This window comes from Rhinichthys klamathensis, unplaced genomic scaffold, assembly GCF_029890125.1.
Source record: "Rhinichthys klamathensis goyatoka isolate OS25496 unplaced genomic scaffold, OSU_Roscu_1.1 h1tg000011l_1, whole genome shotgun sequence".
Classification (NCBI taxonomy): domain Eukaryota; kingdom Metazoa; phylum Chordata; class Actinopteri; order Cypriniformes; family Leuciscidae; genus Rhinichthys; species Rhinichthys klamathensis.
The window spans coordinates 2,494,572-2,721,639 of NW_026606564.1; the positions used below are offsets into that span (position 1 = coordinate 2,494,572).

The window sequence follows — 227,068 nt, forward strand, 5'->3', positions numbered from 1 at the left end:
ACAAAGGTCAAGCTCACCCTATTTAGGTTGGTCAAGCAACATTCTGTTGTACTAAACATAAATTCCCTTTATTAGCCTTTGCAGTCTCAAAGTTACGTTGATACTAACGTATTGGGGTCCCTATAGAAAGTGCTACAGCCACTGAACTGTGCTACGAATGTGTTGGAGACGCAGATGCTAGCAAGCTGTAGCGTGCCCTTTTGGCAACTGCCCTCACACAGTCGTAACCTACCCAGCGCCCCATGTAAGGCCAAGGAAAAATAGTCCTCCATACCAACGGGATGGAAGGGACAGAGCTTACCCTGGAGACGGTCGTAGCTACTGTTCCTCTTACGTGATGTTTCACGGGAAGAGTGCTTCGTTCTCAATTCCCTTTCAATTCCGCTACGAAGGCCACATCCTGCACATCGGGAGGTAACATGTGGGAGATAAACATATGGACCAAAGGGCAGTGCTACAAATGGAAAGATCTCTACGGTAGGTCCTGCCTAGACAGGGATGAAACTACTACCAATGCAGAGGCAGAGAAGAAACTGCCCTGGGAAAAACAGGGGTTTACCGACAGGGAAACCATACAATGGAAGACTACACATATGGGCATCTAGCCCAGTACAATGGCTGATCGACTGAACGGGATACAGCAACGCAAGGGCTGGGTCTGTCTCCTCCGGCGGAAGTGCTTGCAAGTTCACCACCTGGTCCCTTAAGGGAGTGGTGAAAACTTTGGGCACATATCTGGGCCGGGGTCTCAGGACCATGTGAGACAGGGCCAGCCCGAACTCAAGGTACGATTCGCTGACCGAAAATGCAGCAGAGAAGAACACCACTCAGCAAACAGACTCCACTTTAAAGCATAAGCTCATAGAAGAGGGAGCTCTGGCTTGAGTGATAGTGTCTACCACCGCCGGTGTCCTGTCCAGAAGCCACACGTGGAGGTCTGGACATGTGCCATATGGTGCCAAGTCTCTGAGAAAGCAGTTCCTTCCTCAGGGGAATCTGCCAGGTAGGGCTGGAAACCAGGTCCAGGTGGGCCAATAAGGCGCAACCATCAAGACCTGCTCCTCGTCCTTGCACAGTGTCTGTGCCAGCAGGCTCACTGGGGAAAACGCATACTTGCGTAGGCCCTGGGCCAGCTGTGAGCCAGTACATCCATGCCGAGGGTCCCCTCGGTCAGGGAATAGGACAACTGGCAGTGGGAGGACTCCTGGGGGGAAAACAGGTCTACCTGTGTGTCCCCGAATCGACTCCATATCAGCTGGACCACTTGGGGATAGAGTCTCCATTCTCCCGGAAGCGTAGAGCTGTTGTGTGAGCGTGTCGGCCACATGATTGAGTTGCCTGGGATGTGAACGGCACGGAGCGATTTGAGCCGCACTTCTGACTTCAGAGGAGGAGATGGTGGGTGAGTTGTGACATGCGACGTGAGTGTCGTTAGTGGTTGCCGACGTGAGTGTCGTTAGTGGTTGTTAACCCTCTGGGGTCGGCAAACGCGACGGCGCGTTTTGCTCGATTTTTTTCACATAGCAGCAAAATAGACTTAAAATACTCCGTCATTTTTGGTCATACAGACTTAAGAAATATGAAAAAATAAACTGTTAAATGTCTTCTTTTTTATGTGTCCACTTACAATCGAAATAAAACATTGTGCTTTTGTAAAATAAAAAAAATAAACAGGGTGTGCTTTCTGGCTCTCCATCTCTGTGAACTTTTTTTTGGAGCACGTCTCTAAACTTAAACAAAACTCAGCGAAAACTATTCACCAAGGCACAAGCTATATAGCTTTACAATCATTTAAGTGTGTACTTTTAAATTATCTAATTCATAACAAAAATAAATATTCTCTGTTTATGTAATCTATATGAAAAGAGAGAGATGTCAGTCCTCATTCTCATTTCAGCTCATTATCTTTTAAAAGGAAAGGTGATGTGACACAGTGATGTGTTGCAGTCATCAAAATACAAAAAACATTTTTTTTTATATATTTACAAAATACAATAAAGTTGGTCAGTGAACATTGGAAATTTTTCCTTTGCACTATTGTCAGTTAAATAAAGGTTAAAGAGAATATATATATTTTTTTAAATCACAGTTCATGCTAACTAATGTTAACAAATGGATCCTTATTGTATAGTATTATACACGGTTATTGGAGGTAAGAAATTAAAGTATGATTTTTATTATATGCACAATTTGGAAAATATGAGGAAAATGTGAGCAGGTGTGGCTTAAAGTCTGACAGAGAAGTGAGCCAAATGGATTTGTTTTTGTTGAAGAAAAAGAAAGTAAAAAGGAAGGGGGGGTCTGGGAATATCCAACAAAATTCTGAACCCATGCTGAATTGACGCAGAAACGAAAGAAAGATGTGTGGAGTGAAATGCATAACTTTTGCACTGTGGATTAATATTCTCAGTGTAATAACAGGTAAGAAGACCTATCTTACACTTTGTTTAATGAATTTTAACCTTCCACATTTCATAATTTTGACAGTAGACATTTATTTTGCATAATTTTTTTACAGACAAAAATGATTTTAAAGTAGAATTAACTCCACGAATGCCAGTAAATCATGTTGGTGCGGATTTGGAGCTGACTTGTCGCGTGAATGCTTGTCCAGTTAATGTGACCTTCCAGTGGAGAGTGTTACTGGACAACTTTCACGGCGGAATATCTAAAAATGAGCAGACTGTTTCCCGCCTGCTGATCAGGAATATCACAGTTAAACACAATATTGCCCTCGTGTGTAAAGCTACTTGTGAGGGAAACTCCAGAGAGAATACGTCATATATAAAAGTGTTCTGTAAGTAATGTTTCTCCAGTTCTCCCAGTTAGACATGATTTTGAGTTAATGGATAAGGCATTTTAACATTTATAATTAGCTAATAGTAGGCCTATAAGTTACTAGGATTTATTTATCCACTTCTGTACTGGCTATGCTGCTTGGAACCTAAATATTCCTTGTTAATAATACCTACTTTATCCAGTTTGACCGTGATTATTCATTTCAACTATTCATATTATTATTGTGAAGTTACTATTTAATGATTACATTCCTTACAAGTTTTATTGTTGTTCCAATTGCTTTTGTACTTTTCTTTTGTAATGACTGACTACATAATGCTGCTTGTCTAAGTAGTGATACAAATGTTATCAGAAACAATTGGAATCAATTAGACTAGGCAGTAGCAAATTAACAGTAACAGAGTGTTTCTTCAACTATGGTAAATATGTTTTTATTGTTTTGTGATTTAAACAGGGAGTGAAAAAATAAACGTGTAAATGATTTGAATGCTGTTATGATGAAGATTATTGTTTGCAGCATTTCCACAAGATCCTGTACTGGGCAAAATAAAGAGTTTGATAGCAAACCAAACACAGACGCTCAACTGCACAGTCCACAACGTTTACCCTGTGGAAAGGATAAAAATTGAGTGGCTTCGTGGAGATGAGACACTCCATGTGGATGACACAGGATTTCCTTCCGATAGTGTTCAGAGTTATTCCTCTGTGTTCAATTATACGCCATCTGTCTGGGATCTCGGCAAGAATATTAGTTGCAAGGCAACACTGAATATCACTGAAATTGGATTGGAAAAAACTCGTAATTCGAATGCTGAATGTAAGTTGTAGAGAAACACTTGGCTAACTTTTATTAAATGAATATTCTGGGTTCAGTACAAGTGAAATGAAAGAGAATGTGGCCAATTTTTAGAAGATTTAAAAACAGAAATGTTGATTTAATACAGCACATGCATTAATTATTCCGTGAAAAACCTGTTATTTGAACGTGATATTTAATAATATTATTGATCTGCCTGCATTGACACCATTATATGAGAACTGAACTGAGCTTGATGATGACATCACGGTTTTCTCCAGAGTGGCTATATATATAAATGAACTAAATTGATAACTTTTTTACAACAAAAACCATCACTGAACTTACTTAAGCTGGATATGACGCTATTTTAGCTGCTGTACAGCCGAAACAAACTTTGTTGCATTATTTTCCTGTTTTCACGGTAAAACTGCTTTGAAACAATATGTATTGTTAAAAGCGCTAAATAAATAAAGGTGACTTGACTTGATAGTTCCATCCTTACATCTAGCCAACTGCATCTCTTCACCAGAACAAATAGTATCCGCAACGGCGTTAAGCGATAGATTGAAGCATTCATCTGTTTGGACTGTGCACTAGAGCCAAGAGAGCACAGTTCCCTTCTTCCGCCACTGATAACAGCAACAACGAACAATCATCATGACTTCAAAGACAACACATCCCAGCGCCAGACCGCCTCTTATTTAACACTAACAAACAATTGGCTTATCAAATGGTTCTTTTGTATTAGGTGCATCTGTGCCACAAGATGTTTCAAAAAGTGGTGGGGACATGTTCCTCCCGCAAGTTACGCCTATGGTTGCACATCGGTCTATTATTGTTGGGACATTGATTTTGCATGTTCATGCCCCCAAACATGATGCTGAACAATGTCAGTCAGACGTCTTCTTGGGCGGTCCATGGCCAATAACACTGCTATGGAGTCCTTCTGTCGTCAGTCTGAAAGTCTGGCTACGCGAGATTTGCACGACAACAATATAATAAAACCTGAAACGCTTTTCCTTTGCATTTTTCGCGTACAGGCGACACCATTGTCAAAACGATCCCAGTTCACACACAGATCCATGAAAACGACTAAAAACGCTGTATTCTGCTGCCAGGCCAGTAGATGGTGGTGTCACTTTGTAAAGAAACTACGCGCCTAGAGACTGAACACGTAATACGCATGATGTTACCGTTTTCACAAATTCACATTTTGTGTGGTTTACACAGAGACAATTACGGTATCGTTTTCAAAACGCATAAAAAGTTCTCTGTTTTTAGTTGAAAACGATGTCATGTAAACGGCCCCTTAAAGGGATCGTTCACTTTGAAATAAATTTTTAGTATGTTTTAGCTTACCTCAAGGGCATCCAAGATGTAGGTGTCTTTGTTTCCGCAGTAGTTTCAATTTTGATATTTTTAGGTCAAACCGTTCTTGTCTGTCAGTCATATAATGCAGGTCTATGGTCACCACCTCAAAGAGCATGCACAGAGAAGACGAAATTAAACATGATTTAATGACTCCTAAATGTAAGTACACATTGATGGCCTAAGACACGAAGCGAGCGGTTTGTGTGAGAAAACGAACAGTATTTATATAGTTTTTACCTCTTGTAACCACAGCCACGTCCAAGTGATCTGAGGGCGCGGGCGCTTCGGTCTGCGCAAGCGCCGGAAGTGATCTCTCGCGCGTGTACGTCACTCATTGTTTACACAGAGATTTCGGAAGTGTTACCTTTCACTTTGAATATCTAAACATATTTAAATATACAGGAAATCGCATTGGAAGACGATTTCGATATATCAACAGACAACGTTGAATTTTTTTCGCAACCGCACGAGAGATCACTTCCGGCGCTTTCCGGCGCTTGCGCAGACCGAAGCGCCCGCGCCCTCAGATCACTTGGACGTGGCTGTGGTTACAAGAGGTAAAAACGATATAAATACTGTTCGTTTTCTCACAAAAAACGCTCGTTTCGTGTCTTAGGCCATCAATGTGTACTTAGATTTACGAGTCATTAAATCATGTTTCATTTGGACTACTCTGTGCATGCTCTTTGAGGTGGTGACCATAGACCTGCATTATATGACTGACAGACAAGAACGGTTTGATCTAAAAATATAAAAATTGAAACTACTGCGGAAACAAAGACACCTACATCTTGGATGCCCTTGAGGTAAGCTAAAACATACCAAAAATTCATTTCAAAGTGAACTATCCCTTTAAATGCTGGAGACAGGAAATGCAAACCTGTACGGATTTCACTGTTGGTGAACTCTGCCCTATGAATTTGTCTCTTGTGAAGACGTGTGGCCAATAGAAGATCTTAGCTAAATTAAAAGAACGCAAACTTTAAATCTGCAGAAGTGCAGCATTGCAGTAAAGTGAAGTAGATTGCATATTGTTACATTTTTGATGTTTTATATGTTGACTTTTTTTTTTAAAAAAGCAGCAGAGTTTGATGTCATTGCAGAGTCCGTAAAAATTTTGCTTGCTCAAAGTCTAGCGTGACCACAGCGTAAGCACCTCCTTTTAACCCAAATGTTTGCTTATTTTTAAAGAAAAGGTAAAATAAGTGGGAATTTATAATCAACATTATGTCAAAGTGCTGTCGATTGAGCTTAACTTGTACTGAACACGGAATATTCAATAATACAAGTTTATTAACAATTAAATTAAATTACTTTTCAATTGTCATAATTGAAAATTCTACATTTCTTTCTAAGATGGTCCAGGGACTATTACACTTTCCAATAATAATCATTCAGTAAAGCTTGGTGAACATTTGGAGATAACATGTCATGCAGATGGAAATCCCAAACCAACAATCTTGTGGTGGAAAGAGGAGACTGAACCTGCACAGAACAAGAGCCAGAATGAGAAGCTCATAATAAATAACGCCTCCTGGTCTCAGGCAGGCTGGTACCGCTGTGATGCACGCAATGCAGTGGGAAGCCAGCAAATGAGGGTAAAAGTCATTGTTCTAGGTGGGTAAATTAACTCAGGATAAAATTAGCTGTCTTGTCAAACCATTTTAAACCGGTCCATGATCTTTAACCTCCATTTTAAAACCTGTCCATGATCCTTAACCTCCATTTAAATGCAGGTCCTCCAAACATCCCCAAAATCCAGCTAAGCCACACAGGAGACCCAAAAGAAGGAGAGAACATAACCATACTGTGTTCTTCAGACGATGGGTCCGCAGGACTCACTCTGTATAGACAGTCTCAGAGCGCTGTGTCGAGAGCTTTGAACGAATCAGCTGTGCTTTTAAACATCCCATCAGTCCAAATAACAGACGGAGGGATTTACATTTGTGAAGCAAAAAATGGCGTCGGCACTGAGAGAAGCACAATCAACATTACAGTCGAAGGTGAGTTTGTTACATTTCTGGAGATTTCGCTTAGTAAATGTCTTTGCATGGGAAGTCACTTTGCACCAGTCTTATTTTCGTATTTATAGACTATTATAGTTTTTATTAATATTATGAATCAGCTTGTTTCATTTTTCAACTTTTCAAATTGGACAACGACTCAACTCCTGTGGTCAAATATGTTGACTCGTGTTTTATTACGGGTAGCTTCTGTTATTTTCCCTTTTTGCTCGCAAACTCCTTTCAGCTACAGATTCAGTTGTTGTGTCTTTAAGCTACTTTCAGTGCATATCGTAGTAGCCTGACATTCTATCCTGTATTTATGGACATAACGTAAACATGCGCGATTCTTTGCCCTTTAATTCTAGCACAAGTCAAGTTGGTGAAAAAGCCAGACCTGCCCGTAGCCATACTGCCCGTAGCCATACTGCCCGCTGTAGGGTCGGTGTCACTGCTGACTATCGCTGGGCTGCTGATCCGATACTGCAGAAATAAAGCCAGGACAAACTCCGGTGACATCACACTCAGCTGAACAGATGAAGAGCACATCACCAAAATGAAAGGAACATTCACCTGGACATTATCTATACTGTAAATATCTCATGGACGGGTGAATATGAAGCTGGTCTGTGTACTTATTTAGTATGACTAACTGTTATTTTCTAATAAGATGGATATTTGATAGACAATCTCTAAATACAATGGGTCTCGATGAAACATTCGTAAATATACGAGTAAATATGCGAGTGATTTGCGCGTAAAGAGAACTTCCCGAAAACTCTTCTCCTGATTCACAAATACTTCGTAAACGTCAGAAGTGATCGTGAAATGTGTGTGTGTTAATGAATTCCAATCAGTCGTAAATGGGATGCGCGTGCACGTTCATTCTCAATTACCATAAATCCCGCCCATTAAATCCGACTGAAAACTATATATGGGCATCAAATTATGACATAAATGCGAATGAAAAAAAAAATTCTCAGATGCAGAAATTGAAGTTTTATTATCAGAAGTTCATTCAAAACGCCACATTTTATTTTCAAGCGTACATAGTGGCGTATCGGGTGCTAAAAAAAAGGAAGCGCCTTGGCAGCATATTACAGATGCAGTTAACCCTCAGGTGCTCTTTGTTTCGGAGTCACACTTGTTATCTTCCTGGTCAGAAGTGACCGGACACCTAAAAATGAAATGTCCTCCATCCCAGTAAAACCAATGCATATTTATGTTCAATAATATTTTTTCTTTTTAATTTGGTATTTTGAGACAATTTGATGTTACTTATTAATATTTATGGTCCATTTTTGCCATTGAAAACAATAAAACAATTTTTTTTCCCTAATTTATAAAAATATTTCTTCAGTTATTGCAGTATTTCAGATTAATATAGAGACCTGGGCTTTTAAATCCAATTTTTGAAGTCAAATTAGCGCCATCTGTTGAGAGAAATTAAAATAAAACATGTCGTTTCATAGTGTAACCACTAGATGCCTGTATAGCTCTCTATGGAGAGGCTTGTGAATTCTCTAATAGTTTTTGGACAAAATAACTTACTTTTAAGATGTGGATTTGAATGTGTGTTTTTTTTTATTCTCAAATAATATTTTTTGCCATGGTTTATACTTTTTTTTTTAAAATAAATTTGATGTGAAGTGTACACGTTTTTGCATTATTACTACAGTCAAACCTGAATACAGAGAAAGCATTTTGTTACAGGTAACATTACAATTCAATAAAACAAATACAAAAATAAACTGTAATGGTTTTTCACAGCTTATTATTATTTGTATTATTATTATTATTTTAAAACATATTAATTTATTATTGTTTAAATATTATATTAATTATTCTTTTAATAATTTTAATAATTATATATATATATATATATATATATATTAATTATAATTATTAATTATGTTATGTTTTTCACTATTGATGTTTTTTTCTGCATTGTGGCCGATTTGTAGAGAATTTGTGTTTGTCAATTTCCCATTCATTTGGTCGGTCAATTCATTGGTGTGTATGTGTATAAAAAGTGTGTTTGTGTGTGTGTGTGTGTGGGTGAGTGTGTCTGTTTTGCACTCTTGATGTTTTAGAGTGTCACCCCTTCATTGTTGAGCACTTTTTTTCTGCATCGTGGCCAATTTGTAGATTGTACACACAAAAATTCTCAGAATTTTTGTGTTTTTGTCAATTTCCCATTCATTTCCTATGGTCGGTCATGTTTGACAGAAGAGCAAAAGTGTGACTCATTTTTAATCCACTTAGCCTGCTCGGATCATGATCTCAATTTTTTTGTGTGTTCACATACCCAATGCAATAAAAGTCACCAAGTTCCGTAACATTCCGATGAAGCTGTGATTTTTAAAAATTTAAAACAGAAAAAATTTCGGTCACAAATGACCGAAGAGCACCTGAGGGTTAATGGAGTTTCATCTGTTAATCGAACATTCCCAGAAGTGAGAAGAAAATGATTCGACATTAAGTTTGAGAGCAAAAAACTAATTAGTTCACTTCGGAAAAATAGGACACGACTGCATGAACTTACTCTCCAGACTCTAGATCCGCTCTTAAAGTCACTTGGTGAGCATTTAACCGCTTCATTTGAGAAAAACTATCGTCATGTCATAAACAGAGAAACTCAAAGGTCTTCACGTCAACCCGTCAAAATAAAAGTTCGGTTTAACTTGACAGAAATATATTACTAGCCTGGCATGCCAGACCTACATCAAGATGTTAGGTCTGGGAACTCTCCATTGACATACCTCAATCCGAGGGGCGGGATAAACGGTTACCTTTCAAAATCCCTCTGCACGCAATAGGATAGCGCTACAACCAACCAGAGCAACGAACGGTTGTGGATGAGTGAGTCCCATGCGTTTTTCCACCAGCGGAGCTAATTGATATATTAAACTTTTGCCGTATCAGGTCGGTAAAACTCCGAACACATCTTCCTTTTTTAAGAATGACTTAAGTGACGTTCTCTTAACTCCAAGTCCTCCAGAGTCGCGGCCAAAGCCGATTCGAAAGACCGCTGCATCTTCATTGTTTTCAAGCAGTTTTCAAGTAGCAGGAAAATCACCTATGGAAATCACGCGGAACGTCATGAACTGTGCCGTCATTGTGTTAAGCCCGCCCGCCGACTCTATACACGATGTGATTGGCCTGACCAGTTTTTGGTTTTTACAGCTCAAAAGCCTATGGAGAGTTGCTAGACCACACTGGCTGCGAAATAATTTTCGCTGCCGCTAGGGTGCGTCTAGATTTCTAGGCTAATATATTACTGTTGTACAGTAGAATTTAGAAACGTCTCAATGTAATAATACTAACACTAATACAAATAAATTAAGATTAAAACTTTTTATTCAATGTTTTAATTTTAACAGTAAAGCTCATTGTGCAGCAATGCATGTTGTTTGACCAAAAATGTTTGTTTAATTTCATATGATTAAAAGAAATATAATTAATAATATATTAGAATTTTAATATATTTTATTTTTAATATTCATAGAATATTTTTAAAATATTGTATAAGTTTAATAATAGTTTATAATAAAAGTTTCATGATTTCAATTAATTAGACATGATTTTTGATTACTAAAAATGTACACCACGTATCCGTAACACACCCGCTCCGCAACACTAGTTTCGCAACACAAAAATGTTGAAAAAAAATGTTGTCCAAATGGCTCCAATTATTACAAATACAGGGTATCTAACACACCCAGAGCCCAAGTTGTGGCAAAATAGTTTTTGGAGAATCTGCAGTTACTGCCTTTTTCCTTGGTATGGTGCCACGTTTTTGGTAAGTAATACAAAGCAAGGATACAGTAACTGCAAAATAGGGGTAAAATATCAAATTAAATATGAGGATTGATATGTACAAAGAATAAGCTAATATAAAGTAACAAAACAGCCACATGTCCAATAATCTACAACTACTTAGGCTGGATGACAGGATAATTTTAAAGTCATTTTTCTCTGTTCTGTACTCTGCGTAGTTACTGCCTTTTTGCTTTGTAGGGCAGTATTATTATTCAGTATGTTATTATTATAAATGCATAATTACACAGAAATACAGCTTAAAATAAAAAAGTGTAACCCTTTTCTCTACTTAACCTAATTTCCTTAGATTATCTTGCATCATGCATGGCATCAAACTGACAATGAACTGTGAATATCCATAAACTCATAGTGGATGATAAACTCAATGCTTAGCCAAACAATCTCGAATAAGTCAGCAAGTAACTGCACATGGCATATACATACACAGGCAAATAGCCAAAAACCGTAGAGAACGTGCCGTGCGTGTGTGTGCCGTTTCACATACTGTACGTGTTGAAATCTTGGCACAGATAAAAGGAAATTCCTTTCTCTAAACTTTGAAGCACGCCAACTTTCCCCATTTCCTCCGAGAACAATGTAATGAGTTTATTTGACATGTTAATTATCACAGGCATTGTTCATTCGGTTTCGTTATTAGTCAAAGTACACAATCTCTTCAGGAAGTTCCATTCTTTGTTCCAACACTCCGGGTGTTCAAATACACTGCTGCAGATGAAGTGCTTTCAGGAGTGTAAGTGATTTTACTTGATTATCTAAAGGGTTCATCCAAAAATGAAAATTATGTCATTAATTACACGCCCGCATGTCGTTCCAAAACCGTGAGACCTTCGCTCATCTTAAGAACACATAAAAATATTTTTGAGTAAATCCGAGAGCTGTCTGATTCACATCAAAATTAATATTTTGATGACCACTATAAAGTTTTTTTAGTTTTATATTAAATTGTATAAACTTTAAAAAAAATAATTTGAACAAACTTTATGAAATGTTAAATTATTTGTAAATATGTATAGATGTTCTTAATGGGGAGTGTATAAAGTATTGTAATTATTAACTCGCCAGCGTTTTTAAAAAATTTCACAAAAGTTTCATGGCCCCCAGATTTTTTGTTGTTGTATGATTATCTGAATATAGATTAATATTTTACATGACAATGGCGTTTTGAGGGGCCTGAAAACGCAAGCTCTTCAAAAACGCAAAGGAAAAGCTAGTTAAGTACATTGATGTCGTGTTGCCCTCAGTACGGATCTCTCCAAAACAGCAGCCAAACAATCAACAAATGCCATATTAGAAGGTTTAATAAACTGCCGTGTGCCCCCAGAATGCATCATGTTAACAGTAATCTACTGTATTATTGAAATACAGCCATTGCACTGTAAATCATACGGTTATTTTTACAGCAATTCATTACAGTGTGGAAATATATCACCCGGTTGATAAACCCAAAATTCTGAAACTGACTAATTGGAACAGAATAGAAAAGAACTAAAGATCCAGTGATCTTTTAGGTTTTTATCATAGACTGTAAAAAAATAGGTTTTTATGGACCTTATGTAGCCACGCCCCTTTTCCGCGCTGAGCTTATTGTCTTTTGACTTCCGGTCTGTATTTTTTTCACATCGATCTTGCGTAGTTATGAATGAACGGCTCGTTAAAAAAAAAAATTCCCAAGGTCCATTTGTTAAGACATATGCTTTACAATGCTTATCATAAACATTACAATGCTCATAACTTTCGTTAACTCTACAATAAGTAAATCAACTTCACCAGCTAATTACTCCTGGACAGCGATGCCATAGAAATATACATAGCGACCGCAAAAACGGAAGTTCAAAGACAATATTCTAAAGACGGCGACGCCCTCGTTTCTCTGGTGCATAAGGTCTATAACGCTTGTCCGAGTAGTTTTGTCTATGCGCTTGATTCTATAATGGCTGACCACTAACATCCTGAGCCGTTTGAGAAAATCTCTCATTTGCCTTCCTAATGAGATGTTCTGTGTTGATGGCTTTTTGTTTTGAAGCAAGGATGCAGACAGAGAGACTGGCAGGAAAGCAATCGATGCAATATGACATCTTTTTGTTGAAATATTGTAGGTTTCTCAAGCTTACATGAAGCGTCTATCAGCACAAATCCACTTTGTCTGGGTCCACTTTGGATTGTCTATATTTTTTATATGTTCATTTGCCAACATACACATGAAGTAAATAGTCTCCTGGATATCCTCCAAGGCCTTCATTGTTCCTCCAGTAAAGCAATATTATCAGACTGCTTTATCTGCTTCTGAACACATGCAATCAAAAGTGAAAGTTAGTTCATCAAACAGTCCTGAGCAGTGCCACAGACTGACCGACTCCATGCCACCCCGCATTGCTGCAGTCATTCAGGCAAAGGAGGCCAAACTAAGTATTGAGTGCTGTACATGCTCAAACTTTTCATGTTCATATTTTTCAGTTGGCCAACATTTCTAAAAATCCTTTTTTTGTATATGTCTTAAGTAATATTCTAATTTTCAGAGATACTGAATGTGGGATTTTCATTAGTTGTCAGTTTTAATCATCACAATTAAATGAAATAAATTTGAAATATATCAGTCTGTGTGTAATGAATGAATATAATATCCAAGTTTCACTTTTTGAATGGAATTACTGAAATAAATAAACTTTTTGAGGATATTCTAATTATATGACCAGCACCTGTATATCTCTGCATCAGAACATCGTATAGAGATGGGGGTTGGCTCTTTTGACTCATGCTAGCAAACAGGAAAGTCCAACATGCTACACATGCTAGTTGTGAATAGCTACATGCTAATAGCGATTAGGTACGTGCTAAATAATGCCAAGAACATGCTAATAATTCCAATAGTGACCATCTGTGACAACTACTAACCACCTAGTAACACCATAGCAACCACCTAGCAATGTCATAGCAACCACCCAGAATACCCTAGCAACACCATAGCAACCATCAAAAAAACACCCTAGCAACCGCCTAGCAACCCTTACAGGGTTACACTTTATTGTAAGGTGTTCGTGTTAGTGTAGTTACACATTTAAGTACTGAGTAATACTAATTAACTACATTTCCTTACTTTAGGGTTAGTTGCATTTAATTATGTAATTTAGTAACTACATGTGACATGTAGCAAAGACTGTAACCCAGTTCTGTTATGTAATTTTTGTGCTTGCTGGGTTTTTACAGGCTTTTAAAATGGGTTTAAAAAAAAAATCAATAAAATATAAGGGAGTAACTACGCTTTCCCTGTTGTGAGATAAGATGTTGTAATTAAAGGATTCTGCTCAGAGGACATTCAGGAAATAGATCATGGCATGGCAGTGATATTTTGGCCCCATTCACAGTGATCACTTTGATCTGTAAATCACACGTCTTCTGTTTTTCCATGTAACCACCAGTGTCAAATAAATGACTTTATATTGTTGGTACTGTGTAGTTTATATAGATTTTTTCTCTCTCTCTCTCTCTCTCTCTTTACTTGTACTTGATGCCCAATGAAAATCTGGATCCTGAAGCAAAACCAGTTTGCAGCATGTAAATCAATAGTTACCACAAAATGATACTCACATTTTATTCACATATAAAAACTTAAAATATAAATAGATAATCACCAGCAGCCATATCACCCTGTAGCCCAAGACTGGTTGCCCACTGAAGCTAAGCAGGGCTGAGCCTGGTTAGTACCTGGATGGGAGACCTTCTGAGAAAACCAGGTTGCTGCTGGAAGAGGTGTTAGTGAGGCCAGCAGGGGGCGCTCACCCTGTGGTCTGTGTGGGTCCTAACGCCCCAGTGTAGTGACGGGGACACTATACTGTAAATTGAGCACCGTCCTTCGGATGAGACGTTAAACCGAGGTCCTGACTCTCTGTGGTCATTAAAAATCCCAGGATGTCTTTCGAAAGAGTAGGGGTGTAACCCCCGGCATCCTGGCCAAATTTGCCCAGTGGCCTCTGTCCATCATGGCCTCCTAATCATCCCCATATATATATACCAATTGGTCTCCTCTCCACCAGTAAGCTGGTGTGTGGTGGGCGTTCTGGCGCAATATGGCTGCCGTCGCATCATCCAGGTGGATGCTGCACATTGGTGGTGGTTGAGGAGATTCCCCCCTTCTATGTGAAGTGCTTTGAGTGTCCAGAAAAGCGCTATATAAATGTGATGAATTATTATTATTATAATTACAATTTTTTAATGTTACAATTCAGACTTTTTGTCTCAGATTTGTGAGTTTATATCCCGCAATTTGGACTTTATCCGTCGCAATTGTGAGAGTATAAATCAATTCTGAAATGAAAGAAAAAACTCTTTTGTGAGACAAAGTCGCAATTCTAACTTTATAACTCGCAATTGCAAGTTCATATCCTACGGAACCCCTAAAGGGACATGTTGATGGAAAAATAGGAGATTGGAAGAATATTTAAAACAATATATTTCAATGCATTGCGTCCACTCCCCTGAGCAAGTTTAAGTTCGCTCTTGTGTGATTCTTGTGTGTTCTATGCGAGCGAGATCAAACTATCTCAGGGTAACAAACATTTTGCGACCGAAAGCAAATTTTCTCAGGGGAACATATTTTTTTGCGAGCGAACACAAATATCACTGAAATATATTTTTCACTCCTATGTCATTTTTTTCCCTTCATCTTCTCCCTTTAAAGGTTCCGTAATATCACGCAGTTCTGACTTTTTCTCTCAGAATTGTGTTAATTAAAAAGTTACAAAGTCTGCATTGCAAGATAAAAAGTCACAAATAATTATTCTTTTTACTTTTTATTCTGTGGGTGAAAACAAGCTTTAATAGTATCATAAGAACATGCATAAATTCTCAACAAAAAAAAGAAGAAGAAGAATCAAAGACTAAATTTCTAGCTATTATAAAAGTAAAACCACAAAGGCCTGAGAATGTAGAAATGTTACCTTTGCAAAATTCCATCAAACTTGTGTTGGACAAACTCATGTATTATGAGATGTGCACTTCCAAGTGTTTAAAATCGCCAGGCATGGCATTTGTCCAAAGACATGACATAATATCTCATTACTGAGATTGCACCCGTCTCTCAAAATGAGCTGACATCATATCCTGCTCTTGTGATTAGCATAGCTGGGAAAGCCGAACTGTGAGATCATGATGTTGGAGTAGCGGAGCGGCATTTCTCCGTAGATCTGTGTCAGCTTGTTGAGGCAGTAGGAGCGCTGCAGCATGTGCTCCGCTCTGTGCCACATGCCCACATACCCGCTGCTGGCTTCCTTCTCCAGGTTACGCATATCTACGGGCCTCACGAACACCCCGGAGGGGCGCTTCAGTCCGGGCGCCTGTGAGAGATGATGTGCCACAGCAAAGTTCATGGCGATGTCGTCACAGTTCTGGGTTTGGTCGACCAGAGCGTGCACTTCACCGGGCTGATCTCGGAACAGCTTCAGGAAGCGCCCATGGAAGAACGCCGCTCCCACTAGGATCATCGAATAGCTAATGGAATGATGAAATGACATTTATTCGGCTGTGTTGCGTGGTTGTGACTTTTGTGCTGCTCTTTTCAACACATTTTACTTTCATAATGTGAAATAGGGATCACATACATTTAAGTGTCCGCAACAAGGAACAGCTTTTATATATTTTTTTTTCATAGTGTAAGTTTTAATAATTTTATTATGTGCGTTTGTCATTTTTATTTCTTTTTTGGGGTTTTGAAAATATTTTTATTTAGGATTTATATTTACTTTAAATAATACTAATGATACTTTGAATACATTTTATTTTAGTTTTAGTCATTTAAGAACTTCAGCAACATTTCTCATTTTCATTTAAGTTTTTCCTCTAATATTTATATTGGATATTTATTTCTTGTGCTTTTAATCTTCTGTAACTCTTTCATGTTTCTTGTTTTTATTTTTACTTTTACAGCACTTTGGCCAACCAAGGTTGATTTTAAAATGTGCTTTATAAATAACATTTGATTTGATTTGATTGAAGCATTAAAAGGAAAGGACACAATTATTTAAACCATCATGACATCATAGCTGGATTATAAAACACTGAGAGGTGAGGGCAAGTGTGATCCAGACCAGTGGTTCTTAACTGGTTTGGCCATGGGAAGTTTTTAGTAATTTGATCTGATTCATATATATTCCTATATAACACGCACTAGATGGACGTCTTTAAACATTGCGCTAAACATTGCGACCCCTACACTGAAGGGCAACAGCCCAAGGATACATACAGGCCTACAGAATAGTACATAAAACAAATTCATATAAAAAAATAAAATTTACCCTGTAAATAATAAAATCGCAGAATCTTTCCAAATCTCACCTGTCGCCTCCACCTTTGTCTGGATCCTGAAGCTCAAAGCTGCCGTAGCTGTACACACCAGATGCTGTGATCACATGCTTCCGTGGAACAAAACCCACTATCTGATCCGGGAATTGCTACAACACAAATTGAAATGAAAACAAGTTTGTTTATGTGTCTCTGAAGAGAGTAATTGAAACAGAATGTAAAAAGATAGTCAAGTAAAACACAGATCAAATTTCCTAGAGTTGCTTTCGGAAAATATCTCCACAGAATGTCAATAACACGATGCTTATGGCAAACATTACCTTCCAGACAGAAAATGCAAAGCTGATGTCGGGAACACTGACCAATGTGTCATCGTCTAGCATCAAAACAGCTGTCGGGTGAAAGAGAGTGTCGGTCAGTCCAATCTCAAAGACAAGAGCACATTAAATACAGTCGTAATGAATCTAGTAGGATTGTGCCTTAAAGGGACAGTTCACCCAAAAATGACAATTCATTCTGCCATCATTTATTCACCATCATGCCATTCCAAACCTGTATGACTTCTGAGAAAACATTACATTGTATTAAATGCATAAGTTAAATATATGATCTATTCATTTATTACAAATACGGTACATTAAAATGCAATGGATCACTAATTCTATGATGAGCATGATTTTACATTTGAATTAACAAATGAAATGAATTAACATTTGTTTAGATAATTCTGTAGGGCATGAAGTAAAAACTGTCCAAAAAAATGACTGGACCTTCAGTCCTTCATGACCAAAATGACCTTCATGACTATGTCACGGTCAAGTTTCTTAAAATATCAGATCAATTGACTTTATGACAAGCCAAAATTAGTCCCAGCTCTAAAATGTGATCTCCCTAAAATCTTGACGGTATTTAGGAATAAATAATTTATGATATTTGTATGAATAAAATGTTTAGTAATCTGCACTGTCCCTGTTAAATAAAAGTGTGTGTTTTAATCTAGATCCTTTTATTATCGTGGGCAGTCTCAAATGTCATTGACCCCTGACCCTAAATGGGAAAAATACAGTTTTGTAACTTTTTTGTGTCTACTACCTGGCAGGTCACCTCTCCTTCACGTGAGAATCACACACACCTACCGTCCGTCTCGATCTCAGGGTGCGGATGCAGTCGATTGCGCATTCTGTTGACGCTCTGCTGTTTGAAGAAGACGGGCACAGGGTGTGGGCCGAGGGCATCCCACAGTTTCCTGGGCGGTGGCTCGCCGGGGTTATTCCACACTATGATGATGCTCTGCAGATGAGGCACAGCCTGATAATGATTGAGGAGCCTGAGGAGTATATCGGTGCGGTTGTATGTTTGCATTATTATAGTAAAACTGTCCTCTGGGTCTGGGACGGTGAGTGAGGTGTTGGATCTATGACGGAGCTGTCGGAGAATCCTGCCGTCCTCATTGTTAGGCAATAAAAAGGTCAGGGAGACTCCGGCCAGAAGCAGCAACACAATAGAGATGATGATGAAGTGTGTCCGCACGCGGCCCAATGATCTGCAGAAGCACCGACCAATCCTGAAGACAGGAGAAGACAAGAGGTTTGAAGAGATGCATCATGCTTTCCACAAAAATAGGAAGCTGCACAACTGTTTTCAACATTCATAATAGTAAGAAATGTTTATTGAACGGCAAATCAGCATATGAGAATGATTTCTGAAAGATCATGTGACTCTGAAGACTGGAGTGATGATGCTGGAAATTCAGGTTTGACATCACAGGAATAAACTACATTTAATGTAAATTAAAATGGAAAACGGGTATTTTAAATTATAATAATGTTACAGATTTTACTGTATTCTCAAAGAGACTTCTTTCAAAAACATAAAAAAAATCTTACCCACTCGCCTAAATATATACATGTGTTCAATAGAATAGGGAAACAAAGTCATAGGTTTTGGAGTAAAGTAAATAGTTGTTGAACTATCCTTCAAACACACTTTACACATTTCCACACTGACCATAACAGCATTTACAGAATTATTGGTGGAATTTAATAAAGTGGGAAACATTTTTATTAAATGGCGATATAGCACTGAGACACTGTTATATCTTCTCTGTGCAGGTTTTATTCTTAAATGTTTCAGAACTTAATGGCCCAAACATAAAAGCTCCACATCGAGCAAACACAACAAACAGGGAATAACATGTGCTAACACATATGTTCATTATACCCGTCCCGGATGCCTTTCATGCATGCCAACAGTTTTACTAAAAAATATTGTGTGCCTGTCTAAAAACAACAGAATACATTGTAATTAAAACTTTAACGGTGAAAGACACTGTATGCGACGAATTATCACATGCATGCCATGAGGCAGATAAACTCAACAGACCTGCTGTCATGATAGACAGTAACATGAGTAGATTTGCATTTTGAAATAACACTAAGCAACACGTACCTTGATTGTGTTCCCATCATAAGCCATGAAGACTCCTGAAAGAAGTTTACTTGCTCGCGCATGCGCACTGTGTTTCTTATAGTGAATGGCTGTCCGACTCATTTCCGTGAATCGGTTCCAAACGCGGTTCAGTGGTTCTTTACGTCACCATAGGGGGTGTCATCCCACTTGGGTTGGCGTTGGCCACCCCTAGAGTACATTGCTAATTTCTTTATTTTATATGGCAAAATCCTCATTCATAAACAAAAGTTCGCAAATGGTATTCTATCCTATCCTTATTTTGACAATGAATTAATCTCACTTCTTAAATCTCTTCGTTATATACATAATACAAAATCCCTAAGATGTATTATGAAGAAATATATATATATATATATATATATATATATATATATATATATATATATATATATATATATATTTTTTAAATAAATGCACTTAAAAGCTTTTCTTGTATATTAATGTATGTTATTGTATCAATACAATTGTAGTGTATGCCTTCTTGTCATATCTCTTGCCATGTCATCTTTTGTTTTTCATTGTTTTTGTGTAATTATTTATTTTGTTCCTTTGTTATATGTATATGTATTTGTAGGTAACTCATTGACAATATTCTTACGGTATGTAAAAGCATAAAAAAGAAGAAGAAGAAAAAGGTTGGCCTTGGCCACAAAATTCCATGTAACCCATTTCAGTTTGTTGGAGCGATTTATCTTTTAAAAACATAAAGCAATTGAGAAACTAAAAATAATTTGCATTTACAATAAATACAATTTTCTTGTCGGAATGAGCCGCTAGACCACTGATTCGGTCAGTTTAGCAAATGATTCATGTTCATTCAGTTCATTAAAATATTCGACTCAACGGAACAATTTCGTTCACGACGCTAATTTCTTTAAAGTAGAGATAGATAGGTGAGGCATTTTACATGTTTTATTCTGTGAGTTTACAGACACATTTACAGAAACGCTCGCGTCCTTTCCTGCAGAGAGCGGTAGTTAGTGAGAAACTAGTGCTGAAACCGGGTTTCTTCTCTGATACACATCGAATCGTGTTGTGTCCATAGAGTGCACATGAGCTAAAATATGGTGACAATTCCCAGCAGCTGCACTGCGCTGTCCTGTCCTACGGTTGGGCTGTCGAATGGACTGAACATTCCCATTCTGGGTTTAGGTGAGAACCTATTTTTTACCGTCTATGGTGAGAACAAGCGCCATTATGACATCCGAATGCAACAATATATGATATAAATGATAGAAAAGTGACTCACTCAGTAATAATTTTGGCTAACGTTACCATATTAGTCATATTTATGAGAGAATTATTTTTAATTATGACATAAAAGGTATAAATTATGACATAGAAATAAATATTTCCTAACTGTGACAGTCATAATTTAGACTTTGTTTGTATGATAGTTATTTTTCTTAATTCTTTTTAATATAATTATGACTTAGGATGTCTGACTTTATCTCATAATTTCATAATGACATAAATAGTCATAATTATGACTTAGACTATGACTTATGAGATGACATTGTATGTCATAATTATGACTTTTTATGTCATAATTAAGATTTATCAAACAAGCAAAATAGACTCATGGGTCATTTACAGCCATTTGTTAGGGCAGGATCATTCCTACAGTTTGGTGGATTTTGAATAGATGTACCCTAACACAAATTCATAATAATTAGTACCTAAGAATAATTAAAGAAATTGACAGGCAAATTCCCATATCCCAATCATGTTTTCTCAACTTCACTTTGAAAAAAAGCTTACATATATATATTTCTATAAATTGCTAAATTAGCAATTTGAATAATTAGTATACACATTTACTTGTTTCTCTTTGACATAAAATACAATTTATTGTGATTGCCCTTTATAATCTTAAGTGTATGCCCTAAATCACATGACTTGCTTGAAGTGACATCATTTATTGGAGGAAAAGCAACTCCAAGAACAAGTAGAATCAGTCATTACACTTTTCTCACTTTTGCATAATTTTAGAAGATTTATCTAATGGCATAAAATAGCATTTCTCAATGGGCGGCGTTCAGAGAACATCGGGGGCAACATTTTCCAAAGGTGGGAGATTAGGTGTTGTTTTGGGGGGTGTTTGTTAAAGGTGAGTTTACGTCAAAGATTTACGAGCTGAAACTTGTAACTACTTGCAAAAAAAAAAAAAAAAAAAAAAGAAGGTCCGCAACACCGTGTCTACATTATACATTACAATTATATTAAACATGAATTAAAAATAGATTTCGTCTGTTAAAGATTCTGCTAGCATGGTGTTCTTTCCCGCTAGTATGGGCATTTTTTACCATTTAATCCCAAATTTTTCCCAGACACAAAAATATCCAAACCATGTGTCATTAGTATCCCTATGAAACAATCAATCAGAATTCTTTTTTAAATTTTCATGGAAAAGTGTGTGAAAAAGTGAGTTTTATGATCGGTCACAATTGTGACCGGTGGGATACTGTGTTGTATCAACCATTGGACAGACTGAATATAGGTCTATTTGACCTGTGCAGTGTATGTGTGTGTGTGTGTGTGTGTGTGTGTGTGTGCGCGTGTATGTGTGGGGTGTGCGTGTGGGGTGTGTGGTATGTGTGTGCGTGTGGGGCGTGCGTGTGTGTGATGTGCGTGTGTGGTTGGGATGTGTGCGTGTGTGCGGTGTGTGTGTGTGTGTGTGGTGTGCGTGCGTGTGGGGTGTGTGGTGTGCGTGCGGGGTGTGTGCGTGCGTGTGGGGTGTGTGGTGTGCGTGTGGGGTGTGTGGTGTGCGTGCGGGGTGTGTGCGTGCGTGTGGGGTGTGTGGTGTGCGTGTGGGGTGTGTGGTGTGCGTGTGGGGTGTGTGATGTGAGTGTGTGCGGGGTGTGTGTCGTGTGCATGTGGGGTGTGCGTGGTGTGTATGGGGTGTGCGTGTGATGTGAGTGTGTGGGGTGTGTGATGTGCGTGTGTGTGGGGTGTGCGTGTGTGTGGGGTGTGTGTGGCGTGCGTGTAGTGTGTGGCGTGCGTGGAGTGTGTGGCGTGTGGGGTGTGTGGTGTGCGTGCGTGGTGTGTGTGGGGTGTGCGTGCGTGCGTGTGGGGTGTGTGATGTGAGTGTGTGCGGGGTGTGTGTCGTGTGCATGTGGGGTGTGCGTGGTGTGTGTGGGGTGTGCGTGTGATGTGAGTGTGTGGGGTGTGTGATGTGCGTGTGTGTGGGGTGTGCGTGTGTGTGGGGTGTGTGTGGCGTGCGTGTAGTGTGTGGCGTGCGTGGAGTGTGTGGCGTGTGGGGTGTGTGGTGTGCGTGCGGGGTGTGTGTGTGGGGTGCGTGTGGGGTGTGCGTGCGTGCGTGTGGGGTGTGTGTGGGGTGTGTGATGTGAGTGTGTGCGGGGTGTGTGTCGTGTGCATGTGGGGTGTGCGTGGTGTGTGTGGGGTGTGCGTGTGATGTGAGTGTGTGGGGTGTGCGTGTGTGTGGGGTGTGTGTGGCGTGCGTGTAGTGTGTGGCGTGCGTGGAGTGTGTGGCGTGTGGGGTGTGTGGTGTGCGTGCGGGGTGTGTGTGTGGGGTGCGTGTGGGGTGTGCGTGCGTGCGTGTGGGGTGTGTGTGGGGTGTGTGATGTGAGTGTGTGCGGGGTGTGTGTCGTGTGCATGTGGGGTGTGCGTGTGATGTGAGTGTGTGGGGTGTGTGATGTGCGTGTGTGTGGGGTGTGCGTGTGTGTGGGGTGTGTGTGGCGTGCGTGGAGTGTGTGGCGTGCGTGGAGTGTGTGGCGTGTGTGTGTGATGTGCGAGTGTGTGTTTCTGTGTATGTGTCTGTATGTAAAATTAGGTAGTAAGTTAGGTAGCAGCAGAAAGTAAGGTAGAACAGTTAGCCTTTGTGTAGTAGCATATAGATCCAATGGGTTATCCCACCGCTCACTATTGTTGCCGGTGACATGTTTGTGAGTTCTATGACCACGTTAAACAAAGTTGAGTAATTGCAAATGCATAAATCAATACTAGACACCTTAAACATGATGTGTACCAAAAATCTGTCCTATCTTTATGTTAACATACTTTACTAATCTTTCTTTTGGAGCTTTCTTGCTGCCATCCTCTTCTCTTGGCACACACAGGAAATAAACAGCTCTGGTCATGTGACAATTTACAGTAAACATGCGACACTGCACATATTTCATTGAGACCCTTTATTATTTCAATATCTGCTGGAAATGCATTGATAGATTATTCAGCAACATTTTTATAGCCTTAGAAATGACACATTTTTTTACGGTCACTATTAAATGGGTTAAAACGCCCATGTGAATGTGAAAATTTGAAATACGTGGTCAGGATTATTAGGTCATACTTGCCTGAGCTTGACCAGTGTGTTTGTATGATAGACAGACACTTTCTTCCTCTGACAAGACAAAAAAATAATTTATTTTAGAAACGTTCTCAACAAAAATGCTTAGTTCAAAATCCACCAAACTGTAGGAATGACCTGGGAATGTTTTGGGAGTGTTTGTAAATAATAGTTTTTTGTTAAGTGACACCAAAATTGCCAGCATATACTCTTTACCAGTAATGATTTGTGTATATTTGAGCAGTGTCAAATGTCTTTATTGTCAATACACACACACAAGTGTAACGGATTTGAATTATTGCCGTCTCTCATTCGTCAGGGACATCTCATGACGGAGGCTACAGTCATGAGGCGGTGCTTTATGCTCTACAGGAGTGCGGGATAAGACATATAGACACGGCCAAGCGTTACGGCTGTGAAGAGGCTTTGGGGAAAGCTGTGGCTGACAGTGCTGTTCCACGAGAGGAACTCTGGCTCACCACCAAACTATGGCCTGGAGATTACGGCTACCAGAGCGCCAAACAAGCCTGCCGGGACTCGTGTGCCAGGCTGGGGGTGGATTACTTGGGTAAAAGAGTGACATTTTAAAGGGATAGTTCACCCAAAAAGGAAAATTAGCCCATGATTTACTCACCCTCAAGTCATCCTAGGTGTTTATGACATTCTTCTTTCAGACGAATACAATCGGAGTTATATTAAAAAAATGTGCTGGCTCTTCCAAGCTTTATAATGGCAGTGAATGGCTGTTTCTGTTTTGAAGTCCATAAAAGTGCATCCATCCATGATAAAAGTGCTCCACAGGCTTCGGGGAGTTAATAAAGGCCTTCTGAAGCGAAGTGATGCGTTTGTGTAAGATAACAGAGGTAAAGTAAAATAACAGAAACAGCCATTCACTGCCATTATAAAGCTTGGAAGAGCCAGGACATATATTTTTAATATAACTCCGATTGTATTCGTCTGAAAGAAGAAAGTCATATACACCTAGGATGACTTCAGGGTGAATCAAAGGCTAATTTTCATTTCTGGGTGAACTGTCCCTTTAAGTCAAAACTGGACCTCAATGCTAGATTTCTTTGTAAACAACCATTGAACGTCTTGTTTTACAGACCTGTATCTGATGCACTGGCCTGACTGCATGGTTCCAGGTCTCTCCAGTCGCGAGGTCCGAGCGGAGACGTGGAGAGCTCTGGAGGAGCTTTATGATGAGGGTTCGTGCTCTTTTTGGCTCATTCTACTGTGTAGAAATGACAGTAACTCAGACAGTTGATCATGTCCCCTCTTCCTTGTTGCAGGTTTGTGTCGTGCCATTGGAGTGAGTAACTTTCTCATCCGCCACTTGAACGAGTTGAAGGATCGCGGTGGAATTGTGCCTCATGTTAACCAGGTATGACTGAACGAATGGCTTTTGACGCAACTCTTCAAACTTAAAAATGAGAACTGCATCAGCTGATGATGAGGAGAATGAACTTAGTTTAGAAAGCATGAAGTGCAAAAAAAGCAGCTGAGATTGTTATTAATAAAATAGGAAAACTACTGTACACCTTTAAAAAAAAACATGAAAATGTGTTGCAACCTCATTTAGCTTTATGTATAAAGAATGAATGGTTATCTTTATTCTCCATGATAACAAAATCCGTTATTAAAGCTTTTTAGAGGTTTAATACACTCAATAGCAGAATCCTTCATAAACTTCTGTACATTTAACTATTTCAAATGTTCTATTTTATAATGCCATTACTACAAAGCAAACTTTTTTTTATTTTTTTATTCAAATGTAATTGCAGAAAAGAAGGGTAGATGTGATTTATAAACTAAAAATATATATATATTTAAATATGCCCACATCAGATGATGGCGATGATGAGGCTAAACTTTTTTTTTTTTTAAAGCATGAAGTGCATAAATGCAGTGATTGTTACAAATTAAATGGGACATTTAATAAAATAAAAACATTCAAAAACTTCCATATACTTCAATAAAGGCATCAAGACATTTTAAAAAAAACTTTATTATATAAAACACATACAATTATCAATCAAATGATGCATAAACCACAACTTTGTGGCATTCTTACTTTATATAAAATCTCAAAGATATCAGAAATATGAAAATGTATTGGTTCCTCATTTAGCTTTATGCACAGTATAATAATAATAATAATATATATATAGTATATATGTATATAGAATAATTGATGCATGAGGGCAACGAAGGCTATCCCATCTGGTCCGAGCCAACAGAAGGTCTACTGTGGCACAAGACACACACTTTTAATGTTGAAAAAAAAAAAAAAAAACACGATACGAGAGATTAAGGCAGGTTAATTAGTAAACCGGAGCATTATGCAGCTGAATGATTTATTGAGTTTGATTCACTGGCAGGTGGAGTTTCATCCCTTCCAGCAGCCCCTGGAGCTGGTTGAATATTGCCGGAAGGAGGATATTGTTTTTGAAGGCTACTGTCCTTTGGCCAAAGGTCAAGCCCTCACTCACCCAGCAATCATGAAGCTCGCCCATAAATACGGCCGCAGCGCGTCACAAATATGCATCCGCTGGAGTATTCAGGTACAGTTTGCTTTTCAAAGGATGATCCTCAACGGCAGTTTATAGGGATCACTCAAAATGCAATATTCTGCCGTCATCTACTCCCGCTCATGTTGTTTCAAACCTGTAAAGCTTAAATCACGGTTTCTATCATTTCCAGATATGTTCCTCTTCGTATGAAGATAAGCTCAAAGCTGGTTATGCATTGTAGACAGCAACATTATGAAACAGTATAGTTTCATAATATTTTTGAAATGTCTGTTACAGTAATGTAATGATCATCTCCCAACTGCGAGTTTTTTTTCTTTTCCAGAATGTCATGCAAATATAATTCAGAAGTAGCCGTTATAATGTTATTCATTAACTTAGTTCTACATTTATTTTCAGAATGGAGTTGTCACAATTCCAAAGTCCACCAAACCAGACAGGATCCATGAAAACTGCCAAGTACGTTTAATTCTGGATCTTAAAGTTGCAATTAATTTTTCACATTACATTTATATAGCGCCTACAGATATACGTGTGTGTGTGTGTGTGTGTATATATATATATATATACTGGTCCATGTCTTCTAAGAGAACTGAGAAAACTATTCAAAGAGAACTGAGAATGTATAATAAAAAATATTATACATTCTCAGTTCTCTTTCAATACTTTTTGCCACTAACTGAACTATCAATAGTTTCTCTTTGAGATCATTCTTTTTAAAGCGCACTCATAATGTTGTGCTGCGCAGGTGTTTGGGTTCAGGTTGGATGATTCCGACGTGGCAGCTCTGAGTTTGTTGCATGATGGGAGACATGTGAGCTGGGACCCAACTCATGTGGAATGACCAAATCTCCAAGAAAACCACCTGTTCAGGTGAGCTTGGGAAACTGTCTAGTAGGCTTGGGCGGTAATACGGTAATATCGTATACCGCGGGATCTAAAAATAGCAACGGTATCAGTTTCAATATCGTCATACCGTCATAAAAAAAATCCAATGCACTTATATAGGAGAAAAGGATTAAATATTAAATATAATTTATTTAATGGCTAAAAATGATGGCAAGTTGCGCAACGAGTGACCTGGTCTCGAAGAAGAACACGACTTCTGCAGTTTGGCAGGGATGGGCATTTCAAGCAAAAATAATATTTGAAGATCGCCTGGTATTATTTAATTATTATTCGAAAATAGCACCCCTCCACCATATGCACGCACACATGTAGGCTACACAGCTATACAGCGGAGCGATGTGACACTTAAATAGGCTATAAGTAAAAAAAAAAAAAAAAAAAACTCATTTCTTTTCATATTTATGTTTAATAATATAATGTTGTTATTTTTTTTTTATTTCATCTATGTTGATTATATGAAAAGGAAACTGCATGAGATGAATAAGATAGGATCATAAGATGCCCAATATCGGAAAACATTTGGAATGGGTCAGACATGATTTTTGACCACTTATTACGTTTTGTTTTGTAGAAAGCCTTTCTTTAAAGTGAATTTCGTTTCGCATAAATTGTATCCTCATTTTAATCAATGTTTCATCAACGAATTGCCTGGATTAATAAATAAGAAGGATATATATTAGACAATATAAGCCGGCGCGTGAACTGGAGCGCGTCTCCTAAAATAAACGAAACTCAGCCTATAAGATAGATGCCTTAAATATCTGAGAAGTGTATATATATAGAAAGCTTGAAATGTCTACTTTAAACAAAACAATTAAAAACTAAAAGAAATGGCCTGCTCTCTGTAGGCTAATTCATATGAAGTGTGCATTTCTCTCTATGCGCGTTCACTACTGCGAAGATGCGAGTCTGCATCGTAAACTTTATCTGTGCAGCCACTGACATAGAAAGTTTTTTATTAATAAACAATTCAAATGTTTCATGCATAATAATTACTTTTGCCGGTTCTTTGTGGCAAGCTTTATGTGTGCTTTGAGATGCAGAATAGGCAATATATTACGAAAACGCTCATTATGGTTTAGCATTCTCTCCTATATATATTTAAGTAATTTAATCAAAAAATATGTGATTAGACTAATGGCTTAAATCAACTACTACTAGTCAACTAGAAAAAAAAATTTGTTTAAGTCATGCACGGGCAGCCCTACTTCACATGTTTTCTAACCAGCATGTCACTGCGGGCATTCTGAGCGCGCGACGCTGAGTGGACTGAGCACGCGGCGCGTGATCTTCAGAAATGCGCTCTCTGCTCTGGAGGAAATATTACCACTCCGCTCACATGCTCTGGTGTGAGACAATGTGCATCTTCTCCTGTTGTCTGAGAGTTGATTGACAGCTTTTAGATGCATTATTGGCATCGCCACCCTCTGGTTGAACGTGTCACCACCGCATCAGAACGGAAAACATGGGGATTTTTTATAGACAATAATCCCACAACCTATTCCATATTCTATAATAAAATCAAATAATTGAATATTCGAAAATTGTGACTCATCCCTGCACAAACCAACAGTTTGGTGATGCCTTCTGAGCCTTATGTCATAATTTTTAATTAGTCACGCGGTAATACCGTATACCGCGGTAAAATAGGGAGGAGGTTTGACGGTATCAAAATTTGGATACCGCCCAAGCCTACTGTCTAGTTTGTGATTTACAAGTAACAGAGACCAAAATGGTATTAAAGTAATTATGTACATTATGAAGGATGATCTCAAAGACAGTTTCAGTGTTTAGGTTAAGTTACAAGATTTGAGTGTTTTTGTTTACCTGTCCTGATAATCATATTAGCTTCATAATTACTTGATAGGTTTTTGGATTCACACTAAGAGCAGAAGACATGGACCAAATTAGTGGTTTGCACACCAATCAGAAGCTGATTCATCTCACGCATCCAGTCTGGAAAGGATAACCTGGCAATCAAAATCCAAGAGGTTTGTTTTTAGGACACTGACGGATCCTGATCTCAATGTGAAAGGAAAGGTCGTTTATGAAAGTGATGAATTCAAGGCAATCAGTGATTTGAAAGTTGCTGCTGTCACACGTGCCTTTTTAAATGACAAAGCATATCTGGTATTTTAGTCGTGTTGAAGGACTATTATTTTTGCAGTGGTCTAAATATTTATAGTTACATTAGTAGGGGGAGTACAGGGTACAGAATCTTTGCCTCAAATATATATTTGAAATATTTAGCATGCATTATCTGTGCCAAATACATTTATAACCATCCAAAGCATCTATCCTGAATTGTCTGTATAACACTTCAAAAAAAAAAAAAACACAACCTGAATGTTTATTTATTGTGTGCATACTAACAGCTAGTTAGTACACTCAAACACGAGACATGGATCAACTTTTATAGTGATGTAAAACACAAGCAAGATGAGTTGATATTGAAGTCTACTCGTCCACACTGTATTATTATCAGTTATGGCAGATGCATGTTCTGTTCTCCCCTATTATATTTAAATCTGTCAAATTGTTGGTTAAATCAAAAACACCACTTTAGCAACTGTTTCTAATTCTATTTTAAACTCATAGAAATGTGAAATTGTTAAAAACAAGAATAAAGTGTTGCTGATGACCTCTCATGCTGTTCCACTACCTCTTTGATGCTTCAAAAAGTTCATAAAGAGATCGTAAAACTAATCCATATATATTGAGCGTTTTAGTCCAAATTTTCTGAAGAGACACGATCACTTTATATGATGAACAGATTAAATTTAGGCTTTTAATTCACATATGAACATTCATCAACACACACATCAGTTGTGGTAAAGGGAAGCTCAAGCATGATCGCTTGATGTGCAAGAACCAATGAGGTTCATTCTCTTGAGCTTCTGCAAGAACCAATGAGGTTCATTCTCTTGAGCTTCTGCAAGAACCAATGAGGTTCATTCTCTTGAGCTTCTGCAAGAACCAATGAGGTTCATTCTCTTGAGCTTCTGCAAGAACCAATGAGGTTCATTCTCTTGAGCTTCTGCAAGAACCAATGAGGTTCATTCTCTTGAGCTCCTGCAAGAACCAATGAGGTTTGGTTATGCTTTTATGTCGCTGATTAATGTTTGTGTAATATGATACTCAAGAAAAACACATGCAAACTTGCATGTGTTTTTGCTGAGTATCATATTTCACACATCAGGCTTTTAATTATTTAAAGAAGTTTTAACATTAAAAAATGTATGAATATTATCAAGTAATCCCATGTTACGTCAGTCCAGTAAATGTTCATCTTGCATTTACTTTATAAAAATCAAAGATTTCACAGCAAAAAGATTTACTTGATAAAAAAAAGAACTATCAATCAGAGGGCAGACGGCATGAAGTAGAGGTTTATCAAAGTTTTGGTCCTAGAAATTTGCGTATTAAATGATAGAGTAGGCTATTATATTCATAAATACATTATACTTTACAGAATTTTACAAAGAAGGTTTAAGTTATAAGTTGCAATGTTGTAATGCATTGCCAAACAAGCATTCCTTGTTCAATGAATTTATACCTCCAACACATTACATTCAAAAATAAGTCATGTTTTGTGAAGTCACGAAATTGTATTTGTGTCCTAATAAGATGGCAATAAATACATTTTCTGATGTCTCTTTATAATCTTTTTAGGTTTAAGGTGCAATGCCTTGAACCATAAACTTCTAGTGCAAGTTCTGTACAATATGTGTGATCACTCAGATCACATGCCATACATTGAGCTCGAGTTTCTGCAAAGCCGCAGTGTTGGGACTGAAAAAATCAAAATAGCAGAGCCAACACACATCTTTATAGCAGTGTTACCAATATTGTTTATTCCATCCCTCTCATTTAGAATCGTTGTACACAAGTTACATTTTCTTCTCAATATCACAGGTTCTGTTAAATTATTTTTTATTTAAATCTTGTCCTCTAATATCCAGTTTCACCTCCCTCTCCTTTTAAACAAACAAAAAGCAGATTGTATTATACAAAAATGCAAACCAATTTTCACACAGTGAATTCTTTTACAAAGTCATAAAATGGCGTAATAATGGCTACATCCACATTGGAGTAAGATGGTTCTAAACATTCCTTAATGGAGTATAATATATATTTATATATAAAACCTTTCCTTGTTGAAATTGAGCCTGTACCTTAATTTAAGAGATTTTACAAGACAACTTGGAAGTAATCATAAAAAAGCCATTACATTTCCCAAAAAGTTAGGAATAAAACAAAACGACAAAAAATAAAGACAGCCATAACAGTGTTATAAGGTTCAAAATGAGTCAATTTGCATTTCATTTAAATGAATTCAACAGGTCTGTTCAAAACAGACACAATCCAGGCAGAGAAATGAATATCATCCATTAGGAACAGACCCATTCTCAAAGAAAATCACATTATTCTGCAATTTCTTACTTGAGGAAAAAGAACCTCATGCACAAAACTGTAAATGAGCCTGACCGAGTCGTTTCCCGTAAGTTGCGATGTGTGGATGGTTGACGATTTGTAAAACAAACAAACAAAATATCCACGCCCGAAGTAATACGCTCAGTGAGATCACTGATCAATAGAGGGGGAAAAGAGGTCTACAGCACCCAAGCAAGTGCTAAATATTAAATACAAGATAGCACATTCCCATACGATTCAAATAGAAGCAGCATCCTGGCAGTGCGTCACTGGAGAATGCTTACCGTCGTGCAGCTTTGGGCTCTCTGTGAAAGCCAAAGAAATCTCAACACGCCTGCCAAACGCTGTCGTAGCAGCGATTAGCATTGCGAAACAGAACGCTCGTCTTGCTAGTGCTAGTGCCTGACGAAAACTAAAGAAAACCCAATGCTAACCGAACTGGTGACAGGAGCGTGTTAGCCAAGCTCCTAAAAATTGTATGGGAAACAGCTGGGAGGAGGAAAACAAGCAGAAATCCTCACCTCTGTATAAAAGCCTCGCCATTTAACATTTCTTAGTCACGTTCATACGCCTCTATAGATGAGACGCCGAAATAAGCCGCTGGATTTAAACGCCCCCTGCTCACTTTTTAAGCAGTGCGCAATTTTTTTCAAGTTTTTTTTTGTTTTTTCCCATGTATCCCAATATAAATGGAATTCTCTGCGCATCATATCCTCCCGGTGTTAATGTTCCTAAAAATTGCTAGAAAGTTAAGTACATCTCATGAGAACATGCCTGGAACATATTTCATCTCAAAATAACCACAATTTATTTATACATATATATTTAATTTTTTCATTTTCATTCAAATCAAGTACAATTCTCCATGTGTTTCGAATTTGGGGAGGTAGGCTGGATGTGCTTAATTGTCATGAAAATGACACGAACAAAACAAAACATGTTTTCTTTATCCAAATCTTTGGGTGAAATGTGACATGGCATGTTCTTATGAGTTTCACTTTAATAGTTGTGCTACAACGAAGGTGGAAAGTTCTAGCCTGACGTCAGATTCACCAGAGAGGAGACAAGCGGCTCAGCTGAGAGATCCTAAGCTAACGCCTAGCGGCGCATTTCAGATCAGGACTGATTCAGGAGATCTTCAACAGCATGAAATAGAATCACTACGAGAATTCAGTTTCCTTGTCGAGGAGAGGGAGGAGGCAACAAATTTAGCATGGAGAAAGACGACATTCTGGAGAATTTGCTCACGCGATACGTTTAAAACCTCGACAGTAAGGTTGATGTCGTCTCTGCGCACCTCGACGAGTGCTTGAAAAAGGCTGCGTGTGCTCTTTCACGAGCAAGAACGTCAAATAATGACCGTGACTACAAGTCATCGTAACAAAGAGAAATCATCTATAATCACCACGGGTATAGCACAAAAACCACAAAAGATTACACATTAAGAGGTTGCACCCAAAATTGGAGCTGTATATCATAGTCGGTCTCAAGAGACTAGAACAAAATGTCACGCGTGAAGAATGTCATCACTATAGGAAGACTTCAAATACTCTTGTTCTCTTCATTTACAGGGCCTTGTTTGGAAACGGTCGCTGTGTAGGAGCGCGTTTAAGCCGAAGCAGGTTCATGAAGGGTTCAACTCGATGGGCCTCGATTCATGCGACGTTCGAGTCGCATTAAAGTCTTCTCGCCTCATTTCTACAGAAATTCATGATCGTCTCTAATCGTCTAGAGTTGATTCCAAACTAATTTAGAGTTTATAAAGAGAAAGAGGAAACTTAAAAGACATTAAATAGCTCGTCTATAATGAACATCTGTCTGGATTTTGATTTAAAGGGATAGTTAATCCAAAAAAAGAAAATTGTCAGAATTTACTCGCTCCCCCCTTCATGTCTTTCAAATCCTGCATGAATGACATTATTCTGTGGAGCGCAAAAGATGATCCTCTGAAAAACAGTTTTTGTCCATTTTTTATTTTATATATATATCTTGTTATACAGGTTTGGAACGGCATTAAGGCGAGTCGACGACGACAACACAATGTATTATTGGTTTAACTATCCCTTTAACAAATTTCTCACCAAAGCAAATTTCGAAAAACTTTTATCAGAGTGTCAAAACTGTAACGCACTCGTTCAGCGCTACGGGACCCGGCGTTGTTGAAACTACGCACCCTGGTGTGTTTCTTTGCAGCAATTTAGTGGCGAGACCCGAATATGCAAACTCGACCAGGAGAGCCAAATATGCAACTTCACAGAAGTTAGGGAAAACTGATGAAATTATTTCCTTAATAGGCTGTAATCTTACGAAGACTGTGGCACTGGGAGAAACAAAAATCATCCTGACCACAGAGCTCTGAAGAACACAAGGGAAGTGAAGTGTTGCACCTCCTCGACTAAAAAGCACACACTCATGGAAAACATGGAAAAAAGTGCCCTTTTTTTAAAGACGTCTGTTTGCATTCTATAAAACAGAATGCTTTAGACACGTGTCATCACACATTTACAAATTCCTTAACAGTTATATAGCCAAACCATAAATTAAATGAAACCTGACAACTGAATATATATATATTTATAAAGATATCTCTCTCTCTCGTCCCCCTTGTGTCATCCAGAGCCCAATCGAACTGCCTTACAGCGATATACTGCCACGGTTGAGCGTCATGTGAGGAGACCCGTGTTAACAGTCCATAAAAATGGATTCATAAAAGGTTCTCCATGCTACTTTAAACCTGGTGAGTCAGATCATATTCAAGGCTGCAGAGATCCAGGGAGAGTTGGAACGTTTCGACAGAGTCCCGACCGCACCGTCGCAAATCAGCGACTTGCCCCGATGCTACAAATAGTGCGTCCGATTCTCGTTTGTATTCCACTCGTTTGCGTCGTCCTGTCTGTGCTAGCTTTTGGCTTTGACTGTCCTTTCTTGATATACTGGGAACACAACAAAGTAAGCATTATTCAGATGCCCTGGTTTCCAGGCGATGAGAAGTCATTAAAACAAAAAGCTCATTCACAGAACAAAAAGAAAGAAAATTTATATCACGGCAGATACTGCTCATTTTCTAAATAAAACAACAGAGAAGTTTGTGTCGTGCATGCATGTAGCAGCATGCAGGTGTGTGCGTGTTCGTGTGTGTGGGTGGGTGTGTGTCCCTCATATCAGCTCCGTCTGATTATTAAAAACGCATCTTGCAAAACCTCTTGAAACCGGTCGAGTTGGTCAAGAGACAAATTTCAAAGCCCTCCGAGGAGGAATATTGACCTCTGGAGAGGTTGTCTGCGTAAATGTGTGTGTAGGTGTGTGAATACACTCTTAAGAGCAAGAATGAACGACCCCGTTCTTTTGAAGGTCTGAGCTACTCGCCGCTTGGTCAGCGGAGCAGAGGGAGAGAGACGACGTCTTATTGGCCAGCGAGAGCATAGATCCACCCATACTACTGGCTGGCTTCATGCCACTGGATCCATTAGACACCTCGCTGTTGGAGAGAAGGGGAACAGACAAAAGAGAATAAGTGTATTTGTGGAAACATTATTCAGACATGCCTAACAGCAACAGGAAAACAGACAACACAAGAGGCTGTTTTAGGTCTTTGCTGATGGTAGCTTAAGCGAATAGACTGATGAGCCTAATGAGTAACAATGTCAAGGTAAACGTGTAGAATGGAGACCATTCAAACTAGGGCTGGATTTTGATAATCGATTAATCTCTTTATTTTTTGTTAAAGCTGCCGTCGGCAACATTTGTTTGATCATATTCAGTGAAATCGACACTATAATCCGACAGAACAACAGAAATAAAGTGGTTTTAGAAAAAAACCCGAGCTTCTAACTCCACCTGGAGCGTGTTATTTGTTTTGCAAAAATCCACAGCTCCCGGTTCATCATGTCAAATCAGCGCAGGGGGGTGTGAGATCTGACTGTCAATCACAGATCGGGCACACGCCACCCCTCACGTTACAATCACATGCACACGCCGGAAGTTCGCGCAGTAACGAAGAGTGATGGCGGATGTATCTCGCTTTCAAAACACTAACAAATCAAGTAAGCTCATTAAGAGTATAAATGACGTTAGCAATTGCAATCTATCGGTAGATTAGCCAGGGCAGCATACCTCCAAATACTCCATGGTGTTGATGGATGCTGATGAGACGGGCACGTTCACAGATAACCTGGTGCACACGCACTGACGAGCACGAACTCGGTGGGAGGGTATCCGTTTGATAGTGGGGGAGGGGCATGAGAGTTGTAAACATTCAAAATTTTGCCTAAATCCACTCAATCTGCCAGACTTGCCGACTGCAGCTTTAATTTAAAGCTGAAGTCACAACCATCTCTGAGTAAAAGTAACCACTCATGATTAACACAGAACTTATTAACATGATTATACAGTGTGTCTCTCACATTACAAGATATGGCTAGGGTTGGGCATCGAGAACCGGTTCCTTTAAAAAATAACGATTCCATTGGAATTGTTTTCGATTCCGATCATCGGTTCCAAACGCGCAAGTTTTGGTCCATAGTGGCCACCGGATTTCTGGAAGTGCTTGCCGCGCCCGCTTGTTCTGTTGCAGCCATGGAGCACGGTAAGCGGCGCTCAAAAGTGTGGCTTTATTTCACCTTAAAAAGCCTGGGTCTTAAGTGTCTGTCACACTTACGTGTGTACGTAATTGGTCCAGTGGCAGAATTTCTGCCACGCATGTCACAGGTTCTGGGTTCCAATCCGCACTCGTATAGTTTTTTTTTTTCTCTCATCAAAACCGAATATGTTCATCAGTGGTTGTATATCAAGCAGGGAAACGTTGGTGTGCAATTTGTTTTGTGATTTCACTGGAACAAATTAGAGTCTCTGCAACGGATTGAAGCGCGCGTACTGCGCGAGCCATAAGAGAATCCGCACCACTGATCGCTGCCCGCAACGAGCACTTTGATCACTTGATTTAAAAAACAACACATTTTTGCGCTAGATCGCATTTTATTTAACAAAAGAACGAAATTAATGGCTCTGCTAGTTAACTGGAGATGATTTATTTATTTATTTGTATTGGTACATCCGTGCCGCGAGACGTTTTTGGTGGGGACAATATCAACCCTGGCAAAAAGTGGGTGGGACATGTCCCACCCGCAAATTACGCCTATGCCTGCATGGTGTACAAATTATTAAGGAGTGTAGCGTGTTCGACGTGCTGCGCAGGTCCACTGTCTCGTCCTCCTCGGGCAACCCTGCGCTAACCAACGTTAGTAACGTTACCTCGTCACAATCAGGTAAGTGATTGTAGTGTAACAAAGCGCTTGACCAAATTGCTAATTGTGGTGAACAACAAGAACGTTACTGAAATAATTTTTTCCCTCGTAGATGAATGTAGCATTATGCAAATTCCCCACGCTAGTAGCCGTCCTAATATTACTGTTTATACATGTCCAGAGAGTCCAGACCAGGGTGCAAGTTCTGCAAATCTGTTTTTTGGTCTGGTGCAGAGGCATTCCTAATTTTCTCCCACATGGGCTGCAGCTCCCAAAACTAAAACTCTTTATTGAATCAAAATGAGCCTGTGACATGTTTTGACTCCACCCCTCAAAGAATCGGAATCGAGAATCGAAAAGAACCGAAATCGAAAGGAAGAATCGGAATCGTTCAAATCAAAACGATGCCCAGCCCTAGATATGGCAGACAACTAGCTGTCCAGTGACGCTCAGTTCATACAGCGCGGGTTTGCAGAGAATGCATTTGTAAGTCCTGAGGATGTGCAAGTGTCAGTTCAGTTACAGAATGCGGTTGTCACGCTTGTAAAAAAAACAAAAACATAATGCTGCATGTATGCAACTGGAAATCAGTGTCCTAATGTGTAGTCAGCCAGGGTCCTTACCAGTTCCCGAATTAGTGTGCACGATATACTGATTCAAGACCTAGGAAGCCTTGGGAGCTGATTGAGACACTCATAGTCGAGATGATCAAACTGAGCATCAGAATGGGGAAGAAAGGTGATTTAAGTGACTTTAAATTTGGCAGGGTTGTTGGTGCCAGAAGGGCTGGTCCGAGTATTTCAGAAACTGCTGATCTACTGGGATTTTCACACACAACCATCTCTAGGGTTTACAGAGAACTGTCAGAAAAAGAGAAAATATCCAGTGAGCGGCAGTTCTGTGGGAGAAAATGGCTTGTTGATGCCAGAGGTCAGAGGAGAATGACCAGGTTCAGCTGATTAGTCCATGGGCCAAGCCAGAATTTGGTACCACCTAAGGTGGCAAAATTTCTTTGGTACCAGTTTGTTTGTTGAGTCCATATAAGTACTTTGAAACATGATAACCTTTTCAAATGAGTAGCTTTACTAATATTCTGGGACAATCATTATTATTGCCATTATCGTCGTCCTACAGTATCTGCCCCGCAGGTTTGTATAAAGTCTATTATAAGAGGTAGCCATACATGCTATATGTTTATTTTTTCAGGACAGTCAGGGCTATCCAGATCTGCCATCATTTGACATGATATATGTGGTATACGTTTTGTATTAGCCTTCATATTAAAGAAAAATATTTTTGCATCTACTAAATTATTATATTTGTAAATCTATCTCAAAAGATATTGATGTTAAGGGGGGTATCTTTTCAGATATGGATAGACAAGACTGTCTGTAATCTGGTGATATCAGAACCATGATGGTGGGACAATCCATGACCTAGCAATTTGAAAAAATATGTATGTACTGTATATGAAATAATATTATGCAACAACAACAACGACTGGTGCTAGTTTCAAAAGTTTCAGATTACTCCTCCATACCTCGTTGTACAGATAAAAGCCACTATGTTCATCTGAAAAGGTGAGTCCTGCTGTTTATTTTGATATGCGTTACCCTTGGAGGCTACAGGCACTTCTCAACTTATTCAGCTATGACTCTGCAGTGTGAAAATGAGTGAAGAATTGACCGATGATTGCAACTTTGTTTTATTTTAATTAGATTTTTCAAATCAAGATTACTCAGACCATCTTTGTTCTACAAGCAATCTACTAGCATCACTGTGAAGCAGAAGGTCCACTTTTTCATTTGATACCTATTTTATAAAATAAGAACTTTGTGAGTAATTAAAAATAGATTGATGAGTGTGTGGAGATGCGAAGTAGTTTAAGACGGCTGAAATTTCAAGCATTAGCGAAGACATCATATCGCAAGTGGCACTGAAGATCACAGGTGATATTCGGAACCAAGATATTAGTCAAGCATGGCCACCACATGCGTCAGATCTTGAGATGATGAACAGCACTCCTACATCTCTAGTGGAGTTTCTCCAGACACTCCTAACAGGTTTATCCAAAGTAGGTAATAACCCATCCCAGAGCTGTCAAGTCACTCATCGGAAATGTGGAACTGATAAAGATACTGAATAGACTTGGCCATGGTGTTTCATATTCTCAGGTAGAAGAAATTGACACAGACCTTTGCCTTCAGAAGCAAGCAGCAAGTGGAGGTGCTTGGAAGGAAGTGGATATAGACAGACTAGAGGAGACAATCAGTGGTGAAGGGACATCACTTGGAGTGAACGGAATTGCTGTGCAAACAAAGCCTATTGCTGATCATAATGCTGGGACCAGAGCTTTGCCTTGCATCCCCAAAACCAAGAAGAGAAGCATTGAAGCAGTAGAGATGGTACTTCCCATTTACAATGCAGGAGAACGTGCCAATCCTCCTGTTATACAGACAGTTGAGACTAATCATGCCTCCTTTCTACAGGATGCAGCAGACAGAAACCACGTGTGGCTAATGGCTCGTCTTTCCAACAAAGATGTTTGCAGCTGGACTGGGTTAAACATCCTCACCCACAATGATACAAGTGTACAAGAAGATAGTATAGGCTATTTGCCCACAATCAATGCTCCTGCTACACAGTTATCAACAGTACATGAGGTACTTAACCAATAAGGATCATGAAGTCTCTGCAGCTCAACAACATTGTTGTTGTTTTTGACCAGGCATTATATGCCAAAGCTGCAGAAATTACATGGAAACACCAGGAGGTATTCAAGAACATCATCCTTAGAATGGGGGTCTTCCATACCACCTGTACTTTCATGGCAACAATTGGAAAACGGTTTGCAGATGCTGGTCTAAGAGACCTTTGTGTAGAGGCAGGAGTGATAGCTGATGGCTCAATCTCAGGGGTTACTGATGGTCACAGGTATAATCGAGGAGTAAGGCTCCACAAGCTGCTCTATGAGGCTTTCCTGAGACTAGCATGGAAAGGTTTTCATGGTTAGAACAGAATCCATGGTCAGGAAGATCTTATTCATTTGGAAGCAACTCTGCAAGCAGTCCATAACCTGTGTGAAGAAATATCTAAGACAAGATTTGAGGGAACCCTCGAGCAAGATTCATGTCAACGCATTCTGACACGATTCAATGAGTTCCTCAGCTACCTTAGAGATAACAATGGTCCCCTGTCTGCCTTCTGGATGTCTTATGTCTTATATAAATATCTATAAGTAATATCTTGACATTTGGACACCTCACCGAAATGGATGAGAAATATCTCCCACTTATTTGTTCAGGTATGCTCATGTTAGACTGAATGCGGGGACCCCCAGCACCAATGGCTGTGCTGGAGCTAATGGCCTGCAAGTGTTCACGGACCTGCAAGCTTCCCGACTGTTCCCGTCTTGCCAATAAATTAAAGTGCACAGAAATGTGCAAGCTACAAACCTGCAGCAATCAGAGGGAGGAGGAGGAGGAGGAGAATACTGATGTCGTGAAACTGTTTGAATATGATGACGATGATGATGATGATGAAAAAACAGAAACATTTTGCAGTGGCCAAATAAGTTCATGAATAAGGTATAATTATTTAGTTTTTCTTTGTATGACATGTTCTGTTCAAATAAAGTTACAAGATTTTTTCATTCTTTGGCTCAACAGGTCTTTGGCTCAACGGTCATTGAAGGCTAATTTCTGTGACAAAGCTACCACTTACAAAAGGTTATCATGTTGAAATATCATCTAGAGATATGGACTAAAAAAAAAAATCAAACTAGAATTTGCCACCTTTGGTGGTACCAATTAGTGAAAATTGTGGCCTGGGCCCATGGACTAGATAGAAAGACAACAGAAACTCAAATAAACACTCGTGACACCCGAGGTCTGCAGAAGAGCATCTCTGAACGCAAAACACGTCGAACCTTGAACACGCATGTCACAAAAGCTCAAATCATCTCAAACTGGTTTCTTAAACATGATAATAGCCCCTTTCACACAGCAATCCCGGGAAATTACTGTAAAATTGCCAGAATGACTTGCCACAGGGTATATGCAGGAATCATAGAGATGAATTTACTACCTTTTTTACTACCTCCACAATATTTTTTACTACCAACACAACATGTATTCTATGTAACGTTACAATGTTCTCAATATAATTCATAATCCCACGTTTATAATGAACAACGCGTTATGGTTATTGTGTTATTAAAAACTGTGTACGCAGAGGGGCGGGGTGACCAAAGCTCATTATCATTTAAAGGCATGTGATTGTGCACTGAAACGGTGTGCTGAAAACAGAGCTGTTTTTGAGCTGGTAAAATGAGTGTTTTCTTAAAATACTAATGAGAATTTTTAATAAAAGTATATTACAAAGTTTTCATTTAGACCCTAAAGATTCATATTAACTTGTACAAAAATGGCATTATTTGACCCCTTTAACCCTAGCCCTTGAGTTATCCTAACCATTACGTTAACCCTTAGCCCTAATAAGGTGAATAATAACCTCGGCACTTAAAAACAAATGACACTTAACAGCCATAAACATTAATAAAGATTAATAATAAAGTGTGTCACATCACACACACTTACCCACAAACACACATTCTCACACACGCAGACTTAAAGGGATAGTTCGGCCAAAAATTATATTTAAACCATGCATTACTCACCCTCAAGCCGTTCGAGATGCATATGTCAATCTTGTTTCAGACGAACACATTTTCAGTTATTTTAGAAAATGTCTTAGACCCTTCAGTGGATATAATGTGAAGCAATGGGGTCCACATCCTTCAAGTCCCAAAATGTGCATATATCCTTCACAGAAGTCATCCATCCGGCTCCAGGGGGATAAACGAAGGCCTTATGAGGGTAATCCGTGCGGTTTTGTCGTAAAAATATACATATTTAAAACTTTATAAATGAAAATATCTGACTTCCGGCAACGATCGACGCGCGTTCACGGGTGATGTTTTGCTCTGCTCTCTGCATAGCTCTCTGGCTGCGCGGGCGCGTTCGTTCTACGTCACGACGCTACGTCCTACCTCGTACGCCGACTTCCATCACCCGTGGACGCGCGTCGATCGTTGCCGGAAGTCAGATATTTTTATTTATAAAGTTTTAAATATGTATATTTTTACGACAAAACCGCACGGATTACCCTCATAAGGCCTTCGTTTATCCCCCTGGAGCCGGATGGATTACTTCTGTGAAGGATATATGCACATTTTGGGACTTGAAGGAGGTGGACCCCATTGCTTCACATTATATCCACTGAAGGGTCTAAGACATTTTCTAAAATAACTGAAAATGTGTTCGTCTGAAACAAGATTGACATATGCATCTCGAACGGCTTGAGGGTGAGTAATGCATCGTTTAAATATCATTTTTGGCCGAACTATCCCTTTAAGCAGTGAAATTACTATCCCAAAACAGCAATTTATTTAATCACATCTCTAAATGTGCTTCAAATATGGCACTGCTTTGCTCCTCCATCACGCGAACCCGTTAAATATTTTCAATTAGGGAACGAGACGGATACCAATACTTTCATTTTTTGTACTCGCCGATATCGATACCGTAACCGATCCCTGAATTTTCACTGCATTTGTCATTTTTAAATGTATTAGTAGATAAACCAAAAGAATATAAATCATATTAGTTGGCTTAATTTGTTCATCAAATATATATTTCCTTCAGATATTTTCATGCTTAATTAATCCTGCTAAAAAGCATGCTTCTGTTTCTGTCACTGTTCATTCTATTGCTCATTTCATTATTTTACTTGTCTCTAAATGAAAGATAAAATATGATAATCTTAGAAAACTTGCATTTCCCCATAATGTCCAGGGTTTTTTCCTTGGTCAAAATTGGTCTTCGATGGTGGCCGACAGACACTTATCCTTTCTTGCCCTCTTTTTATTTATTTTTTTATTTTATTTTTTTAAGCTTTGATTTTACCACTTGATTTCATAGCTTTCTTCTTTGCTGGACCTGATAATTGTTTTGGTATAATCATATCAATATCAAAAAGTAGAATAAAAACGAAGCATTAAAAAGTTTATTTTAAAAGTTTATTTAAGTCTAATTTTCTACCATATACTGTAAAATTTAATAGAATTAGCTGAATTTTTTTGTAATTAAATAAAAAAAATTGCTGCTAGATAACAACTTGCTTTTTCTGGTTTCACCTCACTCCAGTCCAGTCTAAACTAAATTATTATTATTTATTTTTTTGGCAATGTTTCCACACATTATAATATAAATAACCTGAAAATACTACGTAGTTTACAACATACATGAATTGTTTGTTCATGTTACTTCACAGTGCATTAACTAATGTTAACAAATACAACTTTTGATTTCAATAATGTAGGCTATATGGTGAAATTGACATTAAGAAAGATTAATTAATGATGTAGACGTGCAGTTTATTAATAGTTCATGTTAACTAATCAGTCGTTTTAACCATTCATTAAAGTGACGCGTCATTAGCGGACGTGTACGCATTGTGTGGTTATCCCATCAGTTAGGACATCGCATAAAATTTGTGTCAACAAATAGGTTTTTTTAGGATAGATTTTTTTTGTTTATTGAAAGTGTGGTTATATCATCTGAATGTGGGGAACGCCTTTCAGAGAAGATAAGGCAACGTTTTTTAGCACAATTCACACACAGATGGAAATAAATTTCCAATTGCGCCACGTGAAACTTCGGTCTTCGGACCTTTTACCATTGTGCTAATAGATTTTGATTAACATGAGCGAGGGAGAGAGAGCAAGAGTGAATTGAGTGCGCGCGCGCAGCCGGGGCGCTCTCTCTCTGTTCCTTCTTTCAGTTAACATGCACCCTGTCACAAGCGCAGCAGTCAGTCGTCTACATTAGGCTACTCACCGATCAAATATGGCTTTGGCGGCCGACTGATATAGAAGCGAACTCGCGAACAGGTTGGGCAGCAAGCCAGCCGGGTACCCAGTTTGTTTCAGCAAACACCACATCACATGATATCGCTCAGGTCCTACTCGCAACATATAAATAAATCCACGCGAATTTTAGGAATTTTAGAACAAAGTCCTGCACTTAACACAAATTGAAACACATAGGCCTAGTTGGATGGGGGTTCGAAAATTTACTACCTCGTCAGATGACGTTTACTACTTTTTACTGGCCTTAATTTGGCATAATTTAATTTACTACTTTTTACAACCCCGCGGAAACCCTGTGCCGATCCCGGTAAAAATACACAAATATGTTGTTCACACAAGCAACGGCATTCTGGCTTTTTTACGGTAGCAAACCATTCACACATCAGCTCCAAAATCCCCGAGAATTTTGACAGTCATCGGAAGTGATCTTTAAAAGTCGCGCCGTTCTCTTCATTCGCCCACATGAGGAGAAGCGCTTTAGTTTGTTCAATTTGACAAAAAAAATTGACATCTGAGTGACAGGCATTAGGGGTTGATCAAACAGAACGCGATTTTGCTCTTAAAAACACGAGGCGAGCATAATAGTATCCGCAACGGATGGATGGAAAAGAAGGTTGGGCCTCGAGCGCGGCGCGTTGAAAAAGCGGTAGTAAACAAGTTTCCTCACTCACCCCAGTGCTAAAGAGAGTTCTTCCAGCTGGGCTTTATGGTCAGGCTGCCCGTTCTCTGTGGCCTTCAGCTTGTACTCATGGGCCACCTGGTTCTCCTTCAATCATAAAAACAGGTTCAGTGAGTTCAGACTGTACCAGAATAAATCAGCACTTCTACAAAAAAATAACCTCATAAAAACACTCATAACTGAAACTATACATTTCCTGTTTCACTAACAGTGGCTGTTTGACTCACAATGGCAATTTCTCGGGTTCTCTTTCCGATCTCTCGCTCTACGTGATGAAGCTCCAGGCTGAGCTGCTCACTGGACACAGTGCCACCTGAAGACCACTTCACCCCGGCCGCGGGCTGAGACGCCAGCGCGCACGCCTCCCTCTGTAGGAGCATGGAGTTACTGGCAGCCTGAGCGCACAAGCGCGATATTCACATTAAGGCCATCCTTAAAAATATTTTGGTTTGCAGTAACAGCAAAAAAAAAAAAAAAAAAGGGTCGGTAGGTAGGTCTATATTTTTTTTTTTCAAGATTCAATGTAAAAAAAAGGATAATTTTGGTCATGGTGATTAGGTCGGTATGAATTTAAACAAATTTGCATATCGTGACGTCACTGACTGGGTCTTCAACCCCCATGCCTTCGGGCGCACCATTGCGAACCTCATTCTGATACAGGTTATAGACCACAAACAATTTGAAATCTTTGTAAAAAAAAAACATATTTATTGCATTAATTCCAGCTGCATTCATTTGGAAAAAAATAGGCAGAATCAAAAAAAAGAAGAAAAAAAGGAGCCACTAGATTTCAATGAAAGTGGATTTTCAGAGGGAAACAAATAAATTAAAATGACTAATCTCACCAGCGCCGCACCGACCAATAAAACAGCGCGTTTGGCACCATTCGTTTACATTTGACCCATACTGTTACAAGCCCCCTTTCTGGTCTAGGGGCAGGAAAGGAGGGTAACAAAAAGTTGCAGGGAGAGAGTGAGAGATTTGACCCATAAACATCTGCTATTATTAACGGAAATCAGTGTGGTCAAATGGCTAGGCGCATTGTAGGAAACTATAGGCCGATTAAGTAGTCCTGACATATTATGGAATGGTCGATTTTCTTTTGTGCAATTTAGTACATTTCGGTATGGGATGTGCTGTTTTATTGGTCAGCGTGGCGCTGGTGAGATTAGTTCCTGCCGCTCTGACCATTGGCTGGCGCAAGCAAACACTTCTCCTGCGCTGTCGAGTCTGTCGCGCTCGCGCGTCTCGGTCCATTGAGCCACGCAGATTACAAGTCAGCGCAGCGCGAACTCTGTAACACACCGCGCTGTTTCGTCCCCCTTTCGGCGTGTTTGGCTTCCCACACTTATGTGTGTTTGTTTGTCAGAGCCTGCAGTTGCTGTGTGACGTGCGTTCGCGGTGGGCATGTCATGACGAGCTGGACGCGCTCCGAGGAAAGGCCGTTAACATCGATTCCCTATTTGAATTTCGAATAATGAGCGACTAAATGTAGGCTCATACAGACGTATTTCACAAGCAGCCGCGCCGCAGCCATCATCACCGAGCGCGAACCATTGACAGTGAATGAAACGAAGCGAACGCACAGGCCATAGTGTGACATGCGTAAACCAATGGTGTAAACATAATCATAATAGATGACGCCACTGGTTTTTATTTAAAAGAAAGAACGTAGCCTACGCAATTTATATTCACAATACTTACTATAATAAATGTATATTATTTTATTGCATTTGTATTAGTTGTTTGAAGAGTAAAAAAAAAATCGGTCGGTCTTAATGCAAGTTTACAACCGGCAAGTCGGACGGACTAAAAGGGGAAAAAAATAAAAAATTGGGTCGGTCCTAATTTGACAGGGTCGGTCGGGTTACGGCAAACAAGAATATTTTTAAGGATGGCCTAATGACCATAAGACAGTTTTTAGTTGGGAGTCATGAATTTAGACGGAAATTTCAAACACACCTCCATCCCGCGGGTCTGCTGACTGATCTGTTGGTTGACTTGCTGGAGCTCAATCTTGAGCTGCTCGCGGTCAGGGGCAGACATGGGCAGACTGGCAAAAACATGGGAAAAAAAACACAATGCTCAAAAATTAAAACATACAAAAAAACCTGATTACGCATCCTGATTAAGTATCTGCATAGCTTATTTCTTTGAGGAAAGTTCATGATGTTATTTTAGAACATTTTACTAGACTTAAATGGCATATAATTTAAGCCAACAAAAATAATTGTACTTGCCAATAATAACGGCAAAAACAAAAACCAATATGTAACAGGCCAAAGTTCAAATTCTCTCTAATTTTTTCTTTTTTCAAACATTATTAGTGCATTGTTAATATCTTGTCGTTTTCATCACCATTGTTTTCAATTAAAAACATCTAGCATTGCCATGATGCATCTTTTCATCTTGTCTTTATCAATGATAATAAAATATTCTTTGAACATTTCTGTTAGTAACTTCAGTGACGAGACTGACACTGTTCTGGCCGTGTAAAGGCAAGGGTAAGTACCGCTCGCTGAAGTGTCCCTGAGAGTTGATGCTCTGGTGCTGAGGGTACGACGGTCCGCCCCATCCGCTGTGGCTTCCATACGGATAGTCTGCTGAGAGGAAAACAAACTTTACCAAAAATAAAACTACAACTGCTGATCAAGAAAGTCTACAGGAGCGGTCACATGATCACATCATTATTAATTGTTAATAGGTGTAGCGTTGTATGAAGTCACTTTCAAAGCAATCTACTTTCTGTTGGATATTGCAGCGAATCTGGGTGACCAACTTTAAAGACAAAACTTCTGCCAGGCAAAATTTCTGATCGTTTGGATTCCTACTGAAATGTCTACGGAGAACATGACTGCACTTTAAATCGATAGTGTACACTGAGATTCATGTCGCTTCTTGAACCAATACACCATTGAAATTCCGATAATTCAATCTTTAAAAAATCAATAAGGTAATTGCGACTTTTTATCTCTCAATTGCATGGTATAGTGTCACAATAACAACTAATAAATTCAAAATTGCGTGATATAAAGTCGCGATTGCGAGTTATAAAGTCAGAATTGTGAGATAACTTGTAATTTTGAGGGAAAAAAGTCAGTTTTTCCCCCCAGAATTGAGCGAGTTTATATCTCACAATTGCATGGGGAAAAAAAATCCAGAACTGTGAGTTTATACCGCAATTCTGACATTATAACTTGCAATTGCAACTTTATATCATGCAAATGTGAGAAAAAAGGTCAGAATTGCGATAAAAAGTCGCAATTTTCTTTTTAAAAATTCCGTGGTGGAAGCTTCCATTCAAATGTACTGAAAAGTACTAAGAATTGTTAATTGCACCTTTCCATCAACCAGAAAACGTTCCATCCCTATTGATGACTATTATAAAGATCTCCAGTCACCTGTCATGTGTTTGGAGCCCGAGACCTGTGAGGACGCCATGGCCTGTACAGGCCCAGTGGTCTGGTAACCCGTTTTAGAGGTACGTGAAATGGCACCAAAAGGAGACACTGTGGGCAGAGGACCAAAGGGAATGATGGGATCGTCGTCTTTGGCTTCCGCGGAGCGCCGCTGGGTGTCCAGTGGAGGTTCACGCAGAACTTTTCCCTCTGCATTCTGTTGTAGGAGAGTACAGGAAGGAAACAAATAAGACCCATTACTTACAGTCTCAGTTGATGTGTGGAAACACAAAGTGTGATGTAGATCACTTGCCATCATCTCCACAGCATTACTGACATCTTTTGGTTTAGCATCCTTGGAGCCAATGTATGATCCTATGGTGTCACATGACCACGGGGAATACTGCCCAGCATAGTCCGGCTCCCGACTTCCAAAGGCTTTAGAGCCGTCCTCCAAATACTGCAGACGTTCAGAATTCAAAAATTACAAAGAGCAACGTTGAGCATTATATTTTGGAGGCTTGTTTCCAGCACGGATTAAAAAAAAAAACAACTTTTTAATCTCACAATTCTTTATTTGCACTACTGCGAGTTTATATCTAGCAACTCAATTTTTTTTTTTTTCTGCCACGTAATCAAAATAGACTTTTTTCCAACAATTACTAGTTTCTCTCAAAATACTCTTCTTGTCAGAATTACAATTGCAAGTTAACATGTTTCAGTTCCGACTTTTTTCTCAGAATTGAGTTCATATTTCAGAATTGCCAGATATAAACTCCAAGTCAGAATTGTGAGATACAAAGCTGCAATGATCATGTTTATTTTTTATTCCGAGGAGAAAATAAGCTTCAATGTTATATTCATGATGATATAACTGCAAGCAAGCATTGGGGGATCTCGTTCAGGACTCACCTCCTGAGGGTAGTCGTTGGGGAACGGGTGTGTAGGAGTGGGGGAGGCAGCGAACGGGGGAGGGGAGATGACTTTTCTCTCCTCCAGCTGGACAAGCAGCTCCTTGCGCCTGCGATGCAAGTCATCCAGACTGGGCTGAGGGCGGCTGTATGGATCCTGCCGAGGGAGAACATATAAACAACTGAACTGACTCGAGGTGCACAAGGAAATCAGTGCCTCATTAACCTAAAATATACAATCGCAGGAACTATTTCTGGTTCATTTTGAATGAGACAGACATTTTAGTTATGGCTTTGAACAATGCATGGATAACACACAGAGTCTTGATTCAAAGCGCTAACTTAAAAGCAAGTTTCATAAATCCTTTTGACTGACTCAAACCGGTTCTTAAGCATTATATGTCAATGAATCAGAGATTGCGGTTTGAGCTGCATTCTTCGCGAGGTGATATCCTTTGCGACCATTTTGCTCATGGCCTAAAGCCCTGCTTTGTCAAAAACTAACATGACAGCAGCATGCAACGAGAGTGCTACATATGTATAAATCATTCTCTCTGCATACTGCTGTCATGTTAGTTCCAGATAAAGCAAAGCTTTAGGCCATGAGCAAAATGGTCACAAATATGTGTGTGCGTGTTTATAATCATGTTCATTTACCTATTTCTACAAGTTTATTTGAAATGTTATATGCATGCATATCAAGCAAGTAAACCCATTGTTTAGCATGCAAAATCTTTAAGAAGAATAGAACTCACTCTTATGTGGGACCTCATTTGGCTGTGGTGCGGTCCTGCTGGATAGTACCCGTCCGGTGGGTATCTGTCTCTGGATGAGGTCTCCTGGGGGTGGTACAGAGAACCTGCAGCTCCTGATGGAGGTGGAGGCATAGCAGTCGGGGGAACGTCCAAGGGAACCGGGCTCATCCTGACCAAGTCGTCTCTGGGAGGGGCAAACGGAGGCGGGGGCGCGGGATAGTGTCCGTGCCTGCGACTGTAATGGGGGGGCGGTCCATAGGTGTGGGCTGAGAAAGGGGGACCAGAGTGGTGGCCCTGGTATTGGCTTTCTGGGCCGTAACCTGGGTAGGGCTCTGTGTAAGGTGGCACTGCAGACTCGCCCGGGGGAGGCGGGTTACGGATGTAGCGGGGAGAGACATACTGTGGTTGGTATGGGTAGGGGTTGCCTGAAAGAAAACAAAGGTTATGAGCATTATGAAAAAATCCAAATGCCTATTCACACTAAGGCAAGTATTCATTCACAAATGTCATGCAATACACATTTTCATTTGAATGAACAGCTGTTAATGCAATTGTTCAGACCAACACAAGCATTTGCATGCCGTCAATTTCACAGAGAGGTGTTTTAATCTCTCCTCCATCGCACTGTGAAGAATAGTGGCCAAACAATAATATCCGCATTTGGTAACATGAACAGATCCACTGCCATTACATAAAACTTTGACGCGATGGCGTTCACGAACAGACAATTTTGCTGAATTTCAGAGGAAGAATCCTGAAGCGGCTCTCTTGACTGTGTGTTCTTGAATTTCGTCATGTTTGATAAACACCACAGTAAATTAAAAAAAAAAACTGAACGGCTGAAAACATGTAAATAGTGTTTGATTTTCTTCTCCGTGACAAGCAGGAGTCCTGAAAACGGAGCGCATTGTGTACCAGGCCATTTTTTACGCATTGGTCTGCGCAAGGCAAGGCGAGGCAAGGCAAGTTTATTTATATAGCACATTTCATACACAATGGTCATTTAAAGTGCTTTACATAAAAAGAATCATAAGATAATCACAACAAGTGCACAGACAAATCGCATGCGAAATCGTACCAAATTTTTGTGCCGAACATTCGTTGGGCCTTTAGAAGAAATTAGATCCATTTCTAGTCACAAATTGTACAATAAATTGGTAACATATCAGTTATTAGCCAATATATTTTTAAATATATTATATCGGCCGACGCTAGACATTTAATTGTTCATCGTCATTTCTGCTATTATTTTTTTTTACATTTATATAACCATCTAACACTCATTCAAAAGTAAACCTTTAAAAACACTAATTTAATAACCTTGTTAAATGTAATATTTAGCAAATCTTTAAATTAATATCCATTATGCATACTGCACATTTTAATGCTGTGATGCTTAAATTTACTTGTAGCATTTACAATGGTTGATTTTAGTTTTTAGCATTTAATGTTTTGATCCGTTTATACAAATAAATACATTTGCAATTAAACTGAAAATTATGATGGGCCTAATTCCCTCAACAAACATTTACAGCTATTCATTAAATCCCAAGCTAACACAGTCATCAACTTGGATGTCCTGTAAAAAAATATATATATATATTCCACTTAATCACTCAGTGCAACATGCATCTTCTGCATGTTAACATTTTATTTTGATTGGTTGGTCGGCAGTACCCAGAGTTCATCTGTTGAAGTCATACGATCTAGTTAGGACACAGTATCAGATGAAAACGTCTTAGCGATCAATTTTTGGTGAAACTCTGGGTAGCAAAACTGGCATTAAAGACCTTCGAGAATCTCGGGAGCCAATGAATGACATATTCGTAATCTGTTCAGACAACCATTCATATGAGCAAATGCGTTCACCTGCTGGGTACTGAGTATCATACTGAGATCCCGAGGCAGGTCTGGCTGGCTCTGGATAGAAGAGCTCGGGCTGCTGTTGCGGATACATCTGTGGCGCACCTCTGGGCACGACTTGCACCTGCTTGGGCATGGGTAAGTGCTCCGCCCTGTGGTGAGGCACAGGGTGGGGTGTCAGGGACAAGCCAGATGTATCCAGACTGAAGAGAAACAAGAGGCAGAAATGAGTCAGTGGAAACTTATGTTGTTCCTGTTAAAGCCAAACCTATTATAGGCCCTATTATTCAGTGATGCGTGGACAAAATCGCAGAATCCTTACATAAAAATGGAATTTATCTTTTAATGTGGAATGTCATAGAATTTGGCAATTTTGGGATTAAAAAAAAATGTACCTCTCAAAATAATAATAAACAGGAAATTCAGACAACTTTGGCAAAATTGGTATCTATTGTCTTGGCGTGACCCAAGTAATCTATCGAGACCTGTTTCATTACAATAGGCATGCTGCTCCAAATCTCAACCAGTTTCGTGATTTTTGGTCAAATTGTTTAGAAGTTATAAGCAGAGATGTAGCCTCACACCCATTTTGACATGCTCTTCGTCGAATTCGTTCGGCGTTTGACAAATCAACTTGAATTTTCTTTAATTATTTAGTTTTTGTGTCAGCATGGTAGGAAGATGATCTGGTTAAATTTTCGTGAAAATCGGAGCATCGGTCTAGGAGGAGTTCGAACATAGGTTTTTTGGAAAATTCAGAACGTTGGAAAAATGTTGGAAAATGACATCAGTGGGTGCAATCGAAACATCTTGAGCCAAGGAATCGGAAGAAAATAAATTGTTTCTAGTCATTACGGTTCAAAAGTTGAGCAAAAACATTCAGTTAAAGACTCAAAATTGCTATGGTTAATGTTCAGACTGTCCTCTATCAATGTGCCAAATGTCACAACTTTTTACTAGTTGTTAGTTTTTACTAGTTTTTACTTTTTACAGTTCTATGGGCTGCCATAGACTCAAGAGCGGCAGGAGCAGCAAGAGAAAGAAGAAGAGAAGAATAAAATATTTAACTTTGAATTAACAAAAAATTGAAAAACATAAATAAAATAGACCTGAAATTGGGAAAAAATAAAACATCTTGCCGTTGCTGATTGAGTCAAAAGAATTCAGATACTAAAGTCATGACAGAAAAGCAAGGAACGAGAAGCCAAACAAGGTTGACGAAATCAAATGCTTACGAGTCAGGTGGCGACCCAGGAGCACTGTGGCTAGAGCCATCCATCTTGGGCTTGAGTAAGAGCTCATACGTGGAGGGGTCTGTGCCTCTGGGGATGAGCTGGGGAAGAGGCGTCCCAGGACCAGCAACAATGCCGTTGGTAAGGGCCTTTCGCCCAGGCTCCAGCGGGATCACCTCCTCAGGCAGCAGGCCAGGGGTGCAGGGCACTCGCGCAGCAAGACGTTTGTTCATTTTACGGTACCTGTAACGCAAAAACAACAAAAGAGATTCTCATTATCATCTGTTGTTGTTGTTTTTTTTACCGGACATGCAAGATTTTACAACGTCACTCACTTTTCCAGCTCCTCCTGAGAATGAGCGAATGTGCAGCTAGCTCCTCTGGGACAGCCTCCTTTCTGCTTCATGTCTCTGCACATGTATGTCTTGTATTTGCTGTGCTGGGGAGGCTGCTGCGTGTCGGCGCCCTTCTTGCTGTGGTTCTGGATGAAGTCCACTAGGCCGTGCACCACCGTCTTTACCGCCACCAGCCCCTTCTCCAGCTGCTCCCAGGTGGGAGGAGGAGCATCTGAATAAAGATAAATCAAAGCAAAAATAAATCACAGAACAGAGCAAGCATGCATCATACCGCTCAGCTCTAATTCACTGGAATTCAATATCTTAATACAACACAGTGGTTATCAAAGAGTGGGATACAGTAGATTTAGTCGACTAAAATCTAATGGGTTTAGTTAAATTGTAATGCATTAATTAAAAATTTCTCTAAAATGTCCAAACCCATTATATACTCCCGGAGAAAACATTAACCCGTTATCATGAATGATTTTAAAGTTTGAACATGCAATACAGACACACAATTAACTGCTGTGACATAAAATAAATATCTTCAAATTAAATCCTAAAGTAGAACAGGGTCTTCTTTTCAATATGCATTCTTTATAACAACTTCATACATCATTCTTTATTCTTTCAAGCAGACATATTTACTTGTATAAATTAAATATAATGAATCCTTATTAAAGCTATTAAAGAGCAGTGAATGCTTTCATTTTTCTTTTGTTGTTTCATTAATATTAAAGGTGCTCTATGGAACTTTTAGCGGCCTCTAGCGGTGATGTTTCAGATTGCAACCAATTTTTACAAGAGCGCTCGTGCTCAAACTCATAGACAATACCGTCTATTACGCAAATATCTCGGCGAATACTTGACGGATTCGGCGAGCACCGAGCTCGTTGGGACCATCTAGTCGAGCTGAAAAGAACCATATAAGTTCCATCATTTTTGGTGGTGTTTTCGCAGAGATATTAGCAGAAAACCATCGGGTGCGCTGCAAAATTGCGGACGCCGGTGACGTCACGATCTCAGAAGAAAATCGCTCGTATCTCTGGAACGCAAAGACCCAGAGAGCTCAAATTCGGGGGAGAAGGTGCCAGGGGAACCCTTGCCCGAACGCTAGAGTGGCGGGCCTCGGGGACGCCCCCTACCGGATCGCCGTTCGGGAGCGAGCATGCACGTCACATCCGATGGATTTCGCGCGGTAAATCCGACCCGGAGACTTCACATAGAAATAGGAATACTGGCCTTCAGAGGTAATAGCAAAACTCGACAAGTGGATCATTGTAATGTGTGATTACAACCCCTTCACACACAGGCAATAAAAAAAGGATTCATTTTAGTAGAAAAGTTACATATAGCACCTTTAAGGACACAGACGGCATTAGGTTTATAACGCACTGTCACTTTAAGACCGAATGTTTGGATCCAAATGCACATCCGATATTCTCACAACGGTTTACGTACTGTCCAACACTGATATTTACAAAAAGTTGTGTGTATTTGTCCATTCAGACGCGAAAGAGAGCTCAATTCTAGTTTTTGTCATTTAAAACCTGTTTATTTAGTTATCGTCTCGTTTTCGTCTGTGCAAAAAAATGTCGTTGATGAAAATTATTCGTCAATGAAATTAACACTGATTTAAAAGGGGGGTGCGACATAAAAATTGAGAACCACTGGTATAACACAAATATGCTCAGTCCATCATAATGGGTTTGTCTGTCTTTTAGCAAACCTGGACTGGGGTCGATGTTAGCGAGCAACTCGAGGTGAGGTCTTAGCCGGTTGAGATTGGCAGGGTCCCCCGTCCTCTGCAGGGCGATGGTCAGCTCCTGCACGCTCTGAGCAAAAGACGCTGGGGTCTGCAGCTGAAAGAGAAGCATATTCATCCATTATTCCGAGACATAATACCATTTCTGGAATTCGAAAGGATGCACGGAATTCTCAAGCCATGCAGACAGATGGGCGTCACACCTTGTCGATGATGGACTGCATGTGTGACTTATGAGACTGATCTCCATACAGCAGAGAGGACCACTGATCAGGGGCGATGCGGAGCCCTCCCTCCATTGCGATTTGAACGATTTGAGAGTCGTGTTCCCGCCGAAGTGCCTCGTACGTGCGGAACTCCTCTTTCAACTGCATTAGCGATGAATCCTCATCCCTCTTAGTCACCTACGATTCACAAGAGACTCAACTGAAACCTCTTGAGCTGCAGCTGTTAATGTTATTGCAAATGAGCTGTTATGGTAATGAAAATATTATTTGCACATTGAAAGACAGAAACAAATCTAATTAACTCCCATCAGATCTGAATTACAAAAGAAAAACTGCAGACAAACTCGTAAGATGCATGTAAACAGCTCGGGTGAGATCGAGCGCAAAATAAAGGACAACTACCTTGAAGCAGGAGGCACGGTAGAGGAGCTGAACTACATGTCCAATACTGGTTTTGGAGGCCTGAGGGAATCTCGGTTCAAGTCTCTGGACCACAAAGAGGACCAGAACCTTCCTAGAAAGAGCGGATCCGTCTTCCAAAGCCAACAGCACCAGCTTTAGTGCCTCCTCCTGCATGGCTGTTGATAAAAAAAAAAAAAAAAAAAAAAAAAAAAAAAAAAGGGTACACAATAAGACACTAGAGCTCTACAACACCAGGACAAATATTCACTGTGAAAATCCGTTGAGATAAGCAACTTAATTTTTTAACTATTATTACATCTGCCTAGACTGACATGGACAATTGCAGAGAGGTGTTCTAATCTCTTTTCCATCACTCTGTGACAAAGCTGACCAATAAGATTCATCCTTTTGATCCCATTCAATAAATATTTGACTTGATGGTTCTCACGAACAGTCTATTTTGATAAGCGACAATGAATAGACCCTTTTCACAGACTGTGATGACGCGTTTACACAGTTGTTAAAATCAGAAATCTACCTAAAATAAATTATTATATATAAATATAAATGATAACTCTATACTTTGTGTTCTATTAGGCATGTTCTATTACTATACTTGGCATGGAAATACAACAGCTAAGGTAGTAAAAGCAAATTTGCTCTTCTGACCATGGTAATCAATCTCTCAATATATTTTTCCTCTTTTTGTAAAGCCATATTTGTTGTTTTTTCCATTCACTACAACAGAAGTATACACAACTATGACGACTTCCCCGTTTGAGAACACCGGAAATGTGAAAAGGGTCCATATAGCAGAGGAAGAATTCATTAGGATGTTTTTTTTTTTTTTTATGCACTGGACTGTACAGACAAATCAAATCAAAATTTCCGTGGCAAACATTTATGTTGGTGTGAATAGGTTTTTAAAGTGTCATCTTACCGGGGCCCAGGAACTGGCAACCTCTGGCTCTCACGGCAGCCCACAGGTTGGAGGAGAGCTGCTGGGGGTTTTGGTGCTGCAGAATGAGCTCCGTAACTGTTCTTTCGCCCAGAGAGCGGGCCGCCCGCATGGCCCTGACCCGTCCTTCCTCTTCCACCAGCTGACAGTGCACCAGAGTCACCAGCTTCCTCTGCATGGGGCGGCTCAGCATGCTCTGAGCAGCATTACTCAACCCCACTCCTAAAATATGATTTCAAAAAATGATTTGGTCATGCCCATTATACTGGCTTAAAGTTGGCATTAAATGAAAATTCACCCTATCTGCTTTCTATATATGGACGGTGGTTGTTATTTATGTAACTTACGTTACATTGCGACTTTAAAGTAGTCATGCACTGTAATTTTGGCAACCAAAAATGATTGGTTTAGAAAATAAAAAAAATGCGGCTTTTCCCGAAATGGTTTTGGAGGGCCAAAAAAGTGACATTTAAGTATGGCTTCTCAGATGATGCATTTTGAGCATGTCAGCATCTATATGTTACATGTATAAGCTCCAACAGGTAAACATGTCATCACTATGTTGAACCAATATTGACTTTTAAATCTCAAGATCAATCTTTTATGACGATTCACACTGCACGCTTTTCACTTGCTGACAGAATTTGCAAAATCGCCGACAAATGCCAGAGGCAAATCAGTGCTCGTTCCCGGGAGTGACAATCAATGAATGAATTATCAAAGACGCGATCTGAGATAATCGCTGATTATCTAAACCGTGAGATATTTGGCATGCTAAATGGCGATTCAAAATCCTGCTGTGTAAAATATGTTCTGACTGAAAACTACAGATCACCTGCAGCCAATGAGAGAGTAAGATACAGGGCAGCGGTTACAGACCAGAATATCAGTATCTTAATATATATATATATATACAATTATATCAAACAGAAACAAAGCCGCAACAGCAGCGCATTGGAAAATTATTTATTTACCTCCAACTTTCTTTGCAGAACACACAATCCTTGCTGCCCGTGTCTCTCAAACCATATCCTCCATAATATTTTTTCTTTTTCTCCTTTTCAGCGCCCAGACGATTTGGATCGCAAGCTTCTTGCGGTCTATCATTTTTAATAACAATCCCGGTCTCAAGCACGTGTGATCTAGCGTTATTTCCTTGTCACTTCTCACGCGTGTTTGGTTGTGAAAAGTAGTTTGAGGACCGGACAGAGTTGTCGATTCTTCCTATAGTAAAGGCATGCAATGTGTAACCTCCTGTCGCAGATCCATTGTGCAGTGTGAACACAGCAGCAACTGAATGCTACCCAGATAGTCGTGCAGTGTGAAAAGAGCAGTGATCTGAGGAGTTTGAAAATAGTGCAGTGTGAACTCGGCATTAGTCTGCTGTTTACTGTTGCTGTGTGAACAAAAATTGTAGCATGCCTGCCATTCAATAATTAACAATTAAACACACTTTTTCCCGATTTTCAATTAAATAACATTTATTTTAGTGCACGTAACTACTTTAAAGACCATATGAGAGCATGTCAGGTACCTCGTGCACTGCTGAGGGGTTTGAGGTAGAGGGCCAACTCCTCAACGCACTGCCGAGCCTCATCATAATGCTTGGTGTCCTCTGGGCACGCAATGAGCGCCACAGGTTGCTGTTTGGGCACCTGAAACAAAAAGACTAATTAAATGAAGCACACAGTGAGAGATCTGAAAGACTACGATTACGCTGCGTGGTAAAATCGGTCGAAATGCCTCACCTGACCCCCAACCAGCTGCAGAAGGGCCGAGTTGACGGGCAGCTGCTCGATGTCGGTGTTGATGGCCGTCTGGTCAAAGGGACAGGCCTTGCGATGAAGCTTGTTGAGGCACATCTTGCAAACAGTGTGGCCGCAACCCAGACTGATGGGCCGACGCACTGTCTCCTCGAACGTCTGGGTGCATATTGGGCACAGTAAAAACTCTGTCCATTGTGGAGCTTGTACAGGCATTGTAGCGAGGTTGTTCTACATGTAAACAAGGGCGCTTCTCCTGGGTGTGCGTGCAGGTGTATGTGTGATTGGGTGTGTCATTTAACAAAAAGGAAATAATAGATTGGGGTGGGGGGGGATGAAAGATTCCACTGGAATCAAAAAATCTTCTGAACACAGGAGTTCTTAAATAAGTTCACACGTCCCGGGTGATCATCACATGGTGTGAAACCTGAAACCTGGAACAAAAGAGATGCCGTTGAGGAATAATCTGACAAATATGGAAATTAAGAAACAATATATCTTTACTGTCATGATACACATTAACCAACACAGTTATGCAGTTAAATACAGTAACCGACTGGCTTATTGAAGCTTAACCACGTTTGTTTGGGCAGACTGTGTGTTGCTACCCAAACAAAGGAGAAAACTAAAAACAAGACTAGTTTAAACATTTATTATAAGAATACATACATTCTTTAAAGAGTATTTTCCTAGTTTCTGAAAAGAATTGTGTCAAGGAATATTACATTGAGCGACTATTACGGCAAGACACTACAGGCAAAACCATTGTTTTTGTTTTTCCATGCTATTTTACTTCCATTACTTTCAGACTAGTGGAAATAAAACATCCAAAATACACATTTAAGTGTTAATTACACTATCTAATTGCATCTGTAGACTTTTAAATAACAATAGCTATCTTTAAAAGTCGTGTCCGAAATCTCAACTTCAGAAGCATTTACATACAAAAAACATTAAAGGGACAGTTCACCCAAAAATGAAAATTGTCATCATTTACTCACTCGGAAGTTGTTCCACACCTGTATGAGTTTCTTTCTTCAGTTGAACACGAAAGAAGATATTTTAAAGAACGTTGGTAACCAGACAGTTGACGGCAGCCATTGACTTCCAACGTAGAAAAAATAAACACTATGGAAGTCAATGGGTGCCGTCAACTGTCTGGTTACCAGATACTTCAAAATATCTTCTTTTGTGTTCAACAGAAGAATGAAACTCTACAGGTTTGGAACAACTTGATGGTGAGTAAATGATGAAAACATTTTCATTTTTGGTTGAACTATCACTTCACAGTTTTTTTCTATCTATACTCTGGAGGTTTTTACAGAGGGGGTTATTCACTAAAAACATGGTGGAAATGTATTTTTGTCTGACCGTATTTTCTGACAAACGGAGTGATAAAGAGAGATGAAATCCAAAATCCACTCAGTAAAAACATTAATATGACAAAATGAACCAGGCTTTATCCCATGTTCGGATTTGTGTGCTGGAAATGTATGCAAATAAGTGCATTTTTAATTACATAACGCAGCATGTTTAAACATAACACTACAAAAACAAAAAGTATTAGTAATACAAAAAAAAAAAGTGATATTAAAGTATTGTGATTTATCGGTTGGGGAAGTATGGCGACATCTATTAGTTAAAATTGGACTATTCACCTGTGGTGTACACAGGCTACCCTCAGCTAACGTTAACTCCTCTGTCAATAAACTTAACTTAATATAGTAAATCTGAAAGTATAAGCGCTACATGAACTCGTTTGATAGACACGTATTAAAAATTAACCCCATTTAAGTTACCTGGCACAAATAATCCACATTGATTAACAGATTAATTTTGTGTTCTCCACTGTCCAATCTCAATTAGCTATCAAGCTAACACAATGTTCGCTGGCTCTTGTGTCTATCTGGGCTGAATACGCTAGCACCAAATACGCCCTCTTTTAATTCATAACAGGGATTGTAAGCATTGACAAATAATTAAACAGACTCAAATTTGTGCTGATGTGAGATTGAGAGATTATAAATGCGAAATATACGATCTGGTTATGCTAAACCTCAAGATATCCCGCGATTATGTAACACAGCAACCACTGAACCTGACCAAAACACTGGATTATTATCCAGCCAACTGTCAAAACACTGCAGCGGAATCGTGACATGTGGTAAGCATAGATGCAAATACATAATCACGTGGATTACTGTAAACAGCTATTTTTGTAAACGGAGGCCCGTGTAAACACAGCTTTCAGTCTAGCAACCTAAGCTAATAAGCTAAACTGGCTAACGAAATTGCTATTTCAATCGAATACACCGCTTAAATCAAATTTACTGGCAAAGACAACGTCAAAAACTAGATGTTGCACGGACGAACCACCGATTAAGCCCCCGCGCTGACCGAAAAATAGCTCAAGCCGAAGCTACACAAGGCTAGCCGGGCGGCTAAATGCTGCAATCGTGCTATCAGATTAGCCGTTAGCCAGCCGTGTGCGGTCCACACCCAGAAACTAACACATAATACACGCAAAACCCGCGGTTCTGCATATCCCACAGGCGCAACACAACAAATGCACACTCACTCGCTCATTCTTCACTGAGTATCAGCTATCTTCATCTTTTCTTAAGAAAACGCTTGGTTATTTCCTCGGTCGCCATGTCGACCGTTATAACGGGTTGCCGGAGTAGTTCGGGAGTTCCTCGCGCACAACTACCAGCAGAGGCAGCGCTCGAGTTCACCGAGGCGGAGAAGAATGAGTAAATGAGTAGCGGGGCGCCCCCTGTGGCCGAGCAGCGCGCTGAAAACACACACACACACACACACACACACACACACACACACACACACACACACACAATAAAAGCATGCCTGGGCAAATCGATCTATGACATAAAAACTAAGTATGGCATACAATTCATAATTATAAGGAAGGTCAAAATGTGAAAGTGTGAAAACCATCATGTTGTCAACATAAAATGGAACATAAAAATGGAAATTTTGACATCCAAAGTTATTATGAGATAAAAGTCGAAATTGTGAAATTTATAAGATGAAGGTGGAAATTGACATAAAACACGAAATAATGACCGTCTACAATTATGAAATTACGTATGACTACGTCATAATTATGACAGAAAAGTCATATTTATTAGAAAAAGTCACAATTATGTTTATCCGATTAAAAAATTGACAACAAATCAAAAGTATTAGATGAAAAGTCGAAATTCTAACCTACCAAGTCATATTTATGACAGCCTAACTGTCATTATTCGAACATGAAAGTCGAAATTATGACATAGAAAGTCATTATTCAGATGAAAGTCGAAATTATGATAAAAGTATGCTATTATCACATAAACATATGAAATTACGGCAAACTAAGTCATATTTATTAGATAAAAAGACATGACATAAGTCATAATTATGGCATAAAAGTCAATTGGAACATAAAAATGGAAATTTTGACATCCAAAGTCATTATGAGATAAAAGTCGAAATTGTGAAATTTATAAGATGAAGGTGGAAATTGACATAAAACACGAAATACTGACCGTCTACAATTATGAAATTACAACATGAAAGGTCGCAATAACAAACCAAATCATAATTATGACTTTTTATATCTTAACTATGACTTTTTAATGACTTTAAAAAATAAGTCAAAATTTTGACATGATGTCATAATTAATGACAGACTTTATTATGACATAAACTCTATTTATGAGATATAAATAAAATGTTGAAATTGACCCCCAAAAAAATAAATGTAATGTCATAATTTTTACTTTTTTTTATCCCCTTATGTGACAGAAATGTACAGTACTTCCATGTGAATCTGTTGCTTTTTATTTATTTATTATTATTTTTAATCATGATGGTTTTCACACTTTTTCACATAGACAGAGTTCAGATGTAATAATGTTGTCACACTGTGATTATTTCTCTTCTCTCAACTGTCATCATTTATGTTCACATTCACATTAGCATTCTCTCTCTCTCTCTCTCTCTCTCTCTCTCTCTCTCTCTCTCTCTCTCTCTCTCTCTCTCTCTCTCTCTCTCTCTTTCGCTGTGGACAATTTCCAATGTTTAGTCCACATTCCTGCAAAGATATTTGAGAAAGACTTTTTTGCAGCTACACTTTTTGGGCAAATCAGCTCACATAATATGGCTAACTCATAGTTTCATATATTGACAGATTGATTTGGATGGCATATCGTATACAAATGGGGTAAGAAGGTGTGCATAGGCAGTCTTCATGAGTTGTGCGTATGTTGCATGCATAAAAAATAGATCCTCAGGATCGTAAAACAATCCTCTAGTACGTTTCATTTTTGATGTTGTATTTTTCAACACTGGGAAATTTTCAAAGTTCTCAGGTATAGATTATCTTTTTGCACAACTGCAATGCAATCAGTAGCATCTCTCAAAATACTTGTTCTGTCACACTTGACCTTTACATACTGAGAGCATTTTTTAAATACTGCTTCTGTGAATTGTACCAACTTATGCAATGAAATGCTACGGTTGACATCAAAGGAATTAAAGTACGCATTTATTTTCCATTTTTGTCTAATCCGTCTGATTTCTGCAGGGATTAACAGACCAATCATGAATATTGAGCGAGCGCTCATAGGTTACAGATGGAATCTACCGCCAGGGGATGCGCAGTGATAGGTGCTGGTGACAGCTGAACGAAGAGGAGCATCATGGGAGTAATTCCTCATTTCAACGGGTGACATTTGTTCTTGTTTTCGGCCATTCAAGTATTAAAAGAGAGGCAGGGATGATTCTGCATGAACTGTAACAGACTCAAATGGACCATCAGTGAAAGGATTAAGGTAAGATTGTTATACAGTATATAATAGTATACAATACCATGTAATAATGTAATGACCTATATACAATATAAAATGATAATAAATATATTCTTTTTATTATCCTCCATCACAGTCTGTATTACTATAAATAAACAATGTTACATAAATCTTATCTGTATTTTATTTGTATCATGGTTTGCCTAAACAGAAATTTTGCAATATCTTACTTTTTATAACTTAATTTTAGGTACTAATTTTAGGTGAATTCACCATGCATCCATTGTGATATTTGTCATTATCTTCAAGAGAGTGTATCCTCGTCACGAACTTGCACTAATTTCAGATAGCTTGGTGTGGGGAATCTAACACTGAAAGTATTGGTGTTATGCAAACTCTTACATAGTATGGTGTGCGTAAGAGGGATTCAAAAAATATTTAATCTACTAACATGGAATCCCTGAACAGCGACTCTGTCTGCTTTATCTTGTTGGCATTTTCTTGTTAAAGTATCCCTTAATTGCAGAATGGAGGAGGAGACAGAGGATCTCTCTGGGACACATCCAATAAGGAGTGTGGCAGATGACCCTCAAAGTGGACCCTCCACTGATCTATTGAAATCCAAAGCAATAGGTTCAGCAGTTTCTGCCCTGCAATCTAAAGTCAAAGCAGTGTCCCAGAGAAGGTTAAAGGCGGCGGAGAGAGGTGATCTATTACCAGAGGATTCCACAGAAGGGTCAGTGAAGAAACCCCAAGACGATGAAGTGCTTTCTCCTTGTCAAACAGAATACACCGAGCAGAGCAATAAGTCAAGCACTGTGCAAGAAGTGCTGGAACCCAACTCTGGGATGCAAGGAGAAAAGGAGACTTGCAGCAAAAGTGGGAAAGGCAGCCCATCTCAAGGTGTGCCAGAATTGTCCCGTGGGCTTTGTGAAGGGTCTAGCCTGGAGAACATTGCAGTGGGTGGTGCTGGTGAACCTCAAGGTGACACTGCATCAAAGTCGATGACGTCTTCTTCCAGGCACTGGGCTCCTCCCAAGGGCTTTTGGCGAGTGGCACGACCAGAGACGCTACTTCTTAATTCAGAGAGTTCCTCCACACTGGCAACTGCAAAAGATGTACCTCCCACAATTGAAGAGGGTCCAAAACGGAAGCCAAAACTAAAAACCGTGGGTGCACTTGTTCACAAGGAGTTGCAAAGGTCTGACAGCTTGGAAAGTGCTTTTCATAGGTGTCTCCAGACGGAGATTGGAGCTGCAGATCCAGTTGGTGGGCTGTGGAAGGCAGACAGTTGGGATACTGTGTGCTCCAGAGGAGGGTCTTTGTCTGTTGCAGAGAAAGTCGAGATGAACAAGACATACCTTAACCAATATCAAGTTGAGGAAATTGAGATCACAACTTCCATGCGTCCAGAGGGACAGTATCAACCACCAAAAGAGACACACAGAGGTAAGACCTTGGCTTAAAGGAATAGTTCTGTCATCATTTACTCGCCCTCATGTCGTAACTTTCTTTCTTTTGTGGAACACAGTAGAAGATATTTAGAGAAATGTTCAAAGCTGGTTGGATCCTGATGTCTTCTTATTTTGGGTTCCGTTAATTGCCTTGTGCCGTTTTTCACTGTATACGTGATTTAACCAGCATTAGACACTCGAGGGTCACTGAGCCAAAACTCACAGAAGGGAGGTTAGTATGATCTCTCAGAACAGATGTGCCTGCCTGTCACCGTAATTACAGATGTGGGGGAAGGGTTTGGGGGAGAGTGGAGCAGTGGAGATAATAGTGTTTTAATACCGTACGACGTAGGGATAGGCTGAAATCTGCCGGCTTGGTTTTCCGGAATGTTGTGTAACAGCAGGCTGAGCTCTCTGGATCAGAAGGCTACAGAATAACGGTTCAGTGTGTTGCACATAGCACCCTTATGTTGTAAGTGAGAAATTATGTGATATTGAGTCCAGTCTTGCGGCGGATGACCAAAATCATATTAATTTGTTGCAAGTTTCAAATACTTATTCAAATTATATCACGTATCAGCTGGGTTTTTGAAATCTGTGTGCTTGAGTTTATTATTTTACAGCATTATTTTTTTTGTTTTTACAGATTTACCTCCCTACAAAGTAGATTATTGGGACTCAGCAATTATCGCAAAAGAGCCTGTGTTTAACTATAGGTAAGAGACATCGCACTCAATCAAGCACATTATTGAATACGGCTGTTCATTTGCACTTAGCTGTTGTAGACCTCTGCCAGAACACAAATCCATGTGAAAGACACTCATCTTTTTTAAGATTAAGGCATGCACATGACATGCCCATGATAGAGATTATATAAAACAGATTTGCGCTTTGGCATTCTATGTTTATTTCGGATTTGTGGAAAGTATAGTGAAAGATCATCAATATTGGCAGTTTAATGTTCAATATTGTACACATACATGCAATTACAAGTTGTACTTTTGTAGGTTTGGATTACTGTTGAGACATATCAAACGTTTTGAATAATTATTTCATTTACTCAGGAGAGTGTCAAATTCTTTTTCTGTTTTGGACAGACCTCTGATCTCCACCACTGAAGTAACTCTCAGTCCACGTCATGAACAAGCAAAGCGTTTGTTAGAAAGAGCTCGATTCAAAGCACGTTCTCAAAACCCTAAGAGTGAAGCCCCCACCTGCCTTGGTCAAAGAGAAGGCCTGTAAGTCACCTTTTAATTCCCTTCTTGTTGTCCAACATCATGGGAATTACAGTCATTAATTTTATCACTGTGAAAAAAACCAATGCAATCCTAAATCCTAAATCTAAATCCAATGCAATCTAAAGTCATTACCCATATCCTGTGATGCACAGACATAATAATTTAAGCTATTCATTTAGAGTTGTGTTATTGTGTTATATAATTACATGTACTGCATATAACACATATTTGTCAAGCATTTTTTATTAATCAGTTTCCTTGGAACACAAATAAAAGTTGATCAAAAGCCTTCATTTATGTACTTCAAATTAATGCTGTTTGTTTCAAATCAGGTTTGAATGACAATTATGTAAGAGTGATGTAATAGAGATAATCAAATGATACAGACAGTGATTGCAGATCTCCAGGTGTTCTCTAAAAGCTCTTGTATCTGCTTTATAGGGAGCTCTTACCAATCAGTGTGTCATCCACCCTGCACACTGCTGTTCTTGTCACGGCTCAAGAGGAAGTGATTTCACCTCTTCAGTCACCGGACGTCCGTGGAAGGAACCATGAACGTGGGGTGCGCTCTCGTCGGTATGGCCAGTCGCCCACAAGAGTACGTTTCGAAGACGAGTCAGAAAAGGAGGCTGAGCGACGATACCTGGAGCGGGTTCGTGAACGTGGGCCAGTGGTGGTTGAGAAATGTCACTCCAGCCAACAGCTAAAGGGGGATCCGGTGTACAATATTCAGGAGGAAAGCAGGGGCAAGGCAATAAACTGGGTAAATGTTGGTATTCCTGTGGCCATATTAACCAAAGAGGGAGAGTGTTTGGCTGCCATGGTGCCAAAGGACGAAATGCTCAGGACATGTGAAACATGTGGAAGCTTCTTGGGACCTGCACAGACCAAAGATTGCCCTTCCAAGCCAACACACAGTATTGTAGATTCTCGGGAGAAGGCAGTCCCTCGATGGGTCAGTCCTAGCCAATCATGTCGCCAAACCATCCACCCGACCCTCATGGAAAGTATAACTTTTAGTGGAGGCGTCAGCCTGGCAGAAAGTGTAGGGCGGGGAGGTGTAGGAGGTGCAGGTGAGAGCACGTCAGCTTTTGGGAAGCTTCGAAGAAGGAGCAGGAAAGGAGAAAGCAGAGGCGAAACCAGTAATGGACCTTATGCTCGAAGTCAGGATCTATGGGCTCAGAGAAGGAACTCCAAAACCAGGTCAAGTCTGGAGGATCAATCTACTCGCTCTAAAGTTCGGAAGATGTCTGCACAAGGCACTACAGAAACCTCACCTGACCATGAGAATAAGGATCTCTCCAGCAATGTCAGGGACTCTCCTCCTCACCTCCCCATCAAATCGGCTCTAAAATCAGGATCTAAAAGCCGTCCGACAGGGCAACGGGTGGTCAAGCTAATGCCCTCAGTTCAGTACCGTTTAATTCACCTTGACCACCAGCTTGATGGAGGCTCTCACCATGAAAACATACAACCTGATGAGCACCTCAGTGTCACTCTCAGTGCCTCCCCTCAGGTTCTTCCTGTCACCTCAGGACTGACGTCTTGCAACAGACCATCCTCTCTCAGGTATTCCTCATCTATGCTGACAACAGACCTCCAGGCTTTGACAATATGGGACTCTGCAGGCGACCCAGTCACTGGTAAGTTTACTTGAAACAAGATCTCAAATGATGAAATGTGGCATCCCACTAGCCAACTCAAAACCACTAGTCCAGGATGTCAGACCTAACAATTTTAAGCTGAAACCTAGATGCTTTTCTTTCTGTGTTCTATCAACCATGTAAATTAAGCATACAATTGAAAATTGCCTGAAAAACAGCTAGTGAGACACTGCCTCTAAATGAACAACAGATTTACAAATAACCTGATTCAGAACTGATTTATTGATTTCAACTCCAACGTGGTTTGCTCATTCATTTGTTGTGCATCAGATCATTTGGTAAGTGAGGTTGTCTGTATGGATCCCAGAAGCATTTGCACAGCTCCTGTTTCCTCAGATTGCCACCCAGCTTTGAGAGCTATGGGAATGTCCAAGGCAGAAGACCTGAGGGCAGAACTTCTGAGAGCAGAGCACCGCAAAGCTGAAATACATTGGGATGACAGTTTAGCTGTGTCTAGGTAAGCTACATCATAAGAGATTCCTTACTTGACAATGTGTAATCCTGTCTATGGGCTATAGCTAATTGCAGATTTTATAGGTTTACATTTGAATCATAGTACACAAAGGTTCCTAAAGAGGTCAAACTCACCTGAAGGAGTTTCCTTAAAGCTGCAGTCCGGCGTTTTTCCTCTTTGTCGCCATCTCTGTTCGAAATCTGCAATTGCAGTCATTTTTCGGAATTATCAACTTTACGTGAGTTGTACTTCAACACGGCACAGCGCGGATGAACACAATGTTTGAGGAGACTGTGAGGCTGTCAGTCGCCGCGCCGGTGTGGATGGCATTCAGAATCACAGATTATTCTTTTTGGTAGAATGACCAACATAAGAATTTTCACCGGAAAATGTCCTCTGAACAAGTAAGAAACATCCACTTTTGCTCTAGTTCTGACATTGCAGTAAATCGCGCTGATTAAATCTTAGCTTATAAGTTATCATATCACGCAAAACCGTGCAAATTATACTTTGTTCTCAAATTGTTAATGTTAACAACGTAAGAATTGCGTGACTACATGTAATGTCCTTCCAATATGTATCCTTGTTTTCGCATGGGTCCGGTTGCAGTCTCTTTTTTTCTGTAGCCACTCCGAAGTCCGAACAAAGTCTTTTGCATTTTACAGCGGGTGAATCTGCTGTCACTGGTTATTGTCGTTTGAACCTTTCTGGATCCGCCATCAAATTGATAAGTTTAATTATATCAAGTGCTGTGAGAAAAGGCTATAAATCTCCACCTCCGACATCCTCACACGCAATATAGCCTACTAGCCGAGACTCCTTCTTTATGTGTACAGATGTGTGTGTACAGATGTATGTGTACAGATGTGTGTGTGCAGATGTGACGTAATGACGCAAAGACATGCTCGAATCTCCCGCGGAAATCCACCAGTACCACTGGAATTAAAAACATTATTACAAGCTTACCGTTTTGAATCGAGCTAAGGCAAGCAGAGAGTTTTGAACACTTGCTGGTTATGTATTTTCTCAAATATGTATTTTGGATCATTTTTAATCCAAAAAAAGCTACGGACTGCAGCTTTAAAGTTACCTTATAAATGGATTGGTTGAAAATAACTGCCCAATGTGTGGTGTGACAGTACATTTGCATTTGCGAGCAGTCAGCGACCCTACCAGACTCCTTAACCTGCACTGCATTGCCAGCGGCCCCAGATTATTGTTGTTTACATTCACTGCACTTTAAAAGATCACGCTTTTACTTGATCGGGACAAACTGTGTATCATTAGAAAGATTTAAGACTCCAGCTTCGATATTTGTCCACTGTTTATGATGAAACTCGGTTGCAGTGACATTAATTTCTTAATTTATGTCAGAAGTGTAAAATAATCAATAGGAAACTTGAATAGAATAAAAACACGCACAATAACATATTTCAACAACATTATTTGACTAAAATCCACATTAGATCACAATCGGAAGTTATTACAAACACTCAATGGCGGTTTAAACTTAATCTTTTAAATTGTGTTATGTAGCTAGATGCTAATTGTAGCTCTAATGCTCCTGAATTCCGTTAAAATAATTAACATAAGCTCCCAAGAATATGCTTTTTTTGTTGTTTTCTAGGAAAACTTCAGATAATATGTAGATTAATGTATAGTAAGATCAAAGTGGTGTAGATAGGCAAGCCATGTAATCCCAGAATAAAGGCTAATAGCCTCTGAATAAAAACAAAAGAAAAATGATAAAAGAGTAAAGATTAGGTTTCATACCCGGCAGAAGTGTGAAAGGTTTGTCGAGTGAGAACAAAAGAAACAGACATAAACCAGACATAAACAATAGAGTGCAAGTGGGTGTTTACATTTTATTTGCATCTTATCAGCCTTCCTTAAAAACTTACATATAGGCTACATGGTCTTAGAAAATGTTTCATAAAAATCATAGTTTTAGAGATAATATCCTCAGATTTGAAATGAAGCATGAGCAGACTTGTGGCTTCAGCTTCATCGTATTTCTAAGTTTCTACAACACAGCCAAATCATATTTTAATATATTTTTCTTAATATTTGTCTTATTTATTTTTATGTTTGAGATTATGTATCTCCATATTAATAATAGTCTGAGTAATTCTGAGTCTTGAACTATAAACTTTCAACTGTTGGGTATGATATTTATGCCCCACTTGCCAAAATGGGGGGTCTGGGAAGAGGGGTTAAACAAATTTAAAAAAAAATCACACTTGTTGTTTAGTTAGTAACAGGGAACAGTTTGAATGAAAACTTGGTAATGTGAAAGCTGTCATGTGGAAGTGGGAGTATGAGGTGGTCTGAGTTCGGTTATTAACTGTGAATCACATAATTTGGACTCGGGGGTTTGTATTTACAGGATTAAAGATAATTATTTTACAATAAATGACTGTAGTCAGAAATTTACAGTGAAATGAATGCATCTGGCTTATTTTCTTATGAATTTCTGTTAATCAACAGCAAAAAGATGCTGCCATCACAGTTATTAACTGCTCTCGTTTTACTGTGAATTCACATTATAAAGTTGTCTTTATGCCACTGTAAGAAATTATATTGTTTAGTGCTGTAATAGTTTAGATGTACCATAATGGTGATTAGTGTTTTCTTGTATATTCATATTTTAATTTATGATCTAGCTAAGTCAGAAGTGTTAAAACATTTGTTAAAACAATGACAAGCTAGAATATAAAATAAGCTAATTGGCTGATTTAAGGTTAGTCAAACTATACTATTATCAGCGTTATTTCAGCTTAAATATTTACCAATATCTTATTTCAAATTCAAAATTGTTTGGAGATTGATATTTCACAATAGCAAAGCGGTTGCTGAGATTTATCTTTGAAAGGTGACATCATCTTGCAACATATACTCGACAAGACATACAACACACAACAATGGTGACACACAACAAAACATAATAATAATAATAATAAAGATCATTTCTGAACATTACAAAATAATCAACACAAACTGCTAAAGTGAACAAAAAATAAGTTCAGCAGCACAAATAAAACCAACAAGAATCAAGAAACTCCACAGCATAATCTATTCATGCCGCACTGCATGCTGGGTACTGTGGTAGTACATAAATCTTCATAGTACATATGCAATGTAGAAATACAGTATGATATCGTGGTAAACTGTAGAGTGCAGTTAGATACAAGGGAAGTCCTCTGAAAAAAAAACTTGTCTTGCCTTGCCATACTGTGGAATTATTGTGAAAGTAATGCATGTATTAACCTGGAATATACTGTAATTTCACAGTACAATTTTGAACAGTGTATTTTTACATTCTGAGAACTTGTGAAGAGCTTATAAAATGTGTAACAGAGTCAAAACAGTGTCAGGAATTACGCCGTAATACTCACAAACTAATAACTGCTGCAAGGAGATGTGGTTCCGACGCCTGTATTAACTGTAATGGGCAACCGTAGCTCCTATGGCGAGAAAAAAGATATGCATTCTGTCCTTTTTAGGGTCGCATCTTGTGACGTCATGTCCTGTTTTTGGTTCATTTTGATGTCTATGGTTTCATGTTGTGTTCATATTTCAGTCGAACTGCACTAGAGTTTGTTTGAAAGTAGACCAAGACCCATCTTTTCAGCGGTTTGGGTCCGCTTGTTTGGTGCGCACCAGGGACCGTTATTTAAACCACACTAACAGAGCAATCGCACCAGAGTTTGAGTTGAACAGACTCTAAGCCTTATGATGATAAATAGATTACTTCACAAGATAAATTGGTAGTGCTTTTACAGTCATTTACAGCACTCGTGATTTTCTTCCACCACTTCTTTGTGTAGGAGAACAGGGGAGCGAGAAGGGAGGCCTAAGTTATCCCTCCGTCGCTTTTTCTCAGCCATGGGACTGAACAGTATGGGCAAGCTGGTAAAGGGCAGCCGGTCCAACAGCATGGAGCACCTGTGTTCCCCCAATGCCCGCTACAGTTCTGCCTCCCCTAGCCCTACACACAGAGGCCTGGTCCCTCTGAAGAGGACCCCCTCTCTCCAGTCTCTCCACACAGTGAGTTCACTTCTTTGTTAAAGAGTTAATGCACCTACAATAACACACAACCTTGCAATATCATGAGAGATCATTTGGACTGTAGCTCTGGCTTTGTTTAATGAAATTGAAAAACTTATCATGTGGTTTGCTGACCTTAATACATCTGCAGAATTATGTAACAACACACTTTGATCAGTCTGGTGGACCGAACAGAACAAACTAGAAGCAAATGTATTCTATTTATGGAGGCAAGTTGACATTAGATGCATGTTTACTGAAATTAATTGAGGCAAATTGGTTATAGAAAATATAAATATAGGATAGTATAGGATACTAAAGGCTATTTGACACTGACAGAGCCAGCCGTGGGCAACAGACACGTTCATTGGGTTTTGTTGGCATTGGTCGCTGCTTGTTTTCATAGACTGGACATGTTGATTCGTCGTTTGTCGGGTCTATACTATATTAATAGGAAGAATATAGCAAAAACCTACCTGGGTCACCTAATACCTAACCTATACCTCCTCCCCCAATACTCATTATGTGAAAAACAATAACATAATAGGCTATTATATATGTGTGTGTGTGTGTATGCACCATGCTAGTATTTGTATGTATGCTGATCTGATTGTATTACAGTACTTTTGAGAATGCTTGAAATCCAGCTTTTCCACTGCAGAAATAAAATGTATTTTAAAATATATAAAAGTAAAAAATTTATTTTAAATTGTAAAACATATTTCATTGTTTTTATTGTATTTTGCTCAAATAAATGCAGCCTTGGTTGGCATAAGAGACTTCATTTAAAAAAAAAAAAGGTTTCCACAAACTTTTGAACAGTAGTGTATTTATTTATTTATTTATTTTGGTGTGAAAAATGACATGTTTTCCTGATTCACTCTGTAATAAAAGTACTTAAATGGTTAGTTCACAAAAAAATATATATATATTGTCATTAATTATTCATCACCCTCATGTCATTCCAAAGCCTTTTGTTCATATTCTGAACACAAATGAAGATCTTTTTAATGAAATCTGAGAGATTTCTGTTCCTCAATTGACACTGGAGGATTTCCACTTTGACGCTTCAAAAAGTTCATAAAGAGACTGTAAAAAAAAAAATCCATATGAATAGAGATATTTTATATTATTCAGATATAAATAACACAGTCTCATCCTAAGACGTCATATGACGGACGCTTTTGACCATACGTCAACATCAGACGTTTTAGGGTACCCTTTAACGTCAGTTAGATGACGATCCTAGGGCGTCATCTAACTGATGCTTTACCTTTAGCGTCAGTTAGATGATGCGGGTAGGTTTAGGTCTGGGGTAGGGTTAGGATTAGATAGCGTCATCTAACTGACGTTAAAAGGTACCCTAAAACGTCGGATGTTGACGTATGGTCAAAAGCGTCAGTCATATGACGTCTTGGGATGAGACTGGGCTGATTTAAACATTGATCAGTGACCATAAACAGAAGCCCAACCAAACCTGCTTGATGCAAGAGAACCTCATTGGTTCTTGCTGAAGCTCAAACGTGATGCGTAACACGAGAATGAACCTCATTGGTTCTTGATGAAGCTCAAACGTGCTGCGTAACACGAGAATGAACCTCATTGGTTCTTGATGAAGCTCAAACGTGCTGCGTAACACAAGAATGAACCTCATTGGTTCTTGATGAAGCTCAAACGTGATGCGTAACATGAGAATGAACCTCATTGGTTCTTGATGAAGCTCAAACGTGCTGCGTAACACAAGAATGAACCTCATTGGTTCTTGCTGAAGCTCAAACGTGATGCGTAACACGAGAATGAACCTCATTGGTTCTTGCTGAAGCTCAAACGTGCTGCGTAACACGAGAATGAACCTCATTGGTTCTTGATGAAGCTCAAACGTGCTGCGTAACACAAGAATGAACCTCATTGGTTCTTGATGAAGCTCAAACGTGATGCGTAACATGAGAATGAACCTCATTGGTTCTTGATGAAGCTCAAACGTGCTGCGTAACACAAGAATGAACCTCATTGGTTCTTGATGAAGCTCAAACGTGCTGCGTAACACGAGAATGAACCTCATTGGTTCTTGATGAAGCTCAAACGTGCTGCGTAACACAAGAATGAACCTCATTGGTTCTTGATGAAGCTCAAACGTGATGCGTAACACGAGAATGAACCTCATTGGTTCTTGATGAAGCTCAAACGTGCTGCGTAACACAAGAATGAACCTCATTGGTTCTTGCTGAAGCTCAAACGTGATGCGTAACACGAGAATGAACCTCATTGGTTCTTGATGAAGCTCAAACGTGCTGCGTAACACGAGAATGAACCTCATTGGTTCTTGCTGAAGCACAAACGTGCTGCGTAACACGAGAATGAACCTCATTGGTTCTTGCTGAAGCTCAAACGTGCTGCGTAACACGAGAATGAACCTCATTGGTTCTTGCTGAAGCTCAAACGTGCTGCATAACACGAGAATGAACCTCATTGGTTCTTGCTGAAGCTCAAACGTGCTGCATAACACGAGAATGAACCTCATTGGTTCTTGCTGAAGCTCAAACGTGCTGCGTAACACGAGAATGAACCTCATTGGTTCTTGTTGCTGAAGCTCAAACGTGCTGCATAACACGAGAATGAACCTCATTGGTTCTCGCATGTCAAGTGAATTAGCTTGAGCTTATGTTTATTAAATCTGATGTGTGTTGATCAATGTTTTTATGTGTATAAAAGCCTAAATTAAATCTGTTCATCATATAAAGTGATTGAGTCTCTTCAAAATTTGGACTAAACCGTTCAATTCATATAAATTAGTTTTACGATCTCTTTATGAACTTTTTGAAGCGTCAAAGTGGTAATTGCGTAGCGGTCAATGGAGACAGAAATCTCTCAGATTTCATCAAAAAGATCTTCATTTGTGTTCTCAAGAAGAACGAGAGTCTTACGGGTTTGGATCGAAATGAGTGGGAGTGAATGATGACAGAAGTTTTTAAAACTATAATACCCATGTAATGTCAGATGTTTGAACATGTCAGTAAAATCCAAGTTTATCAAAATGTCAGTTGTTGCTATTTACATATGTTTTTTCATTAGAAAGACAGTGTTTTAAAGCTTCAGTGTTTCTGTCTGCCACCAGGAGTCTCCTTTGGCTCAGTTACGTAAAGCATCTTCTGTCCAGAGTCTACAGTCCCCGAAGAGGAAGTTTGAACGTTCCACTATATTAGGAGAGGTACTACTGCCATTGAGTTTGGCACCAAGGTGTGTAATATTAAATGTGATACAATCTCTATACATTTTTAGTATTAAAGTCGGCATGAAATGGAAGTTGCGATTAGTCTTTTCTTTTTTTCAAAAAAAAAAAAAAAAAAGTGTATAAAAAATAATGATGTGCATGGATCAATTATTTATAACAAGTACTGCAATATTCTATTTCATGGTTACTTTAAATGCATACTTCATGCCTCAGATATGTAAACTCTGATTCTGCTGTTAAACCATATTGGCTATGCCAAATTTCTGATTGAGTTCCAGGCAGCTCCAAAAGGAAGAGAGCATAGAGGAGGCACTACAGGATTCTCGAGGTCCACTAGGGCGGCTGGTGCAGGCCTTTCCTGATGGGACTATACTGATAGAGCTTATCAGACCTGCCAACAATAGACCCTTTGGCTTTGTCATCTCTAGGGGTAAAGGAAGACCAGACTCAGGTTAGTTCCCCCCACATCATGACACCCAAACCCTGTATAATGTATGAAAGTATTCAAAGCATTTAAAGGTCTTTAATCAAAATCTGTTATGCTGGTTTTATAGGTATATATGTGGAACGGGTCGGAGACAGTACCACAGAGAACATCTACACTGGACTTCTGGGTGTAGGAGATGAGATTCTAGAAGTCAATGGAGAAATCATTGCTGGACTGACCCTAGATCAGGTTACACGCCTCATGACCCGTGACAGCAAAGCCACGATCCGAATCCTTCCACATTCCTGGATCAAGCACTGATACAATTGAGAGGCTATAAATACAGAGCGTGGAGTTATACAGATAACATCAAAATAAAGGAAAGTTTACAAAGCGCTGACTGAGATGACTTTAACACAGTACTGTTCTTCAGTCATGGGTTAAGAAATCCAAAATGTTTGTTTTTTTGCAATGTTTTGTTGACAGAGCAATAATAAATAAAACATTTAAAACATGTGGGTTTTTAAAAATACTTGCCACTTGGTCTTTTTTAATAATTGTAATGATTTTCGTTGTCGATGGATGGATGGATGGATGGGAGGATTGCTACCTTGAAAATGGAAGCAAAATAAAGTAACAAGCTGTCAACAACACAAGCATTATGCTGATACAAAATACCAAATTAAAGATATTTGTGCATGTAATATGTTAAATGGATATTTCACCCAAAAATTTTAATTCGGTCTTGCATCGTGGAACACAAAAGAAGATATTTTGAAAAATGTCGGTAACCAAACAGATTTTGGCTTCCATTATAAGGATAAAATGAGATATTTTCCAAATATCTTATTTTATGCTCAAGAAATGAAGTAAAACAGGTTTGTAACCATGTGTCAGGTTTGGGTGCAGGTAGCTGAAGACGAGGACACGGTAGCTACGGTTTAGGAGATTTATTTTACAAACTTAAACTTCCAAAAACATACAGGAACAAATGAACAAACTCCAGGACTTCAAGACACACACAACCATACATCGACGACGATCAACAAACACTGAGGGAAAACACAGGGCTTAAATGAACGTGGACTAACGGGATAATTAACTGAACTCAGGTGATGGGGATTACTAATTAGACAGACCGGGAAAACTTACAGGACTGAACCAAAAATCACAAAGACAGGGGGAAACAAGAACGCAAAACTGAACTAAAGAAAACGTGACAATAAGTGTATGAGAGAATTTTCTTTTTTGGGTGAACTGTCTCTTTTAATAAGCTAATTACTAATTAGCTTAAATAACTGACTGCAAGTCCCGCACATTAAACTGTACAGACATGACAAACATGACATGACATCATTCATCACACTGAAAATAGAAGTTTAAGTGCATTGCATCTTGGGATACAGTATCTCACGCAGTGTAATGTGTTTGCTACACATTTTAGCAAAAGAAGCATGTCATACTGTAGGTCTTCCATACATGAAGAAAATCTGAATACTTAAGACAGTATACATATGAACGAAACTTTAAGAATAATGTCGTATGATATTCCAATCAGAAGGATACTTTTAAAGACATGTCACTTTCTCCATCTGCTGGCCAGTTTTCATAAATGCAACTACATTGTGCAGTCCAATTCTCACTATAGTTGCTTATTAGCATGCATATTACTAGGATATTGGTTGTTTATTAGTACTTATAAAGCACATATTAATGCCTTATTCTGCACGACCATATTCTACATCCCTTAATTATTACCCTATAACAGGATTAATTTACTTTTAATAATCAGAAATGGTTTATTAAGGCAAAAGTTAATTGCTAGTTAATAGTGAGAATTGGACCCTAATCTAAAGTGTGACCGTCATATTATATGGAATCATGTTGTACAAATTTTTTGACTATCGATAATAGACACTAAACTATAACACTTGAACATTGAATAAAAGGTATAACATAAAAAAAAAACATGATATATATATTTCCCAACAGAAATTTGCATTATTTTTTAACCAATTGCCCATGTGGTTAATCCAGCCCTTAAATATAAACAATTTTTATAACATTTTAGCTGGAGGGTTGAATTTGTGCCTTATAACACATGCTCATTGATGGAATGATTAGGAATGAAAATGATCAGGGTGCAGTGCACTAATATATATATATTTTTTTTTAATTTTTTTAAAATTTTTTATTTATTCATTCATTTGCACCTAAGTGAATGCTATTCTTTTACACTCAAATGAGTCCACTTGCGTATATAGGCTGAGCACACTCAAACCTCCCCAGTCAGTGCGTCTTCGCCTCTCTCACTGGTGTCCTATAGTACGGCATGCTTCTGCACATTCAGACACTATGGCGGACCTAAGAGCATCTGGAAAGCTTCTGTTTGGACTGTTACTGTTACAGACATGGCCCTGCTTTATTCATACACTCATTGACCTGGAGCCTGCTCTGCAAGAGACATCTCTACTCAAACCCAAAGTAGTCATTGCGGTTTTGGCCCGTAACGCTGAACACAGTCTTTCCTATTTTCTGGGATGTATTGAGAGACTGGATTATCCCAAGGACCGCATCTCTATATGGTAACTCATTTTTGTTTCATGTTTCAAAATGCTTTTCTAATTTTATTTTCCAAAGAATTTGTGAGCTTTATTTCTATGAAAAAATGATTTGTGTTTTAATTGGAATACATATCAGATTAAGGTATAGGAATGGATGTATTTTCTATTGTGCAGATTCAAATGTGAGATTACATGAAAGTGCTTTAATTCATTACATGAGTTTAATGTCTTATTGCTGAAAGTTACCATAATGTGTTACTATTATCACACAGATATATAATACATATGTCAGTGGTTTTGTATTTGACCACACATTGAAGTGAGCACTGGGCTTTTAATTACACCTTAGTCTGAAATATCCTGGAAAGCTTGAAAAGTAAATATGACAAGAATCGCAGTGAAGTGAAAGAATGCAGATGAGTAAATGGAGAAATGAAGGAGAAAGTGCAGGCAGTTTGCACTCCAAAAACAGCAAAAATGTGACCAATAATAATGTCGTCTTAGTTCTTATTGTATGTTTTATTTTTACATTAATAATAATAATTTATTTATTTGATTTGATTAATTTTTTATAAATAATTATTATTATTATTTAAAAATCCAATCAAATAAAGACATAAAAGTATTATTAGTAGTAGTAATATTATTATTTAATGTATTAATTAATTATTGTTTATATAAAATTTTATTACATAATTATTATAAAACCAATACACAATAATGGACAAAAGAATACATTACTATTCAAAAGTTTGGAGCCAGTAAGATTTTTTAAATGTTTTTGAATGAAGTCTCACAATAATCATTTTATATTTAAATATTAGAATTTTCAGCATAATTACTTACTTAAAAAGAAACTTGCTGCCTTAAAGTTTTTAAGTAGGCCTACAATCTACTTTGCTTTGTAAGTCATTTCAACTTACATTAAACTGACTTTAAAAAATGAGAGGAATCTCTTACAACTTAAAAAAATTAAGTTTAAATTGGCTTAACTTATTTTGATGAGTTGAAGTAATGTAAAAATACATGTTGACATGACTTACTGAGTTATTGTGTAATTTTTTACAGTACAGAAATAATTTCTATATGCTGATTTGATGCCCAAGAAACATTTCTTATCATCATCAATGTTGAAAACAGTTATGCTGCTCAATACTTTTGTGGAAACCGTGATAAGTGTTTCGTAAGTGAATAGAACGTTAAAAAGAACGGCATTTATTTGAAATCTTCTGTAACGTAATAAATGTCTTTACGGTTCCTTTTGATCAATTTAATGATCAATGTCTTTGTTGAATTGAAAGTATTAATTTATTCTTTTTTTTTAATCTTACTGACCCCAAACTTTTTGAATGTTAGTTTTGTATGGCATTGGTGACGTAGTTACAATGTATTTACTCAAATAAGTACTGAGTAATATTAAATTACAACATGTATTTACTATAGAGTTATGGTTAGGGTTTGGGTTAGTTACTTGTAATTATGCATCATTTACTGTTGTAAGTACATGCAGTAACATGCAAATACGTCACCTCAAAATACCGTGTTACCAAAAATTGCAACATGGGCTAAATGGTTTAATTCTGGTCTTAACATGGACTTTCTGTTTGTCAGGGCCGCTACCGATCACAATATTGACAACACCACTGCAATGCTGCACGAATGGCTCTCCGGAGTAGAGCTTTTGTATCATTCAGTACAACTGCAGACCATGGAGGAGGAGAAGAGGTGAAAACACATGCACATTACATTAACAGCCCGGTTTCACAGACAGGGTTTAGATTAAACCAGGATTATTCCTTGGTTCAATTAGGGCATTTAAGTATAGCTTTAATAAACGTGCCTTAGAAGCATTGGGTTAGTTATTATAATGATTTACAGTTATTATGTGGATGAGCTGGGCCCCAAGCACTGGACGGAGTCTCGGTTCACGCATGTGATGAAGCTGAGGCAGGCTGCGCTCACATCAGCCAGGGCACAGTGGGCAGACTATATTCTGGTGAGATGACCTCTCCTTCTGTGCTGATCTTACCTCAGCTTCTGGTGTCTCTATAGAGTGGGGGAAATAACTATTTGATCTCCTGCTGATTTTGTAAGTTCGCCCACTTACAAAAAAAATGAAGGGTCTATCATTTTTATGGTAGGTTTATTTTGACGGATTGAGACAGAATATCAACCCAAAAATCTAGAAAAAAACACATTATAATAAGGTTGCAAATTGATTAGCATTTGATCGAGTGAAGGAAGTATTTGATCCTCAAGAAACCAGCAAGAATTCTGCCTCCCACAGATTGGTTATGTGCCCGTGGGGAACACAGATTAGTCCTGTCACTTTAAGAAAGTACTCCTAATGTCAGTGGAAACCTGTCCACAGAATCTGTATCTTCCATTCCAACCTCTCCACCAAAGAGCTGTCAAACATCAGGGACCAGATTGTAGGCCTGCACAAGGCTGGAATGGGCTACAAGACCATCAGCAAGAAGCTTGGAGAGCAGGAGACAACTGTTCGTGCGATTATTCAGAAATGGAAGAAATACTAAATGAAAAATCAATCGGCCTCGGTCTGGAGCTCCATGCAAGATCTGGCCTCATGAGGTAAGGATGATCATGAGAAAGGTGAGGGATCAGCCCAGAACTACACGGGTGGAGCTTGTTAATGATTTTAAGGCAGTTGGGACCACAGTCACCAAGCAAACCACTGGTAACACACTACGCCACAATGGATTGAAATCCTGCAGCGCCCGCAAGGTCCCCCTGCTCAAGAAGGGACATGTTTAAGCCCATCTGAAGTTTACCAATAAACATCTAATGATTCAGAGAAGGCTTGGGAGAAAGTGCTGTGGTCAGATGAGACCAAAATTGAGCTCTTTGGCATTAACTCAACTCATCGTGTTTGGAGGAAGAGAAATGCTGACTATGACCCCAAGAACACCATCCCTACAGCCAAGCAAGAACACATCATGCTTTTGGGCTGTTTCTCTGCTAAGGGTACAGGACGACTTCACTGTATTGAGGGGCCGATGGACGGGGCCATGTACCGTACAATTTTGTACGAGAACCTCCTTCCTTCAGCCAGAACACTGAAGATGGGTCTTCCAGCATGACAATGACCCAAAACATACCACCAAGGGAACAAAGGAGTGGCTCGAGAAGAAGCACATTAAGGTCTTGGAGTGGCCTAGCCAGTTTCCAGACCTTAATCCTATAGAAAATCTGTGGAGGGAAACAGAGCTGAAACAAAGTGACAGCCAAGAAACCTTAAGGATTTTGAGAGTATCTGTAAAGAGGAGTGGACCAAAATCCCTCCTGAGATGTGTGCAAACCTGGTGACCAACTGCAAGAAACGTCTTACCTCTGTGCTTACCAACAAAGGTTTCTCAACCAAGTACTAAGGCATGTTTTTGGAGATCAAATACTTACGTCACTCACTGAAATACAACTCAAAATCAAATCAAACTTACAAAATCAGCAGGGATCAAATTATTATTTCCCCCACTGTATGTGCATCACAACTGTCTGTATTATCATACCATATTTAACTACTATTTAACCCTCTGCTCGCGTGGCGGTCAAAAATAACTGGGGGGGGGGGGGGGACTATATGTATATGTACTATATGAATGTACTATATTTTAGTTCGATGATGTTTTTTGTATTTTTAGGAGTTTTAATGGTACTAAATTATATGTATGGAATAATTGTGATCCATTTATTACCTGTTAACCACGTTTTGAGCATAGATCTGAAAATGAAATTTCCAACTTAAACTGTTGTAATTCTTGAATGCTTTAGAGCACAGACTTAAGTTTAGTCTCTTATTAAAGACAACCCTAAAAGTTTACTATTACTAAAAATACTATTTTAAAATTTTATATGAAATACATAATTTATAGAAAAATCATGATATACATCATATTTGTACACCTCAGTCATCATTGTTTTGCACTGCATTATATGTTTTGCCCCCTAAAACAAACAAACAAACAAACAAACAAACAAACAAAGAACTACAGAGCATTGATCATAAAACTAAGGGTAGCACTTTAGTTTAGGATCCAATTTTCACTATTAACTAGTTTATTAGAATGCATGCATATTACTAGGATATTGCTGTATAATGCCTTATTCTGCATGATCATATTCTACATCCTTAATCCTAATACCTAAACTTAACAACTACCATACTAACTATGTAAGCAGTAATTAGGAGTTTATTGAGACAAAAAAATGTAGCTAATAGTTGGTAAATAGTGAGAATTGGACCCTAATCTAAAGTGTGATTTAATACAATAAGTCATATTATTGGAAGATATTGAGAAATATGCATTTTATTGTTAGTACTTTCAGAATTTCATCTTACTCTTAAAAAATCAGTAACTGCACCAAATTTCATATTTCTGCTCAGTTTCTGTATTTTTCCCTTCTCAAGTATAAGCTCCATATTCTCACTATTTCATACTCTATGAGCCATAAAAGCCTGATATATGAAATATGCTCAAATTATAGCCCACACTTAATAATAAAAAAAGAAAGAATATATTTTCCTCACTATTATTTCATATGTCGGGCTTAACAGGCTTAAGTGCGTTATCTTCCCAATTAAAATTCAATGGATGGGGAAGGGAATGTGTCATTTGAGTCTAGTGATGATTTTTGAAAGGTGTGTATGATTGTTTGCATGATTTGTCCTCTAGTTTGCAGACAGTGATAACCTGCTGACGAATACACAAGTGCTGAATCATCTGATTGCTGAGAATCGGACGCTGGTCGCTCCAATGCTAGAGTCAAGGACACTCTATTCAAACTTTTGGTGTGGTATGACCTCACAGGTACAGGCTAAAGTGGTCTACAATCAGTTTATATGGTCAATCATGTATCATTAGGACCCCATTATGCTATTTTCAACACATTCTCATCCTTTGGCGTCATATAGGTGATGCCATATGACATTTCGTCGAAATCTTACGCATGGCATCCTTTAGCGTCAATTTAACACGCACTGTTATGGGTAGGTTTAGGTCTGGGGTAGGGTACAGTTATGACGCCTTGGGTTCTGCGTCTCATATTGACGCTAAAGGATGCCATGTGCGTAAGATTTCGACGAAATGTCAAAAGCGTCACAAGTATGACGCCTTGGGATGAGAACGGGCTGCTATTTTTAAACCACGATGGGTGATTGTCAAACACTTTCCCTAATTTGCCGTAACCAGGTTTAGGGGTGGCCGTCCATGATTATAGCAAGTCGTGTACATTTAGGATTTGGAGATGCATCATTCTGAAAGGGATTGCCTAATTGAGCCAGTTGATCATGACACTAGAGATAATGTAAAGAAGTTTTTCAATGCTTCATGAGATTGTAGTTATTCATTGTAGTCATTAAGCGCAGTCTTGTACCTTTGTCATTTAAAAACTCTTTTCATGTAATCTTAACGCTATATTGTGTTATATTTATCTAAATAAAACTAATATAGACTCAACTTTACTGGTATTTAAATAACACAGGCACTGTATACACAGCCTGACCTATTCAATGAAAAGTGTTGCAAATACCACGCAAGCGTCACTATGGGAAGCCTATTGCCTTATACAACAGTTCTGAAGAAGTTAATATTGAGTAACTTACATTTGGTTGCCAGTTATGTTGTCTATTCTTGCTCAATCAACGAAAACAGCTAGGAAGTGAAAGCAGAATCAACCGTCCTTATTTTTGAATAAATCATCGATAGTGATCCATTTAATAATGACTCCCTTGTTGCCACCTGCTGGCGATTCGATGTAAACTGTAGAAAGTGAGGACAGGAACTAAAAATGTAATATGAATACTTGATAAAACAATACACTGCAAGTTAGAATAGTAAGAATATTCATTGTTTCTAAAAAAAATTCTGCATAATGTATTTGAGTATTTCACCCAAAAAAAAAAAGAAAAGAAAGAATGCTCTGAATCTTTTGTGAATCTTGAAATTGTTGAGCATCTCTTTCGTCTCTGCAGGGGTATTATAGGCGAACACCACATTATGTACCCATTCGGAACTGGAAGCGTACCGGTTGCCACCCAGTTCCCATGATTCACTCCACGATGCTGATAGACCTGCGGCGCAGTGCTAGTGCGGCCCTGGCCTTTTACCCTCTGCACCATTACTATCTTTGGGCCCTGGATGATGTCATGGCTTTTGCATTTTCTGCAAGACAAGCAGGTAACAAATCCATTATACCTGTACTTATGAAAATACAGCCCACTATTCTACTGTACTTTACTGTAAGTCTGATTTAAGAGGAGTATATAGGTCATTGAGTCGCATCCTATGCTAGATGTTTGCTTTACAACTTACACTTAAACTTACATCATCGTTTTCAAATGCCTCCGTTTTCACAGTCCTCACTACAACAGGGAAAACTACGTTTTCAAAAAGCTTTGTGCTAAGAGATTCTAGAAATCATTTGATTGGACAAAATATTTTGATGAGAAGCTGAAGTGCATTGTGATGTCATCAAAATCATTGATCCATATTGGCGAAAGTGAGAAGTTTTGAACGCTTATATCTTCTAAATGCGAATTTTGTCATTATTTTGGAGCACACTTACAGTAAGGCTAACATATTCATACTAAAAGCCAAAAAACTTACATTTTGATTTGAAATTATGACTTTAACACGCCTCCATCGAACAATCTCACACAACCCCACCGTTGCACCAGCATCGGGACTAAAAACTAGCTTGAAACACTGTTTGCATCACTGAAGCATTATTTATCACTGTAAAGCTGCTTTGAAACAATCTATATTGATATCATGAATAGGACTTTTTTAGATGTTATTATCTTTACAGGTGTGCAGATGTTCTTATGTAACAAAGAGCATTATGGGTACCTGCCACTGCCTTTGGAGATGAAGCAGACTCTGGAGGAGGAGGTGGAGAGCTTCAGCCACACTGTCACCGAGGCACTAAGTGTGTATCACTAAATACAATTCTAATATGAAGAATTGACAAAAGTCTTCACAGGCAAAAACAGCTTTTAAGCTGAGAGACTTTGTACAGTGAGGTGATTAAATACAGCAGCCTATTAGTACAATATTTGTGAGTGAATAAACTGTGAAGCAGAGGTTGTGGGCCACCCATTCACCACTACTCCTTCCCGAACCTCTAGCTTACACAGACACTTTACTGTATGCTTTTCCGTATAGTTTTCACAGGATAGAGAGAGTTTTCACTCCTCTGTGACATCTCACATTCTTTCTGCTCTTTCCGACCCTGTTGTCTTCGGTCATTAGATTAGCTTGACTTTATTATGAAATCGGCATGTTAAAAGAATTCAAAAAAAGGAAAAATAAAATAAAACATAGTGTTACTTTCAGAGCTCAAAACTTCCTCCCCTATCAAAAAAGATAATTTATTGAATCATTTATTAAACACCCCAAGAACTAACCGTAAGAGTTTTGCGTAAATCTCAACTGTTTGATTGTTATATCACTAAAAAATGTAAACTATTATTTATTGACATATATTTAAATGTTGGATATAGTACATCCTACTTTACCACCTGCATACATACAGTATACTTTTACAGAAAGCAATATATACTATATAGCAAATCTCAGGTGTGTGATTGTCACAAAATGTAAAATCTATTATAGTACAGCTCTCTATATAAAGTTCAATATCCAACTTTATCTGCAGTATCAAATAAAGGGATACAAACTATAGAAGATCTCCTCTGGATTATTTATTTCGGTGCAAAATATAACTATCACCCAGCTCTTTAAAGTTGGATATATAAGTATGTTCACCTTTATCCACATACATGCATTATGTAAGGTGATATATATTATATATCTCACATGCTCAAAATGTAAACCATGTTATTAACCAGCTCTAATCTACTAAATGCAACTATAAGGCATGTAGATATATATTTTTTAATATGATTTTCCGTAAAGCTAAGGAAGCAAAAATTTGACTTGAATTGACAGTTTAAATGTCAGAAAGGGGGTGGAAAAACAGTTGACAGTTTTTTGGCACTAACACTGTGAATAAGCAAACCTTCAATTAAAATTATTTTAATGAATACACTTTTAATTAGTTTAAACACCTTTAAATCATAATTCGAAACGTATTATCCAATCTACAAGCTCCAATAAATCACTAATTTATTGAATTACTATGAGCTTGTTTCTACCAGAAAATATTTCCTTGTGCTTAAAAGACAAATAACATGAAGTTTGTCTCCCTCAGTTGACTTCAAAATGGAAACTTCACATTACCTGCAGATTGCTTCCAAACCCAAAGACACCATGGCATTCAATCAGGTAGATACTGACAACAGAAATACTAAATGTAGAATATTGAAAAAACTTTTCAATCTGTGTCCATGTGCAATCCTCATAGGAATCAGAACGGAACTATTAGCATTATCTTCTCCTCCTCTTTTTAGGTCTACTTGATCAATCTTAAACGCCGGGAGGATCGCAGAGACCGTATGCTGCGCTCGTTGGAGGCGCTGGGCATAGATGTCACCCTCACCGATGCGGTGGATGGCAAGTATGATATTATAACTCACACTTTTGCACCAGTCACACAATGTCAATGTTCACCCTATTGTTTATGTCCTTCATCTCTGCTTCTCAATGCAAAGTGTATTTTTTTACTACACAACATGCCACAGTCAAATACGACTTCTTGTGTCTCCTCTCTCCCAGAACCCTGAATTCAACTCAGCTAAAAGCTTTAGGAATTGAGATGCTTCCCGGATATAAAGATCCTTACTCTGATCGTGTGCTAACTAAGGGTGAAATCGGTTGCTTCCTTAGCCATTACAGCATCTGGAAAAAGGTATACAGCAAAAAATGATGCCCTACAATAAGCTGCTACATAAACATGTGTAACTGGTCCTACTCGACCCGCTTTGAGCGGGATTCGAACCAGCGTTTTCGACATAGGAGGCGAAAGGCTATAGAACCCCTTTTTGAGTCACCATCTGGGTCACGGCACCAAATGTAACCGATAATACTCGACCTGCTCCGAGCGGGATTCGAACCAGCGGCCCAAATAATCCATTAGTAATCGGACTGACAGCTCATTCGGACTGAAAAGCCTTTTTTATAATGAAAGTATTGAAAGGGGAGGTTTATTCCTTTTCTAATCTGATCGAGAAAACATGTAAACACTTGATCGGATTGAAAACCGAAACTGGAAAGGAATGGGCATGTGCAGTTACGTAAAAATGTCATAAATGACTCGTGTAATTCTAAAATTCTCCTACCACTCATCATCTGTGAGATGGAGCAGAACAACGTCCCATCAGTCCTCACTTCATACTCTCATCCACAGACACTTTCTTTTGGGAGCGGGAAGAGGCGTTATTACTGTTTCATAAATATAAGCAGCACGGCATAACGGTTCATGCGCTCGTCGTCTCCTAATCAGGACCCGGAATAAATAAATAATAAGTCTGCACTTTAAAACAAAGATAAGAAGTCAAGTAGGAGAATATTATGCACAAACATTGAACAACTTTGTATATTCGTGCAGTGTGTGCATGTCAAAAAATCTATTTCGATTTGAAGCTTGAGACATATAAACGCGCACATCAACCCGATCACTTTAACACTATGTTTGGATTCACCAATCGGAATGAATTCATTACGATTGAAACAAAAGGTGTGGATGTAAAGATAGCCTGTTACACTCACCTCCCTAAACCTTACTCCCATCCGGGTCACGGCACCAAATGTAACCGGTTGGGTAAAAGGCAGGCGCTCTAACCAAAGGCCGCAGTCTCTAGCTTCAGTCGCCAGCGTGACTCTTGAGATCAGGGGAGTGAGGTTTACACACACAGCTCCTACTAGCTTGCCTCTGTTCCACACTCAAAGTGGAAAAAGGTCCTTGTGGTTATAAAATGCAAGTCAAAGGTTATTTGATAAACCAAAGGGCGGCAGTGGGGGCGGCAGTGGCTCAGTGGTTCATGTAGATTGTCTACAAACCGGAAGGTTGGTGGTTCAATCCCCGGTTCCACCTGACCAAGTGACGAGGTGTCCATGAGCAAGACACCTAACCCCAGATGCTCCCGACGAGCTGGATGGCGCCTTGCATGGCTGACACCGCCGCCGGTGTGTAAATGGGTGAATGCGAGGCAATATGTAAAAGCGCTTTGGTGGCCATTGGGTCTGTGAAAGCGCTATATACATGTAAATGCAGTCCATTTACCATTTACCAAAGAGTGGTTCTTCTATGGGATCACTGAAAAAAACTCCTTTGGAACTTTTCTGTTCAAGAGTGTAATACTGTATGAATTACAAGTGACTTTCGATGCTGTGTGACCAGTAAATGAGTCACTTTATGTGTATGACTTCTTTTTGTTGTGTGTCGCTCTCAGGTGGTGGAGCTCCAGCAACAGCAGGTGCTCGTACTGGAGGATGATGTCAGGTTTGAAACCAACTTTAAGAGCCGCCTCAACACCATCATGAAGGATGTAAAACAATCAGGCCTCCAGTGGGACTTAATGTGAGTTGTGGTTTTATTATGATAACTTCACAATTCTCTATTCTGCTTTGAGTGTTTAGATCCATCATCATAGCTTCCACAAAGTTGTCACTGGTCTTCTTGAGGTCCACAAATGAACATTTCATAAATATATAAAAATTAACATTGATAAATAGAAATTGTGTTTCCTTTGTCTGTTCCGTTTTTCCTCTTCTCTTTAAGTTACGTGGGGCGTAAACGATTGCAAATTAAGCATCCAGAGCGCTGGGTGGAGGGAGTGAAGAACCTGGTGAGCCCAGATTACTCTTATTGGACACTAGGCTATGCCCTTTCACTGCAGGGGGCAAAGACGCTTCTGGAAGCCCAGCCTCTCAGCAAGATGCTGCCCGTGGACGAGTTTCTGCCTGTTATGTTTAACAAGCACCCCAAGTAAGTGTCGTAGATGTCACTAATTAACATTTCTTAACTCTTTCCCCGCCAGCCATTTTGAAAAAAGTTGCCAGCCACCGCCAGCATTTTTGATCATTTTCACAACAGTTTCATGGCCCCCAGAATATTTTGATTGGTTTAATTTTTATTTAAAAGGGACTATGTGCAATTATTAACAGAAATGTAAACATTTGATGCATTACACCAGAGTTAGCCTTAGGCTAATTTACATCTGCAGTCCCCAGGTACAAATAAATACAAATACATACAGCACAGATTAAAATATCAAAATTATTCAAGAATATGCGGCATATCAAACATAAAACATCAAACATTGTTCAAGAGCATATAACATGTACTTAATGCCCCTCACTGGCACGCACACACACACACACACATACGCACGCACACACACACACACTATAACTTGTTAACATTTTTGTTGTTTGAATATCTGATTATATTGAACAGTTGAACAGTTAAACTTTGATGTAGTGTAGTGTGTATTTACAGGATTTAGTAGTGGATATTCTATGCATTATCATTAACCCTTCAATGCACGAATGTTTCACCAATCATTATTACATATTCGGGTCTTTAGCGACCCGGATCTGTGTCTAACACGGATGGGTCTCTACCTGTTGCGATAATATAAAACTCTACTGATATTAGAGTAACAATTCCAGAAGAATAAAATGAAGCATATTTTGTTACCTTTTGGAGCTTGGAAGGGTTTAGTTTGAGCAGATGTTTACACCATCATCACTGTCCTCGTCAGAGCTCATTTAACAACATCTGCCTCATATTCGCCATCTCAAACATATTCTCAAAACTATCGTTTTCAACATATTCAAAATCAAAATATTCATCACTGACAGCTTCTTCACCACATCCACCATCAAGTGACAGTGTCACTAATATTTGATTGCATTCAGTACTTACAGTAAATCACTGAGCCATTTCCAGTTTTGCTGATGATGTATTCCTATTCTTTTGTTTTCTGCCTGTGATAACTATGAGTGAAACGTGTATCAGACATAGCCACTTTGTGGAATAAAGGTAGATTGCACTTATTCAATCTAATCAACAAAGATTCAATTATTGTTGTGCAGAAAAAAATATACTGACACTGTTACACACCCCGGGTCGTTAGCGACCCTATAACAAGTACTTTGTAAAAATTAATGGAAAAACACGCATTTTTAAAAATCGTTTTATTATTTTTGTCTTGTTATAGCCTATACTAAGAAGGTTGATGTCTAACTTTAAAAAAATAAACGAGGAGGGTAGTGAATGACGTCCCGGGTCACTAAAGACCCGAGGTATGCGTTTAAGGGTTAAGAGTTGCACTTTTAATAATGACTTTTATAAAGGCATTTTAAAGTAAACTTCTTTCTGTGGGCTAACTGTAGTGTTCCCTCTGTCTGTAGGGAGGAATACATGTCTCATTTCAAACCGAGAGACTTGAAGGCTTTCTCTGTGGAACCCCTGCTGCTCTTTCCCACACACTACACTGGGGAGTCGGGGTATTTCAGCGACACAGAGACCTCCACCATCTGGAATGACGAGACGGTGGACACTGACTGGGACCGTCATCACGTCCGTGGAGACCGCAGTCGAGGCGATAAGACTCCCACGCCAGTCTCTGAGAGCAGCCCGAGAGAGGAACTATGATTAAGCTCTTACAGGATCCGGTTACACTTTATTTTAAGGTGTCCTTGTTGCGGTGTAATTATACATTTAAGAATTGAGTAATATTAATGAACAACATGTACGTACTATAGGGTTCAGGTTAGGATTAGGGTTTGGTTTAGGGTTAGTTGCATGTAACTATGCATCATTTAATGTTATTACTATAGTATGTTTATGTAATAAGGACACTGTAAAATAAAGTGTTACCGAGAATCCTTAAGGAACATGTCAAATGTCAGATTACAGCACAAAGAAAAAACATAAATAATGTGGATTAAGAGTCAAATTATATATCTGGATTGTGGGAATGATACTGACACAGATGTACAATCATGTGTACCAATTATTAGCACACTAATGAAAGCTGTGAGAAATATTGAACAGGTAGAACAAGACCAGGTTCAATACAAAATACAGATGAAAGTGGTGATAAAATAAACGCGTTAAGTGAAAATTACTCATAAAATTCTGGATTTTTTTTCATGAATGTGTGCTTCTAAAAATTTAGGTTTAATCAAAATGTGTGTGTGTCATGACTTTTCTGAGTGCTGGACTCTTGCATTGTCAATACAAGATCTTGGCCAAAAATGTATGCACTTCTTGATGGAAATAAATGTTGGGATGTTTGAAGAGGTGCATCAATTTTTGGTCAAGATCTTGTATAGTCCAGCACTCTGTAACGTCCCCTCCAGCACATCCCAAAGACTTGCAATGAATTTAAGGTCTGGACTCGTGTGAGAAAATGATTCTTTATGCTCCTTCCAACCATTCTTTCACAATTTGAGCCTGATGAATCTTGACATTGTGATCCTGCAATATGGCCATGGTGTGTTTTCCTACATGGTTGTTTAAGAAATGAAAATCTACACTCTCCATCAACAAGGCTTACAGTAGAAGAACTGTTGCCAAACAGTTATATAACAGTGGGGTTCAAATGTATGCGATCACACTTTAATTTTTCTTTTTTTTAGGATTTTGAACAATTTTAAACAAAGAAAACTTAACATAAAATTAAGCATTTCAGATTATGCACTATTTCAAGGATACTAATTAAATAAGCAAATTTGTTACATTGATCTTGTGAACTCTTCGCACAGATGGTTAGTTATGCAAGAATTAGACAAATGTTTTAGATGTCTCATCTCTGAAAAACATAATGACCATTTTTGTGTCCAGTATGTATTTGAGGACACATGATAAGCTAAATAAAACTAATCACATAGTCACATCTCAGTATTTTCATATAAAAAAAAGAAAATAAACACCAAAACACAAAAAAATTCTTAATCCATTTATTTATTATTTAAAAAGCACTGGAGGGTATTTTTTGTTTGTTTGTTTTTGTTGGAGGCAAACAATGAATCAATCAAATCAAATCATTAGTCAAGTCTCATACCATAAAATAAGTACTGTAAAAAAATGATATTTTAAAGCACACCAAAACAAAAGCATGTAATAAATAAAATGGCAGAGAATTGCAAAACAAAGCGAATGAAAAGAACGTTTAACATTAGGTCCTCCTCGTGAAGGACAGAGGTTTTCAGCATTACGTTTTATCACCTGAGGAGATACATGGAGGCTTTTGTATTGACAAAACCCATCGGCCCACTGATATGAGACATGGCTGTAGACTGAGAACTTAATAGATCTCATTAGACATCCTTTTAGTGTGATCGCTACAGACAATCTGCCAATCAGTGCATAATCGTTTTAGTGTGTCAAAACTGATGGACAAGATCTAGATTGTACGCCAAGCAACAAAGCAGTTCTTAAAATAAAGTCGTCAATCTACATATTCTCAATCTAGCGTCGTGATTAAAAGCAGCCGCGCTCACACACATCTTAGTTTGACACGCAGACATCGGATGCCTCGAACACAGCAAAAGTTGCAGCATTTTCCCCGAAGGAACTAGAATACGTGTTTTCCCCGCTATACGATTGCTAAGCTATCTGGGTTCTGTCCTAAACCATCTAGAAAGCTATGTTCTGCATACTATAGACATCTACAGTACATCAACCAATACAAAAGCATAAGAAACAAGACTTTCCAGTACATCAAACTAAATACAAAAGATAGTAACTGAAATTAAAGACCACAAAACGAAAAAAAAAATCAGATTTGATCCAGTGGTTTGTGATGGCTGTCCAGAGTACTAGCTGCGAATGTGTCGAGTATAATGGGAGGGATATCAAATGCAAAGTTGAATCCGGACTGCTAAAAGAGGGCATTGTGAGTGAAAGTCCAAAGACGTGATCACAATGGTCTCAGTCTGTCGAGAATCACATACAAAGCCCACCGCAGCCCAACACAGTGAACCATTGATGTCGTCAACGGTTGAAAGATCCAGACGACTCGCTACAGGAGAACTACTACTAAAAGACGACATAAAAAACAAGAAAAACCCGGCCAAACATACAAGCATTGTGACGAATACATACTTTAATTAGCTACGGAACAAACAAGAGTCTTCAATGCTATTCTGGTTTGGTTTGTTAACTTGTCAGTTGTCATCGTGCTTCAAGTTACTGCCAGCAGTAAAGCTCAAAGCACTCCGAATATTGCATGATTAGAAGAACGGTATGGTGAACCATTAAAAAAAGCTGTAGTTTTGATACCAGACCCAACTGAGTTCAGAGCTTTTGCATCCATTACACCCTCAAAAATGTAAAGCGAAATACAAACGAAAGTGAAAAGTCCACAAAAATCAAGTCCATTTTTCCTCACACTGGTTTAAGCACTCAGACAAATGTATCGATTTATTGTGACAGGTTTTTATCCCCTTCCACAGTGTTCGTATAGTTGAGCACTATGCAGTAGCATCTATGCAGTGAAACCCATCACACTAGCAGACGACTAGCATTATTGACAATACCAGTAAGAAAAAAAGTGCAATATTGCATGTGTATTTCTTTAGTCGAGAAGAACGACGCCTGACGGCATACCTGTAGAAAATATCCGACAGTAAACAATGGTGCAAAACAAGTATATTAAGGCTTTCTGAGTTTCCTGATGTGGTTTTTTTTTTGTTCTCTGAGATAGTTGTAAGAGGTCCGCGGGCGGGACAGTTTTGGAGAGAGATCGTTCTCTCCCGCGTGAATACACACACACACACACATTCGCACACAAGCAGCACTATTCTATTCAAGCGTGTACTGTCACCCCTAATATAAGGTGTATTACTTCTAGTAGTTCATATAACATCTTTACCATTGAAGCTGCAAGCATAGATATTTATCTACACGTATCCACATTACAATTAAACACATTGCTACATGTATCAACATTACATGGCCAAACAAAAGAGTTCCTCCAAGTGGAAAATAATAATAATAATATTAAATTCATGGTCTAATAAAATTAACAATAAAAACCCCCCCTACTTTTTCAGTTGCCATGCTTATACTACTAATAGAAAACAAAAGGAAATTAAGATGACAATAACTTATTACAATTTTCAGTAGGGAAAGCTATGTGGAAATGCGGCGTTGCAGGGCAGGCAGTGTTTCAACCCGGAAGAAACTCACTGGCCGTTTCGGTTTCAATCGATAACGTTGTTTGGTTTCAAAGGTGGTCAAGAATAGAATTCGTTTAAGGAATGGATAAACTTGACATCGCAACTTCAAGGTTTTCGCAAAGCCAAGGAGGTTTAAGAATGCATAAAGTCACTGCACGTGTTATGCGTGACTGATTCATGAGTAACACACAAATACTTTGTGATAATTCTGCAACTGAACCTGGTTATTGCGTCGTACAGCATGTGTGTGGACAACAAAAACCAGAGAGGGTTTGCCGTTCTGGCTATACAAAAAGACATGACAAACAAGGTTGTGCGAAATTTTCGACGGTAGATGGGACTGTAAAAAAGACCAAAGAACGAGTAAACTTTCCCTTAAACTGTGACGTATCCTTTAGGAAGTTTCAAAAACATGGCTGACAAGTGAAACGACAACGATGGCCGACGGAAAACGTTGTGCTGCTGCTGGTAGCAATTTTGTCTGCATGCACCAAAAAAAAGGCCATTACGGCATTTCAGATGAATCTAGAACACCCAAAGCAAGCCATTTAAGACCAATGCTGCGTTCGCCATCACTTGTCGGTCATGTGATCGTTTAATCACGTGACTTGGGAATGTGCTTGAGCGTTTGTGTCTCCTTCGCCCGTTTGGGTCGTCACTGGTTGGGCGAAGGGGTTCGGAGGAAGACGTGGTGAAGTTCTTCATTTTTGGCCTGTGGAAGTGAGGACTGAGCTTAAAAGGATCCCAGCATGCACGGCGATCGAGTAAGCTGCAGTGTCTTAGAGACGGTGGTCACAGTGCAGAAGGCAGGGGTCTACATGGCAGTGCTGGCGTACTCTGAGGAGGCGGCGGCGGTGGGCTGGGTTGAAGCGGATCCCTGAGCCGAACCCTTGCGGTTGATCATGGAGGGGTGGAAGTTGGGGTGCCGGCGGGCGTGCTTGATGAGGTGGTCGCTGCGCATGAAGCGCTTGTCGCAGAGTGGGCACAGGAAGCGCTTCTCGCCTGTGTGGGTGCGCAGGTGTCGGGCCAACTCGTCGGAACGGGCGAACTTCTTTTCGCAGTCGGGCCAGGTGCAAGGAAAGGGCCTCTCACCTAGACAGAGCACATGGACGATCCACAACTCATTAGACGACACTAATGCCGTATAAAATACACAAGTGCACTATAAAGTAAGCACCTGCACTACCTACTATTCTAGATATAAAGCATACTAACTGATGAACTTCAGACAGCTACTATACTAGTTTTTTTTTTAGCAACTAGGGCTGCACGACATATAAAAAAATGATCAAAATATTGCAAATGTACATATGTGATAACTGAATGATTTTAATACTTAAAAAGTTTTGAAAAGTCAAAGTTTTGGGATCACAGAGAATAGACTGGACACATGACTGTTACATAGGTGTGACATGCTTTATGTTTTAAAAGGGATAGTTCACCCCAAAAATGAAAATTCTGTCATCATTTACTCACCCTCATGTTGATCCTAACTTTCTTTCTTCTGTTGAACACAAAATAAGATATTTTGAAGAATGCTGGTAATCAAACAGTTGACGGTATCCATTGACTTCCATAGTAGGAAAAATGAATACCATGGAAGTCAATGGCTGCCGTCAACTGTTTGATTACCAGCATTCTTCAAAGCATCTTAATTTGTGTTCAACAGAAGAAAGAAAGATCTGTTTCAGGTAGCGTGGGAACACCTAACTGATTCCTCTTTCGCATCTCCTTGAGGTTGACCACACACATACACACAAATTTATGTCAAAATACCCGTCTCTGCAAGTATTTTCGTAAACGCAGTCGGTTATGTCGTAAGTGAACGTAAACAGTTGAGAAAGAAATCGGATGTGTATCATTATATTGGACCCGTGCGTAAGGTCTTAAAGTGACAGTAGCCTATAAATACCTGCTGCTGTCTGTCATTCATGTTAATCAAACAACAAAGCACTGCTTTAACAAAGATTCATCTCAATTTAATTTAAATAAAGTGTTATTTTACATTTAGGCCTACTACCTTTCTTTATATGTAACTTTGTTATATTGTATTTATCTATGCTTGTAATTAGTGTTTTTGTTCTTTTTTTTTTTTCATGACCCCCATTTCAAATTATTTATTTTTCATGCCAATCGAAAAAATTATCTGATCCGTGAATCAAAAAACTGTAATATGATCCGAACCATGAGTTTTGTGATCCGTTGAACACTATTCATAATCAGATTGCAGTTAAATTTTTATTGATTACATGATTACATATTCACACAATGTTATTTTGTAAATTATTCAGAATTTATTGATTCTCCCTAATTCTTTTTTTTACTTTTACTTTCTAAAAAAGCCTATCACTTATAAGACATGAAGAAAGTCTTCTAGATTTGTGAAATTGCACACAAAGACCAGCCAATAGTCAAGTGACCGTAATTACATGAAAAAGGAGAGGCAACACGACACTTAACCACTGAATTTACAGAAATCATTTCATTTTTCATGTTTTTTCAACATTGCATATCTAATCAACTCCTGAAGAATGCATTTTAATAATTATTTGAATTATCACTCATTTAACCATGTATAACTATGTCTTTGGAAGGGTTTTGACTTTCAATCACATTAAAACTCACAAATTCATATAATTTCCTAATTACATGTAATGCAGGTAAACAGAAACTTTTTTTTTGTTTTTGCCAGCCATACCTCTTTCAATAATTTAATAATCTGATTAATGATCTAGTGACATGCAGGTACAAAAATAAATTTTAATCTTTTTAGCTTGTGTTGATTTGTTTTTACTTATTTTAATTTGACATGTTTATGATTTAATGAATTATTAGCTTTTCATTAAACTCCCTACCTCTCTGCAGTTCCTTCATAAACCCCAGTCTGGGAAACCCTGATGTAATGTAATGTTTAATGCCCTTCATGTTGTGGATAACAAAAAAAATATTTTTTTTGTATTTTTATTCAATATGGTACAATACTGTCATATTAAAAGTAGTCAGAATACATTAACTAAATTGTGTAATGTAATAGATTACACTACTAATAACTAAAATTATCATCATCATCATATATTTGCAATCTGTAACTGATCACCTGCTATCATTAGCATACTGTGCCGGGGTCACAGTCGACAGAACCAATCAGGCCATCACGGAAGTTAATCATTTGCATGTGTTTTTATGTCTTGTCAGTTTAAGACTTCAAACGATTTTAAACCAATCAAGATCGATACGACGCGAAAGAGAATCCAAAATGCTCATTTTGGCGAGTAATAATGTTTAAACATTATATTAGATAGGTTTTTATTGTGGTATAAAAATTGGCATTGTGAAATTTCCCTGGTATCTAAAATGTTGGCGTCATAAACTTATTTGGTTACATGGGTCAAAAACAATAACTTTATCGAACGTAATCAGGATACAAAAATCTGGGAACTAATTTGTTACAGTTACGTAAAAAAAAAAAAATCAGATTATAGTTAGCCTACATTTTGTAAAAAATGTAAATACTATCAGGATTACAATGGTTTCACATCTTAAAACTAAATAAATGAGTATTTTGATAATATTGTAGGGCTGGACGATATGACCTAAAATCAAAATCTCGAATAATTGAACATTGAAAACAGATCCGAGAGAAATTTTGACAAGGAGAATTAAAAACAAAAGGAAAGAAAAGACCGGTGCGTGTAAACTATTTTAATGAATAGTTAACCAGGACGAATCAGGCGATGAGTATGTGATATGTAATGGCTGTGAAGTGCTGTATAACAACAAACTCATTAAGCCTAATAGCCTATATCCAGCCTTTGCTTGGGATGAGCGCATTTCATTTCTTGTGTGTGTGTGTTCGGGAATTTGCAGTGACGGAAACAGTGACAATTTTAAGTTTGAAGGAGTAAAGCCTGTGTTTAGGCTATTAGGGAAATGCAATTTGGCCAAAGAAGAACTTTTACTTTAAATAAGCCAAATGTAATTTAAAAGCAGCCTACCGGTACTTCAGTGCAATATGTTACCATATCATCACGCTTAACACTGAGAATTTGAATATTTGTAATGTGACGATCGGGTGCAGATTTCCAAATCAGAGAATAATCACAGGTTCGAGTAGGTGGCGGGTGGATGACTTATATTAACAGCGAATTCAGTTGATATCTCTATTTGACAGCTGGTTTTGTCGCCATACTGGTGCATGCACAATTATTCTCCTAAATATAACTTTTCACTTGACTTCATTTACATATGTGACCTCGAAGGAATCCAAAAGTAATCAGATTACATTACTTTCATATTGTGGTGCTTGGATTATGTTACTAAATACTTTATGAAGTAATTTAAAACTGTAATGGAATAGTCCTATATTTATAAAGTAAGCCTAACTCTGTGTACTAATGATTTTAGTGTAGTAGGCAGCTATCTGTAATTGCATTTTTAGTGTACTAATAACTGTAGGTCTACTGGTTTCTCTCTTACTATACAAGGTCCTGCACTTGTGTTCTGTTTAAAAACTATCACTTTGTCTGGAACAGTAAACTAAATTCATGAACAAAACCAAGTGGTAAAGACCGTTTTGAACAGCTCGTGGAGAGAGGCCAGGTGTGGCTTAAATGGCTCTTTTAGCTTTAGTCAAATAACAGAAAGTGCATTTACATGGGAACCGCGCACGCGCGCGTTCTGTAATCGAGCTCTGTTCATATGCAAATACAGGGTTCGTCACTATACTACTACTATACTCGTCCTCCCTCACGCGCTCCTTCCTTTGTTCATAAACTTTCTTTGTTCGGAGGCCACAGTTGGGAGTTTTCACTCTTTTGTTCAACTAACGAGTAGTGAATTACATTATATTATCCACAAATTCACTTTTATTAGATCTCTATTCATAGCGGTTAGTGAGAGTTGACAGAGGGAGCCCCTGACAACAGTCAACAAACAAACAAACGGCCGACCGTTAAAAGTTACTCTAACCGTGAGCTCCAATACAACAACCCATAATATGGTTAAACCCTTCCAGCAGGAAATTTTAAAACTAATACACACTATAAGCAGTTTTTAAAATTGTATAAATTTCATACCATCCAAGTTAATGACAAGGACAGTATAAATGCGCATATTCAAGGTACATAACGTTACATGTACACACATACGTGTATGATTAATGTTAATGATGTCTGCGGCGTAAGCGTCCATCCGCTCCCATGTGCTTCAGCTTACCTGTGTGGGTCCTGATGTGCGCTTTCAGGTGGGATGATTTGCCATATACCCTGTCACACCCGTCGAAAGTACAGGGGTGACGCTTGGTGGGGGACCGGGGTGCGCCTCCTCCTCCCCAAAACTGCTGAGTGTTATTGTACTGTCCCGGGACAGGGGTGGCAGAGGGGGTCATGGTCGGCGTCGGGGTGGTGGAGTCAGACAACGTGGTGTAGCCGCTCTCTCCGCATGACGAGTTGCTGCTTTCGGAGTAGGCCGACATGGGACGAAACTTGCCGTGCAGGTCGGTGAGGATCTCCGCCACCGTCATCATATTGGCCCCCTCTAACAGGAGCGTCTCCCGCACCTCCCTGTCCTCGCTCGACCCGTCTGGCTCCCCGGCAGGAAGGCCCCGAGGAGGGGCCTGAGCCGCACCAGACACCGGGGTGGGTCGATGGAGGACGGGACCGCTGGATATCGACACCAGACACTCAGCGGCCAGATAATCCGAATAGGCGAACGACATTCTTTTTTAAATCGCGACTGGGTTTAACGACACAACAAAAGTTCTGATGGAGAGCCTCGTTTCCTGAGCCCGTGCGGTTCTTCTCCAAAGACTTTCAACACGTTGTTTTTTCTCATCAGCAGCAGCGACCTTTGCTATTTATCTATGATGAATACAAACAAAACAAATTAAATGAACGATAAAAAAAAATATCCAAAAGAAGTAAAACAAAAATAATACGCTACCGACGTGTCTGCGTTTCAAGCCCCAACGTGGTGTCCTACATTGCCCCTCGCTTCATTGTGTCTGCTGCTGAAACCGGCAAAGCCCACGCCACGCCACGCCCCCGGTAGCGAATTTCGGAATACTACTACGGAGAAGGCTTGGCTCATGAATATTAATTACGTAACGCGCCGTTCGCCCAGTAGGCTAAACGGATTAGCTGAAAAGCAGACAAGAGTAAATAGGCGTGGCTTAAGCAGGCGAATAAAAGAATCATGGCGAGCTCATAAATATTAATTATAATGCAGAACCAGGAAGGTTACTAAGCAACTTCAGAGTGACTTAATTTATATTCATACACTAACATTTGCCATAGTAAGCTTCGTAATCTTCCAGTCGTCAGCATGCAAAGAGAAACACGCACCGAATCACGTGGTGAACTGACGCGCACTACGGGCGTGGAGCAAAGAGACCATTTAATAATAAGTCAAATGACATTGTAGGAAAAAAATAATTCTGGTCACAGTGCAGTTTGCTTCGAGTAGGCCTAGTGCATATTAATAATAGTAATAACAGCTACTCAAATGAATTATTATCAGTTGGTGACGTCATAGCGTAGACTAAATGAAGATGTGGAAGGCGCGCGGTGTCCTCTTCATTTTGAAGACTACCTAATCTTACCTAATCTACAAGACAAGACAGCTCTAATGGAGAAAGGAGTAGTATTTAGATCATGGAATTAAATTTTGGTCTGTTTTTTTTCTTCAGTTTACTAAAATGGAGGCGGGTCACGACATGCCCTGTTTACACTCACTCATCTCTCACGAAGTTGCACTCTAATCCTAAAATATAAGTCCTTTGAAATAGTTTCTACAGTTTCTAAACAACGCCTCTTGCCATAAACTGTGTCATCATCAGAGTGCACAATGAACACCCCAGCAGATTAGACCCAGTTCATCAGTGTAGGCTACAGGCCTTCAGCCGTTCCTCCCAAGACCAGATGGAGTCTGGTGTTAGAGTATTACAGCGAGCAACAAGCCATGAAAAGCCATGATTATGAGATATAGAGAGTCACTATGGATATAGGGCAACCTGAAAGCCTCAACAGATGCTGTGAATCATGCATGATGGCCTCCTCCCTTTTTTGTCTAACAGTTCACACAGTGAAATGTGTAGTGGGAAAATAGGTAGTGCTTTGGAGGATTGAAAGGAATAATGGAATACTGTTAGTGAAAATAAAGGCTTTGTAGGTAGTTTGTGTGTGTGTGTGTGTGTGTGTGCGTGTGTGTGTGTGTGTGTGTGTGTGTGAGTGTGAGTGTGTGCTGTTCATGTAAGATTTGGGGCCACACACACACACACACACACACACACGTTGATTTAACTCTTTTTTTTAACCGTGTGTGTGTGTGGCCCCAAACCTTAAATGAACAGCACACAAACACACACCATGTTGATTTAACTGTTTTTTTTTTTTACTTCTTGTGAATTATTTTTTTAAAAGAATGATTCAAGATTTTTACTGCAAAAAAAAAAAAAAAGGCTTTTGCACTTGCACTCAAGCTTTTGTTTATTACAGTAATGTGCTTCACTGCACAGCTAGACCTGTCCAGAAGATGGTGCCAAAGTTGAGGACAAGCCTTTCTATTCCTCAACTGTCTTCAGGGAACAGACTAGATTTAAACTTTACTATCACTTATATTTAGACATTTAACAATGTAAAGCCTGACATATGTAACAATAGTCCGAAAAATCTTCTTCTTTTTTTTAAATGTATACCTCGGGAAAAAACTCCTCAATCATATTCAGAGCAGAGGCCATGAGCAAAAAATATACAATATGGTGCAGTTGCTGATATTTACATGGCCGAAAAGTAATATGACAATTTGATATCTTGTAAGTGTAAATTAGTGAGATCTTTAATATAGAATCTGTATCTCCCAATAATGTCTTACTAAGATGATATAAATGCAACACAAATTCCTCAAAAGCCTGACGCATCATTTTTGATAATCACAATTTAACATGAATTTTCAAAAAGATCACACTGTAAAAAATAATAATGTACTGGTCATTTTCTGCCAGGACATTATCCAGTAATTTTACGGAATTTTCTGTTAACCCTAAAACACAACACAACACAATGCATAATTCTAAATACAGGTAAAGCACATAAAAAAATAAAGAAAAATAAAAATAAAAATAAAAACATATATATATATACAGTACACACAGTATTGATTCAGTCCATTAAGAGTAAATTTTTTTATGTGAAACATTTTTACATTTACACGTAAAATATTGAATAAAAGCAGAAAAGTCTATTAAATATACCTTTTGGGAAATATAAGTAAAAAAGTAAATAAATTGATCAGAATAATGTTTGGTAGGCTACCATGACAAATAAAACTGAGTAAAGACACAAGTTAAGAAACTCAAATTTTTGAGTAAGCCAATTTAATTAAACAATAAGTGATGTGAATCCACTAAAAACAGATTTTTAAGCATGTTGTATGTCCAATTTGCAGAGATTTTAACCCCTTAACTCTGACCGTCCTGCTAGCAGGTATGCTCGGTTTTCTTTTTTATTTAGCGCCTTTTTTCATATCACGTATTTTAGTAATCATCGTGAATTAGGTATCATTCGAAAGCTTACGAACTCAAAAAACATCCTGTGAAAACCGTTTTGAAATTGGACGTTGTGTTACCATGGTAAGTAACAATACTTTTAATTCTTTTTGCGCCCCCTCCCCTAGTGGGCGTTGTCAGGTTTCATATTACAAAATTATTTTAACTACTTTGTAATCCATTGAGAGTTTATTTTGAAAAACGAACAACTGTAAAAGTCATTCTTTCACTTAGTAAAAATCAGTAAAGGTTTCACAGCAAAAAGACACACGACCTGAAGGGGGCGTTTTTACAATTATAAAGGGCTTTTACTTGCTATAAAGTATAAACTATTAATCAGATGGCAGAAGGCATGCTTATTTTCTTTAAAAATAAGATAAACATTGTGGTGAGGCACTTACAATGGAAGTAAATGAGGCACATCTTTGGATTTTAAAGCACAAATGTGATTGAATTCATAAAAACAATTACATTGATTTATCTGTTAAAACCTTATTAGTCATATTTATGGCTTTAGAGCTTTTCAGCACTAACTTTTCATAGCAGCAAGGTTGTAAAATGTAATATACTGTACACAAAAAAGCTAGTAAGTGATGTTTAACTCATAAATGATACACATTTTATTTACACTTTTCGTGATTTTGTAACAGTAAGTAAGTGTTTACAGATTGCCCCCATTCACTTTTACTGTAAGTGAACATTATGCCATAAATGCTGTCGATTGTATTACATAAAGCCTATATATAACACACAGCACAAGTGGCATGATCATCTAAAATAGAAATGAAATAAAACAAATTGCTCTTTAAACAAAATATTTCACAAACATTGTAATTAAAATAATGAAATAATTATTCAACGTTTCAAAGGTAAAACTTTGCTCAATGCTCAAGCCATGCCAAATCCGTGAGCATGTTGTGTTGTGAGAAGGCAGAGACTCAGTTCAAGATGTCCATCGGTATGCTGCTAGATTTTGTTAGCTGGATGGTCCCCTGGTGGGCATCTGTCTTCTGATTGGTGTCTGAATGTCCTGTGGGTTTTTTTTTTTTTACAAAGGCTTAACTCAACATCTATCCATTCACTTATGTGGTTATGCGTTCCTAGTAATGGTCTCTTCCTATAAGTGCTGGTGCAGGGCATTACTTTAAATCCAATCACTTATGGCTATGTCTCCGGTGCGTCTATCGCTCCAAAATCTCTGTTTAATCATGTTGCTTATCTTCTTCAGTGGTAAGTGTTTCATATCCTATTCTTTAATATCCTCCTTTGAATATATTTCGACTAATATAAAATGGTCAAGTAGCCTTAATGATTGTTTCTCTACAAAGTTTTGTGTAAGTGTTAGTACTTCTGCATTCAATGATGGTTTTTTAACTTGCTTATGTTTTTATAAGCTGACTGCCACAAACTCCACCAAGGTCAACTTTGCAAGTCTACTTGCCCTGGTAAGAGAATATGTTGATACATATGTAACAACAGTATTTGCTTTATCATTTTTACAATTATGGATTTCACCAAATGGAGGTTTTGTCTGATTTAGCTCACTCCTGGGGACAAATTTGTTCCTAAAGTATAAATAAACACACACACACACACACATACACACACACACACACACACACACACACACACACACACACACACACACACACACACACACACACACACACACACACACACACACACACACACACACACACACACACACACACACACACACACACACACACACACACACACACACACACACACACACACACACACACATATATGACTTGTGTGTATACAGATGTGCAGAAAGGGCAAAGGCACACCTATAGATACAGTACAACGATAACCAGTGCCTGGAAAGGTCCTTCATCAGGAAGCAGTCAGTTAGCTTTGGACTGTGTTGTTGACATCGATGTCCGACCAGGATGTCCAGAAATGATATTAAAGGTATGTTCTATTATGTCAGTCATGTTATGCATGCAATTTTGTCATTCAAACTCTAAATTTAAACTATGATGTAGTCCATTTTTTTTTTATGTGAAACATTTTTACATTTACACTTAAAAATGTTGAGTAAAGGCCGAGAAAGCAATGAAATATACCTTATGAATTTGGTAAATATATATATATATATATATATATTAAGTAGATCAGGAAAACTTGGTACCATGACAAATTGGTACACTGTAAGACACAAGTTAAGCAACTCAAATATTTGAGTAAGCCAATTTAATAAAACAATATTTATGAGTAATGTGAATCTAGTAAAAACAGATATTTAGGTATGTACAATCTCAAACAATCAATTAAGTGATATTCAGAGATTTTAACCCCTTAACCGTCACCCCTCACCGCAGGACGCTTAGGGCTCATTTTTATCGCCTTTTTCATATCACATATTTTAGTAATCATCATAAATTAGGTAGGCCTATCATTCGAAAGCTTACGAACTCAAAAATCATCCTGTGAAAACAGTTTTGAAATTGGACGTTGCGTTACCATGGTAACAGTACTTTTAATTCTTTTAGCAGGCTCCTCCCCTAGTGGACGTTGTCAGGTTTCATATAACAAAAATACATTTTAACTACTTTACAATCAAAACCTTTACTAATCTTGACAAAACACATATCGTCGGAAAGGCCTGAGTCTCAAAGTTCCATATTTTGTGATAGACGTGATATTTGGACAAAAATGTATTAATTTGTTACAGGAGAACGCATAAAAAAAAAAAAAAAAATTGAATGTATGGTGAATCTCATAGGAACTTCAATTTTTGTGACATCAACTTCAAATTATTTAGTGAAATATATATTTTATATAAAATAAAATAAAACATTTAGTAAAATAAACTTTTTCACACTTTCGTTTTTTATTTTTATTTTATTAATACTCTGCTGAGTGTCTTCTTTAAAACAAGACCGAACTTAGATCTATATTACAAAGCATTCTTGAATTACAACCGTTTAAGTTTGGATAGTGCATTTTCACGTCTATTCACAAAAAGGGGGGTGACAGTTAAGGGAGTTATATTTATATATTTTTTAGAGTGCATATTGATATAGCTTTTCATGCTTTACAATGCAACGGGTTTTATAACAACAATTACAATCTCTCATGAGATTCATGGACACTGACACAGGGCTTTTGATTCAAACTTAGATAATAGTTCAAATAATAGCTGTTATTCACATACTAATACCTTTTATATTATGTTTAATCTATTCCATTTTTATATATATAGCTGAGGAACATACAAATAAAGCATAGCTCATCGAAACGAGACAATTCGGTGCTACGCTTGAAAAACACAAGGTAAATTCAAAGTTTCTGATACGCTCTTCTAACTAAAACTTTTCTGTGTTTGCATCCAATTATTACACAAAAATTGTATAGTCACTGTTATTTTATACAGTTATTGGCTCAAGGTGTCAGAATTAATCAGAGTGATATAAACATTTTTAATGACATAGTACTTCAGTTGAGGGTCATGTCATTGACTATAATTCTTGACACACCAGAGTTAGTCTGTATTCGTCATGGGACGAGTGTTGAGAGGTTGAAGGTCCATCTGGTGTTTTGATTTCTCAGAGAGTCATTGGAGAAGAACCCCCTGCGGTTCTCGCTCGAGGGGGGAAAGGTCACGAAGCTCTGCCCACAGGAGGCTGAGCAGGTGTGGACCCTCAACATCAAGAGATCCATTCTGAGCATGTTCCAGACCTCTCGCTCGGGACGAGTCAGGGAGACGCTGAGAGAGGTGAGAGAGGAAGTGCAGTTCCGTACAGGCCAGCTTTTATACAACAAACTTATGCTCATTTTTGAAAATGCATTTAAGAAAAATGCAAATATAGTAATCAGCATATTAGAATGATTTCTGCAGGATCATGTGACTGAAGACTGGAGTAACGATGCTGAAAATTCAGCTTTGAGAATCGGCTGTGTTCGAAATAGCCCCCATACCCTCGTGAACTATTCCCTGCATTATTTCACTAATATAGTTCACTTGAAGGAATGAATGATAACGAGTGAGTGAATTCGGACACTGAGTGTGCCGAAAGACTGCTGCTTTTGCCTAGTTTGTGCTTGCTGTTTAATAATTATTTGAAACTTAGCAACTTTGCAGCTCCAGAAATACTGAAAATATTTATCTTGAACTCTGTCATGGAAACTATATATATATAAACCTTTAAATTGAAACAATTGTTGCAGGCAGCATACGGAGGTTGGAAGGCAACAAGGCACATCTGAATCCAATTATTGTGAGATGCCTTCATCTGATGCATTTTTGAAGGCAGCATAAATGAATCCTTCGCTGACTATGATATCCCACAATCCTATGCGCTCCATTCCATGACAGTTGAGCTAAAAATAAATATGGCGTCTGAAAATTGCGGTTGGTAGTCAGTGTGTGTGTAAATGTACATTTTTGACCTACTTTGCCCACTTTTTATGTCATATAGCGAGACATTACGAGTAATTAAATGTTGGCTTAGTTGTTAGCAAAGCTTGCTCTATTTTGTTGTAGATCATTAAACCGTTACGCTGACTTAGAAATCTGTCTGAAATCAAGGTGCATTCACTCCATGTCGTAATTAATGAGATTTCAACTAGTAAAATAGTCGCGTCCTCGTAGAGCTAAAAGATGTCCGTTGTCACGATCTTGCGACCAAATGTCAGAAATGTAGCATGATCATCTCACAGTGTGTTTGCTGCTAGACCTACGTCCACTGACTAGCAAATAAAAATGCAACATGAAATGTGTATTGATAAAGGCGACATGGCGCTAAAACTTATTACTACTTACCTCAAGCTCCATTTGCAAAATTGGCATGCCAAGTTGGCCTCTTTTCCCTCGCCATGACCACGTCCATAATCTCTTCATTAGCTTCCTCCTCTTTTTTTCAGCGTACATAAAAATCACAATTGCCAAAGTCCAAATTGCTATTTGTTCACCACTAGCGCATGCTGATGACATTTTATTCTGCTATACTAACTTGCATCGTGGCCTATGATTCAAAAGGTGTCATCATTGTACAGTCTACATGCATGTCGTACCCAAGTTTATTAGATCCATGTCGTACAGTGTGATTTGATCATATAGGATTGCAGAAATTGCACAGTCTGTAGCAGGCATTAGCTTTCGGAGGCAGTCCGAGGCAGCCATATTTGAAGGCTGAAGTGCATGCTGTGAATAATAGTTCACTGACCTGACAAAAAGCATAAAATACTTCTTTCAAAAAGCTTTTGAATGTTAGTGAGTTTAAACATCATTAAAAATCTATACTTTTTTCTCAAGACCACGTAAGTATGAGCAATATAATAATGATGTTGGATTATGTTTTTTCTACAGACTGATGTGTATGGGACATGTATAAGTTATTATGAACAGAAAGGACCATCACTGATGAAGACCCGAAACCTCCAGCAGTGCCTCAGTGAGAGAATCAATCAGTTTTGGAGGAACTCTGTCCCCCTGAAGGAGGGCATGGTGGGCCCCAATTTCTGCATACCACACTTAAAGGAGAACTCCGGCGCAAAATGAACCTTTGGTCTAATAAAACATTGGTACCTAGTCAACCGTTCTCTGAGATTTGTTTTCATGATAATCGAATGTAAAGAGTTTTATCTCTAAAAACTGTTTAGCATATAACGCTAGTAATGGGGGCATATAATAAGTAAAAAAAAATCGCTAGTTTATACCACTAACAAGGCTCAAAATAGCCGAACACACCAACACAGTAACATAATGAGGGTCCCTACATGCAAAACGAAGCATTGAGAACTTTGTAAGTGTACAGACCGTTTAATAAGAAGATAAAGATAAAGACAGTCCACTTCGTGTATACAGACAGGAGCCATCTTTGGAAAACAGTCTCAACTAGTCAAACCACGAACACCATTCATACAGTTCAGAAGTTTACTGAACTTCATACAGTTCAGCTCACTTAGCACGTCGTTCGTGGTTTGACTAGTCGAGACTGTTCCAAAGATGGCTCCTGTCTGTATACAGGAAGTGGACTGTCTTTATCTTTATCTTCTTATTAAACGGTCTGTACACTTACAAAGTTCTCAATGCTTCGTTTTGCATGTAGGGACCCTCATTACGTTACTGTGTTGGTGTGGGGCTATTTTGAGCCTTGTTAGTGGTATAAACTAGCGATTTCTTTTTACTTATCATATGCCCCCATTACTAGCGTTATACGCTAAACAGTTTTTAGAGATACAACTCTTTACATTCGATTATCATGAAAACAAATCTCAGAGAACGGTTGACTAGGTACCAATGTTTTATTAGACCAAAGGTTCACTTTGCGCTGGAGTTCTCCTTTAACATTCACATAGCTGACCCAATGAGAATTTGTCTTCAGTTTGAGTGTCCCTTTCGTTTGATTAGACAGTGAGTGCAGGGCTCACGTGCGTCCAGCTCTATGATGGGACAATGCTGAAGAAGGCCAACTGTACAGAAACAGTGTCACTGATTCCCCTGCCAGGCCTGTTAGAAGCCACAGAAACTAAAACCGTTTCAAGCTTAACTCTACTCAGAACCCTTGAAGCGATTCCAGTGGACTTGGGTAAGACTAACATGGCTTTCGATCCAATATGATTACATTACTCTTTTTCAGAGGTGTATAGTAATGCCATATTTCTACTACAGTTTGATAAGAAAAAGAATACTTCTTCTCTGATACATTTCTCTCTACCCTTTTGAGGATCAAATTTGCTACATTTTTCAAACCACGGAAAAGCTACAAACCGGTCGTTGATATCGACATCTAATTGAGGAACGAATAACTTAAACCGACTCTTTTGATCAATTAGATTCTTGTGAATCTGCCAAACTGGTTCGAAAAGATATCTAAATGATTCATTTTGAATATAATGTGGATTATCCAGCCCGTTCTCATCCCAAGGCGTCATACATGTGACGCTTTTGACATTTCGTCGAAATCTTACGCACATGGCATCCTTTAGCGTCAATATGAGACGCAGAACCCAAGGCGTCATACAGGTGACGCTTCTGACATTTCGTCTAAATCTTACGCACATGGCATCCTTTAGCATCAATATGAGATGCAGATCCCAAGGCGTCATAACCGTAACCCTACACTGTAAAAAAAATCCCGTTGTTTTTACGGAAAAAAACTGGCAGCTGTGGTTACCAGAACTTTACCGTCAAAAATACGGTATCAACGTTTTTGGTTTTACAGACTTAACTTAAAATTTACAGTAATAAACCGTAATCCATTATCTGATATAATGATAATTTACCAACCTATTGAAGTATTAATATCTGTTTTGTACCATTGTAATACACTGACATCCAACAATCATCACAGCAGTGATGAGAGTCACATGATAAATCAGAGTTCATCACAAGCAGTCTTCCACAAGTAAGTTAATACTACTACATTGAAGCTGCACAGTGTTATTCGCACAAACATTAAACACCATCATGGTAACACACATGACATTTTAAAAATGCAATAAACATTAATTTAACAACATTAAATGTAACATAAAACCCTAATGTACATAACTGATTAGAAAAGAACTAAGAAAACTAAGAAGAAACATAGTTATTTCAACAAAAATAAATCGAATGTGAAGTGTCATGCAGGGAATTGTGGGAATGTCAATTTATGGTTTTTCACTGTAAATTATACAATGAGTTGTTCTTTTCACTTTCAAAAACTGTAAATTTAACGGTATTTTACAGTAAAATTACATTAAATCTACCGTTAGATCTATCACAGTTATTTACCGTATATAGTAAGGAAACTTTCTGTTAACCAATTAACAGTTTTGCACTGTAGCATTTTCACAGTCTTTTACAGTTAAAATCACGATCATTTTTTACAGTGTACCCCAGACCTAAACTACCCATAACAGTGCGTGTTATATTAAAGGATGCCATGTGCGTAAGATTTCGACGAAATGTCATATTGGATCACCTATATGACGCCAAAGGATGAGAATGTGTTGGATTACCTCCTTAATGGTTCACCCAAAAAGGATTTTGTTCATCTTCGGAACACAAATGAAGATCTATTTGATGACTTCAAAAAGATCATAAAGAGATCGTAAAACTAATCCACATGAATTGAGCGGTTTAGTCCAAAATGTTCTGAAACGACACGATCGCTTTATATAGATTGAATTTGGGCTTCATTCACATATATACATTCATCAACGCACACATCAAATATGGTAAACAGAAGCTCACGCATTATTCTTTATTCTTCTCTGTAATTTCAGGGCAGATCACCGGCCACTTGACCAGTATTGTGTTTGAGGCTGAAGGCCAAACCTCAGGCAGACATGGTGGACCATCAGTTCAAGAGGTTTCCAACACCGTGAAGAGGTTGTGTGCTTACCTTGCAGATCAACAACAGGTGAGGTCAGGCACTGATTCACGGCATTAAAGCATTTCTTTAATTGATGTTGCCAGGTTTCTCTCACCTTTCTTCATCATTCTTAGCAATCAGAGCTTCTGCTCAATCTGGTGCTTCAGTTGCGATCAATGTCATCCCATCAGTTGAGAGACTTGTGGCATGAGGCCTCCTTCAAATGCCGAGACGACTGGTTGGTCCTTCAACAATTATTATATAGTTTTGAAATTAAATGTATAATTGTTTTTTTTTTTGCATGTGACTTTAATTTTGTTGTGCTAAATTTTTTTTATTATAATTAATTTATATTATACAGTGGTGTTGTGATCTCATCACATAATAATACTTTTTTAAAGAAATGAATATAAAATAAATTCTGATTTCCAAAAACATAATGGGCCCTATCTTGCACTCGGCGCAAATGACTTTGTACACTGACGCATGTATCATTCCTATTTTGCACCCGCGCAAAGCGGACTTTTCCCTCCACAGACACACGTCGGTTAACTAAGAAATACACTTGCGCTCCCCGGGGCGGTTCAGCGCAAAGAGGAGGCGTGTTCCGGCGCAAACTTTCCCTCATGCTATTTTGCTGTTCTATAAAACAATTGCGCCACTGACCAGAAAAAAACTAGTCTAAAGTCAGTGGCGCGTTGCGCGTTGTTCATTATGCTATTTTAAGGGCGCATGCTTGGCCATAATCAATGTAGCCAGCGTGTGCACAACGCGCATACACGTTGATTCTCTCATCTAAGCAGCAGTTTTCATTTTTGCAAATCATACATTATTACGATAGATAGATAGATAGATAGATAGATAGATAGATAGATAGATAGATAGATAGATAGATAGATAGATAGATAGATAGATAGATAGATAGACAATTTATTATAAAAGCATACATGTAGCTTACACATTAACCCAAATTATCATACGCCTGTTTAACAGAAGTTCATTTGGGTGGGTTTCTCCATCCCCAATGTCACTTCTCTGTGTTTTACGGCCCTGACGAGAACGTTGCTCTCCTCGGCTGTGAACCGCTCCTGGCGCGCGCCTGGCAAATCCGCCGTTATAATAGGAATCCGCTTTAGAACAAGCGCGCCTGCTCTTAAAGGGAATGTGAGATGACGCTCTGATTGGTTTATTTCACGTTACGCCCAAACCACACCTATGAATAATGAAGCTACTTCAGACCAACCCCTTTTAGATTTGCGCCAGGCGCAAGAGGCATTTATCCCGCCGGGAAAATAGCAACAGCGCCGGGATCCGCCCACAAAGTTACTTGCACTTTGCGCTTTGACACTTGCGTTTCAGATCGTTAAAATAGGGCCCATTGTCTTTTTATAAATGCATATATAATTTCTAGCTTTTTATTTTTATTTTGGGGGTGAAATAAGGGGGTGAAATCATTTTTATTTATTTTACTTTTCTGTTAGTAGCAGTAATAGACACACAGAGCCTCTAAACAGACATAAAAAATGGTAAACAAAAATGTATTTCGATACTTTTTGCATTATCTCGAAATCTTTTTTGCATTGTAGCAAATTAGCTAAATAGAGAAAAATGAATAATATTTGGTTCAGTTTGAGTAGAAGTAGCTTGTTGTAGCTGTATTCATATTGCTATAAATTAATCTGTTCGTCCAGCGAACACTCATTGATCGTCTGCCAATACTCAGAAAGGATATGTTTCATGGCCACAGAAAAATGACTCTTTTTTAGCATTTAGCTGTGATCGAATCGTTAAAGAATCGTTGATTTATAAGCAGTGACCAGAATCAAACTCACATGAATGTGCTCATACGTTTTACTGAACTAAATCACAAACACATAAAAAATCTAAACAACTTGTCTTTGAGCAGTCCGTTTTGCATATGTAACTGGATTGGGTGTTGATGGAGGAACTATTAAAGATTCTTGCAATATTAATATGTTGCATAGGTATCTAGATAACATAAATGCTCATTCAGATAATTAAAATAGAAATTCATAGATACCAAACATGGTATAGGTGAGGTTACATTAACTAATGGATCTATCATAAAGCATGCATACACCAGTATACTATAGAAAAGACACTATACAAGACAGTAATAATCATATATTAATATATTAAATATAATGAATAATTGTGTGTCTGATTGGTCCAGATGCTACAGCGTTCTGCCGAGAAACTCATAAAACGTTTGCCAGAGAAAGGAAATGTTTTGCAAGAGAATGCAAGGTTTACTAGGGAACCAAATACATTTACATTTGGGAGAGAACACAACATTTTTTTTCCCATCTAACTTTTTTCCATCACCTTTGGTAACTTGGTCACCCTTTCTTATTGACAAGCTTGATATAATTGTTTTATAATAAAATACAATGTTTTTACAATGTCTTGTTACATTTGTTATTTTACGATGTTAATGTTGGTTTCTGTTGTCGTGGCAGGCAGCCACTTGTAGATATGCTGTCAGCCTGTGGAACTGAGGACTGCATCATTGTCACAACAGACCTCATACTGAACAAAGAAGTTGACCTGGAACATGTCCTACCCCTCCTCAATACTATCAGTTTTACGTCCCACCCTACTTCATCCATGATTAGCCACCTCAGTGTACGGTTTTGAGTAATTCGCTGAATCCATTTGAATTATTTATAATACAAGACTGAAAGCTCTATCTAAAACGGAGTGGACTTGCTGGACTTTTCTCCTCCAGGCTCTTCTGGAGATACCTCTTATCCGTCCAAAAGCACTTCTGGTTGTGTCTTCACTGGTCCACGGCCTTTGTCAACAGGAACAGGGTCGATGCAATGAGATTTCCGAAGTCCAGCAGTTCGTCCATGTTCTGAAGCAGAGTCTTGAGGCAGGATGTGAAGTGGATGATCCTTTTCATATCACAGAGGTACAGTAGAAAGATGACAATAACCATAGACAGCAGAGATATGCTATCATGCAAGCACCAAAGGATTCGATAAAGTTGCATGTTTTCAACTTACAATAGAAATGAATGGGGCCAATTTTTTAAGGATTTAAAGGATTTAAAGTAAATGTAAAGCTTCTAAATTTAAAAAAGCACTTACTGTACATTCATTCTTATGCTAAGACTTGTGTTGTAGTTAAGCTCTAAAGTTTTTTTAGGGTTGGTAATTTTAGGGTTTTATCACGGGTAGCAGGCAAAGGACAAGGACGTGGATCTAGTTTCAGCATTCATTTAATAAACAAAGATGATAATCCAGTACGGTGAGAAAAAGAATTGCAACAGCTTCACATATAGGTAAAGACAATAACCGACAAGAACCAGAACTAAACATGGGTATAAATACACGGGAGTAAAAGAGTACATTAACAAGGAACAGGTGAACACAATGGGTAAATAAGCAGCGATGACGGGCTAGAGCTCTGGTGCCACCGCCACCCCGGTGGCTTTAGGGCAACTGTGCACATCGGGAAATATGAATTTAAACCCGGTAAATGTAAAAGGACCACATAGAAGTCGTCTGAATATGCCAGATTTACTACAGCACACAGGACTAAAAAAGTACATTAACAAGGAACAGGTGAACACAATGGGTAACTAACAAATGAGCACACACAGGAAGCAAGGCAACCAAGGCAAACAGGAACAAAATATAGAAACAAGAAAGACAGAGACGCTAGAAAGAAATGAAAGTCAAAAGAAGAGTCCTAGAACTGAAACGACATGTGACAGGTTTATGGAGTTTCAATTTCATGGCGACAGAGTTGGCAAACATTAATTTTTTTCACATGAAAATCATGTTAACTCATATTGTTTATGTCTTCTGGCTATAGTGATGAAACATTGAGTATTTAATATACCAAAAATGTATTTGGTGGTAATCAACATTATGCCGCAAATTATGTCAATTAACTCTGGAATATTCCTTTAACCTGTTCTGCATCTCTCGTTGCAGCTTCTGCATGTGTTGAAAGCAGTGGAGACTGCTGGTGCGGCTGGATCAGATCTCATCTCCACACTGAGCCGCTGTGTGCAGAATCACTCTGTGCCACTGGAGCTGCGGCTGGCCGCTATACGAGCGTTCAGGAGAATCCCATGCCACCATGACGTCAGTATCACCAAACAACAGTGACGATTTTACATTGATGTTACGTCTATTACGGCATAACTTATGTCCTTGCGTTCTGTTCTTTTTGATGTTATCAGAGGAGAGGCCTTGCTCAGGCATTTCAAAGACAGCAAGAGAACGTGGAGGTCAGAATTGCAGCATATCAGCAGCTCATGCACTGTCCAAACCAGGAGATTTTCACAATTGTGAAGAAAACGTTAAGCAATGAGAAGTCCAGTCAAGGTATTGAAAAGTACTTATTATTAGTAACTCAAATGTACTACATTAAATCAACACTATCACAAAAAGTTTGAAATTCTAATAATTATAACATGAATCGACAAATTGATAACACTTTTCCATGAGGTCCAATTAGATAACATTAACTAACAATGAAATGAGTAACGTTAGTTAACTGATGTTAACAAATGGAACCTTATTGTAAAGTGTTACCGATAAATATTCAAGAGTAAATTCTGATAGTATCACTCCATTGGTGTGTCTCATAATAAATCACACATTATATTTTGAACAAAAAAAATTAACCCTAACCCTAAATACATCAGTATAAGTCACACATGAGCCAAATATACAGTATGGAAATATACAGTTCTGCATGGAAATGGTTGTATATTTTCAACTTTCATATTTCCAACACTCTTCAGCTGTAAAATGAGACCCATTTCCACACGTTCTCTATGATATATCCACAGTTGGGTCATTTGTTTGGAGTCACCTTTTTAATATCCAGAAAACAGAAGACCCTCTGAAGAAAGACCTGATGGAGTCACTGCCAGATGATATTATAAGTAAAGACTTTGAAGCTGAACCATGGAAATATTCTTCGCATATGGACTACACAGTGGACACAGGTACTATACATAATGTAACTTTTCCAGCTGTTTCCAATAGTTTTCTATTTATAACACTTTCATTTGCTCCCATTTGTAATGTCTGGGTTGTATGTCTGCACCAGGAGTGGCCGCTGCAAACATCGAGGGAACTGTGGTTTTCTCCCCTGAATCTTTTCTTCCACGTTATGCTATGGCGAATCTGACAGTTCACATCCTGGGCAGAGCATTCAATCTTCTGGAGGTGAATCTGTTTGTATTTCCCACAAAACATAAAAATCAAAACTGACCCTATTTACTAATAAGTGTACTGTTGTGTAGTTATTCATAAGTGAACACTTCAGTTTGTCTTCATAATCTTCTAATCTAATAACTGATTTCACACATGAAATGACTAGGTATAGGCAGGGGTGGGCTGAGGGCTCAGGCATCACCCCATACCCATGCTTGCACTTCCAGACCACCATAGAATATGTCGAAGTGGCCTGGGTTTGTACACAGGCTGAGTATGTGTTCTTCCAAGCCCCCCTTTATACCTCAGTGTGGAGGTCAAGGAAGGACGGGAGAAGGCGGCAATGAGGTTGCACTCCAGCTGAGGGGAGGAAGCTATCATCAAGCTTGAAACGAATGACCGCTTGCTTCTCATTTGGTCAATCAATGTTTAACTTGGCCACTGCTCGAGTAACAACCTGGATCAGCTACTCAAATGTGCCAGATTGAGGAATCTGCTCTGTTGAAGCACCAGTCTGCTTGTACATCCAACCCCTCAGAGTCAGATGCAGCAAGCATGAGTTCCTCGTTGTGGTCTGAAGAATTAGCAAAGCAAGCTTCGACATCCAACTCGACCTGCCATCCCCATGAACTGAGCCACAAGGTGCAGGCACTTGGCTCTCATCCCTCAGGAAGAGAGCCAAGCGGGAATGGAGCTTACGCATGCTGAATCTTTCACAATGTACACAGTCAGCTTTTCAAGTCCCTCACCTACATGCACCCACATTTTTTTAAACACTTGTAATCAATGCAGTACTACAACTAATCAACTTCAACGGGCTCCTCTCTGTGTAAGGGGTCGTTTCAACTAAAACTGAAAACTTTTTGTACGTTCATGGTTTTAAAGTGCAAGTTTCTGAAAACGATACCATTATCGTCTCCATATAAATTAGCGAATTTGTGAAAATGGTGACGTCATGCGCATGCATCTTGCATGTTCAGTCCATAGACGCATAGTGTTTCTTTACAAAGTGACATCGCCAACTACTGGCCTGGCATACATGGCACAGCATTTTTAGTTGTTTTCGCGGATCCCTGTGAATAGGGATCATTTTGACAACGTTGACAATGCAATAGATTATAATAGCAGATTCTTTAATCGTGCCATCTAGTGGTCTGTTATTCCATGACAACAAACACTATACAATTGATAACAGACTGCTCAAGTGGATACTGCGAGTCATCTTAAGACAATGAAATATATGTCAAGAAGCATAATAAGAGGGATAATTTTGTGATACAGTGTTCTAGTATCCCCCGAAGAGGTTTATTTTGTATAACAATCTGCTCTCTTTACACTACCCCTTAGCCTTGCCGCACCCCCCTTCTATAACCCCCTTCAGGAGGTCACACCACCTAGTTTGGGAATCACTGGTCTAGGCCATGTGGGGAACTAGATTATGTTAGCCAGAAAACAAATATTTTAGTAGTTTTGTAGCAAATGGATGTTCAATGATAGTATTTTTTATTTACTTGTTTAGATTAGCCTAAGAATGGAAAACCTAGAGCCTATTCTGAAAACAATCTTTGAGGAGCACCCTCTCGCATCTGCTGATCACGCCAGACCTAAGGCTCAAACAGACTCCACGAGGCATGGACAGAATGATAGAAACAGTGACGGTGATGGCTGTCAATCCACAGCATTAAATTCCATCAAGACTAAGGTGAGAGTCTTGCGGATGGTGGTTTTGTGTCTGTTATTTGGCTCTACATCAGACATGACCGGGTTTGACTGTTTAAGTTCACAGAGCAGAGGAAAAGAGACAATACCTTCCGATGTTGGATAAATGTGAAGATGTTCGGCAATGACCTCACCTTTATGACCTGTGATGACCTCCAAGCATATCAGAGAAAGCTGTCACTTAGTACAGCGGGTGTTGTTGTCAAGTTGTTAAAGGTAAGAAATTCTTTCTCAAGATGTTACTTAAAGGAATATTCTGAGGTTCAATATTCACTCTTTTAATAGTTTTAGTGTGAAAAAAAATCACTCACAAACCTCACCTGTGTAAAGTTATATCCAATTTTACAACTTCGTCATCATCATAATAATCTAAATCCCGGACTGTAAAATACAAACACTCAAATTCAACACCAGTTTTGACAGAAGAATAAATGCAAGTGTTTTTTAAAATTACAAGATTTTCTCATAATATACATTTAACTATAACATAATATACAATAATAATAATAAGACTAAACCTTATACTTGTTTTAATTTTTTCCTTTTTCTCAGGGTCAAGAGGTTAAAATCAGTCAAAGGCCAATTGTTCTGTCCGAGGAACTGGTTTTACCATCTCTCTCTGGATTACCCATGAGGCTAAGCATCAACATGTCCACTCTGTTGTCCCTCAGACTTAAAGGCAACGCTAACTATAAGAATTGGTCACATTTTTCTCTGGCTGGCTATGTCAAACCAAAGTATGTCTGATGTAGTTTTAACAATGGCAGTGTGCTGTCAGGTTGAAGTCATGATGGCAAGTCATCTCCTGTTTGTCCTCTTCCGCAGTGCACTGGTCGCCATCTCTGTGAGAGCTGGAGTGGATGGAGCGTTTGGTCGTGTGGGATTAGAGTGGGTCACTCAACTCAAAACCTTCACCAGCTTGGATGGAGCTGTATATCTGCACCATGGGCAGAGCCTGAAAGTGGTTCTCAATACTCCAGAAGATGTCATGGATATATTGACCTTCAGGTATGAACAATATTTATGTTTTTTTTTTATAAATATGTAAATTCACTTTGATATGTTATTCGGTGGAAATAAAGACCAACATGTCAGGATGGTACAACCTTCCTGATACCATAATTAAGAAAATAACGCATCAATAATATGAATGAAATCCTTGGAAAGAAAACCTTAAGTAGTTTGGAATGATCTTCTATTAGTATTTCTTAGAAAGAAAAAAAAACCTTTCAACAAAACTGCTACAATGGTTATTAAAACATTTGTCCTCTAAATTAAAGTCATGTGGTGCAAACAACATTTAGAAGCTTGCATAAAAAACATAAAATGGGAAATGAAATAATTAAGACCACTGCAGACAATAATTCAGATATTATTTTATGACCAGGCGATGTCACTCCTCCCCAAAATTTTTTGATTCTTCTTAAATAAATTCATAAATATCATTCATTTACGTTTTACCTTCAAAAGCTTTTTTAAATTTTTTGAAAATAATGATTAAGATGTGCACACGTAAATCTATTCAAAGTGTACAGTACGTATATGATGGTTGCACCATGTAACATTAATTTAAATTATTGAAAGAGATATCAAACTTGGTAACATCTTATTTCGATAGTCCACTGTAGACATTCTAAGTAACTTTGCAACTACCAGTCATTAGAGTATTAGTGGACTGCCTAATATCTCCTAACACTTTATTGTGATGATTCCCCAACAGACATTTTACTGATTGTAAATAACTTCACAAGAACATTTCAACTTACTTTACTAGCCCTAACCCTTACCCTAACAGTCTACTAATGCTCTAATGAGAGTTAGTTAACATGTAGTTGCAAATTAAGTTACTGATAGTTATTAGAATGTCTGAAGTGGACTATCAAACCTAAAAGTTATGGTTATCTTGACTCTAAAATTGTTGAGACAGCTCCAGAATGTTTCGTGTGAGCGGGGACAGTAAAGAAGAGCTCATGGCTACAAGAAATCTCAAGGAGAAGAACACTTGCACTCCTAAAACATGTGAGTTTGTTTAAAAACAACATTAGCTACACATTTCTTTAAAAAAAAATGTTCATGGAAAGAAGTTCAATCCGATTGGTGTCGACATAGTTGTATGTTTTTTTTTATTGCAGGGTCTAAGATGGTTGGATGGCAGTTGTGCTCTGATGTCACTTATCCTTTGACATTGATGGGAAAAGGCTTCCCACCATTGGGCCCAGTTCTTTTTACTCTTAGACTACAAAAACTGGACAAAGGTCTCAACCAGTACCTCTTGGAGGCGGCCTATACTTTTGTACCCCAGGTAGGCAAGATATCTGACATCAGGGTGTACAGGATTTTTCCAAGTTCAACATGTTCCTGGATCAACATCTTTGTTGATCCTGAAACAACATTCCAATCAACCAATCAGTTTTGAGGGAAAAGTTTGTCAAGTTTAGGCTTACAACCAGGGTTAGGGGCTTTTTCATTGGTGTAATTTTCCTATCACTTCCCTCGGATTTAAATATGTTGATCCAGGAACATGTCTTACTTGGCAAAATCATGGTGACTCTCGCATCAACCCATTCAGGTTAAGAAGGTCAAAATAACGGTCTTTCTGTGGATCTTTGACAGCGGAATTCCTGGATGCCGCTGGAAGCCACTCTGCTTCTCTTTCTTGGCACGCCACAATCCACTATCCCCAGAGATGTGTCCCTGGATGTCAATCTCAGTCCGAAAAGGCTGATCCTGAAAATAATACATCCCCTGAAAAACATTCTCGTTCAAGGTTTCAAACCCACTTCAAAAAATTGATTTCCTTATGGATATTTAAAGGCTGCTTTCACACAAGAAGATGATACAATTGCATCAAACACAATATTTATCGTATGAAATAGTTGAATGTTTTCTCATCTTTTTTTCTCACAGCGCAGCTTGAAGAATTAAACAACCAACATTCAGGCAGAATCGAATTACTGATTGACAACATCCACCATTATTTTATCAAGGTAAGTGAGAAGAACATCTGCTTTGTAAAGTCCCAAGAAAAGCTGTTGTGCTATATTATTCAAGAATCCTGCCTTATTGGTTCATTAAGTCATTCACCATTGCGCCTAAGGGACTACTGGAGATGGCGAATCTTGCTTCAGAGACGAGAGCCCACTTTCATCTTGATGCCAAAGTAGTAGCAGATGGACATCCATTCTCCCTCTCGGTCAACACCACACATGCTCGCAGCAGGAAGTTCATAATGCAGGCCTTGCTTAAAAATGTCTTCAATAAGGACGCATCACTCTCAGGCAAGAATCTGCTAATAGTGATCACCTTTTTAATGGTCCCAGGAGTCTTTTTTTTCCCCCATTCACTTTCTCATTTTTGTTCATTAGGGATTTCAAAAGATTTGTCGAATTCTAAGCATGATACAAAATACACATTTTAAAGTAATAAATATGATCATTTGAACTACTCATCCTATGATGAAGCATTGCGAATGGCGTAATAAAAAACTTTGGTAACACTTACCTTCGATAGTCCACTTTAACTTTGCAACTACATGTCAACTAACTGTCATTAGAGTATTAGTAGACTGTCTGCTTAATATCTGCTAACACTTTATGTTGATGGTCCCCAACAGACATTCTACTGACTATAAGTAACTTGGCAAGTACAAGTCAACTAATTCTACTAACCCGAACCCTAACACCTAACCATAACCTAACAGTCTACTACTGTCTACTAATACTCTAATGAGAGTTAGTTGACATGTAGTTGTGAAGTTACTTATAGTTAGTAAAATGTCTAAACTGGACTATCGAAATAAAGTGGAACCAAAACTTTTTATTGATTGATAGATAGATGGAGGGATATTTTATAGCTTTGAAATTTGGAGCTTGGTAGTTCTTGAAAGATTTATACATACTTGTTAAAACTAATTTTCTCTATTGACCTCCAGTTACTTCTCTGGGACATCATTTCCAGTGAAATGATGATTTGCTGCCAGCTCTTTATGTTCTGCTTCACTTCACAGTGCAGCTGGAGAGAAGTCTGGAAGATGGCCAGAGACATTATTCTATAGATGCCGGGTTTATTTTGCCTAGCGCTGTCAGCATCAGAGTTCTTGGGTTAGTAAAGCAAAGGGGGCCAGAGTGGAGCTCTGCTGTCAGGGTTAGGTATGGTGTACAAGGTAAGTCATTTCTACAATAAAAAACGCAACAGTTCAAGACAAGAAGACAACAGACTCCTCATTCACTTATATATTTTTCAGAGGATTCACAGAACATACAGGAGTGTCACATGAACCAGAACCTTCACAGCGAGTCGGACCCAGTACAGACGTACCGTATGGCAGCAACACATGAACTCCACTGTTCCCACCTCATCAACCTAAACCACAAGGTAATACCTATTTTCCCATGGGTTTTCTTTTATATTAATTTTTTCTATACCATTTTCAAGAAAAATTAAAAGAGAAATGATATGTGGTGTAACCATCAAGTAAAAAAAAAGTTAAAAGTTTGAAGGTTCAAAAGAAATGAGAACTTTTATTCAGCAATGATGCAATAAAGGGATCAAAAGTGACAGTAAATACTGAAAATTTTTTATTTCAAACTGTTTATCTGAACTTGTATCACGAAAAAAATACAAAAAAATGTATCACGGTTTCTACAACACACAACTGTTTTCAACAATGATAAGAAATGTTTCCTGAGAAGTAAATCATCATATCAGACTGATTCCTGAATGATCATGTGACACTAAAGACTGGAGTAATGATGCTGAAAATTCAACTTTACCATCACAGGAATAAATTACATTTTAAAAGTTAGTCAAATAGAAAACATTTATTTTAAATTGTAATATTATTTCACAATTTACTGTTTTTACTGTATTTTTGGTATAATAAGTATATGGTCATGAAGTACATTTGCAAACTATTAGTTCATAGTTAATAGTTTATAGTTTGTAGCCTCTGCATTGTGAATATTAATAAACTAGCCTATATACAAATAGTGAGTTCTTCATTTGTTAACAACTTATTTACTATTTAAGTACAGTATTTTAAACCATTAGCAAAGGAGTCAGTAATGGTTATTAGGAGTGAATAGTTCTCACTTAGGTCACGGAAAATCGGAAAATGTCATTAAGTGCTTTAAACCAACTTTTACGTAACATTAATTGAATTCATATTAAGTATTCCTTAGTTTACAAATATATATAAGCACAGACACACACATGGTGGGTTTCCAAGATTTATGGGCACTTTCCATAGAAATAATAATTTTTATACTGTACAAACTGTATATATTATATCCCCTAATCCTACCCATAACTCAAACTGATGTATTTAAACATTAAACGTGTGTATTTTTCTATTTTTCTACCACTAATAAATTCCTCTGCACTTAGATTCTATCTTCACTGTTCTCAAGAGCTTGATGTGACAAAAACAAAAAATAACAACATTTCTGTATCCTAATCTAAAGTGAGAACTATTTACGGTGAATAATAAGTTATTAACTAAGCATAAAAAACATTACCATACTTTACATATGAACTAATTAAACAATATGCTAATTAAACATAATTACATCAGTGACAATGAATGAAGAACTCTATTTGTATATATCCTTACAATGTAGAGATTAATATACAAAATATGAATTAACTATAAACTAATAGTTTGCAAATGATTTGAAAGTACTTTATTACTGTGTACTTATTATAAAGTGTTACCGTATTTTTGATCAGATAAATGCAGCATTGATGAGCAGAAGAGACTTTTAAGAGCATAAAAAATATTTAAAAAATCATAGCCCAACTAATATACCCCAAACTTTTGATCAGTAGTGTATATTTCAAAAGACTCATTTACAAATATCATGAATTATTCATTTATAAATATCATTAAGTTTTTAAGTAGTCACAGTTAATTACACTTTACAACCTGAACCAATATTGCCTTAAAAAGATGATATTATCTGAATTTTTGTATTATAAATCTTATTATAAACCTTGACACATATGACCTTGGTCATATGGGGTTGCAGGGGTCCACTCTATGATATAATTTCCTGTTTTATGTTTTGATGAATTTTTATTTCAGAAGTTAAAAACATGCTCATCATAGAAGAGGTGTGTTTTGATTGTATGTGTGAATTGTATTTTTTTATATATATTTTTGAAAAAATGAATAGATCTGGACTTATCTGAAAATAGCTTTACATAATTGATTCTAATACTGGCATGGCACTTCTAGTACTGTACCCACAGTGTAATGCACATTCTATGCTGATTTATGATAACAAATATGGAAAACCTGCTGAATGTTTCAACCAACAGATTCACCTTAGACATGAACGGAGCCCAAGCCATGTTCAGTCATCGCTTGATGTAAGCTATGGAAAGCAGTGGAACCAGAGCAGCAACAAACACAGGATTCTCTTCAATCAGTCGCTCAGAAACAAGTCTGGACCCGGCCTCACCAGTTATGCTGTAGAGGTTCAACTTAACTAAAATATTCCAATGGAATCTAGAATGTGTACATCGAATGTGCTATCTCACATTATTACATGTTTATGCTGTGGTCTTCTACGATTGTGTCTCATAATAATAACGTATACTGACTTTTCCAGCTCAGCCTGCGACTCCTAGACAGAGGACTGAATTATAGAACTCAGCTTCTGCACTCTTATTTCAAGAAAGAAAAATCTGAGAGCAGCACCCACCTGAAAATCAATTACAACAATCAAATTCCTTTGGTAGCTGGTGTCCACTGGAAAGATGTGTCAAAGACCTCCCTTCAAAAGTGGGAAGGTGTGTAAGGATATTTTCCCTTGATGGTCACCAATCAGAACCATTGGCGGAAGTAACTGCTTTTTGGCGTGTTTGCATCACAGGAATATGAAAACCCAGCACAATAGAGTGGTGCAGGCATGAGGTCACCGTGATTTTGCCAAGTAAGACATGGTCCTGGATCAACATATTTTGTTGATCCTGGATCAACATTCCTGTCCCAAAATGTAGTCCTTACCCAACATACATATTAGGCTTAGTCACTAGGCTTCTTGCTAGCACTAAGATATGGTGGAGAGACAGAGGAAGAGATCGGTTTACTGAAGACACCCTTATGTGTTAAAGCAAACTCATCAGCTAGCATCGCCGCTTGCTGTAGGGTAGCCACTTTCTGTTCGTTCAAGTAAACAACGATCCTCTCAGACACACAGTTCTTGAACTCTTCCAACAATACCAACTCACGTAAGGAAGAAAAGTCTTCAGCTTTGCAAGCCGCACACCAGCGATCAAATAGAGTTACCTTTTCCCTAGCGAAGTCTGCGTATGTCTGGCTAACAGCCTTACTGAGACCCCTGAACCGCTGTCTATACGCCTCAGGCACTAGCTCATAGACCCGCAAAACTGCGCTTTTAACTTTATCAAAGCACAAACTGTCTTCCACTGATAGTGCAGCACAAGCCTCCTGAGCCTTGCCAGTCAACTTGCACTGAAGCAAAATGGCCCAAACGTCCTTTGGCCAATGAAGAGCTACTGCGATTCGTTCAAAAGCGCTAAAATAGCCTTCTACTTCTGATTCTCTAAATGCAGGCACCAGTGCTATGTTTTTACTCACATCAAAAGTAGTGTTGGATGACGACCGAGTCTCAGGGGGAACTGATCTCTGCACGTCAGCATTAGCTTGTAGCTCAAGCTCACGCATCTTGAGAGCCGTTTCCGCCTCCAATCGTTTCAACTGTAACTCTCTACGCAGCTGGAACTCCCGCTCCCGCTCCTCCTTGTCCAACTGTAAGCGAGCTAATCGAACTTTCAGTCGGGCGTCATCTTGTGGCGAGGAAGAGGACTCTACAGAATGTGGTACAAAACGAGGCAAAGTAAAATGTTGCCGTTCAACCTCAGCCTGCTTCACTTTGGGTGTGACAACCTCAGCCTGCTTCACTTTGGGCGTGACAACATCAGCCTGCTCTGACTTGTCGGTTACCTCTACATGACCATCTGAGGAGGTCTCACCTACAACCAAGCTAAGAACTCCCCTCTGCACTAGTCCACTCACCACAGCATCCTTCAGCTCTCTTTTCACTAGATTACTACCGACAGGAATACTAAAATGTTTAGCAACAAAATATAAATCAACTTTCTGACACAAGTCAAGCTGATTTAAGGTGGGCTTCACTAAAAACTCCTCCCGATTAAAGACAGCCATGCTAGCCACCCACTAGCGCCACTATTAACCACACTAGCCACCAAGCTAAATCGCAAACGGAACACACACACTTACAATACTCACTATCCAGCACTTTGTGCAACACCACAACTTCCCCAGATCCTGCCTATCAATTCTTTACCTAGTCTATCTTCTGGAGCGTGCCGGGCTCGAGGCGACTTTAAAGGGTCAAGAAACCCTAAACCAAATTTTCTGAGATTTTAACAGAGGTATGTGTGTTGAACAACATTGAAGACAATGTTAGCATCTGTTAGATTTAATAGTAGGGCGAAAATGGTTAAATTTTAGTTTTTTCCAGCTATTTTCGTCTTCCGGGTTTAAAATCTTCATCGCAGGCTGTGACGTGGCAGTGCACAATGTAGTGCGTTGATGACTCATCGGTCTCTCATAATTATTAATGAGACTGAGTTTTTATATCCTATGAGAAGACACGGTCTCTTAATTATTCATGACACCACGTGGATCTTTCCACAGACATGTCAAACTGTGATATCGCGTAGTAAAGGAGAGAGACCATCATGGGACGCAAGTGCCGCAAACATTTTACCCGAGAGAGCTTCGAGAATTGGAGAATGGTGGACTTCGGCCTTGTCGATGACCAATGCAAGTTACGTCTTGCGAGTAATGCGGTACCAAGTCCTGAGGACTTTTCTTTCCCTTCAGAGTGTGTCTCTAAAATGTAACCCTGGTCATTTTACTTGCCTTTTGTTAAATAAGCGGTCGTTATGAACATTTTAGATATTTCGATAATATATCAATTGTATGCTTAATGCGGGAGACTTGTGAATGTGTAGTGTTGACGTGCGGGCCGGGCGACACCGTGTTGTGTGTGTGTGTGTGTGTGTACATGCAGGCAGGCGAGCCTGCGAAATGATTCGGGGTCAGAGAGAGAAGCGGTAGGATGTGTGTTTGGACGAACGACTGAAAACTCTGAGATTATTGTTCATTATTGATCGTACATTGTACAGAGGTCAAAATTATTGTACAAATACGATAATTATCGTACATCTGGCAACACTGCTGGCTGATGACAGTTCCCCCTCTCCCCTGCCGTGCCACACCCACTCCCTCCCTTCTTCTCACAGCCATCCACGCCCATTTAAGTTGCATTTTTCAAAAAGATTATGAGCTAGACTTGAGCTGATAGAGGGGGGTTTCATGACCCTTTAAAGGCAACAACTTCGGTGGCCGAAACCCCGAAACGCCTACCCCCGCCAGGGAATTAATCCCAACCCAGGATTACTCCGAACATAAAAAAGGCAAAATAACAAATGGTGTCCGAAGGAAGAACTGTGACAGTTCAGCTGGGCACCTCTAGTCTAAACTAGGGAAGTTAATCATGTGTTCACAACCCTGGACAATGACAACCACACAATGCAAACTAGCACCAAAAACTCTGATCTCCAGTCTCCTTTATATCCCGGACGAGCCCCCAAATTGTTACGTTCCCCCAAATTGGTAAATCCAGGGGAAGGGGAAGCAACAATAATTTAAAATAACCAGGGCAAAAGAGATCAGGAAGTCAGAGTCATGTGCAGTTGAAACGTGTATTTATTATAAGAGGGACAAAGAAAAACCAATACAAAACTACTCTCTCACGATGAGACAGCAGACAATCAAGATAAGGCAAACAATAAACACCAACTAAATAACTGAGAAAAAACAAGATCCAACATTAACTGAACTACTAAACAATCCTCTCTCCACTGAGGAGGTTAACACACAAACAAACACGAAACACTGTTCTAAACTTACAACACGATGCAAGTTGCTGTTCAACCCACAGGTTGAATAACGTTGGTCTGCTAGGTGGTCACAACTGGAAGGAAGAGGAATGAACAGAACAAACACACTCCTCACAACACTTAACAAACTATGAGAAACAACAGTCTTCTTATGCAGCCGAGACATGGAGGAGGAGGGGCCACCACCTGAGAGAGAAAAAACACACCCCAACCAAACACATGACCCTTAGGGTCGTAACACCTACCCATAACTTTTCCCTAAAATCAGAGGGTAATGAAAGGTGAATAACACTGATGTTAAAGTACTTCACCCTGGTTCTAAGCCTAAACTTGACATAAACTGTAAACTTGTCCCTCAAATCTGATTGGTTGATTGGAAAGTTGATCCAGAATCAACAAAGATGTTGATCCAGGAACATGTGGTACTTGGTGAAATCACGTTCACCGCAGGGGTCGACGTCACTTTGTAGGCCAACTGGCAGTTAGCATAACGCTGGTTCCCTCGACAAAAAACCCAATAGGATTTTTCCATAGGATTTTGGATTATCGCTAAAAACAAGCTGTGTGATCAACAAAAGTTTATGATACTTCCACGTTTTGTATATCAAGATAATTATCACAACTTTTTTTAATTTTGAAGCCGAATTGCAGTCGGCAGAAGTAAAAAGCTAAAGGTAGGCTATATACCAACTACACCACGGTCCCACGAATATGACGTCACCATGACTAAACTTCACACAACTCTTTCAGTTTTTATCTAAAACATTTTCCCTGAACGTTTGAGTTAGAATTGTTTATAAGAGCGCAATTATAAGCATAACGATGCTGTAAAAGTTTACCTGTTCAGCATGATGACGTTTAATCTCCTCGACTGCCTCTGTAGTCCCATTTAGCCATTTTTCAAGACACGTCACAGCTTTAAAAAAAAAAATCACGAGTTGGGTAATACTAATGTATTTTATGTCGTAGAATAAAACGTGAAAGTAAGTGTTTTGAGCTTGTGTTCGCAACAGATCTTATTTCAGCCATTTAACCAAAACCCCATTGACTTCGGGAAGATGGAACCGGAAGTGCTAAAATGCTAACTTGCTTTCTGCGTTTTGGCTTACAAAGTGATGTCATACCAGGTATATGACGTCAGAATCCCGTAAGACTAACTTGCTAGTGGTTCCTTTGAGTTTTCCTTTGAGAAAGGTTTTATACAATGCAAATTACACACACCCATAGCAAAAATGCACATTTTGAAGCAGTTATGTTCATTTTTGAAAACGTAAGTTTTTGATAAGTAAGTAGATTGGGATGTGAGGCACTTGAATTTGTCGGATGAGATTTGGTCTCTTAGCTCTCCATTTTAGCTCTGTCATTTTATGTATTTCGGTAACACTTTATTTTACGACCCGCAAACAACTGCGTAAGTACACCGAAATTACAGTGTACGTTTCTGTAATTATAGCGTACTTCCGCGTAGGTATAAGGGAACAATATGTTAAGTTTTGGGTAATAAAGGGGTAACAAGCAGATATACAACCTGTAAATAACTTCGTAAGTAAATCAAAATTACGGTGTACGTTTCTGTAATTATAGTGTACCTCCGTGTAGGTATAAGGGAACAATATGTTAAGTTTTGGGTTGGCTAATAAAGGGGTAACAAGCATATATACAAGCAAATTATTTATAATGTAATTATTTTAAAACTAACAGGTACCTTTTATGTTAATATATTCCAGGCAAAAATTGTACGTCTGTTGTATATAAAAGTTATCATCACATTTCTGGCAAAATATGTTCTTGTGCAATTTTACAGGGTGATTTTGACATCTGTGGGTTGAAAATGAAACGTGTATGGCTGTATGTAAGCACAGTATGATAAAAAATGAATTTATTGTCTTTTCTTACTAGATTAAATAATGTTAAATCAACCCACAGATGCCAAAATTAAATGTAAAATTGAACAAGAACATATTTTGCCAGAAATTTGATAACTTTTATACACAACAGACGTACAATTTTTGCCTGGAATATATTAACATAATAGGTACCTGTTAAAATAATTACATTATAAATAATTTGCTTGCATAGCTTGTTACCCCTTTATTACCTTATACCTACACGGAGGTACACTATATTTACAGAAACGTACACCGTAATTTCAGTTTACTTACAAAGTTATTTGCAGGTTGTATACTATCTGCTTGTTACCCCTTTAATACCCCAAACTTAACATATTGTTGCCCTATACCTACACAGAAGTACCCTATAATTACAGAAACGTACACTGTATTTTCGGTTTACTTACGCTGTTGTTTGCGGGTCGTAAAATAAAGCGTTACCTGTATTTCTTATCACGAAGTGTTCAAGTGTTCATTTTCCCAATAATTTATAAAGCTTGCGATTGAGTCTGTGGCTGTGACCTTGATGTCGTGGCTCCACCACAGGATCACTAATGCGCAGACTTGGGCTCCGAAAGACATACTCAGCAACAACGGTTACTGGGACATTTTCCAAGCAGAAGCAGAGATCTCCATATTTCAATCGCTTTTACATCTACATTCCATCTCTGAAACCCACAAAATCACATCTCCGATCACAGCCTCCTCCAGTGACTGAATTTTGTTTTTACTTTTGTTTTAGTTTGACTTTATTTAGACCATTGAGACCACTATTGAGTATGACTCAAAAGTATTTAAAATTACTAAATTATTATTAATATATTTAAAAATTCTAACTTAAACCCCCACCCACACACACAATCAAGATTGAGCCTGAAATCACATTTCTTTTCCCACCTCAATAAATGTTTTTATCAAAGAAGATTGAGTTAATGAAACGTCTGCAATGACAATTTTTTTTAACTGTGTATAAATTAATATATCATTTATCATAATCAATAATATAATTTCTAATGTCCACAGGTTCATTCAACATGGATACACCCTGGGTCTATGTCTACATTGCTCAAAAACTAACTCAGCCCCAGCGTGGCATCACTCAGTTTAGCTCTGAGGTCACCACACGGAAACTAGTGAACATCCGAAGTGTTACACTCGAGGGTTTCTTCAAGGATAGGGGTAAAGAACGGCAAGGCCAGCTACACCTTTTCACGCCGACGGTCAGTTATATCAAGGCGAGTGTACCTTCTGTTCAACACATGATTGAATCACTCAGTTTTTCTGTATTTCTGTCAAGCTACCTCATTCCTGAGCCTCAGAAATGTTTAGATGGTCCCCCTTGAGCAGCTTCAGGATAAGTGCATGATCTTAAGTGTACTGGTATCGTTCCAGGTTGGTGGATGGAGCATGATGGGTAAGCGTGGATTTAATGCTTCATACTCCATCAGCACAGCCTGGACACCAGCCTTGCATGGGGAAATCTCTGTTGGCAATGGTAAGCAAGTGAAGACTCTGGAAATGAATGCAGGCTATGGCAAGCAGGACCTCAATATTTCCGCAATTCTCAGTACTCTGGATAAGGTACCAGAAAACATGTGTTCATGCTTTTGAGGTTTAAATGTGTGTCCAAAATGTGTACTGATCCAAACCTGAATTTGCATGAAAGTTAGCCATTCTGGACTTTGTTTTCTCTCTGAGCAGAAGCTAAAGAAGAGGCTTCTGATGATGACAATGACCCTGTCGGATCTCAAAAACCCTTATGCAGAGCTACAGATGGAGGGTGCCATAGAGGAGATACGGAAGGACAGGAGGGTTTATCAGAAAAGATGGAAGCTAAATTTCAGGTCTGTCCTGACTATGAAAACACTAAGAATAGTGATGACAGTGGCGACTGCAGTAGGAGCAATGCACTGATTTTAACCACAGTGCTGTAATACACCATATCTATAAGCGTGTTTAGTTATGTTTTTGCTTCTTCCAGCAGACAACCATTCGAATTTCTCCCTCAGAGTCTCATCCTCCAGGAGACATTCACAAGTGATCTACATCAGAAGGTTTACACGTTGGAGTCAAAGGTTCTAGTCCATGGAAACAAAAAGGCCATTCACATCCTGACTCTAGGTTTTCAACCACAGCAGCCATATGTGAGTCTAAACTTTTTGTCATAATTGTTTTCATCGGCTGTATTACAGTACATAGCCTATTTTGGTAGAGTCACCCAAGTAATTTACCCCACAATTAAACTGAAGTCCTTGCAGTAAGTCAGGTATGTTATGTTACATGGCTAGCTTTGTTAATTGACAATTAATGTAAATACTAGAGCCATATGTTTTTTATACAACAGTTCAATAAACAAGACTTTATAAGAGTAACATTTTAGACACAATATGACCTGTTGCTTTGTCTGTTTTTAATAATAACTCATATGTGTGATATATGGTTTATTGAAAGCATAAATTAAAATTATTGTGACATGTGAAGGGGGAGTAGAAATCATACATGCGGCAGGCTTCTCGACAAGAAAGACTTCCGCATAGGATACACCTGTGTATCCTCGCTCATAGCTCCTCTGGAAGCTTCCTCACTCCTCGATCCTCGCCTCCTCGCGGTGCAATTAGAGAACTGAGATGTCATTCAAGATGGCTGATCTCGATCGGTTTCCGGGTCACAGGCTGGAGGACGGAGGAGCGAGGAAACAAGGAAGCATCAAATTGAGTATTGAGAAGCACCCCATGCTTCCTCCTATCTAGGCTGTGTTCCAGTCCAAAATTGTCATGACCTTCACTCGCTAACTTCCCTCCGTCTCGTTCACTCAGAGATGCTCACAAGTCTTTGAGCTAGAGTCCAAGTCAAGTCTCAAGTCTCTGTGCTAGAGTCCAAGTCAAGTCTGAAGTCTCTTGTGGTTATAATAAGTGTACAGCATCACGTATAGCGACCCATCCAGGCTGCATAGAACACTACATATCTATATATAAGGAATTCAAAGCATGTAATATGTTATTATGACTCCTTTATCTATTAGCATAAAGTATCAGCTTTGATTTTGGTATATAATCAGTGTAAACAGGCTATTGCAACATGACAAAAACACCAAGAATGCTTTACTTTTATGTTAATATCTGTATTTTGGCGTGAAAAAATTTGTGCGATCTCTCAGCCGCGTGTGGCTCGGGATTTCCACGCCCCCGCCATCACTTGCAGATCCATGTAGGCCTAATGTGCACTGCCTACGTAACTAATCATAGCTTATAAACTACTGTAAGTCAGCAACACATCACAGACTCTCAAACCAGTGTAACGTTATAACTAAATGAAACAACAATTATCCTGTAACCTGTTTGCAGACAACGTTAATAATTAACGTAATGGAAGCCAGCGGCACGTAAATTATTACGTAAATCGACCACCACAAGTTTGGCAAATAAACAAACGCTCATTAATATTTCATAAGGAAGACAGTCGGAGTTAACCTCCCGTAACGTTAGGTTGTAGCTAAAGCAAGAAGCAAGCTAACGGTAGATGGTCAATGCTGAGCTAAACATGTTTACTGACCTCAGGGTGTGTTTTCAGATGCCTGATGAAATTAGATGGGGTTGAGCCAGAATCTTTTATCCTGATACCGCATATTTAGCATTGAGCGCTTCTTTTGTTTGGGCTGTCTTGTTTGAAGTTTTTAAACCCAAAGCTTACAATGAATGGCACAGCAGCGGCCGGTGCAGTTGACATGTTTGTTTGTTGTCCTCTTATGTGTGGTCACGCGCGCACAGCCGATACGTAGTACGTGTTACGTAGGCAGGTTATAGGTAACGGAGGGAGGGGAATAACAGCGAGCTCATCAGACGTTTCCTAAAAATAAACTTTGTTCACGAGTCCCGCAGCTCGAGTCCGAGTCGAGTCTGAAGTCTTTCGAGGATGAGTCTCAAGTCGAGTCTGAAGTCACTGTGTGTGCGAAAGTCGCACTCGAGTCCGAGTCTCAAACTCGAGTCCCCATCTCTGCGTTCACTCGGATGTACGTCATTGCTTACGTTGAATGAGTGGCGGAACCTTTGCAATAGGCTGAATTGGAACGTGCTAATCCCTTGATCACTCCACTATGGGGTTGATTTACTATTTATTTTTTTCCCTTACGAAATTGTTTAATGCAGCATTCTATATGTATATACATTTTTTTAAATGAATATATCATAGTTGTTTGTGGTGGGGTAAATTAAATGCAATATCCGTTGATGTCACAATCGTGTTGCATTCTGGTATATGGAGCTGCCTGAAGTGTAAATATGAAGTAGACTCGCTCCCTCTGTCAAAATCGAGGGAGCGAGGGTCTGTCCATATAAACTTCCCTCGTCCACTTCACGCAGTGGAACGCACTTCACAATGGCGGCAGGGATTCCCCCAAGGGGAAGTGCTTAGGGAAGTTCGCAAACGCGTGTCTAAAAGTGGACTGGAACGCAGCCCTAAACAACACTCACTTCCTCTACTACTTTACCTTGTTTTATGCTAGAGGTGGACAGATTAGAGCCCCTAGTGGACGGTAGTAGGATGACAACCAACTATAAACCATACAGTAGTAACAGAACTCTGGGCTGTTACAATCAAGTTAATCCTTCACATTCTTTAAACACCCACAATCCTTTGTGCACATTCCAATTCGACGGACGGAAACCTTTATAATGTAGCAATGTGGACTTACTAGACCAGTGGTGTCCAGTCCTGCTCCTGGAGGGCCACTATCCTGCAGAATTTAGCTCCAATCAAGGTCTTCAGGGTTACTACAAACTTCTAGGCAAGTCTATTGGGAAAGGTTGGAGCTAAACTCAACAGGATATTGGTCCTCCATGGTCCAGTAGCAGGATTGGACACCCCTGGACTCATTCTAGCATTCAGTGCTGAGGACGACTCAAGCATAGAAGGCTTAGAAGGACTGGTCTAAGAAATATCCTCACAAGGATGCAGCCTTCCTATTATGAAGCACACAGACATTTGTTTAATTTCTGAATGAATCAGTGTTTGTGAATAAGTTGGTTGAATGAATGATCCAAAGAGCCAGACAAATGTGATGCAAACAGTGAAAACAGTCTCAATGCTGACTGTTATATCAGCTCAACAAATCAGATTTCAGGAATGAAAATAACTGTTGTATAATATGGTTTATTTGTTAGGTGTGCTCCTCAATAGTCCAGTCTTTCAGCACTGAGAGAATTCCTCAAGACTCAAAGATCTGCGTCACAGTCCAAAACAAACAGGTAAGCAAGCAGAGATATTTTATGTATCTCTGAACAGTGCCAAATTACACCTAAATAATGTACGGCTAGTCTCATATATAGGTCATATATAAGTCATATGATCATAATTTAAAAAATTTAAATTACATTTTGTCTTTGTTCCTGGGAATGTGCTAACTTCACCTCTCTGTGAAGAATGTGCATAACATTCAGGGCAGGTTGTGGACTGGAAAAGAGGAAGTATTTGCAGCCTTTGGTCAAGTACAACTTCATGACCTAAAAACATCTCAGCAAGGTATTACAATGAAAGCAAACCTGTCCCAGCTGTTTCAGGTAAACAATAACACATTATTTTTACTTTGACTTGCCTCTAATCTCTGTAAACAAGTTAGCAAGTCTTTAGTTAATTGTATTGTGTTCTAGTTTACCTTCATGCGAAATAACTTCAAAGTTTGCCTTTACAACAGTACAGTGCTGAGAAAAAGTGTTTGCCTCCATTATGATTTTCTGTATTGTTGTATATTTTTACACTGGACATCATAAGATCTTCAACCCAAATATATAAACCCAGTGTCGCTCTGTAAAAAAGTAATTCCCAGCTAACAACTTTTTGTTATAAGAACGTTTTCCAAACATTCTGTTTTGGTTATGGAAAATGATGTTAGTGGAACTTTTTTAAAAGGTTCGTATGATGTTCCTGAAACATTCTTTCAAACATTCAAACACCTGCTAACAAGCAGAATCACTGAAGGAAAGAGAAACAACAAGAATAGAAACTATGACTTCCAGCCACAGCTTAAGATGAAATCAACTGAAGATAAAAGAATATATTAAATCTGTCAAAATCTCAGCAGAGGATTAAACAACTCACAGCATTACATCTTCACTTATTACAGTCCAGATTGTCTTTATTTCTTTTATGCATGTACAGAAGTTCTTATTGAGATTAAGAGAGGCTTAGATGTTTGATGTTTTTTTTTTTTAAATAGGTTTTGTTAGTTTTTGCTTTAGTTGGCCTCTTGACCCTCTACTTTTATTAACTTATTTATCTTTTAGCAATTGTAATAGTGTTTAAGAGAACATTTGTGAATTGATAAAGAAAGAGAAGGATGGAATTAGCATATAAACACATCTGCTTTAATAGCAGTCAAATGTACCTGTGGTTTAAATAACTAAGTTAGATCATTAATGAAGAAAATTAGTAATAAGTGAAGTTGTTTTGACAGAAATATCACTTGTAGTGCTGACAAGATGTCTGCCATCTGACAAGATGTCTGCCATCAAACACCACAGCCTCTTGTGTAAGCGTTGAGACACACTTAGACATCAACACTCATCATACAAACCTCAACAATGGTGACAATCAAAAAATATTCAAATCTAGAATCCAGAACGAGAATCCAAAAAAATAATCCAGCTGTATAATTTATTCATGCTCCAATGCACGTTGGGACAGATGAACATATTTCAGAACAACTGACCTAAACACATAAAAATACCAACAAAGCTTTGATTCTTGCTCAAAATAATAAAGCAATTTATTAAACAGCAACAAAGAAAGCCACAGTGAGCCCAAAGAGCTGCTGTGCATCCATTCTGAAGGATGATCGCTGTGAGTGGAATCCTGGAACAAACAGTAAAAGTGCACTATGACTAATGAGAGGAGCGTTTACTTGCACGTAACTTGTATTAAACATTTTTGGTCTGTTTAGAAATGTTGCCTTGTGAAAGCGAACCAAACCGAGAAGAAATTGCACCAATTGTAACAATTCTGATCCCTGTTTCAGAACAAAGCAAATTATCTACAGGTGTGAAAATGCCCTTGGAGTCGAATTCAGATGGAAGGCAAAGAATTTTCACAGCGATGTTGTGTTGCACCTTTACAATTTTTCGGTGGAATTAAGTTAACAGTGTTTTTCAGCTGGATTTCCCAAAATCTGTCAGCCTAGATATTGAAGTGCTCAGTAGTCCCAAGAACACCAGCGAGTTTGAGTCTCACTCTGAAGGGAAAATAGCCATTGACGACAAGAATTATCATGTAAATACCTTAAAAAGTGCTCTTTTGCAAGTAATTTATTGCATATTTCTGAGCGTAGTTCTGTTGATGAATGCATGAACGGATATTGAGTGCTTTGCCTATTTTTCATTACATTCCAGGCACATGCAGAAATAATAGTATCACCTTTGGGAAACATCGGCAGTTCTATCAGCCTGAAGGCAGATGGAAAAAATGTAACACTTCGCTTTACTCAAGAAAACAAGATGGCAAATGGCAGTAGTGATGTATGCATCCATGCTGGCTTTCATCAGACCTTATTCCCAGAGCTCCCTTCTGATGGTCGTATTAATTTAGCTGCTAATTCTTCTTCAGAAAGGTAAACTGATAACAGCGGTTCTGTCGTACTGTGGGACAAGACGTACTGTGTTCACTGTGCATCATGATTGTTTATTACCTATCATTTGTTTTCAGCCTCTATCTTTTTTCTTTCTCTCTAGTTTTGTCTTGCAATGTACAGTAAAAAAGGAAGAGGAGATGTTTAGTGCTCATTTGAGTGGAATTCTACCACATGATCAGTTGCGAATGTCTCTTTCCGGGGATCTTGTCAATTCAATACGAGATCTCACTGCTTTACCTAATTCAGTTAGTTTGGTTGGAGTACTAACTCAGTCAAAGGGTCTAATTGAAGGTAAGTCCAAGATAAATGTGCCAATGTATATATCCATATACAGTATTGTATATATCCATTGCTTTCACCCCTGCAGCCTTGGGTACTCCCTGTATTTGTAAATATATAAATTTTTTTGGCAACAAAATGTTGGACATACTGTAACACACTGGCACACAGATTCATTAATAGTGTGCAAATTAACATTTCAGTGAAAAAAGTTCCGTTTCAGAAAGTTCAATGACTTTAAAGGAGGTCGACTTATGACTTATGGACAGTAATTTTCAGAGAGTAATCTGCCTTACTTCCACAACTAAATTGTCTTTTGTACCCCCTACATAGTTACCGAACCTTTGTCAGGTTTTTTTGTGATTATATTTCTCATATGTCTTGATACTCTCATGTTGTTGTGTGTTTGTGGTGCAGGAGAGCTGACCCTAGTAGTGGATGATTCTGTATATGGACTGGAAGTGACTCGTCAGCATGAGAGTAACTCTGGAGAAGAACTTAGTGCCTTACTATGTGTAGTTGCTATGGAAGAGTCACTGTGTGTGAACATCAGCAGCAATATGACACAGCATGGGTGCAGAAGTCTTCATACCCATCTCTCTCACACTTTCCCTTGGCTACGTTCTGCAGGTACAGTATACTCAGCGGCATTAGCAGACTCTAGTTATGGCTGTGTGGTAGAGTGTAATATGCTTCTGTCTCTGTCAATTGGAGCAGGGCTTCCATTTAACAGCAGCGCAGGTGTGAATGTGAACTGGAATGACAGCAGAGTCGGTGCCCAAATGGAGCTCCATGCAGGGGCCAGCGGCCTGAGAGCCACACTGGAGCAGAGTTCACGCCACAAAACACAAACGACCGGACAATCTCAGGTTAGAGAATCACGGTCATTCAGTAATTGAGAATCGCTGAAAGTCTCCCAGAGTCTCAAATCTCATTCACACTAACTGACAAGCAAGAACAAATTAAGTATGTGCACACTTTCTTTTTCTGGATTGTTCTTCTATGCCAGGAGTCACCAACCCGTCGATCGCGATCGACAAGTCGATCTTGGAAGCATTTTAAGTCGATCGCGAAGAGTTTTCAAAATCAGAGAAAAAACACCAATATTTGTATTCATTATTATTTATTAATTAAAAATGCACCATGTGTGAGCCTACTGTGTGTAGTAAATCGTGTCTAGGGGATGCAGAGGCGCGCGCGCCGTTACAATGACGTCATTTTTGGCTCATGCGGACGCATCGAGTATAAACAAGGCTTCACGCTTTAACCAGCTCAGCCACTTCACACTACGCTCACATCAAGCTCTTCAAGCTAACGATACGCAAGCTAACGAAACGATGGCACAACGGTGAGGGAGTAGGCTATTGCTAGTTTGAAATCTGCAGGGGTTTTCCTGCATAGACAATTATGAGGCGGCCGCCTCCGTCAAATTTATAGTTAAGAAACAATATAACGTTATAGACTACACACGACCAGAGTGCTGTTTTCCTGAATGCAAGCACGATTGAAACCAAGATATTGATTTCATAACAGTTCAATAAACAAATAGTTAAAATTAAGTTACTTACATTTTTAGACGCAATTACTGTTTTTGTTCTGTTTCAGCAGCGAAAATAGTTCCAAACAACAGAACCAGCGCATCTCACAGCAACACTCATCCATTATTCATCACTGAATGATTCAGCGTTTTGAATAATCGCTCGAGTCAAAGATTCAATTAACGTTACCCATTATTAAACCGCCTCATTCTGAATCAATCAGCCGTTTGAACGAATCGTTTGAATGAATGACTCAATGACTCGCTCATTAAGACGGCCGCCTGCCGCTTCTACTGGCGGTTTAGTTTCAAAGTATCATTCTTTTCAACATTCCTTATTTGTATATTCAAAAAATATTCAAAACAATCTCATAATCTCATTTAATACAGTTATAATTTTTCAATGTAAATTATTTCATTTGATTGGTAACAGCCTTGTCTTATTATTTTAATTGAATGTATTGATAAAATGTAAGAATTTGAAATGAAATTTAGAGCATACCAGTACATTAAATAAAATTAGGGGGAAAATGCCCTTTATAAAGGTACAAAAAAATTATTCCGATAAGAGTGTTTTCAAAAATGAAACATTGACAATTTAAGTTTAAAGGGAGTAGGCTAAAGCCTCTGTTTAGGCTATAAAGGAAATGTAATTTTGCCAAAAGAAGAACTTTTAAATTAAATAAATGTTAATTTTAAATCAGCCTACTTCAGTGTGATATGTTACCATATTATCATGCTTAATTGAATAATTGTAATGTGATGATCAGATGCAGATATCTAAATCAAAGAATATGGGTGGTTGGCAGGTGGATTATTTTTTATTTTTAACAACAGATTCGAGTGACTCAAAGTGCACCAGATTAATGAATTTATCTTTAAAATGTACAAATTTTTCTCCCGGGGGGGCATGCCCCCGGACCCCCCTAGTGTTACGATTTTACCACCTCCGCCTCATTTTGAGCCAGGAAAAACCCTTTATTGGCTATTGTTAAAAGGAGATCTGTGTTTTATGTTGTTGGAAAAGGGAAAGAGAAGTGCTGTACATGACTGTTTTAGGCCTGTAATTGATTGATTATTGAGGTAATGAATAGTAGTAGGTCTGTAATTTGTGTGAAAATATTTTTGAAGAATTGAAGGATGACTGTTGTCATAATATTTTGTATGCTAGTTGCACTTACCATTTTGATTTGAAATAGCCTATGTTTTAAAAGGGAAAATGAAACATTATTGGCTTAGGCCTGTAATTGACTGATTATTGTGTTTATATATGAGTAATAAGCCTGTGGATATATACTTAACAATGTTATATTACTGTTGAAAATGTTGCATTATAGTTGACAGTTTGTATAGTTATATACTATTTGTAAAGTTAAATAAATATTTTGCTAGTGACTAACAGGCAACAAAGAATGTCAAAGTAGAACTACATTGTGGCCTTGTTTTTTCATAATTTTCTGCAAGTGGTAGATCTTGGTTTACATTTGGACTTGGGATGTGATCTTAGGCTTGAAAAGGTTGGTGACCACTGTTCTATGCCAACCCCAAGGAGGCCACAGGGGATCTATGCCCTAATTATACTCTGTCTTGAGTAAAGACACTTTTTCAGGACAATAGTTAATGGTTAAACTAAAGAATGCTACAATGAGAAGGAGGGAGCCATAGGTGATCCAACCAACGCTATCTCACGACCAATTCGTCCGAATTTGACGAGTGATTAAAAGATGGCTAATTCGTACGAATTCGTACGACCTCACTCGTACGACCTCACTCGTACGAATTTGTACGATTTGTCTAAACCCATGTGATGGGTAGGTTTAGGGGCGGGGTCAGGGGTAGGTCATTCGTACGAATTCATACGAATTGGGCAACTCGTCAAATATGTACGATTTAGCAAAAATCGCACTAATTCGTACGAGTGAGGTCGTACGAATTGTTACGAATTAGCCATCTTTTAATCACTCGTCAAATTCGGACGAATTGGTCGTGAGATCGGGTTGGATCCAACTCTATTAGTCATTTGGTAAAACTGATCATCTGGAGAGGGAGCCAAACCAAAGGGGAGCAAATCCCTACTTCAAGACCCAACCATTTGGGGAGGGAGGTAATGAAACAGAGGGAGTCTTGAGAGTTGCATCACAATGAAAAAACATTCATCCCCCCTGAGAGTCGAATGTGCTCTGTGCATACGCTAGATTCTTATCCCTCGAGAGAATCAAGCAACAACAGAGCCTACCATGAATGCATCGCCATGAGTGCCTCCCATTTCCTTGAGTACCAAACGCGCTCCGTGCAAATGCTAGAATCTCATCCCTTGGGAGAGAATAAAGCAAGGACAGCTTACTGCAATTGCAATGCAATTAGTGCACGCATCTTTTATCTTACACTCCCAGACAAACACTTTCTTTCTTCTGCAGAACATAAAATAAGTTATTTTGAAGAATGTTGGTAACACAATAGTTTTGGTGACAATTGTCTGTCATTGAATGGACCAAAAAACAGTTTTTGTCAAAATATCTTTCTTTTACACAGAAGAAAGAAAGTCATACAGGTTTGAAAGAACTGGGAACTATCCCTTTAATATTTTTCTCACACTGTATAAATGGGTTTTAAGCTTAAAAAATATTTGGGGGGTCCATAGTTGGTGTCAAAAAGTTTGACAACTCCTGATCTAGAATGAGTGAATATGCTGGTCCTCAAACCATTCTAACATCCATGTGGGATAAATGTGGACACATTTTTTTTTATAATTGTATCTGTGTTTGTTTTGAAACAAATCCCTGCCTTAATCAAACAAGGAGTAATAATCACTTGTTGAAGAATAAGCAAGCCTCAGTTTAGTGTGCATTCGTATACATATGGATGCCCCAGAAACTCCTTGTACATTCTGGGTCATTTCTCATGTTGTTGAAGGGAAATGCCTCTGATTCCACACTCCTCTCCTACAAGTAAAGCAAACTGAAGGCACAGAGGCTTGTTTTTACAGGTGAAATGCACAGAGGGGATGGACACGGGCCACCTGCTGGGCGTCTGCTCTGGGCAGGATGAGGAAGACTCATTGAAGGTACATGTGTGAGAACATTCAAAGCTGTTTCCTTCTTTTGAAGAATGATTCAGTGGTCACTGTGAACATTTCATTGTGTTTGTACATCAGAACTCATCCTGATATTTGTATAGGTTGGAATCAGAGCCAGTCTTTCTAACTCTCAGAGTTCAGCTTTCTCATTTGATCTTCAAGGTCACCACAATACCCACAGGTATTGTTATAGGAAATATCAGTAAATATACATAACGAGACACAAATGTAATGTATGTTTAGGCTGTCCAGAGGAATCAGTTTTGATGTCTTTTTTTAGCATTGGGCTAATGGTGAACATTTCCCACAACATATCAGCTTTACATCCGTACCTGCCATTTGAGTTTCACTCAAAATCACAGGTATGACAATCAGGTTACTTCCATTAAGCAACACTACTATGGTTCCCTTTCAAGGGAACTTCGAGCTGCGTTTGAGACGCGGTGGGAACGCTCTGCGTGATTGCGTCATGAAGCACGTGTAAAATCAGTCCAATGGAAGCCCGATACGTCATAGGTGACGTCATAGACCAGGAAACTATAAAACACCCTTGAAAACAGACCGCGACAGCTTCTGTTGTCTTCAGTAAGCGCTCTCTGTGACTCTGTCCTTGTCTATTTATTGTTGTCTGTCCGATCATTTATATATATATCATTATGGCGAGCAAGCAAGATTACAAACGTTGTGTTGTCCCTTGCCCTCGTTTCATTACGGGTGGGGACACACATCAGATGTGTGTTGCTTGTTTGGGAGTGGAGCATGCTCAGTCGGTCCTCGAGGGGGCTGACTGCGAGCATTGCATGAGTTTGTCCATGAAAACTCTCCGCTCTCGCCGGGCATTCTTTGAGGAGGATGGTTCCGTTCGTGTTCCCCGAGGTGCGGGTCCCGCGGCTGCCGAGGCACTGCGGCGGCGTTCATCTTGGGGTTCACATATGGATTTAGTAGCGGGGTTTGAGACGGGCCCCGCCCTTTCTCAGCCCTTACCTGCTGGATCCGGTGTCCCAGCCCAGGAAGGAGCCCGTTCTGCGGTTTCTCCTCCCCAGGCTGAGACACCACTGTTGCGGCTATCCAGTTCTGAGGAACTGGATGTCGTTGATATGGGGGAATTTGAGTTTTCGCCAGCTCATACCCCTGCTGATGGAGGTTTTATCTCGTGCTGTTACTAAATTAAATATTGAGTGGCCAGCTGATGATATTGATGTTGAATCAAGAAAGAGTCTTCTAGATGAACGTTATTTACCATCTAGATCACGACCTCCTCGTCGGGAACTCCCGTTTTTTCCTGATCTTCACACTGAGGTGTCCAGATCGTGGAATAAACCGGCGTCTTTCAGAGTTCATAATCCTCAAACTAGTAATTATAGTAAAGTTAGAGGTATGGATAATTATGGTTATTTGACGATGCCTCGTGCGGAAGAGACGCTTGCGAGCTATCTCTCCCCCGAGTCAGCGTCATCACTGAAAGCCCCGACGTTACCCACCAGACCATTAAAAAATGCATCAATGCTGGTGGGTAAAGCGTATTCGGCAGCAGGTCAGGCTGCAGCATGTTTACATACGATGTCGATTTTACAAGCTTATCAGGCTGACCTGCTGAGGGACATGGATGATTGTGAGGAAGTTAGTGCTGATACTGTTCGAGAATTACGTCGCACAACCGATCTATCTCTCCGGGCCACCAAGGAGACGGCTAAATCAGTGGGCCGTTCTATGGCAGCCCTGGTGGCCACGGAGCGTCATTTATGGTTGAATCTTTCTGAAATCAAGGATAAAGATAGATCTGTTCTTCTGGACGCACCGCTTTCTCCTACAAGTCTGTTCGGCGATGCTATAAATTGTGTTGTCGATAGGTTTCAAGAAAATAAAAAACAAGCGGCTGCGTTTCAGAGGTTTCTTCCTCGCCGGTCCAGTGTCCCCGAGGCTGCACGTAATATAAAGATAGAGCAGCCTCGTCCGTCTACGAGCTCCGCACACAGATTCCAGCAGAAACAGAGCGTCGCTGCTCGGGCTCCTCCACAATCTGGGGTTCCCGAGTGGCGTTCGCAGTCCAGGCCTGGTGGGGGTAGACAGGATCTGAGGACTGTTATCTCCAAGAGAGCCTGGACTAAGAAGAAGTCCTGACGCCGAGTGTGCCAGGCTTCTGAGGGTGGTCCCCTCCAAGGAGGAACGATTCCGAGGAACCGTTTCTCTTTGGCGCCCTCCGGGGGGCGATTCTCCGAGGAGAGTCGCAGCGTTGCCACATCGGTTGTTCCCTGCCGGTTCGCCGTTTCAGGGCACCGAGGTGTCAGCGTCCCCGTACAATCCTGTGAGGACGGTTGTAGAACGGTCAGTTCGGTTGTTCCCTGCCGGTTCGCCGCTTCAGGGCGCCGAAATGATTGTTCAATCAAATCCAGAGGCCAGTCTCGAGGGACTGGTTCCCTTATCAGAATTTCTGGCAGCGTGGAAACTTCTGCCAAATATTTCTTTATGGGTCCTGCACATAATAGAAAAGGGTTACAGAATTCAGTTCGGTTCTCGTCCGCCCAGATTTCAAGGGGTCCTTCCCACAGTGGTGGACCCACAGCAGGCTCTGGTTATGGAGCAGGAAGTTCTGACACTTCTTCAAAAAGGAGCGATAGAGAGGGTGCCTCCTCCCAACAGAGAGTCAGGGTTTTACAGCCGTTACTTCATTGTTCCGAAAAAGGATGGAGGGTTGCGTCCTATTCTAGATCTGCGCCAGTTAAACAGCAGAGTTCAGAAACTCAAGTTCAGGATGCTCACACTCAAGCAAATTGTTTCACAGATTCAGTCCGAGGACTGGTTTGTCACAATAGACCTGAAAGACGCTTACTTCCATGTATCTATCCATCCTCATCACAGGAAGTTCCTGAGGTTTGCTTTCGGGGGCGAAGCTTACCAGTATCGGGTTCTGCCGTTTGGCCTAGGTTTATCACCCCGCACCTTTACAAAATGCGTGGATGCAGCTCTGGCTCCCTTGAGACTCCAGGGCATTCGCGTATTAAATTATATCGACGATTGGTTGATTTTAGCTCAGTCAGAGCAGTTGGCGGTTCGGCATCGAGATGTCGTTCTGTCTCACATAAAGGAGTTGGGGTTGCGGCTCAACACCAAGAAGAGTGTTCTCCTCCCTACTCAGAGGACCACTTTTTTAGGTGTAATTTGGGATTGGACCACAATGCAGGCACGTCTATCTCCTGCTCGGATCACTGCGATTCTCACAGCCGTAAAAAATGTAAAACTAGGCCAGTCACTCACTGTGAAACAGTTTCAGAGACTGTTGGGGCTCATGGCAGCAGCGTCCAACGTGATTACTTTTGGCCTGCTGTACATGAGACCCCTGCAGTGGTGGCTCAGAACCAAGGGGTTTTCTCCGAGGGGAAATCCGTTCCGCAAGATCAAGGTCACGCGGCTATGCCTTCGTGCTTTGGTCATGTGGAAGAAACCTTGGTTCCTCGCCCAGGGCCCAGTGCTGGGAGCTTCTTGTCGACGCGTCACGCTTTCGACGGATGCTTCCCTCACAGGATGGGGGGCGGTCATGAGTGGCCGCTCGGCGCAAGGTCTTTGGCAGGACCATCATCTGTCATGGCACATAAATCGTTTGGAGATGATGGCGGTATTTCGAGCTCTCAAATATTTCCTGCCAGACCTGAGAGGCCATCATGTGTTGGTTCGTACGGACAACACGTCAGTGGTTTCATATATCAACCATCAGGGGGGTCTGAGGTCACGTCACCTTTGCAAGCAGGCCCATCAGATCCTCCTATGGGCCCAGGGGAAGTTGCTATCTCTCAGAGCAGTTTACATTCCGGGGCGTCAGAATGTGGGAGCAGATATACTGTCAAGGCAGGGGCTGAGGCCCGGGGAGTGGAGACTTAACCCCGAGGTGGTGGAGCTCCTGTGGGAGAAATTTGGTCGTGCTCAGATAGATCTTTTCGCATCCTCAGATACAACCCATTGTCCCATGTGGTTCTCTCTCACGCACCCAGCTCCTCTCGGACTGGATGCGATGGTGCAGGTGTGGCCGAGGCTGCACCTGTATGCATTTCCCCCGATATCATTGCTCCCGGGGGTTCTGGAGAGGGTTCGCCGGGAAGGGGCCCGTCTGCTACTAATAGCCCCTTACTGGCCGACTCGAGTTTGGTTCTCGGACTTGGTGTCTCTTCTGAACGGCTCTCCCATGGAGATTCCAATCAGGAGGGACCTGCTGTCCCAGGTAGAGGGCACGATTTTTCACCCTCGGCCAGAGTTGTGGAAACTGTGGGCCTGGCCTCTGAGGGGGCCAGGCTCATAGAATCCGGTCTCTCGACTGAGGTCGTTGAGACCATTCTCCATTCCAGAGCCCCTTCCACGAGAAGACTTTATGCGCTGAAATGGAAATTATTCTCCACCTGGTGTGGTGAGCGTCAGTTAGATCCTGTTAACTGCCCTGTTGGTTCAGTTCTCGATTTTCTGCAAGACCGTTTCTCTGCTGGATTATCTCCTTCCACCTTAAAAGTGTATGTGGCGGCTATATCGGCCTATCATACCCCTCTGGGGGGTACTTCTATTGGGAGAGATCCTCTGATTATTCGTTTTCTCCGTGGTACATTGAGGTTGAGACCTGCACTGCACTCTAGAGCACCGGCTTGGGATTTAGCCATTGTACTTGAGGGTCTGGCTCTGGCTCCCTTCGAGCCTATTGAAGAGGTTTCAGAAAAATTCCTCACTTTGAAAGCTTTGTTTCTCCTTGCTATTTCTTCTATCAAGAGAATTGGAGATTTGCATGCCCTGTCGGTTGCTCCTTCATGCCTGGAATTTGCACCTGGTATGGTGAAAGCATTTCTATACCCTAAACCGGGCTATATACCTAAGGTCCCAGTGAATGTTGGGGGTCCAATAGTGTTGCAGGCCTTTTATCCTCCACCTTTTAATACCCCAGATCAGGAACAATTGAACCTGTTATGTCCAGTTCGGGCATTAGATGCCTACGTTCACAGAGCTGCCCTGTGGCGTAAGTCAGAGCAATTATTTGTATGTTTTGGGTCACCCAGAAGAGGGTGCCCTGCATCGAAACAGGTTATGAGCAAATGGATAGTCGAGGCTATTTCATTGGCTTATGAAGCGGCCGGTCAGCCTTCACCTATGGCTGTACGGGCCCATTCTACTAGGAGTATGGCGGCCTCTACGGCCTTAGTTTCGGGTGTTTCCCTTCTTGACATTTGTAATGCGGCAGGCTGGTCCTCTCCGCATACATTTGTCAGGTTTTATGACCTTGACCTCTCCACTCCTGGGGCGAGGTTGCTTGCTTCTTAGTGTGCGCCAAGGACTTCACACAGAACGGGCATTTGTCACTATGGCGTAGTGGGTATGGGGTTCCCACCGCGTCTCAAACGCAGCTCGAAGTTCCCTTGAAAGGGAACGTCTCAGGTTACGTATGTAACCCTGGTTCCCTGAGAGGGAACGAGACGCTGCGTTTGCCTGCCATACTTCCTGCATACCCTGATCGACTTACTTCAGACTTTTCAGAAGCTGTCGCGGTCTGTTTTCAAGGGTGCTTTATAGTTTCCTGGTCTATGACGTCACCTATGACGTATCGGGCTTCCATTGGACTGATTTTACACGTGCTTCATGACGCAATCACGCAGAGCGTTCCCACCGCGTCTCAAACGCAGCGTCTCGTTCCCTCTCAGGGAACCAGGGTTACATACGTAACCTGAGACGTTTTCTTTCTTTTGTAAATGGAACACTGCACAGTGTACATACTATTGCATACTAGTTTTTGTGTGTGTGAATGCATGATAAACATTTTAAAGGAGCATTCAGTAGGTCTCTAGCTAGTGTTAGATGAATGTTCTTCGAACAGTTTTTAAAAAATGTTTTAGAATGTTCAGAGAACATTCAAAAGCAATGTTCCCATAATGTTTGAAAAATGATAAAATGTAATTCATGTTCCTCTGACATTTGCAGTAGGCTACTAAGAATAAAAAAAAAAAACATCTAAAAAAATAATGTTTTGAAACTTCAGAAAACATTCAGAAAAAAGGGTTTCGTAGCTTAAAGGAGAACTCCGGCGCAAAATGAACCTCGGGTGTAATAACACATTGGTACAGACTAAATCGTTCCCTGAGATTTGTTTTCATGATAATCGAATGTAAAGAGTTTTATCTCTAAAAACAGTTTAGCTTATAACGCTAGTATATTGGCATAGAGTAAGCAAAAAGAGATCGCTAGTTAATACCACTAACAAGGCTCAAATTAGCCCCACACTAACACGGCAGCATAATGAGTGTCCTTACATGCAAACCGAAGCATTGAGAACTTTGTAAGTGTATAGACAGTTTAATAAGAAGATACTTTACACAGACAGTACAGTTAGCGCATACAGACAGCAGCCATCTTGGAAAACAGTCTCGATCAGTCAAACCACGAACACGGTGATACGTGAGCTGAACTGTGACTTGGAATCTCATATGGTCCGTTGTTTCCGGAAGAATGCACTGAGCGCATAAGAGAAGCACTTAACGCAACAGAGAAAATAAAAAAATAAATATAATTTATCTTATCTTCAATATCTACACGTACTGTTCGCTCACCCTCGTGGTTCAATTGGTCGAGACTGTTTTCCAAGATGGCTCCTGTCTGTATGCGCTAAATGTACTGTCTGTGTAAAGTATCTTCTTATTAAACTGTCTGTACACTTACAAAGTTCTCAATGCTTCGGTTTGCATGTAAGGACCCTCATTATGCTGCCGTGTTAGTGTGGGGCTAATTTGAGCCTTGTTAGTGGTATTAACTAGCGATCCCTTTTTGCTTACTCTATGCCAATATACTAGCGTTATAAGCTAAACTGTTTTTAGAGATAAAACTCTTTACATTCGATTATCATGAAAACAAATCTCAGGGAACGATTTAGTCTGTACCAATGTGTTATTACACCCGAGGTTCATTTTGTACCGGAGTTCTCCTTTAATTGGAACATTAGCAAAATGTTCTTAGCAACATATTTTTGTTAGTTGCGTATTATTATGCATTATAATCCTTTTTTTTTTGTTGTAAAAATGCCTTACGTGTTGTTTCCTTTCAGTTGAGCCACTCGCACTCTTCAGTTAAGGGCACTGCAGAACTTCTGGTTGGCATGAGCGGATTGACTTTTGAAGCTGAGATCTCGAGCACAAACTATGGCTTTAAGCAAGTGCTGGTGTTCAACCACTCTATACCTCAGGTAGTGTAATTATGAGTCAGCCGTAATATAGCGTCTTCTGTAAAGAGGCGGTCACATTTACCGCTTCTCAGTGAAATCCAGTCATTTCAATAGGAATCCACATGATCTTCGTGTGAAGTTGAAAGGTTTCCCAACGGATAAGTTGGTAAGTCAAATTTGCTGCGTTGACCAACAGAAAGCTGCTTGGTTTGAATATGACTTCTGTGTCAGTTAGCGGCGCTTCATACATCATTACACTATTTGTGACGAACAATTTACCTTTTTTGAACTTGAAAATGTTGGAGAAATTTCACTAATTTGACCACACTTTGTTCTACAGGCGAAATGCAGTTATCTTAATAGTAATATGGAATTTTTACATGGCTTTTGAATCAAATTAAATTTGGTTAAACTTTGAACATGCAAATGGCATGTTTACCAATAAAGAGCTGCTAAGTTTGGAAGTAACCCCTGAGTAAGTGATACTTCATGCACCGCTATTGATAATGGACGATTTCGCCTAAGTTACGCAAATGTGACCATGCCTCAACACTATATGAAATATGTTACATTATGTTGTGTTACATTACATTTTGATTAATGTGTTATTTCTATACCAGCTACACTCGTTGCCCAGGAATCTGACAGTGAAGACACGCTATGGTGGAAAAAGAGGGTCACATACTCTCACGCACCGAGCACAGTGGGAGAATCAGGATTTAACACAGTCTGACTCCTCAGATGGTGAAACACAATTACAGCAAAGTTATCCAGAACTGACAGGTGGCTATACCTCATTGCTATTGAGAGGGAAGTTGCTTATTTGGTCACATGTGGCATCAGTTATTATCATGAACATGCTGATGTGTCTCTCTAATTGTAGGAAAGGCTCAGGGTTGGGGTTTGGATCTTAGGGTAGAGAATGACACTCAGAGAAAACGAGGTGATCTGAGTGTTGACTGTACTCTCTTTGGAAGCCATGATCAGGTGAGGCCAGACAGAAGTATTTGGGGGTTTTGATGTGGTTTGTGCATTTTTTTTATTACATCTTCCATATATAAGTCTCTTGCGTGTGTTCAGGTCAGAATTCAAGGCTCTTGGAATTTGGTGAGCAGACAAATGGATTCATTAGAGCAGAAACAACCCTTTACCTCAACACTGGCTCAGTTTCATATACATGCCCTATCACACGGACCCAGGCACGACAGCAACAATCAGGTACACAGCTGCCATTCTCAAAAACGATCTATAACAGAGTTCCTCAAATCCAGCCCTTTAGCTCAAACTCTGGCTGGGTCCAAATCACCCAATATAACCTTAAATAGGGCACTATTTGAAGGCACAGCTAATTGTAGTGGTGTCCGAAACAATAATGGACATTATCGAGTGACATTATCAATCCCACAATACACCACAATAACAAATGTACAACCGATGTATGCACAGTGGCTATTAGAATACCCATAATGCACTTGTGCGCCGAATGAATTCCTGCTTCTGAACAAAAGATAGCGCCCGCAGCTGAATCATCCATCCATCCATTTTCCAAACTGCTGGTGCAATGTGGCTACAGCGTAACATTATACAGGTATACATTCCTTTTTACTTGATTATTAAATTGTTTAATTAAGGTTTATACATAGTGTCTATGACAGAGTTCAAGATAAATCTGTTCATCTTACTACTGGAGCTGTCAGTTTGCTAAATTTCAAATAAATATTAAACAACAAGCACAATCTATGCAAAAGGGGCAGCCCTTCGGCGCACTCCGTGTCCAAATAATCTCACTCGTTATCATTCACTCCTTTAATTGAACTATATTAGTGGACTAATGTAGGGAAATACTGAATGAGGGAATAGGGGGTGATTTTCAGACACACCTCCTGATCAAACTCACCTACCTGCAATTTTTTAGTTTCTCTTAAGGTCAGCTTGCTCGGGTGTCTTTGATTAGGGTTGGAGTTAAAATGTGAAGGACAGTGTCCCTTCAGGGTTGGATTTGAGGAACCCTTCTCTATAATCTCAAATAATCTCTTCACTTTAAAAGCCCCCTTCATATTCCCTATACTCTCAGATACTGCTCTTTCTCTTAATTACACTCTACAATCGCAAATACTTCCCCTCCATTCAATTAATACTCCCAGATTCTCTCCATGCTGTTTATATTTTCAAGTACCATCCACATTCACTTTACATTTTCAAATACTCTCCAGGTGCAAACAAACTCTTCATTTCTCATACTTTTTTAAGATATAATAAGTTAAATCTATGTAATATGAATGAGGGTTGTGTTTCTATAGGCCCGTCTTTCAAGGGACCACGGAAAGCCCATAAATATTTCTGTAACTGTGAGTGAGCACTGGCACGATGACTCCAGCAGAGGGCAGGCCTGTGTCTTTCTCTCACCAGGCCAGGTACACCACAGCATTCAACTTCTGCAGTTTCACTAAACTTTCATTTTACAAACATTGGGTCTCATTCACTAACCATGCATACCCACAGATTTGTGAGTGAAATCTTTTACTGTAGGGATGCACCGAAATGAAAATTCTGGGTTGAAACCAAAACCAATTCTGGATGCACTTGGCCAAAAACCGAAAACGCAACCAACATTATTTTTTAAGAATTACTTATTAATTATTTAATTTATTTATTTAATGTATTTTATTTTATTATTAATATCTTATTTTAAATTATTTTTTGTGTATAATTTTATTAATATTAGACTTTTTAATTAAATTCAATAATTGTATTTAATCTGATGGGACACAGGGGAAAGTCCAAGGGAAGTGGCTGAATGTGGGGTGTTTAGGGAAGGGGACTCAGGAACAGGGGTGTGTGGTATGGGGACAATGTCCATTTGCGAGGCAATGGGGTCGGGCTTCCTCTTTTGAAAAGAGGTGGTCAGGTTACCTCTGTTTGGGGCTAGCCTGAAAGTTCCTCCCCTTGCTCCTAACATCATAGTTTCTCTTCTGTCTCATGCCAGCCTTATCCAATTGATCCCTAGAAAACACATGGGCTGTTTCCATCCAATCATGCAGCTGCCTTACATACTCTGGTCCAGTTGGTGTGTCCCAGTTTCGCTGATGGTCAGCGGTAAGGATGGCTAGCTGCTGGGCCAAGGCCCTATTTAATCTTTCAACAAGGCCATCACTGCACAGGCATCGCATCTGCGGCACATCCACGTCCCTTCTGTGCTGGCTCCAGTAGAACCCTTGATGAAGGTGGCGGAGTGTTTTGGAACCCCCAAAATATTCGGACTCCTTACTTCCATGACAAGCCGTTAACACTGCTTCCCTCAGAACTTTGGGCACTACCACTTGCCATCTGTCCTCCCTGTTTGCTGGCTCCTTCCATGCTCGCTGGAGGATTCCATCACGCAGCCGCAGTATGTTGAATTTGGACCACAGTCCCTTTGTGACCAACGAGCACCCTTCAATGTCCCCCCAATTGGGCCTCTGCTGTGCCTCCAGCCTACGCAGCACATGGCTCAGATCACATGCCTGCTCCTGCTGCAACTTCCACTCTGGTGCGTCAACCGCTCTCAGTGCCCCACATGCAGGCTGTTCTGGCTCATTCTCCTGACACAGTTGCCTCTCCCGTGTCTCTCTCTTTTCACAGTGACTGCAGCCCTCAGCAGCGCAAGGGGCGACGAGACAAAGCATCGGCGTTGGTGTGGCAGCTCTATGAACTAATGGGAGGTTATATGACTGGAGTTTTCCAGCCATTAGGCCCCCTGAATCTCAGCCTCTTTGAAGGACATCAACTATTGGAGCGCAACATGGTCTGTCCTTATTGTGAATGGTGTGCCACACAGGTAGTATTTGAAGTGCCTCACTGCCATTACTACCGCAAGGAGCTCACGTCTGGTGACACAAAAGCACCTTTCACACTTATTAAAGACCTTGCTAAAGTACGCCACCACCTTCTCTCCGCCTGGCCCTTCCTGCGATAACATCGCCCCCACTCCAATGTTGCTTGCATCCATGTTTAAAACGGAAGGCAGTGTGGTGTCAGGTGGAACAAGGACTGTAGCTGCACGCAATGCCTGCCGAAGGAAATGGAATGTCTTCTGGCACTCTTCAGTCCAGACAAAGTCTTTCTGTTGGAGGTGAAAAAGTGGCACCCCTATGCACGAGAACCCCCTTACAAACCTCTTACAGCAGTAGGCTAGCCCCAGAGTTGTCTCAGTTGTCTCGTCTCAGTCTCTGATGGTGTGAATTTTGTCCTCCAGGGTGCCTATGCCCTCCCTCTCCAAAGTGTCACTTGTCTGGATGCCGTTTCAGACCTGCCGCTGCCACTCTTCCTAGCACCTCACTGAGGGATGCGAGTGATTCATCAAATGACTCAGCATGGATTAAGAGATCATCCAAATATAAGACATTCACTGCGCGAGACTCTTTCCAACACTTTGTTCATGAGCCGCTCAAACGTGGCTGGAGTGTTGCAGAGCCCGAATGGAAGGACTTTAAACTGCCAGAGGCCCCTATTTGTGCAGAATGTGGTTTTTGGGAAAAGACTCAGAAGACAATGACACTTGCCAGTAGCGGGACACTAGTCTAGGCAGGGGATACAAATCCTTTCATGTAACTTTGTTGAGGTGCTTATAGTATATACAGAACCGCCACCTGGAACTATTTTTCCACTGCATCATGTCAACTACTGAAGACCACAGGCTTTTTTGAGGGTTTCCCTGCATTTAACTGATCCTGCAAACTGAAGGTCGGTGGTTTGGGCGGGGCTCTAAGGTGGAGAGAGCTGAGTGCAGAATTATCCATCCACGTGGGTGACCCGGGGCACAATTCAGTAATTTCCGCAGCTCTCACTATTGGACTTATTTCATCCGCATCAATTTCAACTCCCAATTCCTCCCTTTCAATAGTCAGTTCCAGCGCTTCACTCAGTGTGGTTGGGTGAGCCAGCTGTGTTTGCACACAGAGCTCTCTTTGGCTGTGCACCTGGATAAATCTGTCTCTAGCGAGCTCATTCTGGACAATTGGCGGCATTTCAGCAAAGGCCAGTTACATAAACATTCAATGTCGTTAGCTAAAATGCAGAGGGACTCACCTTGTCTTCTGCGTCTGTTATGAAATGCTGTCCTTAAAAGGACAGGCTGGCTATATTGTCCAAACTGTCTATGAAGAGTCCCAACCATTACATTATAATAATTTCTTTCCGCAGGACTCAACAACAGCAGGCAGGCAGCCGCATCGTCAGTGAGGCACAGCACAAGATTTTTGATTTTCAGACCAGCCTGCAGCATCAGCTAACAGTTTAAACTGGGCTTTGAATATATCCCAATCTGTCTTACTGGAGAACCGTGGCATTTTAATAGCGAGGGTGTCTGAGTCTCTGGTGTATTCACTGCGGGCCTGGGCACCGGCATGTTTGTTTACATCCTGTGTCTTCACGTACTTGTGTCTTGCAGAGCTGCACCTGCGCTGTCATGTCGACCATTTTGGGAGCAAAGGGAGGCGCGAAGCCAGCTTCCTCATCTTGTAGCATGATAGCCTCTGTCATTCTGGCCGCATGTCTTAATGCCCAGTTTGGATCTGCCGCCGGGCCATGTGTCGTCATACACTGGCCTTTTCCCCTTACAATCTCCTCCACCATCTCTTCTTTCACTTTCACCCGCTCCCCGTAGTCCATCTAGGCGGCGAATGCTCAGATCTTGCTTTGGAGTCCGTCACTTTTGACACCAAATGTAGCATTTCGCTATCAGTAGAAACCACGTGGTTCTTTCTCGTTCCTAGACTTTATTAAAGAACTAAATTAACATTGCAGAACATTCACATTAACTAGTGCCCTTCAGCATTTGTAATGCAATTACAATATATACAGTAAAAGAGTAAGAAAAGGTACATGCAGGGTTGCATGCATGCTCGAGCTGCGAGTTTCTGCATAAATATGTAGATTTGCATATACAGCTGCAAATCAGAAGTCTGTAATCTGGGTCGTATTAAAGGTGTTTATTCGGTTTGAACTTGTTTTAAGGATGCTACAATTGGCATTGCTTGAGGATCTTGCTGCGTGTGCTCTCAGCGCATCTTTAGAGTGCTTTGTTTGCTGAGAGCAATGAAAGAAAAGGGTGTGTGGAATGCCTTTATGTGGACATGGTGTGGGTGCTTTTTATGTAAATTACCTCGGGCATGCAGTCGCTCATTAGAATGCTCCGAATTCATAAACACTAGAACGAGGTTAAGAACAAATTCTTGTGCGTACACACATGTTGTAAATTAACGTAACGTGTTTGTGAGAAGTTCAAATTTGCATTTTTTTTTTTGCTAAACAGCGATGTGATCATTGGAATAATGTCATTATAACAATATAAACCCCTTTAGGGTCATAAAAGGTCTCTAGCTGACTGTACAGTTGACTTACAAAGATGTTCAAAAGTTTGGGGTGTGGAATGATTTTTTAATTACTTTTTAAAGAAACTTCTTTTCCTCACAAAGGTAGTGTATATCAAAAATGAACTACTGTGCATGCTGTGCCCCAGAAATTATGTCTTTGCTTTAAAGTTTGCTGGCACTCATGAATTGTGTCAGATGCAGTCGGTGCTTCCCCTGGTGGAGATGGAGGGATGTGTTGCTGTAGCTCAGGAGGGGAAGGCTTACTCCCAAAACACTGAGCTCAAATGGAAGGACAAGAGTATAACGCAAAGCATGAAATACCAGGTCTGGAACATTTAGGAAATTGAAAACTTGTTTGTTGTTCTGCCTTTATTTATTTTAGAATTTGGGATCTAGGATCTTCTTTCTTTTTGTTGTCTGTTGTTTAGGGAGGAGTAAAGGGAATGCACACGCTCCTCGTGGAGCTGAGGGCCCGGAACATCTCTCCGTCTCCCTGTCCGTCTCACTCTCTTCTGACCCAGATACACACCAACCTGAGGGACCGTCTTGAACACCATGTTCAGTTCGGCCTCTGTCCTCCACAGCCTGTGAGATCACAATCTCTGTCAATTAAATTACACTAAAATATGCATATAGCAGCTTAACATATGTATCACTTTAGTTCACCAAATATGAAAATTTAAGATGCATCCTCATGTCATTATGTTCTTTATAAATGCCACACGACATTTATCTAAAAGTAAAACACGACTGTGGTTTGGCGGGAAGTTATTTTTTTTTTATGTTTAGATTATTTTAACAAAACTTTGTTAAATGATAAAATATTATTCCAAATTGCTCAATAAGGTTTTAATCCTTTTAATAAAAGCCATCTTTGCACTGCAGATGTGGGACGTACAGAAGCTGACTTTGAAGTGGCATTAGGTATATTTACACAGACAGGGGGTGCTTCTCAATACTCAAATCGATGCTTCCTCGTTTCCTCGTTCCTCCAGCCCGTGACCCGGTAACCGATTGAATTCAGACATCTTGAAGGACATCTCAGTTGTCTAATTGCACCGCGAAGAGGCGAGGAAACAGAGGTGTGAAGCTAAGACGAAAGGAAAGGAAGCGAGGGAAGGAAACGAGGATGCACTAATGAGAAATGAGATACTGATTGTTGATTCTGATTTTATTTTACTGGTAACAATCTTATAGTGCCTGTTGAAGATGCGGTCTCTGTTCATGTGTGCCAAGACATTTTAGAAGTCCCGACCGGACGAATTTACGGCCATGTCCAGGACAGAGAGTATGTATGGTCCCCCAATATACATACAGTTAGGGTGATATTAAATGACTTAAACGGTGATATAAAATTTTGGCCCATCTCTTAATCATTCATTCCTTGTGTGACTTGCAAAGGCTTGCATTTCGTTTGGTCACACCACAAGGTGTCACTGTGGCCTCAAAGCTTCAGCACTGCCACTCTGAGCTTGATTGCTATGATACAGACCCCCCCCCCCCCCCCCCCCCCCCCCCCCCCCCCCCCCCCCACACACACACACACAAAATAAATGTAGCCTATGATCTCTTTCAATTCCTTGTATAACTGTTTTAATTTTCCTTGGTTTTATTTTGTGATTATTTTAATTCCTTTTTGTGTAAAGCACTTTGAATTGCCATAGTGTATGAAATATAAATGCCTTGCCTTACCTAATCAAATAAATGAAAAAAATAGTATAAATATACTTTTTTTTTTAAATGTTACCTTTTTCCAGCCGTCTGCCTGAAGCTAGTTTTGGTCGATAAAGTTTTAAATATGGATATTTTTCTTGCACGAACGCATCGCTTCGCTTCAGAAGGTCTTTATTAACCCCCCGGAGCACTTTTATCATGGATGGATGCACTTTGATGGACTTCAAAACAGAAACAGCCATTCACTGCCATTATAAAGCTTGGAAGCGCCAGCACATTTTTCAATATAACTCCGAATGTATTCGTCTGAAAGAAAAATGTCATATACATCTAGGATGGCTTGAGGGTGATTAAATCATGGGGTAATTTTCATTTTATGAATAATATTTATATTGTAACAGTGATCTTTTTTTCCCGCAGGCTTTAATTTGGTCTGGATCTCACAGAGTGAACTCAGGCAAGGAGATGTTGCACACTCACACCCGTGTGTCTGTGTCTGGACACACTCAGCACAACACCTTCACACTGTCGCTCAGAAACATCAGCAGCAGTCAGCGCTCCAACTACTCTCTGCTCACAGAGGTACTCGCACCGCAACCGGTCTTCAACGTGTTGAGTTTCAGAATGACAGATTTCAGTATGTACAACCAAATCGTTTAGAGAGAACATTATATGAAGAAGTGTAACTTTTTCAAATTTGGTTGTAGTTATTTCTAGTGTGTCGAAATGTAATAGCTTGCTATAAAACAGTAAAAGCCAATGGAACTTCCTCACCATGATGTTTGGTGGACAAATGAAAACAAATGAACAAAATAAATATGTGTGATTTACAGTGGCAGGTAGGAAACTGGAGTGCGGAGCTGGCCTGCAGTTCCCTGTCTTCAGGCAGGAATGTGGAGATCCAGGTTCATGCAAAACTAGACCGCAGTGAGATGCTCTGGCTGCAGGGGGTGCTGGGAAAACGCTGCCTACGAGCTGCTGCTGGATACCACACTGGTGATGATGCTATATATATATATATATAAAGCCTACTGTATCATATTTGATACACAAAATTTTAAGGTCTCTAAATTAACAACATGATCAAACCCTTGCTTAACCTGTTAATCTACTGCATTTTTTCTTTTCTTTTTGTCAGGTTTAATAACAAACGATTTTTAATCATGTTATTTTTCTAAATCAGTTTTGTATGCGTTTCTGCTTGCCGTCAGAAACATCTGATGATATCCGAGTGGCGTTCTGTTTGGAGGGGCATCACTGGTTCACCCTGGAGGCTCAGAGAGGCGGTCATGGCATTGAGAATGAAACCCTTGCCCTTATTTCTGTAGGAGCAGCCAATCAGAGTCTGCTATTTCAAGCTAAGGGATGCAGGGAGTGCCTTTGGGCCTCAGAGGTGAGGACGGGAAGGAGTTATGATGTTACTCACATAATATAAATCTGCCAGATACCTTGTAAAACATTGTTTTTCATGTCTGGTTTTTTGATAACATATCTCTACAGGCACGGCTCCAGCAGCTGGGGTACCGGATAAGGAGTAAACTTTTGGACAGACTTCAGAGACTTCAGCATCTTCTGTTAACATTCAGAAGACAGGTTTGTAATATCTCACAGGCTGTCCTGCTACAAATTTGAACTAGGTTAAAGTGTTAGTTCACCACAAAAAAATGAAACATCAGTTACTCACTCTCTTGTCGCCCAAACCTGTATGGCTTTCTGCATGGTTACAATTTATTTCGATGGTCCACTTTAGATTACAAACTTTAAGTAACTTGTCCACTAAATCTCATTAGAGTATTAGTAGACTGTTAGGTTAGGGTTAGTAGAATAAGTTGACATGTAGTTGTAAAGTTACTTTCTACTAAAGTTACTTACTAGAATGTCTGTTGGAGGAGTATCAGAATAAAGTGTTAGCAGATATTAAGAATACAGTCTACTTATACTCTAATGAGAGTTAGTTGACATGTAACTGCAAAGATCCTTATAGTTAGTAGAATGTCTAAAGTGGACTATCGAAATAAAGTGTTACCAACTTTCTTTCTTCTGTGGAACTTTTTTTTTTTTTAATGTCTCAGTGGTTTTTTGGTCCATCCACACACTGTTAATGAATGGGGTCCAGTGTTGTTTTGGACACTATTGACTTTCATTGTATGGACAGTAGAGACGTTCTTCAAAATATGTTCATTCCACAGAAGACAGAAAGTCATTAGGGTTTAGGATAATTTCCCTTTTTGCTGAAAACATCCCTTTAAGTGCTGTGTAAACAAAGTCATTTAGAAATGAACAATTTGTAATGAGAATTTTACAATGAAATACTGTTCAAACGTTTGTGGCCAGTGTTTTTTTTCTTTTCTTAATACTTTTATTCAGCAGGGACACATTAAATGGACCTAAAGTTACAGTAAAATCTTTTATTTCAAATAAAAGCTGTTCTTTTGAACTTCCTATTCATCGGAATAGAATAGTTTCCACAACAATTTTAAGCAGCGCAGCTGTTTTCAACATTAGTTATAATAAAAAATCAGCATATTATAATGATTTCTGAAGGATCATGTGACTGATGCCAGGCTGAATTTTCAGCATCACTACTATCACTGGAATAAATTACATTTGAATATATGTACTAGATTAAAATACAGTTATTTAATAGTTTTTTTAAATTTGAATAATATTTCACTGTTTTTGAGATAAGAGAATTCTTTCAAAAACATTAAAAAATGTTTCCAACCCCAATCTTTTAAACAGTAGAGTGTATATACGTATATAATAAATCTCTCATTCAACTTCATGAAAAGCATCATGGCATGCTTTTTAAAAGGATTGATTAAGTTTCCATATATGCTGGACTATTTGTCCCAATACAATTGTAGTTCAAAAATAATTAAAGCATAAATCTTTCAGCTGGAAAGTTTTAAATCCACAAATCCGTGAATCCATAAAACCCCAAAAATTAGTGTGACCGGTTGTTTAGGCTTCATAAAAGTTCGCAGTATCAAATATCATGTCGATCACGTGTCATTATTCATCATCTAGGCAGGCGACAGCATGTTCCTGCTGGAGTTGAGTAACGGCCCGCTGTCCCTGTCCCAGCGAGCCGAGACCCTGTTGCTGCAGAGAGCAGGAGCGCTGTGGAAAGCATGGACGACCGGCCCGCTCCGACACTCGCTCACACACAGCCTACCGCACGCGCTCCAAATCCTGCATCTCATGTCTCAACAGGTCCAACAAGAGCTCAGGAGTGAGTTTGCCCTATCAAGTTCTGCGTCTCCCTGTTCATTCTGATTTCTTCTACAGTTGCGAGGCACAGTTCCCTTTGAGCTGCACTGGGTGATTGACAGGAAACACGTAACTTTATTTTTCTAAAACACCAAGCACATGTTTAAATGATTTCCTGTGGCAATTGAGGTCACATTATCTGTAATTGATCTTGACAGCGTTCTAGTCACATCATTGCGTAAGCATCTGTAAACCAGTCGCAATTATGCACCAGCACAACTGTGGCTTCATGTCATCGCCTTTCATTCGAAAATGCCTGTCAGTGTGTATTAGCGTTATTGTAGGTTTAATTTCTCGCAGGACCCCTGGCCACTCTAGCTGGAGCGTACCACGACGTGACAGGGGTGCGTTTGGACACCGCGTGGCAGCGAGGAGTGCAGCTGTGGACCAGAGAGCTGACTGAGCTTTTGCCTGCGATACTTCACGATCCTCACTTGAGGGCGCCGTCTCTGACCGCTTTGCACGTTGCCATCTTTGCAGCGGACATGGCAAGAAATATGCATTTATTTGTTATCCTGAAGTCTTAGGCCAACGCATTCTCATCCTAGGGCGTCATATTTGACATATTTTGACATTTCGTCTACATCCAACGCACATGGCACCCTTTAGCGTCAATATGAGACGCAGATAGATATGGGTAGGTTTAGGTCTGGGGTAGGGTTAGGGTTAGACCGCTAGGAGGCGCCTTCTGGCCCATATCTATCTGCGTCTCAAATACCCCTTTTCCACCAACAAGAACCGGGTGCTGGTTCAGAGCCAGAGCTGGTTCGGAGTTGGTTCGACTGACAAGCTTACTAAGAACCGGTTTGCCTTTCCACCGGCTAGAGAGCCACAACAGAGCCAGATCTTACGTCACTGCATACGTCTCATGTTGCCCAGCAACGCTATAGTGCGGTAGCGCCAAACACAAACACGCCAGGCTTGTTCGAGATGCATCGGCTTCTCGCAGATCGATCGCCGCATGACATCAAAGCACTGCGAAAGCGATCCAAAAGCACAAGGAGTCGTATGATCTCCAAACACTCCTGCAGCTCCGATCGGTCCGTGCCGCTCCGATGCATCTCGAACAAGCCATCAACAATAACGGACGTTGCGTTACTATGGATGCTCATGGTTTGCAAAAATACATTGGAATCCAACGCGTTTGTGCAGCTCGCCGTAACTTACATAGACGGATATTATAATCAAGCTGCTATTAGCTCGACTAGCTGCTATTTAAAAATGGCGGTCACAAGTTTCTATTCGTCTTGTTGGTCACGGTAACCCCGCCCCCAGCCCCTGACGCAAGCGGTTCTTACTTGGCTCTGTTCTAGACCAGCAATGATTTGGTGCTACTTAAGAACCACTTTTCCTGGTTCGGAGCTGGTGCTTTGCGTGTGGAAAAACAAAGAACCGAATTGAAACTAGGCTCTGGCTCCGAACCAGCACCAGCTCTGCCTTGGTGGAAAAGGGGTAATATTGACGCTAAAGGGTGCCATGTGCGTTGGATGTAGACGAAATGTCAAAAGCGTCAGTATATGACGCCTTGGGATGAGAACGGGCTCCTTAGGCTGTTGATCGAACGGGATAGACATAATAGAGGATGTATGTTATGTCATGTTCTTCAGGTGAGCCAGCAGACCTTTCAATGGATGGAGGCCCGATTGGCTGCCATGCTCGGGGGTGTCAGAAGACAGCTCGCACTAATGTTCAAGTTCTCCAAAAGGTATGCTGCAAATCTGTTAGAACCATGGCCCATCGCCGTTTGTTCTAACAGGTGTTACTCTCTGAAACTTGGCAGGAGTTGACTCACTATTTCCTGGAGTGTTTGGGGTGCCAGAGTCTAGAATTAGCCTATTAAAGAGGCCATTTTATGTCCTTTTATAAATTCCAGATTTTCTTCCAGTGCCCGGTTGCATAAAGCACCTTAAGTGTAATTTTCCCTTAAGGTCGCCCTTATGTTTCCCTTAAACCTAAGGGTGTTGCAGAAAAATAGCCTTAAGTGTTACTTAACGTTTTTTTTTTAAAGTGAAATGTCATAAACACTTAGAATTTCCCTTAAATGCTGTTTTTTCACTTAAGTAATCGTTAACTGTTGCATAAAACCCCTTAACGGTAATTTCCCTTAGTATAACTTAAGGTTTGGAAATCGTAACCTTAAGAGTAACGCGGACAAAAATAAGACGACATGGCTGAATTTATGGAACCAGCTGAAGATCATAGGGAATAGGGAGAACCCTTTGGACTAAATTAGCGATGAAAAATTGTTGCAAGAATACCGATTTGATCGACGCGCAATATTTGACATCGCTATCAAACTAGACGGCTGTCTGTCTGTCATTACACGCGACTCGCATGTAAACTATCACAACGTTAAGTCAGTGGGCGCATGGAGAGTGTGTGGCCGACCCGTGCAGAAAAAAAATTCACTGGAGAACGAGCTGATTCTGTGTTATAAAAGGAATCATGACAGAAGAAAACAGGTATGGTATGGAAATATACTCAGCTGTATTTCGAGACACAGAGCCAGAAGTGCATTCACAAAACCTAAACAAATGCCAAAGCATGAGACGGTGAACAACACAAACTGCAGCCACTTTCGGAGCTAACGCGGTGTTACGTGATAGCGTCACTGGACTGACACGTGATATTCCGACATGTTAGTGTTTTGCGTATCTATGGCAACAACAGACTTTTATAACGTGAATCCAGGATCGCTGTCGTGAAACACTTAAAGTCCCTGTAAAGTCAAAATTAAGTATGTGTTCTGAGTTTGTCACACCACAGAAAAATGTGTTATTATTCACCCAGCCAAATTTGAATGATAAAAAAAGCCAGCAAGTACATAAAATAACTATCAAAATCTTGAAAAAATGAGCAGTATTCTCTGCTCTCAAATGCTGGGGGCGTGTCCGCTGGCTGTGCTGAAGCCACGCCCACTCGCGGGAAAGCTGCCGTCGCCACACTCAACTCTACAGCCGAAATGGATGCTCGCACGGTGGGCACGCACTGCCGATGATGGCACCAGTTGTCGGCGCGACTGGAGGATGAAGGCCGAGGCGGGAGATAGTCGGTTCGGCCCCATTCACCAGTAACAGCGGATTATCAGTGAATCCCAGTTGTCTCTGATGAAAGTTTATAAAACTGTCCCGTGTAAAATGATCACTTACAGAGGTGGTTTTGGCGGTGATCCTCAGCTCTCCATCAAGGTGGCTCTTCACAAAATTAATCCACTTCTTCTTGATGTAATCGTTTTTCGGAAATGTAAATAAGGACACCGATCTGTTTTGTACTGATCCGGTGATCGGATCCAGGTAGTAACGTTACGCATTTCCGTGACAAAGGCATAGCTAGCTAGCAATCTGTAGGCCGTTACTAATAATAGTACTGACAGTAACTCGCGAATGAGCGGCAAACTGATGTGAATGTGCTCTATAATATTGTAAGGAGCGGCCAGCCTCATTGGCCTCAGTGCGTCATCAAGTAGGGGCGTGTCCAGGAGCTCAAGGGCTCCAGTGCGTCATCGACAGGGTTCTAAATTAACTTTTTTGATCACCAGCCAATGTGGCTGGTAACTTTCTAAAGTTACCAGCCATTTAGAATTTCCACTAGCCAAATTTTTTCCGGTGAAAATAAGAGAAATTATGAGTGCTACTGAATGCATTTGAGCATTTTATTAACATTGTTGGCATGAAAAACACATATAAAAGTACAATACAACACAGAAAGTGCAAACATTTAATTTCAAGTTTGGGATCTATCTATCTATCTATCTATCTATCTATTAGGGATGTGCACGAATATTCGAATTTTCGATCTGTAATTATTAAAAAAAAAAAAAAATACTATTAGAATTTTACTTTTTTTCTTTATTTTTTTTCCGCAGTTATAATTAAATGCACTGGGTGGAGCATTTAACAAGTGGATTGTATTTGATCACATAATGTCATTGTCTGCCTCGCGAAGTTTGGAATTACTTGATTATCAAATGATAGCCTATTACAAAATGGAATAACATTTAATCAATTATTTATTAATTAAACTGAGTTATCATAATATCACCGACACCACCACAATGAGAAATAACATGAAATCCAAAGAAACAGCAGTCGACTGAGGAAGACTGTGTCCATCACTGCATTAACCACTTCCTTTAAGTTTCGTTGAGGGATACAGAAAACGCAAAGTGCTGTTACTTCACTTTGCACACACACACGCGTCTCTGCAACGTCTGTGTCAGCGCAGCGCGTTTTCTCACTCGAGCATGTGGATATTATTGTTTTTGTCAACATGAACGTGAAACAATATAAACACGATAATCATATGCTGACTCGAGTATGTACGTTCTGTGGTTTTTTTGTGCGTTTTTTCCCCGTTTGCGCTGCTTGAGCTTAAATGCTTTTGTTGTTTATATATATTTTTTTACACACATTGTTTAAGGTTTTCAACTAAAAGAAAACCTTAAGATATATAGGCTAGTTGTGTATATTGCCTAATGTATAAGCTTGTTCAGAAATAATGACAAAAACCTTAAACTTAAAAAAATAACGTATCTCTTTAAACGACATTTAAATTTAAACCCAGAAGTCTGTCCCAACCACCGCCGCATTTAGTTTAATCTTAACTTTTTACTTTAGCTACTTTACTAGCTCCCTCCTCTTTCAGTCTATGCTCCCTGCTCTGGCTCGTTCTTCATCTTCCCTGTGTTTTCTGGTGGACGGACGCTCCGTTCGTTTCCATGATCATTTCACGCGCATGTTTCACTGCAAACTGCGCGCAGCCAATGGGCGTATGAAACGTCATCACGTAGTATTACGGCACAGTGTTCATGGGAAATGTAGGAAGTACTGCCAGAGGGATAAATGACCGAGAACAGAACCTTATGGATCACCGGCCAAACTGGCTAGTAAGTTTTTATTAACACCCGCCAAAATGAATTTTAACCCGCATTTGGCGGGTTGGCGGGTGTCAATTTAGAACCCTGGTCATCGAGCCCCGTTTTAGCCCCGCCCAGAAAATCCGGAAAATAGCAATGGTGAAAAACTGTTTAACGGTCTAACTCCACAATTCAGTACTTTACAGTTCACAGTCTTTGTAATATGTTTAATCAATACATTTCTAACATTTATAATGTGTTTAGAATTTTTTTTTTAAATTGCCTTTACAGGGACTTTAAATGTTTCCCTTACCTAAGAGAACCGTTTAAGAGATTATATGCAACACCCTTAAGTTATTCTCTTAGGCAAGGGTAAATCGCCCCTTAAGTATCATACTTAAGGGAAAAACTTAAGGTGCTTTATGCAACCGGGCACAGGTCTACTAGTCTAGAATAGTTTGTCATGATTGAATGTAAAAACATTTATCACATTATCGCAGCTCCTCTCTTCCCAGTCTGTCAGTAACGCTCTGTTTAGTTCCAGTTTCAATGAAGCCACTCCTTTCGAAAAGCGCATTGTTCTCTGATTGGTCGGTTGAACCAGTTTGTTGTGATTGGTCAACTACTTCGAGTTTCAGAAATGTCACACTTTTTTCTTTTTTTCTTTTTGCATTACATAGTGAAATTGGACAAGCTCAGCACCTATTCATTTTCTGCTCATTCTTTTTTCTTTTTCTTTTTTTTTGGAATGTGTGCAAAAGATTGTGGGTGATTGAAGGGCTCAAAGGATACACTGGATGCATCCTTCAAAACAGACTGAATGAAGGACATGAAATGAAGTCTGCCTTGAAAGGATCCTTTAAATTGAGACTTCCTTCGATAGAGCTTGATAACATGCAGATATGCAGCATTACTTAGATACACACAGCCTTCTGTTTGAGAAAACGAGACTACAATTGAGGCATTTTAGGGAGTGCTTACTGACATACAGTATATGTATAAATTAATTACTCACAAATAATTACTCACAATTTCTACTTGATAAACAATTTTACAGCTTGGCATAACTACAAAAATGAGTTATAATAATACTTTAAATTTAAATAGCTTTAAATAACAAAAAATACTTTGGGTCAATGACGTGATTATTATTATTATTTATTTTTTTGTAAAAAAACAAACAAACATTAAAAGTGCAATTTATAAATGCGATGACTGCATGAGCATGTCTTTATTTTCTGATTTAAAGTCTATTTTAACATTTTTAGAGGGCATAAAGTAACAGTGCCCGAGAAATGTACTGTAGTTGAAATTTATATTAAATGCAATTAGCTGAACTGAAGAGTGTTTTTTTTTTACCCATTTAAGTGGAAATTAAGTACATCTTTATGTTTATAATTATATTATATTTGAAATATGGTAAAGTTGTACTAACAAGCTTTTATGGCCAATTAAAAATATACTTTAATGCCATTGCTATTGAAACTTGAATGTCATGTATTTAAATATATATTGTATTTTACATACAGTATATTATACATATATATATTGCAATTTATTTAAAATATTAACTTTAAATGTAATATCGAATGACACACTACAGTTAAAATTATAATCAACACATCAAAAATAGTGTACTTTAAAGCACATCAAAAGATTAAAACAATGATTTAAAATGTACTTCAAAGTAATATTTGACATTAATACAAAGTGCACCTTTTCATGAAAGTGTACACTTAAGTGGCCTTTTATTTCATTAACATTATATTATCTGCAAGTACAGTTTTAAATACACTTTGAAATACACTACAGTGCACAGTCAATACAATATAATATAATTACAATAAATACAATAACAATATAATTTGATCACGTGATAACAGCAATCCAAAAGAACTCACTTTTCATATTTCAAGTTTGTTAAAGACCACCTGGATGCTGCGAGCACTACTGGAGCAATGGTCTGGGGGCAAGTGGGACAAAGTTTATCTGTTTGCTAATTATACACAGCGGGACGTTTTGTTAAAAACAGAACATACCAACAACAAAACCTCATCCCCAACTGTGAGGCATATGTCTGCAGAGGGATATGGAGCTTCGCTGATTCCTCAGGGTCTGGACTGCCTTAATCATTGAGGGACTAATGAATTTTAAGTTGTACAGTGGATTGTCAAGAAATGATCTAAAACTCATGCAGAATGACCACAATCCAAAACACAGAAGTAAATCAACAACAGAATTCTCAAATTGCGTAAATTAAAATGGCCAAGTGGTCAATGCTCTGAGCTCAATTTGATTTAAATGCTGTGGTGAGATCTAGAACAGAACGTTCAAGAAGCATCCCAACAATACACATCAGCCAAAACAATTGGTAACACTTTATTTTGATGGTCCCTTTTGAACATTCTGTTGACTATAAGTAACTCATTAGAGTATAAATAGACTGTCTGCTTAATATCTGATAACTCTTTATTGTGATGATCCTCCAACATACAGTCTACTGACTATAAGTAACTTTGCAACTACATGTCAACTTATTCTAACCCTAACCCTACCAGTCTACTAATAGTCTAACACTCTAATGAGAGTTAGTAGACATGTAGGTGCAACTTTACTTATAGTCAACAGAATGTGTTAAAGGGACCATCAAAATAAAGTGAAACCAAACAATTTTGTAAATATGAATGGGCCAGATATCATCCCTTCATCACAAAAAAAGTTGGTGCCATTATCACTATTAAAAGTAGTAGTCTTAGCTTAAAGGGATAGTTCACCATAAAATGACAATTCTGTCATTTACTCACCACCACCAAGTATTTTCTAACCTGTTTGACTTTCGTTCTTCAGTGGAACATATATTTAGACAAATCTGTTTTTACCCCCCCTCCATATTATGGAAGTCAATGGTGGAAGTCACTCTGGTTACCAACATTCCTTAAAAAAGATTTTTTTTGGCTTATCCCAACACCAGAATCTGATTAATATCATAATCTGATTAATATCAATAACCCAGTTATTCACATAAATCATGCTGCTATGAGGCTCCCAGCACACAAACACCACAATAGTAACAATTAGAAGTTTTGTATTCCAAAATAAATTTTTAAACTCCAATTTAAACATAATAATATTCAATACATAAATATGTATTTATAAATTTGGGGCAATTTAGTTTGTGATAAAACTTGTTTGTTGTATGTTTATTATTGATATGATGCCAATTAATCCAATGTGTAAGCCAAAAACAAACCACTCTTTAAGCTCACCTACAAGAAAACCAAGCTCACAGATGTCTGTGATGTCTGTAATGTCGGCTGTGATAAAGCGCACAACGAAAGCAGTAGAGAACAAAAACAGTCTTTAATAAATCCAACAAGGTAACACTCGGGAGATAACCAGGAGAAATACACACAACCACGTTAACTAAAGACTTCACGGAATAATTAACAGAGGAAACTCAGAGTTTAAATACACAGGGATAACAAGGTGACTAAACGATCAACCGGTGAATGTAATCCAATCAGAAACCATAGAAACTAACTAGCAAACAGAACTCAGGCAAATCAGAACAGGGAACAGAAGGAAAATGAAACCAAAACAGAACGAGACCATTACAGTAGCTTCCCCTTCCAGAAGGTGCATCCTCGCGGCGTAACAAGTCCAACTGAGGAGGGAGGAAGGCGGCTTATGAGGAGGACGAGGAGCTGGCGAATGGCAGTAAACAACAGGAGATGATGGCGGGAGAAACCAAGATGGGGATCAATTGGAGGGAGGAGACAAGAGCATGAGAAGCCTGGTGGGGACCCAGACCACAGCCAGGACAAAGGCCCACTGTGGAGTCGAGGGAGGGAGAAGCCATGATGCAGACTTGGCAGAGATCCAGGTGGATGACAGACTGAGATTGATGCCGATGGAGGTGGAGACCCAGGCGGAGCCGAAGAGTCAATCAGCCCAAGTGACACAATGGATCTGGAGACTGAGGTGGAGCTGGTAGGACTGAGGACCAAGGCGGAGCCGGAGGGATTAAGGAGCCAATTGGAGACGTAAGGACAATGGTCCCAGGCGAGCCAAGGGAAGGAGGAGCCGAGGTGGAGCCGATTAGTCGTCATTCCAAGGTTGAGTGACTGGCTCGGAGGCTGGATGCGGAGCCAGGGGATCCTCTTGCCAAGGCGGAGCTGGAAGGCAGATCCACGTAGCAGAGTGCATGGGGCTGAGGAACTGGCTGTTATAAGCAGAGGAGGGGGATGCTTTGGAGACACGGGAGACTTGGAGCTGGGCGGGACCAGTGACAACGGGGGATTAAAGGGAATTTCCTCTTCCAATGTATAATGCAGAGGCCAGCTGTAGCTCACCCTCAGCGATGGGAGTGTGGGCATGGCTGCACTCCATGCCCTCGAATTCCACAAGCGCACTCACTGGCAAAGGACGATGTTGCCAGCTCACGCACCTAGTCAGACTCCCTGTGGGGCTCGGGCTCCGGGACTATGATCGGCTCAGGTGTTGACTCTGGTGCTGGCATCGCAGCAGACTCGGGCTCCGTGTCTGCGGTGAGCTCTGGCTTACTCTCAGTGTAGGGTCTGGGATGCGGCTGGCTGGGGTCTGGGGCTGGTGAGGTCTTCCTCAGCAGAGCAGACGTTTAATGGGGATCCACAGATCACCAGCACCCACTCCACACTAGCAGCAAATGTTCCTCGAGGACCATCAAGGTTCGATAATATGGTACTCCATATACCAGCAATGTGACATGGCATGAATAGTTTAAGCAGATAAAAGATACTTTTTTGTTTCACTGTTTGCTGCGTCTGTTTATACTGTTGCTGTATTTATTGTCACTTGGTGATTTAAGTTGTTTGTCAGTTATTTGTATTTTTGTGATTGAAAGCTAAATAAGAGGAGATCTGGCTCTGGAATGTGTTGTTTTTGAAATCATGCTGAATGTTTGTTGCCGCTGTTATCATTGGCATTTGGCAAGTGTTCTCTTGGCGCTCATGCACAGTCTTCACACAAAAGAGCGCTTCAATCTATCGCTTGAGGCTGTTGCAGAGACTTTCTATTTGTTCCGGCGAAATCACAAAACCAAATCCAAACAAAGTGTCTCTGCTCTTGATATACAATCACTGATGAACATCTTTGGTTTTAATAATAAAAGAAAAAAAATTGAGGGCGAATTAGAACCTAGAAACTCTGGCACGCTTAACAAAAATTGTACCACCAGTCCATTAGGTCTCACCAATGTTTAATGCATTTTACTCTTTTAAAATAGGTGACATGACAGCGTTATCGTTAATTATATACATTTTGATTTGGACTTACAGTAGCAGTGATTCATACAGAAATGTACAGTATATAATTCCAAACTTTTTCTCCTCAACTCTGTTATTCCAGTGAGGGTGAGCTGATCTTTAGGCTGCCACTTCCTGTGGGCCCGTGGCTGAAGGTGAAGGAAGCAGGTGTGACTGAAGTTCTTCTGGAGGAGTTTTTCCTGAAGCCTCTACTGGCCTTGAACTCTCTGAGTCCTACAGCAGAGCTCTACCGGCTGAAGAGGAAGATAATGGACAGTCCCGTCAACTGTGAGTTATTATGAGTGTTCAGCTCTCATGGGCCTTCATGTTGAACACATGTTTTCCATCTCTAGACCACTAATTGAGTTAATCTAGACCCTTGGGATTTCCATACGTCAGATGCATTTACTATTCATGAGAATGAAATTACTACTTAAAGAGATAGTTAACACAAACAAAAAACATATTTTACTTACCACCATGTTATTCTAAACCTATATGACAAAAATAGAAAAAAATGTTGTGAAAAATTCCATACAAGGAAAGTCAGTGGAGACCGATGTTGTCTGGACCCCAAAGTTCTTCAAAAATGTTCTTCTGTGATCAAGCAGAATAAATAAAGTCTGTAACACTTTATTTCGATACTCCACTTTATCAACTATAACTATAAATAACTTTGCAACTACGTCACCTACCATGTAGTCATTCGAGTATCAGTAGACTTTCTGCTTAAAATCTGCTAAGGCTTTATTGTGATGATTCCCCAAAAGACAATCTACTAACTATAACTATAAGTAACTTTGCAACTATACCAGGGCTGTAGTACTCGAGTCCGGTCTTGGACTCGAGTCCGGACTCATGACCGTTTTTCTCTGTTCTCGGACTTGTCTCGGACTCGTCTCGGACTCGCTGGTATTCGGACTCGGACTTGTCTCGGTCTCGGCCACTGGTCTTGCCAAATATGGCTTTTGGTCTCGACCGAGTCCAGGTGTCTTTTTTATGTTCCCAGTAACGTATTATTGTAGTATGCACCCGCAGACTTCCACAGAAACCTCCGCAGATTACCGCAGATTGTAGTGCCCGTCATTGACAAGTACGACCTGCGCGTGTGTGATTTCTTTTCTACTATTTGCTACTGCAATACCGGCGCATCGCTGAAATAACAGATCTGTCTATTCACTGTCAATCATAATATGAAATTGCTATATGGACTAGTCACTGTGAATATTAAAGACTGCTATCAAATCTGATTGTTCAGCGAGTCTCTGTAAGTGAGTGCCGCAGGTTCGTGTACTACACATACTCAAGTACACGTTTATCTTCAGCATTTCATCGTCAGATACACTCAGAAACCCGTCAAAATAAAAGTTCGGTTTAACGTGAAGAAATTACCACAGATATATTTTACTGGACTGAAGCTATATTGTCATTTAGTTATTAAAATGCTCAGTAGGCTACTAGTACCTAGCAGTGGTAATAGTAGTGGGTTGGTGTTTGTATCAGTTCTAACACTGCTATTATGAGGTATCATATGTCATCATTCTTTTTTCTTTAGATTAGAAGATTATATGATATCAAGGGGAATGTCTATACTTAAAAATCCTGGGTGTTGTGACACTGTTTTTGCTTTTAGATCAACAAATAATAACCCAAAATGATTGTCATTTAATGTCAAGACTTTTTTCCTGTCCTGGACTCGGTCTTGACTCGGACTCGAACCTTTTTGGACTCGGTCTTGTCTTGGACTCTAACCTCTTTGGACTTGGTCTTGACTTGGACTCGACTAGTCCTGGTCTTGGACTCGACAAAGGTGGTCTTGACTACAGCCCTAAACTATACGTCAAGTTATTCTACTAACCCTAACCTAACAGTCTACTAATATTCTAACGTGTTTTGGTTGACATGTAGTTGCACATTAATGAGGGTTAGTTGACCGTAGTTGCAAAGTTACATACTGTATTGTTAGTAGAATGTCAAAAGTGGACTGTCGAAATAAAGTGCAACCCAAAGTCATAGGGCCCTATTTTAACGATCTGAAATGCAAGTATCAAACGCAAAACGCAAGTTATTTTGTGGGCCGATCTCGGCGCAAATCTAAAATGGGTTGGTCTGAAGTAGCTACATTACTCATTTGGTGTGGTTTGGGCGTAACGTGCAATAAACCAATCAGAGCGTCTTCTCACATTTTCTCTTTTTGCCATGGACACATCAGGAGCGGTTCACAGGCGAGGAGACCGACGTTCTCGTCAGGGCCGTAAAAGACAGAGAAGTGACATTGTATGGGGATGGGAGAAACCCACCCAAATTAGCTTCGGTTAAACAGGCGTATAATAATTTGGGTAAATGTGTAAGCTAGATTTATGCCTATTTTTTCACATCTTCATGGACACCACAATGATTTCCCTCGTGTGGTAATATTTTTCCTTGTAATTATGTATGGTTTGCAAAAATGGGAACTGGTGCGTCTGTGTTTGAGAGAAGCAAAGTGTATGCGCGTTGTGCACACGCTACATTATGGCCAAGCATGCGCCCTTATAGCATCTGAATAACGCGCCACTGACTTTAGACTAGGTTTTTCCTGGTCTGTGGCGGAATTGTTTTCTGAAACTGCAAAATAGCATTAGGGAACGTTTGCGCCGGAACACGCCTCCTCTTTTCGCTGAACCGCCCCCGGGAGCGCAAGTTCATTCCCTAATTTACCGACGTGCGTCTGTGGAAGGGAAAGTCCGCTGTGCGTCAGGTGCAAAATAGGAATGATACATGTGTCGGTGTACAAAGTCAATTGCGCTGGGTGCAAGATAGGGCCCATAGAGGTAATAGAGTAAATGATGACAGAAACAAATGACTTATTTTTAAAGGTCATTATTCTTCATTTCCTCACAGCCTTTGTACTTCATTTTCTCTGTCCAGATCAGGCATTTCTAGTGGCAGATGTCTATTTGGTGTCATTTGATGGACATTTGTTCAAACTCCCAGCATCCTGTGACTTCATCCTAGCAGCTGATGTCATCAAGCAAACCTTCAGCATTGCACTCAAATCTGTCAGGTTCAAACGTCGCTCGCTTGAGGTGCAAATGCAAAACACGATGATTGCAATTCACCCAAATGGAGAGGTACATCTTATTATTTTGATGCCCAATATTAGTGTCATGACTAATTTAGAAACTTTATCTGAAAAATGAAATATGATCTAATTAAACAGATTTATACAACAATTGTCGATTTTAGGTGGAAATTAATTGCCAAGTAACGCACATACCATACACTAACCACGAAGTGGTTATCAGAAAGGAGGGGAACATCATTGAGGTGTCCAATGAGAGAGGACTTCGGGTCTCATGTGATCATCATCTAGAGGTTTGCAGTGCGATCCTAGAGGGATGGCTTCACGGTAAGATCAGTAGCTTTGTTTACTAAATTACTTCCAGAATTAATTTTTAGCAATACAATTTTGCCAAAACTCAAGACAGTTCTACCATGTGCTTCGAGCTCTGATGGTATATGCTATCCTTTGACAAATAAATAAATAAAATGAATTGACATAACAAATACACACACACACACTCACACACACTACCCCAAACATTTGGATGGTAGTGTATATATATATATATATATATTTTAAAGAAGTGTCTAATTTTTTCAATCAACAACTTTAATATATTTTTAAATGTAATTGTATTCCTTTGATGGCAAAGCTGAATTTTTAGGATTCTTCGAGGAACAGAATCGTTCTAAGATGCATCATGGTCTAACATAATCTTTTAATAAATTGTTTTTCAGGTGTGTCCACTGGTCTTTTAGGAACCAATGATAACGAGGCAGCTAACGAGCTTCTTCTGCCAGATGGCTCTCACACACACAGCGTGCTTCAGTTCACTCACAGCTGGCAGGTAGCGAAAGAAACCTGTGAGGAATGTACACCTGTTTAGCATATGCGATCACAGCACAACTAAAACAGACCACAGCACTATTTCTATTATTTTGCTTCATATGTACATAGCCTGTTAAATAATGCTTAAAGGAAAAAAAAAATCATTTCAAGTCATGTACTCTCTGTCATTTCAATCCGAACATGAATTTCTTCCACTGAACAAAAATGTGAAACTTTGTAGAATGTTCACACTGCTCTTATCCATTCAGGCATATATAGACCTTCCAATTGCATATTTTCACATTTATGAACTGTTGTGGTTCCATACAGGAAAAAAAACTACAGAGTGAGAGGCTCTAATGTGATATTTTGATGCCGTTTGCTTTAGGTTGATTCGGAGTGTTCCTGCAGGAAAGCTGAAATCTGCCAGAATGGCACTGCCGACTCCCTGTCGTGCACATTTCTGTTCTCCTCCACAAATTCTCCTCTGAGCCCCTGTTTCAGAGTGGTAACTACTGTCCTCTGTTTTCTCTCACTCAACGACATGTGCTAACTATTACAAGCCAGTGTTTTTAAAGATTCCTTTGATTAGATTGATCAAAAGACATCCACTCCTTGGGGGAAGTGGGGAAACGAAAAAGAGAATAAAAGAACGCAATAGTAAACAACACAATGAACTTCAGATGAAGAATTCTCTCTGTCACACTGTTTTTTTTTCGGATGTTTTTTTTAGGTGGACCCTGTGCAGTTCATGCTGAAGTGTGAAGGATTGGAGTGCACACGTGACGAGCGTGCAGATGTTTCCAGACCAGACTTTTGCACACTGGCCTCTGCCTATATCCATCTATGCCATAGAAACTATGTTCCACTGGAGCTGCCAGTGCAGTGCGGTCAGTATTCTCCCTTCTCATGATGAATGCATACCAAATCTGTAACCGTGTTTTAAATAGATAATCACTAGGGCTTCACAATTTGGTCCAAAAAATCACGTTGGGATTAATCTTACAAATATCGGGGTTGTAGTTTGATCTGGGAAATGGCGAGCATGTAATATGGCTGGTGACTGGATATCAAAGCTTAAAGAAATAAAAAGCCACACAATCACAACGAAACACCAAGTCTTATAAACAGAGTGTGCCAAAATGATTTTTTTTTACACAATTATGTAATTTTCTTCCCGCACTCAATAGTTACTCTTCACTCTTGCTGTAAGTCCTCTAAAAAAGACACAAACTCGGCTGAAAGGGGCTGAACTGAGAGTGAACTGAAAAATAATTCGTTTTTCGAACATACTGTATCTGTGCTTGAAAATAGACATTACTTTAGTAAACTTTTTTTTGTCTAAGTTCACCTTTCATTCCCGCTGTTTTTTTTAACCCAGTCTTTTAATATTCTATAATGGTGCTGCTTCTTCTTCTGCTTCTTCTTCCCCTTCTCCTCCTCTTCTTTCTTCTTCTCCTCTTCCTCCTTCCCCTTCCCCTTCTCCTTCTCCTCCTCCTCTTTCTTCTTCTTCCCCTTCTCCTCCTCCTCCTCCTCCATCTCCTTCTTCTTCTTCTTCTTCTTCTTCTTCTTCTTCTTCTTCTTCTTCTTCCCCTCCTCCTCCTCCTCCTTCCCCTTCTCCTCCTCCTCCTTGCCCTTCTCCTCCTCCTCCTCCTTCCCCTTCTCCTCTTCCTTCTTCTTCCCATTCTCCTCTTCCTCCTTCTTCCCCCTCTCCTCCTCCTCCTTCTTCCCCTTCTCCTCCTCCCCCTCCTTCCCCTTCTCCTCTTCCTTCTTCTTCCCATTCTCCCCCTCCTTCCCCTTCTTCTCCTCCTTCTTCTTCCCCTTTTCCTCTTCCTTCTTCTTCCCATTCTCCCCCTCCTTCCCCTTCTTCTCCTCCTTCTTCTTCCCCTTCTCCTCTTCCTTATTCTTCCCATTCTCCTCCTCCTTCCCCTTCTCCTCCTCCTTCCCTTTCTCCTCTTCCTTCTTCTTCCCATTCTCCTCCTCCTTCCCCTTCTCCTCCTCCTTCTTCCCATTCTCCTCCTCCTTCCCCTTCTCCTCCTCCTTCTTCCCCTTCTCCTCCTCCTCCTTCTTCTTCTTCTCCTCCTCCTCCTCCTCCTTCTTCTTCTTCTTCTTCTTCCCCTTCCCCTCCTCCTCCTTCTTCTTCCCCTTCTCCTCCTCCTCCTTCCTCTTCTTCTTCTTCTTCTTCTTCTTCTTACCCTTCTCATTCTTCTTCTTCTTTTTCCCCTTGTTCTCCTCCTCCATCATATTTTTCTCCTCCTCCTCCTCCTTCTCCTCCTTCTCCTCCACCTCTATCTCCTCCTCCATCATATTTTCTTCCCCTTCTCCTCCTTCTTCTTCTTCCCCTTCTCCTCCTCCTCCATCATGTTTTCTTCCTCCTCCTTCTCCTTCACCTTTATCTCGTCCTCCATCATATTTTTCTCCTCCTCCTCTTTCTCCTCCTCCTCTTTCTTCTCATCCTTTTCTCCTTCTTCTCCTCCTCCTCCTCATCCATCTTCTTCTCCTCCTCCTCCTCATCCATCATCTTCTCCTTCTCCTCCTATGCAAATGCACCACAGACTCAAAGCAAACTGAACTTGTGCGAAGACATTTGTGTGGTTCAAGTACATATTGCGATCCATTCTGATGCCACTTGAACTGATGGCAATATTGTGTCATCACATACAGATTTTATTTATTGTATTAAATCACTGAATTTTGCTAAATTATTCACAATATTCATAATTCTTGTGCTTTAATTTCAGTGTAAAAGGTGTCCGGTTTACTGCAGAGATGCTGTGGTTCCAGTCACAGGACAGGACGTGTCAGCTGACCTGTTTGAAATATAAACAGGGACATGTGCAAAATAATTACTGTTAGTATCTTTATTACTAATACTACTATTATTATTATTATTATAACCTGCTATGACTAATTATAGACTAAATGAATTTGCCATTCACTCTTAAAAATAAAGGTTCCAATTGGGGTTTTCCCAGTAATGCCATAGAAGAACCAAATTTGGTTCCCTAAAGAAACTTTCAGTGAACAGTTCTTAAAATAACTTTTTTTTTTAATAACCTTTTCCATTATAAATCACCTTTTGTGAACTGGAAAGGTTCCATAGATCTTAAAGGTTCTTCAATCATCAATGCCAATAAAGAACATTTGTTTTTAAGAGTGTATGCAGTATTTCATGTTGCCAAGAACATAGCATCTTTTTTATATTAGAAAATAAATGGTAAAAATAAATCACACCACTATCGGTCACTAATTAATATACAGTGTTTTCTAAATATATTTGTTATATAAGTTATAACAGGTACCGTACATCAGTATAATTATTTGTTTTTATTGTTGTTATTTAATAATTTTTAACACATTACATGTTGGTAGATAATCATCTGAATTACTAGTAATAACAATAATAGCCTTTGTTTAATTAAGAGCAGCTCCACAAACTAATTACACAAGTAAATGTAGTTATTCAGTAGCTTATTACTGTAGCTTCTTATAAATTAATCAGCAACTACATCAAAAGAAACCATCTGGACACAATTGAGTTATGGATGTTCATTTAAAAAAGTTGATCTAAATGATCTGCCTATGATAACTTATAACAATTCATATCCTCCTGTAAACTTAAATGTGCATTAGCTCTCTATTGTACTTGATTCCCTGCCAATAAAAGCTTCATAGATCTTTCTGTATTAAAGTGATGGTATCCAAACTCATAAGTCCTATCCGCATCTGCATGTGGGAGACGTTTGGCTTGTGTCCTCCTGTTACTCCTTGAAGCGGAATGCATGACAGGTTTTCCAGGCATGACTTATGCCAGAAATGTTCATAACGGATGATCTTGTGAGGATCATGTAAGATCAGAGACATGTCAAATAAAAACTCTAATGTGCGTTTTGCAGAAGATCTCCATAGCGGATATTTATGATACTCGAGATGATGAATCTGTGGTCTAGTTCTGTCGTCCTACAGATGATTCATGTGAAAGTTTATTTTTAAATGTTACGCAGTTTGTAGAAGGGTCAGGGATGAGTGGCTGTAAATAATCACAGTGAAATCGAACAGTTATTTAGTGAAGTTCATAAAAAGTTCAAGGAAAACTGGTAGACGGCAATGTGAATAAGCATTTTACAGCACCTTCCTCACTTTCTTCGTTGATGTATTTTTTCTAATGAGCCTCTATCCAAGTCCTTACCCCCAAAAAAGTTTATTCTAGTCTGCTATTGCTTTACTTCTTTTTAACTAAAAATTTGACAGTATAGCTTGGCTTATGTTTGGATTATATTTGTACATAATCTTTTGATTAAAATATACTTAATAAAAGTATAAATCAATATCCATATTTGGCTTGTATTTTTTTTTGTTTTATTTTTTTTATATATATATTGGCAGAAAAACTTACATGTTTAAGTTTAAAATAAAAAGTCGGTTTTGGGGTGGAAAAGCTCAGAGTAAATAGTGCATGGGACTGAACTTATGTCCGACCTGATTCATAGCTTCAATTATAAACCATTACAGAAAATATCATTTTAAGATTTTTGCCTCCATAACTTGCCTTCTTTCTAGTGAAAAGGAAATATAAAATACACATGTAAGTGTTTATTTCATTACATTCAGAAATCTCCCCTTTGGCAGCATTTACATACAAACTTTACCGTTTTATTCCTATCCATATTCTAAAAACATGGTGAAAATGATTTTTTTTTCTGGCTGTTTTCTAATTTATGGAGTGTTAAAAAAGAAATCGCAACCGGCCCATGCGAAAACAAGGATAAATATCTGAAGGGCTTTAAATGTAGTCACGCAATGCTGATGTTGTTAGCATTAACAATTTGAGAACAAAGTATATTTTGCACGGTTTGACGTGATATGATAAGCGATCGTTAGATTTAATCAGCGCGATTTACTGCAATGTTTTTTTTTCCTTAGTTGGTCAAAATAACAAAAGTGGATGTTACTTACTTGTTCAGATGACATTTTAGGGCGAATATTCTTATGTTGGTCATACTTCCAAAAAGTAGAATCTGTGATTGCAAATGCCACACCGCGCGGTGACTGACAGCTGCACACTCTCCTCAAAACATTGGATTCATCCGTGCTGTGCCGTGCCGAGGTACAACTCACGTAAAGTTGATAATTCCGTGAATGACCGCAATTGCAGATTTCGAACAGAGATGGCGTCAAAGAGGAAAAACTGCGGACTGCAGCTTTAACCACTTGTTGCATTTCATGCTTTATTATCAACAATCAAAGGGGCTATATGTAAGAATTTCCATGTATTAATCGCTTTTATTGCCAATGTGTGATCAGCTTGTAATGAAACTTAAAAAACGAGACCTTCCCCGGCTGTCTATGAAAGCCTGTAGACTGATTTGTTTGTGAAGGGGTCGGGACGTTTTTGCCGGGAATATCGCGTCACAGAGTGTTCTGGAGTTCACATTTGCAAACCAAGCAACAACCTTCCTGTCTCTCTCTTGAAACTAACACGGAAGTGACTTAAACTGCAATTGATCGACTGGCCGCTAGAGACAGGCTCCAAAAGAGAGTCATTGCCATAGACCTCCATGTTAAAATGCCCAACTTTACAGCAGAAAAAATGTGTTTACAGCCTGATGCAAAAAGTGGTTTTGGTCAATATAGCAAATTTTGCCCTTCATGAAAACTGTGAGGGGGGTGAATTTTTTTTATAACTCATCTGTTTAAATTATATTAAGCCTTAAAGTTCTGCATAATTAAGGGCTTGGCCACTTGAGTGACAGGTGGCTTGCCGCTGCTGTCACTACTAGCCGTTTGTCTGCTGTCTGTTAGCCGTCACGTCACCTCAGATAATCCCTCCTTTTTGCCCATTTTCGTTTATCTGGGAGTTATCCGTCCACTTTGGGCTTCAAAATGTTGCTGGCTGCAGTTCACTTAACGGCCACTGGTGGGATTTCTGAATTCTACATATAGCCCCTTTAATTAAGTAAAATCTCCATTTAAAGGTGAGCATGTAACTTTTGGACTGTACTAAAGAATAAAAATACCATAGTATTTTGGCAGAGATTTAGGAAACATGTTGAGTTCACATACTTGTTTCTCTGAAAAACACTTCTACAGCCAGTTATTTCACTTTGAAATGTGCGTTCCGTGTGGGAATGTGCTTTTGTTTTGGTCTGTGTGATCCCGTCCGCTGCCAATTTACCCAATAGTATTTCGACACACCCGGGTTGCCAGTTGTTGGAAAACACAGCGTATTGCAGCGATGGAAGCCAGCAAACAAATAGGTCAGAGATCGCAGATTCTACCCGACCTAAAAAGCCTCGGCATCATCTAAAAATCTCCATGAACGGGAGCATATTCAAACGCGGGGAAACGTCTCTCTCCAATATTTTTAATTTAAACTTGAAGCAGTACCCATTTCAACCGCTAGCTGTCAATATTACATACTGTACCTTTAACTGACTTTAGCAATATGCACAAATGTCAGTGATTATAATCACCATGCTTTTATAAAAAATATGACAGGCCTCATCTATTAAAATACAGCATAAAGCACTATTATGTATAAGACACCTGCAGGATTTAAATGCATCTGGCTTAGCTGAAAACAGCTGCAGATTTATAAAAGTACCACGTACTTTGGCTGGAATCAGAAGCTTGACTTTTCAGGAGGTTCATACACTTTCTTTATCTGATGAGCAATAAAGCAGGACTGGATTTTGCAGCATTTCATTCATGTGCAAGAGTTCATATCCACACTAGGAAGAGCACAGCCCTTTGTCGTTGAAGACAAACTTGAAAAACTTGGGAGGGAGATCTTCTTGGCACCAAACCAAATCACAGATCCTTTTTAGAGCTTTTAAGAAGAACAAAATAGAGGAAAGTAAAGTTTGCAAACTGCAGTTCTAAATGTTTTTATTACAAAGAATTTTGTAGAGAGCACACTGAACGTTTTTAACCGCCCAATAATATTCAGTCAATATGACCTGACAGTGGATAGAAATATATGATGATACTTATCTGGCAACTTTTCTCAAGCGTCTGCTTGACATCCACTTAAACATGTTTTTTTTTTCCCCGTGCAGAAATCAGAAACATGGAAAAATGCCATAAGACAGTGGAATCATCACAGTAGATGAACATCTTAAACTTATTATTAAAAGATCGCAGAATGAGGATAACATTGGATTCACATTTACTGGACCTAAAATGACTTGACTTAGCTTTTTAGGCACTGTTACACTGATTCTGTACAAGTTAAACAGTTTAGCTTGGATATGTCCCTTGCTTAACAAGAGTTGAAAAATACTGAGAATAATAGCAAAAATGAAACTTTGCCAGCATGAATCCTACAAGAGTTCACTGTAAAAACATCTCCAGTTGGCAAAGCAGTCACAATAGTGTCATGGTGCAAAAAGAGCGAATAACTCGAGTCATATGGTAGTTAAATATTCACTGTACAGTTAGTTATTAAATGTCATGATCCATGGCATGTTATATAGCAGTATCAGAAGGTGTAGAAGCACAGGTGTGAATCCCGTCGGTGCACAGATGCTTGTGTGATATATAGCAGTGGTTCTCATTTGGTGGATCTAGGGGTCTGTTCTAAACAAACATTTGCTAAATGCTAAATACAAAATAGTGACACTTTACAATAAAGTCCAATTAGTGAATTCATTAATTAACATTAACTGACAATGAGCAATACAGAAATGTATTCATCTTTGCTAACATTCATTAATAAAAATGCTATTGATCATTGTTAGCTCATGTTAGCTCATGTCCATTAAATAAAATGAACATACAACTTTTACTACTTAAAAATGACGCTTTAAACAGCGTTACAGTTCAAATAATACGATTAAGCAGAGAAATATTGCAAGTGCTTTTAAAGTCAGCGTGACACGGAAGTTATAATTGTCTTTTCCTTCCTATTGTGACCTATATCTGAGTGAAATGGCTTCTGGAACAAGAGAAAATGTAGGGCGGGACTTGATTTTGTCCAATGGAAATTGATTGGATGGTTGTGGTTTGCTATTGGTTGATCTCATGTGAGTGACAGGTTGCCCCGCCCTCACATCAGGAAACATGTCATCAGAGGAGAGATGAGATGTTGAGATGGGCACAAAATATATATATATATATATATATTAAATACTAAAATTGTCAATTTTGATTTCATGGTGACTATAATGTAAGTGCTCCACATTACTGCTTTTGAATCCTCCCAAAAATTGTCCTCATTCACGTCACTTTTAAGTGCCTCTCTTGTAAACGTCAATTTCTGTTTGTTTGAAAGAAAATAAGGGATGAGTCAAAATTAAGAACTACTATATACAGGTTCATAATTAATATTAATAATGCATAATGTATAATATAAGGTTATGGTAACCCATTAGTAATGCATCAAGTGTTACTAAATCCCTCTAAAGGAACTGCTAATAATTTGGATCAGTATTCTAAAGTGAAGATCATGGGAATACACTAGTAATGACTAAACACTTGAGTCATTACTAGTGGGTTACGGTTACCTTTTATTATAAATTATGCATTATTTATGTTAATTATGAACCTGTATACAGTAGTTCTCAGTGAGGTATGAAAAAATGGTAGTTTAGCTAATAGCTAATAGTGAACTACCACATTCAACTGAGCGCTGTTACTTACTAATTTGTTAATCAGAGTTTCTTGTTAGTTAATAGTAGTTACTAGAATGTTAATAGTGTGTTACTCATTTGTTCCTGTGTAGTTATTCATTAATGAAGGAACAGTATTCTGAAGTGTTACCGAAATATTTAGAAACTAAATGTCTAATCCCAAATTGAATGACATTTTTCTTTCTTTTTGTTTGATAAAAAGTATTGGATGAGCAATGCTAAAATAAACAACTGAGAACCACCAATATGTGTGTGTGTGTGTGTGTGTGTGTGTGTGTGTTTAGGGTCATTAAGTCTATATGTGTGTGTGTGTGTGTGTTTTAGGGTAATTAAGTCTATATGTGTGTCTGTGTGTTTAGGGTCATTAATCTATATATGTGTGTGTGTGTTAGGGTCATCAGGTGTACGTGTGTGTGTGTGCGGGTGTGTGTGTGTGTGTGTGCGGGTGTGTGTGTGTGTGTGTGTGCGGGTGTGTGTGTGTGTGTGTTTTAGGGTCATTAAGTCTATATGTGTGTCTGTGTGTGTGTGTGTGTTAGGGTCATCAGGTCTACGTGTGTGTGTGTGTGTGTGTGTGTGTGTGTGTGTTAGGGTCATCAGGTCTACGTGTGTGTGTGTGTGTGTGTGTGTGTGTGTTTTAGGGTCATTAAGTCTATATGTGTGTCTGTGTGTTTAGGGTCATTAATCTATATATGTGTGTGTGTGTGTGTGTGTGTGTTAGGGTCATCAGGTCTACGTGTGTGTGTGTGTGTGTGTGTGTGTGTGTGTTAGGGTCATCAGGTCTACGTGTGTGTGTGTGTGTGTGTGTGTTTTAGGGTCATTAAGTCTATATGTGTGTCTGTGTGTTTAGGGTCATTAATCTATATGTGTGTGTGTGTGTGTGTGTGTGTGTTAGGGTCATCAGGTCTACGTGTGTGTTTGTGTGTGTGTGTGTGTGTGTGTGTGTGTGTGTGTTAGGGTCATCAGGTCTACGTGTGTGTGTGTGTGTGTGTGTGTGTGTGTTAGGGTCATCAGGTCTACGTGTGTGTGTGTGTGTGTGTGTGTGTGTGTGTGTGTGTGTGTGTGTGTGTGTGTTAGGGTCATCAGGTCTACGTGTGTGTGTGTGTGTGTGTGTGTGTGTTAGGGTCATCAGGTCTACGTGTGTGTGTGTGTGTGTGTGTGTGTGTTAGGGTCATCAGGTCTACGTGTGTGTGTGTGTGTGTGTGTGTGTGTGTGTGTGTGTGTTAGGGTCATCAGGTCTACGTGTGTGTGTGTGTGTTAGGGTCATCAGGTCTACGTGTGTGTGTGTGTGTGTGCGGGTGTGTGAGTGTGTGCGGGTGTGTGTGTGTGTGTGTGTGTGTGTGCGTGCGTGTGTGTGCGGGTGTGTGTGTGTGTGTCTGCGTGCGTGTGTGTGTGTCTGCGTGCGTGTGTGTGTGTGTGTGTGCAAGGGTCATCAGGTCTTCTTGGGGCAGAGGTGTCCCAGTCTCCAGCAGTGGCAGATGGTGTTGAAGAGCCTGCAGTGGCAGGAGGCACACGGGTCGCAGCAGGGAGTGAGTGAGGAGCAGCTCTCCATCAGACCGGCACAGCGTCGCGCTGGAGTCTGGGCTGGAGAAAACGCCTCCGGCCTGGGCTTAGGTCTCTGGAGGACACATGCTTTCATGAGAAACCAATCAACAGAGTAAAGAACTGCTAATACGTTTCTATTAACTCAAGGTTTTTAATGTAAAAAGGATCAACTCGATTTCCAAGAAGGGATATTACTCTGTTGCTCTTGCAAAATGCACAGATGTGCATCAGTCCACTTGAACAATGTTGTGTTTGTTTTATTAGGGTCCACATTTTAGGAGACCCCTAAATAACTTAACGTACCACCACATGACTTCTCTGCTGAGAAAGATAGCGAGTCCTGGCAAAGAGTCTCTTCGGTTTCTCCTGATTCCACACTCCTGTTGGGACACACAGACGGCCCTGGTTTAAGACTTTATATATACCTTTGGGTTTTTTTTGTTTGACTTTACATGATGCCACATTTAAGTGGGGGACCCCAGGTGGCGATAGTTATCTCCCGTCAGCCTGTTCATGAGACGCCTGCTGAAAACAAAGAGTCTATCACTGGAGCTTTTGAGTGCAGGGTATTGAATGGTGAGACTGTGCGTGAAAAAATGCTGAAAAAAAATCGTTTTTCTTCTAAAGCTCATTAGTGACGTTGACCGTAGCTGCAAATCCCTGAGAAGAAAAAAAGCCTTTGTGTTGAACAGCATGTTTATACTAACGTCATGTGATCAGTAGTGAAAGATGAAACGTCATCGGAAGGCATGGCAAATTATGAAGCATCATCATTTGACATAATTCATCAGTGAATGACCAAATAGGTGTTTTGTCAAGGGAAACACACACACACACACACACACACACACACACACACACACACACACACACACACACACACACACACACACACACACACACACACACACACACACACACACACACACACACACACACACACACAAACAAACTAAACAAAACAAAAAATTGCAAACCAGATTAATCTTAACAAATGCAACACAAAGAAAGAATCTAAATACCTCAAGTTAAGCACATCAGGTGTATAATGTTTTTTTTTTTAAATGTTATTATGCAAGTATACAAATAACTATCATACTAAATACTATAATGTATTAATATAGCTATAATTATATTAAATTATTTTGTTGGCTATTATCAATATAATATAATATATAAAATAGTAACAATAGTATCATAATAAAACAGTAACTATCACTGCACTAAAATGAATATTACATTTTGGTTTATATAATAGGCTACATATACATACACATAAATTATTGGTACAGCATGAATTAATTATTATAATTCATTAATAAATCATTTAATTTATTTTTATATTTTTTGTTGGTTTTTAGGCTGCTGGTTAAATTAATGAATTATTATAATTAATTATTAATTATATTTATATTCATTTGAATTAAATTATACCTATTTTTAGTTTTAGATTTTTTTTTTACATAATTATATAAATACTTTTAATTCAATATATCATTTTAGAATATTTGGATACATACAACTATATACATTATAGTATATAACTATCATTAGACTACAATACATTGAATATTAAATGATGTTTTTAGGATGCCAGATAAATGATAATATTTGTATTCTTTTTAATTAAAATATAGGCTTCCTATTTTATAATTCAATATAATTATTTTTATAACTAGGCTACATATATTTTTAAACATTAACTATACTAAATTAATATTAATTGTTGGTTTAAAATGGTTTAAATGCTGGCTGCTGGTTAAATTATTATATTTCTATTCATATTTTTATAATATTTGGATACATACAACTATATACATTATAGTATTGGACTACAAGACATTGAATATTAAATGGTTTTAGGATGCCGATTATATTGTCATATTTTTATTATTTTTAATTAAAATATAGGCTACCTATTTTATAGTTCAATATAATTATTTTTTTATAATAGGCTGCATACATTTTTAAACATTAACTATACAAAAAATGAATATTAATTGTTAGATTAAAATTGTTTAAATGCTGGCTGCTGGAAAAAAAGATTATATTTGTATCCATTTGAAATACATTATTACATAATATGTGTTACCTGTTGTTATGGATGAGCTGTGGTGGTCCACGTCGTTTTCGTGTTTTTTGCGCGCATCTATCCGGTTCGCTTCGCACGTGATGGACTGAAACACTGTGAAGAACAAGCAGATGAACAACACACATCCTTTCATCATTGCCGTCGTCATTTGCCGCTCAAATGGAGTCTTTAGGTGTGTCAGGTGTCGTTCGACTGTCCTCATAGAGATCACTCAACAAGTGAGGTCTGTGTTGAAGCCCATTCGCAGCGTTTATAAAGCGAGAACTCATGCACGCCCACTCGAGCACTCCTCATTCAGCTCAAGAAGAAGAAAACACCGAGCCAAGGTCGTGATGTGTTGTCAATCATCAATCATTACTACCATGCAGGATTATTTATTTTATTTTTTGTGAATCTGACACTATGACCATTTTTAACCTTCTCGTTGTTGTTTTTAAATAAAGGTTATTTGACATTAAATTGTATGGTTCCATAAGAACTTTTAGCATCCATGGAACCTTTCTATTGCACAAAAGGCTCTTTATTGTGGGAACATGTTCTTTAGGCCTTTTCAAATTTCGATCACACTAATAAAATAACCTGTAACTGTTCACTGAAATGTTCTTTGGGGAACCAAGATTCGTTCTTCTATGGCATCACTGCAAAAACTTGGAACCTTTATATTTAATGCTCTGGTGCTCTTTGTTTGTCAACGATTTATTGTTTAAATTTTTTTTTTTTTCAATGAAATTAGTGTAGCCTACTATATTTTAGTTCGATAATGTTTTTTATTAAATATTTTGCATTTTTAGGGTATTTTATGGTACTAAATTATATTTACGCTGTATTTATAATACATTTATTCACTTTTTGATGTCAAATTTTGATTTCCAACTTAAACTGTCGTAAAACTTGAATGCTTTAGAGCACAGACTTCAAAGTTTGATCTCTTTGGTGAAGTGAAAAAAGTTTTAAAAAGTTAACTTAAAAAAAAGTTACAGAATTTTACATTTAGGCCTATTGTTATGAAAAATGTGCGAAAATCCTATTTTCAATTTTTACATGAAATATATATTTTCAAAAACATGTTTTACTCTAAAACTGAGAAAATCAAAGCCATAAATCTAAACAAGTTGTGTTTGAGGTTGATATCTCAAAAAATGAGCTTTCAGTAAGATTTTGTTTGGCGGCAGTACCAGAAGGTTCCACTAGATGAAATTCGTCTCCCATTTGTTTCCAATACGGTAAAAAAATTTTTAAATCCGCCAGAAGCACAAATGTGACTATTTTTTTCAGGACCATTTAACCTGTTCGAATCATGTCCATGTTTTTTTTTTGTGTGTGTGTGTGTGTGTGTTCACATAGCAAATGCCAAAACCTTTAACAAGTTTCGTACCATTCCGATAAATTTTTTTTTTTTTAAACGAATGTAAAATTTTTGGGTCAAAACTGACCGAAGAGCAACAGAGGGTTTTTTAGAGTGTTGATAGCCATTTATACGAGTCGATTCCTAAGTTACTTGATCATAGACGTGATTACCTAATAGTATTTACAGCCTTGCCAGATGTTTTGAAATTGGAGTTGTTTGCTCTCCAGCTCATCAGTCTCCGCAGAGACTGTTTGTGAGCCGTTCTTAAAATTCGTTTTACAGATGCGCAATTGGACCGGACTCTGGGTGTGACTGGGCTACGCCAGGACACTAAACTTCTGAAACCTTAAAATTGCTGTCTGTTTGGGTCACCGTCCTGGAAGCTCCAAGTGCTCGTCCGGATCACAGCATGTTGTTTTCCTGAAGCTTTTTTTCCCTTCATGAGTTTTCCCGTCGTTGTCCCAGTTCTGTTGTGCCTTAGATATAGTTTAACAGTTGTTTCATATTTTCACACATTTGTTAATTTAGAATGCTTAATAAATTATGATATATTTTGTCTTAGATCATCTTCAATTAAGTCGAATAATCACAGAGACCTATGTGAAGATAACTGGTTACATGCGGATTATTGTGTCAGGGTGGATACATATTCATACATAGAAAAATAATAGTTATGAGTGTAGCTATGGGTTATTCGGAGATACAGTTGCATACAATTTTTTAACAGCTCCAATAATAAAAAAAACAAAAACAATGCATACCTTCTAAAATTATATAACAGCACATGCTCCAATTTAATGCTAAATAAATCTTTGTCCCCACAACCTGTTGAGAGTTATGGATACTGTGCACCAATCCATAACATGATATTTCAACACTATGACTAAAAGTGATTTACTTTGCAGGTTTCAACCAAATCTTCCACAGATAAATATTGTTTCTGGGAAAAGTTTAGAGACTATTAATTCTAACTCTTTGTCATTTATAATTTTTTATCATTTACTTTTTTTGCACTATATGGTGCGGTTCTGTCAGGGTACATAAAATCTTCAGAGTGATGAATTATTAATGAATTATGATGAGTACTGAAATCAACATTTCACCATAAACTTGATTGAAATACAGCGTATTGGCAAGAAAATGCATTTTGATATAGAGTTTAGTTACATCTAAGGGTTTGGGAGCTACACTCTAACAAAAATGCTGGGTTGTTTCTACCCATATTTTGGGTCCAATTTTTTTTATTAAATTGTAAGCCCAACGGTTGGGTTTGTTCATACATGTCCAAACATGGGCTGAGACAACCCAGCATTTTTTAGTGTAAGTGGAGTAAAATTGACTGTACTCAAGTAAATCTCTTGTGTCCATAACTCTTGTGTGCTTTATTCTACCTGACATATTATACCAACAGCTGTGGTTGTATAATGTAGCCTTTTAATAGTGGCTGGTGTATGTCAAGACATGCCAGCTTCACCTAGATACTGCAAAAAGAAAAGATGAAAAACAGAAAGTGGGATCCAAAAGTCTGATTAGACTGATATGGCTTTAATTTCCCCATGTAATCCTATAGGGATAAAAGTTTTAGGATTTTGAAAAATGTAAAACAATGAGATGTTAAGAGGAATAAGAATACATATTTTAAGTTCTTCAGTATTTACAAGTCTCGAATTAAATGTGGAACATTCTAAAATTATGCTGGATAACATGATCATCAGGTTTTGCACAAACTGGTGGAATTCTTCAGCTCCAATTGTTGTTAAAGAAATAGGAAAAGTCAAGTACAAAAAACAAAAACAAAAACAGGTTTCATTCAAATTGGCAAGCTGACAATATAATTTATAAAGAAAAAAATATATAAACATTGAAAAAACACAACGGCTGCATCCGAAATCGCATACTTCCCTACTATATACTAGGCGAAAAACAGGATGTGACAAACGAAGTATACCCGAATTCACAGTACTCATAAAAGAGTAGGTAAAAAGTCCCCGGATGACCTACTACTTCCAGCGAGATTCTTAAGTGTGCATACGATGGACACTTTACTATCCCAAGAGGCCACGGGAGACTTATGAATGACAGTGAAGTGACATAACTGACACTGGTAGGTCACATGGTAATGACAACATGGTGAACTAGTACGTCCAGATTACATTCATACTACACATTCATACTAGAACATACTTTTTTAGAGGTCATGAAGTAATTACTTATTCAAAATAAGTACCTCTTCAAGAGAGCATGCTTTTCGGATGCAGCCAAGGTTTTTTGTGGTTTCGGAATTTGGCCTCTGCAGAACAGAAGTTTAAAAAAATAAAATAATCATTTTGTCATTGTTGTTTAAAAAGTGCTGGAGTGCAAGTAAAATTATAGGGAATTCATCTTCCGAGCCTTTTCTGTCTGGACATCAGTGGATAAATAGTTTCATCCTTAGGAACACTCTGCTTTTCCCTAGACAAATTAATACATGTTCTGGTTATAATTTATTTCATTTCCCCGCTCCATCCATCAGCCCTGTATCAACATTTACCCTACCATGTGTAGATACTCATCTCATCCCAAAAGCTTCAGGAGTCCCTCAAGGGCTCTTATGTGTGATACGGTCTTGAGTAATTCCTGATATCTTGACGTTTTCACTCCTGATAAAATGCAAGAGAACGCAAGTGTCTGCCCGGACTCTGATCGTTGATTTTTTTCAGAAAACCACCAGTTTCACATCGCTGCCAAACCGTCACTCAACCCGTCTCTGTTCCATAGGGCACGTTTCCTTCCAGAGCTATGCCGTTGTTATTGTATTTCCTATTTAGAAAAGGAATTTGGTTTCTGCTGCAATACTCGTCTGCCTCCAAGTGCCTCAGTGTTCAAGCTTATACTTTCACATGCACGTATGTGCTGACAAGTTAGTAATGGCTCCCTTATGTTACAGAAATGTGTTCAGGGAAGAACTTTAACTTCGAAATATCTCTTATTTCACATGTGCAATGCACCAGTGTTGATGCTGTACATATCGATTTTTCCCTATTTTGATGGGTATTTTAAAAAATTCCTTATACAAGGCAATGAAAACATCACTGGATAAACAGGCTCCATTTTTGCAAAACTCAAAAACATACATATAGGCTACAATTCACTGCAGTTTCCAGCTGAAATGAACACCAGTGGCTGAAACACTAATAGCTTTGATACACTTTATTTTCATGGTCTCCTTTAGACATTATGTTGCACCTATGTCAACTACCACCCATTCGAGTATTAGTTGAGTAGGAGACTGCTAGGGTTAAGGTTAGGACTAGTAGAACAAGTTGACATGTACCTGCAAAGTTACTTCAGTAATATGTCTGTTGTGGAGCATCAAAATAAAGTGTTAGCAGATATTAAGCAGACAGTCTACTAATACTCAACTAATATTCTATTGAGAGTTAGTTGACAGGTGCAGAGTGTCTAACAGAGTGTCTAAAAGGGAACCATCAAAACAAAGTGTTTTGCTTTGTAACTTTTGTTCCTGTTCACATGATTATGATTAAAGGATTAGTTCACTTCAGAATTAAAATGTACTGATAATTTACTCACCCCCATGTCATCCAAGATGTTTATGTCTTTCTTTTTTTCTTCAGTCGAAAAGAAATGATGTTTTTTGAGGAAAACATTCCAGGATATTTCTCCATATAGTGGACTTCAATGGCAACCAATGGGAAGGTCTAAATTGTAGTTTCAATGCCGCTTCAAAGGGCTCTACACGATCCCAGCCATGGAATAAGGGTCTTATCTAGAGAAACGATCTAAAATATAAATGTATATAAATGTATAATATATATATGTATATACTTTTATGCTCGTCTTGCAGAATTCTGCGATGCGCCCTGCATTACGTAATCACGTTGGAAAGGTCACACGTGATGTATGCTGTGTACGTATGTATGTATGTATACATTTCCTCAACCGATACTATGATCTCAAAACCATAGTGCATGGCACTGTGAAAAATAATTGTTGGTTTAACTTTAAAAAAAAGTAAGTAACCTGGCTGCCTTAAAATTTTGAGTTCATGCAAAATTGAGTTAAAGGGGCATTCGGTAACTTTAGCCAATTATTCGCTGAATTTCACTTTTCTTGTCGCATGTTTTCTCAACGAGCTCCCCCTACAGCTGTGGTGTGAATATTTCACAACACTGTCGTAAATTCACTTGCGGCGTCCTCCTCCCCTTTCTACCGTAGACGCGCTCATGTGCTTTTGTTATTGTCGGATCCGATGTGTTGAACAAATGAGTCCCAGACACTCCAACTTTATTGTGTGAAGCTATGTCTACCGAGATGGAGGTGTTTGTGTTTCTACTTGCCGTAAAGCAGTTCGTGTTACTCGCTCTTTCTCGCTCGTTCTAGCTTCTCACGAGACTTCCTATTTCCAACTTACCGGGACGGTAGTCCCTATGTTGCAAGGCTGGTTTTCCGCCTGGGAACGCTGGGGGGAGCGGGGAAAGTCACCATTCTCACCAGAACAGGTTATTTAAACATCCAAATGATTTCTAAATGGATTTATTAAGTTGAAAAAGTTGCCAAGTGCTGCTTTAATACGAAGAAGGAGATTGGTTTAGGCTAATCAACAGAAACTCAAAATATTATGTAATCTGAAACACAATAATTATATGTTGATTTGACAAGAAAAAAACAACAAATCATGAAATATTTTTTGGGGGGTTTTAAATATAAACTAACGCATTTTGACGTTTACATCACAGAAAACGTAGTTCCCTTTCGAGACCAGTCACTTCGTACTGCTTAGCTAATACGCAGTGGGAAACTCCTTTCCTCCAGAATATTGAAGCCTATATTTTAAAACGCAGTGCAGCTGCACAGCAAGCACAGTAGAGCGTCTAGCTCGCCCATTGGCTGTGCTGCAGCATCTGCACATCCTATGGCAAAGCGACTAAGACGCGCGAACCAATCAGACAGCTTCGCGCCTAAGAAAGTCAGAGACCGCCAGAATGGGTGCGGCTTATGGCTATATAAGCCCACAACATCGCCATAGCATCAAATTTAATCTCCTCCAGTGACCTTTTACGTCTCTGCCTCATCCCGAAGCCTTCGCCGTGGAATCAAGCCATCTCAGCTAGAACGAGCCCTATTATACAGCGGACAGTACCTTCTTCACTCACCTAGAAGCCGCTTCTCTTCTGTCGCCGTTCTCCTGTGGCCATCCAGCGAACACGCATATATCCTCTCTCTGCTAACTGTGTGCTCACTGTCGCGACAAACAGTTTTCTAAAAGAGCAATTTTTTGGAGAACGCGAGCGTTGTCCCTGCACCTCGCTCTCCCTGGACCTCGTGCGGATCCCTACTGCATGAAGCGGACGGGCACACGTGCACCACGTGCCTGGGAGCCGCCCACGAGGAAGCTGCTCTCCGTGAGAGAGTCTGCCCATCTCCATGCTGCGGACGCGGTTAGCTCTCTTCAAGGAAGACAGCAACACCGATTCACCCGCTCTTCCTTTCCCCGCCCTACTTCAGCTGCGGAAGAAGAAGCGCCACAGCCAACGGCAGTCTGAGCACATGGAATTAAGCAAGCCCACGTCGGCCACGTCCCCACGTGCCTCGCTTTCTCCGTCATAATCCCGTTCACCGGTCCTGTTCACTCAGACGGACCTGCGCCCCTCCCAACGAGCGGCGGGTCTCGTCTCCTTCGGCGGATCGGACGAAGGGCATGACGACAGCCTCTCCATTGCTGCGTCTGAAGAAGAGTGGTCAGGCTCAATTGACCCCGCCCTCCTCTCCCAGTCGAGTGCTAGTGTGGCCAGGACTAACTTGGACTCTGAGATGCTTCGCATCCTCACCGTGGCCGTGTCGGACCTACTACTAGCCTACTAGAAGCCGACTGGATGGATGGTTTCTGCCCGGGCACCAGCAAACCCCCCGTTGCAAGCCAGCGCCTTTCTTCCCTGAGGTACACGAAGAGCTCTTTTACTTCCGTAACGCTCTCTTCTGTTGACGGCGCCGAGGAAAAAGGATACGAGAAGCTGCCGCCTCTCGAAGAAGCAGTCGCAGTGCATCTCTACATTGCTGCTTGATGGAGAACTAGAGCAGTTCACCCTTCAAAGCCCTCACTTTACCACCTCCGGCCAGGCGGCGTCGGCCCTGCACACCATGGTGGTGATACAGGTTTTCCAGGCCAAGCTTCTCCAAACTATGGACGAGTCTGGCCCGGATCTTGAGTCATTGAGAGACCTGCGCAGCGCTACGGACCTAGCACTGTGCGCTATGAAGGCCACGGCTCAAGCCATCGGCAGAGGTATGGCTAATCTGATCGTGCTCAAGCGCCATCTTTGGTTAAACCTCACGGACATCAAAGAGGTGTACAGGACGGCTTTTCTCGACTCGCCAGTCTCCAGCACCAGCCTCTTCGGCCCAGCTGTTAAAGGGTTCTCGGAGCGCTTCACCGAAGCACAGAAATCGTCGCAAGCTATGCGGCACTTTCTGCCTAAACGCTCCAGCTCAACCTCGAGTCGCCCCAAGAGAACGCCGCCTTCTCAACTAGTGAAGCCAGCGCCTCGGGTCTCTCTTCCCCGCCCTGCGCCTGACACCCTTCGTCGCTCACAGCCGGCTAGGCGCCATCCACACCTGCAGTGCCAGGGCCCGCGACCCAGGATTGTGTTGGACCCTGAGCCTCCGAAGACCTCCAAGCAACAGGAGGAACGAGAGAGGGTCTGAGTCTCGCCGTGGCCGGACCACCCTCGAAAAGAGCTCACTTAAATCTCCCAGCTCCCTGTTTAGTCAATGAGACGTTGCACTGCACACGTCCCTACAAACAAATGCTGTTTTTACAGCGACCCAAATAAAGCACAAAAAGAGTATGTTTCAAACAAACAACATCCGGGTAACCGGTCCCCCTTCACTTGGCGGCCCACCCCCAGTTGTCACTCTGTCCAGTCGGGCCAAGGCCTGGGGAGCCAGCCCAGTAGAGAGTATGTGCACAAAACACAACACACGGGTAATAGGTCCCCTTGTGCTAGACGGCCCATCCCCAATTTTCATTCAACCCTTAGCCACGCGGGCCGAGGCCTGGCAAGCCATCCCCGAAGTGTCAAATTGGGTAATGAACACTATAAAGCGAGGTTACTCGCTCCAATTCGCTCGCAGACCCCCACGCTTTCAGGCGGTCTTCGAGAAGCTCGGGCTCAGGATCAATTTTTCCAAGAGCAGACTGTCACCCAGCCAGAACATAACCTTTCTGGGCACAGTTATCGACTCGACACAGATGAGAGCCCGGCTCAATCTTCACGGACGCCTCCAACCTAGGTTTGAGCCCGGAGAAGAGCTTATATATCAACTGCCTCAAAATGAGAGTAGTTTATCTAGCCTTCAAAGCGTTTCTGCCAGACCTGAGAGGGCACCACGTTTTGGTCCACACAGACAACATGTCGGTGGTGTCCTACATAAATCGCCAGGGCGACCTCATATCAGGCAACCTGTATGTCATGGCCAGAAATAAAAGCTTTTTTATTTTACATCTGGTGGGTTGCAAAACTTGCCATGTTATGATCAAATTACCAGTCTAAAACACAGAATCTTTCACACAACTAGGTTTCAGTATGAGTTGCACGGGCCAGTGAAACAAACAACAAATTTAAACATTTCTCCTTTCACAGATTCAATATTAAACATTTACTTTCCATCTTGTGGAACGCAGTTTGCGTTATAAAATTTGTGGTGGAAAAGTGATGCCACATGTCAGCTATAACAATTCCAAACATACTGAACCATAAAAATATTACTGCTTTGTGCAACCTATGGTAATTTATAACTTGGTGTGTGAGAGCTCTTAGCTCATATAAAAACTTCTTTGTGGACATCATGTTGCACATTATGAGTAATCAACTACGTGTAAATAAAGCCAAACATGACATCATAATCATTCTGACAGCTTTAATTTCATAACTGACAAACAAACACCTTGCATTGATCTTACAAGCCTGCTCATTTAAATGACTAGAAATCATGCAGATTTCTCTAGGGATGGACATCAATAGAGAATAACACATGCCTTATTTTAATTTCTAAGCTAGAGATGGCCAAGTGCATCTTGTTTCAATAAAGAACAAAAACTATGTGGGCTTCCAACTCCATCTTAACCAAACTCATTTAAGGCTCGACAGAGGAAATACTCTTGAAGAAAATGATTATTAGAATCATGGTTTGTTTTTATAATGATTTTTAAAATAGATGGGCATAGCAGCATAAAAGCACCCCTTTAATGTTCCTACACATTGGTTTCGTTTAGAAAGGAAATATGGAATTAGAGCCGTGAGACAAAATAATAGCCTGAAGCTCAAAATTCAGTCTAGTGCTCCAGTAATTACAACAACATCCTTGAAAATCTATCCTCACAGTCTTTCAAACTAAACAATAGAAAATAATTTCCTTAATTTTTTTTTTCTGGGGTCTAAGGTGTTTTTGGGGTCCTTGAGATGTTTTGACATGCCCTGACATTTGTGCTTTTTTTCAGTTGCTTATAAACATATTAATGGCAAAGGTGTCATTAGACTCTATTTAGCACAAACAGGGCTACCATAATATATGAGCAACATGTATGTACAGTACATGTTTGTATTTTTTAAAGAGAATAATGTTTATACATGGTTATTGTATACATGGTTAGTTTCTGAAATAAGGCCACAAAACACATACTAAATAATATAATGAGCCTTTCAGTCAGGTGTGTCACTGAGAGGGAACCACAAGAAAGAATGCGAGGACAAAAAAAAAGGGTTTATATATATATATATTCTACAGGATTGGTTCAAAGTTGGAAACGTCTTGAAAAAATTGGGGTAACACTTTACTGTAAGGGTACATGAATTATCATGAATTCATGTATAAATTCATGAATGAATTAGGCATTAATTCATGCATTAATATCTCATGAATCATCAGGAACTAACACGAATTCAACGTTTTTCATTCATGACCTCATGGTTGAACAACACCTTAATTAAAACATTAACTAAGATGAGTACATCATCATAGTGAATGCTGCAATACGTACAATCAGCATAATATAATGTTTCCACATTGATTTTCATCTGTTTTGGATAAAACTGATGCCCCTTTTTGCACCACTTACTGGACATTTCACTTAGCATGAAATGTGCAAAAAGCAACGTAATATAATTTTGCTGAAATTTCGGCACAGGATTGTTTTTCCAATGCAGGCAGTGCAAAGTCTTTGTTGATTGTACACTTGATATGCCGATGCATTATGGAATTGAATTGCAATTGATAATGTCCACATAGTTTTGAACAAGGCTGTTCTCTCAAATATGCACTATAAGTGTGTGGGGTCGATTTCAAACATGCCTGGTCTGAAAGGAACTCTTGAATCAAATTCAAATTCAAACTCTTATATACAGAACACAGAATAAAACATTTTAAAAGATAATTGCGACTTTTTATCTCACAATTGCGAATTTACATCTCTAATATAAAGTCGCAATTGCATGTTATAAAGTCTTGCGAGATATAACATGCAATTCTGAGAAAAAAGTCAGAAATGCGAGTTTATTTCTCGCATTGCAAGTTTATCTCACAATTCTGACTTTGTAACTCGCAATTGCGACTTTATATCATGCAATTTAGAATTGCGAGATGTAAACTCGCAATTGCGATGAAAAAAAGTCTGAATTGTGAGATAAAAAGTTGCAATTACTTTTTAAATGTTTTATTGTGTGGCGGAAACAAGCTTCCATAGTACCCATATAGCCAAGTGCCCTCTTTAAAAAGAGACCAAACTTAAAAAGTTAATAAATGGATTATAGCTACTGTATAAATATAATTTAGTACCATAAAATTTAAATACGATTATTTTCATCCTACTAAAAGAAACGGTGTGAAGCTGATATTTTAGTCACTGGCTTGACTTACTGATGCATAAACAGTATTGAACGATTTTGAGAGAAAGATTACCTGTCTGAACTTGAACAATTACACATCAGAAAGTGTTGCTTGGTAGCTCGATCCGAGGCCAGCTCTGTATTGGCCCAAGTTGAGGAAACAGTCGGTGAAATGTTTGGAAATTTCCAGAGAAAATAAAATTAACCCATTGTTTCTTCAGAGGCTCAGATGAAGGAACTAAAAAATACTTTTGTGTTCATGTGTACATCCACACTGAGCAACTGCCATGCTTCGGCTGCGCAGTTCCGCCTGGCATTGAGGGCTGGCATTATGCAAATATTTGGAGGCGTACATATTAATGATCCCGACTATTGCGTCACAGTCGGTATTGTGTGGAGAACCGACCGTTTTTCAGGGGTGTTTTTCATAAACGTAAATTAAATGAGAACGCGAAAACAGTCCAGTTTGAGATTTACTCTATGTCATGTCCATGCACTGAACTCTTGTTATTTGACTATACCAAGGTAAATTCAATTTTGAATTATAGGTCACCTTTAAGGATGTTTAGACAAACATACTGATTTAAATTAAACGGCTATAGAGCAACATCACAAAGGCAGAAAATGCCACAAAGTTTAAGTCCTTTATCACAGCCTATCAGACATATTCTTACTGCTCGGTAATTTGTGTTTTTGTAGCCTGAGACCTTTGCCAGGAACATATTATCTGCTCAGGCGCTCACATTCATCAAGTTGATTGTCAGGCCTTTCTGCTGACCTTGAGATCCTAAAGTATGTTATTTTTCAGAGCATATGCACCCTAATAAAACTCAGTCTTCTCCCTTAGGAATTAGATATTAAATCATTACCCACTCCAATGGCCCATACAATGCCTAAAAGTGTTACATTCCACACCGGCACACACTATCTACATACACTATCTGACAAACACGCACTCACAACTCAGCATGAGGCATTTGGTGACAGCTAACGTTAAGGTTAAACAGATGACTGGAGCCGATAGTCGTTTGTCTAGTTTTATTCTGTAATTAATAGAGCTCCACAGTGCGGCTGTAAAGCGTCCCCTAGAATGTGTTTTACATTTGGCATGGGATTATATACAAGTCAAACTAATAAATTCATGGGAATATATTTATCCTTAACACTTGTGATTATGCCTCCAATTTATGAATGTTGTGTCCAAACATTCAATCTGACTTGACAGGTGTGTAATGTGATTGAAGACATCATCCAAATCTCCAATCCACCCTTTAATGTTTCCTCGGTTTGATTCGATTCTTGATTCATACCATGACTTGGGTCATTTATGGACAGACTAGGTTTCTTGCTTATTAATAAGGAAATCTGGGAAAAAATTGTCTTGGGGTTAAAATTTAGCTTCGCTTTTTGTTTGCCCATGTTATGCCTGTGGAAACAGCAAATTGTCCAGAACAGGATTGTCTGAAAATTTTTGTGGCCAGTTTCTTGGCTTTAGAGGTGCATTTTTACACATTGTTATTTTTCTCCTTATTGCGTTACTAAGCAACTAGCCTTTTCACACTGGAAAAAAACCCTCAAGAGTTGGACTAAAGCTAAATATCACACGTTGCAAACAAGATGGTCATAAATAAAAAATTATAATATAAATCCCAGTAAAGTGAAGAAAATTGAAAAAAAAAAAATTTATGGATATAGAATATTCCTTGCATACTGTCCCTGAATTCATGCTTCTGTCCATTCTATGTTAAAATCAATAGTGCTTGATGTATTTGTTATATTTTCTTGTTGCATTACTGCACATAATATGAAACAGACCTGCCACAGAATAAATTGCCATTATAGAACTGAATTGCTCTGTTTATTTGTAGAACTGATGTGCGTAATTTTTTCAATGTTGAAATACTTTCCCCCAAATATTTGCAGAGATGATTATCATTAAGCCAACTACTGGCCTGTCAGCAGAATACATCGTTTTTAAACCTTTTTAAGGATCCTTGTGAACGGGGATCGTTTTGACAATGTTGCTGTCTGTACGCAAAAAAAAAAAAAAAAAATGGGGGAAAAAATATCTAATAATATTTTTTAATCCCTTCCTCCATATTTTCCCTCTGTAATTAAATTAAGTATTATCTTAATTTTTATTCTTAAAAAAAAAATTCTCAATATTCTTTTTGTCTGTAACACTTTATTTCGATAGTCCACTTTAGTCAAGTCAAGTCACATTTATTTATATTGCGCTTTTTACAATACAGATTGTTTCAAAGCAGCTTTACAGAGATAACAGGAAAATAATGCAACAAAGTTTGTTTCCAGAACAAAATAGCGTCACAGTCCAGCTTAAGTAAGTTCAGTGATGTTTCATTTTTGTTGTAAAAAAGTTATTAATTTAGTTCATTTATATATATAGCCGTTCTGGAGAAAACCGTGATGTCATCGTCCAGCTCAGTTCAGTTCTCATATTGTCACAAACGAGACTCCCGCGGTTTCTTCTGCTCGCCACCAGAGGGATCCCTCTCCCGAATATTAAACCTCTTTGAACTACATTTCCCTCTCACATACCTGGCACTGATTATCCTTGCACCTGACTTTCATCAGTGGACTATTTAAGCTTTTCTCAGACTCTACCTCATTGCGAAGTTTTGTTTTGCCCTGGGGAACATCTCTGAGCGTTTCTTCCTGTTTTTTTTGTCTTCCCGTGGATTACTCTTGGACTGTTTATTCTCTTCATGATTCTTTGCTGCCTGCCCTGGACTGTTTTCTATTGTGGACTGATTTATGTAAGTTTGCTGCCTTCCCTGACCTCACGACTGTTTTCGGATTACGAGTTGCTTTGTCTCTACTGTTGTGTTTGCTGGTGATTGACCCTGATTGTACGACCAAGATTACAATAAAGCTGCAAATGGATCCTCACTTTGCTGGAGCCTCATTACATAAAACTTCGCCATCACATGATCCAGCAGCTCTGGTTCAAATGTCCACGGAGCTTTTCACTAAAGCTAATCTGGCTTCTTCTTCGTTTAAAAAAAAAGGACGGCGGTCTATGCCCTTGTATCAACTACCGCGGTCTCAACAACATCACCATCAAGTTTCGATATCCATTGCCTCTGGTACCAGCTGGCCTAGAACAACTTCACAATGCCAAATTATTTTCCAAACTAGACCTCCGCAACGCCTATAATCTCATTCGCATCAGGGAGGGTGATGAATGGAAAACAGACTTTTTTACCAGCACTGGGCACTATGAATATTTGGTTATGCCCTTCGGGCTTGCCAACAGTCCTTCCGTATTTCAATCCTTCATCAATGACGTCTTTCGGGACATGCTTGACCATTGGGTTATCGTTTACATCGATGACATTCTCATGATGACTCCTCCACAGACCCTGAGCTGAGCGCCGAGCGGCCTTCCATTACCGCACCCCAGCCGGTGAGGGAAGCATCTGTCGAGATAGCAACTCGATGGCAAAGAGCTCCCAACACCAGACTCTGGGTTAAGAACCAGTGTTTCCTCCATATAACCAAGGCGCGGAGACACCGCTGCGTTATCTTGATCATACGAAGTGGGTTTCCCCTCGGGGAGAACCCTCTGGTCCTGAGCCACCAGTGCAAAGGTCTCATGTACAGCAGGCCAAAGGGTATCGCATTGGACGCTGCTGCCAAGAGGCCTAACAGTTTCTCGAACTGTTTCAAAGTGCGTGACTGGCCTAGCTTTAGTTCTTTTGTGGCTGTAAGGATAGCAGCTACACGAGCGGGCGATAGAATGGCTCGCATCGTGACTGAGTCCCATACCACACCAAGAAAAGTGGTCCTCTGTACTGGAGAAAGCACACTCTTTTTGACATTGAGCCTCAACCCCAACATTTGCATATAAGCGAGAATGACACCTCGGTGCCGAACCGCTAACTGTTCTGATTCCGCTAGCATCAACCAGTTGTCTATGTAGTTCAGAATGCGTATGCCCTGCAGCCTGAGCGGGGCCAGAGCTGCATCTACGCACTTTGTGAACGTGCGGGTTGATAAAGCTAGAACGAAAGGAAGTACCCGATATTGGTATTCTTTGCCCCCAAAAGAAAACCTCAGGAACCTCCTGTGCTGAGGGAGGATGGAGACATGGAAGTAAGCGTCTTTCAGATCTATCGTGACAAACCAGTCCTCGGATCTGATCTGATCTCTCGAGGCTGGCCTCTGGTGTTATCGAGACAGCCAGTTCGGGAGCATGAAACATACCGGCAGGAACTACCTGAACTGACTGTTTTTGAACCCCCCTCAGAGGGTGCGAGTCTGACGCAATGTCAAGTTGACATTGCGCCAGAAGCTCGCTGGAGACCGCTGCGCCCCGAAGCACAGAGGGTGGCGGGGTTGGCAGAACGGCCCCGTGAGGACACCGAGATGGAACCGGCACCGTATTCTGAGGTGTGTACCGTCCCACCCCGGTTGGGGCTGCCCTCACAGGTCTGACGCCAGAGACGTCAGGACCTTTTCTTTTGGGCCGAAGCCTTCTTAGCCTGAAGAACGGTCCTCAGATCCGGCTTAGGCTTCGAAGACTTCGGCTGAGAGTGTTTCCAGTGTTTCTGTGGTGGTGCACGAGACGCAACACTCTCTTTTTGTTGAGCACGATATGAGGAGCTCGACGGCCGGGGCTGCTCACACCCAGCAGCCCCAAGGGGTAAGACACGGCGAGGGAGAAACTTTTTAAATGCCTCTGCTGGACCGAGTGACAGATAGCTCGCGAGCGTCTGTTCAGCCCGGGGCATCGACTAATAACCATACTCATTCAATCCCCTTATACCTGAATAAATATGTACTTGGGGACTGAATACTCGTGATGAGTATGGTTTATTCCAAGATCTGGACAGCTCACTGTGGGAAGGCCTCGTGGTGGAAGTGAAATATTTGAAGGAAGAAAACACTCGTCTAGTTTGCTTTTAGGACGAACGTCTCTTTTCTCGGCTGGCCAATCGATATTTAATTTTTCTACAGCGCGAGTAATCACTTCCACCAGCTCCTCATATGCTGGGGAAATAGGTGGCGAATCTTTTTCCCCCATGTGTGTGCTTACACTTTCGACGTCCAGCACATCTAACTCCTCAGAGCTAGAGCACTGAAGCATCGGGCTCTCTCCCCGGGTAGAAGGAACCGCAGCGCGGGCTTCCGACACCGGAGGGAGAGCACAGGATCCTCCAGATAAGGAAGGAGATAAGGTCCGGGGACCCGTCTCCAACCCCTCTGAAAGATCCTTTTGCAATCCCAGGAATGCATTCTCCGTGCTGCCTCGGCAGCAGCGGGTCCTGCACCCTGAGGATCGCGAGCCTGGCCACTTTCCTCGAAAAGCGCCAGGCGAGAGCGGAACATGCGGAGAGAAAGCATCTCGCAATACTGGCAATCAGCCCCCTCAAAGGCTGACACCGCATGCTCCACTCCCAAACAAACTACACGAAGCTTGTGTGTGTCCCCACCCATTAAATAACGCGGGCAGGGAGAAGTACAGAGTTTGTAAAGTTGTTTCGCCATAACTCTTTCCAAAAATATCGAACAGACAACAATAAATAGACAGAGACAGAGTGACACAGATCGCTTGCTGAGGCAACAGAAGCTAATGCCGGTTTGCACCGGATGTGCTTTTATCTCTTCCTGGTCATGACGTCACCCGCCCGTGACGCTCATTCTTTCCATTGGACTAGTTGACATAGATGGTTCAGACGCATTCACACCGGGTGGCGTTCCCAAAGCGTCGTTGACGCATCGCGAGTTCCCTCGAAAGGGAACTAATACCATGCTTCCTAATGATATCTCCCAAGGGTAGCATATACATAGTGAACAGCAACGGTCCTAGTACTGAGCCTTGTGGTACTCCATACTCAGTGTTGTAATGTAACGGAGTACAAATACTTCGTTACTGTACTTAAATAGAAATTTCACGTATCTGTACTTTACTTCGCTATTTAAATTTGTCAACTTTCACTTTTACTCCACTACATTTCCTAGATAAAATGTATACTTTTACTACGTTATATTTCCACGAAGAATCTTCATTACTCGTTACTACAAAATAAAATCAGAAGAAATGTGTGCGACTGCAATAAGGGAGGTTTGGCGAATCACTGCTCCTAGATTACATTACGCACGCTCTGCACGCTCTATTTCAGCGTAATGCTTGTTTGTTGCCAAAGGAGGAGGAAGCACAACTGAAACCGCCATGGAAGCACCTACTGGAGGACCGGGGGGGAAACTCCTTTTCCTTGATTTACTGAAGCCTATGTGTAAAACGCATTTGCTGCTGCACAGCTAGCACATTGAGCGTCTAGCTCGCTCATCGGCTGTGCTGCGGCAACTGCATATCCAATGGCGCGGGCGCCTCTGACATGCGACCAATGAGCTAGCCCCACGTCATTACACGTCAGAGCCTGCCAAGGGGGCGTGGCCTTAGCCTATAATAGTCCCCTGAATTCGCCATTATAGCAGGTTTAACCTATGGGTTTAACGACTGAAGCGACAACTCGCCAGGTTACTATAGTGCGGCCGGCTACGCAATACTCGTTCCCTCTCTCCTTTCGAAAGGCCACAATAAAGTTCACAATCAAAATTCTAACCGCTTGCTTTAAAAAAAAAAAGTTTTGACTTTTACTTCAAATACTTAAGTACATTAAATATCAGAAAATTAATTTTGATACTTAAGTACAGTATATATCAGATATTTTAAGACTTTTACTTAAGTAATATTCTAAAAGGTAACTTTCACTAAAGTCTTTTTCTAGGACGATACTTGTACTTTTACTCAAGTATTGCTTTCTAGTACTTTATACAACACTGTCCATACTGAACTTGTGATCGATAAGACATCTCTTCATTTACTGCTACAAACTGATAACGGTCAGATAAGTATGATTTAAACCATGCTAATGCAATTCCAATGAGAACTGTCCCAGTATGGTATGGTCTAAATCCTAACTGGAAATCATTGCAGATTCCATTTCTTTCTAAAAAAAGAACATAGTTGTGAGGATACTGTCTTTTCTAGTATCTTTGACAAAAAGGGTAGATTTGAGATCGGCCTGTAATTGACTAATTCTCTAGGATCAAGTTGCGCTTTTTTAATAAGATGTTTAATAATAGCCAGCTTAAAAGTTTTCGGTAAATATCCTAGAGACAAAGATGAGTTAATGATATTAAGAAGATACTATTACCTCTGGAAGCATTTCTTTCAGTAGCTTAGTCGGTATAGGGTCTAACATACAGTACATGTTGTTGATTTAGATGATTTAACGAGTTTAGACAATTCTTCCTCTCCTATAGCAACGAATGAATGGAATTTTTCCTCAGGGACACTACAACGCACTGCCTGATGCGATACTGTAGTAGACGGTTGCATAGTTATAATATTCTCTCTAATATTATCAGTCTTGTAAGTAAAGAAGTTCATAAAGTCATTACTGCTAGGCTCTTTGGAAACTTCAGAAGTAGAAGCTTTATTTCTTGTTAATTTAGCCACTGTATCAAATAAATACCTAGGGTTTTGTTTGTTTTCTTAAAGAGATTAGAAAAATAAGCAGATCTAGCAGTTTTTAAGGCCTTTCTGTACGCAATTGTGCTCTCTCTCCACGAAATTCGAAAAACGTCTAGTTTTGTTTTCTTCCAGTTGCGCTCCATTATTCTGGTGCTCTCTTAAAGGTCCAGTGTGTGATTTTTTGCGACATCTAGCGGTTCGGTTGCGAGTTTACACCAAGGGCTCAGCCCACCGCTCACCCCTCCCTTTCGAAGAAGCTACGGTGGCTAAAACATGACAAACATCGTCGACTGAGACAGCAGAGAATAGCCAGCGTAAACCAAGTTTCTGTACCACAGTCCATTATAAACCACATCATGGATAAAGTTTCAGGTGAGGATCAAGGGTCTTAATACATAATATAATGATAGTAATCAGCTGATTGTCTCACGAACGTAACCAGCACATTCTCCCCACATAGCAAACTCATAATACAGCGAGGGAGAAGAACCACATGAAACTATGCAACTATATATTTTTTCTAACAGGGTAGTAAAAGTTTAGCTGGCTAATATGAGCTGTTACTGTGGCTGAGCTCGTTAAAGCGTAAAGCCTTGTTTATACTCGAGGCATCCGCATGAGCCCAAAGGTGCGTGCGGCAAAAATGACGTGATTGTAACAGCGCGCGCGCCTCCGCATCCCTAGACACACTTACTACACACACAATAGGCTTTTTTTCTCTGATTTTGGAAACTCGATCGACTTAAAATGCTTCCAAGATCGACGGGTTGGTGATTCCTGTAACTGTTTTACGGTCAATGACAAGAGTAGCCTAATAATCAGCTGTCTCACGAACTTAACCAGCACATTTATCCCCACATAGCAAAGCCATAACACAGCGAGGGAGAAGAATTAAGTTACATGAAACAATCCAACTACATATTTACACCACTGACAAGGGAAAAGGCACTACTCACGGTGTTTATGACTAGCTTCTTCTAGCTTCCTGCGGCTTCTCTTTCAAGGTAGTGACGAAACGCGCTCTGTAGCGTTGTTTGTTCGCGTTCGGCTACTGTAGAAACATGACGTCACAATATGGCGACCTTCATAGAAGGGGATTCCCGCGCCTATGTAGATATAAATGCCTCATTCTAAGGTAATAAAAACATTACGGTGTATTAAGTAAGTTCTTTATACACCACTGAACACATAGTTATGGATGTCATATTGCATTTCTGTTAATAAATACTCAAAAATGTTACACACTGCACCTTTAAGGCCCGAGTGTGCTTGTACCACGGAGTTGGACTATTTTCTTTAATCTTCTTTGAGCACAAAGGAGTAACTGTGTCTAAAGTGCTGGAAAAGAGAGAGTCAAAAGTTTCTGTCGCAATATCGAGTTCTTTTAAGCTATCTGGGATGCTGAGGAGATGAAACTGATCAGGAATATTATTAATAAAGCAATCTTTAGTGGCAGAAGTGATAGTTCACTTCCAACATATTTGTAACACGAAGTCGGCTTTGCAACCTTGGCTAAATGGAGTATACATGAGACTAGATAATGATCTGAGATGTCATCGCTCTGCTGCAGAATTTGAACAGCATTAACATTTATTCCATGTGACAATATTAGATCTAAAGCAGTGGTCTCAAACTCGCGGCCCGCGGGCCATTTGCGGCCCGCGGGGTGATATTTTGTGGCCCCCTACTTGACATTAAAGTTTAATGTTAGTGCGGCCCGTCGTTGCGTGTGCCGCGTTAAAAATAAATAAATAAATAATTATCCCTTATGGGCTACCATAGATAGTCTCGTGACAGCTTACGGTGAGTTTGTTGTCAATAGTTGTCAATGACAGCCACGAAGTACAAACATACTGCGCCTGGAAAAAATGAGCGCGTCGCTTCAATAATGAGCGGCGCGCGCTTGCCGCGCGCCTCCATTTGAAATAACGAACTTGAGCGCGCAAAATATGTGAACGCGATATGTGAACGCGATATGTGAACGGCCCCTTGTCGAGCTAACAGCAATCAGGCCACGAGCTATTGGTAGCTCGCGAGCGACGTGTTGGAGAGAGACCCTGCTCTAAAACAATGTGAGAATAATCATTTTGAGCTTGTAATATGTGTCCAACAGGTTGATAAGACGGTTTGCTTTGATTTGTGCAAAGTCAGTCATTTGCCTGAGACACTATACATGTGTAGAAAGAATTCAATAAGACGGGCAGACATGACTGCAAATATTTGTATTTCAAAAGCAATAATTGTTTTTCTAAGTATAATAAAAGGAAATGTGCCTTCCAAAAAAAAACATTCAATATCATTAATGTGTTGTGTAAAGAAAATAAAAAGGACATAAGCAAATATAAATATCACAAATATGTGTTATAGACAAAGAAAGTTTGTAAAATGAACTTCAACTGTCAGAAGGACAGCTCATGAAGAACCAATCATGTACAGAAAGGAATGTTCAAATTCAGAGGAACAGTTCAGAAGAAACGTTAATAATAAATATTGAGAAGATTGGATCAGTTGTGCTCCTTTTTTGGAATACTTGAATACTATTTTTTGTGGAATACTTGATGCGGCCCAGCCTGACCCAGACTCTACCTCCAGCGGCCCCCAGTTAAGTTGAGTTTGAGACCCCTGATCTAAAGTATGATTATGACAATGAGTAGGTCCTGACACGTGTTGTCTAACTCCAAAAGAGTTCAGAATGTCTCTAAATGCCAATCCCAATGCGTCTTTTTCGTTATCTACATGTATATTAGAATCACCAATGATTAGGACTTTATCTGCAGCCAGTACTAACTCCGATAAAAAATCAGCAAATTCTTTGATAAAGTCTGTATGGTGTCCTGGTGGCCTGTATACAGTAGCTAGCACAAATGTCAACCACAATTTATCTTTTACACTAGATAGTGTTACATTAAGCACCAACACTTCAAATTATATTTTATATATAAATATAATTATATAATAATAATTATATTTGAAACTAGACTTCTCAGTAATTCTGAAGATATTACTATAGATTACAGCAACACCACCCCCTTTTCCTTTCAGACATGGCTCTTTTTTATAACAGTAATCTTGGGGGTGGACTTTAAAGTAATGTAATTGTCTGGTTTTAGCCAGGTTTCTGTCAAACACAACACGTCTAGGTTATAATCATATCATTAACAATAAGTGCTTTTGAAGTAAGGGATCGAATATTCAGCAACCCGAGCTTTATCATTTGTTCATCTGTAGCCTATTATATCTATTTTTTATTTGTTGAACATTAATTCAATTTTTACCCTGAACCCTTCAAAGTCGAGAGCGTCAAAGTGCGCACCCCTGACATATCTAATAATAGCTTCGGAATGGATTAAGGTATTAACTTACTTTTTTTCTATGAAAAAGTTGACATTCGTCTACTCTACGTAATAATGAGTAGACTGTTAACTTCCGCGAATGATAAGCCTTCCGGATTTGAGTGCAAACCGCATTTTACCGCGAAACAGAGAAATGGTACTTTACCCTATCTAATGATATATAAATCTGTTGGTGTGTGAACCAATGACAGATCAATATAAAACAAACAATGAGGAACGTAAAAAAGGGGAGGTTTGGAATAAATCCCACGCATCTTCCCAGACAAAACCTTTTATATACGGTCTTTTGACACAACACATTTGGATTGCTTTGAAGATACACGTATTTGCACTGGTCAGATTTTACAGAGTTCAAACTTAGATTCTTTTCAAAGAAAATGAACATGGCCAAACGACTGATGTGCTAATACTGTGCACAGTGCCATCTAGAGGTTGTTTTCGGATGTGTTTGGTAAATTGACAGAAATTGTAAGAAAATGTAAAGGGAACATAAATGTTCATTTTGATTTGAATATTCTGTTTTTCCACAAAAAAAAAAAACGTATGGTGACTACAGTCACAGAAATGTAAATAGTTTTTCTTTTTCTTTTTTTTTTCACCCAGTTTTTTTACAGTTGTTCTAAAGCCTTTGAGGAATCAACATTTGATGTAAAATCCCTTTACTCTTTTTATATAATAAAAAACAAAAAATTTGAACTTCCGTTTTTGTATTACTTGGTGATATATCACACCAGAACACATACAAGTGTCTCAAGAAGTGTATTGTCAATGTATCCACCTTGTAGCTGAGACTCTATAAAATCCAGAAATTTGACTCTCTTCACTCTGCTATGAAAATTGACCCTTCCAGAAGCCAAAATATCAACATAGTGCCAGGCGGACTTAAAACCCCTGGGTTTGGGAGTTTTTTGTATTTCCTAATTCGGGGAACAGACACATCTCTAGATGGTGATATCTAGGTGAAAGATAATAATCTTAGAGAATTTACGATTAGCATTTGCCAGCACTTTTAAATTTGCTTGGATGTCAGGCGCTCTGGTAGCCTGGTTCTACCAGACTCTCGTACATTTCATTTGTACAGAGAGTCTGGCCTCGCTCCATTGAGAAACGTTTACTTCCTTGTAGGCGGGTTCTCTGTTAAAGTTCAAAACTATTGGATCTGCCCAGAGTCACTCAGGATCTGCCATAGCCAATCGCTAACGTGTGGTCGTGACGTATGTCATGCGCCGAAACCGGCTGGAAACAACAAGTCCGAATTCCATATTCATAAATCTAAATGCTAAACCTCTCTTTCTTATATTTGTGAAAGAATTTTAAAAATACCTCTTTTCAATTAAGTTGTCTGAGAACAAAAAAAGCCTTAAAAACATTATCTGTTTGTAATTATTTTCCTTTTTTCAGTGTCATGTAATTCTCTTAACTTGTTCATGTTTATTTTATATTATCCCCCTACTGTTTTATTTTTGTTTTGTTTTTATTATTATTTTTTGTTTGTTTTTGTATTATGTTTTCTGTTATTACTTGTGTATTGTTTTAAGCAATAAAAAAAAACAAGTCCGAATGATCAGAGGATTATGTTTAGAATAAGATGTCTGTCAACGAGAGCTGCATGTTTTGTTCATCGAATTTAAGAGTTCAAGGAACAATTCTAAATTCTAAATGTATATTTGACACTAATGACAGTGATGTATTCAGTCAACTGTCGAAGCTGGGTGTAATCATTAACAATACGCCGCTGCGGTCGTTTCGGATCTGCCGCAAATGCTGTACAGTGATCATCGTGCACGCCGAGCTGCCCAGCACCAACTCCTAACCTTTCTGCCTCCCTCACTTGGTCCTCCATTAGTGCAACAAGAAGAGACGACAACAACTATCGGCTTTGCATCCTATCGTTCGCCTTAGCTAACTCATTCACCACTAGCGGAGTGAGCTGGAAAATTAAACTTTTCCCGAACCCCGTGGGGAGGAGGGCCACCAACAACATTTAGCAAACATTGATCTTGCTCCGGCTTTAAATTCTGGATATTCGGCAGTTTTGCAACAACGGACCGAATAGATTTTCTCACGTCTTTCTCCGCTGCCATTACTGAACTCCAACTCAAACTGACGCGCTACATCAACGTCATCGTTCTCAGCCACTCCCTCTGTTCGCTGATTGGACCGGTAAAAAAAATATTTCTGGAAACCAAAGTCTACAGCACAATCCCAGACGTAGTACTGAAGGAAAATAAAATTGAGCGGAAGTGCGTAGGAGGGCGGAGCCAGGCTAGCGCTCTGGCTCCCTGCAAACATGTGACTATGGTGGTTGGTGTCTCTATTTTCACGTTCCGTGTAATAGACCCCTTTTCAGTTGGTAAACATGGTGACGTTTTTTGTGGGCGGAGCTTAGGTGGAGGCAGAACGATCCCTCTGGCCGCTTCCCTAACATTAGTTTGCACGTTTTGTTGGCTTGTTTTTTAACAATGACTTGAGAAAATCCGATTTTATCTTATTGTGCAAGGTCACTCAGTGTCCAGGACCGCGATTGTTATTTGCAAAAGTTAATTTTAACGGATGGAACCAGATTGGCTGACCTGTACTGTACACACTCACTCAATGGATGGACGATCTGACAGGATTAACGTTAACACTAAATCCGGTTGAGTGGCCTGACTTCTACACCTATCCGATAGAGAAACCGAGCGTAAAGAGAAACTGAGGGCATATAATCTTTAGATGCCTATAACTATGTGCTGAATGGTCATGAACAAGACTTGTGTGTACGATCCGCAGTTCTGCCTAGCCAGCGCCAAGACGACAATGTAAAGAGTGACATTACGGTGCAATTTTAATGATGTGAATATTTTCTAGAAATAAAAATTCCAGATACAACATATTCATTTTCCATTGATTCTTGCACCAAACAACACAACAAGATGACATTTAATAATAATAATAATAATTTAAGCTCCTTATTATATAGCCGAATCTGTGCTGGTTTGTATTAGCAGCCTCCAGTTTTCCGTCTGTTTTGCCTCCAGCTAGCGCCGTGACGTAACTGTGACGTCGGCGCAAAAGGGGTCCATAGAATCGCCAATAACCTAGGGCACATTCAGCAGGATTCTCAGTGGGTGTTTCACTGAGTGGGGAGGACCTGTTTAATGTTGTTATCGGAACAGAAGAGCGGTGTTTTGTCCCGCGACAACAGCGTCTCACAGTCACCCAGTTGCCCTGCTGCACGGGCTCTACAGCCGGAACCGAACAATGTACGGAGTTCACTAAGCTAGTCGCATGCAAAGCAGTATCTAAAGCCCTTGAATTCTTACTATCCTCAATTAAAGTTTGGATGCGTGTCTCTAGTTCTGAAATCTTCTCCGTCACTCTGACTATCTCCCTGTATTTATCATATGTGAATCCCTCACCGCTGACAGAGAAGGCTATGCAATTATGGAATTCGCTACCTCTTACACTACGCAATACCTCTTCTGTGGCTACTTTCAAGACCCAGTTAAAAACATATCTTTTTAACATGTATTTTGGATAATGTGATTATATGTATCCTATGTGACTGTAATATATGGGTGTCTAAATGTATTGTATGTACAATGTAAAGCGACCTTGAGCTTCTGGAAAGGCGCTATATAAATAAAACTTCTTCTTCTTCTTCTTCTTCTTCTTCTCTACTATACATGTGACACAAAGTGCAAGTGACAATAACAGGAGAAGACATTACTCACCGTGTTTGTTGGCTGATCCTACTTACCACAGTTGTTTGATAGACTCGTAAAAGGCGTGAGTGAGATACTAGCGTGTTGTGCTAGCGATAACGATTTAGATAAAAGCTAGCGATGTCAGATTAATGTGATGGGCAATATTAAACAATATCTAATATATGTTGATGAGTAAGTTATATTTACCTTTAGACACTCTAAAAACTATAAGTAACTTTGCGACTACGGGGGCATTTACATGACACCATTTTCAACTAACATTACAATCTCATGATTGGACTATCAGTAATCTGAAATTGAATGCATTTTTTCATATAGGAGTTTTTTTGAGTGTTTCTTTCTTTTTTCATGTTGTGGGAAAAAAATGTTTATGACGATTGTGGTGATTAGGTGTTTCCTATGATTGTCCTCTAGATGGCAGTAGAACCAAACAAACAGTTAACAGATACCCAAGAATGTAAAAGAAGCACAAGGAAGTGATACGGAGAGCTAAGCTCGTGTTGAAGTGGAATGTTCGGAGAATAAAGAGGCTACACGCCAGTTCAAACATTTATTTGTTCAGAGTGTTTAATCAATAAACACCACAACGATGTGTTACATTCAATGCATGCGTTTGTAAATTGCATGTGACATTGTATAATAGGCTAGACACGTGGCCCAACACATCCAGAACATAGACATTAATCAACTCTGAAATTAATTATAAACATGATACATAGAATGGATTCATGAGATGATTCATGACCAATACTGAGTGCAGTGTTTGCAAAGAGCATAAAGAGTACAAGAAGACTACTGCAGATGTTTCCTTGAATATGCTTCTGGTAGTCTCACAACACACATCTGCCAATTTGAGAAGAACTTTTCAAGTAAGCCTCAGAAAGGGGAGTGCAGCTTTCAAGGGCATTGGGGTGTATTTATTTCATGCTCTGTGTAAAGAAGAAATGAAATATTAATCTACCAGGATTTGCTCACAGATCATTCGCCAATAAAAAAATAAAAGATTCCTGAATGGTTTCCTAAATGAGTCAAGACTTGGTTAATCTGGCAGTACACTGAAGCTATTGATATTGATAATGTGCTGAGGTAATTGCAGTTATGACAGTGTAATTCATTATACACCAGGGCTTTTGAGTTGACATGTGAAAAGAAAAGAAAAGAAAAGAAAAGAAAAGAAAAGAAAAGAAAAGAAAAGAAAAGAAAAGAAAAGAAAAGATGGCAATATACAGCTCTGAAGGATTGGCCTAAAGTCAGAGATTTCAATCGGACCTCAAATCTCTTATCAAGTTCTTCCAAGAATTCTTCCACAATTTGAGCTTATAGTTGTCAGGTTCATGGTTTTGTTCAGTGTGTTTTGTTTCAGTTCAGTTTTGTCTCAAGGTCATATTTTGATCTGGTTTCCTAGTTTGTTCCCTCGGCTACTGATTCTGTTTATCTGTTCAGTTAATTATCTCATTAGTTCTCCTCGTTCTTTAATCCCTGTGTTTCCTGAGTTCATTGTTCGGTGCCATCAATGTTGAATGGTATAATAATATCTGTTTTCCTCAGTTTTCCCTTGGATTAAAGACTATTTGAATCAAATTCTCCTACATCGCGTACACAGCCATTTATGTATGTCAAAAATTATTATTATTTTGGTAACACTTTACTTTAAGGTGACATAGTTACACATTACTACATGTACCGTACTTACTATAGTAATAACAGTAAATTATGCATAACTGCAAGTAACTATGCCTAAACCAAACCCTAACCCTAACCGTGACTCTATAGTAAGTACATGTAGTTAATTAAAATTTCTCAGTACTTTTTGAGTAAGTACAATGTAACTGTCACCTACCTAACACTACGTCAAGTTAAAATAAAGTGTAAGCATTATTTCTCTTATGGAATGTTAACCTCTGAGACTGTCTCTAAAACGTCTTTCATCACTCCATTAAATCTATGAAAGCAACCACTAAGTAATAAAATACTGGCTGAATTCAGCTGCACTGACTAGCCACTACAAGTTTTTATGGAATTTTGTGCTATTTCATAATGCAGTTATTACATATAACAGGAAAACTTCCCCTATAATATATTTTGTTGCTGTTTTTGCATGAGCTTTTTTTAGTTTTAATTACTCCCAAAAGTTTTGTAAACTTTTCTAATTTTGTCAAATCAAATACATTGCAACAACAACATTTAATTTACTGTGTTTATCCAATTGATTAGTCCAGTGTATAAAACATTTTTACGAGAACAATATGATCAACGTATCATGTCTGAAAACATTCTAAAGTACCATGTGAAAACATATGAGCTGGTGTTAAGAAAAAAAAAGGTACAAATTAGCCACCAATTCAGCAAAATGTAAAACAATTATGATTTGAGATTGTGTTGGCTGATCCATAAAAGCAAACTGAAAGACTGCAAAGCAAGAGATCTCTCATATCTTCTGGGAGCATTTAAGTACCATTTTTCATTTTGTGATATCATTCTCTCTACATCTGTCCAGATGCATAAGACTCTTGAGTAAGGATGCATGAAACTACAGGAGTCTGCAATGTGCAGTGCATTATCTTACAAGCACAGCCGCTACGAGCGTGAGAGAGCGATGCATGTCCGGTACATTGTGTTCCTTCTACATTGCGCGAGGATGTGATCTTCTTTCCCACTCAGCAGATGGGCACTGAAGAGGCTGATGGATAGAAAAGTTCCTCATAATAAATTAATACATCTCCTTCTTATTTACTTTGTGAGCCCATGGTGGCATATCCCTGCCTCCTGCTGTGGCTAAATGTGCAGCACATGGTTTAATGTACAGATGCCGACAATATCACAGTATGGTGTATGTGCCATAAGATCTTTCCCATGTAATACAGGACAGCTCCGTGCCCAACGAAACTCTTGCAGCTTTGAGTCCTGCACATATGCGATCTATTACCACATTTGCTTGCTGCTAATCAGTGGCATGTTTTGTGCCATTTCTCTCCATTTAATGTTTTGAGATCAATTGTGCCCGTTTAATCCCACCGGTCACAATTGTGACCGCATCTTTTTTCTTATTTCTGGAAGCTCTAAAAATGTTGCTATTGACTTTGGGCAAGAAATTCACCTTTTAAATGATAAAATAGAATGTCTTGATTAAAATCTATGAATGTCATGTGACTAGTGAGAAAGGTCACATGACCAGATCAGTTTAATTCCTGCTTGCACATCTAGAAGAAGATGTCTTCCTCAGACTACTACAAAAAGTAGTATGTAAAACATCTTAATTAACAGATAGAACTGTCATATTTTGTACATATATTCTTTAAAGGGTCTACTACTGATATATTTTGAGAATTATACTTCTGCATATAAATTTTGCTCGTAAGACTTGTTAACGGTCACAATTGTGACCGGTAGTATAACACAGTGCTTCAATTGAAAACACAGATTTTGGCTGTTAATCCTACACTGAACGTTAGCCACACCTGTGAGGTGGATGGATTATCTCGGCAAAGGAGAAGTACTCACTAACACAGATTTAAAAAGATTTGTGAACAATATTTGAGAGAAATAGGCCTTTTGTGTACATAGAAAAAGTCTTAGATCTTTGAGTTCAGCTCATGAAAAATGGGGGCAAAAACAAAAGTGTTGCGTTAATAATTTTGTTCAGTGTAGTTATCAGTATCCCAGAAACTTTCAATGTGTTGGACCTTCTAGACGTACGTGACGGTTCTGTTAAACAGGTTAACACGAAGCAAAGAGATAAGAACTATGGGGTTTGCTGTGACGCAACTATTTCTTGTGAATATGCCCAGGTTCACTGATCTAAACTGATCTAAAGCAAGCTTATAAATAAGATATTGGTGGTGTATTAGATCACAGTGTCTTAAACACATCCACCATTCATGCGAGCAGATATGGACTTTCACTGTATTGAGATGAACTGTGGATAAACTAGAAAGTGAGACCTCTTTGATGTTTGTTCCAAATGGAAATCAGGGTACAATCTAATGCGGTCTAATATGGATTCGCTTGCCTTTATTCTTCCCATGATTAACCAAGATTGATTGTGTAAGTGAGTTACTTTTGAAGAATGCCTGCTTAATTTTAAACAAGTCCAGGTTTTGGCTGTTGCTATTTTTTTTTTTTTTTTTAGTTATTAATGTTTATCAGGCCCCCAACTTTCTGTGAAAACATCACAAACTAAACATAATGTAGCCATTGTGTTGTATTTCACTATTGCTGAATATCTCAAAATATTCTGTTGATCTATGTAAAGCAAGGGAGTGACTGAGTGTAATAGTATCCGGGAAATACAATCTGATAGCTTTATCCTCAGGGATAAGAGGAATTGCTGACTGGCCAATATTCACTTATGGCTGAGTTATTTGTCATCCACTGATTGCAGATGACAGTGTGTTTGCTTTCCGCAGTTCCACAGTTCCGCAGTTACAGTGGCCAGAAATCACTAAGCCCTTCAAGGCATGTTAACATTAAATGTCTGAACTAAAAAAGTTTAGGACCAACTAAGTGTTCCCTTCAGAAAACTGCGAGGGAAGATATGATACTTTTTGTTCTGAGTTTATATTGTCCTCAGGCCCGTCGGAACAGGACAGGCAAACCAAGCAATTGCTTGGGGCCCCAAGCTGGACTGGGGCCCCAAGACAACGACTGTTTAAGAATAAAATGCAACGACAAACTGTGAGCGCCCCTTTGATAGTCAATGCAGTAAAGTGCAATGACACTGTTATCGGAATCCCCCTCAAGGGGGCCCCTCTCAGTAGTCGCTGACAGCAGCCAGCCAACCACGCGATCTCTGCTGCCGGCAAAATACAAACCTCCTCGGGAGTTATCATGAAGCGGAATTATGCTTCAGGAAGCCAGAAAAGAAAGAAGAGAAAGGAAGAGAAGGTTAAGAAAAATACCAGATAGTGGTAAAGTAATAAATTACACTGCATAAAAATAGCTCTACTTGTCTTGTACAAATGGTGTAATTTTGCAGCAGGTAACATTAGGCTAGCAAAAATATGTTTATGTTAGCTACCTGCCTGGCAAATGCTGCTTGTAACTAACAGTTAGTGCAATTTTTTTTCCGAACTGACGGAATATGGTTAACGTTACATACTGTAATATGTTTTTTAACGGTTCAAGGAGTTCCAGAATCACTGTTTATCGTATTTAATGACATGACATTGCTATAGCTAATAGGTTTTGATGAAAGTGGCATAGCATAACTATTCCACCGTGATAATCTATTTATCAATGGGGGTTAGGAAAACCACACAATAAATTCCGTGCATCAAACATTAGCTTGGGATGTTTTTAAGCATTGGTATTGAAAGCAGCATCCCTTCCCTTCTAATATCAAAATATGGAAATGGTAACATATCTTTAAGTTTTCTGTAACACTTTATAATAACAATCATTAATAGATGGTAAATTGTTAGTTATTTAATATTTAGTTAATTGCCATTTAACTGTTAGCAAACAGTCTTTTTACTTAATAAATAATTTGTAACCTTACCCATCTATAAACATTATTTAACCTGAAAAAGGCAGAGGAACATGATGTCACTGTAATTTTTTATTTTTTTATGCACAGTATGCAACAGCAGTATTTGCACTGTAAACCTTTTTTATTCATATAAAGTGTGTGTCAGTGTGTGTGTGTGTGGGGTGTGTGTGTGGGGGGGGGGGGGGAGGCTTGGGGGGCCTCCATGTCCATTTTGCTTGGGGCCCCCAAATTCCTTCAAACGGCCCTGATTGTCCTTGCTCCTATTCAGAGGCAGAGGGTTCATTGTAATCATTGCACCATTTGGTGTGTTATTAATCAAGCTGAGGGAATTATTTAAATTGATTTAAATGAAGTAACAGAATTTTAATTAAGATTTAAATGATTTTTAAATCATGCAAGGCTCATTACAAATGACTAATTATTTACTGAGCATAATTACACTCTGTGATACATCAGTGAAACAACCTCATTGAACGTTAACAGAGATGGATATCACGCCATGTCTCAGACTGTTTCGTTCTCGCTTCTCACAAGACTTCCTATTTCAAACTTACCGGGACGTTAGTCCCCATGTTGCAAGGTTGGTTTTCCGCCTGGGAATGCTGGGGGGAGCGGGAAAAGTCACCATTTTCACCAGAACAAGTTATTTAACTTTATTAAGTTGAGATAGTTGCCAAGTTCCCCTTTAACTTTATATACCGGTAGCATCTATCATTCATTCATTAACCATTTCAGTCATATCCAACTCTTGGTGATTCTATGGGCAATCTCCTGCAACACGCGAGACACTGTCCATGAATTTTCTTGTCGATGTTTTTTCTTGGGGTAGGTCGCCAGGTCTTTCCCCAACCCTCCCCGCATGGCTTGGGACTCACACACACACACACAAGCATTCACACCTACAGATAATTTAGCGTCTCCAATTGACCTATACTGTATGTTTTGGGATTTTGGCAGGAACTGGAGCACGGGAGGAAACCCATGTAGACACAGGGAGAACATGTAAACTCCACACAGAAAAGATTCCTGGCTCAGCCGAGACTCAAACCGGGGACCTCCTTGCTGCCCGTATAGCATCTATAAGCTCAAAGAATCTTTGTGGTGTGGTTACAAAATAATTAAAAGCAGTCTCTTTGAATAACATGCATTAAATGTCTCTTTTACCTGATAAATATAACTGAAACAGCTAGGGGCACATGCCGGATTTCATCCGTGGTAGCTACACAAGATTTGTTTTTGTAAAATTAGAGTTATGCTCAATGTATGTAAATTTACCTCTGAGAGAAGATTTATGTCTAGCATAAATGTGAGTTCATTGTTCTTTGGTTAAGCGTTTTAGAAATGTCACTGCCCTTACTGTAATCATGAGTTACAACACACTACTAACCCAACTCAATCAGGCATTGTCCCCATTTTTTTGTGTATGCCTTGAGGAGGAATTATTTAAATTAGGAATATTGAGATGTACATTCCCGGAAGAAAATGCAAGACAACAATCAAGGTGTTTCAAAGTGCTTACTGATATAGAGAATCTATACCCTTTACCTTAGAGTTTACCCTTTACCCTTTACCTTTACCTAATACCCTTTAGAGTAGACTTTGTGCTTTGTAACTTTGAAGACCTTTTTCATGCTCATGCAGCAACATTACACTAAAGAAAGTTGAAAAAGTAAAAAGGCATAGTTCCTCCTTAAAATATGAAAATGGCAAAAAGCAACTAAGTGGTCAAAGCCAACTGTCTAACGCATGCTCACATAGCCGAGCGGACACAAAAACACTGTCATGACACAGCAACAGCTGAATTTTCTCAAGGTTACCTCTTAAAGTATTTTGTTTCGATTGTTTGTTGGTAAATATCCACTTCATCCAGCACAGTTTATTCTCTGACTGAAATGACTTCAGATGATTCTGTGAGAGAACGTTCTGAACAAATGTGAATCGACTCGTTTTGCAAACCTTTAAGGCCAATTCATGGGAAAGAATGAACCAACCCAAAAGAACGATTAATTTACAAATGATTGGTAGGACTGGTTTAGTCGACAGTGTAGGATTGAAAATAATCCAAGATATTTGATATGAACAAAGACATTTGCTTTACTGTTTTACACCCCCTCTTTCCCCAATGACCTTTTGGAGTTGAGGGGCTGATAGTGATCGAGGCCTGTAGGCCAAGATGTGTGTACTTCGGGGGTCTATGAATTGTCACACCTTTAGTACCATGGGGGATTATCAATTGTATTTATCTGATTGGTCAGTTTGAATGTCTCACATTTGGGTTTTAGTCACATGTCAGGGAAAGGATAAAAGAAGATTGTAACGGTTGCTCTGTCTCTTTTATGCTCTGGCTCTCTTCTTATTCTCTGGGTCCCTTTCTTGGGGCTCTCTCCCTTTGCCTCCTCTTTTCTCTCTCTCTCTCTCTCTCTCTCTCTCTCTCTCTCTCTCTCTCTCTCTCTCTCTCTCTCTCTCTCTCTCTCTCTCTCTCTCTCTCTCTCTCAGGTAACATTTTACATGCTGGGTAAGATTATTGGTATAAGTTATCAACATCTCATACCTCTATTTTGTAACTATTTTAAGTGTAACCATAACCATATTTTGTCATTAAACCTTTTCAATTACAAATAATCTGCTAACTAGTTTTGATTTGGTATTGACTTTGAATTGACATTGAAAAGCTCTCCCACATATTAAGCTATTGTAACTGCACTTATTTCCGTCGTTGGTATAAGTAGCAGTGGGTGAAAATAGACAAGAAATGTACAGTTTTCTACCATCTTGCTGACAACGTTTCTTTAGTCATTTGGCAGTCTTGCAGTCTGAACCCCTGCAGGAAATCCACCCTTACAACAGAAATACGGGACACAAATTATAAAAGCTGTAATATTTGCAGGAAAACTGTATCTTGGTAACACTCATTGTACTATACTCACTGAAATAGCAGTCTTGAAAGATCACACTAACCTCTGTGGCAATCTGGAAACTTGCACAGGGCCATTGACGTGGGTTTTGGCCAGAAATACATGTTTGTTGGACCAATGGCAGACAGGTGTTTGGCACACCCATTTGAAAAACAGTTGCCATATCCGAAAGTGCTGTGTCGGTTACATCAACAGAGTTGCAAAAGACATGAATGCCATCATTAGTATTAAGCTTGAAAGCGAAAACTCCCCCAAAAACACATCTAGAATGGGAACGAGCTGTTGTGTGATTTTTAATAGTCTCTTATTGGCCTGTTTAGCTGAGCCAGCCATGGAACAAACAAAACAAGCCCTGAATATTGATAACAGAACGTCTCAGGTTACGTATGCAACCCTTAGTTTCCTGAAGAGGGAACGAGATGCTGCGTCGAGACACTGCGTCGCGACTCTGTGGGAACGCCCCTGCGTGATTGCGTTTTGAAGCACGTGTATAATCAGTCCAATGTAGAGACGAGACATCATAGGCGGGTGACGTCATCGACCAGGAAACTTTAAAGCACACATGAAAACAGACCGTGCTAGCTTCTGAAAGGCCGAAGTAAGTCGATCACAGGCATGCAGGGAGTATGTCAGGGTGATGCAGCATCTTCAGGGAACCAGGGTTACATACGTAACCTGAGACGTTCCCTTTCAAGGGAACTCGAGCTGCGTCGAGACGCTGTGGGAACACTATAACCACGACACCATAATAGCAAATGCCAATGTGAATTCATTGCGCACACTAAGAAGCAAGGACCCTCAACCCCGGAGTGGAGCCTAGATCTAAGTCATAAAATCGAACAAATATATGCGGTGAGGACCAGCCTGCTGCATCACAGATGTCATGAAGGGAAACCCCCAATAATAAAGCCTTTGCCATACTCCTAGTAGAATGGGCCCGGACAGCCAAAGGTGAAGGCTGACCAGCCTCTTCATAAGCAATAGAGATAGCCTCGACTACCCACTTGCTCATCCTCTGCTTGGATGCAGGGTAACCTTTTCTGGGTGACCCGAAACAGACAAATAGACAGAAGGCCTGCAGCACAATTGGGCCCACAACATTAGTAGGGACCTTAGGAATATAACCCGGTCTAGGGTGAAGAAAGGCTTTCACCATACCAGGTGCAAATTCTAGGCATGAAGGAGCAACCGAAAAGGCTTGCAAATCTCCAATTCTCTTGATAGAAATAGCAATGAGAAATCAAGTTTTTAGTGTAAGAAACTTTTCTGAAACCTCTTCAGTGGGCTCAAAGGGAGCCAAAGCCAGGCCTTCCAGTACAACGGCCAAATCCCAAGCCGGTGCTCTAGTGCGCAGTGCAGACTTCAGCCCCAGGGTGCCACGAAGAAAACGAGTAATGAGAGGATCTCTCCCCAATGATGCACCACCCAGAGGAGTATGGTAAGCAGATATAGCCACCACATACACCTTCAAGGTGGAAGGAGATAACCCCGCAGAGAAACGTTTTTGCTGATAATCAAGTACTGTACCAACAGGGCAGTAAACAGGATTCAGTTGGCGTTCTCCGCATCAATCAGTGCATACAGTCTTCTCGTGGAGGGAGCTCTAGATTGGAGTATGGTTTCCACGACCTCGTTTGAGAGACCTGATTCTATGAGCTGGGCCCCCTCAGGGGCCAAGCCCACAGTTTCCACACTCCAGGCGAGGGTGATAAATCCTGCCCCCTGCTTGGGACAGTAGGTCCCTCCTGATCGGAATCTCCATCGGAGAGCCATCTAGAAGGGACACCAGGTCCGAGAACCAAACTCGGGCTGGCCAGTACGGGGCTACTAATAACAGACGGGCCCCTTCCCGGCGAACCCTCTCCCGAACTCCCGGAAGCATGGATATCGGAGGAAAAGCGTACAGTTGTAGCCTCGGCCACACCTGAACTATCGCATCCAGCCCGAGAGGAGCTGGGTGCGTGAGAGAGAACTACATGGGACAATGCGTTGTATCTGACGATGTGAAAAGGTCGACTTGAGCTTGACAGAAATTCTCCCAAAGGAGCTTCACCACCTTGGGGTGAAGTCTCCATTCCCCGGGCCTCACCCCCTGCCTTGACAGGATATCCGCTCCCTGATTTAGATGCCCCGGAATATATACTGCCAGTAATTTTCCTTGGGCCCATAGGAGGATCTGATGAGCCAGTTTGCATAGGTGATGTGACCTCAAACCCCCCTGATGGTTAATATAAGAGACCACTGATGTGTTGCCCGTGTGGACAAGCACATGGTGACCTCTCAGGTCTGGCAGGAAGTGTTTGAGAGCTCGAAACACCACCATCTTTTCTAGCCAATTTATGTGCCAAGAAAGTAGATGGTCCTGCTATAGACCTTTCGCCGAGCGACCACTAATGATCGCCCCCCAACCTGTGAGGGAAGCATCCATCGATAGCGTTACGCATCGACAAGAAGCCCCCAGCACTGGGCCTTGGGCGAGGAACCAAGGTTTGTTCCACATGACTAAGGCATGTAGGCATCGCCACGTGACCTTGAACATGCGAAACAGATTTCCCCTATGAGAAAACCCCTTGGTCCTGAGCCACCACTGCAGGGGTCTCATGTACAGGAGGCCAAAAGTTATTACGTTGGACACAGCTGCCATGAGACCCAACAGTCTCTGAAACTGTTTCACATTGAGTGACTGGCCTAGTTTTACCCCAGTTACGGCTGAAAGAATCGAAGTAATACGTGCAGGTGACAATTATGCCCGTATCGTTGTCGAATCCCATACCACACCTAGAAAAGTGGTCCTCTGGGATGGGAGGAGCACACTCTTCTTGGCATTGAGCCTCAAGCCCAGCATCTTTATGTGGGACAGAACGACATCTCGATGCCGAACCGCCATCAGCTCGGACTGAGCTAAAATCAACCAATCGTCGATGTAATTCAACACGCGGATGCCCTGGAGTCTCAGGGGAGCCAGAGCTGCATCCAAGCATTTTGTGAAGGTGCGGGGTGATAAACCCAGGCCGAACGGAAGAACCCGATATTGGTACGCCTTGCCCCCGAAAGCGAACCTCAGGAACTTCCTGTGATGAGGATGGATGGATACATGGAAGTAAGCGTCCTTCAAGTCTATCGTGACAAACCAGTCCTCGGACTGAATCTGTGACACGATCTGTTCGAGTGTAAGCATCTTGAACTTGAGTTTCTGAACCCTGCGGTTTAGTTGGCGCAGATCTAGAATAGGACACAACCCCCCATCCTTTTTTGGAACAATGAAGTACCGGTTGTAAAACCCTTACTCCCTGCTGGGAGGAAGAACCCTTTCTATAGCCCCCTTTCGTAGAAGAGTCTGTACTTCCTGCTCCATAACCAGAGCCTGCTCGGGGTCTACCACCGTAGGGAGGACCCCTAGAAATCTGGGCGGACAATAACCAAACTGAATTCTGTAACCCTTTTCTATTGTATGCAGGACCCAATGAGATATATTTGGCAGTAGCTTCCACGCTGCCAGAAAATCTACTAAGGGAACCAGTCTCTCGAGACTGGCCTCTTGATTTGGTCGAACAGTCACTTCGGTACCCTGAAGCAGCGGACCGGCAGGGAACAACCAAACTGACTGTTCTACTACCCTCCTCGGAGGATCGTTGAGATGTGCAGGCACCTCGGCGCCCTAAAGCGGCGAACCACAGCGTCTCAACGCAGCTCGATTTCCCTTAAAAGGGAACACATATTATACAGACACTTGATATTTTATCTTATTAGATGGTTTGCTAATTGCATTTGATAGATTTTACTTTCAATACAACATTTGCTATGGGTTTGTAAAAGGTTTTTTTATGCATGTTTGGCCTGAGTTTTTTGTTGCATTTACCGTATATACCCGAATATAAGACGAGGTTTTTGTCGCAAAAATAGGCTGAATAATGGGGGGTCGTCTTATATTCATGTTCGTCTTATATTCGAGTGGAGGAACCGATCGATAGCCTTTTTCTCCCGCACCGTCGAGCGTCGAGGAGAAAGGGGGTTTCAGACGCGCTGAATATGGCGCCTTCCATGACTTGGTCAGCTCGTCATGTACCTCCGGGAAGAAGGGGGCGGGTCTCTGCTCGCTTGTCTCGTCCGCTCTGGCATCCTCTGTGAAAGGCGCTTTTTCTTGCGCGGCTCGAGCAGAGGGAGAGAGAGAGAGCGGGAGCCGGATCGTCATCAAAAACCAGCAGACGATCCCACAGGGTGGTTAAATCCATCCCGTCGCACTCAGGGCAGCCACCCTTGGTGAATGCGGCCTCCGCGTGGTCACAGCCCAAGCAGGAAGCGCATAGGATATGCCGGTCTCCGCCGACGAGCGGGCCTCTACACGAGGCACAGGTGATGCGAGGCATTTGGAACAACGCCTCGGAAATTTGCTCTTAAAATTATTTTCTGTTGAAAACCAGATTTTTTTTCCACAAAAATAAGTCTGGAAAATGGGGGTGGGGGATCGTCTTATATTCGGGTATATACGGTACATTGTTTTGACCAGCAGGGGTCACCAGCATGTGGCATATAAAATAAAATAAAAAACAGGGTTCACAAACTGTCTAAAAATGATCACCATAGTCCATTTCTGTATATTAAAAAGTATAAACTATATATAATCACAAACTATAAACTATATAAGTCAACATTTTAACTGCTTTACAGTTTGTTTTTCACATTTGAATCATTCGATATTTCAGTAAGTTGAAACCCTATACTTAATTTTAAAAGTGTAATTTGGCAATGTATCTAAAAAAATCCTGTCGTAACAGGCGCACAATAAATTCTGGGCTAGGCAAGGCCGTGAACGATTCATCTGTTGTATCCTTCATTGCACGGGAAACGAAGGATGCATTTGAAGGATCCTTCGAATTGGGACAGCCTTCGTCGCACCACATTGACGCAATCAGACTTCAAATGCAGCCTTCGAAGGATGCAGCTAATGAGGAAAGCCTCTCCATGAGGGTAAAGAATTAACTTCCTACTGTTACTCCTTCTCTACTCCCTTAAATTGGTGAATTCATGCATTTCTCAGACAGAGCACCCTCTAATGCCCAGGTGAATAATGACAGTGGTGCACTGAGAAGGCTACTACGACAGCAACAGGAAAACTGTTACACCCAGACAGTAGATGGAATGCTAGCTGCTGTCAACTGTGTGAAGCACACAATGCAAAGAAGAGAACAGAGGATTAAAGTGTCTACAACAAAGCAACACAAATGTGTAACTCCCTAAATCTGTCTCCAATTGAAATGCCCGGTGCTTGACCCCTGTGGGTTTAGCACATGTATCTATTTCCTCTGCAGACACTTTTTGAAGGGAAAGCACATTGCAGTTATTGTCTTTATTACATAATTATAATGCAGGGAATGCATCTTATAAACAGAAAACATGTAGATGTGGTGAACACATTAGACCTTTTAAACACAAATCAGGCTGAGAAAATAAGTTTACGACTCCACCAAGTGGGCAACTACAGCTAATTTTATTTTTCACAGTGGCACTACCTAATTTGCACAAAACAGTAAATCACAGTAAATCAAATATATTTTGTTGGTAATTTCATGTTGAGTTTTGGATGCTGCATGGTGTTCCAAACAGGTTTCTTAACTATAACTAAACCAGCTAAAGATCTTTTCTATACATGTTGTGTGTAACAGAGGCCATCTGGTAAGAGCTGTGAGGAACCAGTTGTACTAGAACATCTGATTCAATTATTAAATATGTGTTT

General features: G+C 39.6%; 10 protein-coding genes across 15 annotated transcripts; 6 read left to right on the forward strand and 4 right to left on the reverse strand.

Moving 5' to 3' along the window:
* The first annotated feature begins 2,292 nt into the window (after window positions 1-2,292).
* Window positions 2,293-7,673, forward strand: vcam1a (vascular cell adhesion molecule 1a). Its single transcript, XM_056266689.1, has 6 exons — window positions 2,293-2,421; window positions 2,519-2,797; window positions 3,317-3,616; window positions 6,326-6,586; window positions 6,706-6,972; window positions 7,341-7,673. The coding sequence occupies exons 1-6, from the start codon at window positions 2,361-2,363 to the stop codon at window positions 7,502-7,504; spliced, it is 1,332 nt and encodes a 443-aa protein (XP_056122664.1). The 5' UTR covers window positions 2,293-2,360; the 3' UTR covers window positions 7,505-7,673.
* A 7,969-nt stretch (window positions 7,674-15,642) lies between these two features.
* extl2 (exostosin-like glycosyltransferase 2) lies at window positions 15,643-19,659 on the reverse strand. Its single transcript, XM_056267268.1, has 5 exons — window positions 19,558-19,659; window positions 18,246-18,711; window positions 17,430-17,500; window positions 17,143-17,258; window positions 15,643-16,299 (listed from the first exon to the last, which is right to left on the reverse strand). Exons 1-5 carry the CDS (start codon window positions 19,657-19,659, stop codon window positions 15,906-15,908), a joined length of 1,149 nt encoding a protein of 382 aa, XP_056123243.1. The 3' UTR covers window positions 15,643-15,905.
* Window positions 19,660-20,401: 742 nt separating this feature from the next.
* zgc:110366 (uncharacterized protein LOC550476 homolog) lies at window positions 20,402-29,459 on the forward strand. 2 transcript variants are annotated; one of them, XM_056263928.1, is made up of 7 exons: window positions 20,402-20,730; window positions 24,207-24,455; window positions 24,994-25,095; window positions 25,180-25,271; window positions 26,269-26,451; window positions 26,818-26,877; window positions 29,195-29,459. In XM_056263928.1, the coding sequence occupies exons 1-7, from the start codon at window positions 20,643-20,645 to the stop codon at window positions 29,294-29,296; spliced, it is 876 nt and encodes a 291-aa protein (XP_056119903.1). In that variant the 5' UTR covers window positions 20,402-20,642; the 3' UTR covers window positions 29,297-29,459. The 2 variants fall into 2 exon arrangements, with proteins under 2 accessions (XP_056119903.1, XP_056119909.1); XM_056263934.1 differs by lacking the exon at window positions 29,195-29,459 and adding an exon at window positions 27,167-27,279.
* Window positions 29,460-34,926: 5,467 nt separating this feature from the next.
* Window positions 34,927-60,961, reverse strand: rc3h1b (ring finger and CCCH-type domains 1b). 5 transcript variants are annotated; one of them, XM_056263957.1, is made up of 19 exons: window positions 60,805-60,961; window positions 58,212-58,660; window positions 57,998-58,118; window positions 56,446-56,685; window positions 55,506-55,681; window positions 55,080-55,280; window positions 54,841-54,973; window positions 53,109-53,340; window positions 52,777-53,016; window positions 51,548-51,744; window positions 49,679-50,103; window positions 48,925-49,080; window positions 48,326-48,463; window positions 48,016-48,229; window positions 47,127-47,217; window positions 46,577-46,667; window positions 44,842-45,009; window positions 44,607-44,701; window positions 34,927-35,239 (listed from the first exon to the last, which is right to left on the reverse strand). In XM_056263957.1, the coding sequence occupies exons 2-19, from the start codon at window positions 58,440-58,442 to the stop codon at window positions 35,077-35,079; spliced, it is 3,312 nt and encodes a 1,103-aa protein (XP_056119932.1). In that variant the 5' UTR covers window positions 58,443-58,660; window positions 60,805-60,961; the 3' UTR covers window positions 34,927-35,076. The 5 variants fall into 5 exon arrangements, with proteins under 5 accessions (XP_056119932.1, XP_056119941.1, XP_056119924.1 ...); XM_056263966.1 differs by having other exon boundaries at window positions 48,350-48,472; XM_056263949.1 differs by having other exon boundaries at window positions 47,127-47,214; window positions 48,326-48,472.
* A 2,603-nt stretch (window positions 60,962-63,564) lies between these two features.
* Window positions 63,565-75,913, forward strand: si:ch211-13f8.1 (uncharacterized). The gene is made up of 9 exons (XM_056267277.1): window positions 63,565-64,486; window positions 65,138-65,207; window positions 65,589-65,729; window positions 66,171-67,372; window positions 67,730-67,850; window positions 71,675-71,894; window positions 75,010-75,131; window positions 75,405-75,577; window positions 75,681-75,913. The coding sequence occupies exons 1-9, from the start codon at window positions 63,565-63,567 to the stop codon at window positions 75,872-75,874; spliced, it is 3,165 nt and encodes a 1,054-aa protein (XP_056123252.1). The 3' UTR covers window positions 75,875-75,913.
* A 1,967-nt stretch (window positions 75,914-77,880) lies between these two features.
* Window positions 77,881-90,823, forward strand: colgalt2a (collagen beta(1-O)galactosyltransferase 2a). The gene is made up of 12 exons (XM_056266701.1): window positions 77,881-78,138; window positions 79,729-79,842; window positions 79,996-80,113; window positions 82,809-82,943; window positions 84,107-84,311; window positions 84,943-85,062; window positions 86,347-86,420; window positions 86,546-86,652; window positions 86,811-86,943; window positions 88,487-88,614; window positions 88,816-89,022; window positions 90,453-90,823. The coding sequence occupies exons 1-12, from the start codon at window positions 77,909-77,911 to the stop codon at window positions 90,694-90,696; spliced, it is 1,815 nt and encodes a 604-aa protein (XP_056122676.1). The 5' UTR covers window positions 77,881-77,908; the 3' UTR covers window positions 90,697-90,823.
* Window positions 90,824-93,825: 3,002 nt separating this feature from the next.
* Window positions 93,826-100,171, reverse strand: zgc:153115 (uncharacterized protein LOC768186 homolog). The gene is made up of 2 exons (XM_056263989.1): window positions 99,444-100,171; window positions 93,826-95,321 (listed from the first exon to the last, which is right to left on the reverse strand). Exons 1-2 carry the CDS (start codon window positions 99,943-99,945, stop codon window positions 95,044-95,046), a joined length of 780 nt encoding a protein of 259 aa, XP_056119964.1. The 5' UTR covers window positions 99,946-100,171; the 3' UTR covers window positions 93,826-95,043.
* Window positions 100,172-103,848: 3,677 nt separating this feature from the next.
* On the forward strand, window positions 103,849-161,387 carry LOC130101515 (uncharacterized). Its single transcript, XM_056267288.1, has 55 exons — window positions 103,849-104,001; window positions 104,166-104,216; window positions 104,561-104,709; window positions 106,004-106,074; window positions 106,351-106,516; window positions 108,110-108,247; window positions 109,154-109,331; window positions 111,016-111,152; window positions 111,239-111,342; window positions 113,585-113,750; window positions 113,854-114,039; window positions 115,070-115,222; window positions 115,321-115,465; window positions 115,936-116,094; window positions 116,199-116,317; window positions 117,825-118,007; window positions 118,085-118,240; window positions 118,577-118,761; window positions 118,850-119,032; window positions 119,952-120,043; window positions 120,157-120,326; window positions 120,638-120,791; window positions 120,932-121,011; window positions 121,122-121,302; window positions 122,031-122,186; window positions 122,268-122,398; window positions 124,343-124,501; window positions 124,636-124,816; window positions 130,894-131,105; window positions 131,263-131,451; window positions 131,572-131,714; window positions 131,852-132,014; window positions 135,030-135,113; window positions 135,288-135,425; window positions 137,014-137,130; window positions 137,250-137,467; window positions 137,589-137,779; window positions 138,185-138,397; window positions 138,485-138,636; window positions 142,291-142,368; window positions 142,482-142,561; window positions 142,661-142,742; window positions 149,444-149,581; window positions 150,181-150,343; window positions 150,444-150,547; window positions 150,641-150,778; window positions 151,861-151,974; window positions 156,109-156,237; window positions 156,342-156,500; window positions 158,008-158,169; window positions 158,421-158,583; window positions 158,799-158,980; window positions 159,088-159,180; window positions 160,618-160,822; window positions 161,161-161,387. The coding sequence occupies exons 1-55, from the start codon at window positions 103,932-103,934 to the stop codon at window positions 161,385-161,387; spliced, it is 8,040 nt and encodes a 2,679-aa protein (XP_056123263.1). The 5' UTR covers window positions 103,849-103,931.
* Window positions 161,388-162,472: 1,085 nt separating this feature from the next.
* LOC130101128 (apolipophorin-like) lies at window positions 162,473-177,718 on the forward strand. The gene is made up of 8 exons (XM_056266714.1): window positions 162,473-162,565; window positions 171,101-171,285; window positions 173,908-174,110; window positions 174,226-174,388; window positions 174,781-174,890; window positions 175,260-175,379; window positions 175,605-175,761; window positions 177,613-177,718. Exons 1-8 carry the CDS (start codon window positions 162,492-162,494, stop codon window positions 177,615-177,617), a joined length of 1,017 nt encoding a protein of 338 aa, XP_056122689.1. The 5' UTR covers window positions 162,473-162,491; the 3' UTR covers window positions 177,618-177,718.
* A 7,176-nt stretch (window positions 177,719-184,894) lies between these two features.
* On the reverse strand, window positions 184,895-187,406 carry asip2b (agouti signaling protein, nonagouti homolog (mouse) 2b). The gene is made up of 3 exons (XM_056266726.1): window positions 187,136-187,406; window positions 185,347-185,423; window positions 184,895-185,116 (listed from the first exon to the last, which is right to left on the reverse strand). Exons 1-3 carry the CDS (start codon window positions 187,335-187,337, stop codon window positions 184,931-184,933), a joined length of 465 nt encoding a protein of 154 aa, XP_056122701.1. The 5' UTR covers window positions 187,338-187,406; the 3' UTR covers window positions 184,895-184,930.
* Window positions 187,407-227,068: the final 39,662 nt, after the last annotated feature.

What these genes read in the sequence shown, in the direction of transcription:
- vcam1a (XM_056266689.1), top strand. Translation starts at nt 2,361, where the DNA reads ATGTGTGGAGTGAAATGCATAACTTTTGCACTGTGGATTAATATTCTC. An exon ending in TATTCTCAGTGTAATAACAG is followed by an intron (nt 2,422 to 2,518) that starts GTAAGAAGACCT and finishes ATTTTTTTACAG; the next exon opens with ACAAAAATGATTTTAAAGTA. An exon ending in GGTAAAAGTCATTGTTCTAG is followed by an intron (nt 6,587 to 6,705) that starts GTGGGTAAATTA and finishes ATTTAAATGCAG; the next exon opens with GTCCTCCAAACATCCCCAAA.
- extl2 (XM_056267268.1), bottom strand. Translation starts at nt 19,659, where the DNA reads ATGAGTCGGACAGCCATTCACTATAAGAAACACAGTGCGCATGCGCGA. An exon ending in ATGATGGGAACACAATCAAG is followed by an intron (nt 18,712 to 19,557) that starts GTACGTGTTGCT and finishes TGGAAAGCATGA; the next exon opens with TGCATCTCTTCAAACCTCTT. An exon ending in TTGCATTTTCTGTCTGGAAG is followed by an intron (nt 17,259 to 17,429) that starts GTAATGTTTGCC and finishes TTTGTGTTGTAG; the next exon opens with CAATTCCCGGATCAGATAGT.
- zgc:110366 (XM_056263928.1), top strand. Translation starts at nt 20,643, where the DNA reads ATGGTGACAATTCCCAGCAGCTGCACTGCGCTGTCCTGTCCTACGGTT. An exon ending in CATTCCCATTCTGGGTTTAG is followed by an intron (nt 20,731 to 24,206) that starts GTGAGAACCTAT and finishes CTCATTCGTCAG; the next exon opens with GGACATCTCATGACGGAGGC. An exon ending in GGAGGAGCTTTATGATGAGG is followed by an intron (nt 25,096 to 25,179) that starts GTTCGTGCTCTT and finishes TCCTTGTTGCAG; the next exon opens with GTTTGTGTCGTGCCATTGGA.
- rc3h1b (XM_056263941.1), bottom strand. Translation starts at nt 58,442, where the DNA reads ATGCCTGTACAAGCTCCACAATGGACAGAGTTTTTACTGTGCCCAATA. An exon ending in TAACATCGACCCCAGTCCAG is followed by an intron (nt 53,341 to 54,840) that starts GTTTGCTAAAAG and finishes ATCTTTATTCAG; the next exon opens with ATGCTCCTCCTCCCACCTGG. An exon ending in GAACTCTCTTTAGCACTGGG is followed by an intron (nt 35,240 to 44,606) that starts GTGAGTGAGGAA and finishes TCTCTCCAACAG; the next exon opens with CGAGGTGTCTAATGGATCCA.
- si:ch211-13f8.1 (XM_056267277.1), top strand. Translation starts at nt 63,565, where the DNA reads ATGGAGGAGGAGACAGAGGATCTCTCTGGGACACATCCAATAAGGAGT. An exon ending in GAGCCTGTGTTTAACTATAG is followed by an intron (nt 65,208 to 65,588) that starts GTAAGAGACATC and finishes TGTTTTGGACAG; the next exon opens with ACCTCTGATCTCCACCACTG. An exon ending in CTCTCCAGTCTCTCCACACA is followed by an intron (nt 71,895 to 75,009) that starts GTGAGTTCACTT and finishes GTCTGCCACCAG; the next exon opens with GAGTCTCCTTTGGCTCAGTT.
- colgalt2a (XM_056266701.1), top strand. Translation starts at nt 77,909, where the DNA reads ATGGCGGACCTAAGAGCATCTGGAAAGCTTCTGTTTGGACTGTTACTG. An exon ending in GGTGTGGTATGACCTCACAG is followed by an intron (nt 82,944 to 84,106) that starts GTACAGGCTAAA and finishes TCGTCTCTGCAG; the next exon opens with GGGTATTATAGGCGAACACC. An exon ending in ATTTTCTGCAAGACAAGCAG is followed by an intron (nt 84,312 to 84,942) that starts GTAACAAATCCA and finishes TTATCTTTACAG; the next exon opens with GTGTGCAGATGTTCTTATGT.
- zgc:153115 (XM_056263989.1), bottom strand. Translation starts at nt 99,945, where the DNA reads ATGTCGTTCGCCTATTCGGATTATCTGGCCGCTGAGTGTCTGGTGTCG. An exon ending in GCACATCAGGACCCACACAG is followed by an intron (nt 95,322 to 99,443) that starts GTAAGCTGAAGC and finishes TGCTCTGTCTAG; the next exon opens with GTGAGAGGCCCTTTCCTTGC.
- LOC130101515 (XM_056267288.1), top strand. Translation starts at nt 103,932, where the DNA reads ATGGCTATGTCTCCGGTGCGTCTATCGCTCCAAAATCTCTGTTTAATC. An exon ending in GAAAAACATTCTCGTTCAAG is followed by an intron (nt 120,792 to 120,931) that starts GTTTCAAACCCA and finishes TTTTTCTCACAG; the next exon opens with CGCAGCTTGAAGAATTAAAC. An exon ending in TTCTCAGTACTCTGGATAAG is followed by an intron (nt 131,452 to 131,571) that starts GTACCAGAAAAC and finishes CTCTCTGAGCAG; the next exon opens with AAGCTAAAGAAGAGGCTTCT.
- LOC130101128 (XM_056266714.1), top strand. Translation starts at nt 162,492, where the DNA reads ATGGAGGCCCGATTGGCTGCCATGCTCGGGGGTGTCAGAAGACAGCTC. An exon ending in CCTAGAGGGATGGCTTCACG is followed by an intron (nt 174,389 to 174,780) that starts GTAAGATCAGTA and finishes ATTGTTTTTCAG; the next exon opens with GTGTGTCCACTGGTCTTTTA. An exon ending in TGAGCCCCTGTTTCAGAGTG is followed by an intron (nt 175,380 to 175,604) that starts GTAACTACTGTC and finishes TGTTTTTTTTAG; the next exon opens with GTGGACCCTGTGCAGTTCAT.
- asip2b (XM_056266726.1), bottom strand. Translation starts at nt 187,337, where the DNA reads ATGAGGACAGTCGAACGACACCTGACACACCTAAAGACTCCATTTGAG. An exon ending in CAGCTCATCCATAACAACAG is followed by an intron (nt 185,424 to 187,135) that starts GTAACACATATT and finishes GTGTCCCAACAG; the next exon opens with GAGTGTGGAATCAGGAGAAA. An exon ending in AGCAGAGAAGTCATGTGGTG is followed by an intron (nt 185,117 to 185,346) that starts GTACGTTAAGTT and finishes TGTGTCCTCCAG; the next exon opens with AGACCTAAGCCCAGGCCGGA.